We start from the raw sequence: 288,358 nt of genomic DNA, 5'->3' as shown, positions 1-288,358 counted from the left end.
GTGGTTCACTCAGACTGGGATCAGGGAGAGGTACGGAGTGCAGGGCGAGTCTGTGGCAGCAGAGGCCCGTGTGACATTGTAGTAGCCTGAGGCGCGTCATGCTGCGTTCTCCCGGGGAAGTTGTCCCTGGATCCCGGGACCCTGGCAGTTGCGGGCTTCACAGGCTCCCTGGAAGGGGGGTGTGGATAGTGACCTGTGCTCACACACAGGCTTCTTGGTGGCAGCAGCAGCAGCCTTAGCGTCTTTTGCCTGTCTCTGGGGCCCGCGCTTTCAGCCGCGGCTCACGCCCGTCTCTGGAGCTCCTATAAGCAGTGCTCTTAATCCCCTCTCCTCGCGCACCAGGAAACAAAGAGGGAAGAAAAAGTCTCTTGCCTCTTCGGCAGGTCCAGACTTTTCCCCGGACTCCTCCCGGGTAGCCGTGGTGCACTAACCCCCTGCAGGCTGTGTTCACGCCGCCAACCCCAGTCCTCTCCCTGCACTCAGACCGAAGCCGGAGCCTCAGCTCCCAGCCCCGCCCACCCCGGCGGGTGAGCAGACAAGCCTCTTGGGCTGGTGAGTGCCAGTCAGCACCAATCCTCTGTGCGGGAATGTCTCCACTTTGCCCTCTGCACCCTTGTTGCTGTGCTCTGCTCTTCTCCACGGCTCCGAAGATTCCCCCTCCGTCACCCGCTGTCTCCACCTGCGAAGGGGCTTCCTAGTGTGTGGAAACCATTCCTCCTTCACAGCTCCCTCCCACTGGTGCAGGTCCCATCCCTATCCTTTTGTTTCTGTTTATTCTTTTCTCTTTTGCCCTACCCAGGTACGTGGGGACTTTCTTGCCTTTTGGGAGGTCTGAGGTCTTCTGCCAGCATTCAGTAGGTGTTCTGTAGGAATTGTTCCACGTATAGATGTATTTCTGGTGTATCTTTGGGGAGGAAGTTGATCTCCGTGTCTTACTCTTCCGCCATCTTCCCCTCGTCCCCAGCTTTCTTTTGATTTCCATTTTCATGGTATATCTTTTTCCATCCCCTCACTTTCAGTGTGTATGTGTCCCTAGGTCTGAAGTGGGTCTCTTCTATACAGCATATATACGGTCTTGTTGTTGTTGTTGTTGTTTTTTGCAATACGCGGGCCTGTCACTGTTGTGGCCTCTCCCTTTGCGGAACACAGGCGCCAGACGCACAGGCCCAGTGGCCATGGCTCACGGGCCCAGCCGCTCCACGACATGTGGGATCTTCCCAGACCGGGGCACCAACCCATGTCCCCTGCATCGGCAGGCAGACTCTCAACCACTGCGCCACCAGGGAAGCCCCGGTCTCATTTCTTTATCCATTTACCCAGTCTATGTCTTTTGGTTGTATCATTTAATCCATTTACTTTTAAGTTAATTATTGATATGTTGTTCCTATTACCATTTCTTAATTGTTTGGTGTTTGTTATTGCAGGTCTTTTCCTTCTCTTGTGTTTTCTGCCTAGAGATGTTCCTTTAGTATTTGTTGTAAAGCTGCTTTGGTCGTGCTGAATTCTCTTAGCTTTTGATTGTCTGTAACGGTTTTAATTTCTCCATCGAATCTGAATGAGATCCTTGCTGGATAGAGTAATCTTGGTTGTAGGTTTTTCCCTTTCATCACTTTCATCACTTTTTTCATCACTTCTGCAAGCCAGAAGCCCTGCCACTCCCTTCTGGCTTGTAGAGTTTCTGCTGAAAGGTCAGCTGTTAACATTATGGGGATTCCCTTGTATGTTATTGTTGCTTTTCCCTTGCTTCTTTTAATATTTTTTCTTTGTATTTAATTTTTGATATTTTGATTAATATGTATCTTGCTGTGTTTGTCCTTGGATTTATCCTGTATGGGACTCTCTGTACTTCCTGGACTTGATTGACTATTTCCTTTCCCATATTAGGGAAGTTTTCATCTATAATCTCTTCAAATATTTTCTCAGTCCCTTTCTTTCACTCTTCTTCTGGGACCCCTATAATTCGTATGTTGGTGCATTTATTGTTGTCCCAGAGGTCTGTAAGGATGTCCTCAATTCTTTTCACTCTTTTTTCTTTATTCTGCTCTGCAGCAGTTATTTCCACTATTTTATCTTCCAGGTCACTTATCCATTCTTCTGCCTTAGTTATTATGCTATTGATTCCTTTTAGAGAATTTTTAATTTCATTTATTGTATTGTTCATCATTGTTTGTTTGCTCTTTAGTTGGTCTAGGTCCTTGTTAAACATTTCTTGTATTTTCTCCATTCTATTTCCAAGATTTTGGATCCTATCATTACTCTGAATTTTTTTTCACGTAGACTGCCTATTTCCTCTTCATTTGTTTGGTCTGGTGTGTTTGTACATTGCTCCTTCATCTGCTGTGTGTTTCTCTGTCTTTTCATTTTGCTTAACTTACTTTGTTTGTGATCTCCTTTTTGCAGGCTGCAAGTTTGTGTTTCCCGTTTTTTTGGTGTCTGTCCCCAGTGGCTAAGATTATTTCAGTGGGTTGTGTAGTCTTCCTGGTGGAGGGGACTGGTGCCTGTGTTCTGGTGGATGAGGCTGGATGTTGTCTTTCTGGTGTGTAGGACCACGTCCGGTGGTATATTTTGGGGAGTCTCTGACCTTATTATGATTTTAGGCAGCTCTCTGCTAATGGTTGGGGTGTGTTCCTGTCTTGCTAGTTGTTTGGCGTGGGATGTCCAGCACTGTAGCTTGCTGCTCATTGCATGGAGCTGGGTCTTAGTGTTGAAATGGAGATCTCTGGGAGATATTTCACCATTTGACATTATGTGGAGCCAGTAGGTCTCTGGTGGCCCAATGTTCTGAACTTGGCTCTCTCACCTCAGAGGCACAGACCTGACACCCGGCTAGAGCACCAAGACCTTGTCAGCCACATGGCTCAGAAGAAAAGAGAGAAAAAAAGAAATAAAGAAAATAAATAAATAAAATGAAGTTATTAAAAAATAAAAAATAATTATTAAAAATTTAAAAAGTAATAAAAAAGGAGGAAAGAAAGAAGAGAGCAACCAAACCAAGAAACAAATCCACCAATTATAACAAGTGCTAAAAACTATACTGAAAAGAAAAAAAAAAGACAGAACCCAGGATAAATGGTAAAAGCAAAGCTTTACAGACAAAATCACAGAAAGAAGCATACACAAACACACGCACAAAAAGAGAAAAAGAAAAAAATATATATATCTATATATTAAAAAAATATAAAGGAAGGGAGCAACCAAATCAATAGACAAATCAACTCTAAATACTAAACTAAGATAAACATAAAACCAGAAACAATTTAGATGCAGAAAGCAAACCCCAAGTCTACAGTTGCTCCCCAAGTCCACTGCCTCAATTTTGGGGAGGTTCGTTGCCCATTCAGGTATTTCACAGATGCAGGGTACATCACATTGATTTTGGAGATATAATCTGCTGCTCCTGAGGCTGCTGAGAGAGACTTCCCTTTCTCTTTGTTCACACAGCTCCTGGGGTTCAGCTTTGGATTTGGCCCCGCCTTTGCGTGTAGGTTGCCTGAGGGCATATGTTCTTCACTCAGACAGGACAGGGTTAAAGTAGCAGCTGATTAGGGGGCTCTGGCTCACTCAGGCCAGGGGTAGGGTGGGGTACAGAATGTGGGGTGAGCCTGCGGCAGCAGGGGCTGGCGTGACGTTGCAATAGCCTGAGGAACGCTGTGTGTTCTCCCGGGGAAGTTGTCCCTGGATCACGGGACCCTGGCAGTGGTGGGCTGCACAGGCTCCTGGGAGGAGAGGTGTGGATAGTCACCTGTGCTTGTGCACAGGATTCTTGGTGGCTGTAGCAGCAGCCTTAGCATCTCATGCCCGTCTCATGTCCACACTGATAGCTTCGGCTTGTGCCCATCTCTGGAGCTCATTTAGGTGGTGCTCTAAATCCCCTCACCTCACACACCCTGAAACAATGGTCTCTTGCCTCTTTGGCAGGCCCAGACGTTTTCCCAGACTCCCTCCTGGCTAGCTGTGGTGCACTAGCCCCCTTCAGGCTGTGTTCACACAGCCAGCCCCAGTCCTCTCCCTGGGATCTGACCTCCAAAGCCGGAGCCTCATCTCCCAGCCCCCACCCATCCCAGCGGGTGAGCAGACAAGCCTCTCAGGCTGGTTGGCACTGATCCTCTGTGCGGGAATCTCTGCTTTGCCCTCTGCACCCCTGTTGCTGTGCTCTCCTCCATGGCTTCCCAAAGCTTCCCCCCCACCACCCCCATCTCTGCCTGTGAAGGGGTTTCCTAGTGTGTGGAATCTTTTCCTCTTCATAGCTCCCTCCCAGAGGTGCAGGTCCTGTCCCTATTCTTTTGTCTCTGTTTTTTCTTTTGCCCTACGCAGGTACGTGGGGAGTTTCTTGCCTTTTGAGAAGTCTGAGGTCTTCTACCAGCGTTCAGTCAGTGTTCTGTAGGATTTGTTCCACATGTAGTTGTATTTCTGATCTATTTTTGAAGAGGGAGGTGATCTCCATGTGTTACTCCTCTGTCATCTTGAAGATGTCTCCAGATGTACCTTTTTCATTATCCTTTGAATTCTTATATCTCAGGAACTAACAAATGTTTTCAAATTGAAAACCTTCTAATTTAATTCTCTCAATTTTTCACTGCGAGTGGTCCCTAGTTTATTTTTCATCATTTCTTTCTCTGCAGCAACCTTCAATGTTTTCCTCTACTTACCCATCTTCCATACACACTGAGGTGATAATTTGATAAAATTGATAATTTGATAAAATTGATAATTTTAAAAAAACAAAACCTGTCAATGACACTTTCTTTCATAAAATCCTTTCATGATTCCTCATTGCCTAAAAGACAAGGTTCAAACTTCGTCATATGCTTCAAAATTTCCTCCATGATTTGATGCCATTCTACCTTTCTTCTCCCATTTTCCCCATTGCAGCCTACATTCCAGTACAGTGAACCAGATAGCTTCCTGAAGAAGCCCTTTGTGCTTTCTTGCATTTGGGTTTTTCTGGAATCATCCTATTCCCCTCGTCTTTTTGGAAAGCTCCTATCCATGTTTCCAGGCCTCTCCTATGAAGACATTCATGATGGCCCCAAGCTGAGTTGTCACAATGGTAACAAATACATATTCCCTGACTTCTGTGTTAGAGTTACCTATGTTCTCAGTGTCCTTAGCACCTTCTGTATATCTTGATCACAACATTTAACATGTTATACTCTAATCATTGATTTATCATTTTTTTCCCAAAAGTGGATAGTGAGCTTCTTGTATACAAGGATCCTATCTTATACGCTCGTTTCCATTGGCTAACATAGTTTCTGGAACTAAGGAGATCCTCAAAAATATTTGTCAGAATGAACAAATCAATGAATTGCAAATCCATCTAGATCTAGGAAGAATGGATTTCATTAAAAAGTTATGTATTCTGTAGAAAACAAACTTATGGTCACCAAAGGGGAAAAGTGGGGGAATAAATTAGGAGCATGGGATTAACAGATGCACATTCTTATATGTAAAACAAGGATGTACTGTGTAGCACAGGGAATAATACTCAATATCTTATAATAACCTACAATGAAAAGAATCTGATAAGCAAATATATATAACTGAACCACTTTGCTGTACATCTGAAACTAACATAATATTGTAAATTAACTATACTTCAAAAATAAAAGTTATGTTTCCTGAAAAACTAAACTCTTGCCTCCTTTATCCCTAACATTTGTTCCTCCTCTGGTCTTCCTCCATTACAGAAAATGACAACTCAGAAGCTGCTTAGGCCAGAAACAGGATTCATCTTTTATTTCTCATTTACTCTTTGCCAATTCATTATCAAACCCCATACAAATTACATTGCAAATAGCCCTTTAATTCATCAGCTTTTCTGTGTCTCCACTGTCACTGTAATTACATCTGCCATTATCTCTTTACTGAATTGCTGCACTTGTCTCATAAGTTTTCTCCTTCCACTCACCGCTTACACCCTGCCCTAATCCACTGTCCACAGTGTAGCAAGATGGAACTTTTCAAAATATAAATCAGATCTTGTCGCCCCCCTGCATAAAATTCTGCTTCCATTGGTCTTAAAATAAGCATCGACTTTTCAATATCCAGTGACACCCTACATGCCTATTTCTCTAACCTCTTCTTGTCCAACTCTCCCATTTGATCACTGGCCTCCATCACTTTGGCCTTCCTGAAGTTCCTTCACCATGTCAAACTCTTTAACACCTTAGATCTTCCTACTTGCTGGCCTAACTCTCTAGGTCAGTCTTTGACTAATTCTTCCTGTGTCTTCCATGTTGTATTTAAATGTAATTTCAGAAAGGCCTTTCCCTGAACACTCAGTTTTCAACCATTGCTCCCAAACCCTGGAAGTTCTCTTAGGGCACTTTGCTCTTTTTTCTTTTTCTTTTTTTTTTTGCCTAGCACTTGTCTGTGTATGTAGACATATTTCTTTTGAGTTTTGACTAGATTGCAGTCTTCACACAGATAAGAGACCATGTTTGTTCCATACAACATTCTACACCCTCTTATCACCATGCCTTCACATTAAACACATGTTAATAGGATAACTATATCTCAATTTGTTTGCTCACCTGTAAAATGGAAACAGTCATATTTACCTTACAAGCCTTTGAGAATTAGATGAGTTAATATATACTATGACTCTATATAAGTATAAGGTACTCTAATGAGATAAATAAAATCAGTATCTCACACCTTTGAGAAAAACTACTATGGTTTGATTAAGTAGATTTCTTTGATGTTGCCTCAAGGTCAGAAATAGGATCCAGGAATGGAAGTTCTACAAAAGCAGTCTTCTTATCACTATATACTAAGAACTATTAAAATGTTAAGTACCATCCAACAATAGAATATATTGACACCAAAGTATTGATAGTAAGTTCTCCAGTACTAGAGGATATTGCTAATGTATAAAGACTAGACTAGACAATGCATATGCCATTTGTAAACTCAGGGATTCTCTAATTATATAGAGCAATAACAAGGAAAAACAAGCAAAAAACCCCACAAGTTTGCTCATGAAACCCAGAAGGGAGGTTTGCTCCCTGAGTGTTGTTCCATAGGACGGCAGTGATGGAAATATTCTGCTTTAACATTTTCCAAGGCAAATCTGAGTGAGACATTGTTTTCAGTTAGCAGGTCTTCAAAGTATAGCTCTAAGGAAACAGCATGAAGATGATTATCTTTCTTCCTTAGAGTCACAAAGATAAATAAAAGAATGAAAGGTCTCTAAGTCTTAGACTAGAAGCCTATGATGAAGGAAACTTGTTCAGGTAACTTTCCATACAGCCCTTAAAATTATTCCCATGGAGACTATGTGAAAATACCAAGAAAAAGCGCCAATTTTTCCAAAGTGATCTAGAATAAAACGTAAATAAAACTATGAGGAAAAAAACATTTCATCCTTCCAGAAAGACACTCAAACATAGATAACAAGAGCTGGAGAAGAAAGCAGTCCCTGAATCCCTAGCTTGTGTCTGAGAAATCAGATCTCAGCCACCATGTTGCAACGCCCCGGTGTAATTCAGTCAATTCAGAGGCGTACCACAAGAGGTTGGCTACTGATACCTAAGTACAAAAGAGTGTGAGTAATTTATTTTTAAGTGATGCTACTGGAAGAACAACCTCTAATCTTCTACCCCGGGGTGTTAGTTCAGCCTGAGGATTTTAGATGCTCATCATACCTTCCTTCCAGTCCTGTCTGAGACTTAGAATTAGACCTAAGAGTAAAGAAGTTTCTGCCAGTAAGCAGGACTCACTAAAGGAGAGATGGACTGTAGAAATGTCTCATTTGTTAGAGATCTATCAGGCATATTCTGATAGTCGTGTTGGGACATGGTGGTGTTTGTTATTGTTGTCCTTTGCCCATCCTCCCTGCTTCATGCTGCCATATTCTGATTTGCATTCAGAGAACTGCTCAACCTTTAGTGAGGGCTTTAAGGTGGTGTAATGGAGAACAGAGGTAAGGGGCTGCACTGGGGAGCCTACCTGCATCCACTGCTGCTAACGTAGTGGGGACAGCACTGTCTCAATGGGGAGTGTGGTCCAGGAGTTTCAGGTGGAGACAACTTCAAAACAAGCAGGGACTTCCAGTGGTGGGAGACCACCCTGAGTGGTAAACTAAGTGGTACTCTGAAGAAGGTGACCCTTGAAGTGGGAAAAGTCTGGGAGGCCATCACATACATAACAATGGTGGAGTCAGGTTAACCCTGTAAAAATACCACTCTACTTACCTTAACAAAATGCTTTTTTGAGTGGGAGGAAAAGGGATGGCATTACAGCTATGGTGTGTGAAGGGGAGGGAGGGAGAGAGGGATGTTGAATTGGTCATAACCCACAGACAACATTCTTTCTGTGGCTGCTCAGCACAAGGGAGAATGCCAGGCTGTGACCTTCATCTTCTATGCATGTCTCAGCAGAAAATAATCATAATAATTGAAAGCAATTAGATGAGAAATAGTCATGGTATTGTAGATATGATAGAAACAATATGAGTTTGGACTCAGATTGATCTAGGTCTTAGTCTTGGCTTCAAAAACATACTATTTATTTTATTTTTTGAGGTATAGTTAATTTATTACAATGTTGTATCAGTTTCAAGTATACAGCAAAGTGATTTAGTTACATATATATATATATATATATATATATACACACACACACATATATAGAGAGAGATATATTCTTTTTCAGATTCTTTTCCATTGTAGGTTATATGTTATAGCTCCCTGTACTATACAGTAGGTCCTTGTTGTCTACCTATTTTATATACAGTAGTGTGTATATGTTAATCCCAAACTCCTAATTTATCTCTCCCCACCCCACTATCCCCTTTGGTAACCATAAGTTTGTTTTCTATGTCCGCGAGTCTATTTCAAAAACATATTATTAATTCTCATATTTGAACAAGGTACTGAAATACTCTCAGCCCCAGTTTTATCATCTGTAAAATGAGACACATTGCTGTTAAGAATTGGGAATCATCATACAAAGAATGAAAGCATCTAGCAAGTACTCAATAATTAGTATCTATTATGATTTTTATTATAACTATTATCTAGTGCTTCTAGCATAATTCTTGGAATGGAATAAATTCTTAATAAAAAGTAATAGTAAATACCTCAATAACACTTAACTATGTTCTGGACACTATTTTAAGCACTTTACTTGTATTAACTAACTTAATCTTCATAATAACCTATTAAGTAGAACTGAGACCAGAGAGATTAAGTAACTTGCCCAAGGTCACATGGCCAGTAAATGGCAAAGTTAGGATTTAAATTGAACCTAAGCTGACAGGCTGCAGAGTTAATTCTCTTAACTGTGATGCTGTAAATCTTACTTCCCATTTGTCTTCCCCTACCTCTATGATAGATGCTGTGAGTAGATATAGAAAAAGTATAAGGCATATCACTAACCTTGAAGGACATAGGGACACACAACTCAGCTACATGAGGTCACTGGAACAAATATAAAACCATATGGACCCCAATGGTGTATCACACTTTTCAATCCAATGCAGTCAGAGCCTGAGACTTCAGAGAGAATGGTGAACATCTGAGAAAGTTTGGAAAAGAAGGTGTGCCAGGAGCCGGCTAAGTAGTGAACAGGGGAAACATCTGACTCACTGTTCCCCTCTCTCATTTCAGGAGCACACAGAGCCCTATAAGGTAGAGAAGGAGAAAACCTTTTCAGCAATTTTAACTCACAGGGCTTAATAAACATTAGATATTATAGAATCTCTTCATTACACAATTGAGGAAACAGAGTCCTGAGTTGTAACAGTGATTTGCGGCAGATCACGAGGTAGACTATTTAAGGTACCCCAAGGAACTGAAGGCAGTTCATGGTAGCTATGGTGATGGGCACACTGCAGAAGTGGGGAAAAAGAGGAGAGAAGAAACCATGTGTGTAAAATGTTCACATGAATCACATTGACGGCAGCCCCTCAAGCAATGGGAGCCATGATCTTCATGATGGTGACCTTTTTGATAAACATTATTAGAATGAAGAGAATTGTCTTTGAGGGGGAGAAATAGGGGATTATTTCATAATCTAGGGCAGTAATAGAGGAAGATGGGATGAGGTCAGGGGCCATGGTGGTATAGAGATAGGAGCATATTAAACAAACACCTCAGAGATAAAATAGATGGGTCTTGTGGGCCACTAAGACCTGGGGATTTGAGAAAACATGGTCCTCTTTTTAGGTGGAAGGCTGAAAAGCCAATTTGGGAATAGGAAGGAGGCAGAGGTCAGGGAGCGGGCAGAAAAGACAAACCCTGGCCTACTTGTCAATTCGGCCCTCTTCACTATGAAGAGTTTGAATTCTTTTGCGCTCTTTCCTCTCTCCAGCTGAGCACATCTGGTTTTCAGGATGAAAGGATCTGAGGTGTCAAGTTTAAATGTCTTAAATGACCAGCTAAAGAGCGGAAAGGATAGGAAACATGTCAGGTCAACACTGTGACCTCCCTGGGGCTGAAAGTGATCTTCCCAATAATACACACAGAGCCTTGGCCAACAGAGGCCCGTGAGGGTTGTTTCCATGAGCAGAATCTTATAGGCACACAGGCTAGAAAGCTTGGTCAGAAATTTTAGCCATGTGTTTTGTAAGGTCCTAAAAGTCTTCAGATTCTTTTTTGATATTATGCCAGTAAGAAATATATTAGAAAATTTATAAGAGCCAGACACTGTCCTGATATTTTGTAGAGAATACCACTGATATTTGGGCAACTGTGGTAAAAAACCCTTTACACAGCCAAGCAGGTATTGACTTGGCAATTATCAAAATGGGCACAAACTTGAGACTCAGCTTCACTGCTTTCACACTGCCTGTTTGGTAGTGTTTGTGTTTTGATGACCTCTTGGATCTTGGAATGCTTTCCATTTCCAACTTGCTGTCATCAAAGTACTAAAAATTAATTCACAGTAAGGTGTGAAGTGTTGATAGAAACTTAGAATGTTGACCCTCCCTGGGCATTTGCAGAGATAAAGCAGAAGGGCTGTAAGATGCTGTGTTTCAGAAGCTGGCCTTAGTGGTATGGAAGTCACCTCAATCGTTTCATGGGAAGTGCACTTGAATCTCCTTCCAGGGTCTAACCTGTTCTTCAGAGAAGCCTAAATCAGCCACATCCACTTTGCAAAGCCGTTATTGTCAACACTGGCCCACAGTAGTCTTCCTAACATTGAACTTCTCTTGGATTTACTACATGTTCATGACTTTGCACTTGAATAGAATTACAAAAAGCAACAAATTAGCTATCCCTCTTTGAATAGCATGGTCTAAAACTGAGTCCTTGGAAACCTGGGACTTTAAGTTCAAATCTCAAGTTCACCATTTATTAGCTGGATGCCCTTAGGTTGCATATCCATGCAGGACCTCCATTTCCAAATTTGCAAACTGGGTGTATTAATACCAATCTCACAGAACAACTGTGAGAATTAAGTGGGATCACACAGAGAAACTACCGAGACACAATAAGAGTTTAATAAAAGTTAACTGTGTCCTATTTCAAATTCCTAATATGGTGAGAAGAGGCAGCACGTAATAGTTCAGATATTTTCCAAGCTCCAACCACTTGCATTTAACCTTTGAAATTTTTAAAATAGGTGGGGGGCTTCCCTGGTGGGCCAGTGGATGAGAGTCCACCTTCCAATGCAGAGGAAATGGGTTCGATCTCTGGTCGAACTAAGATCCCACATGCTGCAGGGCAACTAAGCCTGCATGCCACAACTACTGAGTTCATGCACTGCAACTAGAGAGCCCGCGCACCACAACGATAGATCCCGCGTGCTGCAACTAAGACCCAACACACCCAAAAATAAATAAATAAATAAATAAATAAATAAGTAAATTTTAAAAATAAAATAAAATAGTTGGTGTGCTTACTTGTACTCTTAATGCTAGAATATTTTCTTTAAATCTGTTTATGAAAAATTTAAATTTATTTAAAGACAAAATTTGTATTACAACTATACACGGAAAAAAAGTATCTCTTGCTCTAAATAGAAGATAAAACTGAATACAGTGAGACCAAGCAACATTATTAAATTCTAAATAGGCTCTGAACATTAGATCTGCTCATTTATTATTAAAAAAGGAGAATTAGCAAATATTGAAAAGGTTTTATAGATAGACTCTTACAAAACTGAGACATTTCCCTCCATGTAGTCAGGTTTGAAATATAATTGAAAAGGGACAAACTGTTTCACACTAAGATTTATTGCCATTTAATTGATGTCCCTCTATCATTTAAATCATATTTTCCCACTCTTTAGGGAAAAACTGTAGAAGAAAAAGCAAAGTTTTGGAGATAGAAAGACAAGCTTTTGAAATTTAGCTCTACTTCTTACTTGTCAATTACACTGAGTAAGTTACTCAGTGTCTTTGTGCCTCAGTTTCCTCATTGGTCAAACAAAATATTAACACTCAAGGATATTTGCATGGATGCCATAAAGTATGCTAAGTACATAATAAAGTGATTTGAATTCTTAACAGAAAAGCAAAATGATGGTGGCAGGGAAAATAACATTGTCAGAGTGCAGATAAATAAAATAAAGGGTGGGTTGTTTGTGTGCCCAGCCATCCAATTCACTGGGACAAAGATGTTCTGTAACTCTCATCCCAGACATTGCACAAGCTGTCAGCACACAGCTGAGTGGTTTTGAAGCACTCCAGGATTATATAATACTGGATGGCAACCAGGACTGTTGGATCTTCTTTTGCTCCTTGTTATTTTGATTTCTTCTTTCAACCACACAAAATTAGAAAAATGCTCTTTTTTTGTAAAAGACTGAGAAAATATAATTAAGCAGAAAAGGAAAAATAAAATCACTTGTGATTCCACTACCCAGACAAAACCAAGTTTGATATTTGTTCTTTCAGATTTTTCTATGCAGATTATAGGGTTATAATTATTTTAAGATGGAAAGCTATGCTACCCTTTGTTTTGTTATCAATTTTGTTTATTTTACAAGTAAAACATGCACCCACAAATATTTTTATAATTATCACTCTACAATATGATTTTCATACTTACATTGGCATACCACATGGATGTAGCAAAATTCATTTAGTCAGTTCTGTAATATTAGTTATTTAAGCTTCTCTCCCTTGAGTTAATGTCTCCTATTCTACTATTTTAAAATATTGTAATTCTCTTCCTTTTGAATGAATCATAAACCATAAACAAAAGCATTTCTTTCAGATAAATTATAAGAGGTGGTCTTTCTAGTCAAAGAATATGGGCCATGTAAGGCTCTGTTAGACTTTGCCACTCAGGAACTTTAATATAATCTCATGAAAGTATAATTTCTTAGCACTCCTGACCAAACTAGGTGGTATCACATAAAGATAGATTTTTTCAACTTAGGCGAAAATGTTATTATTTTAGTTTGTATATTTCCTGTATACTTAATGATAGTTTCTATTTTTTCTTTTATAAATTTTGGGTTCAGATCTTTACTTACTTTTTTTCTGAAATATTACTGATTTGCAAAAAATGTTTGCATATTAAGGTTAGTCATTTTTATATCATACACATTGGCATTAATTTTGCATAATTTACTGGTTGATTTTTATATATGCCATATGTGATTCACAGGACATAAAACATTATTATGTAATCATGTCTGTTAGTGACTTCTTTTATAATTCTATCTTTGGTATCAAGCCTAGACTGTTTTACTCTATAGATGATTATATAAATTTTTCATATATTTTCTTCTAGTTCTTTACTAGTCTTTAAAATTGTACAAATAGTACATAAATATAATTTTATTTTAAAAATTTTAATATTTATGACAAGAATCACTGAAATGTTCCCTCATTCCCTTGGTTATCTCATTCATTCTCATGGCTTTAAATGTGATCAGATGACTCTCAAATGTACATGTCCATTCCTGGCGTGTCACCTGAATTCCGGTAATATATCTACCTGGCTATTTGATATCTCCACCTGGACATTTAATAAACATCTCAAATTTAATAGACCCAAAACTAAGCCCTGATATCTCCTTCACAACTTACCCTTGCCATCATCTTTCCCATCTCAGCTAACAGAAAATCCACCTTCCTGATTGCTCATAATAAAGTCTTGCTGACTCTTTCTTTTACAGCCTTCATCCAGCTAGTCAACAAATCCTGCCAGCTCTACATTCAGAATATATCCCAACTACCATACCGCACCTGCCCTGCCACTACCCTGATCCCAACCACTGTCATCTCTATCCTCTAGGTTTGCAGTGGCATCTTATCTGGTTTCCCTCCACCCTCTTCTCCCCACAGCACCCACATAGTAATCCTGTTAAGGAAAACTAAGTTAGATCATACCGGTCCTTGACTTAAAACCTTCCAACTTTCTCTCTCATTCAGAGGAAACACCAAGTCCTCAAATACCTCTAAGACCCTGCAAGCTATGCCTTATCTTCCTGATCTCATTTCTTACTAGTCTCTCTCCAGACAATGTCAAGGAGCAGCGCCCCTGCCAGGGTAATGAACGTGCCAGGCTCACTCCCTCCTCAGGCCTTTGTGCTCACTTTTCCCTCTGCCTGGGCATATAGCCCCTATCCACCTGGCTCTCTCCCTCACCTCTCTCATGTCTTTACTCACATGTCTCTTTCTCAGTGAAGCCTGGCCTTCTTATCCTTTTTTCTGCTTTATTTTTCTCTGCAGCATTTTTCACCACTTAGCACATGGTATATTTTACTTGTTTATTTTGTTAATGGTCTCTCTCCTCCCCACCAGAATGCAAGCATCATGAGGGCAGAGTTACTGTTGTTTTTCACAGCTGTATCCCCAGCACTGAGAATAGTATCCAGCACGTATCAGGCACTCAGTAATTGCTTGTTGAATGAACTGATTCATTTATGATAAACTCCCTTTTATTATCACTCTCAAACTCAGTTCCGTTCTACTCCCCAGAGGTAACTATCAATAAATGAAGAAAGCAAGTTAGAGAACATTATATCCAAGCAATCCTTAATGTTAAAAAAAAAAAAAGCAAATGCCAAAATAAAGTTATGGAAGAACACACAACAAACTAAGATGCTGTTACTACATCTGGAACTTATTTCTCTGTGAAGGGTGATAGGAAATGCATTTTTTCCCAAGTGACTAGCCAATTGTGCTATTATTATTAAAAACTATCCACTAGTTCCCCTCTGATATGGTATGCCACTTTTAACATATATTACATCTGTCTCTACTTGGTCTGGGTTCCTGGACTGTCTATAGCTGTAATGTACAATTTTTAAACTATAGCTTTATATCAAACTTGCCTATCTGTTAGGGTTAATCATCTCTTATTACTCTTTCTAAAAATATCCCTGGCTATTTTCATGAGTTTATTCTCTCAAATATATTTTAGAATTAAGTCGTTAGGCTAAAGAATTAGAATTTTAATTAGGATTTTATTAAATTTATAGATTAATTTGTGGAGAGCTTGCATATTTATAACATTAAGCTTTCCATATTGGAAAATGGTATGTCTTCCCAATAATTCATGTCTTTTATGGCCCAGAATATAGTCATTTCGTCTTCCTTAGGTTGAGTACCTTTTCTATTAACTCAATTTTTATTAAGTTATTACTGGCATATAGAACACCTATTAATTTTTGTATATTTTTATCATGAGTCAATGTACTGAGTCCTAGTCCTAAAGCTTCATTGTTGCTGTTGCTTTGTCTCTTTGGCTTTCTGGACAGACAATCATCATCTTGAAATAATGATAATTTTGTCACCCTCCTTGCTTAATCTGAATTCCCCAGAATTCAGAGCTTGAGATTTGGTTTATATATGAGCGACTTGGTAGGAAATGCAAGCAATAGAATCCTTCTATGGGATTGTATTCTATCCCATACAATAGCATGTAACAGCTCTTTCACACTGGGAAGCAAAGCAGAGAAAGATAACAAAAGGATGTGTTATCGAGTGGGTTAGAGCTAGAGGTTACTAGCTGTCTGATCCTGCAGGACTGATTGAGTATCGTATGTGATACGTTTCCAGATTATCCATGATCAGGGAGACAAGAAGAAGAAATTATCCATTTTCTCTATCCATCATTTGTTAAAGTTTCACCTCCAAGGGGCGTTAACTTTGTCTCACTTCTGGACTTTGCTTGTGTGGGCACTGAGTGTGGTGCCAGCACATCCCATGCCTCAGATCAGAGGGAAGCTTCAGGAGAGGACAGGCACATGGTGCAGAGCTGAGGTGAGACTCTGCCAGATTACACTGGCATTAAGTCAGAGACCACACAGAACAGTGCTTGCTGGAATAAGAGGTAGATGACTCCAAGGGGATCTAAAGTATTGTATAAGAGGGAGTTAATACAGTCCATCCCTTGTACCTGAGATCCTCTAGTGTCTTCTATCATATCTGGTTCCCATACTGCAATATGGAGCCAAATGTTGCCCTCATCTCATCCCTGAGAGAGGGGAAATGCGAGTCCAACTTTTCACAGAGTCTCCTTCAAAGAGGTCGCCAGCCATAATCTATGCAAGACTTCGTAAGAGGGTTAAGAAACAAGCTCTGTCCCTGTTGCTACAGCGGCACTGAGTGTCTCATTTTCTGCCTCTGGGATTCTCTGACCTGCCTTTTGGGATACTTGCAGAAACACTGTCATGTCATTCTGATGCAAAGAACAAAAAAGGATATGTGAAGAGACTAACATCATTTAGGTAACCCTTGGCAAATGGGGGAGGAGAACTGGTAGGCAAATATTCCTATCTTTTATTCCTTGGTAGACAATTTGGAGATGCATTCTAAATTATTCTTCAGAGGGTCCCTAACGGGATCAAGCCACAGTTGCCCACACTCAGGACCAGCTTGATAATACAACTTTACATTGGTTTTCCCTCCTTCTTTGCTTCACCATTCCCATTGCCCCCACTCTGATGCTTTGACATTTTTTCCTCTAAATAAACTACCTACAAGAAATCTCTTGTCTCAGGCTCTGCTTTGGGGGAAAAACCTAAGCTGCCTTGTATCTGTGTGTCAGCTTTGACCTATTATTCAATATGCCTTGGAAATTCTAGGTATTCTCTTTTTCCCAATACCCCATTGCCAGGCAAATGGCACATGTTTATGGACAAATAAGCAGAGTATTTGCCATATACTCTTGCTGTGATATGGTTAAAGACCTTTATCAAGGGGACCCGGCGTCTTCTGTCAATGGAGCCTAGTTCTGTGAACAGCCTTAGGTCTGAAAACTAGGTGAAGGACCATAGTTTTACATGGCAGAAGATGAAATCAGATTTTTGCTTTCAAATGTTTTTTATCTTGTACAAGTTGAACATCATCCTAGTATGTTGTCCACCTATTTCACCCCTAGGAATTCCATGATGTATTAGCTATTGCCACAGATCCCTGCAAGCCAAAGCCTCCTTAATGCCACTCCAATATTGCTGCCCATTTTGATAATTATGTCCACCTTATCTGCGATGTTTGGATATTGTTTTCTGGCCTCTGCAATTCCAGCAGCATCTCCCCTGTGTACCCTGGCCTATAAAAGATAGACACCACTAAATTTCTCAAAGATGCCAATAGCATTTTTGCTAGTGTATGTTGCCTTAATAAAATAAATATCCTCTCGACCTTCCTTGGGAACATAGATGGTAGAAATTCTGTTCTCACCTAATAAATCCATTTTAATATTCTCACTTTCCTTGCTTTCTTATCATTTTCTTGCATCTCCATCTCACTATTGTCCTTTGCAGACCCAAGATTTTGAATTAGAACTAGCTACAGATATACTTGCAAGAATGTTGAATCTTGAGTCAATAAATGCTCACCTATGCAGTCTTGTATTCTACCTCCTTAGATCCCACACTTCAAGACCCAGTCTTACATATGCCCCCATGATTCTGTGAATGTTAGGAACAAGAAGCTATTTCCTCTTGGAGCAGGAATGAAGTAATCTATAATGACTAAGAACAGATCAGTTGTCACCCTCAGCTTGTATTAGTGACAGTGGTGGTAGTGATAGTCTGGCTTCAAAGGATGCTTTTGGGGGTGATTATGGTGATATATACATAGATTGTGTACATTTATCATAACTTACTAAGCTGTGCATTTAAAATGAATGTACTTAATTGTATGTAAATTTGTTTTTCCCCTAGTTTCTTAAATAGAATCTTAGATCATTTCAAGAGCCTTATAATGTGAGCATTTAGTGCTATAAATTTCCCACTAAGAACTGCTTTATCCATATTCCATAAGTGTTGATGTGTTGTGTTTTCATTTTCATTCAGTTGAAAATAGTTTCTAATTTCTCTTCTTACTTCTACTTTCAGTCATGGGTTATTTAGAAGTGTGTTATTTAATTTCTAAAGATTTGAAGATTTTTCAGATATCTTCTTGACATCCATTTCCAGTTTAAATTCCTTGTGGTTAGATAAATTCTGTATGATTAAATTTATTGAGACTTGATATGTAGCCCAGACTATGATCTATCTCACTGCAAAATTTGTGTTCTGCTGTTGGAGTGGAGTGTCCAATAAATTTCATTTAGGTCAAGTGGGTTGAGAGTATCGTTAAAGATTTGTAGATCCTGGTGAATTTCTTCTATCGGTTGCTGAGAACAAAGTTTTGAAACTCCCAACTGCAATTGTGGATGTTTATGTTTCTACCTTCAATTCTGTTTGGTTTTGCTTCATATTTTCTTGAAACTCTGTTCTTACCTGCATACATTTTTTTTTAAGATTGATATACCTTCTTGATGAAGTAATCTTTTTTATCACTTGATAAAATACTCCTCTCTAACTCTAGTAATATTCCTTCTTCTGATATCTATTTGGCCTGATATTAATGTAATCATTTCGGTATTCCTTTGTTTGGTGTAAACATGGCATGTCTTTTACATCCTTCTACTTTTAGAGTATCTATGTAGTTATATTAAAAGTGGATTTCTTGCATTCAGTCTGAAAATCACCCTCTTTTAGTTGGAGCATTTTGACCATCTAAATTTAATGTAACTATCAACTTGGTGAGCTTAAATGGCCATCTTGCAATTTGTTTTCTATTCTTCCTTTCTATCCTCTTTTCTGCCTTCTTTTTTTTTTTTTTTTGTGGTGCACGGGCCTCCCACTGCCGTGGCCTCTCCCGTTGTGGAGCACAGCCTCCGGACGTGCAGGCTCAGTGGCCATGGCTCACGGGCCCAGCTGCTCCACGGCATGTGGGATCTTCTCAGACTGGGGCACGAACCCGTGTCCCCTGCATCGGCAGGCGGACTCTCAACCACTGCCCCACCAGGGAAGCCCTTCTGCCTTCTTTGGGAATGAAGTTTTTAGTATTTTATTCTTCTCCACTATTGGCTTAATCTCTTTGCTTCACATTTTTTAGTGGTTGTTTTAGGGTTTACAATATACTTCTCTAACTTATTACAGTCCACCTTCAAATTATATTATGCCACTTTATGTATTGTTTAAGAACTGTACAACAGCGTACTTCAATTTCCCTCTCTTATACTTTGTTCTAGTATTGTCATTAATTTTACCTCTATCTATGCTTTAAACTCTGCAATTTAATGTTATTATTATTGTTTTTTAAGTTAATTGTTTTAAAGATATTAACAATGAGAAAACATATATTGACCATTCTGGGGGCTAAATCCCTTGTTTCGATCTGAATCTCCAATTGGTAACATTTTCTTCTGCTTAATTTCCTTTTACAAATCTTACAGTGCAGGTCTGCTGGATGTGAATTTCATACTGCTTTGCTGGTCTGAATTTTTTTAGACAATGTCTTTCATTTTGAAGAATGTTTTGTTTTTTCTGTCCTGATGCTCTGTTTCTTTTTCTCTATGCGCTTCAGTTTGGGCAGTTTCAACTGTTAGATCTTCAAGTTAATTTTTCTTCTTCAGGATATGATCCATATATTTTTTATTTCAGATATTGCTTTTCTTATTTCTATACGTTTCATTTGAGTCTTATTTTTATCTCTTGCATTTTCCTTCTTATCATCTTTATGTTTTCTGCCATCTTCTTGAATATATAGAACATGTGTTTTAACAGACTTGTCTGCTAGTTTCATCATGTCTGTCTTTTAAGTGTCTGTTTCTATTGATTAATTTCCCCCCTGATTATTTTCTATATTATTCTGCTCCTCTGAATATCTGTTAATTTTATATTAGATGCCAGACGTTGTCATTTTACATTGTTCAGTGCTGAGTTTTGTTATATTCCTTTATGTAATGTAGGATTTTGTTCTGGCATGCAGTTGAGTTATTTGGAATCAATTGTTTGCTTTTAAGCTTTCCTAAGGCATGTCCAGAGTACCTTTATGTCTAGAGCTAGCTTAGCCCCACCATTATGATGATACTCTTCTGAGAACTTGACCTGATGCCCTAACTATTACAATGTATTTCTATTCTGCTTGGTTGGCACACACACTCTTTCAGTCCTCTGTATGGCTCTTTCCTGGCTTTGAGTAATTTCCTTTCATGCAAGCATAGAATGGTATTCAGCCAAGAATTTGAAGGACCCCTCTGCAGATCTCTGGAGTTCCCCACACTCTGGTACTGTGTCTCTCAAATTTGAACCACCTTTGCCTGCCAAGCTCTGACCTATCTAAGTGTTCCCTACCTGTTCTGCCACTCTAGGCTGGACAATCATAAAACTCACCTTGTTTGTTTCCCTTATCTCAGTCTTGTGCTACCTATTGTCCAATGTCTGAAAAGGTTTTTCATATTTATTTTTTCATGGATTTCAAGTTGTTTAAGGGAGTAACGCAAATATGTCCCTTGTTATTCCACTATGTTCTGGAAAAGGAGGCCACTTGAACATCAGTTATACTTCAAAAAGTTTATTAAAAAGAAGAAAAACATGTTGCTGTAAATTAATCAGATTCTGGGTGTTTGCTAGTTGCAGTTACTTTTGGGGAATTCTTACTCCCTTTAATTATGGTTTAGATTTCTGCTTTGACTCCAGAACTTAGGTATGTTAAAAAAAAAAAAAAACTAAGTAAAAACATTAGAGGTTTATTATTATTATTATTTTTTGTGGTACACGGGCCTCTCACTGTTGTGGCCTCTCCCGTTGTGGAGCACAGGCTCTGGATGTGCAGGGTCAGCGGCCGTGGCTCACGGGCCCAGCCGCTCTGCGGCATGTGGGATCCTCCCAGACCGGGGCACGAACCCGTGTCCCCTGCATCAGCAGGTGGACTCCCAACCACTGTGCCACCAGGGAAGCCCATGAGGTTTATTATACTTTTATTTGACTAATATTCAAGAGGAGAAAGAGGTTTAGAGGTAAATCTGATGAGTTCAATTTGGACTGATTATTGAAGTTTTCTGTTTAATGACAGGTGAAGATATTCAGAAATCAATAGAATCTATGACTTCTGATGCTTGAGAGAGTTCTGAACTGCAGACAGAGATTTAAGAATTACCAGTGAAAAGTTAAAGGCTAAATTAATAAATACGAATACGTTGTAAAGAAGCATCAGAGAAGAAGAGGGTGTAGGGTGGCAACCTATTCAAGGACACTGACTAGCAGAGAGGCAGAGGAAAAATAACTTACGAAGGAGTGTAGCCTGGCAAAGTATTATTAGAACTAAATTCAATGCCAGTTTTCTCAAAGAAACTAATATTTAGATGAATAAAGAGTGCTGTAAACTCATATAATATTACTAATACCCTGTGAGGTACACTGTTTCATAACCATCTATTGCCATTCTTGTCTTTCTTCCCACTATTTCTCTTCCCTCATGCAGAGGGCAAATATTCAGCCCTTGGAGACTGAGGATGAGAGGCCTGCCCTGAGTGGGATATTGCTTGAGATCATGTGTCAGAGACCTTCTGAATCTAATTGACTTTGAGAAATTTATACAACACAGATTGTATAATAAAATAGCAGTAAAAACGAATCAGAAAACTTTGTGAGGTGCTCTGCCACACACACTGTTGGGCCCAAAATAACTGTTCAGTGTTTTTTCCATGGCTTATATAAAGAAATTCTTGGAAAATATTGCAAACTGGCTCTGGGCTCCTCACTTATATAACTCGTATTTCTATTTCATTTCTCTCCATCTGAGGTTGGATAACTCTGAGGTTGGAATTGTATTGCTCCTTATGTGGGAAGACGGTTTAGCTTTTGAAATGTTGCTTTACTCATGGCTTTGGCAGCTAGTGGGTTCTAGCCTTCCTTGAATAACAAATCCACAAAAAGGAATCAAGGTCTCTGATTTGACCACGGTTCTTCTCAATAAATGCCATTTTATATGAAGGTGTTAACCCTCAAAACAAAGCTGAATTCAGTCTTCTTTGGAAGACTATAATGGAAAGATTTAGAATTTTATGGGAAGAATAAGTTCTTTCTTTAAAAATATTCTTTATTGGGCTTCCCTGGTGGCGCAGTGGTTGAGAGTCCGCCTGCCGATGCAGAGGACACGGGTTCATGCCCCGGTGTGGGAGGATCCCACATGCCGCGGAGCGGCTGGGCCCGTGAGCCATGGCCGCTGAACCTGCGCGTCCAGAGTCTGTGCTCCGCAATGGGAGAGGCCACGGCAGTGGGAGGCCCGCGTACCACAAAAAAAAAAAAAAAAAAAAAAAAATTCTTTATTGGCAGCAGTAGGAGATAGTCATTTAGAAGACATGGTGAGTTAACATTTGATGATTTTTCTAGGTCTTTAAAAATATAGTTTTCACTCCCTACCACCCAGTGAAGTAAGAAATATTATTCTCACTTTCTACATAAGAAAATGCCTCCGGGGAGTTAATAACCTGCTCAGGGTCATCAAGCTAGTACACTGTGATTTGTCTGGTCTGGTTCTTAAGCCTTTTCTCTTTCTATATGTCACGCTGCCTCTATAGTGTAAGGCGATGATTTCTGCTCTTTTCTTCTGAGAAGTCAGAGTTCACTTTATTCTGGAGAGAGTAGGAATGGGGAGAGAAGTACAGAAAAGAATTTTCACCACCACACCTATTATGATATATTGTGTTTACTACTGAAGTATGTAAGTATGTAGAACAAAGTGACCTAGTTCACTAACTGAGCAAGAAGCACGTACTTGGAAAATAGCATAGGATTTCACCTCAAACCACTTGGACTCCAATTCTGGATGTGCTACTTACTAGCTGTGTGTCTTCGAACAAGGTCCTTTACTGTCCCAAGCCCGAGTTTCCATTAAGAACAGGGTGATGACACCCACCTTTCAGTGCTTCTGTAGAAATCTCAACATGCATCTAGCTCTAGTGATGTCCCAGAAGTTCGAAGAGGCACATTTTGCCAATAATTTCTATGTTGAGAGTCCATAAGCAGTTCATGAGTGGTACCTTAAAGGAAAGTTAGATCATGACCCATCTGAGTAGTCTGAAATTCCGTCACTGATCCAGTGAGTCATGGCAAGGAAACGGAGGCAGACCGTGAAGGCAGATATGACAGATAAAAATGACAGCCAGTGAAAGAGGAGATCTACAAAGGGCAGTGGGGATTAAGTCTGGCATCACGTCCGTTCTGAAAGGAGAAGTGACCTGCTGCAGTTCTTACGTCTGTTGGAAGAGACATGCTGGTGAATACATGGGAATCAAAATGGGGCAGAAAGGATTAGCATCATCCTAGCTTTGATAGACTCTAAAATAAATATTAGTATTTTCCCCTCACATCTTTTATTGGAAGTTAAAACCTAGAAAGACAAAGGGGTCCAGGTTAAGGGGACTATGGATGTTAACCTGAAGAGTTTCACCTTTACATGGCCAGCAATCTGGAGCCTTACTGAATGGTGTTGAGGAGGGGTTCATGATATTTAAGGAGTACTTTGGAAAGATTGGTCTGGCTGTGGAATAGAGGATGAAATTGGGGGGCAACAAGCTGAAGGATCAGTTAGGAAGCTGATGCAATTGCCCAGGTGAAAGTTGATGTGATCTAAACTAGGCTTCCAGTAGTGGGACAAAGTAAGGATGGATTTGGGAGACACTGTGGAGAAAGGCTAAGAAGCTGAGATAAACATTTGTTAGGGAGAGGAAAGAGGTGAAGACAATTTTGAAATATTTAATCAGAGTGACTGGAAAGATAGAGGAGAAATTAATTGAGATGGGTCTCACTGTAGAGAGGTTAGATTTCAGGGCTAATATTGGACCTAAGTGATCTTGCAAAGTGGTCTAGTACTAGAGGAGTTGGAAATTTAGCTGTGGAGCTCATCAAATTAATAAAAAGATAATATGAGCCAATATCACTTTATCAAGAAAATGTCATTAGAATAGAAGAGGAAGGTGATGATTTCCGGTTTGAGCAGCTAGATGTTGGGTTAAATGATATATAAAAATTTTCAGGTTCTATTTAAAGGAAGGGAGAGATGTAGAAATAACAATAATAGTAATATTAATAGCTAAATTTTCTGTATACATGCACCAGATACCATTCTACATGCTCTACATGTGACAATCTGTGAATTAGGTACTATTAATATCCCTATTTTATAGAAGAAGAACTTGAGGCACGGAAATAGGAGTAAGTTTCCCAATATCTCATGAATCAAATCTAATGAATCAAATATCTAATGAATCAAATCTGTGTTTCAAACCACAAAACCCAACTCTAAAGTCTTTACTCTTACTTGTCACGTGACTGTCTTCCCTAGAGTACCTACGCTGTAACTGGGAAGATGAAAACTGAATGGAATGAATATATGTATGAAAGTGCTGTGTAAATTATAGGCATCATATATTTAAATTACTATTCTTCCATTTTACGAATGAGGATGTTGAAATCATGAGGGATAAATATATTTCCATAGGTTATATGGTTAGTAAATGGTTGATTGAGGACTCCAGCCACTCTGAAAGCCATTGTTCTTTATGACCCAGGCTTCCGTAAAGCCTATTTGAGTGTTGTGAGTGTGATCTCACTGCAGAAAGCATTCCTTCAACAAACATTAAATGAGTGCCCGCCAGGCACTGCATTAGACGCTGGAATCAGTGACATACGGTGTCGTCCTTTGCGCTGTCAAGGAGCTTACAGGCTAGTGTGGGAGACACACATATAAGAAAGAAGGGAAAAACAAAACAAACGAGATAATTGCACGTGTGGAACACTCTGAGGAGGACAGGGAAGGGAGAACTTGGTAGTTTGTGTTTTATTCAAGTCGCTACATGACTATTGATTCCCGCTGTGTTCCAAGCATTGCGCTGAGAGTTAAGGAAACAGAAATAAGACAGAATGGATGTATCTCCCTCCCACCCTCCGGAGATATAGGGATATATGTTTATGTATAGCTGATTCATTTTGTTATACAGCAGAAACTAACACACCATTGTAAAGGAATTATACTCCAATAAAGATGTTAGAAAAAAAAAAAGACAGAATGGATGTCCTCAAGGTTGTCCGCAAATGAGTCAGCATTGTAGAAATTTGTTTGCTCGCATTTAGAGAGATACCCAGGCATTACAGATGGAGATATCTAAATCCTCTTTTCCTGCTTGGTCATTTTATACAGAAATTGGGAACTAGAATCTTTGTTCTTCATGTGTATGTTATACTATGTCCCCTTTTGTCCCTACATGCACCTAGAGACTCAAGTATCAGGTGAAGTTTTTAATTTAAATAAGTAGTGATGGATAAAGTGATATATTGAAGAAATGGCTAAACTGAATAGGGAGAAGAAAATGATACTTCAAAGTGGTTTCATCTAATATGAGAACTGACCTTGGGCCAGTTTTCACACCTCAGCCCCTTGACAGTATTACATTTCTAGAAGTTAGAGAATATTAAACACTGTTAATGATTGATTTCATCTCAACTTTCAAGTGTTATATCAGACAGACCTTTAAAGGGGGGAATTTGATTCTTAGCACATCAACAGGTCTTTTAGATTAGTAAAAACTAATGCCCTGGGGGCTTCCCTGGTGGTGCAGTGGTTGAGAATCTGCCTGCTAATGCAGGGGACACGGGTTCGAGCCCTGGTCTGGGAGGATCCCACATGCTGCAGAGCAACTAGGCCCGTGAGCCACAACTACTGAGCCTGCGTGTCTGGAGCCTGTGCTCCACAACAAGAGAGGCTGCCATAGTGAGAGGCCCGCGCACCACGATGAAGAGTGGCCCCCACTTGCTACAACTAGAGAAAGCCCTCGCACAGAAACGAAGACGCAACACAGCAAAAATAAATAAATTAATTAATAAACTCCTACCCCCAACATCTTTAAAAAAAAAAAACCCAAAAAACCAACTAATGCCCTGGATTTACTACGTTTAATCCAAATTTGATCTGAGAGTGAAATTCCTTTTTGGCAGCATCATTGATAATTTACTGCATTGTGGGTTTTCCTTTCTGGGGCACAAAATATTGGCTACAGGCATTCTGGCTGACACATTATAAAATAAAGCTGGCAAATGGATTGAATGGGACTTTGCCAATTCTATACCCATCTGAAGATCTCCAAGTGAACCGGTATGGCTTTCCTTTACAGCTGCTCTCTGAGAACTGGTGTGCACCACTGAACATCTAGAATGACCTAGAACTGTGAACATTTACAGCTGGAATGGATGTTACTAGTCATCTAGCTTCCCCACTCTCCTGAATCAAGAATTATTTTATTTCAAAACACCCCTGGTAGATGTTCAGCCAGGCTCAACTGAACTTAGTATTTTTAAAAGTTACACCATGATGGTTAGCTCTGGATGCCAAAGAGCTGATAGATGGCACTCAGACAGTTCTGCCTATGGCTTTAGTTCTTTTCTCTGGGGTCACAATGAATCTGGCTGTCCCCTCTTTAGCACACAGCCTTGCAGTTACTTGAAGAGTTTACGCTTATCCTTCCTAAGGCTTCCATTTTCAGGAAAACCTTCAACTAAATCGATTGCTCTTTTCTGGACTTTCTCTAATTTATTGGAATCCTTTATCAACTATGAAGCTCAAACCAATACCCTAGGGTTCAGTCAGTTTCAACACACTGCCTATCAGTTGAATGTCCAGTGATAGTGGGTATGATTCATCTCATGTGCTACCTCCAATCAATAACTCACTAATGGCTTCCTGGAATGCTGTATTAAGGAAGATCCTAATGTTATCTCTAGCTCTAATGTTATCTGGGTTCTAATGTTGTCTCTGGGCTCTGCAATGTCTACCATGGGTGCATGAGGTGGGAGTGGCAATGGTTGTGCCATATTTGTTACCTTAGATTTAGGGACCCACTGAATGAACATCTCTCCAAGTTTTCACATAGACAAAGATTTAAGGGACTTTTCACTTGTGTTTCTGGAACTTCTTTTAAGACTAGAGTATTCTATTAATCTCTGAAAACTTTACTGTACTTAGTTCATGGATCCCTGATATCTAAATATTGGTAGCCAGCAGGGACTAAGCTATGAAATATTCTGGCATGTAAAAAAAATATCATATTTGGTCATAAGATGCCTTATTCAAGTATTCTTTTGAAGTTAATGAGTGTCTCTGAAGATAATAATAACAATGATGATAATGAAGATAACACAATAGAAATAATGATTAAAATAAATGACATTCTCTTGAGTTTCATAGTTTTCAGATCACTCTTAGATATAGTTTTCCCGTTGATCCCTCTGACATCCTTGGCACTATTATTCCTATTTTAAAGTCGAGAGGACAATTTCAGAACACATAAGTAACAAGCCCAGGAAAATTTGATCAGTATGTCGTATTGAATTAAGTTTTGTTTGTTTGTTTTACTGCAAAATCTGGAACTTTCCCCATGTAAAATGGGCTTTGGGACTTTTATTTTTGTATATCTTTGCCAGCTCCACTGCTCTGCTGGATTATCAGTAGCTGCCTTTCTCCACCTATGGCTACAGCTCCTGCCAGGCTTACTCTCTCCCATGGCTAAAGATCTCACCATGTTCCAGTAACGTCACTCTTGTCTGCCCATTAAGAACTTATAGGCAGCAATGGCCTCTAGTTCTGAATAGACAGGGAAAAGAGGGTATGCCTGGCAGAAGCTGCAGCAAATCACTATTGCTAGTCCCTGAGTCTTTCACCACCACATGTTGGTTCCCTTATCCCTGACCTTAAGTGTAAATAGACATTTCATTAAACCCTCTTCAATTATCTTTTTGAGTGTGCCTTTCATTTTCTTGCCAGAGCTCTAACTAATACTGCTGACCTCAGGACAGAAACATCTCTGCTGCCTTTTCTGATTTATAAGGCAAACTTGTGTCTGAATGACATTAAGACTGGATATTAAACAGAGTCTTCCCCATTCCTTGATGGAAGCAGTTACGAAGGCACGACCCAGTTATTTTTGTTGGGATTAGTCCTTTGGGAAAGATAATTTCCCAAATTCAGGACACTATACAAGCTTCGGGAGTTCTTTAAATTTAGGTTTATCAGGAGGAATTTGCTCTTTTGATACTCAGCCAAGTTTGATTTATTAATCTATTTTGTGTTAAAATAGACTCTCTTTCCTTCCTCATGTTTTTAGTAAAATAAGGTAATTATTTTAATTATAATAATAATTATTATTTTCAATTAAAAAGTTCACCATCTAGGTGTATATATGTATATGTGTGTGTGTGTGTGTGTGTGTGTGTTTACCAACAAATAAAGCTAGTGATGTAAACATGGAAAAGTTTTTATTTTTTTGAAATCATCCATCTAAACTGTTCAATGAATCCTAAAATCATAAACAGGAAGTAGCCCAATACTTTCCTAGCAATGTCCTTTTTTTTTTTTTAACATCTTTATTGGAGTATAATTGCTTTACAATGGTGTGTTAGTTTCTGCTGTATAACAAAGTGAATCAGCTATATGTATACATATATCCCCATATCTCCTCCCTTTTGCTTCTCCCTCCCACACTCCCTATCCCACCCCTGTAAGTGGTCACAAAGCACTGAGGTGATCTCAGTGCTATGCGGCTGCTTCCCACTAGCTATCTATTTTACATTTAGTAGTGTATATATGTCAATGCCGCTCTCTCACTTCATCCCAGCTTACCCTTCCCCCTCCCTGTGTCCTCAAGTCCATTCTCTACGTCTGCATCTTTATTCCTGCCCTGGCCCTAGGTTCAACAGAACCATTTATTTTTTTTAGATTCCATATAGCACACGGTATTTGTTTTTCTCTTTCTGACTTACTTCACTCTGTATGACAGGTTCTAAGTCCATCCATCTCACTACAAATAACTCAATTTTGTCTATTTTTTAATATATTAGAAAATAGTTTATATAATATTTATGAAAAGAAAACTTATATTTTAACATAGAAAAACGAAGAGCAGAAAGTTTGGAACAAAAAGTAAGGTCAGGGCTTCTCTGGTGGCGCAGTGGTTGAGAGTCCGCCTGCCGATGCAGGGGATACTGGTTTGTGCCCCGGTCCGGGAAGATCCCACATGCCTTGAAGCGGCTAGGCCCGTGAGCCATGGCTACTGAGCCTGCGTGTCCGGAGCCTGTGCTCTGCAACGGGAGAGGCCACAACAGTGAAAGGCCCACATACCGCAAAGAAAAAAATAAATAAATAAAAATAAAAATAAAAAAAAGTAAGGTCAATAGCATATGCACACTCTCCCTAAGAATGTAGGTAAACGTGGAATTATCTATGAATTGGTATATAGAACTGAATATATGAGTATAATAATTGTGAATGTTCTCAGGAAAGGTTAAATGAAATGAGGGCAATGAGCTCAAAAATGCCACTAAGCTATGACCAATGACTTTGAACAAATGCAGGAATCCATATTAAAAATTGGGCCACCTTGAGCAACAGATGTCCCTTCAATCAGGTCTTATTTATATACTGTGCCCTAATTAGGTTCCTTTGATCAATATATAGGATATAGATTCTGAGGTCACTGGCTCATTCTTTTTTTTCACCAAATTATATGAGCTTGCATTTATTCAAGACCCTTAACTATGGCTTTCACACAGCAAGTTTTTTATTCTAAGTGATTTTTCCAGCTTCTCATGTACATGTTGCAGAATTCCTGTATTTTAACCTTTGTAATTGCTATCTATCCCATGATTGCAGTACCTGTTCTATTTTATTTTATTTGGTTTTTTTTACATTTATTTTTAACATCTTTATTGGAGTATACTTGCTTTACATTGTTGTGTTAGTTTCTACTGTATAACAAAGTGAATCAGCTATACATATACGTATATCCTGTATCCCCTCCGTCTTGTGTCTCCTTCCCACCCTCCTTATCCCACTCCTCTAGGTGTTCAAAAAGCACCGAGCTAATCTCCATGTGCTATGTGGCTGCTTCCCACTAGCTATTTTACATTTGGTAGTGTATATATGTCAATACCACTCTCTCACTTCACCCCAGCAAAACCTTCCCCCTTCCCATGTCCTCAAGTCCATTCTCTACAGCTGCATCTTTATTCCTGTCATGCCCCTAGGTTCATCAGAACCATTTTTTTTTTTTTAGATTCCATATATATGTGTTAGCATACGGTATTTGTTTTTCTCTTTCTGACTTACCTCACTCTGTATGACAGATTCTATGTCCATCCACCTCACTACAAACAACTCAATTTCATTTCTTTTTATGGCTGAATAATATTCCTTTGCATATATATATGCCACATCTTCTTTATCCATTCATCTGTCAATGGACACTTAGGTTGCTTCCACGTCCTGGCTATTGTAAATAGAGCTGCAATGAACATTGTGGTACATGACACTTTTTGAATTATGGTTTTCTCAGGGTATATGCCCAGCAGTGGGATGGCTGGGTCATACGGTAGTTCTAATTCTAGGTTTTTAAGGAACCTTGATACTGTTCTTCATAGTGGCTGTATCAATTTACATTTCCACCAACAGTGCAAGAGGGTTCTCTTTTCTCCACGCCCTCTCCAGCATTTATGGCTTAAAGGTTTTTTGATGATGGCCATTCTGACCAGTGTGAAATAATACCTCACTGTAGTTTTGATTTACATTTCTCTAATGATTAGTGATGTTGAGCATCCTTTCATGTGTTTGTTGGCAATCTGTATATCTCCTTTGGGGAAATGTCTATTTAGGTCTTCTGCCCATTTTTGGATTGGGTTGTTACTTTGATATTGAGCTGTATGAGCTGCTTGTAAATTTTGGAGATTAATCCTTTGTCAGTTGCTTCATTTGCAAATATTTTCTCCCATTCTGAGGGTTATCTTTTCATCTTGTTTATGGTTTCCTTTGCTGTGCAAAAGCTTTGAAGTTTCATTAGTTCCCATTTGTTTATTTTTATTGTTATTTCCATTTCTCTAGGAGGTGGGTCAAAAATAATCTTGCTGTGATTTATGTCATAGAGTCTTCTGCCTATGTTTTCCTCTAAGAGTTTTATAGTGTCTGGCCTTATATTTAGGTCTTTGATCCATTTTGAGTTTATTTTTGTGTATGGTGTTAGGGAGTGTTCTAATTTCATTCTTTTACATGTAACTGTCCAGTTTTCCCAGCACCACTTATTGAAGAGGCTGTCTTTTCTCCATTGTATACACTTCCCTCCTTTACCAAAGATAAGGTGACCTTATATTCATGGGTTTATCTCTGGACTTTCTATCCTGTCCCACTGGTCTATATTTCTGTTTTTGTGCCAGGACCATACTGTCTTCATTATTGTAGCTTTGTGGTATAATTTGAAGTCAGGGAGCCAGATTCTTCCAGCTCCGTTTTTCTTTCTCAAGATTGCTTTGGCTATTCAGGGTCTTGTGTTTCTATAAAAATTGTGAAAATTTTTTGTTCTAGTTTTGTGAAAAGTGCCATTTGTAAGTTGATAGGGATTGCATTGACTCTGTAGATTGCTTTGGGTAGTATAGTCATTTTCACAATGTTGTTTCTTCTAATCCAAGAACATGGTATATCTCTTCATCTGTTTGTATCATCTTTAATTTCTTTCATCAGTGTATTATAGTTTTCTGCATACAGGTCTTTTGTCTCCTTAGGTAGGTTTATTCTTTTTGTTGTTGTGGTAAATGGGAGTGTTTCCTTAATTCTCTTTCAGATTTAATATCATTAGTGTATGGGAATGCAAGAGATTTCTGCACATTAATTTTTTATCCTGCTACTTTACAAAATTCATTGATCAGCTCTAGGAGTTTTCTGGTAGCATCTTTAGGATTCTCTATGTATAGTATCATGTCATCTGCAAACAGTGACAGTTTTACTTCTTCTTTTCCAGTTTGGATTCCTTTTATTTCTTTTTGTCTCTGATTGTTGTGGGTAAAACTTCCAAAACTCTGTTAAATAATAGTGGTGAGAGTGGGCACCCTTGTCTTGTTCCTGATCTTAATGGAAATGGTTTCACTTTTTCACGATTGAGAACAATGTTGGCTGTGGGTTTGTCATATTTTTATCATTATTTTTTTAAATAAAAAATAAAGATTTTATTAGGCTTGGGGGTTGGTGTTGTCATCTTCCCTTATGCCCACATCTCACTTTCTCTCCTAACTTTAAGCTGCTCCCTGGATCATGCGTCACAGTGCAGGGCCTCCACAGACACAGGGAAAAAAATGGGGCAGAGACAGGCTAAGGCCAATGCAAACAATGGAAGGATGTTTATGGGTCCATGGTTTCCCTCTTCTGCCAATTACAGTCTAGTCAAATCTCCTGGCCAGTTAAACCTCTAGGTCATCATCTGGGTCTTCTTGGTCCAGGCCATCATAAGCATCTGGCTCATAGAAAATGTGGCTGGTAGCCTGGCGCAGCCCAGGACGCAGTAGAGTCTGCTGTTTTTCCAAGCTGAGCTGGAAGGGCAGGGTCAGGCTATCTTTGGCTTTCTCTCTCTTTCTTGGACAGGAGAAGGTTAAAACTCAAATGAGGCGTGGGGTCCACTAAGGGGGAATGAGGATCTGTGTAAGGCTGGGACTCTAGGTGCAGCCCCCCTTGGAGCTCCAGGCTGAAGTCAGGAATGATGGAGAACCACTGAGCCTTTATTATGTTGAGGCAAATTCCCTTTATGCCTACTTTCTGGAGAGTTTTCATCATAAATGGGTGTTGAATTTTTTCAAAAGTTTTTCCTGCATCTATCGAGATTATCATCTGGTTTATATCCTTCAATTTGTTAATATGGTGTATCACATTCATTGATTTGCATATATTGAAGAATCCTTGCATTCCTGGGATAAACTCCACTTGACCATGGTGTATGATCTGTTTAATGTGCTGTTCGATTCTGTTTGCTAGTATTTTGTTGAGGATTTTTGCATCTATGTTCATCAGTGATATCGGCCAGTAGTTTTCTTTCTTTGTGTCATCTTTGTCTGGTTTTTGTATCAGGGTGATGGTGGCCTCATAGAATGAGTTTGGGAGTGTTCCTCCCTCTGCTATATTTGGAAGAGTTTGAGAAGGATAGGTATTAGCTCTTCTCTAAATGTTTGATACAATTTGCCTGTGAAGCCATCTGATCCTGGGCTTTTGTTTGTTGGAAGATTTTTAATCACAGTTTCAATTTCAGTGCTTGTGATTGGCCTGTTTATATTTTCTATTTCTTCCGGGTTCAGTCTCGGAAGGTTGTGCTTTTCTACAAATGTGTCCATTTCTTCCAGGTTGTCCATTTTATTGGCACAGAGTTGCTTGTAGTAATCTCTCATGATCCTTTGTATTTCTGCAGGGTCAGATATTCTCCGTTTTCATTTCTAATTCTGTTGATTTGAGTCTTTTCCCTTTTTTGCTTGATGAGTCTGGCTAATGTTTTATCAATTTTGTTTATCTTTTCAAAGAACCAGCTTTTAGTTTTATTGATCTTTGTTATCATTTCTGTTTCATTTATTTCTGATCTGATTTTTATGATTTCTTTCCTTCTGCTAACTTTGTGGGTTTTTTGTTCTTTTTTCTCTAATTGCTTTAGGTGTAAGGTTAGGTTGTTTATTTGAGATATTGCTTGTTTCTTGAGGTAGGATTGTATTGCTATAAACTTCCCTTTCAGAACTGCTTTTGCTGCATCCCATAGGTTTTGGGTCATCGTGATTTCTTTGTCATTTGTTTCTAGGTATTTTTTATTTCTTCTTTGATTTCTTCAGTGATCTCTTGGTTATTTAGTAGCGTATTGCTTAGCCTCCATGTGTTTGTATTTTTTACAGATCTTTTCCTGTAATTGACATCTAGTCTCATAGTGTTGTGGCTGGAAAAGATACTTGATATGATTTCAATTTTCTTAAATTTACCAAGGCTTGATTTGTGACCCAAGATATGATCTGTCCTGGAGAATGCTCCATGAGGACTTGAGCAGAAAGTGTATTCTGTTGTTTTTCGATGGAATGTCCTATAAATATCAATTAAGTCCATCTTGTTTAATGTGTCATTTAAAGCTTGTGTTTCCTTATTTATTTTCATTTTGGGTGATCTGTCCATTGGTGAAAGTGAGGTGTTAAAGTCCCCTACTAAGATTGTGTTACTGTCAATTTGCCCTTTTATGGCTGTTACCATTTGCCTTAAGTATTGAGGTGCTTCTATGTCAGGTGCATAAATATTTACAATTGTTATATCTTCTTCTTGGATTGATCCCTTGATCATTATGTAGTGTCCTTTGTCTCTTGTAACAGTCTTTATTTTAAACTCTATTTTGTCTGATATGAGAATTGCTACTCCAGCTTTCTTTTGTTTTCCATTTGCATGGAGTATCTTTTTTCCATCCCCTCACTTTCAGGGTGTATGTGTCCCTAGGTCTGTAGTGTGTCTCTTGTAACAGCAAATATGTGGGTCTTGTTTTTGTATCCATTCAGCAAGTCTATGTCTTTTGGTTGGAGCATTTAATCCATTTCCATTTAAATTATTGATGTATATGTTCCTATTACCATTTTCCTAATTGTTTTGGGTTTGTTATTGTAGGTCTTTTCCTTCTTTTGTGTTTCCTGCCTAGAGAAGTTCCCTCAACATTTTTTGTAAAGCTGGATTGGTGGTGCTGAATCCTCTTAGCTTTTGCTTGTCTGTAAAGTTTTTAATTTCTCCATCGAACCAGAATGAGATCCTTGCTGGGTAGAGTAATCTTGGCTGTAGGATTTTCCCTTTCATCACTTTCAATATGTCCTGCACTCGCTTCTGGCTTGCAGAGTTTCGGCTGAAAAATCAGCTGTTAACCTTATGGGGATTCCCTTGTATGTTATTGTTGCTTTTCCTTTGCTGCTTTTAGTATATTTTCTTTGTATTTAATTTTTGATAGTTTGATTAATATGTGTCTTGGTGAGTGTTTCCTTGGATTTATCCTGTATGGGACTCTCTGCATTTCCTGGACTTGGTTGAAGTTTTCATTTCCCATATTAAGGAAGTTTTCAATTATAATCTCTTCAAATATTTTCTCAGTCCCTTTCTTTTTCTATTCTTCTTCTGGGACCCCTATAATTCGAATGTTGGTGTGTTTAATGTTGTCCTAGAGGTCTCTGACTGTGTCCTCAATTCTTTTCATTCTTTTTTCTTTATTCTGCTCTGCAGCAGTTATTTCCACTATTTTATCTTCTAGGTCACTTATCCGTTCTTCTGCCTCAGTTAATCTGCTATTGATTTCTTCTAGAGAATTTTTAATTTCATTTATTGTGTTGTTCATTATTGTTTGTTTGCTCTTTTGTTCTTCCAGGTCCTTGTTAGACGTTTCTTATATTTCCTCCAATCTATTTCCAAGATTTTGGATCATCTTTACTCTCGTTACTCTGAATTCTTTTTCAGGTAGACTGCATATTTCCTCTTCATTTGTTTGGTCTGGTGGGTTTTTACCTTGCTCCTTCATCTGCTGTGTATTTCTGTGTCTTCTCATTTTTCTTAACTTCCTGTGTTTGGGATCTCCTTTTCCCAGGCTGCAGGTTTGTAGTTCCCATTGGTTTTGGTGTTTACCCCCAGTGGATAAAGTTGGTTCAGTGGGTTGTGTAAGCTTTCTGATAGAGGGGTCTGGTGTCTGTGTTCTGGTGGATGAGGCTGGATCTTTTCTTTCTATTGGGCAGGACCATGTCCAGTGGTGTTTTTTTGGGTGTCTGTGAACTTATTATAATTTTAGGCAGCCTCTCTGCTAATAGGTGAGGTTGTGTTCCCATCTTGCTAGCTATTTGGCATAAGGTGTCCAGCACTGGAGCTTGCTGGTCATTGAGTGGAGATGGGTCTTTGCGTTGAGATGGGATCTCTAGTAGATCTCTCAGTGATTGATATTACACGGGACTGGGAAGTTTCTGGTTGTCCAATTTCCTGAACTCAGCTTTCCAACCTCAGAGACTCAGGCCTGACATGCGGCTGGAGCACCAAGACCCTGTCAGACACATGGCTAGGAAGAAAAAGGAGAAAAAAAAGAAAGAACAATAAATAAATAAAATAAAGTTACTAAAATAAAATATATATTATTAAAATTAAAAATAGTAATTAAAAAAAAGAAGAGAGCAACCAAACCAGTAAACAAATCCACCAATTATAACAAGTGCTAAAAACTATACTAAAATAAAGATAAAAATCAGAATCTAGTCAGTCACATGCAACAAACCCCAAGTCTACAGTTGCTCCCAAATTCACCGCCTCAATTTTGTTATGTTTCTTTGTCTGTTCTGGTTTCCACTGATGCAGGGTACATCAAATTGATTGTGGGGATTTAATCTGCTGCTCCTAAGGCTGCAGGGAAAAATTTCCCTTTCTCTTCTTTGTTCGAACAGCTCCTTGCTTTCAGCTTTGGATTTGGCCCTGCCTCTGCATGTAGGTTGCCCTCTGGCATCTGTTCCCACCCAGACAGGAGGGAGTTAAAGGAGAGGCTGATTAGGGGGCTCTGGCTTACTCAGGCTGGGGGGAGGGATGGGTACGGAATGCTGGACGAGCCTGTGGAGGCAGAGGCTGGCGTGACTTTACAACAGCCTGAGGCATGCCGTGTGTTCTCCTGGGGAAGTTGTCCCTGGATCACGGGACCCTGGCAGTGGCAGGCTGCACAGTCTCCCAGGAAAGGAGGTGTGGATAGTGACCTGTGCTTGCACACAGGATTCTTGGTGACTGCAGCAACAGCCTTAGCATTTCATGCCCGTTTCTGGTGTCTGTGCTGATAGCCATGGCTCACTCCTGTCTCTGAAGCTTGTTTAGGCAGTTCTCTGAATCTCCTCATTCATCCTGAAACAGTGGTTTCTTGCCTCTTAGGAAGGTCCAGACTTTTTCCTGGACTCCCTCCCGGCTAGCTGTGTCACACTAGCCCCCTTCAGGCTGTGTTCATGCAACAAACCCCAGTCCTCTCCCTGGGGTCTGACCTCTGAAGACCAAGCCTCAGATCCCAGCCCCTACCCGTCCTGGCCAGTGGGTGAGTGGACAAGCCTCTCGGGCTGGTGAGTGCCGGTTTGCCCTAATCCTCTGTGCGGGAATCTCTTCACTTTGCCCTCTGCACCCCTGTTGCTGCGCTCTCCTCCATGGCTCCAAAGCTTCCCCCACACCCACACCCCGTCTCCGCCAGTGAAGGAGCTTCCTAGTGTGTGGAAACTTTTCCTCCTTCACAGCTCCCTCCCAGAGGTGCAGGTCCTGTCCCTATTCTCTTGTTTCTGTTTTTTGTTTTTTCTTTTGCCTTACCCAAGTATGTGGATATTTTCTTGCCTTTTTGGAAGTCTGAGGCCATCTGCCAGTGTTCAGTAGGAATTGTCCCACATGTAGATGTATTTTTGTTGTATTTGTGGGGAGGAAGGTGACCTCCACGTCTTACTCCTCTGTCATCTTGAAGGTCCCCACAATTTGCTTTTATAGCCATTGGACTTTACATAGAAGTTAATTATGTCTTTTTGAGTTGGTCATGAATTTCATCCTGTCTGAGCCTTCTAAACACACAGGCCATGATGGCTGGAATGCTCTTTTATGCTTTTTATTTCTTTAAAACAAATATTGCAGCTATTTTCTCATAAGTCATATTATATTATGTGCGATATAATGATATCACTCAGACTTAGGTGTTGGAAACGTATATTAAGGATTTTTAAAGATATCTTCACAGGGAATTTAGGGCTTTCTAAAATGTTAAAAAGGCTGGAAGTGTGGACAGTAGCTGTATATCCAGGAATGTTCAAACACCTCACAAGAATGACCCTCCCCCACCACACCCCAGAGCTGTTCGTTTTGTTGCAGTCAAAAAGTGAGGAATTTGGGGGTAGCTACTGAAACTATTGAGTTCCAGAACTTACCTCAATGACTGCAATGCAAGAGTCAGTAAGCCAGATCAGGAAGCTCCCATTACTGTCATCACAGCTGCTCTTGACCTCCATAAATTTGGCGACTAGGCAATGGAGCACTGAATCTGCTCAGTGCTGTAACTATCTTGACACTCAAGCCTGGAGACAAGTTGTAGGAATGGCGTTGCCCAAGAGTCAAGCATGACGATGACCTCTATTCTAATCCTATCTTAAAATCTCATGTGAGCACATTTAATTTGCATCCTGAACCCTAGCTGCAAAGGAGTATGAAAAAATGGTTTGTAACTTAGCTTCTAGCAGTATAGGAAGGTACTTTGAAAGGAGGTGGGACTGGATGCAGAATATTAATCAACTCTATCTGTCCCAGCTGTAGTGTGAGACAACTCAGCATTGGAGGCAAATAGACCTAATTTCACTATTTATTAACTGTATTACCTTAGTGAACTGACATATCTAGTTTTAGCCTCAGTTTCCTCCTCTCATAAATAGTACAATGGACTATACTTAACTCTGAATTATTGGTAAGATCAAATGTGATAGATATGTAAGTCACTTATTACAAGGGTTCTCAAACTGTGTGCTAAGTTACCCTGGGACACCACAGCAGTCAGAGGAGCAACTCAGGATATCTTAAGTTTTCAGAGAAACACAGTGATGCTTGACATGTCTTGCAGTCCATGCAAAGTACTACTTTGAGGTAATTCTCAGTCTCAACATTAGATTGTGCTACATTCCTTTTGAAGATGTCAGATCTTTTTGAAAACATGCTTTTATCAGTTATTTTGGAGTCAAGCTTGTTATGCACAAATTCTGATGTGAAAGGTGGCAATGTCCAATATGATCCAAGGTCTGAGAAACGGTACAATATCCAACAGGTACACAAACCCCATTAGTAAGTATTATGGACTGAATTGTGCCCCTCACCCACCCCCATATTTGGAAATATGGTCTTTAAAGAGGCAGTAGGGTGAATCCCAACCCAATCTGATTGGTGTCCTTATATCTAACTGGTCTCTTTATAAAAAGAGAAAATCTGGACGCACAAAGAGAAACTAGGGATGCATGTGCATGGAGGAAAGGCCATGTGAGGACACAGCAAGAAGGCAGCCATCTGCAAGCCAAGGACAGGAGGCCTCAGAAGAAACCAAACCTGCTGATATTTTGATCTCAGCCCGAAAAATTTCATCCTGCCTTTATCACACCCTAGAAGAAAAAGGATCAACTGCTCAGTGAGAGATGAAATGAAGGAGCCAAAAGTGAAGTTAGCAGAAGTGAGAAGAGGAATAAGACAAACTGAAGAAATCAAAGCTCAAGCAGGCATCAGAATTGCCTACTCGATATTGCTGCTTTGCCTCAGATGCAGAAAACTACTGTTCTAGTGCTAGCCATGTCACTCATCAGCTATGTCCCAAAGCAAGTCATTGCTTTTTAAAAAAAAAAACAAAAAACTTCTATATCCTTATCTCTACATGAAATAGAACCAATAGGATATTATATTATAGTTGGAATATTAGAGGGGTGTGTGTGTGTGTTGGGAGAGGGGTGGAGAAGGTAAGAGAAGTAAGCTATGTTAAGGAATTTGTGTTTTATCCTGAGAGCAATGGGTAGCATTGGAGATTTTAAAGAGGTGGTTACATTTGTGCTTTTGGAAGATCACCTTAGTTATTGTGGAGAGAGTCACCCTGGGGAGCTATATCAAAGGTGGAGAGACCAATAAGGAGGCTGTTGCAACAATCCAGGCAAGAGACAAATTTAGGGACTGGCAGAAGGAATGTGCCTGGTTTTCTCCAGATGATTTAAAGCCTCAGAGATGATGAAGCGTCATTCTTCCTGGAATCTTCCTCTCTGTCTTAATATTTCTGTGGGTGCCACTCATTCCAGGCTGTGATTCCATGGACTTTCTGGAAACAGCTGGGAATATTCCCTTAGGGCCCTTCTTAGCTACTTAGCCTTCCACAGTAACTCCCCATTTTTCAATAGATTTTCATTTTCCTCTTTTGCAGTTCCTATCACTTCACCAGTTATTACTTGACCTTTCATCTTCTGAGCCTGACTAGCATGCAGACAGCTTCCTTGGAATTTTTAGCTGACAGATATGATCTAAAGTTCCCTGCTGTTGCCTTAAAATAAAGGAATGAGAACACAAAATATTCCCTGCTCTTTAAGGGAAGGATGATAAAATAAGTGTTGGGGGAGGTGGTAATGGGAAGACCATATCCACTCCTGGTTTCCATCTGTACACACTCAAAGTGCCTTGATGAGAAATCCTAGAGGCTGTGGAATTTTGTATCTAAGTATATTTTTTTAATTTGCAATTCAATGTGGACCAAGTTTCACGTGGCCAGAAGTTGTGCAAGAAAGGATTGGAAACTTTTATTTTTCAATGTCATTGCTTGTGAAGGAAGGACAGTGATTATTTTAAGAATTTTTAAGATAGTAGAAAGAAAACTGGATTTATCAGAAACCTGGGTTGGAAATTTTATTCCACCACTCTGTAGATATGATCCACATATCACAGTGTTTTTCATAAAATAAATCAGAAAACATGAAGCCATTTTGGCTTCCATGCATAGCACTTGGTTGAAATGGCCTTTGTCAAAGTTACCAATGACATCCATGATGTGAAATCCAATGGCACCTTTATGTTTTTGTCTTATTCAACCTTTCAGCAGGATTTAACACAGCTGATCATCCACCATTTCTAGCTTCCACAGTTGTCTGCTTTTCCTTTCTGACTTCTCAATCTCCTTTGCCATTTTCTCCTCCTTAATCTGATGAAAACGTTGGTGATCTTAGTTCTTAGTCTTGATTGACCAACTCTTCTTTCTCTACACTGCCTTAAAAGTGATCTCACTCAACATTTCCATTAGCATGTTTCACAGACATCTCAAACTTAACATGCATGTGCCAGATATTTATTGGTTGATTATTAACCCCTGCTAGGACTGGAACCCTGCAAATGACAACTCTCACACTCCCAAACCTGCAGACTTCATGTCAGGTTCTGCCAATTAAAAGTATTACATGGAGATGAGAAAGGGGAAGAAACGAAAAGCTACTGAGCTCCTGGCAGTATCTCTGGCAATGGCAACCCTGGTGTTTTCTGCTCAGTGACAGCTGCCATGATTTCAGCAGTTTCTGTGACGGTAATATCAGCAGTACAGGTGACCACAGCGCTAGAGGGAGCAATGAAGGCTCCTACTTAGCAGCAGGAGTTGGCGTTTCCAGCACCAAGTGGTTAAGTGTGGCTCCTGAGCCCTAGCTCACTGGTGGCAGCAGCTTCCTGACCTCCGTGTAATGTCCCATCCCCCTTTGCTTACAAATCCTTTCAACACCTTTGTCAGAGCTGACTTACCCATTAGTCACAGCAGGCACAGTGCCTCAGGCCCATAACAGTTTAGGGCCTTAGAAATGTTTTATTTTTATTTTTTTTAATTGGAAGGAAAAAAATGTATGGAGGAAGGGGCCCATGAAAGCAACAGTGCCTAGGGCCATGAAAGTTACAATGCAAACCAGACCTCTGTGACCATTTCCCAGCAACAAATTCCTCTTTGGGTCAAATATCTAGTAGTTTCTGCTTTTCTTATCAGGACACTGGCTAAGTCAGTGCCCTAAACAGAACTCTAGATTCCTACCCTGAAATTCCCTGTCTTTCCCTGTTCTTCTATAGCTCAGGCAAGAGGCCATTATCGAACATTTACTCAAGTAAGAGACGCAACTATCATCCTTGAGTTCTTCAGCCCCCAAAACTAAAATGTCACCAATTCCATCCATTCAATGGACACAATATATCTCAACTCTGCCCACTGGTCTGTGCTTTTGTTGGTATCAGCTAGTCCTAGCCACCACCAGGATTTCCTTCTCAGCCTTAAAAAAACCAGACCCCCTGAGCACACTCCACAAGGCCCTGTGTTGTCCGGACACTGCCTACACCCCCAGTCTCTTTTTGTGCCACTTCACCCCTTGCCAACTAGCTTGGTGTGTTAGATGGATTGCATTAAGGGTCCCACGATTTTGTGCCCAGTGTTCCCATGTCCTTTGGTAATGGCTTTGCACACAGACTCTGAGCTGATGCCCTTAAGGTCTTTATGCAGATGTTACCTCACTAGGTAACTTGACCTAAAGCTGCCCCACCCACCAACACCTCCTGTTGCATCCTTGGAGATCTTTCAGACCTGTTTTCAAAGGTTGGCTCCACTATTTTGTAGCTCTGTGACCTCTTAACTCCAAGATGTATTTTCCTCATTTGTAAAATGAGGATAGCAATTATCCTTATAGGGATGATGTGAGAATTTAATGGAGTAAAATACAGAATGCTGATTCATGATAGATACTGAATAATGCTACTATTCCCTTATCAAAATATTACCAGCATTATTTTTAAATTGACTTTTGTTTTTGATTTAGAAGTCTGCCTCCTTACCATGCACAGTTACTGCCTCCTTACCATGAACAGTTAATAAAACAAAAACAACAACTTTGAGGATAAAAACATCTTTGTAACTCTGTTTCCGTAAGTGTTTTATAATTACATTCAGCACTGAAAATCTTAGGGTGCACTACTTCCAAGTGTCTTGGTATTAAATGTAGGCCTGTGCCTGTGTACATAGTGTACCAGGGACCCATGAGAAAAATAACATTGAATTCCTCACATGAATGTGTTTTACGATTATTTTCCTGAGGGTCATAGTAGAGGCATTTATGGCTGCAGAAAAGGGGACTTTTCAAGAGTCATTTCATGGGGCAAGAGACACCAAAATGGTTATAAAAAGAAAAGCACCTCTGCATAGTAAGTCTTCCGGAAAACAGTGCTGCTAGGAACTTGGCATCACTACCCCTCTTCTTCCCCAGGTCATCTTCATTTTCTTTTTTCCCTGAGGAGCTGTGAGATATAAAAAACAGGTGGGGTTTGGTTGCAACTGTTTCTGCTACTGAAAGATTCCACTCTTTAAAACCAAAAAATTTAAAAGGGGATAAAAACTGCCTACAGAGGATTTTTTCCTCTGGACAGTCCTATCATTTACAACACACAGGGCTCAGCCCTTTGCTGCCATTAGCACTGAGAAAACTATTGAACTCCTTCCCCTGTATTTTGTATTTCTAAATACTACAGCTGCCATAAACTTGGATTTATGTGCTTCAACAGAAAGAGTGGACAAAGAAGCCCATGCTTTTGAAGGAACAGAGTCACATTCTAAAGGAGAAATAAAAGCAAAGAGCAAATTTGGGTTTAGGGATTCTGCCCTCCCAAATCCCTAGAACAGGTGTGGTTACCTCAAAAACAGAAATAACAAGTACGTTCTCTTGCCAAGACAGCAGTTTTCTTTAATAACTTTGAGTTTACCTCTTGTTACACAGCATGATTTCTTTTAGCAATTGGTATGAGGACAATCCCTTTTATATTACAAAATTAGAGAGTTCCATTATTCACCTATCACTGTCACTATGTACCTGTCACCCCAAAAATGAGGAGAAAGGGAACATTCAAGAAAGTCATGTAAGAACACTATTTCCTAAGTTTTATTTTCTGGAACATCCAATCCACAAAATATGCTAATAAGTGTTCTGAGAAAAAAGATTCTGTGGTCAAGTAAGATTGGGAAATGTTACTTTAGTTAAGGCCAAACAAATATCTTTTCTGAATAACTTCTTAGAACGTTTAGTTACTAATTTGCATTGTGAATCATCAAAACGAGCATATTATATGTAAACATTTTGATAAGAAGACTTTTCCTTATCATGGGAATAAAATGATAAAACAGAGTAAAAAAATAAAGTTCCTGTTTACAAGTCAGTCAGTGCCTAGTGTAAAGACAATCCCATAAACAGACTTTTAAAATCAAGTGATAAAAGTGCAACAATTAAGGTAAATACAGAGAGGACTGGAAATCCAATAGGAGGAAACTAACCAGGGAGGTGGAGTCAGTCCTTTCTGGAGGGGGTGACGGTGGAGCTGAGCCTTCACGAGTGGCATCATTCCAGCTCCTTCTACTTTGGTCCACCATTTCCGATCATCCACATGGAGCAAACAACTTTATCTTCAATAAAGCATATAGATTTTCTATTTTGGTTTTTATGTACATTTACTTTTTGTTGTCTTTGGAAGCCAGATAGATCTAGATCCAAGTCTCAGCTCTGCCTCTTCCTACCTCTCTGATCTTGACCAACTACCTTAACCTCTTCTGTTTTTCAGAATTGTCATGAGAATTAGAGATGATATAAGTAAAGCACTAGCAGAGTGCCCGAAAAACAATAGGTTTAACCATTTAGACAATTATTATTTTTATTAGGTTTTAAGATTGGAATACATTTAAGATATCTAATCTAAGTATTCGCTAGATATATACTAATCCCATTCTATAATGCATTCATAATACAGCTTCTATTTGAAACTCTGCTTCAATTCAATTTTGTTTAATAAGCTCTCAGACTCTAAAAGGCATAGTGCTACATATGGGATATATACAAAATGAATTGACCACAGACTTTGTCCTGGATCAAAAGTTTCCAGTTTAATGTAGGAGTGGGGTGGAGTTAGAGAAAGTAAGAGCATAACTATGGGCACAATAGATGTGGAAGCCAATACATAAGAAGTAAAGATAAGACACTATAGGAGAGAATATCACTTCTCTTTGCTGGATGAGGAAAGACTTCCTGAAAGAAGTGACATTTAGCAGGGCCATAATATATGAGGAATATATGGACATAGGAGATTAGCAAGGGAAGAAATCCAGGAGAAGACAACAGAAGGAGCAAGGTTATAATTGATCAATTTGGCCAACTTATGAAGCTACTGTGGGTGACAAATGGAAGATGAAACCAGAAAGATAAGTTAGTAACAGATTATGAAAGGCAAGACAGTTCACTGTCCATTTTTATCAATATGTTACATTAGACATCTCCATAAAACACAACAAACATCCTTTAAATGCATAGCTGAATCGACTAGAAATGAAAATCCACAGGAACCAAAAAACAAAAATTCTGCAAACTTCACTAGTAAGCTCATGAGCTGACCCTGGGACTAACAAAGATCTTGACTTTTATGTACCTAAGGGGACAATGAATGAGACATTAGGTGTGGAGTGTTGGAGATAGATGGTTGATATCTATCCCCCAAAGTAAGAGCCATCCAAAGGCTATGAAAAGAAAGTATAGGGCTTAAAAATATTCATCTGCTCTTATAGACATTCACAAATAAAATCTGTTTGTCAGCCTGGAGATAAAAACAAAATTGTCTTCTCTGATTATTTGTTACCAAAGTCCTGGTTGCACTTGAATTTGGAATTTGAATAAATGCTACATGAGTGACTTGGAAAGCTGCAAGCTGAGAAATTAAAAGAAAAGGGATTCCAGACGTGTTATTTTGGTAGCTCCAGGAAGAAGTGAGTGCAAAATTATTCTGGCCAGACACACCATCAAAAATAGTTATAAAATGTTTTTCAAGCTAATGCCCCACTGAAGAATAGGTCACAAAGAAAAATCACATAATTATGAGGGAACAATCATTAGAGAGAGGTAGATGATCAGTAAAAAAGAGGTAGACCTCCTGAAACCTCAGATAATAGAAACTATGAAATAAGTACTTTAAAAATGATTAAAGACATTAAAAAAAGAGAAATCACATATATGAGATAGGAGTAACAAACCATTAAAAATATGTATCTGAGAAAGAATATATAAATGAAATATATGGTCATTGATATTAAAAGCAATGCATAATATAAATAGTAGCCTGAAATAAGCTGAAGAAAAATTAGTGAACTGGAAAATAGACCTGAAGAAATTGCCAAGAATATACTACAGAGAGATAAACATTAAAAAATTTAGGAGACATGGAAGATGGGATTCAAAATGATAAATAAAAATGGCAGGGGAATTAATATTTGAAAGATGATAGCTAAAATTGTCCCATTTTTCTCACTAACGTCACTCACCACTGTGACTATAATCCAACCCACCATTTTCTTTCACCAGGATTATTTCAGTAGCCTCCTACCAGACCTTCCTGCTTCTGCCCTTGGCTCTACAGTTTGCTCTCAACATCTGAACCTTAAAAGGTGCAAGTCAGTTTATGTCATGTCAACCCTCTGCTTAGCCAACCAATGGCTTCCCATTAATGATGAAAGTACTTACAATGACTGATACAGCCCTATGTGATTTGCACCTGTTAACTCTCTGAATACATCCCCTTCAACTCTCTACCTTGTCACTCTGCTCCAGCCATGCCTCCGTCTTGACTGTTCCTCAAGCACTAACCATGTTTCCACCTCAGAACTTTTGATCTTGCAGTTTCCTCTGGTTGTATAATTTTTCCTCAGATATTGTTTTTCAGGTCTTTGCACAAATATCACCTTATGTGTGAAGCCTTGCTTAATAATTCAAAAACTTAGCAAAAATGGACCATATCCTAGAAAAATATAGCTATCACAAATGACCCAAGAAGAAAATGTAAAATCAGATGATCACCTTGATAGATGAAGACAAAACTTCTGATAAAATTCAACAACTTGAACAAATTGATAAAAGAGAGAGAATGCATTATAGCCTACATATGGAGAAAGGATGTAAAAATTACTTATTAGGAAAGAAAAATAAAAATATATCTCTCACATCACAAGCAAACATAAATTTTAGTTGAATACATAGCATATAATATTTATGTACCTTTTAAAACCTGGAAAATACCATGAATTGTTTTGGGATATATTTTATACATAGCAGAAATATAAACACATGTGCAGGAATGATGCACATCAAAATCAGGACAAGAGTTGAAATATTGACTCTGAATGATAGAAATTTTAGGAATACCTTTGTCAGTACATTTTGCTTATACTTTCCATCTTTTGTGATCATAAGAGTGATTGAACATAAATATCCACATTTGTATAAGTTTAGAAGAGTGTTTTCACATGAAGCTAATATACTGTTATAAATCAATGATACTTCAATAAAAAATAAAATAAAAGATGGTAGTTTGATGGCTTAAACAAAATTCTTATAATAAAAAAAAGTGTTTTTAAAAATTATAAGATAGACAAGCCTCTTAGATAGCCTCATCCACCAGAGGGCAGACAGCAGAAGCAAGAACTACAGTCCTGCAGCCTGTGGAACAAAAACCACATTCACAGAAAGATAGACAAGATGAAGAGGCAGACAGCTATGTACCAGATGAAGGAACAAGATAAAACCCCAGAAAAACAACTAAATGAAGTGGAGATAGGCAACCTTCCAGAAAAATAATTCAAAATAATGATAGTGAAGATGATCCAGGACCTCAGAAAAAGAATGGAGGCAAAGATCGAGAAGATGCAAGAAATGTTTAACAAACCTAGAAGAGTTAAAGAACAAACAAAGAGATGAGCAATACAATAACTGAAATGAAAACTACACTAGAAGGAATCAATAGCAGAATAACTGAGGCAGAAGAACGGATAAGTGACCTGGAAGACAGAATGGTGGAATTCACTGCTGCTGAACAGAATAAAGAAAAAAGAATGAAAAGAAATGAAGACAGCCTAAGAGACCTCTGGGACAACATTAAACGCAACAACATTTGCATAATAGGTGTCCCAGAAGGAGAAGAGAGAGAGAAAGGACCCGAGAAAATATTTGGAGAGATTATAGTCAGAAACTTCCCTCACATGGGAAAGAAAATAGCCACCCAAGTCCAGGAAGTGTGGAGAGTACCATACAGGAAAAACCCAAGGAGAAACATGCCGAGACACACAGTAATCAAATTGGCAAAAAATAAAACAAAGAAAAATTATTGAAAACAGCAAGGGAAAAATGACAAATAACATACAAGGAAACTCGCATAAGGTTAACAGCGGATTTCTCAGCAGAAACTCTACAAGTCAGAAGGGAGTGGCATGATATACTTAAAGTGATGAAAAGGAAGAACCTACAACCAAAATTACTCTATCTGGCAAGGATCTCATTCATATTCAATGGAGAAATCAAAAGCTTTACAGACAAGCAAAAGCTAAAAGAATTCAGCACCACCAAACCAGCTCTACAACAAATTCTAAAGGAACTTCTCTAAGTAGAAAACACAAGAGTAGAAAAGGACATAAGAAACATACCCAAAACAGTTAAGAAAATGGTCATAGGAATATACATATTGATAATTATCTTAAATGTGAATAGATTAAATGCTCCAACCAAAAGACACAGGCTTGCTGAATGGATACAAAAACAAGACCCATATATATGCTGTCTACATGAGACCCACTTCAGACTTAGGGACACATACAGACTGAAAGTGAGGGGATGGAAAAAGATATTCCATGCAAATGCAAATCAAAAGAAAGCTGGAGTAACAATATTCATATCAGATAAAATAGACTTTAAAGAATGTTACAAGAGACAAGGAAGGACACTACATAATGATCAAGGGATCAATCCAAGAGGAAGAGATAACAATTATAACTATATATGCACCCAACATAGGAGCACCTCAATACATAAGGCAACTGCTAACAGCTATAAAAGAGGAAATCAACAGTAACACAAAAATAGTGGGGGATTTTAACACCTCACTTACACCAATGGACAGATCATCAAAAATGAAAATAAATAAGGAAACACAAGCTTTAAATGACACAACAGACCAGATAGATTTAATTGATATTTATAGGACATTCCATCCAAAAACAGCAGATTTCACTTTCTTCTCAAGAGTGCACAGAACATTCTCCAGGATAAGTCACATGTTGGGTCACAAATCAAGCCTCAGTAAATTTAAGAAAATTGAAATCATATCAAGCATCTTTTCTGACCACAACGCTATGAGATTAGAAATGAATTACAGGGAAAAAAACATGAAAAACTCAAACACATGGTGGCTAAACAATACATTACTAAATAACCAAGAGATCACTGAAGAAATCAAAGAGGAAATTAAAAAATACCTAGAGACAAATGACAATGAAAACACAACAATCCTAAACCTATGGGATGCAGCAAAAGCAGTTCTAAGAGGGAAGTTTATAGCTATAAAAGCCTACCTCAAGAAACAAGAAAAATCTCAAATAAACAATCTAACCTTACACCTAAAGGAACTAGAGAAAGGAGAACAAACAAAACCCAAATTTAGCAGACGGAAAGAAATCATAAAGATCAGAGCAGAAATAAATGAAATAGAAACAAAGAAAACAATAGAAAAAAATCAATAAAACTAAAAGCTGGTTCTTTGAGAAGATAAACAAAATTGATAAACCATTAGCAAGACTCATCTCAATAAAATTAAAAAGGAGAAGTTACAACAGACACTGCAGAAATACAAAGCATCCTAAGAGACTACTACAAGCAACTCTATGCCAATGAAATGGACAACCTGGAAGAAATGGACAAATTCTTAGAAATGTATAACCTTCCAAGACTGAACCAGGAAGAAATAGAAAATATGAACAGACCAATCACAAGTCATGAAATTGAAACTGTGATTAAAAATCTTCCAACAAACAGAAGTCCAGGAAGAGATGGCTTCACAGGTGAATTCTATCAAACATTTAGAGAAGAGCTAATACCCATCCTTCTCAAACTCTTCCAAAAAATTGAGGAGGAAGGAATACTCCAAAACTCATTCTATGAAGCCACCATCACCCATACCAAAACCAGACAAAGATACTACAAAAAAAGAAAATTACAGACCAATATCACTGATGAATATAGATGAAAAAATCGTCAACAAAATACTAGCAAACAGAATCCAACAATGCATTAAAAGGATCATACACCTTGATCAAGTGGGATTTATCCCAGGGCTGCAAGAATTCTTCAATATAAATCAATCAATCAGTGTGATACACCATATTAATAAATTGAAAAATAAAAATCATATGATCATCTCAGATGCAGAAAAAGCTTTTGACAAAACTCAACACCCATTTATGATAAAAACTCTCCAGAATGTGGACATAGGGGGAACCTACCTCAACATCATAAAGCCCATATATGACAAACCTACAGCAAACCTAATTCTCAATGGTGAAAAACTGAAAGCATTTCCTCTAAGATCAGGAATAAGACAAGGATGTCCACTTTCACCACTATTATTCAACAAAGTTTTGGAAGTCCTAGCCACCGCAATCAGAAAAGAAAAAGAAATAGAAGGAATACAAATTGGAAAAGAAGAAGAGAAACTGTCACTGTTTGCAGATGACATGATACTCTGTATAGAGAATCCTAAAGATGCCACCAGAAAACTACTAGAGTTAATCAATGAATTTGGTAAAGTTGCAGGATACAAAGTTAATGCACAGAAATCTCTTGCATTCCTATATACTAATGATGAAACTTCTGAAAGAGGAATTAAGGAAACACTTCCATTTATCTTTGCAACAAAAAATATAAAATACCTAGGAATAAACCTGCCTAGGGAGACAAAAGACTTGTATGCAGAAAACTATAAGACACTGATGAAAGAAATTAAAAATGATACCAACAGATGGAGAGATATACCATGTTCTTGGTTTCTTGGAAGAATCAATATTGTGAAAATGACTCTACTACCCAAAGCAATCTACAGATTCAGTGCAATCCCTATCTAATTACCAATGGCATTTTTTACAGAACTAGAACAAAGTGTCTTAAAATTTGTATGGAGACACAAAAGACCCCGAATAGCCAAAGCAGTCTTGGGGGAAGAAAGCGGAGCTGGAGGAATCAGACTCCCTGACTTCAGACTACACAACAAAGCTACAGTAATCAAGGCAATATGGTACTGGCACCAAAATAGAAATATAGATCAATGGAACAAGACAGAAAGCCCGGAGATAAACCCATGCACTTGTGGTCAGCTAATCTATGACAAAGGAGGCAAGAATATACAATGGAGAAAAGACAGTCTCTTCAATAAGTGTTGCTGGGAAAACTGGACAGCTACATGTAAAAGTATGAAATTAGAACATTCCCTAACACCATACACAAAAATAAACTCAAAATGGATTTGAGATCTAAATGTAAGACTGGACACTATAAAACTCTTAGAGGAAAACATAGGAAGAGCACTCTTTGACATTAATCACAGCAAGATCTTTTTTGATCCACCTCCTAGAGTAATGGAAATAAAAACAAAAATAAACAAATGGGACCTAATGACACTTCAAAGCTTTTGCGCAGCAAAGGGAACCATAAACAAGATGAAAAGAGAACCCTCAGAATGGGAGAAAATATTTGCAAACAAATCAATGGACAAAAGATTAATCTCCAAAATATATAAACAGCTCATGAAGCTCAATATTAATAAAACAAACAACCCAATCCAAAAATGGGCAGAAGACCTTAATAGACATTTCTCCAAAGAAGACATACAGATGGCCAAGAAGCACATGAAAAGCTACTCAACATCACTAATTATTAGAGAAATGAAAATGAAAATTACAATGAGGTATCACCTCACACCTGTTAGAATGGGCATCATCAGAAAATGTACAAACAACAAATGCTGGAGAGGGTGTGGAGAAAAGGGAACCCTCTTGCACTGTTGGTGGGAATGTATATTTATGCAACCAGTATGAAGAACAATATGGAGGTTCCTTAAAAAACTAAAAATAGAATTGCCATATCATCCAGCAACCCCACTACTGGGCATATACCCAGAGAAAACCATAATTCAAAAAGACACATGCACCCCAATGTTCATTGCAGCACTATTTACAATAGTCAGATCATGGAAGCAACTTAAATGCCCATCGACAGACGAATGAATAAAGAGGATGTGGTACATATATACAATGGAATATTACTCAGCCATAAAAGGGAATGAAATTGGGTCATTTGTAGAGACGTGGATGGATCTAGAGACTGTCATACAGAGTGAAGTAAGTCAGAAAGAGAAAAACAAATATCATATATTAGTGCATATATGTGGAACCTAGAAAAATGGTACAGATGAGCCAGTCTGCAGGGCAGAATTAGAGACACAGATGTAGAGAACAAACGTATGGACACCAAGGGGGGAAAGCAGTGGGGGGTGGGGGTGTGGTGGGATGAATTGGGAGATTGGGATTGACATGTATACACTGATGTGTATAAAATTGATGACCAATAAGAACCTGCTGTATAAAAAAATAAATAAAATTAAATTCAAAAAATAATTATAAGATATAAATTTTCAGTGACAAGGGAAAAAAAAATCAGGACATGGTTTACTTCTGGGAAGGGCAGAAAGGGAGTGGGATGAAGGAGGGTATCACAGAAGCCTACGACTCTAGCTCTAATTATTAGTGTCATTTTTGAAAAGACTTGATGCAGTCACAGCTAAATGTTAAGATTTGGCAAAGCTGGGTTTTGGATACATGTGTGCTTATTATGTTGTTCATTGTATTTTTCAATATGTTTACTAAGTAGTGACATTAAAAAAAAGGTTATTTTCTAAATAGAAGAGAAGCTTAGGCCAAATAATCTGTCTTTTTTCTGTAAGTGGTAAGGAAATTTAGAATATCTTTAGCAGGAAGTCTGACCACTTAGAGCATCAACAGGCCATCAGAGGAACCTGAGTGCTGTATCTTCCATGTCATAGAATGGAGCTCAACAACGCTCAATTCAAATAAATATCCAGAATGAATTGGTACAGTCAGGATTGGCCTTGCTAAGTCAGCCATGGAACAAAGATCCTTTATTGAGAAACTTTCTCGAGAGAATAATATTAAACTATTTCTTCTGTTTATTTGTCAAGGCACCCAAAGACAACCACACAACATTGTGAAACTTTTGGAACGTAACCAATTTAAACTGGTGGTGTTTGGAGCTGGGAGAGGGAAAGCTTCTCCATGAAAAGCTTTTGAGGCTACACAACACCTTTGTTATCACAAGGTTATAAATCAAGCAGAAGCAAAAGCCAAATGTGTTTCTCTGAAGAGCAATGTTTATAAGATTGTGTATAGGAAGAATCATTTAAAAACTGCCTTTGCTTGCCATAGCTTGTAAAAAATTCTCCTGTAGAATTGTAATCCCATTATTGATGTTTTCTTTTTCAATTTCTCTGTGTAATATGTAATTATTTCAACCTCTGCCCCTTTGTGTGGTCTATTGGTGGGCTAGAATTCAGAAGAGTTTTTTTCTAAGAACTCCAATAGACTCAAGATAGTGATCTTTCCCCTCAACTCATATTCTCTGACCTAAATAGTTTTATTTCTTGAGTGTGCCCCAATGATTTGAATAGGACAAAACATTCAAAACATAGCATTCTCATAAAGTATTTAATCTCGAAGAGACGAAAGCTTTATTCACTCAAGTAAAGAGAGACGTAATGCCACAATATGAATTGCTCTTCATTTCTCTGTTTTTTATTGTTTTTTTTTTTTTTTTTTTTTTTTTTTGGTGAGACTGTTTCTGTCTAGATAAAGGAAAAAGATGGCCAGAGCCATTATATGAATAATTTGATTCTAGTATGTTTGGCCGAAAGATTGGATGACCAAAGCAAAAGTGAAGATTTTAAGATATTTATCTATTAGGTGGAAACTTCACACTGGAGGTATTCAGGAAAGATTGGGAATCTATCTTTAAGGGATGAGAAGTTAAAGACAGCAGATGCAACTGGGGGAAAGGAAAGGAATGGACATTTTCTGTGCACTTGACTGTGTTCCAGATACTCCACGTAGATCATCTAAGTGAAATATTGCACTGTCTCCATGGAATACTTATTGTGTTCCTCATGTCACAGATGACAACGTAAGGTTCTAACAGACAGAATAATGAGTCTAAGACCAAGTGGTTGGCATGGAGGTACATTGTTCAGATCTCCTTTTAAGAGAGATCTGCTGCACATAGTGTAGATGATGTTGTTGCTGCATCTTCAGAGCTACACTGACATTCATGCCAAGGCCACACTTCACTCAGGCTGCTCCCAGGCCATGACTGAGCACAGCAGTGGCACTAAAGCCAGTCCACTCCTGCCCCACGTGGAATTCCTCCAACTTTTGCTCTGAGGCTCGGCATTGGCCTGGCCATACTCAGAACTGCAGTCAGAGATTCTATCTGATGCTCCTTCATTTCTACTCTCCTTTTAAAGCTGGAAGACCTACATCACCTACCCTCTCCTATTCCCCCCATCTTTATCCTTCATAATCATTCCCACAATAAGTCTCTTGTATATCCCGTCTTGTCATCTGCATCTCAAAGGACCTTACCTGACAAAGGTCACATAAATAATAACTGTCAGAATAAGAGGCAAATGCAAAGGCATCACTCTTTCAATATTGACATTAATACTAATAGTACTAATATTGATACTACTAATAAGTAACATTAAGACATATATCATTTGTTAAGTGTTTACTAAGAACTAGATATTACGCTCAGACTTTCATGCGTTATCTCACTCAGTTTTCATAACAACTCCATATGACAGATGTTATTATCTGCATTTTACAGATGAGAAGACAAAGGCTTAGAGATGTCAATTAATTTACACAGGTCACATAATTTTTTTTTTTTTTCTGCATTGGGTCTTCATTGCTGTGTGCGGGCTTTCTCTAATTGCCTCGAGCAGGGGCTACTCTTCGTTGCGGTGCGTGGGTTCATTGCAGTGGCTTCTCTTGTTGCGGGGCACAGGCCCCAGAATGCACGGGCTTCAGTAGTTGTAACACTTGTGCTCAGTAGTTGTGGCACACGGGCTTAGTTGCTCCATAGCATGTGGGATCCTCCCAGACCAGGGATCAAACCCGTGTCCCCTGAATTGGCAGGCAGATTCTCAACCACTGTGCCACCAGGGAAGTCCCTACCCAGGTCACATAATTATCCAGTGGCATAGCCAGGATTTGCACTGGGGTCTGTATGGCTCTAAAATCCATGTTCTTAACGCCTCTGTACATTTTATATACTATATTGCTTATCACAAACCACTCTACCTTCTTCCAGCTTTCATCACCTTGCGTGCTTTAGGACTATGACTTGATGGGTATTTTTTCACTTGAAGTTACAATAAGCAACAACTATTTATAAAATGCCAAATCTGTGCCCAGGTTTTTGGCTATATCTTGAGGATCCAATAGAAGAAAATTCAATATGTCACCTCCCTTCTTAAAAACCTTTGCATGTCCTCCCACTGTGAGAAGAAACTAGCTTCTGCCCTCAGGCAAAATCATTATTATCTGGCAGGTTATTAACAATTTAAATAAAAAGAAAGAACATCCAAGAAACTAGATAATTATAGGGTTGTTGTCAAGTGACACTAACTACTCTCCTGAACAAAATAAATTAAAAATAAACAAACTCCAAAGTCGATGAAATTTCAAAACAGCAAGGAGTGCATATTAGCTGGAAAAAAGAAATTAGATCTTGAAAATTCTGTAAGATTTGGAAAGGCAGAAAATGTGGTATACCAAACCGGAGGTGAATAACAATTAGCTAACTGGTGGGAAAGAAATTAATCCTTAAAATAATGGCAGATTCAGGTAGAAATGTAACTAGTAATCTCTCACTTGGCATCACTTAAAACTTTTCCTCCTAGAGAATATAATGGAATGTACCTTGACTGAAATAATGTGCACTTGGCAGTCAGACAGACCTGCAACCCACAAGTCTGTCAACACGTACTGGTTAAACAATAAAAAAAATCGTGAACTAGGGCAACAAAGAGGATGTTTAATGATGCTGTATGGGAAATATAATGTTGTCCAGGTATCTCCCCAATGAAGGACTCTGTTTTAATCTTGGACTTCAGTCAAGAACTTACCTTCCTAACTCAAGGAGTCTTACAGTACTTTTCCATGCCATACCAAAAGAAATGTTTTTAAGACAGGGAGACAGACAACCACATACTAAATCCTAAGAGAAAAATAATGAGGCAGCTGGGCTGAGTACCCAGACTACAAAAAAATCTGTTGGATCCTATATTCAGAATCAAGATGTGCTAATTAGTAACTTTCTACCTATCACCTGTTAGTGTCTTGGAAGCAAAGCCTCCTTATCAATTCTTTAAAGAAACTTCAATGTTTGAAGTAAACACTAAAGAACAGCATGAGCAAAGGTTAAGAATCTTCTGTAAAATAGTGTGAAGAGCTCTGCTGCAAATCATCAGTACCTCAGAATGAGGTTGTTTTAGGTACAATGGGGGAAAGACCCAGAAGGAGATCAGAAGAACTTGAGTGATGTAGTGATGACTTAAGACCAAAACAAAACAGAAATTTTTCCATTAGTCTTACCTAGTTAAGGCCTTCCTCCGTAGTGAGAAGGAAATGAATGTTATTTTCACAAACCTGCTGCATAACATTTGTTCCTCTATTATATTATGCTTTAGACAATTATAGCATGAGGTGCACATTCCATAAAGTTTTCCAGATTGGGCCATCCCCAAGTGCCCACGCTGATGAATTGAACGACTGGAATGGAATGAACTCCTAAGGAGACCAAGTGGGAATCCCTGGATGAGAGGAGAGACAGAAAATCTCGCTTATCAGTCTTCACTGAAACGTGTTACAAAGACTAATAATCTGGTACATAATTTTAATAAGAAGCAGCAAATTGAAAGAGGAACAGAGTAACTAAAATGAGAAGACTGAAACAGTGAGTGTTGGGAAGATGTGGTTAGGAGGTTTAGAAGGGGTCAGGTCACAGGGTCTCCTAGGCTGTGCTACAAACAATGGGAGGACATGCAAAGGTTTTTAAGAAGGGAGGTGACATATTGAATTTGTATTTCCAGAAGATCTTTCAGACTGTAGTGCGTATAATGAATCAGGGTAAGATATTGGATATCAGTGTATGAGTAACAAAGTTATAACAATAATTCAGATAAGAAATAATGGTAGCTGGATTGTTGTTGGTGGTGTAAGTAGAAAGGGAGATAAGTTGAGGGGAAAGGGAAGAGGTAAAACTGACAGAACTTGGAGGATGGGAAGGATGTCAGGGTGAGGAAGAAGAAGGTGTCTGAGATGGCTCCTAGGTTTCTGACTTGTTTAATTGGGTAGATGGTAGTGAATTCACTGAGCTAGGGAACACTGGAAGAGGATAAAATCTTGCAGGGAAAGATCATGGATTTGTTTTGGGATGTAAGTTTTAAGTGCTTTGAGACAGGAGAAATGTGGAAGGTGGATAGGTGTGTCTGGAGTCAGGAGAGTGGTCTTAATGGGGATATAATAAGTAACTTGTAAATGACATGAAATTGAGGATATTTCAAAGGTTAATTGCTACTGAAACTTAACACTGTACAGGGGAGAAAGAGAAATAAGAAATAGTTAATAGTGATTACCTCTGGGGAGGAGCTTAGAAAAGTAGAGGATGAGAGAGATGTACACTTGTTTATTTTGCATGAATTTATTTCTTACAGTGTGCATTTTCAGTAGTTTAAAAAATAAAAAATAGAGTTACCATATGATCCTGCAATCCCACTCCTGAACATATATTTGAAGAAAACTCTAATTTGAAAAGATACATGCACCACAATTTTCATAGCAGCACTATTTACAATAGCCAGGACATGGAAGCAACCTAAATGACCATCAACAAATGAATTGATAAAGAATATGTGGTATATATACACAGTATATCTCTATGGATGTACCTAGAGATTGTCATATTAAGTGAAGTAAGTCTGGCAGAGAAAGACAAATATCTTATGATATAATTTATATGTGGAACCTAAAAAAGTGATACAAATGAACTTATTTACAAAACAGAATAGACTCACAGACATAGAAAACAAACTTATGGCTGCCAAAGGGGATAGCAGGGGGTGGGAATGATGAATTAGGAGTTTGGAATTAACATATACACACTACTATATATGAAATAGGTAACCTACAGGGACCTACTGTGTAGCACAGGGAACTATACTCAATATCTTGTAATAACCTATAAAGGAAAAGAATCTTAAAAAGAATATATATGTCTATGTGACTGAATCACTTCACTGTACACTTGAAACTAACACATTGTAAATTAACTGTACTTCAATTTTCAAAAATCTCAATAATTACTTTTTTAAAAGAGTTTGATAAAATTAGAGAGGCCCTTGAGAGAAGAGGAAATTTCTCTGCTTGATTTAATTTAGGGACGCCTGGTATAGCTGTGTAGGTTGTATGCTTCACAATAGCCAGGGGTGCCATTCACATAGATTACAATGTGTAGTATGAAGTCTAAACAACTGTACATGGTAGACCTGATTACAATTATTTCAGATGCAAAACATCTTTGAAGATAGCCAAATAGATAATTAAAGTCCCACAAGAGCTAGAAGAGGTTACACCTAAATTTAGCCATCAAGAGTAAGCGGGCAGAGGTCAGCTGAAGGGACGGTGGAATTGGGGAAGGTAGAAGGGAGACAACAGTTAAAGTAGCGACAGAGTGTCTACAGATTTGGCATGACAATATCTTTTTCTTATCAAAGATTCCAGTTAATGGGAAATATCAAATTTTTAATGTTCCATTCATTCTAATTTTGTCTTAAACTTACTGCTATAGATTTAACATACAAAATACTCTTTCAGACAATTGTCAGTTTAACCTTTTTGAAAGATGTGTCATTTATTAACAGCCAGATCCCAACAGAACTAGAGGTTTATAAGAAGTTCTCAGAAAGAGAACCATGGACACAGGTATTTTCTCAAAATCACTTTAGCTCTTTTCTCCTTGATCTCTTACCAAATCCTTTGTTATAAGCTTTATTACAGGGTAATATAATTGTTCTTCTCTTTTTGTAGCCTTATAGACTGTAAGCTAGTTGAGGGTAAGTCTCTTTTACTTATTTAAATGTACAGTGTCTAGCAGAGTATTTAGTACAGAGTGGGTGCAAATGTACAATGGATGAGTGAATGAATGAATGGAAAGTATAACAATGGAATAACAAAGGTTTGAGAACCAGTAACTAGGAAATGTAGTTTCTAGTCTTGAGTCTCCTCTGTGTGACTACTGAAAATGTACTTGATTATTTCATAGCTCAGTTTTCTTATTTTCTTGGTTTAAGTTAATCTGTTAACTTAATCTGTTAATCTGTCATGTGTTTAGTGAATGAATAAGGCATAATCCTTCTGACTTCATATGGGAAAGGTGTCAAACATTTCCTAAATACCCAATACGTGCTACAACTTTCATCCCGGCAGACACACACACACACACACACACACACACACACACACACACACAAACGGTCTCAATGTTAATCCTCATAACCATGCTTTGAGGTAGATATTATTGTTGTCACTTTTACAAATGAAGGAATTAAGATTCAAATATATTAACTGATGTTTCCGTTTCACAAAGAGTAAGTAACTGCAATAAAATCAGAGGCTGTCATAGACTAAAACCTTTCAACCTCACCGTGTTGCCACTTGTTTGAGAAAGTTTAAAACAGTATATACACACACACAGGGCATCACCAGATATCAGCTCAAAGGCATATATTTGTTTGTTTCTGTATAAGATAGCAAAACAGGTTTTCATACCAACCCACACAGGATGTGAAGCAATATATTGACTCAAATATTTATTAAGTGGGGGCTAAAAGGTCCAGATTTTGCTGAAGATTGTTTTGTTTTGCTTTTTCCTTGCGACCAGGCAACAAACAACAAGTGAAGAAAGTGAAATGTTGGCAGACAACTTGGCTAAAGTAACAGACTTCTTTGTCATCCAGTCAGACACTGGAGATGGAAAACAATCTGCCTGTTATCTTTGTCTGCTCTCTCCTGGCTGAAAAATAGGGGATTCTTTAGAGGTAAAAGGGATAGTCTGTTCCTTACAGTTAAAACGGACCCTATACACAAAGGTTATGCCGTATTTGCAAGAGTTGGGGGGAAGAAGAGAGAGAGAGAGAGAGAGAGAGATAAAGAATGAATGATGGACTCATACAAGATTGTTTAGATTAAGAATGTATCTTGTTATACATAATAGCCCATTTTCTAACCACACAATGTTTGGGAATGCATGTATATATAGTAAATGTGCTGGTGAGTTCAATATATGTGTACGTGCTTAGTTTCTATCACAAATTAATGTTCTTCCTTCTCAGACATATTTTTCCTTTTGCCCTTTTGCAAAGAAAATTTTCTTTTCCCTCTTTCTTTTTCCTTTTGACTGTCAGGAATCTCAGAACTCATGCCCATACCTGATTATAAGTTTCCCTTGGCCTGGGGTTTCTATTGTAACGCGTCTATTTAGACAGGTCTTTTAGTAGCAGACCTCCTTCTATGCCTTTTGTTGTAGGCTGCAGCAAATCCTTGCTGGAGGTCTAAAGTAGACTCTATTAATAGCCTTGATTCTTCACCCATCCCAGCATGTACACCCTTGCCATTGCTTCATCATGGGTGGAGTGTACTTCCCTGACACTTGACTTGAGATTTGGCCCTGTAACTTGCTTGGGACAGTAACAGAAGGTGGAAGTAGTACTGTGCTTAGGTTTTAAGAAACTTCAGTGTTTCCTTTTGCCCTCTTACATGTCTGCCATCGCCATGAGGTCATGCTCAGGCAGCACACTGGTCACAGGCGGCGGTTGAGAAGCACATAGAGCAGAATTGCCCTACCTGAGCCCAGCCCAGATCGGTTGTCAGGGGACCTCCGGTGGACTTGCAGACACATGAACAATAACAAATTACTGTTGTTTTAAGCCACTGAGTTTTGAGGTAATTTTTTTATGCAGCAAGTTAACCAGCATAAAATATTTATATTTTAAATGTACACATTTGTGTTTATAGTCAGTAATAAAGTTTTAGTGAATATGTGTACAGTCTTTTAATTTTGAGAGACAGTATATTATTTCTTAATTCAATAGTTTTGAACATGTTGTCTTTTTTGACTCAGTCTGGTTAAGGAATTTGTAGTCATCCTTTAAAACCCTATTATCAGCTGAGAATTCTCTGTGAAGCCTTGCCCGATGTCCCTTGAAAAGTAACTCACTTTCTTCCCTGTACTGAATGTATACCTTGAACAAATTTCTATTTTTTTCTAGCTCTCTCTAGATTTCTGTGACACCCAAGGTCAGAGACTATGTTTTATGTATCTTTTTAACCTATTTAATAGACATATCAGACATTAAAAAATATATGTAATTGGATATACTCTGTGATCAATTTCCAATCAGTTCAATTGTTAAGAATGTACTATCCAAGAAGATGGTCCTCCTAAGAATACTGAATGTGTTGCTTTTGAAAACAGAAAGCATTGATGTTGCTAAGGAAGCAAAGCACAGTATAGTACTCAAAGTATAGTGCAGTGAAATACAAGCCAACACAAATAATGCTCTCAAGCCCACACTTGCTCCCAGGCATGAAGATGATAGCTAATAGATACATCACAACAATCCCGACCTTCAGTGAGAAAGGAAGTGTCAAATTAATTTATTTCCATTGATTCTCAGAGGGCCCCAGTTACTTCATTATTCCTAATGATGTAGAATGGAATAATGTGATAAATGGAATAATGCAAATTATTTCCAAAAGCATAAAATAAGCTAGGGGAAAAATATATGCAGTTCGATAAAATGACAAATGTGGGAAGGACATTTTATGTTTTGGTCTAAATACCATGTATGGATGGAAAATAATTATGTATAGCTTAATGTGGATATGTGACTTGGAGCACAGAACCAGGAAAGAAATTTGTTGACCATAATGGGCACAGTGGCCCCATCATGAAATTTGTTACATTGTCTAGATAGATTAGGGTTAAAGTGGTCCCAGCTTCCTGTCTTGAAATACATAAAGCTGGTGATAGGTAAGGATATGGGTTACAATGATATCTACTTCTTATTCTAAATCATTTGTAAGTGATAAAATGACTGGGGTCCATAAAATCTGACCAGGATTTTTTGCACCACCAACAAAATAGTCTGACAAGCAAGGGAGTGTGGTGTGATAATTATAATAGTGAACATTTATTGAACTAGGATTGCTCTCAGCATTTAACATGCATTAACTCATTTAAATCTCACAGCATTTGTTGAAGTAGTAATACTATTAACCTCATTTTACAGATAAGATTTTAAGATTAAGTTAATACTTAATCACAGTTAATTCCTTTCTCCCTGATTTCTGAGTTTCCAATCAAGTGAGAGATAAAACAAGGAATGAGAGAAACAGTTATTGATATGTCATATTATTATTAAATATTGATAAGGAATGATAGCTTGATCTATGACAAGATTAAGACTTCCGATTTTGTCCCTCCAAGTTCAAATGTATATGCAAAGAAAAACACAACAAATATATTCATTCTTCCTCCACTGACATGAGACAGCATCTATGTTACATATGTAGTTCCCATCAATTATTGGATCTGCTTCTGAGCTTTGTAATTTGTTCCATGGCTATACTTGTCTATTTCTGGGCATATTCCACAGTTTTAATGTCTATGCCTTTAAAATATGTCTTTTTAAAATTAAAATATAGTTTATTTACAATATTGTATTAGTTTCATGTCAACAGAAAAGTGATTCGTATATATATATATAATATGTACATTCACATTATTTTTCATTATAGGTTATTACAAGTTATTGAATATAATTCCCTGTGCTATATAGTAAATCCTTTTTGCTTATCTATTTTATGTGTAGTAGTTTGCATCTCTTAATCCCATACTCCTAATTTATTCCTCCCCCCACTTTCCTCTTTGGTAACCATAAATTTGTTTTCTATGTTTGTGAGTCTGTTTCTGTTTTACATCTAGATTCACTTGTATTACTTTTTAGATTCTACATATATGTGATATCACATAATATTTGTCTTTGTCTGTCTGACTTAATTTACTTAGTATGATAATCCCTAGGTCCATCCATATTGCTAAAAATGGCAGAATTTCGTTCTTTTTTATGGCTAATATGCCCTGTGTATGTGTATGTGTGTGTGTGTGTGTGTGTGTATGTGTGTGTGTGTGTGTGTGTATATATATATATATATATATATATATATATATATATATATATATATATATATATATAAATCTTAAACCAATCATTTGTTGATGGGCACTTGGATTGCTTCCATGCCTTGGCTATTGTAAATAGTGCTGCCATGAACATTGGGGTGCATGTATCTTGTTGAATTAGAGTTTTCATCTTTTGGGGATATATGCCCAGGAGTGGGAGTGCTGGATCATATGGTAGCTCTATTTTTCGTTTTTTGAGGAACCTCCATGCTGTTTTCCATAGTGGCTGCACCAATTTACATTCTCAACAAGAGTGTCAGAGGGTTCCCTTTTCGCCACACCCTCTCCAGGATTTATAATTTGTAGACTTTTTAATGATAGCCATTCTGACTGGTATAAAGTGATACCTCATTGTGGTTTTGATTTGAATTTATCTAATAATTAGCAATGTTGAGCATCTTATCATGTGCCTATTGTCCATCTGTATGTCTTCTTTGAAAAAATATCTATTTAGGTGTTCTACCCATTTTTGATTGGGTTGTTTGTTTTTTCGATATTGAGTTGTATGAGCTGTTTGTATAGTTTGGAGGTAATCCATTGTTGGTTGTATCATTTGCAAATATCTTCTTCTATTCCATAGGTTGTCTTTTCATTTTGTTGATTGTTTCCCTTACTGTGTAAAAGCTTTGAAGTTTGATTAGGTCCCATTTGGTTTTCCTTTTATTTCTTTTCCTTTGCAAGACTGACCTTAGAAAATATTGTACAATTTATGTCAGAGAATGTTTTTCCTAAGTTCTCTTCTAAGAGTTTTATGGTGTCATGTACTACATTTAGATCTTTATATCATTTTGAGCTTATTTTTTTATATGGTGTGAGGGAATGTTCTAATTTCATTGATTTAGATGTAGCTGTCCAGCTTTCCCAATACCACTTGTTGAAGAGACTGTCTTTTTTCCATTGTATATTCTTGCCTTCTTTGTCATAGTTTAATTGACCATAGATGTGTGGGTTTATTTCTGGGCTCTCTATTCTGTTCCATTGATGTATATGTCTGTTTTTGTGCCAAAACCAAGCTACTTTGATTACTGTAGCTTTGTAATATTGTCTGAAATATGGAAGGGTTAAGCCTCCAGCTTTGTTTTTTTTCCTCAGGATTGTTTTGGCAATTCTGGGTCTTTTGTGGTTCCAAATAAATTTTAGGATTATTTGTTCTACTTCTGGGAAGAATGTCATTGGTATTTTGATAGGGATCTCATTAAGTCTGTAGATTGCTTTGGGTACTATAGCCATTCTAACAATATTAATTCTGCCAATCCAAGATCATGGGATATCTTTCCATTTGTTTGAATCATTTTCAATTTCCTTTATCAATGTTTTATAGTTTTCAATGTTTTATAGTTTTCAGCATATAGGTCTTTAACCTCCTTGGTTAAATTTATTCCTAGGTATTCTATTTTTTGATACAATTTTAAATGAGATTGTTTTGTTACTTTCTGTTTCAGATACTTCATTGTTTCTTTAAAGAAATGCAACAGATTTCTGTATATTAATCTTGTATCCTGCAACCTTGCTGAACTCATTTATTAGTTCTAATAGTTTTTCTGTGGAATCTTTTGGGTTCTCTATATAGAGTATCATATCATCACAAATAATGACAATCTTACCTCTTCCCTTCAAAACTCAATAGAAAAGATCAATAAAACCAAGAATTAGTTTTTGAAAAGATAAACAAAATTGACAAAACTTTACTCAGTGTCACCAAGAAGAAAAGAGAGAGAGGACCCAGATAAACAAAGTAAGAAATGAAAGAGGAGAAATAACAACTGATACTGAAGAAATACCAAAAAATCATAAGATAATACTATGAACAGTTATATGCCAATGAATTAGACAAGCTAGAAGAAATGGACAAGTTTCTTGGAACATGCTGCCTGCCAAAATTGAGTCAAAAAGAAACAGGCAATTTGAATTGACCAATCACTAGAAAGGAAATAGGATCTGTAATAAAACAAAAACTAAAACAAAAACAAAACTCCCTGCAAACAAAAGTCTAGGACCAGATGGTTTCACTGAGAAATTCTACCAAACATACAGAGAAGAACTTATACCTATCCTTCTCAAACTATTCTGAAAGATTAAAGAGGAGGGAATACTCTCAAATTTATTCTATGAAACCACTATTACCCTGATACCAAAACCAGAAAAAGACACTACAAAAAAGAAAATTACAGGCCAGTATTTTTATTTTTATTTATTTATTTTTTTGGTGGTACACGGGTCTCTCACTGTTGTGGCATCTCCCATTGTGGAGCACAGGCTCCAGATGCACAGGATCAGCGGCCATGGCTCACAGGCCCAGCCACTCCGTGGCATGTGGGATCTTCCCAGACCGGGGCATGAACCCGTGTCCCCTACATCGGCAGGCGGACTCTCAACCACTGCGCCACCAGGGAAGTTGCAGGCCAGTATTTTTGATGAATATAAATGCAAAAATCCTCAACAAAATATTAGCAAACTGAATCTAACAATACGTAAAAATTATCATACACCATGATCAAGTTGGATTCATTCCAGTGTGGCAAAGATGGTTCAACATACACAAATCAATTAATATGATATACCACATTACCAAAATGAAAGACAAAAACCACATGTTCATCTCAATAGATGCAGAAAAACATTTGATAAAATTTAACATAAATTCATGATAAAAACTCTCAACAAAGTGGATTAGAGGGAACATATCTCAACATAATAAAAGCTATTTACAACAAACCCACAGCCAACATAATACTCAATAGTGAAAAGCTGAAACCCTTTCTGATAAATTCAGGAACAGACAAGGATTCCTACTCTCAGCACTTCTATTCAACATAGTATTGGAAGTCCTAGCCACAGCGATCAGACAAAAAAAAACAAAAAACATGATATTCAAATTGGAAGGAGAGAAGTAAAATATTTCTTAATAGCTGGTAGGACAAGTGCAATCACATTCTTCTTCATCTTCTTCAAATTATCTTGGCTATCCTCTGTTCTTATTCTCCCACTTGGATTTTATTGTCATCTTGCCAAATTTCATTTTTTAAAAAAGCTATGAAATTTTTAATCAGTATCATGATATATTTACAAATTAATATTGAGACAACTGCTAACTTTATGGTATTTATTCAATAATTCAGGACTTACTTTGTCTATGTGTTTTTCCCAAAAAAAGTCTCATCAATATTTTGTTATACTATTTTCATGTTCCTAGTATAAATCCTTTCCTCTTGCTGAACTATAGTTTTTACCACTTCTTTTAGTAAAGATCTTAACCTTTGTATGTCTGGAATTATTTTTTTCCTCATTACTTTTGAATAATGATTTTGTATCTTATGTGTATCTTATTTTAAGACTGTTCTCCTTCAGCATGCTGAAGATATTACTCCATTGTCTTTGTTCTTTGCTGTTGTTGATGAGAAGTCTGCTATCAGAATGATTGCCATTTTTGTAGGTAATCTTTCTATTTGTTTACTCTGTTGGCTTTAAAGATTTTTTTTTATCTTTGACATATCTGGACATGGACGTATTTGTATTTATATTCTTAATATTTGTGCTCACTTTTTAAAAAAGATTCACCTTGCTGGACATTTCTTATCCAATATATCTTAAATAATTCTTCTGTAGAATTTGTTTTAGTTTTGTCTTTTGGGACTTTTACAGGATATATAATCCTACAGGACATATATATGATATGTTGAAGACTTTCAAATATTCTTAGTTAAATCATCATTTCTGTATTCAATGTTGTCTAAAGAAGATTTTCACCCTTGTAAAGAGGATTTAAAACTAAATTTTAAGAGATATTATTTAGATACAACATCAAAGGCAAGATTCAGGAAAGAATTGTTAAAAATAAATCACCATGTCCAAAAATGAGTAGCTTATGTGAAGCTGCAGGCCACCAAACCAAGACTTAATTACAGTTTTGACTCTCCCAGAAATGGAATCTTAAACCAGTCAATCAGGATTCACCTGATCAGCACTATTTAGGTAATCTACCTGATAGACCTCTGCTATCCCCTAAAGAAAACTAATCTAGCAATAAATAACCTGTTTTTGGCCTAGTATGACTTCCTTATTTCTACTCCTTCTGATTATGAAAGTCTTTTATTTTGTTCAATTCCTTGGAGCTCCTTTCTATCTGCTAGGTTAGATGTAGCCTGATTCATGAATGCTTAAATACAGCCAATAAGATCTTTACTCAGTTGAATTTTTTTAACATCTTTATTGGACTATAATTGCTTTAAATTGTGTTAGTTTCTGCTGTATAACAAAATGAATCAGCTATATGTATACATATATCCCTATATCCCCTCCCCCTTCAACCTCCCTCCCTATCCCACCCCTCTAGGTGGTCACAAAGCACCAAGCTGATCTCCCTGTGCTATGCAGCTGCTTCCCACTAGCTATCTATTATACATTTGGTAGTGTATATATGTCCGTGCCACTCTCTCACTTCATCCCAGCTTAATCTTCCCCCTCCCCATGTCCTCGAGTCCATTCTCTATGTCTGAGTCTTTATTCCTCTCTTGTCCCTAGGCTCTTCAGATCCATTTTTTTTTTAAGATTCCATATGTACGTGTTAGCATATGGTATTGTTTTTCTCTTTCTGACTTACTTCACTCTGTATGACAAAATGTAGATCCATCTACCTCACTACAAATAACTCAATTTCATTTCTTTTTATAGCTGAGTAATATTCCATTGTATATATGTGCCACATCTTCTTTATCCATTCATCTATCGATGGACACTTAGGTTGCTCCCATGTCCTGGCTATTGTAAATAGAGCTGCAATGAACATTTTGGTACATGACTCTTTTTGAATTATGGTTTTCTCAGGGTATATGCCCAGTAGTGGGATGGCTGGTTCATATGGTGATTCTATTTTTACGTTTTTAAGGAGGCTCGATACTGTTCTCCATAGTGGTTGTATCCATTTACATTCCCACCTACAGTGCAAGAGGGTTCCCTTTACTCCACACCCTCTCCAGCATTTATTGTTTGAAGATTTTTTTGATGATGACCATTCTGACTGGTGTGAGGTGATACCTCACTGTAGTTTTGATTTGCATTTCTCTAATCTTTGTGATGTTGAGCATCCTTTCATGTGTTTGTTGGCAATCTGTATACCTTTTTTGAGGAAATGTCTATTTAGGTCTTCTGCCCATTTTTGGATTGGGTTGTTTGTTTTTTTGACGTTGAGCTGCATGAGCTGCTTTTATATTTTGTAGATTAATCCTTTGTCAGTTTCTTTGTTTACAAATGTTTTCTCCCATTCTGAGGGTTGCCTTTTCATCTTGTTTATGGTTTCCTTTGCTGTGCAAAAGCTTTGAAGTTTCATTAGGTCCCATTTGTTTATTTTTCTCTAGGAGGTGGGTCAAAAAGGATCTTGCTATGATTTATGACATAGAGTGTACTGCCTATGTTATGCTCTAAGAGTTTTGTAGTGTCTAGCCTTACATTTAGGTCTTTGATCCATTTTGAGTTTATTTTTGTGTATGGTGTTAGGGAGTGTTCTAATTTCATTTTTTTACATGTAGCTGTCCAGTTTCCCAGCACCACCTATTGAAGAGGCTGTCTTTTCTCCATTGTATACTTTCCCTCCTTTATAAAAGATAAGATGACCATATGTGCATGGGTTTATCTCTGGACTTTCTATCCTGTTCCACTGATCTATATTTCTGTTTTTGTGCCAGTATCATACTGTATTGATTACTCTAGCTTTGTGGTATAGCTTGAAGTCAGGGACCCTGATTCCTCCAACTCTGCTTTTCTTTCTGAAGATTGCTTTAGCTCTTCGGGGTCCTTTGTATTTCCATACAAATTGTGAAATTTTTTGTTCTACTTCTGTGAAAAATGCCATTGGTAGTTTGAAAGACATTGCATTGAATCTGTAGATTGTTTTGGGTAGTATAGTCTTTTCACAATGTTGATTCTTCCAATCCAAGAACATGGTATATCTCTCCATCTATTTGTGTCATCTTTAATTTCTTTCATCACTGTCATAGTTTTCTACATACAGGTCTTTTGTCTCCTTAGTTTGGTTTATTCCTAGGTATTTTATTCTTTATTTTGCAATGGTAAATTGAAGTGTATTCTTAATTTCCCTTTCAGATTTTTCATCGTTAGTGTATAGGAATGCAAGAGATTTCTGTGCATTAATTTTGTTTCCTGCTACTTTACCAAATTCATTAATTAGCTCTAGAAGTTTTCTGGTAGCATCTTTAGGATTCTCTATGTATCATTTCATGTCATTTGAAAACAGTGACAGTTTTAATTCTTTTCCGATTTGGATTCCTTTTATTTCTTTTTCTTCTCTGATTGCTGTGGCTAAAACTTTCAAGACTATGTTGAATAACAGTGGTGAGAAAGGGCAGCCTTGTCTTGTTCCTGATGTTAGTGGAAATGGTTTCAGTTTTTCACCATTGACAATGTTGTTGGCTGTGGGTTTGTCATATATGACCTATATTATGTTGAGGTAAGTTCCCTCTGTGCCTACACTCTGGAGAGTTTTTACCATAAATGTGTGTTGAACTTTGTCAAAAGATTTTTCTGCATCTATTGAGATTATCATATGGTTTTTATCCTTCAGTTTGTTGATATGGTGTATCATATTGATTGATTTGTGTATATTGAATAATTCTTGCATTCCTGGGATAAACCCCACTTGATCATGGTGTATGATCTGTTTAATGTGCTGTTTGATTCTGTTTGCTAGTATTTTGTTGAGGATTTCTGCATCTATGTTCATCAGTGATATTGGCCCATAATTTTCTTTTTTTTTGTGATATCTTTGTCTGGTTTTAGTATCAGGGTGATGGTGGTCTCACAGAATGAGTTTGGGAGTGTTCCTCCCTCTGCTCTATTTTGGAAGAATTTGAGAAGGATAGGTGTTAGCTCTTTTTTTGATAGAATTTGCCTGTGAAGCCATCTTGTCCTGGGCCTTTGTTTGTTGGAAGATTTTTAATCATAGTTTCATTTTCAATGCTTGTGATTGGTCTGTTTATATTTCCTATTTCTTCCTGGTTCAGGCTCAGAAGGTTGTGTTTTTCTAAGAATTTCTCTGTTTCTTCCAGGTTGTCCATTTTATTGGCATAAGTTTCTTGTAGTAATCTCTCACAATCCTTTGCATTTCTGTACTGTCAGTTATTACTTCTCCTTTCTCATTTCTAATTCTGTTGATTTGTGTTTTCTCCCTTTTTTTCTTGATCAGTCTGGCTAATGGTTTATCAGTTTTGTTTATCAAAGAACCAGCGTTTAGTTTTATTGATCTTTGCTATCATTCCTTCATTTCTTTTTCATTTATTTCTGATGTGATTTTTATGATTTCATTCCTTCTGCTAACTTTGGGTTTTTTTTTTGTTCTTTCTCTAATTGCTTTAGGTTTAATGTTAGGTTGTTTATTTGAGATGTTTCTTATTTCTTGAGGTAGGATTGTATTGCTCTAAACTTCCCTCTTATAACTGCTTTTGCTGCATCCCATAGGTTTTGAGTCATCATATTTTCATTGTCATTTGTTTCTAGGTATTTTTTTATATCCTCTTTGATTTCTTCTGTAATCTCTTGGTTATTTAGTATTTAGCATATTGTTTAGCCTCCATTTGTTTGTAGTTTTTACATTTTGTTCCTGTAATTGATATCTATTCTCATAGCCTTGTGGTTGGAAAAGATACTTGATATGATTTTAATTTTCTTATATTTACCAAAGCTTGATTTGTGAGCCAAGAAATGATCTATCCTGGAGAATGTCCCTGAGGACTTGGAAAGAAAGTGTATTCTGTTGTTTCTGTATGGAATGTCTTGTAAATATCAATTAAGTCCACCTTGTTTAATGTGTCTTTTAAAGCTTTTGTTTCCTTATTTATTTTCATTTTGGATGATATGTCCACTGTTGGATGTGAGGTGTTAAAGTCCCCTACTATTGGGCTTCCCTGGTGGTGCAGTGGTTAAGAGTTCACCTGCCAGTGCAGAGGACATGGGTTTGAGCCCTGGTTCAGGAAGATCCCACATGCCATGGAGCAACTAAGCCTGTGCACCACAACTCCTGAGCCTGTGCGCTCTAGACCCCGTGAGGGACAATTACTGAGCCTGTGTGACACAACTACTGAAGCCCGTGCACCTAGAGCCTGTGCTTCACAAAAAGAGAAGCCACAGCAAGGAGAACTCACTCACTGCAACGAAGTGTATCCCCAGCTCGCTGCAACTAGAGAAAACCTGTGTGCAGCAATGAAGATCCAATACAGTCAAAAATAAATAAATAACAAATAAATTTGTTACAAAAAAAGGTCCCCTACTATCACTGTGTTACTGTTGATTTCTCCTTTTATGGCTGTTAGAATTTTCCTTATGTATTTAGGTGCTCCTATGTTGGATGCATAAATATTTACAATTATTGTATCTTCTTCTTGGATTGATCCCTTGATCATTTTGTAGTGTCCGTCCTTGTCTCTTGTAACAGTCTTTATTTTAAAGTCTATATTTCTGAAATGAGAATTGCTACTCCAGCTTTCTTTTGATTTCCATTTTCATGGAAATGCTTTTTCCATCCCCTCACTTTCAGTGTGTATGTGTCCCTAGGTGTGAAATGTGTCTCTTGTAGACAGCAAATATACGGGTCTTGTTTTTTTTTTTTTTTTTGCGGTACGCGGGCCTCTCACTGTTGTGCAGCACAGGCTCCGGATGCACAGGCTCAGTGGCCATGGCTCATGGGCTCAGCCGCTCCATGGCATGTGGGATCTTCCCGGACCGGGGCACGAACCCGTGTCCCCTGCATCGGCATGCGGACTCTCAACCACTTTGCCACCAGGGAAGCCCACGGGTCTTCTTTTTATATCCATTCAGCCAGTCTATGTCTTTTGGTTGGGACATTTAATCCATTTCCATTTAAATTATTGATATGTATATTCCTATTACCATATTCTTAATTGTTTTAGGTTTGTTACTGTAGGTCTTTTCCTTCTCTTGTGTTTCCTGCCTAGAGAAGTTCCTTTAGAATTTGTTGTAAAGCTGGTTTTGTGGTGCCGAATTCTCTTAGCTTTTGCTGTTTGTAAAGTTTTTTATTTCTCCGTCAAATCTGAATGAGATCCTTGTTGGGTATAGTAATCTTGGTTGTAGGTTTTCCCCTTTCATCACTTTAAATATGTCCTGCCAATCCCTTCTGGCTTGCAGAGTTTTGGCTGAAAGATTAGCTGTTAACCTTATGAGGATTCCCTTGTATGTTATTGTTGCTTTTCTCTTGCTGCTTTTAATATTTTTTCTTTGTATTTAATTTTTGATAGTTTGATTAGTATGTGTCTTGGCGAGTTTTTCCTTGGATTTATCCTGTATGGGACTCTCTGCATTTCCTGGACTTGGTAGAATTTTTCATTTCCCATATTAGGGAAGTTTTCAACTATAATCTCTTCAAATATTTTCTCAGTCCCTTTCTTTTTCTCTTCTTCTTCTGGGACCCCTATAATTCGAATGTTGGTGTGTTTAATGTTGTCCTAGAGGTCTCTGACTGTGTCCTCAATTCTTTTCATTCTTTTTTCTTTATTCTTCTCTGCAGTAGTTATTTCCACTATTTTATCTTCCAGGTCACTTATCCATTCTTCTGCCTCCATTATTCTGCTATTGATTCCTTCTAGAGAATTTTTAATTTCATTTATTGTGTTGTTCATCATTGTTTCTTTAGTTCTTCTAGGTCCTTGTTAAATGTTTCTTGTATTTTCTCCATTCTCTTTCCAACATTTTGTATTATCTTTACTCTCATTACTCTGAATTCTTTTTCAGGTAGACTGCCTATTTCCTCTTCATTTGTTTGGTCTGATGAATTTTTACCTTGCTCCTTCATCTTCTGTTTGTTTCTCTGCTTTCTCATTTTGCTTAACTTACTGTGTTTGGGGTCTCCTTTTCACAGGCTGTAGGTTCATATTTCCTGTTGTTTTGATGTCTGCCCCCAGTGGCAAATGTTGGTTTAGTGGGATGTGTAGGCTTTCTGGTGGAGGGGACTGGTTCCTGTGTTCTGGTGGATGAGGCTGGATCTTGTCTTTCTGCTGGGCAGGACTGTGTCTGATGGTGTATTGGGGCTGTCTGTGAACTTATTATGATTTTAGGCAGCCTCTCTGCTAATGGGTCTGGTTGTGTTCCTGTCTTGCTAGATGTTTGGCATAGTGTGTTCAGCACTGTAGCTTGCTGGTTGTTGAGTGGAGCTGGGTCTTAGCGTTGAGCTGGAGATCTCTTGGAGAGCTCTCACCAATTGATAGTACATGGGGCCAGTAGGTCTCTGGTGGTCCAATGTCCTGAACTCGGCTCTCCCACCTCAGAGGCTCAGGCCTGACACATAGCTGAACCAACAAGACCCGGTCAGCCACACGGCTCAGAAGAAAATGGAGAAAAAAAAGAAAGAAAAAATAAAATAAATAATGTTATTAAAATTAAAAATTAACAAAATATTATTTAAGTAAAAAATTAATTTTAAAAAAAGAGGAGAGAGCAACCAAACCAATAAACAAATCCACCAATGATAAGAAGCACTAAAAACTAAACTAATATAAACATAAAAATCAGAAACTAGTCAGTCACATACAGCAAATGCCAACTCTATATTTGTTCCCAAAGTCCACAACCTCAATTTTGGGATGACTTGTTGTCTATTCCTGTATTCCACACATGCAAGGTACATCAAGTTGATTGTGAAGAAATAATCCACTGCTCCTGAGGCTGCATGAGGAAATTTCCCTTTCTCTTCTTTGTTCGCCAGCTCCTTGGGTTCATCTTTGGATTTGGCCCTGCCTCTGCATGCAGGTCGCCCTCTGGCACTTGTTCTTTGCCCAGATAGGAGGGGGTTAAAGGAAAGGCTGATTAAGGGGCTCTGGCTCACTCAGGACAGGGGGAAGGAGGGGTATGGAGTGCTGGGTGAACCTGCAGAGGCAGAGGCTGGTGTGATGTTGCAACAGCCTGCAGCATGTCATGTGTTGTCCCTGGGAAGTTGTCCCTGGATCATGTGACTCTGGCGGTGGTGGGCTGCACAGGTTTTTGGGAGGGGAGGTGTGGCTAATGACTTGTGCTTGCACACAGGATCTTGGTGGCTGCAGCAGCAGTATTATCATTTCATGCCTGTCTCTGGTGTCTGCGCTGATAGCCGCAGCTTGCACCCATCTCTGAAGCTCCCTTAAGCGATGCTCTGAATCTCCTTTTCTTCCGCACCCCAAAACAATGGTCTCTTGCCTCTTACGCAGGTCCAGAGTTTTTTCCAGACTCCCTTCCGGCTAGCTGTGGCACACTAGCCTCCTTCAGGCTGTGTTCACGCAGCCAACCACAGTTTGCTCCCCGGGATGTGACCTCCGAAGCCCGAGCCTCAGCTCCCAGCCCGCAGTCACCCTGGTGGGTGAGCAGACAATCCTCTCAGGCTGGTGAGTGCTGGTTGGCACTGATCCTCTGTGCGGGAATCTCTCCCCTTTGCCCTCTGCGCCCTTGCTGCTGAGCTCTCCTCTGTGCCTCCAAAGCTTCCCCCACCCCCCCACCCCCTGTCTCTGCCAGTGAAGGGGCTTCCTAGTGTGTGGAAACTTTTCCTCCTTCACAGCTCCCTCCCAGAGGTTCAGGTCCCGTCCCTATTCTTTTGTCTCTTTTTATTCTTTTTTCTTTTGCCTTACCCACGTACATAGGGAGTTTCTTGCCTTTTGGGAAGTTTAAGGTAGGTGTTCAGTAGGTGTTCTGTAGGAGTTGTTCCACATGTAGATGTATTTTTGATGTATTTGTGGGGAGGAAGGTGATCTCCACATCTTGCTCCTCTGCCATCTTGAAGGTCCTCAGAATTTGATTTTTAAAAGAAATACTTGATCAGGTAGACATCATTAAAATTTAAAACTTCTGCTCTGCAAAAGACAATGTCAAGAGAATGAGAATACAGGACACAGACTGGGAGAAAACATTTGCAAATGACACATCTGATTAAGAAACTGTTACCCCCAAAATGCAAAGAATTGTTAATACTCAATAATAAGAAAACAAAACTCAATTTAAAAATAGACCAAAAAATTGAGCAGACACCTCAACAGAGACAATATACAGATGGCAAATAAGCATATGAAAAATGCTTCACATCATATGTCATCAGAGAAATGAAAATTGAAACAAGATACAACTACACCCCTATTAAAATGGCCAAAATCAGAACAGTGACAATACCAAATGCTGATTAGATTGCGAAGCAATGGGAACTCTCATTCATTGCTGGGTAGAATGCAAAATAGTACAAACATTTTGGGAAACAGTTTGGCAATTTCTTACAAAACTAAGAAAACCTGCACACGGATATTTATTCAGCTTTTTCTTTAATGATCACACAAAAACCTGCACAGGGATGTTTATACAGCTTTATTCATAACTGCCAAAACTTGGAAACAACCAAGATGTCCTTCAGTAGATGAATGGATCAACAGCTATATATGCCATGTTGGACTTTCAGAATTAGTTATTCATTTTCACATTCCCATATCCCCATCTTATATATCTTCCTAGTTTTCTTTTAATAACATTATTTATATGGATATAATTTATTCTTTACCTCTTTGGAGATCTTATTAACCTCTTGGAGTTATATTTTTAATGTATTATTTTTACTTTATTTTATTTTATTTTTTAACATCTTTATTGGGGTATAATTGCTTTACAATGGGGTGTTAGTTTCTGCTTTATAACAAAGTGAATCAGTTATACATATACATATGTTCCCATATCTCTTCCCTCTTACATCTCCCTGCCTCCCACCCTCCCTATCCCACCCCTCCAGGCGGTCACAAAGCACCAAACTGATATCCCTGTGCTATGCGGCTGCTTCCCACTAGCTATCTACCTTACGTTTGTTAGTGTATATATGTCCATGCCTCTCTCCCGCTTTGTCACAGCTCACCCTTCCCCCTCCCCATATCCTCAAGTCTGTTCTCCAGTAGGTCTGTGTCTTTATTCCTGTCTTACCCCTAGGTTCTTCATGACATTTTTTTTTCTTAAATTCCATATATATATGTGTTAGCATACGGCATTTGTCTTTCTCTTTCTGACTTACTTCACTCTGCATGACAGAGTCCAGGTCTATCCACCTCATTACAAATAGCTCAATTTCGTTTCTTTTTATGGCTGAGTAATATTCCATTGTATATATGTGCCACATCTTCTTTATCCATTCATCTGATGATGGGCACTTAGGTTGTTTCCATCTCCGGGCTATTGTAAATAGAGCTGCAATGAACATTTTGGTACATGACTCTTTCTGAATTTCGGTTTTCTCAGGGTATATGCCCAGTAGTGGGATTGCTGGGACATAGGGTAGTTCTATTTGTAGTTTTTTAAGGAACCTTCATACTGTTCTCCATAGTGGCTGAACCAATTCACATTCCCACCAGCAGTGCAAAAGTGTTCCCTTTTCTCCACACCCTCTCCAGCATTTATTGTTTGTAGATTTTTTGATGATGGCCATTCTGACTGGTGTGAGATGATATCTCATTGTAGTTTTGATTTGCATTTCTCTAATGATTAATGATGTTGAGCATCCTTTCATGTGTTTGTTGGCAGTCTGTATATCTTCTTTGGAGAAATGTGTATTTAGGTCTTCTGCCCATTTTTGGATTGGGTTGTTTATTTTTTGTTATTGAGTTGCATGAGCTGCTTGTAAATTTTGGAAATTAATCCTTTGTCAGTTGCTTCATTTGCAAATATTTTCTCCACTTCTGAGGGTTGTCTTTTGGTCTTGTTTATGGTTTCCTTTGTTGTGCAAAAGCATTGAAGTTTCATTAGGTCCCATTTGTTTATTTTTGTTTTTATTTCCATTTCTCTAGGTGGTGGGTCGAAAGGATCTTGCTGTGATTTATGTCATAGAGTGTTCTGCCTATGTTTTCCTCTAAGAGTTTGATCGTTTCTGGCCTTACATTTAGGTCTTTAATCCATTTTGAGCTTATTTTTATGTATGGTGTTAGGGAGTGATGTAATCTCATACTTTGACATGTACCAGTCCAGTTTTCTCAGCACCACTTACTGAAGAGGCTGTCCTTTCTCCACTGTACATTCCTGCCTCCTTTATCAAAGATGAGGTGACCATATGTGCATGGGTTTATCTCTGGTCTTTCTATCCTGTTCCACTGATCTATCTTTCTGTTTTTGTGCCAGTCCCATACTGTCTTGATTACTGTAGCTTTGTAGTATAGTCTGAAGTCAGGGAGCCTGATTCCTCCAGCTCTGTGTTTCATTCTCAAGATTGCTTTGGCTATTCGGGGTCTTTTGTGTTTCCATACAAATTGTGAAATTTTTTTGTTCTAGTTCTGTGAAAAATGCCAGTGGTAGTTGGATAGGGATTGCATTGAATCTGTAGATTGCTTTGGGTAGTAGAGTCATTTTCACAATATTGATTCTTCCAATCCAAGAACATGGTACATCTCTCCATCTTTTTGTATCATCTTTAATTTCTTTCAACAGTGTCTTATAATTTTCTGCATACAGGTCTTTTGTCTCCTTAGGTAGGTTTATTCCTAGATATTTTATTCTTTTTGTTGCAGTGGTAAATTGGAGTATTTTCTTGATTTCACTTTCAGATTTTTCATCATGAGTGTATAGGAATTAAAGATATTTCTGTGCATTAATTTTGTATCCTGCAAATTTACCAAATTCATTGATTAGTTCTAGTAGTTTTCTGGTAGCATCTTTAGGATTCTCTATGTATAGTATCATGTCATCTGCAAACAGTGACAGCTTTACTTCTTCTTTTCCGATTTGGATTTCTTTCCTTTTCTTCTCTGATTGCTGTGGCTAAAACTTCCAAAACTATGTTGAATAAGAGTGGTGAGAGTGGGCGAACTTGTCTTGTTCCTGATCTTAGTGGAAATGCTTTCAGTTTTTCACCATTGAGGATGATGTTGGCTGTGGTTTTGTCATATATGGCCTTTATTATGTTGAGGAAATTTCCCTCTATGCCTACATTCTGCAGGGTTTTTATGATAAATGGGTGTTGAATTTTGTCAAAATCTTTCTCTGCATCTATTGAGATGATCATATGGTTTTTCTCCTTCAATTTGTTAATATGGTGTATTGGTAGATTGATATCAAATTGATAACACATTGATAGATGTGTGTGTGTATTGATAGATTGATATCACATTGATAACACATTGATAGATTTGGGTATATTGAAGAATCTTTGCATTCCTGGAATAAACCACACTTGATCATGGTGTATGATCCTTTTAATGTGCTGTTGGATTCTGTTTGCTAGTATTTTGTTGAGGATTTCTGCATCTATGTTCATCAGTGATATTGGCCTGTAATTTCTTTCTTTGTGACATCCTTGTCTGGTTTTGGTATCAAGGTGATGGTGGCCTTGTAGAATGAATTTGGGAGTGTTCCTCCCTCTGCTATATTTTGGAAGAGTTTGAGAAGAATAAGTGTTAGCTCTTCTCTAAATGTTTGATAGAATTTGCCTGTGAAGCCATCTGGTCCTGGGCTTTTATTTGTTGGAAGATTTTTAATCACAGTTTCAATTTCAGTGCTTGTGATTTATCTGTTTATATTTTCTATTTATTCCTGATTCAGTCTTGGCAGGTTGTGCACTTCTAAGAATTTGTCCATTTCTTCCAGGTTGTCCATTTTTTTGGCATAGAGTTGCTTGTAGTAATCTCTCATGATCTTTTTTATTTCTGCAGTGTCAGTTGTTACTCCTCCTTTTTCATTTCTAATTCTATTGGTTTGAGTCTTCTCCCTTTTTTTCTTGATGAGTCTGGCTAATGGTTTATCTATTTTATTGATCTTCTCGAAGAACCAGCTTTCAGGTTTATTGATCTTTGTTATTGTTTCCTTCATTTTTTTTCATTTATTTCTGATCTGATTTTTATGATTTCCTTCTGCTAACTTTGGGTTTTTTTGTTTTTCTTTCTCTAATTGCTTTAGGTGCAAGGTTAGAATGTTTATTCAAGATGTTTCCTGTTTCTTAAGGTGGGCTTCTATTGCCATAAACTTCCCTCTTAGAACTGCTTTTGCTGCATCCCATAGGTTTTGGGTTGTCGTGTCTCCATTTTCATTTGTTTCTAGGTATTTTTTTATTTCCTCTTTGATTTCTTCAGTGATCACTTCATTATTAAGTAGTGTATTGTTTAGCCTCCATGTGTTTGTATTTTTTACAGATCTTTTCCTGTAATTTATATCTAGTCTAATGGTGTTGTGGTCGGAAAAGATACTTGATACAATTTCAGTTTTCTTAAATTTACTGAGGCTTGATTTGTGACCCAAGATATGATCTATCCTGGAGAATTTTCCATGAGCACTTGAGAAAAATGTGTATTTTGTTGTTTTTGGATGGAGTGTCCTATAAATATCAATTAAGTCCATCTTGTTTAATGTATCATTTAAAGCTTGTGTTTCCTTATTTATTTTCATTTTGGATGATCTGTCCATTGTTGAAAATGGGGTGTTAAAGTCCCCTACTATGAATGTGTTACTGTCCATTTCCCCTTTTATGGCTGTTAGTATTTGCCTTATGTATTGACGTGCTCCTATGTTGGGTGTATAAATATTTACAATTGTTATATCTTCTTCTTGGATCGATCCCTTGATCATTATGTAGTGTCCTTCTTTGTCTCTTCTAATAGTCTTTATTTTAAAGTCTATTTTGTCTGATATGAGAATTGCTACTTCAGCTTTCTTTTGGTTTCCATTTGCATGGAATATCTTTTCCCATCCCCTTATTTCAGTCTGTATGTGTCTCTAGGTCTGAAGTGGGTCTCTTGTAGACAGCATATATATGGGTCTTGTTTTTTATCCATTCAGCCAATCTGTGTCTTTTGATGGGAGCATTTAGTCCATTTACATTTAAGGTAATTATAGATATGTATGTTCCTATTCCCATTTTCTAAATTGTTTTGGGTTCGTTATTATAGGTCTTTTCCTTCTCTTGTGTTTCCTGCTTAGAGAAGTTCCTTTAGCATTTGTTGTAAAGCTGGTTTGGTGGTGCTGTACTCTCTCAGCTTTTGCTTGTCTGTAAAGGTTTTAATTTCTCCATCAAATCTGAATGAGATCCTTGCTGGGTAGAGTTATCTTGGTTGCAGGTTTTTCTCCTTTATCACTTTCAGTATGTCCTGCCACTCCCTTCTGGCTTGCAGAGTTTCTCCTGAGAGATCAGCTGTTAACCTTATGGGGATTCCCTTGTGTGTTATTTTTTCCCTTGCTGCTTTTAATATGCTTTCTTTGTATTTAATTTTTGACAGTTTGATTAATATGTGTCTTGGCGTATTTCTCCTTGTATTTATCCTGTATGGGACTCTCTGTGCTTCCTGGACTTGATTAACTATTTCCTTTCCCACATTAGGGAAGTTTTCAACTGTAATCTCTTCAAATATTTTCTCAGTCCCTTTCTTTTTCTCTTCTTCTTCTGGAACCCCTATCATTTGAATGTTGGTGCATTTAATGTTGTCCCAGAGGTCTCTGAGGCTGTCCTCAGTTCTTTTCATTCTTTTTTCTTTATTCTGCTCTGCAGTAGTTATTTCCACTATTTTATCTTCCAGATCACTTATCCATTCTTCTGCTCAGTTATTCTGCTATTGATCCCATCTAGAGTATCTTTCATTTATTGTGTTGTTCATCATTGTTTGTTTCATCTTTAGTTCTTCTAGGTCCTTGTTAAATGTTTCTTGCATTTTTTCTATTCTATTTCCACGATTTTGGTTCATCTTTACTATCATTATTCTGAACTCTTTTTCAGGTAGACCGTCTATTTTCTCTTCATTTGTTAGGTCTGGTGCATTTTTATCTTGCTCCTTCATCTGCTGTGTGTTTTTCTGTCTTCTCATTTTGCTTATCTTACTGTGTTTGGCGTCTCCTTTTTGCAGGCTGCAGGTTCGTAGTTCCCGTTGTTTTTGATATCTGTCCCCAGTGGCTAAGGTTGGTTCAGTGGGTTGTGTAGGCTTCCTGGTGGAGGGGACTAGTGCCTGTGTTCTGGTGGATGAGGCTGGATCTTGTCTTTCTGGTGGGCAGGTCCACATCTGGTGGTGTGTTTTGGGGTGTCTGTGGACTTATTATGATTTTAGGCAGTCTCTCTTCTAATGGGTGGGGTTGTGTTCCTGTTTTGCTAGTTGTGTGGCATAGGTTGTCCGCACTGTAGCTTGCTGGTCATTGAGTGAAGCTGGGTGCTGATGTTGAGATGGAGTTCTCTGGGAGATTTTCACCATTTGATATTATGTGGAGCTGGGAGGTCTCTTGTTGACCAGTGTCCTGAAGTTGACTCTCCCACCTCAGAGGCACAGCCCTGACTCCTGGCTGCAGCACCAAGAGCCTTTCATCCACACAGCTCAGAATAAAAGAGAAAAAGTAGAGAGAAAGAATTAGTAGAAGTAGGAAGAAAGTAAGAAAGAAAGATAGGAAGGAAGAAAGAAAGAAAGAAGAAAAGAAGGACAGAAGGTAAGAAGGAAAGAAGGAAAGAAAGAAAGGAGGGAGGGAGGAAGGAAGGAAGGAAGAAAGAAAGAAAGAAAGAAAGAATAAAAGAAGGAAAGAAAGAAAGAAAAGAGGAAGGAGGGAGGGAGGGAGGAAGGAAGGAAGGAGGGAAGGAAGGAAAAATGAAAGAAAGAAAGAAGATACAGTAAAATAAAATAAAGTAAAATATAATAAAGTTATTAAATTAAAAAATAATTATTTAGGAAAAAAAAGAGACGGATAGAACCTTAGGACAAATGGTGGAAGCAAAGCTATACAGACAAAATCTCACACAGAAGCACACACATACACCCTCAGAAAAAGAGGAAAAGGGGAAAAAAATCATAAATCTTTCTCTCAAAGTCCACCTCCTCAATTTGGGATGACTCGTTGTCTAAAGGAGGGAAGGAAGGAAGGAAGGAAGGAAAGAAAGAAAGAAAGAAAAGTAAAATAAAGTTATTAAAATTTAAATTAATTATTAAGAAAAAAATTTTAAAAAACCGACGGATAGAATCCTAGGACAAATGGTGGAAGCAAAGCTATACAGACAAAATGTCACACAGAAGCATACACATACACACTCACAAAAAGAAGAAAAGTGGAGAAAATCATAAGTCTTACTCTCAAAGTCCACCTCCTCAATTTGGGATGATTCATTGCCTATTCATGTATTCCACAGTTGCAGGGTACATCATGTTGATTGTGGAGCTTTAATCTGCTGCTTCTGAGACTGCTGGGAGAGATTTCCCTTTCTCTTCTTTGTTCTCACAGCTCTCAGGCGCTCAGCTTTGGATTTGGCCCCGCCTCTGCGTATAGGTCGCTGGAAGGGCTCTGTTTTTTGCTCAGACAGGACGGGGTTAAAGGAGCCGCTGATTCGGGGCTCTGGCTCACTCAGGCCTGGGAGAGGGAGGGGCGCAGAGTGCGGAGAGAGCCTGTGGCGGCAGAGACCAGCATGACGTTGCACCAGCCTGAGGCCCGCCGTGCGTTCTCCCGGGGAAGTTGTCCCTGGATCCCGGGAACCTGGCAGTGGTGGGCTGCACAGGCTCCCCAAAAGAGGGGTATGGATAGTGACCTGTGCTCGCACACAGGCCCTTTGGTGGTGGCACTGGCAGCCTTAGCGTCTCCCGCCCGTCTCTGGAGTCTGTGCTTTCAGCCGCGGCTCGCGCCCAGCTCTGGGGTCCGCGCTTTTAGCCGCAGCTCGCGCCCGTCTCTGGGGTCCGCGCTTTTAGCCGTGGCTCGCGCCCGTCTCTGAAGTTCCTTTAAGCAGCGCTCCTAAACCCCTCTCCCCGCGCACCAGGAAACAAAGAGGGAAGAAAAAGTCTCTTGCCTCTTCGGCAGCTCCAGACCTTTTCCCCGGACTCCCTCCCCGCTAGCCGTGGTGCACTAACCCCCTGCAGGCTGTGTTCACGCCGCCATCCCCACTCCTCTCCCTGCGCTCCGACCAAAGCCCGAGCCTCAGCTCGCAGCCCCGCCCACCCTGGCGGGTGAGCAGACAAGCCTCTCGGGCTGGTGAGTGCCGGTTGGAACCGATCCTCTGTGCGGGAATCTCCCCACTTTGCCCTCCGCACCCCTGTTGCTGTGCTCTCCTCCGCTGCTCCGAAGCTCCCCCCTCCGCCTCCCCATGTTATTTTTATTTAAACCAAAGAAAATTAACTCCTATTTGCTAATATTTTTGGCTATAACATTTCTTCATAGATTTTTAATATGCAAATTCTTCTTGAGTAGTAGCTACAGTAGTCATTATAGGTTAACTACATAAAAGCAATGCTCAAATAATGAGAGGCTCAGCACAATAGAAGCTTAACTCTTTCTCATATAACCATTTAATACAAGAGTTTAGATGGCAGCCCTCCACAGTGATTCAGAGACCCAAGCTCCTTCCATCTATGGTTCTGCTCTCTTCCAGGTCTTACGAATTTTTCCTTATTTAACCATGTGACTCTGATCTCCATTCTCCTCAAATATAAACTGAAGATAGTAATAGTAGCTACTTCACAGTTGTGAGCATTAACTGTGTCACTGTACTCAATAAATATTTGTTGGTAATACTAATAATGATTACATGATTCTATATGTAACAGGAGTCACTGAGGTTTTAGACAGAGGAGTGACGTGGCATATTCAAATTCAACAAATATTTGAGTACCCATCTAATGCCATACATACATGCTAAGAATAGAGCAGTAAACAAAAGAGACATGATTTCTACCCTACTGGAGCTTATATTCTAGTGGGAGAGACACAATAAACAAGTAAGAAGACATGTTTTAGAAAGTCACTGTGGTGGCAATGTGGAGAACGAATTAGTGTGTCTAGTTGCTTGTGCACTAAACCAGGTAAAAGATGCAAAAGCCTGCACCAGGGGCAATGATAATAGGGATGTAGAGGAGAATATGGATTTGTGAACATTTTAAGGGTAAAATGGTAGTTCTTGGTGACATAACCAAGGGTGGAAGGGCAGGAGCATAAGAGGGAGAAAGAGTATGGAATGAAACCCAAGTTTCCAATGCTTCTAATTTGGGTGCCTAAGCAGATGGTGGCACCAGGATTGGTAATGGCGGGAGAAGAGTAAGTTTTGGGGGATAAAAGAGTTCAGTGTTCTACCTGTTGAGTTTGAGGTTCCTGTAGGATATCTAACTATATTTGTTTGGTAAGCAGTTCAATACATATTGTTTGTCACAAAGCAGGAGAGCTGGATATCCTTTGCTTGCCCCTCCATATCCACTGTCTACGAGGCTCTCTCCCTGGAAAGGCTGACCTGTATGATTAGTATTAGTAGGCTTCCCTTTGCCCTGTTTCTGCATGAATTTTGTCAAGGGTGAACATGTTAAGAAATTAGGAGGAGAGTAAGGTCAGGGTACTTATTCCCTAGGCTTCTTCCCAGCCACAATGCTGTCGGTTGGCTGCATCCCTTGGCCACAGGCCAAGGTTTCTGTCTAGTCAGTCTCTCCCTTTCCCTGTCTCTTTCAGGTTCTTTTAACTCTCCCCATTTGCCCCTTTAGGCCTAGGAGTGGTAATGAACCTTGTGGTCATTGTATCCAGGATTACACTGGTTCCTCCTGGGCTCCCTACACTCACTATGCTTTTGTACATCATCTCTATATTAAATTTTTTTTTCAAATCACCCAATTTGTATGCTCCATGTATTTTCTGCTGGAACTCTGACTGATACAAGAGGTATTTAGTAAGTAATTACTGAACAAAAAATTTACAGATGAATATATAGATGGGTGGATGAATGTGGACTTGAGGAAATCAATCCTTATTTGGCTATTTGGGCAATAATAAACGTCATGAGATTCTTGAGGAGTCAGTGCAGAGTAAGGGGAGAAGCATGCATTATCTGACTGAGGTGAGAAAGGACTTGGAGAGGCAGCACACTGGGCAGAAGGAAATTCCAAGGTGCAGTGGATAATGCTGGCAAGGTATATTATTAAGTTATTCAGGAATTTCCTCTCACCTAGTAAGAAAATACATTGATCTTTGGGGACGAGGGGTGAGGTGGGAAGAGAATCAAGGATAGAATTAAGGAAATCAAAACCAAAGCATTGATATTTCTTAATTAGCTTCAAGGGGGGTGGGATTACTGCCAAGTATAATGATGCAGAAGTTGGAATGTCTTTATTCCTCAGCAGGGGAAATAATTTCTCTTTCTACCACATCTTTTCACCATTTTAATTGACTTATATTTGTCTGTCAGAAACGTAGGCAATTCCAAACCAAATAGCCTACTTTCCCTATAACAGGACCAAAATAATTGCAAAAGACTGGATGTGCTTCCATTAAACAATCTTGGCAAGAAATATTTGCCACATAAAACATGGGTCACTCTCTCTTTCTGCTCAGAACTGTAGGCCGCACCTTTCAAAATGCAATGAAAGTTTTAGAATAGTTGAAATTGACCCTATAAATATGCTTCTAGGTATTCCTAAAGTAAGCAAAGAAGGAGGAAACCCCCCTTAACAGTTGTATAGGATGATGTCCAGATTTTTGCCAAGAATATAGAACAAATGGTCACTGCCTTTACTCTACATACCACCCACCCCACCCCACTTTTAAAGTACCAGCTGTGTCATGCAATTAGTTAAATAAAAACACCAAATGAAAAACTCTGAAGGTAATGGATATTTCACTATCTTGAATATGGTGATAGTTTCACAGGTATACGTACATGTCAAAACTTATCAATCTGTACACTTTAAATACATGCAGTTTATGAGAATTATAATTCAGTGAACTTGTTTAAAACAAAACAAAAAGAACAACCTATAAAATGGGAGGGTGGTAGAAAACTAAGGGTTGGGAAATTAGGTACAACTGCTTGGATAGACCCAGAATATATGTAGCTTCCAGCCACATTCTCCATATTACTGCCAGAGTGGTCCTTGAAAAATGTAAGTCAGACCATGTTCTTCTCCACTCAAGACCCTCCAGTGGTTCCCATTTTTCTTTGAGTCAGAGTCAAAGCCTTTATGACCCTCCAATAACCCCATAAGGCCCTACACTCTCTAGCCCCTGTGACTCCTCTGGCTTTGGCGTCTATTCCTTTCTCCTCTTCAGCAACATCTGTCTTCTTGTCATTCTTGCTCTAGCATATGGGAAGCTTGCCTCCCAGCCTTTGCACTTGCTGTTTCCTCTGCCTGAAATGTTTCTTCTGTTCCCCAATGTGTACATGGCTTACTCTGGCTCCTATTCTTCTAGGTTTTTATTCAAATTTTACCTCCTACTGAGGCCCTCTTGACCTCCCTGTTGACAATGGCACTCTCCTGCTCCCTCCTGGGGCCCAGTGCTTCCTATTTTCTTCCCTAGTTTATTTTTCTCCATAGTACTTTGTCATCATCTGAAATTCTCTGTAGTTTACTTAGTTTTTATCGTTTTTCTTCTCATCCTCCTACTACAATATAAACTCTCCAAAGGTAGGGATTGTTGTTTGTTTTGTTTACAATAGCACCTGTATATAGGTAGGCACTCCATAAAAAGTTGCTTAGAGAATAATTCATCCAAAGAAAAAAATCCAGATTATTATGGATTTTATGTATAACAATAAATACATTGTATAAAAGTTAGAGGAATAGAGGCTTCCCTGGTGGTGCAGCAGTTAAGAATCCGCCTGCCAATGCAGGGGGCATGGGTTCGAGCCCTGGTCTGGGAAGATCCCACATGCCACAGAGCAGCTAAGCCCATGCACCACAACTACTGAGCCTGCACTCTAGAGCCCATGAGCCACAACTGCTGAAGCCTGCATGCCTAGAGTCCATGCTCTGCAACAACAGAAGCCACCACAGTGAGAAGCTCGTGCACAGCAACCAAGAGTATCCCCCGCTCACTGCAACTAGTGAAAGATAAATAAACAAATAAATAAATTCTAAAAAAAAAAAGAGGAATAGCTTGGCATCCATTGGAATCATGCTAAAATTATTTTATCCCCTTCTAAAAATTCTCTAGTGAGATATGTCATTCCTAAACTCATGAAATAAAGAAAATAGAGAAATCTTAAAATTAATCTAATTTGGTCATATATTTAAATGGCCTTTACAATATCTCAGCCCATCTTAACTTGAACATCTCCTGTATTGGGTAACTTACTCTTCATTTATTTAAAAAGTAGTTATAGTTACTATGAGGGTTAATTTTTGTGTTAAATTGGCTAGACTAGTGTACTAGCCTAGTACCCTAGGTGTTTGGTAAAACATCAGTCTAGATGTTGCTGTGAAGGTATTTTTTTTTTTTTTTTTTTGCGGTACGCGGGCCTCTCACCGCCGTGGCCTCTCCCGTCGCGGAGCACAGGCTCCGGACGCGCAGGCTCAGCGGCCATGGCTCACAGGCGCAGCCGCTCTGCGGCATGCGGGATCCTCCCGGACCGGGGCACGAACCCGCGTCCCCTGCATCGGCAGGCGGACTCTCAACCACTGCGCCACCAGGGAAGCCCAGTGTGAAGGTATTTTTAAGATGTGATTAACATATGAATCAATAGACTTTGGGTAAAGCTGATTACCCTCCATAATATGGGTAGGCCTCATCCAATCTGTTGAAGGAGGTCCCCTAAGGAAGAAGGGGTTCTGCCTCCAGACTGCCTTCTGAATCTAGACTACAAGATCACCTCTTCACTGGATTTCTAACCTGCCAACCTGCCCTGCAAATTTTAGACTAGCCAGCCCCTACAATTGTGAGAGCCAGTTCCTTAAATATTCTCTCTCTCTCTCTCTTCCCCTCTTGAAGCTACTTAAGAAATGTGGGTGTGTTGTGTTGTTCTTAACTCTAAGAGAGAGAGAGAGAAATATAAAGATAAAGATAGATGGATAGCCAGACACACCCTCTATTGGTTCTGTTTCTGTGTAGAACTCTGACTAGCACAGTTACTGAGCCTGTGCTCTGAGCTAGACACTAGTCTAGGCACTAAGACATGATGGTGAGCAAGATGGCTTAAGAGTCCAGTAAAAAGTAGAAAACTAACAAGTAATACAAAGTTTGATCAATGTTATAAAGTGAAATGAACACTGTACCACAGGAAACTCTAATAGGGTCAACTAACCTAGACAAGGAAGGCCTCACTTTAGAAATTATGTATGAAATGGCCTACAACAGAACTCATTGATGGCAGGAGAGAAGGGAGAAGGAAGTGTGGGATCTGCTGAGTCATCTCACTCCACTTTGTATGGCTTGTGCAGAGGCAGTGTTGCATGTTTCCTAAAAGTGAATTTCCAATCTCTGCTCTGCCATTTATTTCCCATGTGACTTTGAGTAAATTACCTAATAATTCTACTTCCTTATCTGTAAAATGTAGATAATAACAGTACATAACCCATGGGGTTTTATGATATTAACTGAGATAATTTAGGTAAAGTATTTAGGTCAGTTTTTGAGATATTGAATGTGATCAATAAAAGCTGACCAAATTGTTACCTTTTAAAAGCTGGGTAGAAATCCATATCTCTGTAATTTTCATCTCTTGGTTTATTTTCCATCCCTTGGAGCCAAACAAAACTAGCCTATGCCTCTTTCACATGACAACCCTTCCTATATTAAGGGCGACCATCATATCCTGGCACCAGGCTTGCCTCCCAATCTACCTTCTCAGTTAAACATCCCTGTTCCCTCACTGCGCCTGTCGTGAAATGGCTTCTAACCTCCTCACTGTCTGGGCTGCTCTCCTCTGAGCACAGCTGGAGAGCCTCTGCCTTTTCTGCATGCTTCCCAGAACTGCCCCTCATACTAAGTGTGCTGGAACCAGCGGAGAGGAATGTGGGACTGTCACCTTCCTTGTTCTGGGTCCGACAGCACAGTTTGTGCAGTCTTGATGGACTGCACTGTAGACCCCAAATCCTAGGCTGGGTAAACCCAGAGTCGATGAGTGCACATTCTGTCTTGGCCTCTAGGAGGATCCAATCTTTAAAGATTTTTTTTTCTCTCCCACTTTAGGAAAATAACTATTTTATTTTTTTATTTATTATGTTTATTTGCTTATTTATTATGGTTCCATTAATTTTGGGACATGAAAATTCTGATCATATTATCCCCTATTTGAACATTGCTGTAGATTTTTTGTGTGTGTGCCTATGTTATAAGGGGCAAACTCTTAATAATTACGACTAATGTATAAATCCAGGCTACAATATATGAGGCAGAGAGTTCTTAGCACTTTGCACATATTAATACACTTGCTCCTCACCAGCTGATGTGGGAGATGCTCTAAGAGTATCTGCACTTTACAGATGAGGGAAGTGAGGCTCAGAGAGTAACCGGCTGAGCCCACTTGTCTAGTGAGTGGGAGAATTGGGATTCATACCAGGTCATCTGGTTCCAGACTCTAGGCTGTGGGCCCACTGTGAGATATTACCTCTCCAGATGTCACTCATGGCCCTTCCTCATCAGGTCTTAACCAAGCTACCCAACATTATGGTCCACTGGTACATCCTTCCCCCTACAACCAGACCACACTCTAAACTCACATGCACGCAACCACGTGCACACAACACTCATGTGCACACAATGCAGACTTGAACTTTACACACAGAACATCTTGTCACTGCTTGGATATCACAGTCCTTCACATGTCTCTGGGCTATTGTTCACATGATTCTTTGGGTAAGGAATATAACAGGTGTTTCTTGAACACTTTTATAATAATACAACAGTAACAACTAACATCTATATATAACTATATACCTAGAACTATTTATTCTAAGCACTTTACATACATCAGCTCATTTAATCTCATGACAAACAACCCTATGAGGTCAACACTACTATTGTTTCCATTTTACAGATGAAGTAATTGAGGAACAAATAGATTAAGGGCACACAGGTAGTAAGTGGTAGAGACAAAATTGTTACCCAGGCAGTCTAGTACTCCAAATCATTCACCTTTATTCATCTCTCCAGTCCTTTTAAACATGTCAATTCTCTCAGGCAGAGAAACACTTTTTTATTTAGCATTTTTAACTTTTGATTGTAATTATTTATGATTTTCCCCCAGTAGATTATGGCATCTCCAAGGGCAGGGGCTGCAGCATCCAGCATATTGTCCAATGCTCAAAATCAATTGCTGAATGAAAGTATGAATAAGATGTTGAATCAGTACTAAATGAAGGAGCACAGAGGGTGGCAATTGTCAGTAAAGGTAAAGAATGAAGAAGAGATTGTTTTTCTTTAATCCTTTTCTAGAAAATCAATATACAGGAACTTCCAAGAATCCAGGGCAAAAAGAAATGCAAAAGATAGACCTAAACCAAACCACAGATAAAAAAGAAAAATCTCTTAGCTGATAATTCACTTAGAAAGACTTTTACAGACTTCTTCACCGGAAACTTGGTATAATATTTCTTATTGTAATATAGAGCTCTGCAACAGTCTCAATCTTACAACCGTTTTCTTACTTCATTTCCTTTGCTAATCTTTCCATGACCCCAAGTTTGTGCAACTCCTTTCCTGGTGCCATGTGTGCATTTGGGGCTCTTAGCCAGTTGCTAAAATGTCCTGTTTTGAATATTTACAATGAAGACAGCACTACATTTTTCTTTTTAATGGAGTAAGTGCATTATAACTTTGGTTATAATTTCCTGAACCAGGAAAGCCAGCCACCAGTGATGGCAATTCAGTAGGAAATGACTTGTTAAGTATTCTACTTTGTTGAGTGGCTTAGTAAGAAAGCCACTATTGGTACAGAGGTCCTCAAAATTTAGTGGGTAAAAATCATCTATGAAATTTGTTTACAGTGCAGATTCTCAGGCCTTAACCCCCCAGAGACTCTGATTCTCTATATCTGGGGTGGGGCTCAGGAATGAGAATTTTTAATCAAATGCCATAGGTGATTCTGCTGGAGGTGGCTGTCAGACTACACACTGATAAAGTCCACTGTGATGGAAAGGGCTTGAGCTGTGTATTTTAAAAAGACCTAACTCCACACTAAGTCGGTTTTAAACTTGGTCAGCTTTCTTAAACTCCTTGAGCCTCAAATTCTTTATCTGTTAAAAGGAGACAATAGTGCATACCTCTACACTACTAGATCATCAGGCCATGTTTCCACAGGATAGAAGTTTCAGCCATAGTCTATGTGAAGATGTCACAGGGTTTGGCTGTGTTGTGAAGGAAGGGTGGTAGAGCTTTCACTCTTATACCACTTTCATGAAAAAAATTTATAGAGCCCCAAACCACTGTAAAAAAAAATCCCAAATATCTCTGAAAGACTTAATTACCATAAAGAAATACTACACAGAATTAGTTTAATGTGACTTTATTTGCAAATTTAGTTGAAATGGTTACATTTCAGGAAGAAAATAACTTACCAAAGTGGACTCAAGGAACAGTAGAAATCTAAAATAAACCAGTGGGCATTAAAGAAAGTTGGAGTACAATTTAATGATCCCTATATAAAGTAAAAACAGGTCCAGACCCAAAAATACTAAATAAAATATGGACATGTAGATTTGAGGGGTTTTATTTTTCTTTTTACAAAGACATCGTGAGCAAGTAATATTTACTCAGGAAGAAGGAACAGTTCACCATCAGTAAATCTATTATACAAGGACTTCCCTGGTGATGTAGTGGTTAAGAATCCGCCTGCCAATGCAGGGGACAAAGGTTTGATCCCTGGTCCAGGAAGATCCCACATTCCGTGGATCAACTAAGCCCTTGCACCACAACTACTGAGCCTGCGCTCTAGAACCCACAAGCCACAACTACTGAAGCCCACATGCCTAGACCCTGTGCTCCACAACAAGAGAAACCACCACAATGAGAAGCCCACACACCACAATGAAGAGTAGCCCTCCCTCGCCACAACTAGAGAAAGCCCACGCACAGCAACAAAGACCCAATGCAGCCAAAAATAAATAAATTAATTAATTAAAAAAAGAAAATCTATTATACAGTATACTACGTTGATATATTATAAGAGAAAAATAATAAACAATCATCTCAATAGATGTAGAATAAATGTTTAATGTTCACTCAAAATGAAAAAACTCCTAATCATCTCTGATTAGAAAGTAACTTCCTTAATCTGATGAAAGTATCTATCAGAACTTACCTAACATCATGCTTGATGGTGAAACAATAGAACTATTTCTGTTTCTAATCCATGTTGTAGTAAAGAGTCCTCCACAATATGATTAAAAGAGAAAATGAAAAAAAATAGGAATACAAATTAGAAAGGAAGAGAGACAACTGTCCTTATTTGTAGACAATATAATCGTCTTGCAAAAACTCTCAAGAGATCCATAGACACTACATTAGATAACTAAATAATTTAGCAAAGATAGTAAATGTAAGATAAATAACAAAAATCACTTCTGTACAAGTGCAACAATCAGAAAAATGTAATAGAAAAATATAAATCCCATTCAAATAGTGATTAAAATCTTTAACTCATATAAGAATAAGTTTAGGGCTTCCCTGGTGGCACAGTGGTTGAGAGTCCGCCTGCCAATGCAGGGGACACGGGTTCATGCCCCGGTCCGGGAAGATCCCACGTGCCGTGGAGCGACTGGGTCCGTGAGCCATGGCCGATGAGCCTGCGCGTCCGGAGCCTGTGCTCTGCAACGGGAGAAGCCACAGCAGTGAGAGGCCCATGTACCAAATTAAAAAAAAAAAAAAAAAAAAGAATGAGTTTAATGAAAAGGTATTCATGCCCATTATTAGGAAATTTATAAAGAATTATTGAAGGATATAAAGAAAACCTGAGTAAATGGAGATATATATTATGTTCATGATTGTATAGACTCAATAGAGTAAAGATGTCAATTCTCTATAATTAATTTATAAATTCAAAACCAAAGCTTAACAATATTTTTCACTGCATGCAAATGGCTAAGAAACTTTTAAAGAACAAATAAGAAGAACAAAGTTCATGGTCTTATTCTTCCATATATGAAGCTTAATCATAAAGCTCTAGTAATTAAAACCATGTGGAATTAGCACAAATCCACATGAACAATAAGACCAATGAAAATAATAAAGAACTCAGAACTATTTACACATGGAAACTTGATATATGACAAGTGTAGTATTGTAGACCAATAGAGTAAAAAGGATTATTCCAATAAATGGAATGGATGCTATTGTATATACTTGAAGGAAAAAATTAAATTAGTTTTCTACTTCATACCATACACAAAATCAGTTATTATAAGTGGATTTAAGTTATAAATATGAAGAGTGAATTTCTAAAACTTTTTGAAGAAATCAAAGAAGTATTAAATAAAAATAAATAGATAATTAATATAGCTATCCACATTTAAAACAAAATAAAATTTCTATTAAACAAAATACATTGTAAAGTGAGAAAACTAACAACATGTTTGGAGCCAATATATGCAATAATATAACTTGCAAAGAATTAGCACCAGAATATTCAAAGTATTCATATAAATCAACAAGAAAAAGACACCCTAATTTTAAAAATAGCCCAAGATATGAATAGAAGAAGCACAAATGACCAATAAATTTAGAAAAAGTTGTTTACTTATATTAATAATCAGAGAAATGCAAAATAAAATCACACAGATATTATTTTAACTCAAATTGCTTAACATTCAAAAGCTTGTGATTTCTGAATATCTGCTACTGGCTATGATGGAGTAACTAAGAGCAGATTTACTTTTTCACTGTAAACAACTATAAAAGTGAACAAAATTAATTTAAAAAAATGTTTCATATTTAGGAACTGTAAAACAACTCTTCCAATAAAGAAGACTGAAATTTGCAAAGAAGAGTCCTGGAGAGTAGAGAGCTATGCAGAGGAAAATGTTACCTTTTATTATATTCTCAATACAAAACCACTGATGTGTAGAATACAATTCTATGAGTAAGGACAAAGAACAACTGGGAGTGTATAAGCTGCAAAATTCTCAGAGCTCACATGAGCTCTCTTCAAGTACCAAACAGCCAGAATGGAGAGACATAATGGAACAGCTGTGCCATTTGCTCAGACCAGGAAGAGGCATGGTCCAGTTGAGAAAAAATACCTTAGATCCATTCTAACAAAGTTAAAAAATAAAGCCTCAAAAACTAAAGCTGCTTGCTGTTTTTCTTACATCTTTATTGGACTATAATTGCTTTACAGTGTTGTGTTAGTTTCTGCTGTACAAAAAAGTGAATCAGCTATATGTATACCTATATCCCCTCCCTCTTGAGCCTCCCTCCCACACACCCCATCCCACCCCTCTAGGTCATCACAAAGCACCGAGGTGATCTCCTTGTGCTATACAGCGGCTTCCCACTAGCTATCTATTTTACATGTAGTAGTATATACACGTCAATGCTACTCTCTCAATTTGTCCCAGCCTCCCCTTTCCCCCCGTGTCCTCAAGTCCGTTCTCTTTGAAAGTAATATTAGCCACTTGCAGAATAAATCCCAACATTCTTTAAAGGAAGGCAACAAATCCAGACACTCAACAATGTGACACTCCCAGTATACATCAGCCAATCAAAGTACACAGACTTCTAGTTGGCAGTTCCATAAGGAAGGAGATTGGAAGTCTCCACTCCTTTCCCAACAATAAGTAAAAAGCTGAACAGACTGAATAATCAACTCTTCTTGGATCAATAAGATGAGAGGACATAGGACAAACCACTTCTCCCAAGATTGGAGAAGTGATTACAGGGAGTCACAGCTTACTGGAGCAGACTCACAAGTGGATACTGCCTAGGAACTAGTGTCGGGTAGGAAAAGCTGAACAATAATTGATGAATTGCTGGAGGCTCATGCCTAATCAAAGGACTACAGAATGCCTCCCCTCTCCCCAGACCTCACTGCTACATTACTAAAGGCCTATTTATAGCAGCTCCTCTTACATAGTATGTCATGTCTAGCTATCAAGAAAAAACTACAAGGCATACTAAAAGACAAAAAACACAATTTAGAAAGAGAGAACAAACATCAGAACTAGACATGTCAGAGACGCTGGAATGATCAGACCAAGAATTTAAAACAACTATGATTAATATGCTAAGGGGTCTAATGGATAAAGTAGTCAGCATTCAAGAAGAGGGCAATATAAGCAGAGAGATGGAAATCCTAAGAAAGAACCAAAAAGAAATGATAGAGATTTAAAAAAAAGCTATCAAAAATGAAGAATGCTTTTGATAGACTTATTAGTAGATTGGACATGGATTAGAAAAGAATCTCTGATCTAGAGCACATATCAATAGAATCCTTGAAAACCAAGAAGCAAAAAGAACAAAGACTGGAAAAAAATATCCAAGAACTGTGGGACATCTATAAAATGTGTAACATATGCATAATGAGAATACCAGAATGAGAAGAAAGAGAGAAAAGAAGAAAGAAATATTTGAAACAATAATGGCTGGGATTTTCCCCAAATTAATGTCAGATACCAAACCACAGGTCCAGGAAGCTCAGAGAACACCAAGCAGGATAAATGTAAAAAACAAAAACAAACAAAAAAGGGCTTACACCTAGATATAGCATTTCACACTATAGAAAATCAAAGATAAAGAAGTATCCTGAAAGGAGCCAGAGGAAAAACGTACCTACCTAAAGATGAGAATTACATCTGACTTCTCACAAACCATGCAAACAATGAGAGTGGAGTAAAATATTTAAAGTGTTGAAAGAATAAAACCCCACTAACCTAGAATTTTGTATCCAGTGAAATTATTTTTCAAAAGTATAGGAGAAATAGGGACTTTCTCAGACAAACAAAATTGAGATTTTGTTGCCAGTAGACCTGCCTTTCAAGAAATTATAAAAGAAATTCTTCAGAAAGAAGAAAAACGATATAGGGCAGAAACTCAGATATACATAAGGAAAGAAAAGAGTGTTGGAGAAGGAATCTTAAGTGCATATTACTAAGTGAAAGAAGCCAATCTGAAAAGGCTACATACTGCATGATTTCAACTATATGACATTTTGGAAAAGACAAAACTATGGAGACAGCTGAAAGGTCAGTAGTTGCTAGGGGTGTATGTGAAGGGGAGAGATGAATATAGAGCATATAGATTTTCAAGGCAATTAAAATACTCTTTAAAATATTATAATGATCAATATATGTCATAATAGATTTACCCAAACCCATAGATCCATAACAACAAAAGTGAACTGTAATATAAACTATGGCCATTGAGTGATTATATTGCATCAATGCAAGTTTATCAGTTGTAACAATTGTAGCATTCTGGTGGGGAAGGCTGATAATGAAGGAAGCTATGTATGTATGAGAACAAGAGGTTCGTTGGAAATCTCTGTATCTTCTGCTCAATTTTCCTTTGAACATAAAACTGCTCTAAAAATATAAAGTCTTAATAAAAAAATTAGTACAGAAGGCCTGATGCAGAAAAATATAACCTATATTGAATAGGAACAAAACCCTAATACAAACATACTCAGAAATCACAGCTATGACAGCATTAGCTGACAAGGACCTTAAATAAATTCTTATAGATTTATATACTTATAAAATAACTTATTTAAACATATATATATATATATATATATGTTTTCTTTGTTAAACAGATATATAACTTGTTTAAATATATATATATTTATGTCAGAGGATGTAAAGGAAAGTATGAAAATATGAACACAATAAAGAGGGAAATTGGAGATACAAAAAAAATCCAAGTGGAACTTCTGGAAACAAAAACTTAATATCTAAAATGAAAAAGTCATTGGTTGGACTTAATAGCAGACTCAACACAATAGACAAAAAGGTCAATGATTGAAAACATACTAATAGGAACTATGAAAGCTGAAACACAGAGAGAAATACAGAAAATAAACACAGCTAGAAAAATATCAAGTGACCCAACAAGCATGTAATTGGGGATCCAAAATAAGAGACTGCAAGAAGAAAAAATACTTGGAGAAATTATTCCCCAAATTTTTCCAAATTACATGAAAACTAGAACCCTAGAAACCATAGAAAGTCAAAGAACCAAAGAAGACAAAACCAGAGAGAGAGAGAGAGAGAGAGAGAGAGAGGGAGACGGAAAGGGAGAGGGAGAGAGAGAGAATGTAAGCTATTATAAGGAAGAGGTTCATACAATTATAGAGGCTGGCAAGCCTAAAATCTGTAGAGTGTTCTAGCAGGCTAGAGACTTAGGTCAGCTAATGTTTCAGACTAAGTCCAAAGGCCAGCAAGCTTCTGTAAAAAGAGGAAGAGCCAATGTTGTAGATGAAGTCCAAACGCAGTCTGCTTCACTTCTGCTTGAGGGAGGCCAGTCCTTTTGTTCTATTTAGGTCTTCATCTAATTTGATGAGGTTCTCTCACATTATAAAGGGCAATCTGCTTTACTCCAAGTCCACTGATTTAAAGGTTAACATCATCCAAAAGAACTTACATAGATAAACCCAGAATAATGTTTGACTGAATATCTGAACACCACAGCCCATGGCCCAACTTGACACATAAAATTAAATCATCACAACATAGAATACTAAAATTAATTCAATCCAAAGGATTTCAGGAAAAGGGAAAGTAGAAAAAAATTAAGAAACAGGACCAATATAAACAAACAGCTTATCGTAAATTTAAACCTATATTTGCCAATAACTAGATTATATGTGAATGGCCAACAAAGTCCAACTAAGATGTGGAAGATATCAGATTGGATAATATAGACCCAATTGCATGTCTAACAAGAATCCTACTTTAAATATAAATGTAGAGGTAGATTGAAAGTAAAATGATAGAAAAGGATATACCATGCAAACACTAAGCCTATGAAAACTGGAGTGACTATGTTAATAACAAAGACTTCAGAACGAGAAATATAATCAAGGATAAAAAGGGACATTTTATAATAATAAAAGGGTTAATTTGTTAAGAAAACATAACTACTAAATGTGTATGTACCTTATAAGAAAAATTCAAAATATATAGGCAAAACTGATAAAACTTCAAAACTTCTCTCCCAGTAATTGATAAAACAGTAGAAAGAAAATTAGTAAGGATGTAAAAGATTTGAAAAACATTTTCAAGAAATTTGACCCAATTTACATTTATAAAACACTCCACCCAACAACATAAAATACATTCTTTTCAAGTGTACATATTAATTCACCAAAAATAGAACATATGCCATACTACTGCAGTATTCTTTAAAAAAGTTTTAAAGGATTAAAATCATACAGAGCATTTTATCTGGTTTTGAGGCATTGAATTAGACATCAATAACATAAGATAGCTTTACAAATTCCCAAATATTTGTAAATTAAAGAATGCACTTCTAAAATTACCCATGAATCAAAAACTAAATCAGAAGTAAAGGATGAGTATTGGACATACCAAAAAATGTGTTTTCTGCCCTTTGGGTTCTCATAATCTAACAGGTCAAATAAATGAACCCATTGAAACAGAAATGGAAACTACCATAATAGAGCAAAAGTGTTATGCTGGCATAGATAAGGGAGTGATGCACTTTACACACTAAATATCATCTGAGAGAGTAATTAATAGGTGATTAAAATTTACTAACAAAGGAGAACAGTATGTTTAAAGAAGTGGAGGCATAAAATGACATGGCATTTTATTTATTGAGGCTAAAAAGAGAATGTGAGGAAAAGTGGTGGTAAGAGACAAGGTTGAAAATCTTGGGAATAGATTGAATAATGAATTGGAGGGCTTGGACTTTACCTTTAGGCTGTTGGCAGCAACAGAAAGTGTTTAAAGCAAAAAAAAAGCGGCGGGGGGCAAGATTAGACTTGTGTATTATAACCGTAACTCTGGCCATCTTCAATACATAAGATGAGTAGGATTGGGCTGGGAAGGGGCAAGGAGGTGGATATGGATGCTGAGGGACCAATTAGAAATCAACTGAAACAACCCAGGGGCAGAGTCCTGAGGGTCTAAACTAAGGTATCTATGAATTTAAGCAGTGAAAATTATTCTCTTTAGTCTGAAGTTATGGATCTGAATCTCTTACAAGAAACCTTTTATAAGATCTCAGCCTCTACTTCTGAGCAAGCTACTTTACTGCTCTAGGCCTTAGATGTATCTTCTGTAAATTGAGAGTCACTGAAGGTAAGAATTATCAGACACAACTCAGCTTGTACCATCTCAGAACTTTTGTAATCACCTCTAAATATCTGTTCCTTCTGCCTGGAAAACACTTTACCTGAATCTTCATATGTCTGACTCTGTTTTTGTTCTTCAAATATGGAAAATTTCACCACTTCAAGGGATGGGAGTTTTCTGACCTCCCAGTTCAAATAACTTCTACTCGTCACAGTTAAATTCATCACTAATTAAAAATTTTTTCTTGATGACACATATTAATATTCAAAATTTTCTTATCTATTTGTCACCTTTCTGTTTGTCTGTACCACTCTAGAATGAAAGCTGTGAGAAAAGAGACCTTACCTGTCTTATGTTCCACTGTGTCTCCAGTATCTAGAACCATGCACATAAATGACACTCATTAAGTATTCATTGGGTTTTGAGTCTAATAAAATGCATTGCTTTTTATTAGTGTCATGAGGGTTGCCTAAGATCACACAGCTGATAAATAGTAGAGAGAAATGCACATCCTTATCTTCTGACTTATCTCTGGTTCACTGGTCTTTCCATGCATGACATCTGGTCTCTTACCTCATAGGACCATTGGAGTATCAAATGAGATGATAAGATGAAGAGCTGTAAGTTTTCTAAGACAAGGCTCATGACTTAGAAGTTGCCCAAAAAGGAAACAAGGACTCAGTGCCTCTAAAGGCTAAGACCAATTCACAAAAGACACTATGTATATGGGCAGTGTCGAAACTAAGAAACTTGGAAAAGGTCACTCTTTATTTCTGCTCATATGTTAAGGCTAGCATTACATGTTGCTGAGAATGAGATTCCACAGAGATACATGCTATAAGAGGGAAGTGGATGGAGCAAAGGAAGTAGATATGGGTCTGTCTCATTAAAACACTACCAATGTCCTGAGGTGGGCAGGATTCCCAATGGCTCACATTTAATGTATTCCTTCCTGTTTTGGCTCCCTGAGTAAAAATTACATCCTCTGGGATTTCTTCCACTTAAAGGGCTGAAGAGATAATATCTATTTGTGACCAAGATGGAGAAAAGACACCCATTAGGCAATGGATGACTAAGAATCTAAATTTGATTTGATGGAATATGTTAATCTATGCATCTATTGTTTGCTCATCCAGTGTTTATTAATAATAAATGAATTAATGAATGAATAAATAAATATTGCTAGGCATTATGCTAGACCAGGTACCAGGCATTATACTAGACATGGTGAAATAGAGGTGAACAGGATAGACGTGGGCTTTATCTTAGGGAGCTTGAAGATAAGTGGAGAACACAGATTAAACAATGCAAGTGTTATGAGTTCCCACCTTGTTAAGGTAACTCGGGAAACGCCCCTCCTTAGTGAGACTCAGGGCTATCCAATAAAAGATAACTATGAAAGAAGGGTTTTTTGGGTCATCTTTCTAGTAAATTATAAATATAGTTATAAAGCAATTTGATTTTAATACAAAAGTTTGAATTTTGGAACCAATCTTAAGTTTGAAATATAGTTAGTTTTTACATATATTTTTTAAAAGATTTGTACATTTTTTCACAAACATTTATTTAAAATGTTAGAGACTATTTTTTAGCTTTATTGAGGTATAATTGACAAGTTGTAAGATATTTAAAGTGTACATCATAATGATTTGATATACGTATACATGGTGAAGCATTCCTCCCTCCCATCTACTTAATTAATGCATTTATCACCTCACATATTTCTATATATATGTAATTTTTTAGTAAGAACATTTAAGTTCTCTTTTAGCAAATTTCAACTATACAATACAGAGTTGTCAGCTATAGTCACCATGTTATACATTAGACCCTCAGAATTTATTCATCTTAGAGCTGAGTTTGTAGTCTTCTACCAGCCTTTCCCTATTTCTCCCATGCCCCAGAATCTAGCAGATACTTTTCTAGTCTCTGTTTCTGACTTTGACTTTTTTTTTTTTCAGATACCTCATATAAGTGTTAGCATGCAGTATTTGTCTTTCTCTGGCTTATTTCACTTAGCATAATGCCCTTAGGGGTCAACGTGTCACAAACAGCAGGATTTCCTTCTTCCTCATGGCTGAATAATATTACATTGGTGTGTATGGTATAGATATAGGTAATAGATATAGATATAGATACAGATACAGATATATGCAACATCTTCTTTATCCACTCATCTATTGATGGGCACTTAGGTTGTTTCTATATCTTTGCTATTGTAAATAATGCTGCACTGAACATGGGAGTGCAGATATCTTTTCAAGATCCTGTTTTTATTTCCTTTGGTTATATACTCAGAAATGGAATTGCTAGGTCATATGGTAGTTCTATTTTTAATTTTTTGAGGAAGCTTGATATTGTTTTCCATAGTGGTTGCACCAATTTACATTCCCACCAACAGTGCACAAGCGTTCCCTCTTTTCTACATCCTCACCAACACTTATCTCATCTTCTTGATGATAGCCATTCTAACAAGTGCGACATAACATCTCATTATTTTTTTATTTGCATTTTCCTGTTGATTAGTGCTGTTGAGCACCTTTGCATGCACCTGTAGCCATTTGTTTGTCTTCTTTGGAAACATCAGTTTCTCTGCCTAATTTTTTTTAACATCTTTATTGGAGTATAATTGCTTTGCAATGGTGTGTTAGTTTCTGCTGTATAACAAAGTGAATCAGCTATATGTATACATATATCCCCATATCTCCTCCCTCTTGTGTCTCTGTCCCACCCTTCAAGGTGGACACAAAGCACCGAGCTGATCTCCCTGTGCTATGCAGCTGCTTTCCACTAGCTATCTATTTTACACTCTCTGCCAATTTTTAAATCAGATTTTTGTTTTTGTTGTTGTGTTTGTGTGTTTTTTATATAGTTTGGATATTAACCCCTTATCAGATATATGATTTGCAATTACTTTCTCCCATTCTGTAAGTTGCCTTTTTATTTTGTTGATGTCTTCCTTTGCTGTGGAGGAACTGTTTACTTTGATGTAGTCCCTCTTTTTAAATTTTTTCTTTCTTGCCTTTGCTCTTAGTGTCAGATCAAGAAATCAGTGCCTAGACTTTTTTCAAGGAGATTATTCCCTATGTTTGTTTTCTTCTAGGATTTTTACAGTTGCAGGTCTTAAATTTAAAACTTTAATCCATTTTGAATTGATTTTTGTGTGTGGTGTAAAATAGGGGTACAGTTTCATTCTTTTGCAAGTGGCTATCCAATTTTCCTAAAACCATTTATTGAAGAGACTATCCTGTCCCCATTATATATTCTTGGCTCCTTTGTCATACATTAATTGACCATATATACATGGGTTTATTTCTAGGCTCTCTATTCTGTTCCATTGATCTATGTGTCTGATTTTATGTCAATACCATACTGTTTTGATCACTACAACTTTGTCATACAGATTGAAATCAGAAAGTGTGATACCTCCAGGTTTATTCTTCTTTATCCTCAAGATTATTTTGGCTATTTAGGGTCTTTTGAGGTTCAAACAAATATTAGCATTATTTGTTCTATTTTTGTGAAAAAGTGTCATTGTAATTGTCATAGGGATTGCACTGAATGTGTAGATTGTTTTGGTAGTATGGACATTTTAACAACATTAATTCTTCCAATCCATAAGCATAGAGTATTTTTCCATTTACTTGTTCCTTCTCCAATTTCTTTCATCAATATCTTATTGTTTTGAGTATACAGATCTTCCACTTCCTTAGTTAAATTTATTCCAAAGTATTTTATTCTTTTTGATGCAATTGTAAATGGGATCACTTTCTTAATTCCTGATAGTTTGTTGTTAATGTACAGATACACCACTGATTATTGTATATTGTTCTATTTTTATCCTTCAACTTTACTGAATTTGTTTATAAGTAGTAAGCGGGCTTCCCTGGTGGCGCAGTGGTTGAGAGTCTGCCTGCCGAAGCAGGGGACATGGGTTCGTACCCCAGTCTGGGAAGATCCCACATGCCGCAGAGTGGCTGGGCCCGTGAGCCATGGCCGCTGAGCCTGTGCATCTGGAGCCTGTGCTCCACAACGGGAGAGGCCATGACAGTGAGAAGCCCACGTACCGCGAAAAAAAAAAAAAAAGTAGTAAGTGTTTTTTGGTTGTCTTTATTTATTATTTATAATATTATGTCATATTTTGTCTCCATCTGCAAATGGAGACAATTTTACTTCTTCCTTTCTGATTTGGATGCCTTTTATTTCTTTTTCTTACCTAATTGCTCTGCTTAGGACTTCTAGTACTATGTTGAATAAAGGTGGTAAGAGTGAGCATACTTTTCTTGTTACTGATCTTAGAGAAAAAGCTTTCAGCCTTTTATTATTATGTTGTTGGCTGTGGGCTTGTTATAAATGGACTTCGTTTTGTTGTAGTATGTTCCCTTTATACCTAGCTTGCTGAGAGTTTTTGTCATGAATGGTTGTTGACTTTTGTCACATGCTTTTTCCTGCATCTATTGAGATGATCATATAATTTTCATCCTTCATTTTCTTATGTGCTGTATCACATTGATTGATACGCAGATGTTGAACCATTCTTACATCCACTTGATTATGGTGTAGGATCCTTTTAATGTATTGTTGAATTCAGTTTGCTAATATTTTGCTGATGATTTTTGCACCTATGTTCATCAGGGATATTGGCCTGTAATTTTCTTTTCTGTATATTGTTTTGTTGTTGTTGTTGGAAAGATTCAAATCTTTCCCTGAATACCAGCCATCTCTAATTTGATGCAGTATTCTACTTGGCTCTTATTTTTTAACTAATTACACAAAAGTGAAAACCATTTCCAACTGACTCCATAAAAGGACAGACCTGATGCCTATCTCTTTGGGACAGTTGGAAACAAAAGGAAACATATCCAGTCTATGATGCTGCTTTTCTACTCTGAGACCCACAGAACAAAGGCTCTCTCTTCTCTGATGAGGTAAGAAAGCCTCTTTGTTGTTGAATATCTATAGACTTGTCACAGAGGTAGGAGAGTTGTCATAGAGGTTGGTTTGTTGATAGTAATGTGTATGATGCTACCCTCCATCCCCAAATGGAGCAATAGAGCTCAGGTGATGGTGGTTAGCTACCTGAAGCCACAAGTTTGCAGTTATCATATTACTTGTAAAGTTGAAATGGCAACCAGCAGTGGAGATTGTTAATATAACACCACATCCTAATGGGCAAAATAGATGGGCAGTCAATAAGGATACCACTTAATCTTAATATATATGATGCAAAGAAAGCAAGAATAGAGGAGCAAGAGACTGAAGAAGATTGTCCTAATAAAATGTTCAAATCCTTTGCCTATTTCCCATACCTGAGACAGTTTTTAGGCTGAGAACTTGTTGACTTGAAGATGTGGCTCAGTCACCGTGAAGAAAGACCTGCAAGTGTATACTGTGTTAATTCCCACGGGCTTTCCCCAAAGGGGACTTCAGCCATTTACTTGATTAGGGAAAGGGGAACTCCAAAAGACATAGAGAATTATCACAGATCCTGTATTACAGTGGGGAAATATAAAAGCCCTGCAAATGGAATCCTGGCCAAAGGTTGGCTAACAATCAGTCCACTGGTCCACAGGCTTACCTGGTTGTCATTTCCCCAGCCTCTGAATGTATAAATAGATTGACATACCTGGCAGTTACAGTAACATGCCTTCATCACCCTAAGATAGCAAATCAAAAACTGTATCAGTTTCCTATGGGATGGAGGAGATGAATGTCACCTTAAGGATCTCAGGGATGTAGGAGTAGAGGACACTATCATATTGAATTCACTAATACTGTCCCTGATGAAAGCAAATAGATTCTGGAAAGTGACTGTAGACTACTGCAAGCTCAATCAAAGAGTGGTCCCAGTGCTGCTGCTGTGTTAAAGGTGGTATCTTTGATGGAGAAGATTAATAGAGCCTCAGGAGGCTTGAATTGGTGAATGTGTTCCTTCCTATTCCAATCAGAAAAGAAGATTTTTAAAAGTCAGCATCACATGGAAGAGACAAAATATTCATGTACAATTTTGCCACGTCCATGTTAATTTGTCCATTGTCAATTATAATATAGTCTAAAGAGATTTGAACCTCAAGGACATGACATGGAACATCATATTGATGACAGCATGTGGATCGAGTGGAATGAGCAACGAGTATCTAGTACACTGGAGGCCTTGGGAAGACAAAAGTGCTCCAGAAGATGTGAAATAAAACCTACAAAGATTCAGAGATCTGCCACTTCAGTAAAGTACTTAGGGATCCAGTGGTCAAGGGCATGTTTGGGCATGCACTCCAATTAAAAGACAGACTCCTGGGTCTTGTACCTGCTACCGTAAAGAAGGAAGCAGAAACACTTGGCAGGATTCTTTAGGTTCTAAAGGCATCACTCTCCACACCTCAGAGTAATTCTCTGGCCATATACCAGGTGACAGGAAAGGCTCCAGCTTGACCATGGAATACGATGTATGCACGTGTCTAGGACTGCCATTAGTCATTGGATGCGAGCAGCCCTGGGAAAGGTTTGACCTTGAGTGAGGCAACACTCTGCAGCTGAGTTGACCCCGAAGGAGCTGACAGCTGAATTCTGTCTGCTGACAGCAGCCCCAGCAGCTGGGGCAACAAATCCTTTCTTGAAGGGGAATCTGGGCAGCACATCTCCATGTCCATCACATAGGGTTAAGAGCTGGGCAAGACAGATAAACTTAATGTCGAAATCTGGCTCCTTTACTTTCTAAATGTGTTAGCTCGGGAAATTTACTTATACTCTCTAAGGCTCAGTTTTATCATCTATGAGGTAAGGATAATAATAGTATTTTGATTCTGAGACTATTGTCACATACAAATGAGGCAGTACATGCTAAGGACTTAGCAGAGTGCTCAAAAGTGCACTTATCATTGTTATCATTAATTATTTGTAAACTGAGATTAAACAATTAAAATCATGCATGTGTCAGGTAAAATCATGATTAATTATGCCTCGATTATTTATCCTTTCTTTTTCTTTTTATTTTTTTTCTGAATAATGTTTCAAAGTCTCCATATGGTTTTCTTTTGATGAATGTTTGGCAATGAGGAGAAAGGTAATATCTGCAGAGGATTAAGAAGGGAAAATTCTTTGTTGTGTTTGCTTACTGCATCAGTAGCCCTAGCAACTCAGCTACAGATTGGCTCTGTAGACACGGCCATTCAAGTTAGATTTATGCTGCACAGGTTGCGGACATGCATTAGAATGAATTCCCCAGGTTTCTTGCTATACTAACACTCTTCAGAGACACCTAAATATTCTGATCAAAGGTTTCCACTTGCTGGAGAAGTGGAGCATGGTTTGACCAAATCTAATTTTTGTGTGGATATGGGTGTGTTTTCATTTCCCCTTCCATAAAGAAAAAAAGGAAAGAAAGAGAAAGGGGGAAAAGCAGCATATGTTATTTCTTTGCTGCCATTTGAAACAGCCAAGTTGAGAGCCAATTTATTCAGCTTAATTCATTCCAGATTTCTCAAGGAATAAACAGTGTTCTTGAGAATTCTCAGATGTATGGCCAATAGAAATCCAGTTGCCCAGGAGAGCTAATGTCTACATGCAGGTACCTCTCAGGGTGCAAGGCACTGGGGATGGGAAGTGAATCCAGGACACTCTCTGGGATGCCCCCAAGGCCCCAGAGCTGTATGATGTGACAACTGCTTTGCATACCTAAGCATAAACTTAGGAGGGCTCATTAGGGTTCCTGGAAGCAATATTAGGTTTCATTGTTCAAAACGCAAATGAAATCTGCAGAGAGAGAAGAGATTTCTCAGAGAGGGAAAACAAAAGGAACTTTACTTATACCTTTTCACTATGAGTCCTACATATCCTTCAAGACCCCCAAAGATCTCACCTTTTCTATAAAGTCTTCCTAGATGATTCTAAGCTGTAATGATAAAGAATTAATATTGGAGCTGTTTCAAATCCCATTTCTCAGATGAGGAAATAGAGACTTTGCTGTTCTGTGAACACTCCTCTTATTGAGAACATCTAATTCGTACAGAAGAAAATTACATCCTTTGGAGGCAGGTGTTGTAGGTTCCAATTCAGTTTCATTTTTACTTGCTCTATAAATTTATGCACGTTAGCTCTCTAGTCTGTTTCCTCATCTGAAAAATGAAGACAAAAATTTCAACGTTTCAGATAACATATATGCATGAAACATTACAACTATTATTATTGTAATTTTTGTTGCTTCATCATTATGCGTTTGGTTTCCTCCAGTACATCATAAGCTCTTTGGAGTACCAAGCACCATAGTGAGAGGGCCAGTCTGTGTGCTGTTTGTGCTCAGATCCATTCCTTACCCTTTGCTTTGTATCACTGGTTATGACTCCTGAATTTCCCAGGCTACTGGTTGGAAAGTTCTCACCAGGTTGGGCCCCAGAAGGTGCAAGTCAGAGATAAGAGGCAGAGGAAAAAGAAAAATCCAGGTTATCCTCCCTCCCCTCTCTGACTTACACAGTGTCTCTGGCCCTGGTTGTGTCTCTTCTCTGGCCACTAGTCTGTCTGGGTCCATCTCTGCCCGGTGTTTGGCTTCTTAGCCCTTTCACCCATGTAACTGGTTTCCTCTGAGCTCAATATGGAGTGCTTCCCGGTTGAACCCTAACTCATATATTGAGTACGGAGAAGGTACTCAATAAATAATTGCTGCAGATTTTTAAAAAGACATTAAAAAGAGTCCTGGTAAATATAGGATATTGGAACTCAATATATTATAATTATGTGCAAAGTCCCAACATCCCCATTGTATAGATAAAGAAACTGGAGCCCAGAAAAGGGAAATGACTTCACCAAGGAAACACAACTAAGAAAATATGCAGCATGTATGCTCACATGAAAGGCATTTCTACTAAATCTATAATGCACATTTCTTCCTAGCACATAGCCTGATGTAGAGAGGATGCTATAAATGTTTATCAAATAGAACTCACTCGTTGGTCAAATGTAAACTCCTTGGAGTAGGAGATAGAGACTATAAAGATGCTAATACATATCATAGTAACCAACTTATATTTAAAATATTGGCATTAAAATTTGACTGCCAATACTCTGGAAGACACATGTTACATGGTTTACAAAATAATTTCTCACATAAGCCACAGAACAACTTTGTGGGGTAGTAGAAAAAATCAGTACTTATTAGGATTGTTCTATAGTTGAGGAGGTTAAAGTCATGGGATTTAAAGTGACTTGCCCAAAGTAAGGTCCCAGTCTGAACTCAAATAGATCTTCTGATTGCAAGATGAACATTGTTTCAATTACGCTCCCCCATGCTCCCTATCTAACATCTGAAGTAGATACAACATCTGGAAGCTATAATATATTTAGCCATTATGGCAGCATTAACAAGTTAGAAATATCCTTCTCAAACTGGGTTACTTACAGCTCCAGGGGGCTCTCAGGGGTGTCCTGGGGCTACTTGAAGCCAAAGAGTAAACCTGCTGTACCTTCCTGAGCATGAAATTTACTTGATGGCTTGAGTGAATATGTAAGTACTTTAAATAAAAGGCTTGTTTCAGTTAAACTAACATGATTATGAGGAAGAATACAAAATTCTTGTGATTTTACTATAAAATACAATCTTTGAAAGCATTTTTAAGTTTATCATTGCAGTTTTAGGACACGCCTACATTTCTGGGGAGGTGTCTTCATTCTCTAATCCAGAAGTACTTCAGTTAGGGTTTAAGAAATACTATACTTTTAAAAGTATCTTTTTAAAAAATCAAAGTAATATATGCACATAATTAACAAATCAAATTATATAGAGAGATTACAATGAAAACCAAGAGTTCTTCTCTTTCCCACCAATTCTCATGTCCAGTCCTATTCCCAGAAACAGCTATTCCCAGAAATCTATTATGTGCTTCTGTGTTTTTCAATCTTTAACCAATGTTTGTTTTACTATTTCTTAATGAATCAACTTTAAATATTATCCATTATCTTCTGCCTATGAAAATGAGGATTTACTTCCCTTAAATATCTCCAAAAATATCCCCTCCTTTCTGTGCGCTTGCCTTTTCATCCTCTTAATGGTGGTTTGGGGTGAACAATATCATAATATTGTTATGATCAAATTTATCAGCCTAGTTTTTGTGCCCTACTTTCCCTAAATCAGTCATGAAGATACTCTTCCATATTATCATTTGAGAGTTGTATTGTTTTGTTTTGTTTTGCTTTTTACTTAGGCCCACAATCTATCTGGAATTGATTTTTTACCATGGTGTAAGATAGGGGACAAGTTTACATTTTCTGAATGAAAGAATATATTTATATCATAGTAAACAACAAAGGGCTCACTTCCACAATATAGAAAGAACACAAATCAGTAAGAAAGATACCAACAATCCAATAGAAACATGAACAAAGACTTTGCAGATGAGGATATTCTAATGACCAAACAATATATGAAAAGGTACTTAACTTCCCTTTTAATCACAAAATACAAATTAAAACCATAATGAGAAAGCATTTTAAATTCTTGAATTAAAAAACCTCAAGAAGTCTTATAATTATAAATGTTGGCAAGGATGTAGAAATTCAGAGACTCTCCTGAACTTATGGTGGGGATATAAATTATTAAAACCATTTTGAAAACTATTTGACATTGTCTACCAAAATTGAATGTATACATACCCTATAACCCAGCAATTCTACTCTTTGATACATACCCGATAGAAACATATGTACATAAACGCCAAGAGATGTGTTCAAGAATTTTGTAGTAGTATTATTCATAACAAGTTCAGATTGGAAACAACCCAAAAGTTCACAAACAGTAGAATGGGTTAATACTCGGTGGAATACAGTTTAACCTTAACAACATGGGGATTAGGGATGCTGAACTTCTGCACAGTCAAAAATGTGCGTATAACTTTATAGTCAGCCCTTGGTATCCGCAGTTCAGCATCCATGGATTCAACCAACCCTGGATCATGTAGTACTGTAAAATGTATTTGTTGAAAACAATCTACATATAAGTGGACTCATGCAGTTCAAACCTGTGTTGTTCAAGGATCAACTGTATTTTTATAGCAAAGAAAGTGATGAATCTCACAAACATAATCATGAGCACAAGACACACACACACACACACACACGAAGTGTATGATCATATTTCTATGAAGATTAAAAAAACCAAGCAACAAACTATAGTGATGGAAGTAAGTATAGAGATTATTGATAATGGGTAGCGAGGAACCCAATATAATGGGTGTGTTAGTTTCTTAGGACTGCCATAAGAAAACACCACAAAATGGGTGGTTTAAACAACAGAAATTTATTTTGTCACAATTCTGAAGCCTAGAAGTTTGAGATCAAGATGTCAACAGAGTTAGTTTCTTCTGAGCTCTTTCTTCTTTTTTTTTTTTTTTTCTGCGGTACGCGGGCCTCCCACTGCTGTGGCCTCTCCCGCTGTGGAGCACAGGACCTGGACACGCAGGCTCAGTGGCCATGGCTCACGGGCCCAGCCGCTCCATGGCATGTGAGATCCTCCCGGACCGGGGCACGAACCCGTGTCCCCTGCATCGGCAGGAGGACTCTCAACGACTGTGTCCCCAGGGAAGCCCAAGCCCTTTCTTCTTGACTTGTAGATGGCTGTTTTCTCCAATGTCTCCACCTGGTCTTTCTGCTGTGAATATTTTTGTCCTAATTTCCTTTTTTTTTAAATTTTTTTTTAATTTCCTCTTTTTATAAGGACATCAGTCATATGAATTAGGGCCCATTAATGACTTCATTTTAACTTTATTACCTCTTTAAAGGCCATATGTCCAAATACAGTCACATTTTGAAGTACTGGGGGTTAGGAGTTCAACATTTCAATTTGGGCCTGGGAGGGGTGGTGGTGCTGGTATACAATTCAGCTCATAACAATAAGGAAAGGGTATAGTCTTATTTTTGAGGGCTGGCAATATTTTACTTCTTGACCTGGGTGGTGTTGGTAACATCGGGTTTAACATAATGGTGATTTATGGCAGGGAATATTTGTTTTGTTTCCTTTTTTGGATGTATGTTATACTTCATGATACAAAGATTAAACATAGACACAATTAAAATGTGAACTAGCTTTGCTGAGGTAACAAACAACCCTAAAATCTCAGTTGTTTATAGCAGTAGACATTTATTTCTCACTCACATTACTTCTTGGTGGCTGTGTATCAGTTTTAACCTTGGTCCAGCCTTTTTTTGGGACAAGCCATTCTTGTGGCAAAGAGAAAAGAGCAAGAGAGAAAATAATGATGTCCTTTCAAGCAAAAACCAAATGTGTAACATGATCTTATTTTGTAAAAACATTGGTGATCATTTGCCAAGTACACCTCAGTGGCATGAGATATGGACTCCTTCCCTGGGTAGGACGCACTGCAGGTCAACAAGAAAAGATTAAACTTCTCTTATGAAGAGGTAGGAGGCAAATAACCTGGAACAACCATATAATCTATTATAAAAAGGCAATAGAAAATTATAACCTGGAAGAAAATATTTGAGGTGCAGATGACAAAAATTTATGACTAGTCAAAATATTTAAATACTGTTAAAAATGGAAGTGTAAGCCAAAAAAAATGGAGATTTTGTTTTATAACCTTGAAATAGAGAAAGTCTAAGTTTGATATAAAATTCTGAAGTCATAACTCTAAAAATTAAAAACCCTGAATTAGAAAAATTACAAGGCACAAAGTTAAAAGACAACCTACAAATATTTAAAACTCGAATCACAGGCAAAGGGGTATTTTTTGAGACTATGAAGTGCTTCTGCAAATTAATAAGGAAAGGTCTAACAACTTGACATTTTACCAACCGTAAAATATTTATTTTATTCGATATTTATTCATGTGACATCTTCATTCCTGGGGTCCCAGACAACCCAGATGGATAATTCCAAAAAGAGAAATGAAAAATGAAATGAAAATGAAGTGAAAGGCTCAGCCATAGGAAAAGATCCTCAGTCATATTTATAATAAGGTAAATGCAAATTAAAACCATAATGAGACACTATTTTTACTCACCTATCAGACTGGCAGAGATTCAAGTGATTCCATTCCTAAGTATGCATCCCATGGATAGCACACGTACAAATATAAGGTTATAAAAAGATATTTATTAAAGCATTGTCTGTAAAAAAGGCAACAGATGGGAAAGAAGCCTATTTTACTTCTATAAAGTACTGGGTAAAATAAATTATGGTACATCTATACAATGGAATTATATGCAGCCATTAAAATAGACACTTTGATGTTAACTGAAATGCAAAGATCTTCAATAGAAAAAAAGAGAAATGCAGAAAAATTTGTATAAAAGTACACTTTGTGTGGAAGAGAAAAAAGACTGAAAACTATTAACTGGCTGATTGTCTCTGGGAGAACTGAGTGGATAGAAGACAACCAGGGAGGGAGTCTTATTTGTCACCCTTTTAAACCTTTTAATTTTTGTATCACACGTATTACCTAATTGCAAACAAACAAAAAACAAGCAAGCAACCTAACAAACATGTATGAACAACCCAGAAAAACTTAGAGAAGTGGTTATAAAGAACTGAAAAGATCCCAAGATTTATAATCAAGTGGGTCTGGGTTTAAATCCTAGCTCTTATTCATGGCTCTTTGTTTCTCTGAGTTCTGTAAAATGTAAACCTGTAAAATAAAGATCATAATGCCTAACTAGCAGCATTGTCGAGAGAATTAGAAATAACGAGCATGAAGGGTCTGGCTCTGTGAATAGTAGCCATCATTACTGAGTTTGGGTTATTTCACAGCTGGGGAAATTAATAACCATGGAGAAGGCTAAATCTATTCCACATCATACAGGATGTTTAACACCGAGTCTTCCTCAAGGGACAGCTTCAGGTTTTGGACTACTCTCTCAAGCCAGCCGGAGGTGAGGGCAACTCTCTTCAGGGCAGAATGGAACTGGATCTGCTTGGTGGTTCAAACTTTCAGATGCAATAGAGCAGCAGCAATAGGTCTTCTTGGCTGGTTTCCCTCATTACCATCGCAAAGAACTCAACCAGCATTTGGCTGAGAGCGGGAGTATTCTGGGTGGCCTGGGGCCCCACGAGTAGGGTTGCTAGATTAAAATATAGGATGCTCAGTTACATTTGAATTTCAGATAAACAATAAGTAATTTCACACTACAGATACATCCCAAATAGGACGGCAGAGCGTGTATGCAGCATACTCATACTACAAGACTATTTGTGGACTGTCTGAAATTCAAAAGTAACTAGGCATCTTGTTCTTTTCTTTGTTAAATCTGGCAATTCTATCTACAAGTGGAGATACCCATAGGAGAAATCTTGCATTCATTTGGTAAAATAACACTAAGGTCCTCAGAGCTACTTTTTGAGAACTACCCCTCCCTAGACATTTTGCAGCATAAATATTAAGGCAGGGCTTGAGGTAAAGGTGAAAAAAAAGGAGGAGGAGGCAGCACGGCTGTGAACAGCTATGCCACCTCCTAAAGCTGCTGCCTCAGTTACTCTCAGCTTCCTCTCTTCTTCCTTGATGACGTGCGGGGTGGGGGGGTCTTTGAGGTGGAGAGCAAGAAGAGAGATGGGAGGACAGGTGTTTTTCCTCTTCCTGACGATGTTTCATTCTTTAGCAAGCACGCGCCAAGGATGCTGGCCTTTAAAAGCAGAGGCTGGGCACCAGCTGTGCTGTGAGGGGCGAGGGGGCGAGGGGGTGAGGGGTGCTGCTGTACTCTACTCTGGAGGGTGGGCATCTTGCTGATTTTTGTAAGTTAGCAGTTTTGTAATCAGATGGCGGTTGGGTGAGGGGGGAACTGGATGGAGGGTGGTGAAGAAATGGCATCTGCTTTCTTTCTGTAAGAGCTTTCTCAGTCCTATCTCCAGGACCTAGAAGACTGTTCTACTAAAAAGACTCTTCTCTTTTCACTTTGGCTTTCCTTACAAAGCGTTTTCGCCTCTTCAGGAGAGTTAGCTCTTCACCTCATCCCTCTACCTCGGTTCTGAAGAAGGTAGTTCTCTAAACATGTGAAGGCTGCACAACTCTGAAATGACTCCTCTCTCCTCTCCATTCAGACTTTGTCTAATCCGCTTTGACCAAGGTGGAAGCTTGCCTGCAGGACCTCTTTTCTAATCCCCTGAAGAGGGGCCCCTCTCTCAGTGCTCACCATGTCTTTTCGCAGGAGAAATATGCTTCTGGGGAGATGCTCTCTGGATGAAACACAATGATAGGAAAGGTCAGGCTTTATCTCTTCTAAAAATTGAACTTGCAAACTGATCGTCTGTGCCTGCCCCCCAGCTTAGAAAAATCTTTTGTGGTTAGTCCAGGCTGTTCCTCTTACAGGAAGGTTGTTTCTAACTACATACATGTTCATGGAGCTCTGTTCTCCTGTACTGGGGTTTCTCAAAGACTCAAGGCCCCAGCGTGCATTGGGAGCCAAGCACATCATTTGGGGGCATCCTATTCACTAGGACTAGCACTTCCCAAGTAGGGAAGAAACAAGAGCTCAAGTTGGATTGTGACTAACCGTACTGCTTTTGGGGCTCAACTTTTCTGCTGAAGTCCTGACCAGATAAAATGATGGGGCTAATGCCGACAAGCTACTAGAACCCACTTGTATTCAACAGTAGTTAATGGCCAAGTACCAACTGAGTAGAGAGAAGCAGGATAAGCTACACTTGACAACTCTTCTAGGGAGAGAGAAAAAGGGTTGAGCATCTCTGGAGGAGCAGCCTACTTAATTTCACTAGACTTTACCAATGAAGATATGGAGAGTTGGATGTGAAATAACATCCAGATACCATGTAGAGGAGTAAAGTGTCTGAATGTGGGTTTATTTGGAGTATTCTAAGTTCAGGGCTAGCCTTAATGCTTAAGTGGAGACTACTGAATGGCAAGTCAATAAACATGGAAACAAGCATTTGGGACTGGGCATGTTAACCGGCTAGGTGCATGTATAGGCTGCTTCCGTCAACTACTTAGATTTATTTTGAGAGTAAACTTTTTAACTTGCATATCATTAGGTCACTCCTTTACCCTATGTCTTGAATCCTAAAAGCTCTGGCATTTCATTCTGTTGAATCAAGTACTCTGAAATTGTGCCTCTTTCGATCAGCCAGTAGCTCAGCTGAAGTCACTAAAGAGGCCTTGTTTTGCAACATGTAGGGGCCTGCTGCTTGCTAGGCCCTCCTTCAGTGGGAGGGCTGTTAAGTGAATCACCTTTAGCTGTGACTCCGGGTACTTGCACAAGCCTAATTAAAACAATTTGAGTCGAGCAGTCCTGTCTATAATCTTGGGAATGTTTCTCTAATCTGTTTGAGAAATGGTAGTTTAGAAATCCAGAATCTCAAGACAAATGAGCATAATTTAAGGGGATAAAGCCTTCCAATAGTTTTGATGTCTAGTGTGAAAGCTCTTAGGAAGAAGTTGACTTTGCCTCTGACTCTGCCTCCCCACTTTGCACAGACTCAAGTTTCCATAGCCCATGGCCAAGAGCTCTTCCAACCCAGTGATTTATTTCAGCCAAGTAGAATTGGGGTGACCAGCTGGTAAAACTATTTGAGGACTGAATTGATTCTCATGACATGAGGTGTTGTAAGACTTATAACAAGTTTATAGACCTCCATGGAAATCGGAGTCATTTTTCTTATCACCTATATGAAGGTTTTAAAGTGAACAGATTGTATGGAGGTGGTTATTTGCCAAATAAGGGACATCTGGGCTATAGTCAAGCAAGTAAACTTCAGCTGCTGGAGGGGGAGGGGAAACTTAAAAGGATTTCAGAAACTGGGCAAATTTCTTACAATAGTCACAACAGCTAAACATTCAAAGCACTCAAATATTGCTGCTTGAGTAGACTCTAGAAAGCTGCCTGGAAACATTTATAGTCATCTAGAATAGCTACATATTTCAAATACCAAGTGCCTAGTACAGTACTTCCCATGAGCATGTGAAGGAGAAATGGTTGTATGACTGAACTTGATGTAAACACATTAACTGTTGATTGTATGAAAGGATTTGAGAAGAAAAGCTCAGGTTAAAGCAAGTTAGGGAAGCAGTGAGCTGTTAGTTGGGTTTTAGGAGCTGGGTAGAACTTAACCGAGCACATACCAAGTGTGAAGAAAGGCTAAATATGGCTGATAAGAATGAGGCTGGAGGAGGAATTGGGGGGCAATCTGAAATTCACTTTAATGGCAAGAGACAAAATCTGAAGCCAGAGTATTGGAAACAGTTTTAAATGCTCAGTGCTAAAAGCTGTCTTTACCTTCTGGTAGTAAAATGCTTTCATCTCTGTTCTTAAAACCTTGGGTCCACTTTACTTTCATTGTACTGTAGTTGGCTCCAGGCTAGAAGCTAGCCACGTTGACCTGAGTATGCCATAAACTCAATCCTGTGCCTCAGGTCAAGCTGTTGCCTTTGCTTATAAAGCTTTCTACCTCCTCTCCCTGGCATCCTCACACTTTGGCATCCAGTTCCAAGGTGACTACCTCCTCAGCCTTTCTGTGGTCATTGAAGGCTAGGGGTATGATAAGTATGGGCTTTGAAACTGGATCTCAATGCAACTCAAAGTACTGTGTGACTGGATTAATCTCAAACTCTACTGTTACATCTGGCAATATCTGTTAAACAAGTTGAATTCTGTGATGGCAAGGAACTCCTTGCCTGGTTGCTACTCTGAATAAGTAGATGCTCAAAATTGGTGTTTCTGTTCAGTTTAGTTACTTTAAACTTCTAACATTAATTGAGTGTAGCAGAGAAAGGTACGAATACCTAAGTGTAGCCACCAGAGCTTGTGTCATAATGCCAGTGCCTGAAGAAGACATATACAGAACAAACACAGAACAGGTCTATGACAGTGTGATAACTACTTGTGTCGCCTCACTGAAGATAAGGAACCTAGCAACTGCCTCAAAATAGGCAAGCTGTCTCCATATTCCAGAACCCATAAGCAGTTAGCTGGCTACCTTTGCTCCTGCATACCTGTCTAAGCTTCCCTACTGAGCTGAATTTGGGAAAACTCAAGCCCACCCTTTACTGTTCTGCTAATATGTGAGTGACAGGCCCATTGAAGTTTGAGGACAAGATCAATCCTAGCTTTAGCTGTTTCCCCAGATGTAGCAATGAAAGATTGTAACACAAGACATACCCAACATTCCTGCATGGTTTGGGGTCTCTTTGAAATGGAAATATCCTAAGGAAAAGAACAGCTGACACCAAGTACAGTAAGACCATTCAAATGTCTAAACTTGAGGTCCAAGCCAAATAAGCACCTGCTTTCTCCTCTTCTTCCTCCCATTGGACCAGAAGCTGTCTGATCATGCTGCTGTGCTTAAAAGAATCTCAGGAGAACCAATTCTCTACAGATAATTAAACACAACTTACCCATGCTAAATCAAGATACTTGGCAACTTGCTGTCAAATGCCACGTAATGTCTTGTTCCCTTTGAAGCTACAACTATGGCCAGTGCTACTGGACTGATTTTTCTCACTGTTAGAATTTAGTCTCTTGAGATATGGAGGAAAATATTGTCTAACCAAGAGTGGTATCCTATCCTAATTAGGAAGGTGGCTCCCCGAAAGCAGATGCCAGTGTTCAAAGTGGGTGTAAGTTCACTGTCAAACTCATAGTCCACCTGGTTCCAAGCACAAAACAGGCTATTCTTGTAATGGGAGCTTTGTAACATAACCCATCTTGGTGAAAAGAGTTTTTTAAACCTTTCTGTTACAAATCGTGACTCTTGTGGATGAGTTGCACTTTCTCCTGGATGGGGATGTCTTCAAAGGTTTAGGTAGTAGTGCCAAGCTAGAAGTCCCCCATCATGTAAGGAGCTTGGAAGTGGTCAATCCATGCACGCAACTAGTAAAACTGAACAAACTGAAAATTGGTAACTATTCATAAGTCCATCAAGCTAAAGTCATAGACAGGCTGGGACCTGGGACCCTTTGCCGCAGTGCTTGCACCAGGGCACACCTCTACTCGAGCAACAAAATACAAAGAAACTATATGGAACTAAAAATAACTGCATGCATACACAGTTAGGGCAAATTCTAGACAAAAGATACAAAAAGACCAGAAAACTTAACTGTCACTTTTGAAGGGTCTGGAGCAAAAGCAGGGGGTTGGGAGCAAAAACAGCGTATTGTGCATGCCCCCTGCACACACCACCTATGGGGTGGGCAAACCACCTAAGCCACCCCTCCAGCCCAACCCCTGGACACACCCATACCCTCACCCCATATAAGGAACAAGCTCATCCCTCCATCAGGGAGTGAGCAAGCAAGGGAACCTGTTTGCTCTCGCTCCCCCATGCTGCAGCAGGGGCCCCAAAGCCTTGCCCGAATTTCTTGTCTGACCTCTGATCAATTTCTATTGATTAAGGAGACCAAGAACCCTGATTGGAAACAATAGAAGAAACTGTTGCTCACAAAATGGAGAGACAGGCACACACAAAACTACTGCTTACCCAAGCAGAGACTCTATAGCAGAAACCTTCACAGGACCCAGTACTGGAGTAGGAAACCTAAACTAACTGGTGACTGCTGGTATGAATAAGTTTAAGAGTCTAAAGGGGGCCCAGTTTTGGAGGACCCATGCTTCAGTGAGTTTTACCTCCAGAGACCTACCAGGTTCTCCCAGTGAAGATAGAAAAGTTCCATATTCTTTCAGCAGAGGAAGTGCAGGGGTGGACAGTAACTACCTTGAAATATGTCAGTGTGTTGTGTTAACAAGGCCTGCCTTCAAGAGAAACTCTTACCAAAGCCTAACTGTCTAAGGGGAAAGGAAATACCCAACTCTAGACCCCTCTAGCCTTTCTGCTTCACATAAGGGGGGAGGGGGATACTTGTGAGGAGGACAGAAGGTTACGGGCTCCCTAAAATGCTGAGACCTAATCAGAGGACCACAGAACTCTAGAATGCTTCCCTGTCCCTCACAACATAGCCCTACATTATTAGGTTTCCAATGTAAGAGCCAGGGAACACAGCTGAAAACTACACATCTAGGACCTTATTTAATGAGTCTCTGGGAATCCCAGAGACAACAGGAGACAAAAAGACATCAGAGGAAAGTTTAGTCTGACACAAAATTACAGTAAACAGTGTAACCCCTAGCTAGATACACAACCTCACACTGAAGGCCTATTTGCCTCAGTTTTATTTTGTACAGTTCATAATGTTCAGCTTTCAACAAAAAGTTACAAGCAAAGGAAGCTAAAACAGTCTGAAGAGAGCAAATATCAGAACTAGACTCAGATAATGATAAGGATGTTGGAATTAACAGACTGGGGATTTAAAACTGATATGCTAAAGGCTCTGAGTGGTCAGCATGCAAAAAAGGCAAGTAATGTGAGCAGAAACGGAAACTAAGAATCAAAAGGAAAGGCTAGAAATAAAATAGACTAACAGAAATAATGCTTTTGGGCTCATCAATAGAGTAGATGTGAATGAAGAATCAGTGAGCTTGAAATGTCAAAAGAGACTTCCAAAACTGAAATATAAAGAAAAAAATGAAAAGGACAGAACAGAATATCACAACGTCAGGACAATTACAGATAGTGTAACATGCACATGATATGAATATGAAGAAGGAAACAGAAGATATTTGAAGGAACAATGAGAATTTCCCAAAATTAAGGCTAGACACCAAATCACAGATGCAGGAAACTCAGAACATCGAGCAGGATAAATACCAAAATATCAACAACTAGGCATATAATCAAACTGTAGACAATCTTGAAATGAGGAGGAAAAAACATACTTTGTCTACGAGGAGCAAGGATGAGAATTACTCTGGACTCTTCAGAAACCATGCAGACAAGAATGGAGTGAAACACTTAAGGTACTGAAAGGAAAAACAACCTAGAATTCTGTATCCGGTGAAACTATTCTTCAAAAGTGAAGAAGAAGACAAACTGAATCTATTGCCAGTAGACTGGCCTTGAAAGAAATGTTCATAGAATTCTTCAGAAAGGAGTAAAAATGAGTCATTCAGATATATAAGAAAACAGCATTAGAGAGTATAAGGTAAAATGTTAATCTAACAGAACAGATTGTTCAAAATAACAATGTATTTGGCAGCTATAACTTATGGATAAGTGACATGAATGACAAATACAAGACAGGAGGGAAGAATTAGAAATACACTGCTGTAAGATAATTGCACTACCCATGAAGTGGTATGGTGTTCTTTCAAAGAGTGGGATCTGTTGTAAATGTATACTGTGATCTCAAGAGCTATCACTGAAATCAGAATTATAATGCACTAAGAAAAAGCAATCACACAGAATGCTCAACTAAAACTAGAGAAGGCAGAGTGGATTATAAAAATGAAAAACAGAATAAAGGCAACTAATACAAACCAGCAACAAGTATTAATCCAGCTTAAAAACCAAATGCCAATTGTCCAAATATACCCATTAAAAGACTGTCAAAGTGGACCTAAAGACAACCATGTCTCGTCTATAAGAAACTCAATTTGAATACATATTTCAATTTGAATACATAATTCAAAAATAAAGGGGTCGATAATATCCATGTTAACGCTAATCAAAAGAAAATTAAAGTAGCTATTTTCACTTCACAAAGCTGACGATAGAGCAAGAAAAAACTCAGAGGAGGCATTATATAACAAAGGAGTCAATTTTCCCAAAAGACAGAACAGTCCTTAATGTGCATATGCCTAACAGGGCATCAAAATACAAGAAGCAAAATCCAATAGAACTGCAAGGAGAAATGGATTTCTCTATTTGGAGACTTCAGCATCCTTCTATAGGTAATTAGCAGATCAGCAGGCAGAAAATCAGGAAGGACATAGTTGAACTGAACAGCAATATCAGTCAACTGAATCCAATTGACTTTTATAAAAGACTTAATCCAGCAACAGCAGAATATACATTCTTAAAGGTCATGCACAACATTCATTAAGACTACATTTGGAGTTGTTAAAACAACATTAATAAATTGAAAAGAAACTATAAAGTGTGTTCTCAGAGCATAATGGAGTTAAAGAAATCAACAGAAATCTGGAAGACATCAATACTTGGAGATTAAACGCTTCTAAACATGGACTTCAAAGAATTCTCGAATTTTTAAAAAAATTTGAACTAAATGAAAATAACTCAAGTAAAATTTGTGGGATACAGCAAAAGGAGTGTTTAGAAGGAAAAACAATATTGTGGGTATATCATAAAAGGTCTAAAATCTCCCATTAAGTTTATTGAAGTATAGCTGATTTACAATGTTAATTTCTGCTATACAGCAAAGTGGTTGTTATATAAATTATTTTTCATTCTTTTCCATTATCGTTTATCACAAAATATTGAATATAGTTCCCTGTGCTATATAGTGGGAACTTGTTGATTATCCCTTTTATATAATTGTTTTCATCTGCTAATCCCAAACTTCCAATCCATCCCTTCCCCAAACCCTCTCCCCCTTGGCAACCACAAGTCTGTTTTGAGTCTCCTTCATAGATAAGTTCATTTGTGTCCTATTTTAAATTCCACATATAAGTAATATCATATGGTATTTGTCTTTCTGACTTATTTCACTTAGTGTGATAATCTCTAGTTCCAGGTTGCTGCATTGTTTCATTTTTATGGCTGAGTAGTATTCCATTGTGTATACATACCACATCTTTATCCATTCATCTGTTGATGGTCATTAAGGTTGTTTCCATGTCTTCACTATTGTGAATAGTGCTGCTATGAACACTGGGGTGCATATATCTTTTTGAATTATAGTTTTGTCTGGATATATGTCCAGGAGTGGGATTGCTGGATCATATGGCAACTCTATTTTGAGTTTTTTGCAAACTCTCCATACTGTTTTCCATAGTAGCTGCACCAACTTACATTCCCACCAACAGTGTAGGTGGGTTCTCTTTTCTCCACGCCCTATCCAGCATTTTTTTTTTTTTTTTTTTTTTTTTTTTTTTTTTTGCTGTACGCGGGCCTCTCACTGCTGTGGCCTCTCCCATCACGGAGCACAGGCTCCAGACGCGCAGGCTCAGCAGCCGTTCCTCATGGGCCCAGCCACTCCGCGGCATGTGGGATCCTCCCAGACTGGGGCACGAACCCACATCCCCTGCATCGGCAGGCAGACCCCCAACCACTGCGCCACCAGGGAAGCCCCAGCATTTTTTATTTGTAGACTTTTTCACGATGGCCATTCTGACTGGTGTGAGGAGGTACCTCCTGGTAGTTTTGATCTGCATTTCTCTAATAATTAGTGATGTTGAAGCATCTTTTCCTGTGCCTGTTGGCCATCTCTACTGTTAAGAGGCAGCAGTAACTAAATGGAATCAACAAAGCTCCCATTTTACCTTTACAGATCTTTTTGCTAAGCAGTGCTTAAGAACACCTATTTCTATGGCAATCGTTTGCCAATAGTATCTTAAATCAGAGTTTGAGAACATTAAGTCTAATATCGGTTTGGATCTTCTGGGAAGCAGAGACCAACATGGATTGACTCACTGGGGAAACATTTTGTGAAAGAAGGGGAGTGAGCAAGGGTAGAAGAGGAAAACCTGTGCAAAGCTGTGCTGGACTGATGCATGCAGAAGAAGGGGAAGGAAGATCAGGAAGAGTCCCAGGTCTCAGTGAAGTTCTGGGAGTCTCTGCAGGCCAAAAACATATACCCCATTTTGTTCAGTTATCTATAAATGAAGACTTGGGTTTCTACCTTTTTGACTATTGTGAGCAATGCCGCAGTGAACACTGGCTCAGAAGTATCTGTTCAAATCCCTGTTTTCAATTCCTTTGGCTATATTTGAGTAGAATTGCTGGTCACACAGTAATTCTGCTTACTCTTCCATAGTCACTGCTCCATTATATTCCTACCAGCAACACACTGCATTCCAATTTTTCTACATACTTGCCAAAACTTAGTTTCCTTTTTTCTTTTTTTTTTAAAGCCATTCTCATGGGTGTAAAGTAGTATTTGATTGGGCTTTGGATTTGCATTTCCCTGATGACTAGTGATTTTGAACATCTTCATGTGCCTATTAGCCATCCATATATATTCTTTGGAGAAACATCTATTCAAGTCCTTTGCCTGTCTTTTAATATAATTTTTGTTGCAGTTCTTTATGTATTCTGAATATTAATGCCTTACTTATGACTTCAAATGTTTCCTCCCATTGTGTGGGTTGTCTCCCAATATTTAAGTACCTGAAACATGTCACTGGCTAGGGACTTTCCTTTCATGGAGTATCTTCCCAGGCCACAACTGGCTAGCTATTCAACTGTGCCACCACCTTGTGACATGGATTATCTTTGTCTTACACTTAACCCTGGGTGGAGTTGTCCTTTCTGGCCAAGCAGCAAGTCCCCAAACTATTCTACTGCATGTCTTCTCATACCATTCCCATACCTCCCTTATTAGTTCAGATCTTCAGAAGCCAAGATAGCATTGGAGGCTAATTAAGGGAAATGGCTATAAAACAGAAGAAACAGGAATAAGCAAAGAAAGCCTTCACACTCTGTACTTCTGACTCATGTGATTGAAGTGCAGGATTAGGTAGGAAGAATCTGACCATAGCTCAGTTGTGAGAAAGGCTTGGCTAGGCAATGGAGCTCCAGAGCGAAGCTTGCCCGTTTGAGGAGCTGTGTCACACAGCAGTTGGCTGGCTCTGAGCCCACACTGCTCTGCCTCTGGCTAAGGGCAGCAGGTGATGCCATGGTGGATGGTTGAAGATGCAACAAGCTGCATGCCCTTCTGTAGGTTCTCTTAAAGGAAACATTTTGGCACGCCTCCAGGGTCACAAGAATTGATTTGGGAGTGTTAGATTATTGAGTATAGAAATGTTGATTCCTGCTGCTTGTCTCCACTGTGGTGGAATTCCCCAGAACACTTTAGATCACTGAAAGCTCTTCCAGATGAAAGTCAAATTTTTCTGACTTGTTATATTCATAAGGTTGTATCCAGCTAATCATGTTGGCTACTACTTGTTCTGTTCTTACATGGAAATATAGGCTGCAGTGTCTCAGGAATCTGTATTTACTCTGAAGCACAAGGCTCCATGAAAGAGGTAATTTAAAGTGGTTAGTCAGGAAAAAGCGAAGCCTACTGCCTGTATTCATACAGGGTAGAACAACATAAGGTTAACCAAAGAGGTAACACTGCACAGCAGTGAAGGTTAGTTTTAACTAAAGAGCTTTGGTTTTTTGTTTGGTGAGAAGGCCCCTTAGAGGCTGCCAGTGAATTAGTTTTGGATAAATACTAGTCAAAACTAGGAAGAGGTAATTTATAAAGATGCATGATAAATCATGCTGGGAACAATCAATAGTCCATTGAAGGTTGAAAAGCTAGATACACTTGAATGCCAAGAGCCTTGTGTGACTTTTGTCATGGTTCAGATTCTTCTTTCTGGGGGCCAGAAGAAAGTAATAGTTACATGAAATGCAACAAGAGGAACCTTAAAGGTCTTATCCCATTTGCACCTTGAGTTTTTGGCCATCGATGAAAAGGATGGAAAATATTACCTGTTCTTTTCCTGCTCAGAAGGCAGATTATTCCAGGATATTGAATTTTTGAAACTCTCCAAATGGAAATGGGAGGCCCCTAATAAGATATGAGGCATTATCTGACATGCAGTTCACGTAAAACTGAACAGAGCAGCTGTCTAATCAATTGTTCACAGGCAAACTGTCCCCCCAGGACTGACAGCGATCCCAGTTGGTGTTCTTATAGTTCTGGGAAGCAGAAGACCATGGACGTTTCTCCTCAAATATTTATACCGCAATAGAAATACCAGTCAAATATTGCAAGTCATAAAGATAACGTAAAACAGATGCCTTTCACCTTTTTGAAAGTTTAACTTGGTTTTGATCAATGATGAGCTTATCCTAAACTTAGTAAAAAAAAAAAAAAAAAAGAAAAGACAGGCAAATGTTCAGGTTTCCTCGTGGTTACCAAAAGTTTTGAAAAAATATTGTCCAGCCATAACAAAGGGAATACTTTTTTGGAAATACGAAACCTTAGGGATACAAAGCAAGGAAACAAAGTAGAAAATATGCTTAGAGAGAGATTTGAGAAGATCGCAGAAGAGTAAGACACGGAGATCACCTTCCTCCCCACAAATACATCAGAAATACATCTACACGTGGAAGAACTCCTACAGAACACCCACTGAACGCTGGCAGAAGACCTCAGACCTCCCAAAAGGCAAGAAACTCCCCATGTACTTGGGTGGGGCAAAAGAAAAAACAGAGACAAAAGAATAGGGACGGGACCTGCACCAGTGGGAGGGATCTGTGAAGGAGGAAAGGTTTCCACACACTAGGAAGGCCCTTCGCGGGCAGAGACTGCGGGTGGCAGAGGGGGGAAGCTTCGGAGCCATGGAAGGGAGCACAGTAACAGGGGTGCAGAGGGCAAAGCGGAGAGATTCCAGCACAGAAGATCAGTGCCGATGGGCACTCACCAGCCGGAGAGGCTTGTCTGTTCACCTGCCGGGGCAGGCGGGGGCTGGGAGCTGAGGCTCGGGCTTCGGAGCTTAGATCGCAGGGAGAGGACTGGGGTTGGCGGCGTGAACATAGCCTGAAGGGGCTAGTGCACCACAGCTAGCCAGGAGGGAGTCCGGGAAAAAGTCTGGAGCTGCCGAAGAGGCAAGAGACTTTTTCTTCCCTCTTTGTTTCCTGGTGTGCGAGGAGAGGAGTTAAGAGCGCTGCTTAAAGGAGCTCCAGAGACGGGTGCGAGCCATGGCTATCAGCGCAGACCCCAGAGACGGGCATGAGATGCTAAGGCTGCTGCCGCCACCAAGAAGCCTGTGTGCGAGCACAGGTCACTGTCCACACCCCTCTTCCGGGGAGCCTGTGCAGCCTGCCACTGCCAGGGTCCTGTGATCCAGGGACAACATCCCCGGGAGAACGCACGGTGCGCCTCAGGCTGGTGCAACGTCACGCTGGCCTCTGCCGCCGCAGGCCCGCCCCGCACTCCGTGTCCCTCCCTCCCCCAGGCCTGAGCGAGCCAGAGCCCCCGAATCAGCGGCTCCTTTAATCCCGTCCTGTCTGAGCGAAAAACAGATGCCCTCCGGCGACCTACACGCAGAGGTGGGGCCAAATCTAAAGCTGAGCCCCGGGAGCTGTGTGAACAAAGAAGAGAAAGGGAAACTTCTCCCAGTAGCCACAGAAGCAGCGGATTAAAGCTCCGGATTAATAGCTTTGCTTTCACCATTTGTCCCAGGGTTCTGTCCGTCAGTTTTTTTTTTTTACTTTTTACATTTTTTTTCTTAATAATGATTTTTTATTTTAATATCTTTATTTTATTTTATCTTACTTTATTTTATTTTATCCTCTTTCTATTTTTGTTTCCCTTTTATTCTGAGCCGTGTGGAGGACAGGCTCTTGGTGCTCCAGCCAGGCATCAGGGCTGTGCCTCTGAGGTGGCAGAGCCAACTTCAGGACACTGGTCCACAAGAGACCTCCCAGCTCCATGTAATATCAAACGGCAAAAATCTCCCAGAGATCTCCATCTCAACACGAAGACCCAGCTTCACTCAACGACCAGCAAGTTACAGTGCTTGCCACCCTATGCCAAACAACTAGCAAGACAAGAACACAACCCCATCCACTAGCAGAAAGGCTGCCTAAAATCGTAATAAGGACACAAACACCCCAAAACACACCACCAGAAATGGACCTGCCCACCACAGAGACAAGATGCAGCCTCATCCACCAGAACACAGGCACTAGTCCCCTGCACCAGGAAACCTACACAACCCACTGAACCAACCTTAGCCACTGGAGACAGATACCAAACACAACGGGAACTACGAACCTGCAGCCTGCGAAAAGGAGACCCCAAACACAGTAAGATAAGCAAAATGAAAAGAGAGAAAAACACACATTAGATGAAGGAGCAAGGTAAAAACCCATGAGACCTAACAAATGAAGAGGAAATAGGCAGTCTATGTGAAAAAGAATTCAGAATAATGATAGTAAAGATGATCCAAAATTTTGGAAATAGAATAGAGAAAATGCAAGAAACATTTAACAATGACCTAGAAGAACGAAAGATGAAACAAGCAATGATGGACAGCACGATAAATGAAATTAAAAATACTCTAGAAGGGATCAATAGCAGAATAACTGAGACAGAAGAATGGATAAGTGGCCTGGAAGATAAAATAGTGGAAATAACTACCACAGAGCAGAATAAAGAAAAAAGAATGAAGAGAACTGAGGACAGTCTCAGAGACCACTGGGACAACATTAAATGTACAAACATTCAAATTATAGGGGTCCCAGAAGAAGAGGAGAAAAAGAAAGGGACTGAGAAAATATTTGAAGAGATTATAGTTGAAAACTTCCCTAATGTGGGAAAGGAAATAGTTAATCAAGTCCAGGAAGCACAGAGAGTCCCATACAGGATAAATCCAAGGAGAAACATGCCAAGACACATATTAATCAAACTATCAAAAATTAAACACAAAGAAAACATATTAAAAGCAGTAAGGGAAAAACAACACACAAGGGAATCCCCATAATGGTAACCGCTGATCTTTCAGCAGAAACTCTGCAAGCCAGCAGGGAGTGGCAGGACATATTTAAAGTGATGAAGGAGAAAAACCTACAACGAAGATTACTCTACCCAGCAAGGATCTCATTCAGATTTGATGGAGAGATTAAATCCTTTACAGACAAGCAAAAGCTAAGAGAGTTCAGCACCACCAAACCAGCTTTACAACAAATACTGAAGAAACTTCTCTAGACAGGAAACACAAGAGAAGGAAAAGACCTACAATAACAAACCCAAAACAATTAAGAAAATGGGAATAGGAACATACATATCGATAATTACCTGAAATGTAAATGGACTAAATGCTCCCACCAAAAGACACAGATTGGCTGAATGGATACAAAAACAAGACCCATATATATGCTGTCTACAAGAGACCCACTTCAGACCTAGAGACACATACAGACTGAAAGTAAAGGGATGGAAAAAAGATATTCCATGAAAATGGAAACCAAAAGAAAGCTGGAGTAGCAATTCTCATATCAGACAAAATAGACTTTAAAATAAAGACTATTAGAAGAGACAAAGACGGACACTACATAATGATCAAGGGATCGATCCAAGAAGAAGATATAACAATTGTAAATATTTATGCACCCAACATAGGAGCACCTCAATACATAAGGCAAATACTAACGGCCATAAAAGGGGAAATGGACAGTAACACATTCATAGTAGGGGACTTTAACACCCCACTTTCAACAATGGACGGATCATCCAAAATGAAAATAAATAAGGAAACACAAGCTTTAAATGACACATTAAACAAGATGGATTTAATTGATATCTATAGGACACTCCATCCAAAAACAAGAGAATACACATTTTTCTCAAGTGCTCATGGAACATTCTCCAGGATAGGTCATATATTGGGTCAAAAATCAAGACTTGGTAAATTTAAGAAAATTGAAATTGTATCAAGTATCTTTTCCGACCACAATGCTATGAGACTAGATTTCAATTACAGAAAAAGATCTGTAAAAATTACAAACACATGGAAGCTATACAATACACTAGTTAATAACGAAGTGATCACTGAAGAAATCAAAGAGGAAATAAAAAAATACCTAGAAACAAATGACAATGGAGACATGACGACCCAAAACCTATAGGTTGCAGCAAAAGCAGTTCTAAGAGGGAATTTTATAGCAATACAATCCTACCTTAAGAAACATGAAACATGTCAAATAAACAACCTACTCTTGCACCTAAAGCAACTAGAGAAAGAAGAACAAAAAAACCCCAAAGTTAGCAGAAGAAAAGAAATCATAAAAGTCAGATCAGAAATAAATGAAAAAGAAATGAAGGAAACAATAGCAAAGATCAATAAAACTAAAAGCTTGTTGTTTGAGAAGATAAACAAAATTGATAAACCATTAGTCAGACTAATCAAGAAAAAAAGGGAGAGGACTCAAATCAATAGAATTAGAAATGAAAAAGGAGAAGGAACAACTGACACTGCAGAAATACAAAGGATCATGAGAGATTACTACAAGCAACTCTATACGAAAAAAATGGACAACCTGGAAGAAATGGAAAAATTCATAGAAGTGCACAACCTGCCAAGACTGAACCAGGGAGAAATAGAAAATATGAACAGACTTATCACAAGCACTGAAGTTGAAACTATGATTAAAAATCTTCCAACAAACAAAAGCCCAGGATCAGAAGGCTTCACAGGCGAATTCTATCAAAAATTTAATGAAGAGCTAACACCTATCTTTCTCAGACTCTTCCAACATAGAGCAGAGGGAGGAACACTCCCAAACTCATTCTACGAGGCCACCATCACCCTGATACCAAAACCAGACAAAGATGTCACAAAGAAAGAAAACTACAGGCCAGTATCACTGATGAATATAGATGCAAAAATCCTCAACAAAATACTGGCAAACGGAATCCAAGAGCACATTAAAAGGATCATACACCATGATCAAGTGGGGTTTATTCCAAGAATGCAAGGATTCTTCAATATATGCAAATCAGTCAACATGATACACCATATTAACAAATTGAAGGAGAAAACCCATATGATCATCTCAATAGATTCAGAGAAAGCTTTTGACAAAATTCAACACCCATTTATGATAAAAACCCTGCAGAAAGTAGGCATAGAGAGAACTTTCCTCAACATAATAAAGGCCATATATGACAAACCCACAGACAACATCATCCTCAATGGTGAAAACATTTCCACTTAGATGAGGAACAAGACATGGTTGCCCACTCTCACACTATTATTCAACATAGTCTTGGAAGTTTTAGCCACAGCAATTAGAGAAGAAAAAGGAATAAAAGAAATCCAAATCAGAAAAGAAAAAGTAAAGCTGTCACTCTTTGCAGATGACATGATACTATACATAGAGAATCCTAAAGATGCTACCAGAAAACTACTAGAGTTAATCCATGAATTTGGTAAAATAGCAGGATACAAAATTAATGCACAGAATTCTCTGGCATTCTTAAACACTAATGATGAAAAATCTGAAAGTGAAATTGAGGAGACAGTCCCATTTACCACTGCAACAAAAAGAATTATATATTTAGGAATAAACCTACCTAAGAAGACAAAAGACCTGTATGCAGAAAATTATAAGACACTGATGAAAGAAATTAAAGATGATACAAATAGATGGAGAGATATACCATGTTCTTGGATTGGAAGAATCAACATTGTGAAAAATGACTCTACTACCCAAAGCAATCTACGGATTCAATGCAGTCCCTATCAAACTACCAATGGCATTTTTCACAGAACTGGAACAAAAAAATTCACAATTTGTATGGAAACACAAAAGACCCCGAATAGCAAAAGCAATCTTGAGAATGAAACACGGAGCTGGAGGAATCAGGCTCCCTGACTTCAGACTGTACTACAAAGCTACAGTAATAAAGACAGTATGGTACTGGCACAAAAATAGAAAGATAGATCAATGGAGTAGGATAGAAAGCCCAGACATAAACCCACACACCTATGGTCACCTCATCTTTGATAAAGGAGGCAAGACTATGCAGTGGAGAAAAGACAGCCTCTTCAATAAGTGGTGCTGGGAAAACTGGACAGGTACATGTAAAGGTATGAAATTAGAACACTCCCTAACACCATACAAAAAATAAACTCAAAATGGATTAAAGACCTAAATGTAAGGCCAGACACTATCAAACTCTTAGAGGAAAACATAGGCAGAACACTCTATGACATAAATCACAGCAAGATCCTTTTAGACCCAGCTCCTAGTGAAATGGAAATAAAAACTAAAATAAACATATGTGACCTAGTGAAACTTCAAAGCTTTTGCACAGCAAAGGAAACCATAAACAAGACCAAAAGACAACCCTCAGAATGGAAGAAAATATTTGCAAGTGAAGCGACTGACAAAGGATTAATCTCCAAAATTTACCAGCAGCTCATGCAACTCAATAACAAAAAAACAAACAACCCAATCCAAAAATGGGCAGAAGACCTAAATAGACATTTCTCCAAAGTAGATATACAGATTGCCAAGAAACACATGAAAGAATGCTCAACATCATTAATCATTAAAGAAATGCAAATCAAAACTACAATGAGATATCATCTCACACTGGTCAGAATGGCCATCATCAGAAAATCTAGAAAACATAAATGCTGGAGAGGGTGTGGAGAAAAGGGAACACTCTTGCACTGTTGGTGGGAATGTAAATTGATACAGCCACTATGGAGAGCAGCATGAATGTTCCTTAAAAAACTACAAATAGAACTACCATACGACCCAGCAATCCCACTACTTGGCATATACCTTGTGAAAACCATAATTCAAAAAGAGTCATGTACCAAAATGTTCATTGTAGCTCTATTTACAATATCCAGGACATGGAAGCAACCTAAGTGTCCATCAACAGATGAATGGATAAAGAAGATGTGGTACATATATATAATGGAATATTACTCAGCCATAAAAAGAAATGAAATTGAGTTATTTGTAGTGAGGTGGATGGACCTAGAGTCTGTCATACAGAGTGAAGTAAGTCAGAAAGAGAAAAACAAATACCACATGCTAACACATATATATGGAATCTAAGAAAGAAAGAAAAAAAAAAGTCATGAAAACCTAGGGGTAAGACGGGAATAAAGACACAGACCTACTAGAGAATGGACTTGAGGATATGGGGAGGGGGAAGGGTAAGCTGTGACATAGTGAGAGAGTGGCATGGACATATATATACTACCAAACGTAAAATAGGTAGCTAGTGGGAAGCAGCCACAAAGCACAGGGAGATCAGCTAGGTGGTTTGTAACCACCTAGAGGGGTGGTATAGTGAGGGTGGGAGGGAGGGAGATGCAAGAGGGAAGAGATATGGGAACATATGTATATGTATAACTGATTCACTTTGTTATAAAGCAGAAACTAACACACCATTGTAAAGTAATTATACTCCAATAAAGATGTAAAAAAAAAAAAAAAGAAATGAATCACTTTCTTAGGGGAACTTGAGTTTGTTGTATGAGTTACTGGATAATACGTATTGTATTAATGTTACCTAACATGGTTGCACTAGCCTAGAAAGGAGCAAATAACTTAACATTCCTGTTCTCTATGCCAGGCATTGTAGGGTATCGTCACAAATCCTTGTAGTTGATGATATTAACATGATCACTTGACAGATGAGTAGGTTGAACACAGTAAGGAAATGCCCTCTCTTCATACTGCTTGGATTCAAACATATTATGTAACTCCAAAGCTATTTCTCTTTACTACTCTGTACTCACGTCAAAGGCATACTGGCTCTGGAAGGTCATGAATTATGTAATAAATCATTAATTATATAGTTATTACCTATATATTTTGATCCCAGGATGACAGTGAGGAGCCTCATAGTGCTGTGTCAACTGCAACTCTGGCATTTTGGTCCTATCTCAAATCATGGACTGTGGAATTAAGATCTCAATGATGATGGATGCGTAATGCAGAGACTTCCAAGAAGGACAGTGTCATACTCTATTCAGGACATTTTGAAAACTTATGGGGGACATTTTAGTTGTCAATCATTGTACCAATACTGGCAATTAGTAGACTGGGCTCCAGAAACTGCAGAGTGCTAGATCTCAGGATCTCAGTAATTAACAGCCCAACTCAGTGCATAACTTACATACAGGTGAAAAACTGTTTAAAATCTGAGCTTGGAACTTTATCATACTGGTTACGTTCTCCAAGAATGCAACAATTTAGACAAGTCTGGCTTTTGGTAGTTTTGAAAAGTATACTTCAAAGCCATCTTAATGATAACGAGTGCCACTAGGGTTATTTGTGGCCACTTCAGTGCATTTGTATTGGTCTGCATTTGTAGTGTCACCTCCTGGAGTTCCAACATACGGGTGCAAGCATATGACTGCATCATTATGTGTTCTAGTATTGTCCCTGAGAAACAATGCGTGTCTTCATCTTTTATCAAATAATAATCCTCTCTCTAGAAAACACAATGGATAAAAATACTTGGATGACAGGAATCAGAATATTTTAAATGGAAAACTAAAGCATTCCCAGCCTGTCCAAAACCCTAACCAGTTTCTTCAAACATGACTAAAACACCCATAAACATAACAATCCAGCAATTATTTTTATGACAATGCTGTTAAAACAACTATAAATCCAGGACTTCCCTGGTGGCACAGTGGTTAAGAAGCCACCTGCCAATGCAGGGGACATGGCTTTGATCCCTGGTCTGGGAAGATCCCACATGCTGCGGAGCAACTAAGCCCGTGTGCTACAACTACTGAGCCTGTGCTTTAGTGCCTGCGAGCCACAACTACTGAAGCCCTCATGCCTAGAGCCCGTGCTCTGCAACAAAAGAAGCCACCTCAATGAGAAGCCTGCGCACCGCAACAAAGAGTAGCCCCAGCTCGCTGCAGCTAGAGAAAGCCCACACGCAGCAATGAAGACCCAACACAGCCAAAAATAAATAAATATATTTTTAAAAATCCTATAAAACCAAGTTATCCAGTAATGATCTCAGTATATATTTGTATAATATCAGCAATACAGTACAGTACTAGATACAGAATTAAAATCTTTGAACATTGCCAGGAGAGAACCTAGACCTACGAAGAGCTAATGCTCAGGAAAAGTGGGGAAGACAGTCATAGAGCACAACCCATTTAAATGTGAGCACAAGGCATGACTCTAAAAGGAGATAACTAAGATGACTTGTGGACAAGTCATGTTTCCTTGAATAAAAATAGCAGGTCAACAAAGAGAACTAGAGTAGTGGGTCTCGGTGAGGAATGTCTTAGGATGACAGTAAAAGCATTGCTTTTCTTTTAAAGGTGTATTAAAATCTGTTCCATTTCAAAATAAAAGGAACATACAAACTTTGTTTTAAAAAAAAAAAAGAAAACTTTCCTCCCACTAGAAAAATGATTTTCATGACTTTCAACTCAAAAGACTTGAAACTTGACTCTGACAATTAACAGTCATGTGGCTTTGGCAAAGTCATGTTAACTCTTCAGTTCTCCCATCAATAGGAGGGAATGCTACCTTCTAAGAATGTCTGAACTGAGTACAGTGTTAGAATACATACTATCACCCATTCACTAAAAGCCCAGTCTCCCCACACATTAAGCAGATCTGTTTATATTCTAAGCACTGTTTTCCTAGATCTTTGCTTTGATCCTTGTCAGTGTATACTAATCTCTCAGGTCCATCCAGACTTGCTTGGGTAGTAGATTGCAACTGAGATTGTCAGGAGGCAGGTGGAAACTAGGACAAGCTGATGCTATGCCTTTGGAAGAAATGTTCCTGCTTCATGAAGTGTCCTAGACCATCTCACATGGAAAGAGAAGCCAGCTCTTCTATAAAGTAGTGTAACATTGGTCCCATTGGGTCCATGAACTCCTAACTTTTGGCTGTGTTGAACTTATTCTGGTGTTGGTGTTTATGCTTAGCTTAAATAGAGCTCACCTTTTGGATACTATCTCTACAGTGAATTCCTTTTTCTGTGTAGAGTAACTGAGTCTCTGAATTAACAAGAATCTCTAAAGCAAACTGAGATGGAAAGCCCTGCTTCTGGTTTTTGTTTTTTTTAAAAAAAGAAGCTTTGGCAAAAACTGTCAATCAGTGGTCACCAAAGGTGGGAAAACTTGAAACTTTGTCTCCACTAACTTGTCATAGACTGAAAAAAAAATCTTCACAGCTTAATTTTGAGTCTTATTAAGGCATTCAGGTCTGAGCATATTCTGCAATGCACAACTTGGGCCCTCAGGTTGGGGGTGAAGTGAGAATGGCTTATCTCAAAGAACCCTCCATAGATTAAAAAAGCATTAAAGCCTTAAAGGAACCCTCAAAGTTACCAATACCCTCCCGGGTCCATTTGCACCCATCACAGACTATTTGTGGTTTCATATCCCTTGTCTCTGGCAGAAAATATTTGATTACTCTTAGCTCTCATGACAATACATTTATACTCCCACAAACAGTGTGGGAGGTGTTATAAAAAAAAAAAGGACTCCCCATATCTCACATCCTCACCACCACTTGGTTCTCTTTGACTTTTTGCCAATCTTGTGGGTGTGAAATGGTATCACTTGTAAATGCCTCGAAGTTCACTTCCTAAAAATATGACAGGTGAAGTCACAGTGTGTTGGCTATAAATGGTGTGACTTTCAGAAACATTAACTTAATTCTGAGCAAAATTTTCCATATAACAATATGCAACCTTCAATTTACATAGTAGTTGTGTTCCTGGAAAATTCTACGTGTATTAAAACCATCCCATCTCCATTATGTGAGATGGAGTTAGATTTTAGACTTGGATAATTGGTTTTCTCCCTTACTTCAAGGCCTGAGACAACTTAGTCATGTGGAATGTGGACAAAAATTCTTTTTTCTGTAGGACTTCTGTCATGTGCCCTGCAAGACATCTAACATGGCTGTCTCCAGACTATGTCTATAGCATCCTCCAGTTACTTTGACAACACATCCCTCCATGTATTTCCAAGACTTAGTGGCTATACCTACTCCACTGAGAATCAATCCTTTAAGGCATTGTATACCAGTATAACTGTAAATTGACATCTTAGTACAACTTTAGGAAGTTACTTGGTTCTTCTCAAATATGCCTGATTCTTGATTGTATTTTTGCTTTTTAGTATTCGAAGTTTATTCTATCTTATTTCAGTAGATTTTCTATGCCTGATTCTGTCTTGTTTGCTTTTTTGTTTTTCCTGCTGCCTGTTAGCTACAGTGTCTTTTTCTTGGCATTTTTAAAGCTTTATCTGTGGAAATATTTTGCGGTCTGTTTAAGGTATGCTCCAGACCACATCTGCATTTGCTTCTATTGGGAACATAGAGGACAAGAATAAAGGCAAACCACTTTCTTTTTATTTGGAAAAGAAAACAAATTTTATTGTAGCTTATTAAAAGACTGCAGATATAGCATGATAAGTCACGAAGAATAAGATCACTCCAACCCAAGAAGATTAAATAAAAAACATAATTTGGAAGAAAAAGCAAACTGTAAAACTTCTACAATATACCATTTACACTGAAAAGTAATACTATACAATTGTCAATATATACAAACATGTAGAAAAAATCAGCACATAGATGGGAAGGACTAACCTCAGGATAGTGTCTTCTCTGGGGAAGGGAGTAAACGGAATGAGATGGTGCACTTGTGTAAAATATTCATTTTTTAAAAAGCTAAAAGGCAATATCAACATGTTTCAAATGTAGGTTTTTGTTTGTAAACATAACTAAATTCTGTAGGTGTCTGAGGATCATCTGGGTCAAAGTTCATAATGATTCACACTTTCAAAATGTGTGCCAACTGCATCCAACAGAATTGTGGTTACTGAAGATCATACAGACATAGTAATGGCCTTTGGACTTTGAATTGCAAAGTTGACTTGCCTGATCTGAACAGAAAGCCAGCCTGGACTGGGGCATATAGCTTGAAGTCTCACCTGTTAATGAGGTTCAGAAAGGCAGGAAAAGATCAGTATGGAGGTAGACCATCTGTCATAAACCATAACAGGTGGGTGTTTAGTCCTGTGTTGAGACTGCTTACTGTCTGGGATGGAGTTGGCCTCTGGAGCAACAAAAGAGTGCACTAGAATCTGGGAGCCACTAGGGAGGGGGTTTGGGCCAGAATCCCAGAAGACCCAGTGTACCTGTATGTACACAAGAAGCTATGGAGGTCCCCACAGTGACCACTCTACCCCACCTTGGGTGGCGGTGTGGGGGAATAGCTCTCGGTGGTACACAACCTCTCTTTCTCTCTCTCTTTCTCTCTCTTTCTCTCTCTCTTTCTCGTTGTCTCTTTCTAAGTTGGAGAAGAGGCATGAGAGCTGGGAGGATAGTGGGAATCACTTAGAAGTCAGGCTGGCATCTGTGAGCCTGACAGAGAGTTAGAGAACTGTCACTTCACACCAGTTACACAGCTCTCCATCTGGGTACTTTCCAGTGGTTCTCACCACACTGCCTTCCCCAAATGCCTCCAACATAGCTCTCCAGGAGTCAGCCCCTTACCATGAAGCTCCTGCTGCCTTGGAGGCCATGGCTTCCATCACGGGCTGGCACCTACCTGACCATGGGCCATAGGTCATCATATTTCCTGCATCTTCTCATGCAGTGAAGGAGCAATGGCTGGCCAGCCTCTGAAGGCACATAGTTACTACTGGTGGAGAGCTCTCTGTTCCACGAAGTGGTAGCTGGCTTAGAGGTGGTAGCAATGGCATACCAATGACATACCACATCACCTGTGTCATCTTTCCCTGACTCCACCCCAGAACAACTCAATTTTCTATTTGTGGCTGCTTTTGACAGTTAATTTTAGCTGTTCATGAGTTTTTCTCACTCCCACCTAGTGCTAAGAGGCAGGTTCCCCTTTCTACCTAATGAAAGCTGGCTTCCTTCTCTCTAAAGATATGTTTTGTCATGACTTCAGGTTTGAGCTGGTTCTTCTAGTTCAACTTCTGAACTTTGTGTGGACCCTAACTGTCTTGGGTTTTTGCCCAGTGCTGTGTGTATGAACCAAAACTCTAGTCAGCTGCAGCTCAAACTCCCAGAGCAGATCCTTGCTTTAGCATTTGCTTCTTTGAACCTAGTTGTCCTTGAATGCTAAGTACAATGCTTACTTGCCAGTTTAGCTGAGCACTAAATAAAAATGCCCAACCTTTTAGGTGTTTGTAGTTTTTCTAGAATATCTAGTCTTCTGTAATACCAGAAGTGGAAGTTGTAAAGTCTTTCATTTTCTTCTAATGGGCTTTTTGACCTATGAGACATCTGTCACTTCTAAGTTGCTTTGATGCTTTTGTGAGCTCCTCCATAATTCTCAACACTAACTGGATACCATTTCCCTTCAATTCTACTGAAATTTTAAGGTCCAATCACATTGGAGGATAAAACTCTTAATGTGGATTTTATTAATACACAATCATTTAACACTTTACCATCTTATTCTTTCCATTAAACAGAAGAGTGTCCTTTCTACTTGTTCTTGTCTCCCTTAGTTTCCCTCCTAGGGAACTGAACACTAAATGAATTCTACTTATGTCTGTCGTTAGAAGTCCTGTTTAGTACCCATTAGGACAGGCATTGGTGGTATATCAGGCAATAATGGACTGGCAAATATTGACAGAGTTTTCATGAGTGCATGGAAGAAAACTCGATTGGCAAACTAGGACTGCTTTGAAGGTTGGAAAGAAGTCTTTGTTCTCACATTTTTCTGAAGTGAGAGAAGGTTTGCCCTATTTCCATCATACAGGAGAAGCCATATGATGCTTATTCTGTAAGTGGACCCTGAAGATGTGAATTTGATTGCAAGTAGTTTATTTGGGAGATGTGGGAAAGCTGGTAGAATAGGGAAGTGAAAGGTGGAGAGGAAGACATCTAGTATTGGTGTATTATTATGCCAGCCGCCACTGGAAACTAACCTAAGAAAACTCCGGGAAATGGTATAGAATACACCTAGGAATTGCACCTGAGGTGCAAAAGGAGCTGGAGTATCTATTGCTGAGAGGGGCTCAAGTGGGAGGCTTCTAAGAGATGAGTGAGCAAAGTAGTGATAGCCAGGGATATGTTCCCCTCAGGACAAACCCCAGACAATGACCCAATATGGTGATGGTGTACAATGGTACCATTGTAACCCTAGGCAAGACTCAGCTAACCAGCTGTGAAGCTTTGTGAGGGGCTGACAGAGACTGTTAGGTTAGCATGATGGTCTGATAGCACTCTATACCCAATCCAGCTTCCTCTACTTTTACACCACAGGTGTTGATTCCCCAATAAACCTTATGCAATCATAACTGTCAATATCTGTTGCCAGAAGAGTACAGTTTGTAACAACTTGCTTACCTGTGCAGGGCTGATTAGACTTTTCTATTGTTACCTAAGGTATTTCTGTTACACATGTTCAAACTTTGTCACCACTGGGATCATCAGGCACCCAGTTCTTGACGGGCCACACATGTTGCATAGTTAGTTGGTGTATCAGAGTCTGCAGGGGCCCAGCAACAATCCTGAAGTGGCTTTTCAAATGGAGCACACTGGTATACACGATTAGGACATGCATCTTGGGGCTTGCTGGAGGCTCCATTAGCATCCTCTTTCCAACAGAAACCTCAAACCCCAGTGGATCTGCAGAGCATTAGGAGCAGGGAGGGTATCCCACAACCTGGATGAGCTGCAGAGCTTCTCTTGTTCTGAGCCCGGCCCCTAGCAAATCAGATAACTCATAGCTACCAGTTTAACTACTTGGAATTGATTCTGTTGTCTTCCAGCTGCTATTTTTGGATATCAGATGCTGAAAAGTCAATACTTCATTGTAAAGATCCTTTTATTCCAGAAGTGTTTTATCAATCCTTCCTGGATTGATACTAATTTTCTTGTAACTCTCCTCAAGCCTCTTCATCTTTCAGTTTACTCTTTCCCTGTTTCAAACAAAAGCTTCTAGCATCTGTCTTCCTACAGTGGCTCCAGTCAAAATCCCTAGGGTCTGCATTTGAATAGGTCAAAATCATTTATCCCCAGATGTTCTTGTACCAGAAATTGCATCCCTTCTTTATCTTCCTGCTCTTGGGGTCACTAGTATAGAGTGAGCTGTTTGGATCATGTGTGGTCTTTGAACTTCACTTCTGTTCCCCAGTCCTTGTTCTTGTCCTTTGATCCCAGGGAGCCACTGAATCACCCTGTGTAGAACTGTTCTTCTCCCTCATCCCATTTTCCTAGAGTGTTTTTGTGAACACTTGTTCCCCAGTTATTACTAGAAAATGTCTTGCCAATAGTCCTGACCTTATTCATAGTTAATCTCAAACTAGACTGAAGTAGCTGAAGTGTCTGGATACAGGTTTCCAACTCTCACACTGCCAGAACCATTGAGGCCTTATCACCTACGTGATCCTTTCTAACAAATTCCATTCCCCATCCTCATAAACCTTAGTAACCTGGGGCAGATGGAAATGTGAAAAGAATATTTAAGAGTCCCAACTTGGATTTGGGAATTATAATTTATGTGAGAAATTGTATGATTCTAATTGGAGTCAACAGGATCCCAGGAATTTGCGGAGGAGGTAATTGGTAGATCTCACAGCACAGGGATGCCCAGGTCCACTCTGACTAGGTTGCAGGCCCACGTTTAGGAAGACACGGCTGTCTCCTGGGGGTGCTCTGTCTCCTAGGCATCCAGGCAGCTTTGGGCAGTAGTCTGTGGTATGTGGGTAGCTTCTAGCAAGAGGAGGCCCTTGATGTGGGAAATACTCTACATGATTGATTTCAAAAGTTTACCTTCGACCAGATACCAATATAGGTGCATGTGACTTAGCAACTTCTGCTGCCAGTGGTGTTTCAGTTTGAAGAATCAAAGATGGATCCTAATTGCTGATTCTGAATCACAGAAAATCAGGTAAAACAAGGAGTGAGACAGACACCAGTTAGTTGCTGAGTTCCCTGTTGCTGAGAGGCAGGAGTATGTGGAGTTCAGGCAGTGTCAGTAAGTGAAACCAAAGTCCCTATCCAGGAAAGCTATGTCTTAGTGGACCTTGTGAAGGTCTTAAGGGCAGATAACTTCACTGCCTGAAAACCCTGAGTTCTGGCATTTGTGTTCCTTCACTCTAGGTCAGTCTGAGCTCAGGTAATGAGAAAGCGGCAGGTATACCTGCAAACCACATACACTGGCTTTGGGCACCTCTCAGTACGTTTGGAGGTTGAGGGTGGCAACATTTTATCTAATCACTGCATGTGACTATAGAAAGACTTAGCATATTGGCCTAGAGACTGTAGTCCAAACACTGTTCCCTGTGGGCTTGGTTTGAAACTAAGACTTTGGCTAAAGACATGTGGGCCCATAGTCCATCCTGCTTCCTGTTCCTGCTTATACCTATATCTTTGATGGGATTAAAGATTTCCTTTTTATAAGCTTTTTTATTCCTGCCATCACTTTTTCTCTTTTACTCTGCACTTCAGCTTACATCGTTGTATAGATGCCATTGATCCTGTTCCCTTTTTCTATTCAAAGCTCTTATAAGAAAATGTTAACGATGCAGCTATAACTAAAACCTTTTACTTTATCCTAAAGCTTAGAGTTTATTCCTCAAAATAGATCACCTCCCAGAAAGACAACTTTTCTCAGGAGGAGTATTACTACTTAAATTTCTTGAATTTTCATGTAAATTGCCCTGTCACTTAGTTTTTTGTCTTGTGAATTTTGAACAGAAGGAGCCAATTCTTGGGCATGAAAATGAGGGAGGGACCATGACAACCAATAGACTTTGCCTGAGGGCTAGGAATTCATTCCTTAGGTGAAACCAGGAACAAGTTTTCCAGATAGCTGCTGATACATAAACGACTAGGAATTCTAGGCCTTCTGTTTTTGACCTCTTGTGGGTATAACTCCACACCATCCATGTTGGAGAAAAGTTTGTATTTCAGTACAGATCTGATCTCTATCTATAGTGACAATTTAATGTTTGGTATACAGTCTTGATAAGAATTGTTCATTTCTTTCTCTTACAAAGGTTCAGGCTGTTGAGCACATGTAGGTGCTTCTATTTTGTCCTTTTGTGTGTTCATAAAATCGCTTCTCTTCCTAGTGCCTTCTTTCTACTTCCATCACTTCAAAAACAAGAGTTTAAGAGCCTTTATTTCTAACTGTGGCTCTAAAGCTGCCTAACATTTGTCTGTGCTCTGGAAGTCGATGAGGATCTCCACTTAGCTGTCCCTAAAGCCAGCTCAGCTGTCTCAGAGCCTAGAGGAGCCCTTCAAAGCTTGCCTTCTCCAACTAGGGATCCATGTAGCCCTTTCCTTGAGCACTTGATCCTCCAGGATCCTGCCCTTTCTTGGGAAAAGTGCCATCTAAACACTGAGGTAGGTTTTTGTTTTTTGTTTTTTGTTTTTAATTACAGGCCTTAATAACACATTCTGGAATGATAGAGTGTGCAACAAGTTAATGTCACTGCAACACTCAGTATTCCCTTTTCTTAAAGACACCTTCATCCATCTTCAGTATTAGAGCCCTTTAAACCTTTTTCCTTTATTGATGGGTGTATGTACATCATCATGTTTGTTTAGGGTTTTCTCTGCATTTTACGGTTAAAATGCAATGTATAAATTCTGTTTAACAGCCAGCATTAGGTTTTGAGTAGAAGGAAAACATACCTGGCTTTAGTAAGAGAAACATACAAAAATGTTTGGCTTTATCTAATGGTATATGGTATTTAAATGAAAGAAACCACTTAGACTATGCATGGTCAAATATTTTTATGTCTCTGTACCCAGTTCCTGGCACAAATCTAAAACTCTTGGAATCTCCTGAGCGATAGGAGTGTCTTCGGTTATTCCTACCAACCCTTCTTGATCACAGCTGAGTTCATGCTAATGAGGTGACTTAGAATAGTCCCCCTAAACAACCTTAGGAGGGGACTGGTCACCAGAAAGAAGTAATTAAAGGGTTGGATCTTTCATCTCTACCTAGTGACTTTCAGAAAAGGGAAGTGGGGGCTGGAGATTAAGTTCTATAACTCTTGAATAATGAGATTTGATGAACTTCTGCATTGGTGAACACGTGGAAATGCTTGGAGGTTTGCATGCCCAGACAGGGCATGGGAACTCTGTGCCACTCCCTCTGCCCTAAACCTTACCTGGTGCATCTCTCAGTTTAACCATTCCTGACTTATATCCTTTATAATAAACTGGGAAGCATTAAGTATTGAGTTCCATGAACTAATCTAGCAAATTATTGAACCTGAAGGAGGGGAGAATAGGAAAACAATTTATAGCCAAGTTGGACAGAAGTATGGGTTGCACCTCAACCTGTGACTGGTGCCTGAAATGGGGGCAGTCTTCTGGGACAGGGTCCTTTAACTTTTATCTGACAATAACTCCAAGTAAAAGGTGTCAATTGAGTTGTTGGACACCCAGTTGGTGTTGGAATATCAGAGATATTTTATATCTCTGATATTTAATATCAGAGAACAGCCCAGACAATATATGAAAAAAGATGGTCATGTTAATCCTATACTGAAAGCTAGGTTTGGACAGAGTTAGAAATGCAAGAATGTCTAAGCAAGACTTTTGGCAGACCCTTTCAGAACATGGCTTTACACTGAGCTTGTAAATGCCGTACATAGTTATATTTCTTGAAAAATGGAAGTGACCATTGTTCTCATGGAATAAAATTCTAGTTTTTTAGTCTGAGAATTTCATTTGGGGGCAGAAGTGCTCAGCAGCATATGATTCATCCCTATGGAATAAGAAGGTCATTAATGGTTCAGTCTGAGGAATATTGGTAGCCTTATCAAACTAACCAATTATACACATCATGCTAGACTGAACAGCATCCCTTAAAGAGCTACAAACAGTAGTTACTATGATGTGTGTGAAATCATTTCCTTCATTGGTTCCTGACGATAGTTTGCAAGTTGGCTTTTGCAGGCTTTTGATGGTATGTAACCTGCTGCCTTGCAAGACAGATCAGCATTTTTAATCTTTGATCAAGGCATCTAAGGTTGGGCCATAAGATATAACACTTCAGTTCTTCCTACCAAAATTTTAGTGTCATTTATGTCCATGGTGTGAGACTAATGTACTGAGTTAATGGATCCTAAACTTGAGCAGGTGGATATACATAAATGTTTCCATCCCACTGGAAACTCCATGATTGTCTTGCATATCGCTCTAAATGCTGTAGTTGCATTTATTTTGTACCTTCATAGGATTAGGATTCAGTCTTAAAGATTGTCTCATGCATGTGCTAAATGAGATTCGTGAGTGTCCTTTGAGCCTTGAGTACATCTTATCTTGCCAACATACCTTATTGACTGTGCCAACTGGATACACAGACTTCTGTGCTGGGCACCCTGAGACAGTTCATTCCTATCCAATTAGTTCAACCAGCTTTAAGATTCCATGTCTCTTCACTATAAGGCCTAATTCTGGACTTTTTCTTAAGAAAACCAGGAGAAAGTAAATGGAGAAAAGGCATTTGTAACCCTCTGTCAAAGCTCATCTGAGGTGGATACTGGTAGAAGCCCTAATTATGATTGAAACCAGCAGCACAGACAAAGCCTGCATCTATGACAGGAGATACCTTGTGGGGCTCATACCTTCATCTTGCTGGGATATCTGCATCCTTTGGGTAACCACCTCCTCTCCTGTTGTAAGTTTTCAGAGTCCTACCCAGCAATAATTATTTCTCCTTCTCAACCCCTTTCAGAAGGAAGAGTGTAGCTTCAGCCTGAAAAACATAGGTCTAGCAGTCAATCATTTTGACCGTAAAATTAGTGATTGACAAAGTCTCCTAATCCAAACTTTCCTAAGTAGAAAATTGAGACATTCTCATATTTTGAGAATTTCAGTCGAAAAGACTAGTGCTTCCTGTTTATGCACTCAAAAAATTTACTGGGCACAGATATAAATCAGTTACATGATCAGTGGCTACCTAAAAGAAGGTAGATCAGTGGTAAAAAGACACCAACAACTACCACTACCTCAGAGGATAGAACAATCCTAAATGTCTTGCTAGCAGGGAGAAGAAAATTTCCGGGATGTTACATGCTAAGAGTAAATGTCACAGAGGGCTGTTTCCTGTAGGTAAAGACATGGACACCTGGAGTTTGGACCTATAACAAGCTTTCCTGGTTGGTGTTAGGATGACAGGTTTGGGAACTCTTTCTGTGGCAGGTAGCTGAAAGCCTGGCATGGGGTGGCCATGTCTTGGGAGATAGAAGATACTTTATAAGTGCCTGAACAGACTCATGTGCAAGTACAAAATCCTGACACTGGAATAAAACCATGTGCTATCCTGGAATCTGAGTGGTGGTGATGTGATTAAAACTGAGGGCAATCTATAAGGGTTGTGCAGAGTCTTAAGAGGGTGAACTTAGTAGCTGTCCCATAGGTGAGTGGTCTAACACTGGCTGTAAAGTGGCAATTTATCAGGCTCAGCTAACAAGCAGGAGATAGAGCCCTGTGGGCCATGAGTAGAAGAGTTGCTCAGGGCTAGATGTTAGGCTTCTGCATTTCCTCTTGGGCTCACTTGATGCACTGTGAGTGGTCTAAGATAGGTTATTAGGAAACCATTTTGGGGACATCCTAATTCTAGTCCAAAACTCTGGAGAGATTCCCAAACATTCTATTTTTTCCTTGGAGCTCAAGGACAATGTGGCAAAGCTACATCCAGAAGGCCCTAATCATTGGGTCTTATATAGATATTAAGTGGAGTTGTACTAGAATGTTCACCCTGGGAGTTCTTGGAGGGAGTAACATGCCCAAGCTTCAGCTATTCTCATGAAATGCTTCCTCTTTACTATTTTTGGAGTTCTCTTAATAGCTATGAACATCATCGTGTAACTCCCTGTACCAACTGCTCTTCCAGAAGAGCCTTGGGCAGTCCTATAGTCTTCAATCCCAGAAGGCTTCCACTATCTAGGCTCTCCATTTCCCAGTCTCAAATCTTTCCCTTGTTGGTGCTCACTAATGTGGAAGTTGTACATATGTCCTTGTTGGTTGTTCCTAAAATCATTGCTTCCTAGCTTCTACCCCCTCCAGGCCTAGAACCCTAGTGTTCTCCCAACCTGTGGTGGTGGCTACCAGGAGTACCTGGCTTTCTCTTCTCCAAAATATTAAACACTATTTTATCTTCTCTGTAGTTCTAAGCAGGGTTTATGCCTCAAACTAGACTTAATATTTCTGAGGCCTTTTATTGACTCATTTTAGATATTTCCAACTTCTGATGTCTGGGTTAGGATAACAGCAGCCCATGTTCACAATACCAGTTTGAATCTAAATCCAATACAGTCCAGCTACTCTAACATGTGAATGTAGAATAAGCCTCTTTCTGACTCCAAGTCCTCTACTCATTTGCTTTACTAGTCAAAACCAAATGTGTGGCTGACACCCTCCATTCAAGAAACCCAGCTACCTTGAGGTTGGTGCCTGGAGGAAAATGCTATTAGAAGTTTCCATGGGTAATTGACACTTCTATTGGCTAGGTGAGTTTAGACAAACCTGTACACAAACTTCCCAAGCCACACTATCAACAACACTACTTCTCTTGTTTGTTAAAATATAAAACAGAAAAAGCATACAAATAACATGTAGACCTCAATAGTGCTGTGGAGGGTCTTTGAAGCTTCTGGTCTGAGGTGAACTGGCCTCTCCTTCACTTTTGAAAGCTCATGTACCCTCCACCCAACTCATCTAGTCTCTGAAGACTTTGGCTGTTGAATGAAAATGTATGGATAAATTGGGATTTTGAAGAAATAAGTGTAGGGAAATTGCTACTTAAGTGACGAGAAAACAAAGTATAAATGAATCCCTCCCATAGTAGATGGAATATCTCCTACCATGGCTTCCTGTAGCTCTTGGAAGCCTAATAGTTTTGCCATATGATTCTTTTATCTTTGACTGGAAAACTTCCCAGATTAAAATTTAATCATTACAGAATAGCTTTCATTCCGGTGAATGTCAGAAGTGACATTCTCTAATATTTTTTTGCAACAACTGGAGTCTCAGCTATGTGGCCAGCATGACCAGACTAAGCTTTATATCTCTGAAAAAGGAGTTCCTATGAGTACAATTATATCTTCATGTTCTGAAGGCATCCTTGGCAAGAGGCTTGCATTCCAGGGTCCTTGGCTCATAGGGAATTGGCGAGTAGACCAGCTCATTCTGGCAATTATCTCTTGGTCTCCACCACCACTACCACCCCCACTTAGATGGTGTGATGGCAGCCATGCTGAGCCCTGGCCCTTATACCTGGGAAGTCCCTTACCTTCTGCTCTTGAGGATTTCCATCTTGCTTGTTTTGGGCCTTTCCTAGGTGAGTCACTTTTACCAGGGTCCTGAACTGGTAAGTGGTAAGTTGTCTCCTGTTTCTCTTTTAACTCTTTAAACTGCTTCTGCTTTATCACCATGGAAACTATTCTACTATGAAGATGCATGATGCTGCAGAAAGAATTAGAAGCAGTAAGTCACTCACAGTAAAACCACATTTTGGCTAAACTTCACACCAGGGTAACTCACCCTGCCCCTCTGATCATTTTCCTTTCTCACCCTCCCAAGTAGGACAGGTTGTCAGAACTTAGTCGGCCTCTGGCATTTTTCAAAAATCCTGCCAGTTTTAAGATGAAACATATTCTGTCCCAGGACTAGGGTCTTCCTACCCACTATCTTCAGAGAGCCATCTTGCTGGTGGTGCCGCCTCTCTGCATGACTCCCCTCCCACTGTATACATAAGCCAGTAGTAAACCCTTGAATTATTTGATGACTGGCTCTAGTGTTGTATCCTCTGTAAAGAGAAAGCATCAGACCTGTTGGAGGACCAAGCTGAACCATAATGAGGCCCTCTGTACCTCAGGAAGAACTGCTATTGTGATCACTTTGAAGACATTCTTCAACTCTCCTCTTTGGGGGCTCTGGGATTGGCTTCTGAGTTGCTTTTCTCTGATCTTTAGCTTGGACAGTAAGGATGATGGTTCTTGGGATTTCAAACTTTGCAAATCTGCCCTTTCTTGTTACTCCAAGTCTTCATGACTGTTTTCCAATGATAGAGATTTGGAGGTGTTGTCTTTACAACTGCCAGACCTTGTGTATACTCTGGATCCTTCTCCTGTGTGGATCTGAGTTGAATTCCTTGTTCTTAAATTGTATAGTGTTCTTGATACACAGGTCTAGTGAAATAACCTAGCCAAGGGTTCAGGCAACTGTGATAAATCAGATTTGAGAACTCAATTCTATGCTTCAGTCTTTTCCATACTCAAGAACTACACCTTAAAAAAAAACAAAAAAAAACCCCAAAAAACTACACATTTAACATTTTCATGGGTAGGAAAATAGAGACACCAGCCTGTAAGGAAGATCTACATGGGAAGGATCTTTGAGCAAGCTGAAACAGGCTGAACATCACTTGGACTGTTCTGTTTTGCATAATATTAAATGATGGTTCTAAACATATACATAGGCTTTTCACCTGAAAAGGAATATATTAGAAGCTGATACTATTTATCTTAATGGTATTGATTATGCAAATAAAACAACATTAAATGTTTACTAGTGACTTTCAAAACAAGTGATAATTTATGAAAGTTTAAATATTCCTTCTCTATACAGAATCCAAATTGTCTGATTCTTATCCACTCAATTCTCAACTTTTGAAAATCTCTCTTTTACCCAGTAAATAGTCCTACCCTGTTCCCCAATGATACTGCTCTGTAATCACTGCTGATAATTCCATTAACACAGAATGAATGAACCAAGAGAACCATGGGAAAAACTATGGAGATTTGAACAATGCTTCAATGACTGTTACCACAATTGTATAGAAAAGAAACTAAAGGCTTAGAGGTTGTTACTTGACCTTGAATAAGCAGTAACCACACCACATGAGAGCTGAGAACATTATCTCAGCCTGGCACTGTATTAGTCAGGGACTACAAGAAAAAGCAAATAGCGTAGTCAAATTGGGACAATTCAGTGAAGCTCTTATTGACAAAGGAATGAGCTTGCAGAGGAGAATGCAATAAACCAGAGCTAGTAGTAATCAAAGACTTAACAACCAAAGATGTACCACCACAGGCTTACAGGAAAAAGGAGGTGTGTATACTAGATTCTAGAGGGAGGAGTTGGCTACCTTGTGAGAAATAGGAACCTTTTGTTGATGGATGAAACTTCTGTTCACCAGGGGGTGCCAAAGGAATAATTGCCCTGATATTCCCCTTTTCCCTGTTGACATCTTGCTAAGACTCCCCCCTGACCCAAATCAGATAACTGAGCAGTCCTGTAGGAAAAATGTTAGAGGTTAGCCTCCTAACAGGGAACAGAAAGCAGGTTACAGAGTGGCAAGAAGAATATATCCAGCATAGGCACATAATAGCTTTCTGATACAGTCTTAGCAACTCAAGTGCAATTTTCAAGCATAAGTTTAGACCCTCCTAAAGGTAGCCATATCAATAGGTTGCAAATAACTCTGAAAAGCTTATTCATTCTTGCAACCTGTCTTTCCAGCTTCAGCTGCCATATACTGTATCTTCAGTTTGTCATATCCTACTGGGACTAGTTTGAAAGAATCTCTTAAACCACTTGCTTGAACATTTTTGATGTGCTCCTCTAATCTTTATTTTTTATCCCAAAGTTTCATATCCAGCAAAAGGGAAGACTTGGCTTCCTTTCTTTGATACTGTGAGGGTCTTTCAGCTTATTTATGTTCACTATTCTCTTCAGGTACAAATAAGTCAATCTTGGCATCATCTCTCATTTATGGCTCTACTTTCCATGATGTCCTTACATGTTTAATAAAGCCTACACTTAACAGTGTTCCCACTATAAAAATAAACATATCATCGCCCTGCATTTCATGGTATGTGTTGGCATCTGGTGGGCTATGGATTGCATCAGTGCTGCAACATCAGCCTGAGTTGGTATATACTCCTTCATATAGGTTATATTAGCCATAAAGTTGAGCCATATGTACTAATGGGGTTGGAGTGGGAATCTTGACTCTCTGAAATCCAAGTTGGTGGCTGTCTTTGGGTGGAGGGCAGCAGTAGAGGAATAAAAATCCATTTATTCTTAGAGATCTCTGGCACCTGTTCCTTTAATAAATAAAAATTTGGTATCAGTTATAGATAAACCACATCTTGAATTCTGAGGTAACTGTTAAAACTAAAAATGTTGGTGTTTCAAGTTATATTAGGAAATAATCCTTAGTTTTTAACAATTGTGTGAACACTTAGGTCTCTTGTCCCCCTTATCCCTCAGCACAGGGCATCAGTAGCTACTAGTGACCCAGGCCCTCTCTCTTCGGAGTAGAGGTGGTTGTGTCTTATTTTAGGACTATACAGACCATTGGATGGAAGAATTGAGCTTGCTAGACTTAAATATTGCCAAGGAGCAAATAAGAGCTCACACTGATCCTGTAGTTCCATGAGATCTTGACCTGTTAAGGGATAACTGAAGTATCCCTAATAGTCTTGAATACATAAGATACTTTCAACTTGTATATAACTGAAATAAGTCCTGTCAGACAGCGATGAGTTCTGCACAGATTTGGAAAAGAGCACTCTTCTGTAAGAGGGAATTCTCTTGACTTTGGTAGTTCTCAGAGAGGCTACTTTATCCTGTCTCCTATTAAAGATTCCTTGGGACCCACCTCGAACTGCCTGTTCCTAACATCGGCTAACATCTGGCATTGCCACATGAGTCATTGGGTTTTATTTTCTCTCATAACCAAGAAGACACGGGTTGGGTTAAAATCTTCCAGGTCCTTACGAGGATCCAGTAGTTCAGTGGGAGTATCCTCACTCCAGGGCCTTCATGGGAGCACTGGAAACAATCTGAAATTTCTTTCACCAGATCAGAATAAATTATGAAGCTGTTTCAGACCCAAGAAGGAATTTAGAAGTTCAAAGGTTTTATTGAGGTTAACAACTAAAAGACAGAGGGAGGGACAGGATCAGGTAGAGAGAACATTTACACAGTTTACACCTTTACACTGTTTGATAGGTCTAACACTTGTGAAAAGAAGTGGGGAGGAGGACTCAAATAGGGAGGACTTCAGAACTGCAGTCCAACTTAGAAAGCTTCAGGCAGCCCAACAGGGAGCTCCAGCTTAAGGACTGCCTCTAGAAGAATCTTCTCTGAATGGAAATGACCAGGCCCTACTTCTCCCACAGTGCCCAATTACTGGGTAGGAGCTTTTGGGAAGAACATGGCCTCATCCTGAACACTATTGGATCCTGGAGGAGCTGCACCTGGAAGTCAGTTTTTCTGGAGGGGAGATCTGAGGAGGGTACCTCTATGGCTGCCACATAAGCTAGAGTGGGAGACACTACATGACAGTGTTACTGACTTGCCAAGAACTACTGCATATGGTAAATTGAGCAAAGTGGCCAGACAGGATTTCTTTGCACAGGTCTAGACTAGAACATGGGGCTGTCAAAACTGAACGTAGAGTTTAGCTCCAAATTCCCAGTTGGCAGGGAGAGGGATCTCTGAATTGAGAATTACCTCCGGAATTGACCCTTTCAGCCCATTGAGGGAAAAACTTTTATATAAATTCTTCTGCTTGGTCACTGGACATGGGCTGCTCACCTAAAGGGTTTAACATTAGGTGGCATAGCTCCCTGCTGCAGCGTTTCACCCTGGAGGAGTTGATGGCTGAAGGCTGTCTACTGAGTACCTTCTCTGCAGCTGGGCAGTAAGCCCTCCAAGGGAGGGGATCTAGGTGGTGCGTCTTGGTGTCTATCACAGCCAGTGTCTCATCCATAGAGAAGATTGACCAAGTTAATCCATGTTCCTTGAGCTGCTTAGGGAAAGATTACCCTTGATACCAGCCAATGGCACAGTTGGAAAATACCTACATCCATTCCCAGTGTGATAGTATCTAGGGAAAATCAGTGTTAAGGCATTACAGTAGTTAGACTTCAGTTATACCACAAGGCTGCTACTCATTTGTAAAAAATGAGCCCTGTAGTATTGTGAATAGCTAGCACAAGTGATCTAGTGTGTGCAGTGATAAAAGGAGGATGGTCACCAAAACACATACCATGAGATAAGTGTTGCTATGTGGGCTTGTTAGAGCTTCTCTGGGAACAGTTTGCTATGTGAACCCAAGTAACTACAGCCACAAGAGGCAAGAAATTTATTCCAGTCCAAAGCATAGATACTAGGGATGGTTGAAAAAGACATGGTATCAGCCCCTTGATTTTGGTATAAGGGGTCAGGGATACTTAATATACATATAAATTCACATTTAAAAAGTAATATATGGATAACAGAATATGAGGATATGTTTAGCTACAAATAATGAAGTGACTCTAATGTATAGCTAGTTGAAGGATAGATTGAGATTTCAGACTCCTTGAGACCATACAGTGGTGATCTCTTACACTGAAATGGTATTATCAGCCAATCTATTCATAAGCTGTAAGCAACAAGAGTTGAATGGACAGATTCTGAGCATGCCATAGACGTAGCCCAATTGCCATCTTCTAAGTTCTCAATTCTATATTTGACCTAACTTTTCTTTCTTACCTGAACATCACTTAATTCATTAACTACTGACTCTTGGGTATAGGCTCTTTACCAGTCATGGCCAGAGAGAAGATGTGCTTTGCAATCAATAGTTGTGAAGTTTTGTAAAAAAAATTTGAGATAGGGGTTGAACCATGATTCTGATTTTTGAAGGATATACATACTTACTAGTTTAGAATCACAAGTGGTGACAACAGACCACAGATTGGTCACTAATTCCTTTGAACAATTTTCATAATTTGAAGGGGATATATCCTTTAAGTATTTTCAGCCCACTGTGGGCCTTTATTCTTTAAATGCAGTATTTTTCCTAATTGCCAGATCCTGATGCACAAGATGAGGATTCAATCAGTGGGTACGTACCGTGTATCAGCAAACCACCGTAGATCCTGGTGATATGCTGACGTGAGAAATATCCCTGAATGGATTTCTCCATCCCTAGTTCCATCCCAAGGTCATTTTAGCCTTGGCCAATTTGGAATATTTCATTGGAAACTAGAATTGTTAGTACTTCTAAACAATAACTTTAAAAGCTGTGTAATACAATGCACTTGAAGCTTTAAAAAGTTGACCACATTCTACTCTATTAAAAGAAGGGACAAACAGATCATCCTATTTGGTGACCTAACCCCCTTTCTTTGAAGACTGAGGCTTCAACTCTCTGAGAAATAGAAGTATCAAAGGTGGCCTTAAGGAAAGGAAGGTCTGGACTAAGGCTAGGTTGGTCTGAGCTCAAGTTCCATCACCCATTGTTCTCAATATTATTGGAAAAGTTGTAATCTGAATGAAGGAACATGTACTAGCCCCATTCAAAACCAGGCTGTTGGAGGGCTGAGGTTATGGCAGGCTTCAGTACATCCTAGATGGACTGGAAGTGCAGGATCCCAGGGGAGACCATTGAACCTTAATGGGACCAGAGTAGTGGTATGCTACAGATATAGAAACCTTAAGGGAGCTGTCAGAAATTTGGGTAGTGACTGAGAGATCTAGTTAGGATTCCATGCAAGATTGCTTGGCTCATGTGTAGTACCAGTTAATGTACTCTCTTCTCCTGACATACTTTCACTGGCAAATTGGTAGAGTGAACAACTAGACCACCATCCTGTGCAAGGGACCTTGTTTTCTACCTACCATCAGTGGTGTGATTCTCATTGTAAGCCAGTTGGCAAGTGACGTAATACCAAAATCCCATCTAATTACTGCTCTCTTGTTCACTCTTCCTAGTACTGTTGCAACTTGGGTTCCCCCTAGGTTGCAGATCAGAGATGAATACTGATATGCAAGATGTCTTTTGGGTAACATTGTACCACAAGTTCTCCCTCTGCCCTTTCCTGCTTCCTTCTACACCATTCTAGAGGCATAGATCCCAAAACAGCCTCAGCCATTCACAAGGGAAGCTTTAGAGCTAGAATGACTTTTTGATTTGTTCTGAATGAATTTACATGGCCATACCTTTATCTTGCCAGGTAGGTTGGTCACTGGATGCAGGTCAATCTGGGAAGATACATGACCTTAGGCATGAGGTGGCCCTCTGCAGCTGAGACAATCCATAAAGGGGTTTATAAGAGCTGCCTGTACCACACCCAGAAGCAGCAAGCCCTTTGTGGAAGGATCCTGCACTGGATCAGTGTCCACTATACAGTGGATGCAGTTTCTTCCACTGAAGCCCTCATGGCATCACTGCTAGGGCATGGTAAATATTCTGTCTGGAGGTGAAGTCTGAAAATAAAGTAAGCAAAAGTGGTAACATCACACTTCTGGTGACCTTTATAAACTAGTTGACAATTTAGAAAAACTGGAAGGTTAATCCAAACTGGATTAACACAGTATATACATATACAATATATAGAAAGACTCTTGGCTTTGCATCATTTCTGGTGGGTCGTGTATACCAACTGATCTCTAGTCTATAGTGTCCTATCCCATGGCTCATCCAGGATGGGTCCAACGCCTGAGAGCTGATTTTTAAAGCTTGACCTGGGTTACTGATGGCAATGGATGGAATGTTTCAGGAATCAACCTGGCTGACTTTTGCCCCTATGGCCAGAAAATTCACATGGAAGAATGTAACTTCTTCCTATTGTTACTAGACAGAATAGAATACTACTGGCCTGTCTATAATCCCATTCCTCAAAGACAAATGGTCATACTTAGTATTCCAAACTGTGGTTACCTTAGTATGAGTTCTTCCACAGGAGCAGAGCCTGAAACAAGGATACGGGGGCAGGTGGTTTAAAGCAGCTAAAGTAGGTAGTGTGAAGGGATGAACCTCAATATAAAGGTACATGGTGAGGTCCTGACACAGTGCACCTTTACCTTTGCTCTCCCCTTCTCTGAGCTTCAGAGTCCATACCCTGAGGTTGCCTGGAGCCTCAGCTGAGGTGCTTTAGACTCTGAAAACTATAAAACTATGCTAAGAAATGTTCCCTAGAAGACCAGATCACAAACAGCATCTTCTTGTTTCACATGTCACATCTCTCCTCAATCATTTATTAGTGAGTATCTCTAACACAAGACTTTATATTTTCAGAGTTTTCTAAAGGTGCTCACCAGTCCTAGAATGAATTCAAATCACTGGGCCCCTATCAGTTGCTTTTGGCTATTTGAAACTAACAGAATCAACCAAACTTAAAACCACAGGTATTACTGAGGATTTAGAAGGTGGGAAATACTGTGTTACATTCCAAGGGATAAGATTGATAATTGTGCCCTTGCCTTGAATTCACCTTGCAGTCCTCTTTAAAATAAGAAGAACTGGCAATCTTGAAGATTCTGTGTATGAAATATAAAATGTCTGGAAGATTCTGTATCCATCACTGATCTTGGATTAACAGCAAGTAAACCTGATTCAGAACAGGGTATTGTGACAGGGACATCATTTGCTTCAAGTCCCTTTGCAAATAGATCACAGGTTGAGTTTAGGGATTCACAATGATCCCAAGTGTCCCATTGTATTCTCAGTTGTTGGATAGAAGTCACTTCTGTACTCAGAGTAGGAATTGTGTATCTGGACAATTAAAACCATTAATGATTTCCATTGTAGGTTGTGCTGGTCACTATGACTGTGGGCATGCAGTTCAGAGTTCGATCTCATATTGTAAAATATCCTAATTTTTACATGTTTATCTGTACTTTTTTACCCTTTGAAAGGACCAACTTGGCTTGAAACAATGATAGGAAGGTATACAAAACTGTAATTTAGGACAGAAATCTGGTATTGGTTTTAAACCATGTAAGAACTAGGCATGGTAAAACATGTTTCCACAACAAACTGAAAATACTGCAAGAAATGGTAGTATTTTTCTCAACCTTAGTATTTACATCAGTTTGTATAACACCAGGTCCTGTAAGTAACAGATGCCAAATGGGATTAAAGGTGCAAAGATCTGGAGGGAACTGCTTGCCTGAAAGGAGATATGATAGAAGACTGGGAAGGCAGGGAGAGCCAAAAGTCTGTTGTAGGTGAGACCCCAGTGAAGAAAGAAAAGATTGCATAGAGGTATCCAAGACAGCTACACAGTTTAAGGAAGGTTTGAAAATGCTGTTTGGGAGCACTTGATTTGTCAAAAGTTACCCTGTTAACCAAGAAATGGTCTACCTTAGTATTCCAGCCATGTTGTCCTTAGGTGCAGCCCTTGGGAGATGTGGCCATGGTATAAATGTAGATAGTATTTCAAAGAGCAGGAAAGCCCCAGATGTAGTAACTAGTCATGCTTAATCATTGGCTGTGAGTAGCCTGGGGAGAGAGTGGCCTTGGTATGAATGCTTCAAGGAACCTAGAGGTGTGGGAACTGGAGGTTATAATTACCCTCCTTACAGGACCTTCTCTTGCTGAGTTTACCAGTACAGTCAAGTGTTCCTATGTCTTCAGCTATGGAAAACCATAACATAGGGAAGCCTGGTGAGGTTATTCTTAACCAGTGGCTGGATAAATCAAGAACATTTATTGAGAGCTTAATATAATAATACAGGGAAAGTCTCTTCAGAAATCCAAATTTTTACTCCAAAGGAATGAAACCATGTGCTTACCAAGTAGTTTACATGAAAGAGACTAGAAGAATCCTTATTCTAGAATCATAACATGCCATAATTTTATTTAACCACTGCTGTTCATCCTCCAAAACTGGCCATGGTTATCTGACTTCTTACTCTAGGAACTTATGATCCCTATTCAAAGAGAATAGGGTTAACATTGCATCCTTGCCTCTCTGGAACATTCCTGGAGAGGTAAAACTTTCCAGTATATAATTCAGTTGATTGATCATTGTGATTATCTGGACATGGTGACCGAAAGAGTTCCCGAGAGAAATTCATATGACATCAACCCAGACCACCTCTTGATCTGGTATCATGATAATCCCAGGGTAAGGAAATTTACAGATCTTGAGATATTCCTGATTAAAGTTATTAATAGTTTCTTCAAGCATAATTTAAGGTTCTAGTCAATGAGGTGAATGAAAGAGATCAAAAAAAAAAAAAAGGTGAAGAAGCTAAAATGTAGGCGTGGTACCAGAATGTGTAACTGAAACAAAAATGCTCAGTCATTGGTAGAACCTTAATACTATTTCCTCAGCCTGTGGGAAAGAACTATCATCATGGAAATGACCAAATGAAAGATTCTCAAACTTACCCTTGAATGGCAAAGATAGAAAAACAAATGTTGCATCCTGGAAGGAATAAGTTAGATCTAATTTTCAGGTCCTGTTGTATCAGATAAGGTTTCAACCAATGGATGCCCACTATGTTTCACTCATCACTGTAAGTCCTATGAATTTTTGTGAGATACTCAGTGAATGCGAGAGAAATACCTCTGCCATCAAGCATGATGTAATATAGACTGAACATAGGTAAATTCTCTCATCAGTTAGAGTGTTCACACTATAAATGGAGTAAGATAAAGAGAGTCAGGCATGCCAGTGTGTAATAATAAAAGTTTTAAAACAGGCATTGAGGGTTGAATTCAATGAAGGGACTCTGACCCAAAAGTAAGAGGGATCAGTAAGCAGGTAGTTATTAGGAAGAGGCAGACAAGAGCCAGGTCTTCTGGCATCTTCATGATCAGGAAGCAGAACAACTCCCAGACATTCCCAGAAGATGAGAGGTTGGAGTTGTTATCCATCTGTTTTTGTTCATTATTGAGAATTGTCACCATGGTTGTTCAACTTTCTATGCAAAATATAAACAGCTGATACCTGAAGAATTTGAAATTCATCACTTTCTGACCTAAGTTTTCTAGTCATCTGCTATACTAGGCAAAATGAATGTGTGTGTTATCCATCCATTTGAAAAAATCCAACTACCTTGAGGCTGGTGCCCAGAGGGAATTAGCTACTAAATTGATCCACTGCCAGTTTATTCCTTGACTGGATAATCATTCAGATTCTGACTTGTTAGACTGCTTAGCAAATGCTTTTCTACTTCAACTTTTTATTAAGCGTGCAGGAAAACATGAAATCCATTTTTGAATTAAGTGCTTTTGCTCTTCTCCGTGGTGATACATTGGAGCATTCTGATCTATTGAGAGGGAACCTGGACTCTTTCTCCTTCACTTTACCTGTTTTGTTTTGTTTTTTTTTTCTTCTATCCAACATTTGAGAGAACATGCTTCTATAGTCATGGTAGGGATTGTAAAAACCAGATAATTAAGTCTATTCTTGATTTCCATAATAGAATATGTCTGAAAGCCACAGTTCAGTTTCATCTCATGAAATACCTTGATTTTTAGATGATTATCTGCACTTCAGTCTATCCAGTTAAAGAACCGGACTGGCTTGAAAGGCCCTGATCCCTACATTAGATTGTACATCATAAATTCAGACCCCCTCTTGGACTTGCTATCATTACAATCATAGGAGGAGGGAGTTTACAGATCTTGAAGTAAATGTCTGATTTCAGGGATCAACAGAGAAGCCTCCCAGCATCAGTTAAGCCTCCCAGCTCCCAGTTAAGGTTCTAGACTTTGAAGTGAAAAAATGCATCAGAAAACAGAAGTGGGGATGTTGGAATGTAGGGATATAAAACCTACCAGATTGGGACTTCCCTGGTGGTGCAGTGGTTAAGAATCTGCCTGCCAATGCAAGGGACACGGGTTCAAGCCCTGGTCTGGGAAGATCCCACATGCTGCGGAGCAACTAAGCCTGTGAGTCACAACTACTGAAGCCCGCACATCTAGAGGCCATGCTCTGCAACAAGAGAAGCCACCGCAGTAAGAGCCTGTGTACAGCAGCGAAGAGTAGCCACTGCTCGCCGCAACTAGAGAAAGCCCATGTGCAGCAACATAGACCCAACACAGCCAAAAATAAATAAATAAATTAGTAAAAAAAAAAAAAAAAAGAAAAGAAAACAAAAGTAAAACCCACCAGATGACTGTCCCAAGATAGGTCCAGTGGACACGCATTACTGAAGCAATACAAAATATATTGTTGGGAAGGAACTAGAGTTATTGAGAAACACAGTGGTAGCTGTTCTCTGTAGGTTTAGGTTGATAGTAAGAAATTACATTACAAATCTAGACTCTTCAAAGTCAGTGAGGATGATACTATCAAGAATAATAGAAAATAGGTGGCAGTGCTTAACCATCACAAGGAAGGATGGACAACTATTATGAGAGGCAAGATCAACAGGGCTGACATAAGAGTTTAGAAAATGGCAAATAGAACAAGACATCCCTAAGGGCAAGACAGAATGATGTACAGACTACCAAAGATATTGCTCAGCATATATAACCAGAAGAAATCAAATATGGAAGAGGCTCAGGGCAGTCATAATGGGCATGACCTCTTGCCAAGTTTCCAGATGTGAGCCCCTTTTCAGACCTAGAAATCAGGACTAAGGAGAGCATGATCATCCTCTGGATGAAAGACCCTCTAACACTATGGCAAGTGTACCTGGTTATGATTTCCCACTTCTTCCCCAAAGGGCCTAATCCTGCATAGCTGGGACATCAATACTGATATTTTTTTTCCAAAACATTTTATGGTTAAGCGCAGGTCCCAATACAACATTTATATCTGGAGATCCACAGCATAATAATGGCACTCCCGTTTAAATAAGGTGGAAATTGGAAGATGTTGGACCACATCATTAATGAAAGAAGATGTTGAGACCATGTAATCAGTGGAGTCCTGGCCAAGCCTCACTGTCCGCAGACTGCTCCAGTGGTAATTTCCCTGGTACCTGACTGCATAATCAGTATGAAAATGGTTGGTCTCCGGCACACTTCAAATTACGTTTTTTTTAGCTTGTGGGATACGAACTGTCCTAATGGAGAAGAGCAAAATGGAAGACTCTAATCCTTGACTTTGGTCAAGATAGAAGATCAAATACTGCATCCTGAAAGGAACTGGCAAAGACTAGTTAGACCTAATTTTTAAGTCTTGTTGTATATGATGAAGATTCAGTCAATCACTGGGTGCCTATGTGTCAAATACCACTGAGTCCTGGTGACACTCAGTGGACTCAAAAGAAATCCCTGCCATCAGGAAGTTCAATATATACTGAACATAAATGCTCTAGTCCATCAGAGACTATAAATGGAACAGGATAAAGAGGGAGTCAGGCATGCCAGGTTGGTCAGGGTTGAACTCACTGAAAGGAAGGGGAGCAAACAAACACATAGCTTTGTAGAGGAGGCAGACATGAGCCAGATCTGCTGACATCTTCCTGAGAGAGAAGCAGAACTGCTCCCAGACATTCCCAGAAGATGGGAAGCAGAGGCAGTCATCCATCAGACCCGTTCCCTGTAATTGATACTTGTCACCATGGGTGGTAAATTTTCAATACTGCATAAAGCTGAATTTTCAGGAGTTTGGAATTGGTCACTTTCTGACCACAGCTTTGTAATATTCATTTTTTCTAGTAAACCAAATAACATTTCTGTCATCTTTCCATTTGAGAAATCTAGCTACCCCTGAGTCTGGTGCCAGGAGGGAACAAACTACTTGTAAGTTCCATCAGCCATCACTCCTCAGCTAGGCAGTCTTTCAAATTCAGACTTCTGATGTTAGCAAACACTCTTCTACTCTTCAATAAATATAAGAACATAGAAAATTATGCAAAAATACAATTCCTTGAACTAAGTGCTTCTTTGTGGTGATCCGCTGGAGGGCTTCTGATCTGTTGAGTGAGATCCTGGTCTCCTCCTCCTTTATTCATGTACCTGCCCCCTCAGCTAATCCAGGCCCCAAGTGTTGCTGTAACTGTCCTGAGCACCTTGCTATGGTAGCCAAATACTTAGAACCCAAATTATGGTTTTCTTTTATATCTGTGTTAGATTTCCCCACTCTGGACAGAAGAAAGTACTGGATCAGCTTCCTTGTTCTCCCTTGGTGGGATTAGCCTTCTTGTTTCTTTTTGGTGAGATCTGTGCCTCTATCAAGGATTAATGGTTTGTTGGTACTTCTAAATACAAAGCCCATCAGCTCATCCTGGGGATTAACACATGGCGAAAGTGATTTCTCCCCAAGCCTTGTAAAGTAAGGTATTCCTTTAGGGATGAATATGTTCTTAAATTTCTGTTTCTATCACTACTAATCCTTAAATTCTTGAATTTATGGCTGTGTGATAGAAGACTGGGTTCCGTTTTCTCTACATGATCTGCAGTTATGCTAAACCCATTTTGAAATATTTTTCTAACTGAAACAGAACAGTGGGAAACTAGACTTCACACCTCCCATCACCAAGCTTCTTTTGAATCTGAATTTGGTGAGAAGTGCCACATTTTCTCTGGGCCTGCAAGGATCAGGACTGAGTCTGGAGCTGCCTCATCTCCTGCCTGGAATAGTGTGATACAGAACATGCCAAAGCTTGACCTCATCTTGAACGAGCCATGACCAAGGATGTTGGAGATGATGAGCAGCATCTGGGCTCTCCTTTTGAGTGTGAGGCTGCATGTCACAGGTGACAGAGATGGAAGAATCTGAGGAGGTTTTCAGATTAATTCCCATACAACACCAAAGAGTTTCTCAGCCAGGTTCCAATAATTGTATCTTCATGTATCCTTGAAGTCCTACAGAAATCCATCTGATGTACTCCGTTTCCTTTTGGTCATAAAATTTAGAATTAGTACACTGCCCCTGAATTTTCTTTAGAGGTGGCAATTTTCTTAATGTAGCAATTCCAGGTTTTTCATGTAAACTCTGAGCTTTGTATATAGTTTTCAGTATCCAGATGTGTGGAGCAACTGCTAAACAAACTGATGTTAACTGCATCAGAGGTGATTATTGAGACAAGACTGTTGGGTAAATTGATCATGTGTTCAGTCATATTCAGGTAGGGCAAGAGATCCATTATGTGATCTCAAAGTCATTCTTTGCAGGCTCTAGTGAAGAGAAATATGGACCCCTAAAATGTGTTTTGGGATTCTATACGAGTACCTGAAAGGAACCTGGAAGAGGACTCTGCCCCTTGCAGGTTATTTTTCTTATCTTGATCACTACTGCCAGCCTAAAAAATCCTGTGCTGGAATTATCAACATTGGCACCAAAAGGATAAACTCCTGCCTATTTAACCCTACCACCTTTCGTGTACCAATGCTTCAGTCAGGGTCTTCTGAGAAGACCTTCTCTGAGGGTGGGAGAGCCTTCAGAAGGGGATGCAGAGCTGAACTTTTGAAGGGTCAAAGAAGGAAGGACAGTAAGAAGAGCCTCTGACTGTGTGCCATTTTTAAGAAAGTTTTCACCAGGCCAACAGGAGGCGTTAGAGTTAGATTGTACAGAGTTCTGTGCTGGGCATTAGACTGGGAACAACCTAGGAAGGACATGGCCTTGACATGAATGTTGCAGTAGATCCTGGAGGTGTGGCTGCTGGAGGCTGTCATCCACCTACACAAGTCCAAGGATGCCACAACTTGCAATAAAGGTATAATCATTTATTTGGCTTTTAAGGCAAGAGAAGGGTAAGCATGCTTCATCTCATGGGCCAGTGGTAGATAACACTCTATGTGGGGAGAGTCCAATATTTTTCTAACCATTGGAGAAGAATGCTGGGTTGAATTATCAATGCCTGTTTCAGGGATGGATGTGGCATCAGTGCTTCACAAAACAGTTCCTTGCTTTGCCGATTCTGAAGATGTCCATCTTAAAACTTATATCCCTCAAATTGATGAAAAGAATTACTCTTTTTTTTATAGAAAGTATAAAGAAAGTTAAGAGCAACTTTATTTCCATTTTTTAACATGCTATAAAGTCTTCTTGACATCCTTTAGACACATATATTTCTTCTAATTTCTTTTTTTAGACAACATCTAAATCATACCATATACAGTTTTATGGCTTCAATGAACACTGAACATTGTGAAAATCTCCTCTTTCCCACAAGTGGTCTTTGAGAATGCTATGGGCTGAATTCTATCCCCCTAACATTCGTATGTTGATGCCCTAACCCCCAATGTGACTGGATTTGGAGTAAAGAAGTAATTAAGATCAAATGAGGTTGTAAAGTGGGGCCCGAATCCACTGAGATTTGTGCATTTATAAGAAGAGACACAAGAGAGCTGGCTCCCTCTCTCTGCCTTGTGAGGACACAGCAAGAAGGCAGCCATCTGCAAACCAAGGAGAGAGCTCTCGCCAGAAATCCACCTGGTTACATCTTCCTTTTTTTTTTTTTTTTTTTTGCAGCTTTATTGGAGTATAATTGCTTTACAATGGTGTGTTAGTTTCTGCTTTATAACAAAGTGAATCAGTTATACATATACATATGTTCCCATATCTCTTCCCTCTTGCATCTCCCTCCCTCCCACCCTGCCTATGCCACCCCTCCAGGCGGTCACAAAGCACCAAGCGGATCTCCCTGTTCTATGTGGCTGCTTCCCACTAGCTATCTACCTTACGTTCGGAAGTGTATATATGTCCATGCCTCTCTCTCGCTTTGTCACAGCTTACCCTTCCTGCTCCCCATATCCTCAAGTCCATTCTCTAGTAGGTCTGTGTCTTTATTCCTGTCTTACCCCTAGGTTCTTCATGACATTTTTTTTCTTAAATTCCATATATATGTGTTAGCATACGGTATTTGTCTTTCTCTTTCTGACTTACTTCACTTTGTATGACAGACTCTAGGTCTATCCATCTCATTACAAATAGCTCATTTCGTTTCTTTTTATGGCTGAGGAATATTCCATTCTATATATGTGCCACATCTTCTTTATCATTTCATCCAATGATGGACACTTCGGTTGTTTCCATCTCCAGGCTACTGTAAATAGAGCTGCAATGAATATTTTGGTACATGACTCTTTTTGAATTATGGTTTTCTCAGGGTATATGCCCAGTAGTGGGTGTGCTGGGTCACAGGGTACTTCTATTTGTAGTTTTTTAAGGAACCTCCATACTGTTCTCCATAGTGGCTGTACCAATTCACATTCCCACCAGCAGTGCAAGAGTGTTCCCTTTTCTCCATACCCTCTCCAGCATTTATTGTTTGTAGATTTTTTGATGATGGCCATTCTGAACCGTGTGAGATGCTATCTCACTGTAGTTTTGATTTGCATTTCTCTAATGATTAATGATGTTGAGCATTCTTTCATGTGTTTGTTGGAGTCTGTATATCTTCTTTGGAGAAATGTGTATTTAGGTCTTCTGCCCATTTTTGGATTGGGTTGTTTGTTTTTTTGTTATTGAGCTGCATGAGCTGCTTGTAAATTTTGGAGACTTTGTCAGTTGCTTCATTTGCAAATATTTTCTCCCATTCTGAGGTTTGTCTTTTGGTCTTGTTTATGGTTTCCTTTGCTGTGCAAAAGCTTTGAAGTTTCATTAGGTCCCATTTGTTTATTTTTGTTTTTATTTCCATTTCTCTAGGAGGTCAGTCAAAAAGGATCTTGCTGTGATTTATGTCATAGAGTGTTCTGCCTATGTTTTACTCTAAGAGTTTGATAGTTTCTGGCCTTACATTTAGTTCTTTAATCCATTTTGAGCTTATTTTTGTGTATGGTGTTAGGGAGTGATTTAATTCATACTTTTACATGTACCTGTCCAGTTTTCCCAGCACCATTTATTGAAGAGGCTGTCTTTTCTCTACTGTATATTACTGCCTCCTTTATCAAAGATAAGGTGACCATATGTGTGTGGGTTTATCTCTGGGCTTTCTATCCTGTTCCATTGATCTATCTTTCTGTTTTTGTGTCAGTCCCATACTGTCTTTATTACTGTAGCTTTGTAGTATAGTCTGAAGTCAGGGAGCCTGATTCCTCCAGCTCCGTTTTTCATTCTCAAGATTGCTTTGGCTATTCAGGGTCTTTTGTGTTTCCATACAAATTGTGAAATTTTTTGTTCTAGTTCTGTGAAAAATGCCAGTGGTAGTTTGATAGGGATTGCATTGAATCTGTAGTTTGCTTTGGGTAGTAGAGTCATTTTCACAATGTTGATTCTTCCAATCCAAGAACATGGTATATCTCTCCATCTATTTGTATCATCTTTAATTTCTTTCATCAGCATCTTATAATTTTCTGCATACAGGTCTTTTTTCTCCTTAGGTAGGTTTATTCCTAGGTATTTTATTCTTTTTGTTGCAATGGTAAATGGGAGTGTTTCCTTAATTTCTCTTTCAGATTTTTCATCATTAATGTATAGGAATGTCAGAGATTTCTGTGCATTAATTTTGTATCCTGCTACTTTACCAAATTCATTGATTAGCTCTAGTAGATTTCTGGTTGCATCTTTAGGATTCTCTATGTATAGTATCATGTCATCTGCAAACAGTGATAGTTTTACTTCTTCTTTTCTGATTTGGATTCCTTTTCTTTCCTTTTCTTCTCTGATTGCTGTGGCTAAAACTTCCAAAACTATGTTGAATAAGAGTGGTGAGAGTGGGCAACCTTGTCTTGTTCCTGATCTTAGTGGAAATGGTTTCAGTTTTTCACCATTGGGGATGATGTTGGCTGTGGGTTTGTCATATATGGCCTTTACTATGTTGAGGAAATTTCCCTCTATGCCTACTTTCTGAAGGGTTTTTATCATAAATGGGTGTTGAATTATGTCAAAAGCTTTCTCTGCATCTATTGGGACGATCATATGGTTTTTCTCCTTCAATTTGTTAATATGGTGTATCACGTTGATTGATTTGGGTATATTGAAGAATTCTTGCATTCCTGGAATAAACCCCACTTGATCATGGTGTATGATCCTTTTAATGTGCTGTTGGATTTTATTTGCTAGTATTTTGTTGAGGATTTTTGCATTTATGTTCATCAGTGATATTGGCCTGTAGTTTTCTTTCTTTGTGACATCCTTGTCTGGTTTTGGTATCAAGGTGATGGTGGCCTCATAGAATAAGTTTGGGAGTGTTCCTCCCTCTGCTATATTTTGGAAGAGTTTGAGAGGGATAGGTGATAGCTCTTCTCTAAATGTTTGATAGAATTCGCCTGTGAAGCCATCTGGTCCTGGGCTTTTGTTTGTTGGAAGAAATTTAATCACAGTTTCAATTTCAGTGCTTGTGATTGGTCTGTTCATATTTTCTATTTCTTCCTGATTCAGTCTTGGCCGGTTTTGCATTTCTAAGAATTTGTCCATTTCTTCCAAATTGTCCATTTTATTGGCATAGAGTTGCTTGTAGTAATCTCTCATGATCTTTTGTATTTCTGCAGTGTCAGTTGTTCCTTCTACCTTTTCATTTATAATTCTATTGATTTGAGTCTTCTCCCTTTTTTTCTTGATGAGTCTGGCTAATTCTCTATCAATTTTGTTTATCTTCTCAAAAACCAGCTTTTAGTTTTATTGATCTTTGCTATCGTTTCCTTCATTTCTTTTTCATTTATCTCTGATCTGATTTTTATGATTTCTTTCCTTCTGCTAACTTTGGGGTTTTTTTTGTTCTTCTTTCTCCATTTGTTTTAGGTGCAAGACTAGGTTGCTTATTCGAGATGTTTCCTGTTTCTTAACGTAGGATTGTATTGCTATAAACTTCCTTCTTAGAACAGCTTTTGCTGCATCCCATAGGTTTTGGGTCATCATGTCTCCATTGTCATTTGTTTCTAGGTATTTTTTGATTTCCTCTTTGATTTCTTCAGTGATCACTTCGTTATTAAGTAGTGTATTGTTTAGCCTCCATGTGTATCTATTTTTTACAGATTTTCTCCAGTAATTGATATCTAGTCTCATAGCATTGTGGTTAGAAAAGATACTTGATACAATTTCAATTTTCTTAAATTTACCAAGGCTTGATTTGTGACCCAAGATATGATCTATCCTAGAGAATGTTCCATGAGCACTTGAGAAAAAAGTGTATTTTGTTGTTTTTGGATGGAATGTCCTATAAATATCAATTAAGTCCATCTTGTTTAATGTATCATTTAAAGCTTGTGTTTCCTTATTTATTTTCATTTTGGATGATCTGTCCATTGGTGAAAGTGGTGTTAAAGTCCCCTACTATGAATGTGTTACTGTCGATTTCCCCTTTTATGGCCGTTAGTATTTGCCTTATGTATTGAGGTGCTCCTATGTTGGGCGCATAAATATTTACAATTGTTTTATCTTCTTCTGGAATCCATCCTGTGATCATTATGTAGTGTCCTTCTTTGTCTCTTCTAATAGTCTTTATTTTAAAGTCTATTTTGTCTGATATGAGAATTGCTACTCCAGCTTTCTTTTGGTTTCCCTTTGCATGCAATATCTATTTCCATCCCCTTACTCTCAGTCTGTATGTGTCTCTAGGTCTGAAGTGGGTCTCTTGTAGACAGCATATATATGGGTCTTGTGAAGACTAATTCAGCCAATCTGTGTCTTTTGGTGGGAGCATTTAGTCCATTTACATTTAAGGTAATTATCAATATGTATGTTCCTATTCCCATTTTCTAAATTGTTTTGTGTTTGTTACTGTAGGTCTTTTCATTATCTTGTGTTTCCTGCCTAGAGAAGTTCCTTTAGCATTTGTTGTAAAGCTGGTTTGGTGGTGCTGAACTCTCTCAGCTTTTGCTTGTCTGTAAAGGTTTTAATTTCTCCATCAAATCTGAATGAGATCCTTGCTGGGTAGAGTAATCTTGGTTGCAGGTTTTTCTCCTTCATCACTTTAAGTATGTCCTGCCAGTCCCTTCTGGTTTGCAGAGTTTCTTCTGAAAGATCAGCTTTTAACCTTATGGGGATTCCCTTGTGTGTTATTTGTTGTTTTTCCCTTGCTGTTTCTAATATGTTTTCTTTGTGTTTAATTTTTGATAGTTTGATTAATATGTGTCTTGGCATGTTTCTCCTTGGATTAATCCTGTATGGGACTCTCTGTGCTTCCTGGAGTTGACTAACAATTTCCTTTCCCATATTAGGGAAGTTTTCAACTATAATCTCTTCAAATATTTTCTCAGTTCCTTTCTTTTTCTCTTTTTCTTCTGGAACCCCTATAATTCGAATGTTGGTGCATTTAATGTTGTCCCAGTGGTCTCTCAGACTGTCCTCAGTTCTTTTCATTCTTTTCTCTTTATTCTGCTCTGAAGTAGTTATTTCCACTATTTTATCTTCCAGGTCACTTATCCGTTCGTCTGCCTCAGTTATTCTGCTATTGATCCCATCTAGAGTATTTTTAATTTCATTTATTGTGTTGTTCATCATTGCTTGTTTCATCTTTCGTTCTTCTAGGTCCTTGTTAAATGTTTCTTGCATTTTGTCTATTCTATTTCCAAGATTTTGGATCATCTTTACTATAATTTTTCTGAATTTTTTTTCAGGTAGACTGTCTATTTCCTCTTCATTTGTTAGGTCTGGTGGGTTTTTACCTTGCTCCTTCATGTAATGTGTGTTTTTCTGTCTTCTCATTTTGCTTATCTTACTGTGTTTGGGATCTCCTTTTTACAGGCTGCAGGTTCGTAGTTCCCGTTGTTTTTGGTGTCTGTCCCCACTGGCTAAGGTTGGTTCAGTGGGTTGTGTAGGCTTCCTGGTGGAGGGGACTAATGCCTGTTTTCTGGTGGATGTGGCTGGATCTTGTCTTTCTGGTGGGCAAGTCCACGTGTGTTGGTGTTTTGGGGTGTCTGTGGACTTATGATTTTAGACAGCCTCTCTGCTAATGGGTGGGGTGGTGTCCCTGTCTTGCTAGTTGTTTGGCATAGGGTTTCCAGCACTGTAGCTTGCTGGTCGTTGAGTGAAGCTGGCTGCTGGTTTTAAGATGGAGATCTCTGGGAGATTTCGCCATTTGTTATTATGTGGAGCTGGGAGGTCTGTTGTGGACCAGTGTCTTGAAGTTGGCTCTCCCACCTCAGAGGCACAGCACTGACTACTGGCTCTAACACGAAGAGCCTTTCATCCACACGGCTCAGAATAAAAGGGAGAAAAAGTAGGAAGAAAGAATTAGTAGAAGTAGAAAGAATAAAGAAAGAAAGGAGGTAGGGAGGGAGAGAGGGAGGGAGGAAGGAAGGAAGTAGGGAAGGAAGGAAAGAAAGAATGAAAGAAAGAAGATAAAGTAAAATAAAGTTATTAAAATAAAAAATAATTATTAAGAAAAAAAATTAAAGAAAAACAAAAATGGACGGATAGAACCCTAGGACAAATGGTGGAAGCAAAGCTATACAGACAAAATCTCACACAGAAGCATACAAATACACACTCACAAAAAGAGGAAAAGGCGAAAAAATCATAAATCTTGCTCTCAAAAAAATCATAAATCTTGCCCTCCTCAATTTGGGATGATTTTTTGTCTATTCATGTATTGCACAGATGCTGGGTACATTAAGTTGATTGTGGAGCTTTAATTCGCTGCTTCTGAGGCTGCTGGGAGAGATATCCCTTTCTCTTCTTTGTTCTCACAGCTCCCGGGGCTCAGCTTTGGATTTGGCCCGGCCTCTGCATGTAGGTCGCCAGAGGGCGTCTGTTCTTCGCTCAGACAGGACGGGGTTAAAGGAGCAGCTGCTTCAGGGACTCTGGCTCACTCAGGCTGCAGGGAGCGAGGAGTATGGAGTGCGGGTCGAGCCTGCGGCAACAGAGGCCAGCATGACGTTGCACCAGCCTGAGGTGCGCCGTGCGTTCTCCCGGGGAAGTTGTCCCTGAATCCCGGGACCCTGGCAGTGGTGGGCTGCACAGGCTCCCCGAAACGGAGGTGAGGATAGTGACCCGTGCTCGCACACAGGCTTCTTGGTGGGGCATCAACAGCCTTAGCGTCTTATGCCCGTCTCTGTGGTCCGCGCTGTTAGCCGCAGCTCGCGCCCGTCTCTGGAGCTGCTTTAAGCAGCGCTCTTAATCCCTTCTCCTCGCGCACCAGGAAACAAAGAGGGAAGAAAAAGTCTCTTGCCTCTTTGGCAGGTCCAGACTTTTCCCCGGACTCCCTCCCGGCTAGCCGTGGTGCACTAGCCCCCTGCAGGCTGTGTTCACGCCACCAACCCCAGTCCTCTCCCAGCACCCCGACCAAAGCCCGAGCCTCAGCTCCCAGCCCCGCCTGCCCCAGCGGGTGAGCAGACAAGCCTCTCGGGCTGGTGAGTGCAGGTCGGCACCGATCCTCTGTGCGGGAATTTCTCCACTTTGCCCTCCGCACCCCTGTTGCTGTGCTCTCCTCCATGGCTCCGAAGCTTCCCCCCTCCGCCACCCACAGTCTCCGCCCACGAAGGGGCTTCCTAGTGTGTGGAAACCTTTCCTCCTTCACTGCTCCCTCCCACTGGTGCAGGTCCTGTCCCTATCCTTTTGTCTCTGTTCTTTTTTCTTTTGCCCTACCCAGGTACGTGGGGAGTTTCTTGCCTTTTGGGAGGTCTGAGGTCTCCTGCCAGCGTTCAGTAGGTGTTCTGTAGGAGTTGTTCCACGTGTAGATGCATTTGTATCTGGGGAGGAAGGTGATCTCCGCGTCTTACTCTTCCACCATCTTCCCAGAAGCCCCGGCTAGATCTTGATCTGGGGCCTCATATCAGAGCCCCTGTGGATAGGTGTGTGGCGCTTTGTAACTTGATCCTGCTTAAAAACTCAACCACAGACCCCCAACAGCTGGGCCCTCAAGAAACTTGGTGGCAGGCATCAGGAAAACTGTAGCTCTCTTTTTAGTATCCTCCTCGGGTTTCTCATGAGCAATGTCTAGCATCTCATTCAAGATCCGCCCTCTAGTTCCCCAGCTCCAGGGCTCCGCAACTACTCAGTCTGGTCTCCAAGTAGTGCTTCAAGAATTAGACTCTTAAAGCATTTCGACTCTTATCCAAACAGTGCTATTAGATGTTTTCCTAGATTTATGTTGACTTTTTCTTGCTGTATCTCAGAACTACCTATACAGATCCCGTGTTGTAGAGATGCTAAAGATGTAACTAACATAGCACAGTGGTAGCATAAGCAGAAAATGTTCATATCCTTCTTCACTGAGAGGTCACTGACAACCAAATGTGATTCTTAATATACATTGGTATATGCACATATATTATGGTGATATTCAAAAAATCAAAGTTCAGTTTACATTATATATGTATCTTTTATTTTTTACAAGGTTAAGTGATTTGGTCTACCCAATATGTTGCCTTCCCTTAACAAATCTAATCATACGTGTGACTGAATACATATGAGATCATGTTCTTCACCATTATGAAGGTTGGGAAATCATAGTATTTTCCAAGATAATATTAATTTTCCACATTAATAAGGTTGCTTATGAACAATAAGTCCAAGTTGGTGCCAATTTTTGAAGTGCTTAGCAATGACAACTTTTCTATCTTTCAGATTCAGAAAGAATACTTAGATTGGGCAGAATAGTAGGATTTCAGATGCCACATGATATTGGAAGGCCTGAACTTTCTCTAAAATTAAGATGTATTTGTATTATGAACTCCAGATTATAAACCTTTATGGTAAATATATATTACATTGTTTTGACTGACTTCTGAGAATTCCAAAAGGCCAGAGACCACAGGAGTGGATAGGCCAGAACCTTGTTCACAAAGTCATGTATAATTCCACACTTATCAACATTTTCTCCATGCTCATCACTATCCGGTGCATAAGAAAATACAGCGTAGGGCTTCCCTGGTGGCACAGTGGTTAAGAATCCACCTGCCAATGCAGAGGACACGGGTTCAAGCCCTGGTCTGGGAAGATCCCACATGCCACGGAACAACTAAGCCCATGCGCCACAACTACTGAGCCTGCACTCTAGAGCCTGCGAGCCACAACTACTGAGCCCATGTGCCACAACTACTGAAGCCCACGCACCTAGAGCCCGTGCTCCACAACAAGAGAAGCTACTGCAATGAGAAGCTTGTGCACTGCAACAAAGAGTAGCCCTGCTCGCCACAGCTAGAGAAAGCCCATGTGCAGCAATGAAGACCCAATGCAGCCAAAAATAAATAAAATTTAAAATAATACAGCGAATAACATCATTCCTGCTTTAGAACTTAAAACTTTTTATAAGGAATATATAGATGGTCAGGTGCAAGTAAAAGAATGGAAGAATGTGTTAGGCATCTGCAGAAGAATTTTCACGAATGGAACCTCAAGGGGAAATAAGTTTGTTCCATTTTGGAATATTTCATAGGAACTAGAATTAGTAGTACTTCTAAAAATGAATTAATAGCTGTCTGCAAAGTCATGTACTTTGTGCTTTAAAAAGGTTAGCTTGAGGTATGGTTATCAAAAACTTAAATTCTATATAATAGAGATTATATGTAATCATCATGCTGTATTTTAATCCTAGAAACTAAGAAAATACCATTTAAAGGCTTGTCTAAAAAAGGGACACCAAGGTCATCCTACTTGATGGTGACCTAACCCCATGACATGACACCTGATGATGCTCTCTGAGGTTCTGAGACACAGAAGGATCAAGGGTGGCCTGAAGAAAAAGAATGACCAAGACTGAGACTGGGGTTGGGCCTGGACTCAAGTTCAATAGTTCCCTGTTCTGTCCTGTTAGTAGCAAAGTTGTGATTTACATTACAGGAGACACATTAGCTCCATTCAAATCCAGGCTTTCAGAGGCTGAAGCTTTGGCATCATGTGCACCAATTGGTAAGCCTTTAAAGGGTATTGCTCTTCAGTCCCTGGCTTATTTAGGATGTGTCCATACCTGAGAACTTATTTTCAAGGCTAGGTCTGGGCCATTGTTGGCAGTGCTTTTCATGTTTTTGGAACAGAGCTGGCTGATTTTGTTCTTGTAGCCAGAAAATCCATGTGGAAGACTATAAATCTATTTTACTAAACAGAATAGACTATTAGCATGTTTGCAACTCCCATCCTACAAGAAAAATGATCATATTTAGTACTCTAATTTTAAATGCCTTGATTTGGGCTCTTCCAGGAGCAGAGCCTGAGATGAGAATTTAGATGCTGATAGTGTAAAGTAAGGAAAGAGTGGCTAGTGTAGAGGGAAGGAACTCAAACTTAGACACATTGAACTCCTGACACAATGCAACTTTACCTTTTCTCTACCGATGCCTGAGTTTCCATCTATTTTCAGAGATTTCCTTGAGTCTCGATGGAGCCTTTTCTGAGGAACTTCAGATACTTACAACTATAAAAAGCAATCTGGATTATACTGTCAAGAAGATAAGTTCACCCTTGAATAGGTAAACCTATGGCAGTGTATCAGCCATATCTGTTATGGATGAAGTAGAGAAGGGAAAAGAGTGGGTGGGGAGAAACTCTGGAATATGTTGCAACCTGTTTCAGGTTGTCTGTTACCTGAAACAGGAAAGAAGAAGAATTGCACAGGAGACTTTGACTGAGATTCCCCATTGGCTGAACAAAAACTTTTTCAGATGTATACTACAGTCTATGATTGCCCCAAATCAAGTCCTGAATCACAGGAGTGGCCAGGCTGCAGTTACCCTGCTGTACTCTTTCATTGGCTAGGAGAATGTGAGAGAAATACTGAGTAGAAGGAGTCTCAGTTCAGGACAGCTTTGAGAAATTCTCACCCAGGCCATTGTTGATTAGCAGGGCAAAAATTACCCATAGACAATTCTCTCATTGAGTTTGAAAAGGCATCTGCAGAAAGATTATTGAGAATGAAACGGTTTTAGCCTTCAGTTTCCACTTGGGAATATGTCATTGGAACCGTAATTACTAGTATTTCTCCGGAATGTTTTCTAGAGCACTCTGCAATACCTTGCACTTTAAGCTAAATGTTGACCATACTCTAAGCTATCAAAAACTAACATTGTATATTGTAGATATTATATATCCTATATATTTGAATCCTAGATATTAAGAAAGCATTAAATACCAATAAATACTTGTCTTAAAGAAGCAACAAAAATCATCCTATAGTGTGGTGGCCAAGTCCATTCACTTTGAAGCCTGAAGCTCTCCAAGAATCTGAGAAATAGAAGTATCAAGGGTGGCCTTAAGGCAAAAGACCTAGGTTGAAGCTGGGGTTGGTCCTGGACTCACGTTCAATTGTCCCTTTTCTTGTCTTATTAGTGGCAAAGTTGTAATCAGGGGTTGAAGAGAGAGATACTAGCTCAGTTCAAATTTAGGCTGTGAGTGGGCTGAGGTTTTGGCAGTCTGCAGTACATCCTAGATGGGTTAGAAGCATTGGTCCCAGGTTTACTCACTAAACCTTAAAGGGACCAGAATAGTATCACGTTAGGGAGACAAGACCATCAGGACTTTGGTAAATGATTGGTAGGTCTAGATAAGATTCCATGCAAGATTTCTGGTACATAAGACCATTTAATGTACTCTCTTCTCACACATTCTCCCAATTTGCCACGGTGAGAGTTAGCCACTGGCAGGAGATGTTTCTATTATCTTTTGTCCACCTAAGGAAAGAGATTAGGACATTATTACCAGCAAGTTGGTAAGTGATCCAATTCTAAAATCTAGTCTTGGAGACTGCTTCTTGTCCCACTCCTCCTAGTAGGGTCCCCTGAATCCCCCAAAATGGGTGGGCCTTAGTGGCCCAGCCCTGTTGTCACTGGAAAGCAGCCCTTGGCAGGCATCACCTCAACACTAGTGTAGAGATGGATCTCAGCAGCAGCTGGACCCTCATCAATGCCCTCTCTGAAGTAGGACTGTGGGATTCAAGAGAATTATGGACAAAAAGATAATGGTTCCCACACTTGTATTAAAGTGTCCACTTATTCTTCCAAAGTCCTGATCATCAAAGCCTTGGACCTGAGGAAAGGAGTTGGTTCATGCCCATCAATCCTACATGCAAGTTACCAACCTTTCACCCTGGAACAGCTTAATCTACGGCTGTACATAAGCTGCTTTTAAGTATGACACTGTGATCACTTGAATTTGTCTGTCCTGTTTCTTGTACTGTTCTGACTCCAATCACTGAGTGAAAGCCTTTGTAGAAAATATTCAGAGACTCTTAGTATATCTCTGGGGCTGTTAGAGAGTAATAGGATCTTGGGGCATGCTGACATGGTCTTTAATCATCTTTTACCTCCCATGTCTGTGAGGCTTAGATGGGTTGCCACAGAGGAATTGAGTGTGGTTAATGTGAGAATTGACAAGGGTTCCCAGGTCAGCCAGCCTGGGCATTACCTATAAGCCAGGTAACAAGATATGTCACCTAGAAAGTTCAAATCATCTGAGAAGATATGTCAAAGTCAGCATCCATAAGATTAGAGGAAGCGTGTTCGTTTGGCTCCTCCAAGAAGCAGGCATCGAATGGAAATACTTTGGGAAAAACTGTAAGGATAACAGGGATATGGGAGCAGGAGTTGGGGGGAAGAGACTTTGAAATGCAGTGCAGGTCTGACATCTGAAGCAGGAGAAAAAGAAAGGAGGATTGGATAAGAGGAGACAGATTACAGTGCAGTTCTGACTGGGGCTCCCCACTGGCCAAAATTTTCTCCAATTTACCTGTAAGAGTCCTGCACCAGAGGGGAATGGCAATGTTCCTATAACCATGCCATGCTCAGTCCTTAGTTGGGAGCATCCCAAAAAGATTGTTCCTTGTATGGATCCTGCAGTTGGGAGAGACAGCAGCTGGAGGATGTCCACACCATCTAATCTCCTCGTATATCATTCTCTTGAAAGGAAATATAAGCAGCACATCTACAGGGACTATTTCTTTCATGGAGAAGTAAATTTGTGAGGTGCATGTTTGAGAGGCAATTCCTCCTTGGTTCTCAAGGCTCAGGGGAGTTTGAAGAGCTAAAATCATTAAGGACCCACACAGATGTCCCCATCTGATGTTTCAGGGCCCCATGTTTTTCCAAACAGAGCCCTCACCTTAGCATAGAGACCTGCTATAGTTGAGCATGCAATGTGTTTTGAGCTTTGTCTCTAAGCTAGCTTCTGGGCCTCTGCTCTTTTTCTGTAGGAGATAAGAGCCTCTTGTAAATTACTAGAAATGCATTCTGGCCCTCACAATGTTGATATTTGGAGATACAAAGCATAATCATTGTCATGTTAGGTTACATGTTGGGTCAGATAATTGAGTCCTGACAGACTCAGTATCCATGGACCTACCCAATCAATGATCAATTCCCTGGACCTGACTGTGTAAATGCAATGAATATATTTGGTCATTGGCAGAACCCTAATACCATTTTCTTAACTTGGGTAAGAACTTACATCATGCAAGTGACAAAAGGGAAATTTCTAAAGCTCATCTCTAATGGCCAAATATTACATCCTTGAAAGAAAGTGTACCACCGCTAAAAAAAAAAAAAAAAAAAAAACAGAAAAAATGCATCTTTCCAACATATTTCCCTTAAACTGTCAGTCTGGTCTCTAGAAATCCAGGTTTCTGAAGAAAGTTCCTGGATAAAGTGGGTTACTTAAATACAATTCAGTATTAGATGAGGTATTTTGCTATAGCTGGTTATTACCACCCCAGGTACAAAGGCCTGCAACAAGGCTATCCGTGTATATAATTGTCTTCCTAAGGCTATGTCTATTCTACCTTCTGTCAAAATAGTCTGAAAAGACTGATACATCTGGAAATTTTGCAGAACATTTCAGTACTTTTCTATACTATATTGATGACATCACAATTGGCCCAGATAAACTAGAAGTGGAAAATATATTGGAGGCACACCAGAGGGTAAGAGTTTAAAACACAGGAAGATTCAAGAGATTATCATTTCAGGGAGGTTTTTAGGAGTCCAGTGGCTTGCAGGGTATAGCCTCAAAGTAAAGGACCATCTTCACCATGAAGAAAGAAATACAATCAATGGCTGATATACCTCTTCATGTTCCAGAGGCAGTACATGCTCCTTTGGTAATAACATTCTGGTCCATATATCAGATGACAGAAAAGGCTGCCAGCTTTGAATGGTGCCTGGAGTAGGAAAGGGCCCTGCTGCTCAGGCCATACAATCTGGCATGTCCTATGGTATTAGTGGTATCTATGATGAAGGAAAAATATGTAGAATTAATGGCATGGTCTAGTAAAATCACAACATAGAACAAGGCCAGGCCTCCTGTATCAGAGAACTATGTACCATTGAAACATACCTTTTAGTATTCAACTGAACTTAGTAGAAATCAAACATCTTATCCCAGGACGCCAAGGGAGTCTGTGGCCAGAACTGCCCATCCTGATGGGGTCTGTCAGATTCAGCAAGTCACAAATTCAGGTAGGTTAGCAGTAATCTATCATGAAATGGAACTTGTACATCCAGGACCAAACATAAGTAAGCTATACAATTATGTGGCCCAGACTGTCATGTCATCCACAGACGTTTCACTATACCTCTCCTTCAAGTCACATCTATAGACATGTAGGGGATTTATTCACCAGATGACAAAAGTAAAATGATGGAAGATTGCACACAAATATGTCATCTCATATGCAGCTAAAACAAAGGACTGCTACTATATCCAGCTAAACTCAGAAACTAGAGATAAAAAACCTCCAAGTAGGCAGAGCTTTGAGTGGTGTACCTAGATTAATGCTTTGGAAAAATAAGGAACTCAGAATATACATGACATCATGAATCGTGAAAAACGACCTGGGTAGCTCATGTAGGGCCTGGAAACAAAGTTTAGAAGACAAGGGGGCAGAGAGTTCTGGGGAAGAGACATGTGGACATATATATGGGAGTGGGCATAATGATGAGGACCTTTGTATTAACACCCACGAGAAAGGCATCTACCACAGAACACTACACAATAAGGTAGACAGAATGGTTCTGCCAGTTGACAAGATCCATTCACATCATTGACCTCAATGCTTTACCAGTATGCACATGAGTGGATTATTTATGATGACAGGGATGGAAGCTGTGCATGAATCCAAAATTACTGACTCCCATTCACCAGTGCTGGTCTAGCTACTGCTTCTGCCTAACATACAAAATACCAGCCACAGAATATGGCAACATCTCTGGAGACCAACTGGTCATTTGGCAGTTCATTTTGACAGGAATGGACACATATTCCAGGCATAGGTTTGCCTATCCTGCCAGCAGGGCCTTGACCAATATTCCTATCCTAAGGCCTACAGGGTGTTTGATCCAGTGGCAGAGAATCTTGAATATTACATGGAGTAAGAGAGCCACTTTATAGCAAAGTAGGATAGTAGTGAGCATATGACCATGGGATTTCTTGGTCTTATACCATACTGTACCACCCAGAGCTCCAGGCTTGATGAAGTGATGGAACGGCCTGGGTAAAGTACATCTGAGAGCCCAGCTTAAAAAACAATCATGCTGGAGGTTGGTACCCCATCACCAGAGTGCACATGCAAACTAAATCAACAACCATGGTATGGTGCTATATCACCAATAGGTAAAGTCCTTGGGTCCAGGAGCCAAGGGGTAAAAGTAAAGGTGACCCCATTTCTATCTCTCCTAATTACTAAATTTGGTAACTTGTATTTCTAGTCTTTGCAGCTTTGAGTTCTGTAGAAGGGAACATGGTTGCCTGAATGGTAGTGCTTCCATTAGTGAACATAGCAAGAATCCCATTATATCTCAAGCTACGGCTGGCACAAAGCAACTTCCATGCCCTGGTGCTAAGAGGTCAGCAGGCAAGAAGAGTTAACATCCTGGACCTGATTGTCAGGAGAAGGTAGGGCTGCTGGTACAAAATGGATACAATAAGTATGGAGCCTAGTTGACAACTTTGGCACTTCTTGGTATTTCTTTGATAAATTGTGATGGTGAAAAGGCAGGCATAACAACCCCAGCCTGAGAAGGGCATGGTAACCTGACACAGAGGACCCTCAGTCTTTCCTGCCAGCAGGGCTTTGGCCACCACTACTACCCTATTGTAGCTTAAATAAAAAGGTCAACAGAGGAGCTAGTCAAGGGTGAGGGAAATCTAGAAGGGGGTGGGAGGAATTGTATAATAAATATCATTGATGTCGTTGAGACATCAGATGCAGGGACTGTAGGTTCTACTAACGCTTCTGTTCCCTAAGGGAAAGAAGGCCAACAGAATCTTCTTCCAGACCTTATGAGGCAATTTCATCCAAGTAGCATATGGATTGAACTATAGTGGATGTTGTCCCATCTGGATGCCCCATTCTTGCACCCACCCCAAATTCAGGATTAGGCATAATTCCCTCAGCTTCTGGAAATGTTGCCAGCTAAATATGTCCAGCTGAATCTTCACCTTGCCCTTGGCTGAAAAGAGCTACCAGCCCAGGATCATACTTACTTCCTGAGCCAGCCTGCATTCAGTGACTGTTAAGAATAGATACAAAAGTACCAGGACTCTTGCTCCACTTTAGGTTGACTCTGAAAGGTCATTCCAGATCCAGAATTCTCTGTAGGATTGGCTAAAGCCTTTGATGTACTATAGCATAGATCCACTTCTCCCTCTGCACCACTCTGCTTCCTCTCCTCCCCCAGTGGGCATTGGTCCTGAGAGCACGTCCCAGGAAACGTTCTGCAAACAAATCTCCACCTCAGCCTGCTTTCTTAAGAAACTGATTTGCAACAACCATACACATGTTCTATGTGTACCTATCATGTTCTATAATGAAAATATTATAGAAGGAAACTTTAAACTCAAAACAGTGTCTGAATAAATATCTACATTTAAAATTTTATGACTGAAAAGCAATGATTCTTGCTAAGCTACACGTTAAGGAAAATCACTTGAAATAGCCATTTACAATAAAAGTTAAAGGAAATTATGTAATCAGTTCACAACTGTTTTAGAAATGAGATTAGCATGAAATTGTTACCAAACCAGTTTTGTTTGCCAAATGCACAGCAAGCCAAACGCTTCGACACTGAGGTTTGCAGCTGAGAAGTTTCACGCAGGAGGCAGCCAAGGGAGAAGACACAAAAACAAATCTCAAATGGACCTTCTCGAAAATCAGGTTTAGGCTATGTATGAGATAAGAGGTAAGGTGGTCTGAGGTGTGGGGAAAGGTGATTGGAGGTAAGAAAGGTGAGGTGACTGATGGTCTGTGCAAGCACAGTCGAGCTCCATGGCTCTTCATGGGACACAAGATCAGAGAAAGTTGTGTTCTGAGAGTGGAGCCTTTGGCCCTCTGAGGTCAAAAGGTCATCCATCAGACATTCACACAGGCCACTTAAATGATCCAAGTCTCAACTGGTTTGAACTGCACAAGAACAAGCTCCAAGTTCCTGAAAAACAACTTAAGCAATCCTTACTATAGTGACCCATATATCCAATATATTTTACAATAAGGATGCTAATGGGAGTTCAGTTTAAAATCCACTAAGAGGAAGAGAGGTAGGTTAGGTTTGGCAGGCCTAAGCAGGTTACCCCTGGGTTTTAATGCCCCCTTGTCTTTGTTCATTTGTCTTGAGGAATTCAGGGAAAAGCCCCCTCTGACTACTTCCTGATGGCAAAGGGCATAGGCCTAACAAGAGTCTGAGGAACAAAACTGTTTAGCGTTCATTTGGAAATAGTCTCTATTTCCCAGCTAACATTTTATATTATTAGAATTGTCATGTCTCATTCCTCATTCAACAGTTTTAGCACAACAGTTAAAAGCATGTTTTATAAGCAAATACCAGGTCAAAATATAGATAAGATGAGAAGTATAGATATCCAAGCATTAACAGTCCCTGAAGAATAGATTTTCTTCCCTTGTGGAATCCAGGACTTTCACCCTGAAAACAAATCCGGACCTGGTACTTCTGGGGATACCTGTTGTATCCAAGTAGCTTGTTGCCTCATTTTGCCTATATGGATTTCTACATCAGTAGAGGCATTAATGTATGCACAGCAGGTGGTGTTAGCAACAGCACAAACTCCACCTTGTTCAGCCAGGATGTCATCCAGAGCTCTGTGGTTATCTAGGACTACCTTGTCTAATGAGACAATTTCCTTCTGATGGGCATAGTAGCTAAGGCATCTTCATGTGCTATTATGCCTAAGGTAATGGAAAGTTTCCTAATCATGTGCTCATATGATCTGACTCTGCACTATGGTAAGAGTATTCTACAGAACATGTACCAAAAGCCATCCCCTTGATATCCAGGTAGGTAGGAGCCCATTTTAAATTGGAGGACAATATGAAAGAACTAGTCCAATGTTGAGTCTCATTGGAGTCACGGACAGAAAAGGAACAACTAAGTACCCTAGTAGGGAGGTACCACCAATTATCCAATTGTCTCAACGTGTATAGGCCCAAAGTTGATCACTGGAGCTGAAAAGATGTATCCTGAGAGAGCACAGAAAATGACAAGACATATTTTGCAAATTGGATGTCTCATTCTTGAGGAGAGAGTCTAGAACTTATTCAAGTTAGGGTTCACTACGAGTTAGTACCCATGAAGAGTACTATACTTTACAGCTTGAGAGAGGAGTAGGTTGACCCACTCCTTGAAAATATACCAAGTCTTGCTTTTGGAAACCTCACATAATTGAGAGAACCCGTAATCTGATGTTGGGGTGTACCTCTCCAGGACTAGAAAATAAGCCAGGGATAAGAACTGAGTAGGCTCACTTTTTACTAGATGCCATTAGTTTCCGCAATAGAAAAGATATGGTTCTGATGGCAGTTTAAACATTTTGTTTCTACATTTTCTCCAGAGACCATTATCCTTGTCTGGGTAGGGAGGGTTAGGAAGAAACAAGAAACAGAAGATGAAGGGCCTTGAGTAACCATTCTAGTTTTATAGGTTACACTTGTAGGCTTTTGAGTATATGTCACAGTAAAGTGAGGGACAGCTGAAAAATAATGGCACAACCAAGGGTGATCAGTATGATCATGTGCAGAAGAAGGGCTTGGATGACATTATCCAACAACTTGAGAAAGTAACTGCCTTTGCCAACACTTGGGAAATTCTAATCATTGAATTGTCCTTCTAAGCCTGGGGGAGGGGGCGTAGGGTCAAGGACAACAAGGAAGCATGACAAAAAGGAGACGGGCAATCATATTTCTAGTTTAACGTGTGGATTTAGAAGAATCAAGCATGTAATCAAACAAGGGAGTTACTCCTTGTTTTAGAAGACTGCCTTCTGAATACCAATTTGAGACCTATCAGAGGTTCACCATTCAGGGAGGTCAGTGTCTGGGGTGTGGAGCCAGCCAAGGTTGGGGTGATGACGGTCGTGATGTTCTCCTACAGGGTGGTTGCCATTCCCTGTGAGTGTTCCGTAAATAGGACCTAGTAACCCTGAGGATCGTTGTGGAGCCACTTAATTCAATGTGATGAATCCATGGCTTGACTCATTTTTAATATCACTGAGGAATGGGTCACTAGTAACACTTCAAACTGTGGTCCAGTGAGGATGGAGCTGCTTTTCTGGATGCTTATTTTTCCATGATTTCAGTAGAACCCAGTCTCCAGGACAGAAGTGGTACAGAGGAGCATCTTTGGGAAATATCAACCCGTTAGAAGCAAACTTAGGTAGAGCCGTTACAGTAGCTCACAATGATGGTACATACCTGACAGTGTCTGGTTCCTTGATTCCAGTACCCTCTGGTCTCCTAAATCAACCCTAGAACATAGAAAGGGGCTCCCATATAACATTTCACTGGGGCTCAATAGAGATTGCTTTTAGGAGCCACCATCACCCGAAGCAGGGTCCCTGGTAAGGCCTTAATCCCAGGCAAATTTGGCTCTTGACAAATCCTAACTAAAGTCTTTAAGAGTGTGATTCATCTTCTCCATTTTGCCAGTAGATTGCAATTGCCACGAAGCGCATAATTTCCAACCAATATCTAAGCCACCAGATGCTTGAGTTATATTTGCCACAAAGGCTCAGCCATTGTCACTTTGAATAGACACAGGTACCTTTATGGCATTCCCCAGTCCAGAGTTTCATAGTCCCCTCCTTTAAGAGCTTTATAAAAGGCTTTTGCTATGAGTCCAAATTTAGAGATTGGAATGCAGCAGAACCTGGTCATTACCAGAATCCCTGCAGTTCCCACCACCGGGAGATAATTGCAATGCTCGTTAAAGCTTCCCTTGTGTCAGGGGCCACTTTCTCTGTCCTTGTGAGAGTTCAAAGCCCAAGTATTAAACAGAGGGCTGGAGATTTTTCTTGGGCACCTTACACCTTGCTTAGCCAAAAAGTTCAAATTCAAAATCATATTCTGGTCAGAGGTGTCCTTTGTTTTACTGGCAATCAGAATATCATCTACATATTGGAGCAGGGCTCCCTCATTTAGTTAAATGTCTCTCAAGTTCCTTGTCAAGACTTTGCCAAATATAGTAAGTGCACTTTCAAATATCTGAGGAAGTAGTTTCAGCAGTACTGTGGTTTAACTCTTATATCTAGATCTTCCCAATCAAAAGCAAAAATCTCTTGGAATTAAAGCTCAGGGATATGCAGGAAAAGGCATCTTTGGGGACTTCTGTTTGCTCACTACTTTGAAGTCCATGGTGAACAGAGTGTATGGGTTAGGTACCACTGGCTGAATATCTTCCACAATTTGATTCATTGCCCTTAAATCCTGTACAAACCTGTATTTATCTGTGCCTGGCTGCTGGAAAATTAAAATTGGACTATTATAAGGAGACCGTCAGGGACACACTAAGTCATAATCAAGGAAGGCTGTTAGCGGGGGCTGAATTCCTTGCTCTGCCCCCTTCCTTCAACTGAGTCTGACCTGTAGAGGTACAGCTGTTTTCATTCCTCCCCGCCTCCCTTCCGTCCATACTTCTGAACTCACGTGCTGCAGTATCTTTTCCATGAGTGTTGTAGGCTATTCCTTTTGGAGTTGTAGCAACCGAGCTTACAATGTGCAAGCCTGCCCCGGTGATACTTGGTGTCCATTTGTCCAGGTGCATAGGTAACACTTGCATTTAATTTGGTTAGTAAATCTCTTCCTAGACGAGGAATGGGACATGCAGGCATGTACAGAAAATTATGCTTCAGATGAGTCTTCCTCATCTGACAATCTAAGGGCTGCAGAAACAGCTTTGTCAGGATTTCTCCAAACACTTCAGTTATTAATATAGTCTAAGAAGAAAGTTTAGAAAATGTATATAGAGGTATATAGAGCGGAGTGGGTGGCCCCCACATTGATCAGAAAGTCAAAAGTTGATTTCTCATATTTGTAGTCAGCTGGAGCTCCATAAGGGAAATATTAAGGGACTCAGTGGGATTTAAAAGAACCCCTGGGCCCCATTATTCTTGGTCACCGTCTTTCTCAGTCAGCTCAGGCATGTGGTGTTTCCCCCATAGTTCACCACCTTCAGGAGCTTCACTCAAAATATGACACTCTATTCCAGCGTGAATGTTGTTTGCAATCTGCACATTGGTGGGGTCCCACATGAGGACCCGGGAAATTCTTCCTGCTGCTGGGTCCCTTGTGGGGGACCTCAGTTTGGCCCAACATTGCCCTGGGTCAAGGCAGCCACCAGCAGAGCAACCTGTTTCATCTTTTGTGGCTCCCTATTCTCCTGAACCTGGTCTCTGTTATTAAAATCTTGAAAGGCAAATTCACCCAGTTGAGACGTAGGCTTCCCCAAGGCTCCTTCTACTTTTTGTAACTTCCTCTATATGTTAGGGGCACTTAGACAATTGAATGTCATATTGGAGTTCTCTGGTGTCACAGGAGATATATATATATATATATATATATATATATATATAGTTGGTATGTATATATATATATATATATATATATATATAAAATTGGTGTGTTGACTATAGGCTTCAAAGAATCTTTTGAGAAACTCTAAACACTCCTTTGGCTTTTGTTTTCCTCCTGTACTTTATAGGACTTCTCTATTTGGGACACCCCTTTTTATAGCCCTGCAAGAATACAATCTTGTAATGTTCAATTTGGTCTACGTCCTGCATTCACATCCCAATTACGATCCACTGCTGGTATAGCTGTGCCTGCTGCAGCACACACCAGGTTGCCAGGGGGTAGCTGCATGAAGCCAATCTGCCTCTTCCCTAGCTTTTTCTAGCACCATTCTACATTCTTCTGAAATAGGGGAATTTAATAAATTTCTAATATCTTCCCAGGTTGGGTTGTGGGTTGAAAAGGTTTTTTGGTCCTCTTTGGGTTATGTGGATAAATTGGCATATTCCAATCCAATAAATCCACAGTTGAAAAGGAGGAATGGACCCAAATCAACCCCAACATCTGCCCAGTCTCAGAGTTCATACCTCCACTGGGACTTGTCTTAATGGATAATGCCCTGCCTGGTTTTGGGTAGCTCCTCGGCCAAACTGAGTACCCTTATGGGGGTAAGAGGGGGAGACCATTCCTATTTCTGGACCCTTAGGGATTGGGGAAGGGGGCCCAAGTCTGAGGTCATGATGGGGAGTCAACAGGGCCACTATATGGGGGTAGAGGAGGAGCAATCCGAGGGTTTAACTGAGTTGACAGTAAGTCCTCCCCCTTTTCATTAGAATCGGGCAAAACAGGTCTCTCTCTTTCCTTCTTGTTGGACCATAATCTTTTCTTTGCTCTCATCTATTCTGGTACAAGAACATAAAGGATTTGTCTGTAAAAGATTTTTCGCCCCATTTTTCTTTTTATTTGCTATTTAAATCTAATTGTAAATTGTATTTCAAAGCCATTTTTCTCTGGAGTCTAAGGAATATTGTGACCAAGTGATATTACAAAAAATACCATCTTTATTTTCACAGGTTGATAAATAAACATTGCCCAGTTTTGGATAATGCAACCTAGAGGGCTGCAAAGGGGAATGGAATTAACGTTTCCCATTTTGGAGAGCTTTTTCCATGCAGTTGCAGCAAACACAACCTTTGTAAGTGGCTGACTGGGTAATATTTGCAGAAATTTTCCAGCACCAGCAAAGTTCAGGTGAGTAAGCCCCAGATGAGTTGCCTATGCTGACTGCTTTGCCGGGAATGATGAAGGCCCGGAAGAATTGTTCTCTTAAAAGAGAGTCCCGGGCTTCCCTGGTGGCACAGTGGTTGAGAGTCCCCCTGACGATTCAGGGGACACGGGTTCGTGCCCCGGTCCGGGAAGATCCCACATGCTGCGGAGTGGCTGGGCCTGTGAGCCATGGCTGCTGAGCCTGCGATTCCAGAGCCTGTGCTCTGTAATGGGAGAGGCCGCAACAGTGAGAGGCCCGCGTACCGCAAAAAAAAAATAAAAAAAAAAAGAGTCCCTAGGAGGTTGTTACACGTCACAGGCAGATGCCCCAACACTTCTATAAATTCCTTGGTCACCTGGAACTTCCCAAGATACTGGAGGGAACAATCCTCTTTTCTTTGGAGTCAAAGAACCCTCCTAAAGTTATTTCCTCAGGTACTTTTATTACAGTCACCAAGAAATTCGACCCCTAAATAGCCAATTTTGAACAAATAAGACAATCAGAAACAGACATAGATAAACAAGGCCAAAACTCTGGGACTCTAACCCAGGTTTGAGAAGCTCAGAAGCTCCCATCTTCCATGATTTCTCTCATAGGGTGGGCCTCTAACCCTCCACCCTAGCCTTGGGGCTCCAACTCAAGGGTCCAGACTCTAGCCAGACTAAAGTCTGCCCAAGGTGGGACTCTAACCCATAATCCTGACAAGATTATTAGACAATTTAGTAACTGGTGCATTTTAACAAGGTTACTCACCCAAAGGGCATCTTCCAAACACAGAAACTGTTTCTCAGCTACAAAGGGAAACTGGGTACCAAAGGTGGGCAGCTCTGTACTAGGGAAATCCTGGGGATGGTTCTGGGGACCAGGGGTTCCTCCCTGACCTTTGCAGCTGCTGTGACTCATCCACAGCAGCTCAGTATGAACAAGGGGTGACAAACCATGGCAAAGATCTATCTTGACTTTTTCTGCTGCCTGGTTTGTGTGTTACTGTACCAGGTTCATTTACCAGAGGAGCAGCAAGTTAAATGCTGACAAGTAGAGTTTGGTTGCTGAGAAGAGTTTCATTCATGAGGCAGCCAAGGGAGAAGACATGAAAACAAATCTCAACTCCAGCCATGGCCCTGAAGACAGGGTTTAAAGAACTTTACAGGGTAAAGGGGCAGGATGGTCTGAGACATGGGAAAAGGTGATTGAAGGTAAGAAAAATGTGTCTTTTCATAAGACTCAAGTTCAGAAAAAGGTGTGGTGGTAGCACACCTGAGCTTTTGGCCCCCAGTGGTCAAAAGGTCATCCATCAGATACTCAGGCCCAGTTGAATGACAAGTGGTCTCAACCTGTCTGCTCTGGGCAAGATCTAGCTCCAAGTTCCTGAAAAACAACTTGAGCAAGGCTTACTATAGGGACCCAAATATCAGAGGTGTTACTATAAGGAAGCTAGTGGGAGTTTAGCTTAAAATCATCTAAAAGCAAGAGAGGCAGTTTAGTTTTGGTGGGCCTAATCAGGTTAGCTCTGGGTTTCGGTGTGCCCTTGTCTTTCCCTGAATCTCTCAAGAATGAGGAATGCACAAACGACCCCTCTGGCTACATCCTGGTGGCAAAGGGCTTAGGCCTAACAAGGGCTTGAGGAATGAAACTCTTTAGCGTTCACTTGGAAATAGTCTCTGGTTCCAGGTTTCAGATTGACATTTTACATTATTAGAATTGTCCTGCCTTGTTCAGTACAACATCTAAGAGCTCATTTTATAAGCAAATACTGGACTAAAAGGATGAGAAGTATCAATAACCCAAGCTTTAATAGTCGCTGGAGATTAGATCTTCCCTTGTGGAATCCAGGAGCTTTACCCTGAAAACCGGTCTGGACCCGGCACTTCTGGTGATACCTGTTGTAGCCAAGTAGCTTGTTGCCTTATTTTGCCTATATGGGTTTCTATTTCAGTCGAAGCATTAAAGCATGTACAGCAGGAGGTAATAGCAACAGCACAAACTCCACCTTGTTCAGCCAGGATGTCATCTAGAGCTCTGTGGTTATCTAGGACTACCTTGTCTAGAAAGACAATTTCCTTCTGATGGGCATAGTAGCTAAGGCATCTTCATGTGCTGTTATGCGTAAGGTAATGGAAAAGGTCCCAATCAGTTGCTCATGTGATCTGACTCCCCACCGTGGTAAAAGTACTCTACAAAACATGTACGGAAAACCATCCTCTTGATATCCAGGTAAGTAAGCAGCCTTTCTTATTCTTGAGAACAATTCAAAAGAACTAGTCGAATGCTAAGTCTCATTGGAGTCATGGACAGAAAGGGGAGTGATTAAGTACACTAGTAGGGAGGTGCCTCCAATTCTCCAATTGTCTCAATATGTATAGATCCTAAGGTGATCACTGGAACTGCAAAGATGTGTCCTAAGGAGGCACAGAAAATGTCAGACATATTTTGGAATTGAGTCTCTCATTCTTATGGAGACGGTCTAGAACTTGCTCAAGTTAGTGGTCACTGAGTTACACATGAAGAGTAGTGTAGTTTACAGCTTGATAGGGGAGTAGGTTGGCCTACTCCTTGAAAATATAACATCTCCATTTTGAAACCTTGACATAATTGAGAGAACCTGTAACCTGATGTTGGAGTATACCATTCCTGGACTATAAGAAAATAAGAACAGGGGACAATGGGGAGAGAAGTGAATAATGCCATTTAGTAAACAGAAAAGCCTAGTTTTCCGCATCAGAAAAGGTCTGGTTTTGGTGGGAGTAAGTTTTTGGTTTACATTTTTTTCTCCAGAGATCATTATCCTAGTCTGGGTTGGGGGCAAGAGGGAGTTAGGAATAAACAACGAACAGAAGATAAAGGGCCTTGAATAACCATTCTAACTTTATTGGTTACACTTGTAGGCTTTTGCTTTTATGTCAAAGTAAATTTAGGGATGCTGAAAAAAATTGTTACAGGCACAAAAAAGGGAATAATATGATCACATGAGGAAGGTGGTTTTGGATGACATATCCAGAACTGAGAAAGATTACCTGCCTTTGCCAATGCTTGGGAAATCCTAGTCATTGAATTGTCCTTCCAAGCTGGGGGGGAGGGGGGGAGGAAGGGAGGGGTCAAAGCCAACAAGGAAGCATGACAAAAAAGAGAAGGGCAATCATTTTTCTACTTCAACATGTGGATTTAGAAGAGTCAAGCAAATAATCTAACAAGTGAGTTACTCGTTGCTTTAGGAAACTGCCTTCTGAATAGCAACTTGAGACCTTTCAGGGGTTCACTTGTCCATTCAGGGAGGTGTGGAGCCAGCTAATGTTGGGATGACTATGGTCGTGCTGTTCTCCTACAGCATGGGTCCTGTTCTCTGCGACGTTTCTGTAGATAAGAGGTGTCACTGATGATCCTTGTGGAGCCAACTTAACTCAAGTGTGATGAATCCATGGCTTGACTCATTTTTAATATCACCAAGGAATGGGTCACGAGTAGGACCTCAAATTCTGGCCCAGCAAGGATAGAGCTGGTTTTCTAGATGTTTATTTTCCCACGATTTCAGTAGAACCCAGTCTCCAGGACAGAAATTGGACAGAAGAGCATCTGTGAGAAACATCATCCTGCTGGAAGCAAACTGATATAAAGCAGTTACGGTAGCTCCCAATAATGGTACATACCAGACAGCATCTAGTTCCTTAAGATATCAGTTCTCTCTGGGTCTCCTAAATCAATTCTAGAACATAGAAAAGGGCTCCCATGTAACATTTCCTATGGGCTAAATTAGAGATTACTTTTAGGGGCCACCTCACCCGAAGCAGGTAACCTAGGAATTATTTCTTTTAGTAAGGATTTTGCAACCTGGAAAGCCTTTTTGGACCAGAAGGAAAAGTTTCTACCCAACCAGTGAAACTGTCCACAAATACTAGTATGTGTCTAAAATTTCCAGAGGTTCTTGGCATCACAGTAAGTCAATCAGCCAGTTTTCTCCAGGTCCAGTGCCTCGGGCCTGAACTCCTCTGATTACTTGAAGTGGCCCAGTTTCTAGATTGTTTATAGCACATACCATTCATTTCTGTATTACTTTTGAATAGTCCTTTGCATGTTTGGTCCTATCATGAACTTCTGAATCCAGTGGAGGGTGGCATCCCTCCCATAGTGGGTGCTCTGGTGTATAAGATTTATGACATCCTCCAGAAGATGTTCAGATACAGGGTCTTGTCCATTATAAATCCATTCTTCCTTGCTGTACCTATAGTAGGGGTCCTGAGGATGGTCAGAACTCTAATCAAATCCCCATTCATTGGCCCTTCCTAAGTCCTCAGGAGAATACTTTGGATAATGCATTGTCAAATCCACATCAGGAGTCAGGGCCAACATGGGGATCTATGTATTTTGGTCCTGGCCACCAGCTTCCTGGCCTGTTCTGCTTGATTTTTCCCTTAAGCGATCAGTCTGATCTTGAATGCCCTGGGCAATGTACAATGGCCAGTTCTTTTCTTCCATGACAGCTTCTAATAAGTTTAAAATGTCTTTCACATGTTTAAGGTCCTTCTTCCCTGCAGTTAACGGTCCTGTCTCATTTCAAATCCCCCATGGGCATGGACCACTGAAAAAGCATATTTAGAATCAGTGAAAAATACTCTCTTATCCTTACCTGGATGGAGAGCTCTGGTCAGTGCTATAATTCGGGCCTTTTGTGCAGACGTACCTTGTGGGGGGCTTCTGCTTCCAGTGTCTATTGATGGGTCACCATCACATACCTAACTTTGTGTTGTCCTTGGTCCATAAAGATACTCTCAACTGTGAACAGCTCAAGGTCTGGATTCTCCAAAGGCAAGTCTCTCAGGGAGGGGCAGCTGGGATAGACTTGTTCAATTATGTGACTATAATCAGGTACATGTTCCTCACTACTAGTGGGAAGCAGCATGGCTGGGTTTAAGGTTGAGGCTGCCTTCAAACTGACGTAAGTGTTATCCAATAATATATATATAGCCTGATATTCTTCTAACCTCCTGAGGTTGATGAATAGCCTCCCTTCTGTTCTAAGAGGGGAAGTACAGTAAGGGGTATACACAGTGGTATGTTGTCCCAGTATAAATTGGTTTTGCTTCTCATAAGAGGTCACAAGTAGCCACTATGGCTTGAAGGCAAACTGGCCGTCCCTTAGTGATTCTGTCTCACTGTTTTGGGAAATAGGCAACAGGTCTCCTTATGTTGCTCAAGTATTGAGTCAATACTCCAAGACTGATTCCCTGTCCCTCATGAGCAAACAGGTCAAAGGCTTCCTGATATCTGGAAGGCCTAAAGCCGGGGCAGTTAATAACTTTTCTTTGATAACTGGGAGTGCCTTATGGTTTTCCCAGTCCAGTCTACAGGTTCATTAACTCCTCCTTTAAGAGCTGCATAAAGGGCTTTCTGTGAGTTCAAAGTTGGAGATTGGAATGTGGCAGAACCTGGCTGTTCCCAGAATCCCTGCAATTGTCTCCTGGTAGTGGGAACTGTAGCCCTGGTTAGAGCTTCCCTTCTGTTAGGGAACCACTTTCTCTGTCCTTTGGAGAATTCAAAGCCCAAGTGTTTAACAGAGAACTGGGAGATCTGTCCCTTTTTCTTGGGCACCCTACACCTTGTTCAGCTAAAAAGTTCAAAGTCAAAACTGTATTCTGGTCAAATGTGTCCTTTGTTTTACTGGCAATCAGAATATCATCTACATATTGGAGCAGAGCTCCCTCATTTTGTTAAAGGTGCCTCAAATCCTTTGCCAAGACTATCCCAAATACATGGGAGGGGGGTACTTTCAAATCCCTGAGCAAGTACTTGCCAGCAGTATTGATGTTTAACTCTTGTATATAGATCTTCCCATTCAAAAGCAAGCAACTCTTGGGATTCAGAGTTTCAGAGTGGTCCTGGGTTAGGGACCACTGGATGAATATCTTCCACAGTTAAATAAATTGCTCTCAACTCCTATACCAACCAGTATGCATCTATGCCTGATTTCTGGGCCAGAAAAATTAGAGTATTATCAGGAGAGACAGGTAGGGGTGCACTAATATACTGAAGAAAGACTCTTAGCAGAGGCTGAATTCCATGCTCTGTCCCTTCCTTTAATGGGTACTGCATTTCAGTTTGGAATTTTGGCCCAAGGACTGAGTCTGACCCATATAAGTGTAGCTGATTTTGCTCTCCCCAGCCTCCCGTCAGTCCATAGTTCCCACCTCATGCCCTGCGGTATCTCTTCCAGAAGTGATGAGGGTATTCCTTTTGAGATTGGAACAACAGAGCCTGCAATGCGCAAGGTTGCTCTCATGGTTTTTCAGGGTTTCTTCAGGCACTTCAGTTACTAACATAATCTCAGAAGAAAGTTCAGAAAACCAGGGTATTTAGAACCAAGTAGGTGGCCCTCATATTTATCAGAAAGTCAAAAAGTTGACTTCTGACATTCATAGTCAACCAGGGCTCCATAAGGGAAATAATAAGGGACTCAGCAGGATTTAAAATAACCCCTGGGCCCCGTTATTCCTTGTCACTGTCATTCTCAGTCAGCTCAGACACGTGACATTTCCCCCATAGTTCTCCTTATTCAGGAGCTTCACTCAAGATATGACACTCTTTCTTCCAGCATGACTGCTGTTTGCAATCTGCACATTGGTGGGGCCCCATTTGGGGCCCTGGGGAATTCTTCCTGCTGCTGGGTCCCTTGTGGGGGACCTCAGTTTGGTCCAACATTGCCCTGTGTCAAGGAAGCCACCAGCCGAGCAGGCTGTTTCATCTTTTGTGGCTCCCTTTTCTCCTGAACCTAGTCTGTCATTAAAAACTTGAAAGGCAGTTTCAACCAGTTGAGACATAGGGTTCCCCAAGGCCGCTTGCTCCCCTTTGTAACTTCCTCTGTATGTCAGAGGCACTTAGACCATGGAATGTCATATCAAAGTTTTCTGGTGTCTCAGGATAGCCTCATTCTACATTCTTCTGAAATAAGGAGGGAATTTAAGTTTCTAACATCTGCCCAGGTTGAGTTGTGGGTAGAAAAGATATTTGTTCTTTTTGGATCATCTAAATAAGTTTGCATATTCTTTCCATTCAATAAATCCAAATTTGAAAAGGAGGAATGGAGACAAATCAATCCCACCAGCTGCCCAGTCTCAGAGTTCCTCCTTCCACTTGGACTTGCCTTAATGAATAATGCCTTGCCTGGTTTTGGGTAGCTCCCTGGCCAAATTGAGTACCTTGATGGGTGTGAGAGGGGGAGACCATTCTTATTTTTCAACCCTCCAAGGACTGGGGGGGCCCAAGCCTGGGGTTGTGGCTCACTTGCTGGTGACAGAATCAGTAAGGCCACCATACGCGGGTGGAGGAAGAGCAGTCAAAATGTTCAACAACTGACAGCAAGTTATCCTCCTTTTCATTAGAATCAGGCAAAACAGGTTTCTTTGCCTTTCCTTCTTGTTGAACAATAACCTTACGTTTTCTTTGGTCTTTTCTAGTACAAGAACAATAAAGTTGAATGTAAGATGTTTCATCCCATTTTTTTCCCATTAACAAAATCTAATTGTAAAATTGTAATTTAAGGATCCATTTTGAGGCCATGTTTTCTCCCGAGTTTAAAAAATATTCCGGCCATGGGGTGTTACCAAAACATCTTTTTTTCTTTTTATGGGTTCATAGCTAAACATTGTCCAGGTTTGCAGAATGCAACCTAGAGAGCTCCAAGGGGGAATGAATTAACATTTCCCATTTTGCAGGGTTTTTTTTCCACATGCCCTCAGCAAACAAAGCCTTTATAAGTGTCTGTCTTGGTAATATTTGCAGAAATTTTCCAGTGCCAACAGAACTCAGGAGAGTAAGCCCCAGAGGAGCTGCTGATGTCGACTGCTTCGCTGTGAATGATGAAGGCCCAGAAGGATTGTTCTCTTAAAAGTGAGTCCCTCTGAGGTCGTTTCACATCATGGGCAGGAACCCCAACACCTCCATAAATTCCCCAGTCACTTGGGAATGTTCCAAAAGATCGGAGGGAATACTTCCTCTTTTCTTTGGAGTCAAAAGACATTCATAAGTTTAATTCCTAAGGGAGTTTTTCTATAGTCACCAAGAAAGTGAGCCCCCAAAGAGTCTTATTTGTTAAGAATTGGCTATCAGACATAGAAAAACATAGGTAAATGAGTCTAAAACTCCATGACTCTAACCCAGGTTTGAGAACCTCAGCAGCTCCCAGCTTTCATATTGTCTCTGGTAGGGTGGGCCTCTACCCATCATCCTAGCTTTGGGACTCCAACACAAGGGTCTGGACTCTAGCCTGACTAAAGTCTCACCAAGGAGGGACTCCAACGTACAATCTTATCAGGCTTATTAGACAGTTTTGGCACGGGCACATTTTAATGAGGTTATTCACTCACAAGAAGTCTTCCAAACACAGAAACCATTTCTCAGCTGGAGAGCAAAACTATACACCAAAGGTCAGTGGCTCTGCATTGGGGAAATCTCAGGGATGGTCCCTGGGACACGTGATCACCATCTGTAGCTGCTGGGACTTGTCGCCAGGCTCTCAGCATCAGCAAGGGACTGAGGAACCAAGGACAAAAGTCCCGTCTAGACATTTCTGTTGGCCGGCACACCAAACGTGTTACTGAAAGAGGTTCAGTTGCAGGCCACATGACAAGCCAAACCCGGAGACAAAGAGGTTGGCAGCCGAGAAAAGTTTTATTCGTATTACAGCCAAGCGAGGAGACACAAACACAAATCTCAAATCCACCTTCCCGAAGATAGGGTTTAGGAAAATTTATGGGATGAAGAAGCAGGGTTGTCTGAGGCATGGGAAAGGTGATTGGAGGTAGGAAAAGTCAATTAATCGGTGGGCTGCGGAAGCATAGTAGAGCTTCGTGGCTCTTCATAGAATGTGCTAAGGCCACCACTTTCTGAACTTGAGTTATGAAGGTAGAGTTTTTAGCCTCTAATGTCGAAAGGTCATCCATCAGACACACAGGTCCAGCTGAATGGTCGGTGTTCTCAACAGGTCTGAACTGAGCAAGGTCCAGCTCCACGTTCCGAAAAAAACAACTTTAAGTCACTATAGTAACAGTTGCTTATCTATAAGACAGCTAGTGGGAGTGTAAAACCAACTGAAAACAAGTGACTAGGCCTGCCAAACTTAACCTGCCTCCCTTGTTTTAATCAGGTTAGTCCTCGGTTTCAAATGACTATCTTTAATGACAAGTCAGCAATGGAACAGGCAGGTGATCCTGATATTGAGGACCAAGGCCTTCAAAAGCACATCATTTTCACTAAGTACTGTCTTGGGGGAGTGTTTAATTGCCTTTTACAGAGCAAAAAGTTAATGTGGGCCAGCCAGGAACCTATTCATTCCCCTTTGGTAATTTTTACCATAATTTCAAACACTGCTCCCTACCTGATTGCTTGTGAGTCTGGGGTTTGACATAGCTTTATCCTCTACCTATTTGCCACCAATCTCTTCACAAAACCTGTAAGTGCCTCAATATATCCAGAGCGGAAATCATCTGAGTCTTCCTCATCATTCTCATTAGCTCCCTCCTTATTATAACAAAACTCTTTTGCCCTTACTTCATAGACTAAGAAATCATAATGGAGACTTATGGTTCCATTTAGAAAAATACTTTCCATGAGCCATCTGTATCACTGATGTGCTATATTTGTCCTGTTGAAGAGGTAGTCAAACTTCTGAGCAGTCAAGATGACACAGATCCCTGGACTCTATCCCAGATGTGCTGACTGAGAATCTCTGAGGACTGAGTCCGGGATTCTGCAGTTTAAATTCCTCTGGGTTTTACTATGCATGATAAATGGAAGAACCATCACTTTAAATGTTTGGCCGTTGAACTCTCTGCTTGGTTAGTTTAGTGGTCAGCTAATGACTGAACAGATCTTAATGCTTTGAACCAATAAGTCCCCCAACCTCTGCAGAGAGGCTTGGTGTATGCTTAGAAGCAAGTCATCAATGCTCTGGCAGGTACTTTACGACTCTACCTTAGCTTTCACTCCTGCTTATACAGGAAATTAAGTTATAGTATTCTATAACTTACAGAATATATATTCTCTATATATTCTCCTTATCAGCCGGAAGTAAGGGATTCTCAGGTCTTTTAGCATGCACACAACGCTGGAGCATGCACAGCTCTACACGTCTGTATGGCCTAGATTCCCAGGACTACGTAGTTTTTCCAAACTCCCTGTAGACATGTTACTCCCAGCTTTTCCTTAATGTTGATCAGCTTATTTATACCCACTGTTTTCACCACCTCAGGCCATGTGATGCTAAATGATTGCTGCCAATTGTTCTTTAAAAATGCTCTAGGGAAAAGGCAGTTGGACTGCACCAGGAGCTTATTCTTTGCAAAGTCAAAGTCTTGCCAAATAAAGACTATTCTCTAGAAATTGAGCTTTTCAGGGAGTATCAATCCCCTTTTGCCCTACCAATCCTAGCCTATTTTTCATGGCTACCATGATTGTGAAGCTGAGGACTCAAACACTGGCATAATGATCAACAAATATAGGTGAATGAAAATAGAGGTCCCAGAAATAGGCCCATACTTAATTGCAATTAGAGTTTTGACAAAAGAACCACAGTGAAATGAATAGTCTTTTCAATAAATGGTGCTGGGCCCACTAGAAATTCATTTAGAAAAAGATGAACCTCAATTCCTGTCTCACACTATTACAGAAAACTTAATTTCAGATGGATTATACAACTAAACTTATCCTAAATTTTCTTCTAGAAGGTTTAGTTGACTATATTTTCCCTTAGACTTTTTGGAGATAGGCACTTAGAGAGAGAAAGCTTTTTAGACAGAATCACAGGATGCAATAACATGAAAAATGAATAGGCTAAACCACATCAAAATTTAAAACATTCTCATCAAAAGATACCATGAAGAAAATGAGTAAATATGGCACAAACTAGGAGAAAATTACTTGGAAAATATACACCTGACAAAGGACTAATGTTCAGAATATATAAAGAATTTTCAAATTCAACAATAAAAGACAACAAAAACTCAGTACAACATTCTAATAGAAACTTCACAAGATAGCTCTAGGAATAGCCAATGAGCACATGAAAAAACAATGTCCCAAAGCATTAGTCGTGAGGGAAATACACATGATTAAAGTCTACATTACACAGGACTTCAAATTTTATGTATTTCACTGAATGTAAATTTTAACGAAAACGAAACAAATATTGAACTCCTTTTGGTAATTACATGGTGAAGTATTTGGAGGTAAAATATCTGATCCTGAAAGTTAACTTGAGTGCGTTAAATATGTTGAATTAATGGTAAATAAGTAATAAAGGAAATATTAATTGTAGAATTTAGGTTGTGAACATGAGCGTTTTATGTATCATTCTTTAGCCTTTTCTATGCTTATCAATCTCAAAATAAAGTGTTGGGGAAAATTATATTAAAGCAAAGAAATACAAATAGAGGGTAGGTTTCTTATTTGTGTGACTATTCATATGGCCACAGCCGGTTTTTGGTTTCCTATGTTATTGTGTGTTCCCCTTAAATCAGCATGTGCTCCCCAGCTAACACTTCCTTCTTGGATTTGGTCTGATGTAGGTGCCAAACCAGATTGGCTCAGTCACCACTAGCCCTCTGAACCCTGGAAGCTTGGTTGGTCTCCCAGCTGGGACAGCCAGAGTGATGACTTCGCCCATCTATGACTGCAAAGCCCAGGTCAGCACAGCCATTGTCTCACCCTCTATCATTAATTGATTGTTCCCTTCTCTCCTCAGGCAAGGAATGGCTGCCTGCAAATCCTTCCTCACCCTCCTGTGTGGGTCACAGGCAGCTCCACTGCCCAGGTCGGACTAGATTGTGATCACAGAGATTCTGACTTCCTCAATGTCCTAACAGCAAGGTGGATTATTCCAACCAGGAAGTGTGAGAGCATTACCACCCAGATGCCTCTCCAGGGACCTCTCCTGTGATTAAACAACCGCTGTAAAGTTTCCTCGAAGCCATGGCCAGCTCGGTAATGCCCCACTTTGAATTGCTTTCCTTCCTCTCTTCCCCGCTTCTTTCTCTCCATTCCTACTTCCTTGGGAATATACCTCCAATGATGTTTATGTTCTTTAGAAAAGAGCCAAAGCAAATCTCAAGTTGATTCTATTTTGCTTGTTCTGCAACTACCTCTTCATTTTCCTTTACTTCTCTAGTGTTCTTTAAACTCCACAGAGTATTTTTCTAGAACTGGGCTTGAGTATCTAAATAACCAACCAAGTGGACCATAATTTTACTAGAACTTAATTTCCAGTGGCCTGAAAGAATACTACCCACCCAATAAAAATATTTAACATTCGGAGTATGAAAAACTTTGATACTATAATTTGATCACATTTTTATTAAAAGCATATACTCATGTATTGAAGAAGAAAGAACTTGTTTTAAAATTTTAACAATTAAAATACATGTATAGGAATGCTCTTAGCAACATATATACAGTAGCCAAAAGCTAAAACACTCCAAAAGTAGAGTATTAGATAAATTTGTAAGTCATAAAATTAGGATTGCCAGATAAAATAAGGATATTATTTACATTGTTAAATGACTTACCTGAAATTTAAACATATCACAAATAGTGCATGGGACATACTAAAACATTTGGGTTTTTTTCTGAAATTCAAATTTAACTGGGTATATTGAATTTTTATTTGCTAAATCTGTTAATATTATACAATAATGAAAATGCATGAACTATAGTTAAATGCAACACGAATCAATCAAGAAATGTTGAGTAAAAAATGTCTTGGGCTTCCCTGGTGGCGCAGTGGTTGAGAGTCCGCCTGCCGATGCAGGGGACACGTGTTCGTGCCCTGGTCTGGGAGGATCCCACATGCCACGGAGCGGCTGTGCCCGTGAGCCATGGCCGCTGAGCCTGCGCGTCCAGAGCCTGTGCTCTGCAACGGGAGAGGCCACAGCAGTGAGAGGCCCGCGTACCACAAAAAAAAAAAAAAAAAAGTGTTGTCTTTACACAAAACTCAAAATCAGGCAGAACTCAATAGTTTAGAAATCAGCATAGTAGTTACAAGGTCAGGAACAAGTGGGTAGTGATCCACAGTAGTCAGGAAGGGATCTCCTGGCCTGCTAATGCCTTGAACTCTGTGAGGGGTATAGTAACACAAAGATTTTTATGTTGCTTTGATTCACTGAACTGTGACTTACAATTTTTGTACATGTTATAAAATGTTGCAGAATGTTTTTTATTCATCCAGAGAAAGTTGCAATCACTGCACACACTATTACTTCAGTGTTATCTGATTACAAAAGTATCCAATTCTAAGGTTCAAAGTCAAAAAATAAACTAAGATAGAAAAGCATAAAGAAAAAAAAATTCAATCCGAAGTAATCACTATTAAGACAAATTTTGGCTGTGTACTCTTTCAGAATTGGAGAGAAGAAAACTTTAAGAAAATATTTCAAGATGGCTTTATTTTTAACCAACATCTTTTGTTTCTCTCCCAAACCCACTAAGATTTTGCTTCTTCTCCATTCCTCAGTTCTGAGTATTCAGGGAAAAGAAAACAATTTCGTCCTAGCGGACTACATACATTTTAGAAACATCAGGTTTCTCTTTGGAGATTTGTCAAAAATAGGTTTAGAAATGTGAGCAACCTGTCTCAGCACAGGTTCAGTGGCTCAAATTTTGTCAGAACTAAGTTCGAATCCAGGTGTGACTGGGCAAGTTATCAAAGCCCCTCATCTTTAACGTCCTCATTTAAAATCATTTAAGCCTCAACCTAAGGAATGACAAGTTTAGCCCAGTGCCTGGCAGAGAGGAAGCATTCATTTATCAACATGATAAACCCACAATTGTTCTGATGAAGTCTCAACTGGAGGGCTCTTCCTTTAGCCCCGAACTTTCCACAAGTCTGGGTTTGCCTGTCTTCCTCCTACTGGCAGCGTGCCTGAGATTGATTTCCTTGCAATTTCTTCCCTCCTTGATTTTAGCAATAAAATACTCTAAAAATGGGAGGCTAATGAAGTTATGTAAGTTAAGATGATTCTTTTCCCAAGCCCTCTGATTCGTTCCTAGAACAATCATCTGAGAAGAGTTCCTTGTAAGCTAGACCAGCGTCTTTGTAAATTTCCTTGGGCAATGACTGTGAAACTGCCCAAACTACAGGATGCTTATCTTTTAGTAAAGTAAAATATCTGTTTTGCCCACACCTAATTAAAAGGGCTGATTTCATTATACCACTGTGTCACTTGGCTGTCTTCCAGGATCTCTTTGTGAATATGTGGGGAAGAAAGGGACAGCGAATGTGCTTTATTTCATTACTTAAGCTCCCATGAAACAGCAAAATGGCAGAAACAGCAGTCTGAGACGATGGAGATAATTGCTGTTTAATTCTGGATTTGATGAGCTAATGAGCACTGTGCAGAAGGCATATGATGGGGCCTCATTTACAGCATACACTATGTTGCTGTGTGCATTGGGGAAAAATATGTCATCTGTGTGTATCGTTGCAAATTACATTTTTCAGCATAAGCAGTAATCCTGCCAAACAATTACAATGTTTACAGAATCTGATGTAATCCATCTGTTGAAAAGACTTTTCTGTGTTTAGGCTGATAAAATACAAAACAGTTGGTGAAGACTTAACAAAATCCATGGATTTTGATTTTTGGGAGAGTGTCATTTTCTTTCTAGTCTGTGCAATGGTGATTAATGGTGAAAAGATTCCAGAGCCTTGGACGCCAACAAATTCTGTGAGATGGAGAGACAGCAACACAGTGGAGGTTCAACTGCCTTCCCAAATGTATTACCTTCTTGCTAAGCACTGACACCAAGGCATGGTCAAGTGCACTTGAAAAGCAAAGTGTTCAAAGTACATATTCTCTCCCCTCTACTGCCATTCTTACCTTACAGCTAAATTTGGTAGTGTTTATACAGAGTGACTCAAAGCATCTTAGTTGAATAGCCCTTCCTTCATGAGAGGTTGACTTTACTACTAGGGTGAGCTGAAAGACAGTGAACTAGATGCTTTACAAATGTTAGCTTTTTTGAGACTTGGTGTCATAGTTTGGGCTATGGACATTGGGCTCCTTAAATAACACTACTAAGTAGTAGGGCCAAGACCCATGCCCTTAACCTTTAAGGGAGGCTTTCTTGACCTCATACCATTGACACTTTACACCAGGTAATTCTTTGGTGAGTAGAGGTAAACATCCTATAATGCACAGGAGAGCCCCAGCAGATGCCAGCAACATCCCTCCAAGTTGTGATAACCAAAGATATCTCCAGCCATCGCCAAATGTCCCCTGGGGAGCACTGTTACCACCCCTACCATGGTTAAGAACCACTGCTCTAGGGTATACTTCATAAACGATAATTGTGCCATGGGTTTTCATATCAGATGGATTTGTGTTTGCATCCTGGCTTTACCACGTACAAGTTGTATGATCTTAAGTAAGGAACTTAAAGAATCCTGACTATAGATAGCAGGATCACAAAGTCATAGCTTCAAGGGGATGGGTTTTACTGCCTACCATATTCTCAGATTCCTCCTGCCCTCAGGCCTTACTGAAGAAACATACCAAGACAAGACAGGTTGCTTACCGTGCCAAGACTGCTTCAAGACAAGTCCTCTTGATCTCCTCCCCCTTTAAACTAGATTTTACTGCCCATATGACCCTCATAAGTATAAATATTGAGTCAGTACAAGAAGTATTAATACTTTCTCTAGAATACAATGGGTAGAGAATGAGGCAGACATTCAGTACCCCCTTTATCCATCAGAATTTACTGTATTATTATGCTCCCATCAGCTTCCATCTTCTAGTATCTACATCTCAACTATTTCCAGACAGTTGCTCTGCAGGCACATGCATGGCAGGCTGGGCATGATGGAGACTGATCACCAACCCAGATGCAATCCTTACCCCAGCTGAGAGGCAAGAGAGCTGAGGTATTTATCCCCACTCTCTGCTATCCTTGGTTAATCTTGAGAGATGTATGCTACCATTTCTGAGATTAAGCTCCAGCCACCTACAGTGGTAGCTGGCTTAATACATCCATTATTGACTGTATCCCCTGTGTCACTTCTTCATCCACCTGCCAGTGTTCCCTACACCTCCCAAATAAACCACTTGCATCTAATCTTTGTCATCTGTCACTAAATGGAGAGTATAAATTATTTTCTAGTGAGTTATTCTTTAGTGTACATAATTTCAGGGAGTGCTTAAAAATGCAGATTTCTCAACCCTATAGATTCTGACTAATTCTGCAGCAAGGCCCCCAAAACCCTGTGTTATAAAAAGTACCCTCAGGTATTTGAAGTGGACCATTCTTTGAGAAGTTTTATTATATGGTAGTTTCTAGAGTTGATGAAAACTGTTTACCATTTTAAATACTTAGCATGCTTAAAGTGCCCCCAAATGTAAGCTGCTATCATGCCTACTTATGCTGACTTCATCAGCAGAGTCAGCCTCAGCAGAGCAGTCAGATCATCCAGAATGATCAGAACAGAAAGCTGATAGAGACAGACATCACAGGCAGGGATATGGAAACATCTGGTGGCTATAAGATTTAATGCCCTAGTCCAATGGTTTTGTGACTACAGTAGACTATGAGACTTGAGTTGCTATATAAAATCTTAGCTAATGCTGTCTATAAAATGCCGGGAATAGAGTGCTTATAAGAGCAAGATTGACGTATTTTCATATCCCCAAAGCATAGCATGATGTCTGCTATAGTCAAGGTTCAACAAATACATTGACTAGGTGGACAGAAGTTGCAGTGAAAGAGTAGAGATACTCAAATCAGACAGCTGGCTAGATTTCCCAGATTTGGAAGTTTGGATGGGGTAATGTCAAGCTTAGTGACTGTGACAATCTTCAAGTTAATCCAGACCTTTCACGGAGGATTACAAGATATGGTAGAGTCAATTGTTGGGGCCCCACCCAGCTTATGTGAGTGTGAGATACTAATAGCTCATAGATGTACATTTCTCCAGGAAATTGCCCTCAGCTGATGGGAGCACCTCCCCTGGAAATGCCATCCGCAAGCGTGGCCCAAGACCAATGACAGATTCAAAAGCACCAATCCCTTGCCTCAGAGTAGGACAATTTTATGGCGCCATTCAGTTCCAGAGCTCCCTTAGAGATCATGCTGAAATGGCCTTCAGCTGAAGCCACATCTCTGCTTACCTCCTTCCCCTGTCCTAACCTGCTCCCTCACCTACTTACAAATTTGTCCTGAAAGTCCTCCCTCCACAACCACCTGCCCAAGAATCCCTGTGCTTAAGGAACATGACCTAAGGCACTTGGCACCATGAGTGAAGCTCAAATCTACATGTGTGCATGTCTATTGGACTCAAATGACTCAATGACCACACCATATAACATACCACTCAGAAGTTGCTGGCCTGGTAGAGTAGTGAAACAACCACTTAAAAGATGCAGCTGAAGTGCCAGCTTGAGATACCATCAAGCAGGGGGCACTATCCTTCTGGACACACTTGAACCAATATCCTTTATATGCTTCTGGGTTCCCACTAGTAAAATGCATGGGTCTGGGCACCAAGAGGTGGAAGTAGGATCACCCCTCAATGTGGGACAACTCTGTGATACCACTCGTCCTCCAGTGCTCTTCAGAGAACAAAGGCTGAGATGTGACTTCAGTTGAAATAACATCTGTGAACTTCTCCTGCTCTATCCTGCTTCCGTCACTTCCCATACAGGTTCCTCCTCTGGACATTCAATCACTAAGTCACTTTCACAAGAATCCTCTCTGGCTCTGCTTTTAGGGAACCCAGGCTAGGATTAAGACAAGGCACCCCAGTTCAAACAATACAGAAATCATCTCATCCTCTTCTCTCCCTTTAACAGATGTTGGAGAAGAATCTGATGCTTTGTTTGCTGGGTAATGAAACAGATCCTGAGAGGATAAATTACCTAAGGTCACTTAGTAAGAAGAAAAGCCAATATTGAACCTGGATCAGACTGTAGAGGCCTCTTGCCACTGCAGCGTTCCTGCTGGTTACTCAGGCTAGCTAATGCCCAGGAATCACAGTACTTTTATGCAGGATCTCACCACCGTCTTGTCTTCCACCTCCTAAACTGGCTGGTCTGGGAGGATAACAAAAGACAATCATGAGTGGTGTCTTGGATGGGTCACAGTAAGCTAGAAACACCACTCTGGAAGTCTCCTTTCAACCCCAGGCTATCATTAGTTATTACCTAGCTTTTCCTCCTAGAGCTAGGCCTGTCAGGCTGTGGTACTCAGATATTTCTATTTGTCTCTCAGTTCCAAAGATGTTATGCAGCATGTTTCATTGTGTATATTGGCCATTCCCCCAGGAAGTTGATTTGAGTCTGTTTCACCAAAGTCATAGTCCCCTTTCTAGCCATGACTCTGAAGCTAGTCAAAGTGAGCGATTTGCATCTCTTGAAGTAACACATTTATGTGAATTTACTCTGTTCCAGGTTTCTGAAATGGACTTTGAGGGAAGAGAAGTGTTGAGTGTGTGGAGAATATGGGGTTGGAGTGAGCACTGATGGGAAAGGTCAGGACCTATTTGAGGGAAATGAGCCATCATTCAATAAGCATGTGTGCTGATGCCCACTTCATTCCACCACAAATTCAATTGCCAGATGAGCTCTCAGTCCATACATGGTAGGTCTCAAAGCCAAAGGGACTAGGCTTCATATTCATTAGTTACTCTAGGCCTGGGAGACTTATTTAAAGTGTAGCAATATTTTTTTGGGGTGTGGGCAGGGATCTGTCTCCTAAAGCAAAGGATATAAAAGCAAAAATAAACAAATGGGACCTAATTAAACTTAAAAGCTTTTCCACAGCAAAGGAAAACCATCAGCACAATGAAAAGACAACCTACTGAATCGAAGAAAATATTTGCATATGTTATGACCAGTAAGGGGTTAATATCAACATATATAAACAGCTCATACAGCTCAACATCAAAAAAACAAACAACCTGATTAAAAAATGGGCAGAAGAAATGAGCATTTTTCCAAAGAGGAAATGCAGATGACCAAGAGGCACATGAAAAGATGCTAATCATAAGGGAAATGCAAATCAAAACCACAGTGAGATATCACCTCACACCTGTCAGAATGGCTATTATCAAAAAACGTCTACAAATAACAATTGTTGGCAAGGATGTGGAGAAAAGCGAACACTCCTACACTGCTGGTGGGTATGTAAATTGGTGAAGCCACTATGGAAAACAGTATGGAGGTTTCTCAAAAAAAAACTAAAAATAGAATTATCATATGACCCAGCAATTCCACTCCTGGGTATATATCTGAAAAAAACAAAAACATTAATTCAAAAAGATACATGCACCCAAATGTTCAAGCAGCATTATTTACAATTGCCAAGATATGAAAGCTACCTAAGTGTCCATCAATAGATGACTAGATAAAGAAGACATATATGTGAGGAATACTACTTAGTCATAAAAAAGAAGGAAATTTTGCCATTTGCAGCAACATGGATGGACATGGAGGGCACTATGGTAAGTTAAATAAGTGAGACAGAGAAAGACAAATACCCTGATCCCTTATATGTGGAATCTAAAAAATACAACAAACTAGTGAATATAACAAAAAAGAAGACTCACAGATACAGAGAACAAACTAGTGGTTAGCTGTGGGGAGAGGTAATTAGAGAGGGGCAAGATAGGGCTAGAGGTCTAAGAGTTACAAACTGCTTTGTATAAAATAAATAAGCTATAAGGATATACTGTACAGCACAGGGAATATAGCCAATATTTTATAAAAACTATAAATGGAATATAGTCTTTAAAAATTGTGAATCACTAGTACACCTATAACTTATACAATATTGTACATCAACTATTCTTCAATAAAAAAAGTTTGAGTCAGGAGAAGTTATTTAAAAGATCAGTTTGGCAACAAATGTGAAGGAATAATTGGAAGGAGTTAGGAATATTCTCTGCATCCAGTTATGGCAGACTTATTGTATCAGAAATTGCATGATCCTTCTGAGTCCGTTGACGTTACCTACTTCCTGGACTCATTGCAGCTGGTTCTCCTAGGATTGATCAACCACCCCAGCACCCACCTGAGGCTCACCAGTCACTTGCCTTAGGAGTGACAGGGCTGCCACCCCACAACAAGGCTGATTAGCTTCATGCCTGGAGTTTGGGGCTCTTCCTGCTACTTATAATCTAGGATGAAACATTATGCCTCATGGCATGGGATCTGGCAGCCTAAGTAGCTGAAAAAGAAACAAAGTGATAAAATTCCTGTTAGGAAACCATGTGGGAGGTAGCTGGGGAAATAAAAATCTTCTCTACCATGAACTATTTATTCTCAGGTGAAAGTTTTCCTTGAGCCAATGAAGTCTAGGTTTAGAGAGAATCTGACAGTCTCCTTTCCCTTTCCAAACCTTCCAAACAACTGTTTTGCATGTGAGAAAGATGGGGAAAGAAAAGCTTAGGAAATGTGATGATATGCCATATAAGGGACCTCTCCCTTTTGCATTTTTGAAAGACTTCTTAAAATAAGGTGAAATTATTCACTCATTTATTTTTTAATGCGACATCTTTCTAAGTCTGGACTACTAGGCATCTCAATTTTATTTGGGTTATACTACATTCACTTTAATCCTATCCAGAGAATTTGGAACAATGACCAGACCACAGTTTTCTTGAGGTGACTTTGATTTTAACTAGTATGTACTATCTCAGGAAAAGTAATCTATTACCAGATATTACTATGTACATGTCTATCTATATACTTTATATCAATTTCTTCTAAAATAAGAGCAAAGACCATTTTCAGCATTACATTTTAGGTGACAAAACAACATATGGGTCTGATTCTCTTTGTGGACCTAATTCTTTAAACAAGGTTAGTATGACTTTTTGAATGTGACTGTTTCAATACAATTATTAAAATACATTATAACTACCCTTTGCTCTATGTGTTTTGTGATGTCTTTAGCCAAAAGCAATATAGTTTTGACTGGAGCTCATTCAGCAGAAACATTTGCTTAATCTTGTTAACGTCCTCACTAATGAACCATCCAATGATCATTACAACAAAAATGCAGCCAAGATGTCCAGGTGCCTCTCATCACAGTTCTGGTTGTTGCTATTTTCCAGTTACTCTAATCCCATATAGCAACATGAGCAGGATGCGCTTGAATGTGGGAGCAATCTGCACATCATTTCATTGGTCACGGACTTCCTCTGACAACCAACTTAGAGGGAAAAAATTTTGAATTAAAGTCCAGTCAGGGAGTTCCTCTTTTTTCTTCTTTGCAGGTTTAGAAGATTTGGAAAATCTTTGGAAAGATTTTCTGTCCATTAGCACTTCCACCCAAAAGTAAGCAAATAAGGGAGAAAAGGCAGAATTCTCAGCAATCATAGATTCTGTAACAGACCCTGGACTTTGGACTAAAAGTAATCAAGTATTTGCAATGACTAGGATAGCACACTGCACAGAAATGTCTAAAGATAATTAGAAGCAGGAGTACAACATTATTAAACTTGTTTGGAGGGATATGTTGGGGGGATGGTGGGTAATGAACACTGTACAGAGCATTCCTTCTGCCACTGCCCATGATCTGAATCTAACTCTTGTGCTCTTGGAAGGATATTTCCCGCCCCATGACTTGACTTGATCTGCCTAGTGAATACCTATTCATTCTTAAGATCTCCAGTCATCACTTCCTCAAAGGCCTTCTACCAGCCCAGATTAAACATTCCTATGGATACACTCCTCTGTAGTACTCATTCCAGTCATAGTTTTACATTTACTTATTTATCTGTCTCATCCCCCCATCTTTAAGCTCCATGAGGACAAAGGTTCTCTTCCCACTATATCACAGTGCCCCAAGTAAGGATTTGGTGTCTTGCTGAATGAATTCCTTCTTTGGGCCTACATTTCCCTACCCTTTAAAAGGAGGAAGTTGGAGATTTTTAAGAAACTACTAAACACTAATGTGACAGCTCTTCAGCTTATAGAAAAGACATTCATCTGCCCTAGGACATACCAACTTCCCCCCTAAAAGAGATTTTGGGTAATCTGGAGATTACACAGCAAGACTAATACAGACCCAAAGATTTGATTTCTCATGAGAGGGCTTCTGAAACCCATCCTTGGGCTCTTTTGGAAATGTGGTCTTACACAAACCACATCAGCTTTAAAATATCTGTACAGGATATTGTGTGGACGTTGATGGAAATGGATCTACTATTTTATTTTTTAAACCTCAAACAGGCTCAAGCAAACCTCAGATTAAAATCTCAAATGGCTGTTTTCTTAGTTTCTTTAAACCTTTTTTTTTTTTTCCTTTTGGTGTGTCAGTGACTAATAAATTACAGTAAAGCTTGAGTTTATACTAGCTCATAGGTGATTACACTGGACAAGTAGTTTTCCCAAACCCTAGGGCCCCTTGGAAAATTAAATAACCCACATATGAAAGAAATAAGCAGACAGAGGGGTCCCTACCTACCTGCATTCTCTAGCTGCCGAAATTGTGTTTTGATAAGAGGAAACAGGGCAAGAAGGAAATGATAGGCTCCTAGACCCTGAAAACTAAAATTGTTGTTACTGTAAAAACTGCCCTGAATAGGTCAGCCAAGCCTGTCTGTTGTAGGATTGCTGAGCTTGGCCCTCATCTAAATTTTTAATCTCCATTCCATCCCTACATCTGACTATCCTTTATCCCCCATCATTATATCATTCTAGAAACCATGTATTTCAGACATTCCAGGAGAATCCCAGTTTCAGTTGTTTTGTCCTGATATCTTCATGACTGCCCACATTCTCATCACACCAGGTGTTCTATTTTTGCCTTCAGCAGCATGGCCCCTGGAATGGCACCTCAAATGGGAGTTGCAGACACAAAAATTGATGGAGGCCAGCAGCTAGAAAACTGATTAAAGCCAACCCACTATACTGGGGCAGTTGTTACTAAAGCCCCAGCTAACAGTTACCAGAAGAAGGCAAGTCTGATTTTTTAAAAGCTTTTCTGACTTTTAAAAATTCTGAACACCAGATTTTCATGTGAAATATCCTATTAAAAAAAATGTTTGCAACTAACTTGACTTGAAAGAGTGAGAGTATGCCAAGAAACAAAAACAAAAACAAAAATATACAAAAGTCCATTTGTCTATAGGCTCATCAGGCCACACTTGTCAGATTACTTCAGTCTTTCTCTAAACTCTCCATGTTTTATCCCTGTCTGTCCCTGAATGCCTGCACAAACCATTTCATTAACTCATCCAACAACCTTATGAGATAGCTGGTAGTGTCCCCATTTTTAATTTGAGGGCATAGAGGCTCTGATATTGCTAACTGGTCCATGGTTACACAACTCAGAAAAGATTTAGTGTTTGGGATCACAAAGAACTCTTATCAATGTTCCTGTTCTTTTCCATATTATACCATTATCCCCTGAAATACCTAATAATGCACCCATTTAAAAAAAAATAAACTACCATGATAGACCCCCAAAAGATATCTATAAAAATAAAAGTGAAATAGCTGGAGGTCCACCCCCAAATGCCAACACAGCTTGATGACTCTGTCACCCCAAGATTGCTCAAAGCCAAACAAGCACAAATGCATCCTACATTTGATAGACAGTGAGTTGGAATCAGCCAAGACAGTGGAGTAGAAAGACTCTGAGCTCACCTCCTCTCACAGGCACACCAATATTACAATTACTTACAGAATAACCATTGATAAAGACTGGAACCAGAGAAAGATCTACAACAAAAGATATAAAGAAGGAACCACAGCAAGACGGGTAGGAGGGGCAGAGTTACAGTATAGTCAAATCCCATGCACACAGATAGGCAACCCACAAATTGGAGAACAATTACATTGTAGAGGTTATCTACAAGGAGTGAAGGGTCTGAGCCCCACTTCAGGCTCCTCAGCCTGGGGATCCTGCACTGAGAAGATGACTCCCCAGAATGCTTGGCTTTGAAGATCAGTGGGGCTTACTTTAGGGAGTCCCAGAGGGCTGGGGGAAATAGAGACTCCACTCCAAAAAGGCACACACAATATATCACATGTTCTGGGACCCAGAGCAGAAACAGTCATTTGAAAGGAACCTGGGTTAGACCTACTTTCATATCTTGGAATATCTCCCAGAGAGGCAAGAGGCAACTGAAGCTCACCCTGGGGACACAGACACTGGCAGAAGCCATTTTGGGGAGCTCATTGTACCACATGAATACTGGTGCAAGAATCTTTTTGGAATCCTCCCTCTAGCTTATTAACTTCAGGACCGAACCCTGCCCCTACCCAACAGTTTGTAGGCATCAGTTCTGGGACTAACTGGATGTGGACACAGCCCCACTCACCAGCAGAAAGGTTGCCTTAAGACCTCACAGACACCCCTGGACATAGCTCTGTCCACCAGGTGGTCCAGGACCCAGCCCCTCACACCAGCGCACAGGCACTAGAACAAGGACTTCCAGGATCCTGCAGCCAGGAACCTGGATCCACCCATTAATACGCAGGCACCAGCCCCAGAATCTCAAGCACCACCCAAAAGTCACCCTGCTTTAATATTAGGACCAACCTCACCCATCAGTGGGTGGACACCAGTCTCAGGCAAACCACAGACCCAGAGCCTGTGGACCCAGCCCATCTACCAGCAGGTCAGCACCAGCCCTGGGACAGGCTGGGCCCTGGCCCCACCCAACAGCAGGCTAACACAAGCTTTGGACACCCCAGATGCCACAGCCAGCTGTGTAAAGAATTGGTCCCATCCACTAGTGGTCTGACACCAGCTCTGGGACCCCTGGCCCCTGCAGCCAGACCTCAGGACTTGGCTCTGCCTGCCAGTGGGCCAGCACTAGTCTCAGGGCCCCCCAGGCTTCCACAGCCAGCCACTTCATGACCCAGCCTCACCAGCTAGCAGCTTCTGCAGAAGGCAGAGCCTGGTAACCAGTGGACTAGGAGCTAAACAAGCCACCAGACCACCTACAGTAGTCAGCCCTCTAAAACATAAGGAGTAATATAGGGGACATATTACAAAACATAGTGGACAACCCTAGTGCATATAGCTCTCGTGACAAGAGGGGAGTATAATGCTGGGACATATAGAATGTCTCCTACAAAAGGACACTTCTTCAAAGTTGGGAAATATAACCAAATTACCAGATGCATAGGAATAAAAACTAGTTAGGCAAAATGTGGTGACAGAGGAATATGTTCCAAATGAAGGAACAAGATAAAACCCCAGAAAAACGAAGCGAAGTGTAGATAGGCAATCTACCTGAGAAATAGTTCAGGGTAATGATAATAAGATGATCAAAGAACTTGGAGAAGAATGGGTGCACAGAGTGAGAAGTTAGAAGCTTTTTATAAAGAGTTAGAAAATACAAAGAACAATTAAATAGAGATGAAGAATACAATAACTGAAATGAAAACTATGCTAAAAGGAATCAGCAGTGGACTAAATGATACAGAGGAATAAATCAGCAAGATGGAAAACAGAATAGTAGATATTCACTGATGGTGAAGAGAAAAAAGAAAGAATGAAAGAAATGAGGACAGTTTAAGAGACCTCTGGGACAACATCAAGTGTACTAATGCTCACATTATAGGAGTCTCAGAAGGAGAAGAGAGAGAGAAAGAGGCAGAGAACATATTTGAAGACAAAATAGCTAAAACCTTCCCTAACCTGGGAAAATAAACTGTGCTCCCTGGACTTGGATGTCTGAGAGTTCCAAACAGGGTCAACCCAAAGAGGAACACACCAAAACACATCGTAATTAGAATGGCAAAAATTAAAGATAAAGGGGGAATATTAAAAAGCAGCCAGGGAAAAGTAACAAGTTACATAAAAGGGAACTCCCATTAGGCTATCAGCCAACTTTTCAGCAGAAACTCTGCAGGGCAGGAGTGTTATGACATATTTAAAATGGTGACAAGGAAAAACCTACAACCAAGAATATTCTACCCAGCAAGGCTCTTATTCAGATTTGACAGAGACATCAAAAGTTTTACAGAAAGGAAAAGCTAAAAGAGTTCAGCACCACAAAATCAGCTTTACAAGAAAAATTTAAAGGGACTTCTTTAAACAAAAAAGAACAGGCCACAACTAGAAATGTGAAAATCACTAGAAGAAAAACTCATCAGTAAAGGCAAATATACAGGAAAGGTAGAAAATTAACCACATACAAAGTTAGTAAGAAGGTTAAAAGAAAAATAGTAAAATCATCTATATATAATAAGCAGTTAAGGGAAACACAAAACAATTATGTAAAATATGTCAAAAAACTGTAATCATGGGAGGAGGAGAGTACTAATGTATGGTTGTTACAATGCACTTGAAATTAAGAGATCAGCAACTTTAAACTATCACATGTATGTATATAGACTGCTATGTAAAAGCCTCATGGTAAGCACAAACCAAAAATCTATGATACACACAAAAAAAGAAAAAGAAATCCAAATATAACACTAAGAGAGTGATCAAGATGGCAGAGGAGTAAGACGTGGAGCTTACCTCCCCCCACAAATACATGAAAAATACATCTACATGTGAAATGATTCATACGGAACATCTACAGAACGCTGGCAAAAGACCTCAGACTCCTGAAAGGGCAAGAAAATTTTCATGTAACTGGGTAGGACAAAAGAAAAAGGAAAAAAAATAAAGAGAGAGAGAGAGAAAGGAATCTGGATGGAAACAGCACCCCAGGGAAGGAGCTGTGAAAGAGGAAAGATTCTTGCACCCCAGGAAGTCCCCTCACTGGAAGGGAGATCAGCTTGGATGGAGGGGGATCTTCAGAGCCTCGGAGGAAAACACAGCAACCAGTCTTCAGAAGGCAAAACAGAGAATGACCTTCACAGATGGTCAGTACTACCACCCACGCTTCCGAGCCTGAGATGCTCTTCTGCCAGTGAGGGCAGGAGCTGAGTGCTGAAACTTGGGCTTCAGAGGTCAGACCCAGGGAGAGGACTGAGGTTGGCTGCTCAGGGAGAGCCTGAAGGGGCTGGAGTGTGGCAAATGAGACTGTAAGCAGAAGAAGCCTGGGACTGCCAGGGAGGCAAGGTACCATTGTTGGGGGTATGTAAGGAGAGGGACAGGATTGCCATAGGAGCTTCTTTCCATGCACCAATCTCAGGCAACAAGACAGCACCTACATGAGCTCCGGGGTTGGGCACAAGCTGCCACTGCCATTGCAGGCTCCAGAGTCAGGTATGGGCTGCCACCACCACTTAGAAAACCACAAGTAGGAGCCAATTGCTGTCCCCCACCATACTAAGAGTGTATGTGGGCTGCCACTGCTGTTAAGATGATTACATGGAGACTAACAACATGATACTAAAAATTAATGGGTCAATGAGGAAATCAAAAAGGAAATTTAAAAATACCTTGAGACAAAGGACAATGAAAACACAACCATACAAAATCTATGGGATGCAGCAAAAGTAGTTCTTAGAGGGCAGTTCATAGTGATACAGGCCTTCCTCAAAAAAATAAGAAAAATCTAAAATAAAAAGCCTAACCTACCACCTAAAAGAATTAGAAAAAGAGGAACAAACAAAACTTAAAATCAGCAGAAGGAAGGAAAAAATAAAGATCAGAGAGGAAATAAATAAAATAGAGATAAAAAACAATAGGAAAAATAAATAAAACAAAGAGTTGGTTCTTTGAATGGGTAAACAAAGTTGACAAACCAGGCTCACCAAGAAAAAAAGAGAGAAAACCCAAATAAACAAGATAAGAAATGGAGAAATATCAACCAATACCATAGAAATACAAAAAATGATAAGAGAATACTATGTAAAAGTATATGCCAACAAATTCGATTACCTAGAAGAAATAGACAACTTTCTAGAAACATACACCCCACCAAAAGTGAATCAAGAAGAAATAGATAATTTGAACAGACCAATAAGTAGAAGTGAAATAGAATCTGTAAAAATAAATAAATAAATAAATAACTCCCTCCCTACAAACAAAAGTCTGGGACCAGATGGCTTCATAGGCAAGTTCTACCAAACATATATAGAAGAACTTATACCTATCCTTCTCAAACTCTTTCAAAAGACTGAAGAGGATGGAACACTCCCAACTACACACTATGAACCCAACATCACCTTGATACCAAAACCAGACAAAGATATCACCAAAGAAGAAAATTACAGGCCAATATCTTTGAAGATAGATGCAAAAATTCTCAATAAAATACTAGCAAACCACATCCAACAACACATAAAAATGATCATACACCATGACCAAGTGGGGTTCATCCCAAGTTCAAAAGGATGGTTCAACATACACAAATCAATGTGAAATATCACATCAACAAAAGAAAAGACAAAAACCACATGATCATCTCGATAGATGCAGAAAAAGCATTTGTCAAAATTCAATATCCATTCATGATAAAAGAGTTACCAATGTGGGAATAGACAGAACGTATCTCAATATAATAAGCTGTTTATGGCAAACCTACAGCCAATATAATACTCAGCCATGAAAAGCTGAAAGCCTTCTCACTAAAATCTGGAACAAGACAAGGATGCCCACTCTTACCAGTTCTATTCAACATAGTATTGGAAATCCTAGCCACAACAATTAGACAATAAAAAGAAATAAAAAGTATCCAAATTGGAAGGGAAAAGGTAAAATTGTCACTATATGCAGATGACATGATACTATATGTAGAAAACCCTAAAGATGTCACACAAAAACTACTAGAACTGATAAATGAATTCAGCAATGTAGTAGGATACAAGATTAACATACAGAAATTGGTTGCATTTCTTTACACTAACAATGAAATAGCAGACAGGGAATGTAAAAAAAATATATATCTTTTAAAATTACACCAGAAAAAAAAAAAAAAAAAAAAACCTTAGGAATAGACCTGACCAAGGAGGTGAAAGACTTATATGCTGAAAACTATTAAACATTAATAAAGGAAACTAAAGATGGTTCAAAGAAATGGAAAGATATCCCATGCTTTTGGATTGGAAGAATTAATATTGTTAAAATGGCCATATTATCCAAAGCAATCTACAGACTTGATGTGATCCTTATAAAATTACCCATGACATTTTTCACAGAACTAAAACAAATAATTCTTAAATTTATATGGAACCATAAAAGACCCTGAATTGCCAAAGCAATCCTGAGGAAAAAGAACAAAGCAGGAGGCATAACGCTTCCAGACTTCAAACAATACTACAGAAGTAGAGTAATCAAAGCAGTGTGGTATTGGCACAAAGACAGACATACAGATCAATAGAACAGAATAGAGAGCCCAGAAATAAACCCACACACCTATAGTCAATTAATCTTTCACAAAGGAGGCAAGAATATAAAATGGGAAAAAGACAGTCTCTTCAGCAAGTGGTGCAGGGAAAGTTGAACAGCTGCATGTAAATCAATGAAGTTAGAAAACACCTTCACACCATGCACAAAACTAAACTCAAAATGCCTTAAAAACTTAAATATAAGACATTACAAACTCCTAGAAGAAATCATAGGCAAAACTTTCTCTGACATAAATCATACCAATGGTCAGTCTCCCAAGACAATAGAAATAAAAATAAACAAATGGGACATAATCAAACTTACACGTTTTGCACAACAAAGGAAACCATAAAGAAAACAAAAAGACAATGTATGGAATGTGAGAAGATATCTGCAAATGATGTGACCTACAAGGGCTTAATTTCCAAAACATACATAGAGCTTACACAACTCAACAACAAAAACAGCCCAGTCGGGGCAGAAGGTCTACATAGACATTTCTCCAAAGAAGACATACACATGGCCAATAGGCACATGAAAAGATGCTCAATGTCGCTAAGTATTAGAGAAATGCAAATTAAAACTACAATGAGCTACCAACTCACACTGGTCAGAATGACCACCATTTAAAAATCTACAAATAACAAATGCTGGAGAAGGTGTGTAGAAAACGGTACCCTCCTACACTGTTGGTGGGAATGTAAGTTGGGGCAGCCACTATGAAAAACAGTGTGGAGGTTCCTTAGAAAACTATAAAGAGAATTACCATATGATCCAACAATCCCACTCTTAGGCATATATCCAGACAAAACTATAAATCAAAAAGATACATTTACCCCTATGTTCACAGCAGCACTATTCACAATAGCCAAGATATGCAAGCAACCTAAATGTCCATCAACAGATGAATGGATAAAGACGTTGGATACAGGGAGGAGCTTCAAGATGGCAGAAGAGTAAGACACGGAGATCACATTTCTCCCCACAGATACATCAGAAATACATCTACATGTGGAACAGCTCCTATAGAACACCTACTGAACGCTGGCAGAAGACCTCAGACCTCCCAAAAGGCAAGAAACTCCCCACTTACCTGGGTAGGGCAAAAAAAAAAAAGAAAAAACAGAGACAAAAGAATAGGGACAGGACCTGCACCTCTGGGAGTGAGCTGTGAAGGAGGAAAGGTTTCCACACACTAGAAAGCCTCTTCGCAGGCAGAGACTGTGGGTGGTGGAGGGGGGGAGCTTCGGAGCCATGGAGGACAGTGCAGAAACAGGGGTGTGGAGGGCAAAGCTGAGTGATTCCCACACAGAGGAATGGTGCCAACCAGCACTCACCAGCCCGAGAGGCCTGTCTGCTCACCAGTCGGGGCAGGCGGGGGATGGAAGCTGAGGCTCCGGCTTCGGAGGTCAGGTCCCAGGGAGAGGACTGGGGTTGGCTGCGTAAACACAGACTAAAGGGGGCTAGTGCACCACGGCTAGCTGGGAAGGAGTCTGGGGAAAAGTCTGGACCTGCCAAAGAGGCAAGAGACTTTTTCTTTCCTCTTTGTTTCCTGGTGCATGAGGAGAGGGGATTAAGAGTGCTGCTTAAAGGAGCTCCAGAGATGGGTGCGAGCCACGGCTATTAGCGCGGACCCCAGAGATGGACATGAGACGCTAAGGCTGCTGCTGCTGCCACCAAGAAGCCTGTGTGCGAGCACAGGTCACTATCCACACCGCCCCTCCCAGGAGCCTGTGCAGCCCGCCACTGCCAGGGTCCCGTGATCCAGGGACAATTTCCCCGGGAGAACACACGGTGCACCTCAGGCTGGTGCAACATCATGCTGGCCTCTGCTGCCGCAGGCTTGCCCTGCATCTGTACCCCTCCCTACCCACCGACCTGAGTGAGCCAGAGCCCCCAAATCAGCTGCTCCTTGAACCCTGTCCTGTCTGAGCAAAGAACAGATGCCTTCAGGCGACCTACACGCAGAGTCAGGTCCAAATCCAAAGCGGAAGCCCGGGAGATGTGCGAACAAAGAAGAGAAAGGGAAATTATCCCCAGCAGCGGCAGGAGCAGCGGATTAAATCTCCACAATCAACTTGATGTCCACTGCATCTGTGGAATACCTGAATAGACAATGACTCATCCCAAATTGAGGACTTGGACTTTGGGAGCAAAGATATATATTTTTTTTCCCTTTTTCTCTTTTTGTGAGTGTGTATGTGTATGCTTCTGTGTGTGATTTTGTCTGTATAGATTTGTTTTTACCATTTGTCCTAGGGCTTTGTCTGTTTGTTATTTTTGTTTTTAAATTTTTAATTTTTTTTCTTAATAATTATTTTTTATTTTAATAACTTTATTTTATTTTACTTTATTTTCTTTTATTTTATCTTCTTTCTTTATTTCTTTCGATTTTTTCTCCCTTATATTGTGAGCCATGTGGAAGAAAGGCTATTGGTGCTCCAGCGAGGAGTCAGTGCTGTGACTCTGAGGTGGGAGAGCCAACTTCAGGACACTGGTCCACAAGAGACCTCCCAGTTCCATATAATATCAAACGGCGAAATTCTCCCAGAAATCTCCATCTTGACGCCAAGAACCAGCTTCACTCAACGACCAGCAAGTTACAGTGCTGGCCACCCTATGCCAAACAACTAGCAAGACAAGAACACAAACCCATCCATTAGCAGAGAGGCTGCCTAAAATCATAATAAGGCCACAGACACCCCAAAACACACCACCAGATGTGGACCTGCCTACCAGAGAGACAAGATCTAGCCTCATCCACCAGAACACAGGCACTAGTTCCTGCACCAGGAAGCCTACACAACCCACTGAACCAACCTTAGCCACTGGGGATAGACAGCAAAAACAACGAGAACTACGAACCGGCAGCCTGTGAAAAGGAGACCCCAAACATAGTAAGTTAAGTAAAACGAGAAGACAGAAAAACACACAGCAGATGAAGGAGCAAGGTAAAAGCCCACCAGACCTAAAAAATGAAGAGGAAATAGGCAGTCTAACTGAAAAAAAAATTAAGAATAATGCTAGTAAAGATGATCCAAAATTTTGGAAATAGAATAGAGAAAATACAAGAAACGTTTAACAAGGACATAGAAGAACTAAAGAGCAAGCAAACAATGAGGAACAACACTATAAATGAAATTTAAAATTCTCTAGAAGGGATCAATAGCATAATAACTGAGGCAGAAATGGATAAGTGACCTGGAAGATAAAATAGTGGAAATAACTACTGAAGAGCAGAATAAAGAAAAAAGAATGAAAAGAACTGAGGACTGTCTCAGAGACCTCTGGGACAACATTAAACACACCAACATTCAAATGATAGGGGTCCAAGAAGAAAAAGAAAAAGAAAGGGACTGAGAAAATATTTGAAGAGATTATAGTTGAAAACTTCCCTAATATGGGAAAAGAAATAGTTAATCAAGTCCAGGAAACACAGAGAGTCCCATTCAGTACAAATCCAAGGAGAAATATGCCAAGACACATATTAATCAAACCATCAAAAATTAAATACAAAGAAAACATACTAAAAGCAGCAAGGGAAAAACAACAAATAACACACAAGGGAATCCCCATAAGGCTAAAAGCTGATCTTTCAGCAGAAACTCTGCAAGACAAAGGGAGTGGCAGGACATATTTAAAGTGATGAAGGAGAAAAACCTACATCCAAGATTACTCTACCCAGCAAGGATCTCATTCAGTTTTGATGGAGAAATTAAAACCTTTACAGACAAGCAAAAGGTAAGAGAATTCAACACCACAAAACCAGCTTTACAACAAATACTAAAGAAACTTCTCTAGACAGGAAACACAAGAGAAGGAAAAGACCTACAGTAACGAACCGAAAACAATTAAGAAAATGGGAATAGGAACATACATATCTATAATTACCTGAAATGTAAATGGCTTAAATGTTCCAACCAAAAGACATAGACTTGCTGAATAGATACAAAAACAAGACCTGTATATATGCGGTCTACAAGAGACCAACTTCAGACCTAGGGACACATACAGACTGCAAGTCAGGGGATGGAAAAGGATATTCTATGCAAATGGAAATCAAAAGAAAGCTGGAGTAGCAATTCTCATATCAGACAAAATAGACTTTAAGATAAAGACTATTAGAAGAGACAAAGAAGGACACTACATAATGATCAAGGGATCGATCCAAGAAGAAGATATAACAATTGTAAAGATTTATGCATCCAACATAGGAGCACGTCAATACATAAGGCAAATACTAACAGCCAAAAAATGGGAAATCAACAGTAACACATTCATAGTAGGGGACTTTAACACCCCATTTTCAACAATGGACAGATCATCCAAAATGAAAACAAATAAGGAAATACAAGCTTTAAATGATACATTAAACAAGATGGACTTAATTGATATTTATAGGACATTCCATCCAAAAACAACAGAATACAAATTCTTCTCAAGTGCTCATGTAACATTCTCCAGGATAGATCATACCTTAGGTCACAAATCAAGCCTTTGTAAATATAAGAAACTTGAAATCGTATCAGGTATCTTTTCTGACCACAATGCTATGAGACTAGATATCAATTACAGGAAAAAATCTGTAAAAAATACAAACACATGGAGGCTAAACAATACATTACTTAATAATGAAGTGCTCCTGGAAGAAATCAAAGAGGAAATCAAAAAATACCTAGAAACAAATGACAATGGAGACATGACAACGCAAAACATATGGGATGCAGCAAAAGCCATTCTAAGAATGAAGTTTATAGCAATACAATCCTACCTCAAGAAACAAGAAATATCTCAAAGAAACAACCTAAGCTTACACCTAAAGCAATTAGAGAATGAAGAACAAAAAACCCCAAAGTTAGCCAAAGGAGAGAAATCGTAAAGATCAGATCAGAAATAAATGAAAAAGAAATGAGAGAAACAATAGCAAAGATCAAAAAAACTAAAAGCTTGTTCTTTGAGAAGATAAACAAAATTGATAAACCATTAGCCAAACTAATCAAGATAAAAAGGGAGAAGATCCACATCAATAGAATTAGAAATGAAAAAGGAGAAGTAACAACTGACACTGCAGAAATACAAAGGATCATGAGATATTACTACAAGTAACTCTATGCCAATAAAATGGACAACCTGGAAGAAATGGACAAATTCTTAGAAGTGCACAACTTTTTGAGACTGAACCAGGAAGAAATGGAGAATATGAACAGACCAACCACCAGCACTGAAATTGAAACGGTGATTAAAAGGCTTCAAACAAACAAAAGTCCAGGACCAGATGGCTTCACAGGTGAATTATGTCAAATATTTAGAGAAGAGCTAACACCTATCCTTCTCAAACTCTTCCAAAATATAGCAGAGGGGGGAAGACTCCCAAACTCATTCTGTGAGGCCACCATCACCCTGATACCAAAACCAGACAAAGATGTCACAAAGAAAGAAACTACAGGCCAATATCACTGATGAACATAGATGCAAAAATCCTCAACAAAATATTAGCAAACAGAATCCAACAGCACATTAAAAGGATCATACGCCATGATCAAGTAGGATTTATTCCAGGAATGCAAGGATTCTTCAATATACGCAAATCAATCAATGTTATACACCATATTAACAAATTGAAGGAGAAAAACCATATGATCATCTCAATCGATGCAGAGAAAGCTTTCAACAAAATTCAATACCCATTTATGATAAAAACCCTGTAGAAAGTAGGCATACAGGGAACTTTCCTCAACATAATAAAGGCCATATGTGACAAACCCACAGCAAACATTGTCCTCAATGGTGAAAAACTGAAAGCATTTCCACTAAGATCAGGGACAAGACAAGGCTACCCACTCTCACCATTATTATTCAACATAGTTTTGGAAGTTTTAGCCACAGCAATCAGAGAAGAAAATGAAATAAAAGGAATCCAAATTGGAAAACAAGAAGTAAAGATGTCACTGTTTGCAGATGACATGATACTATACATAGAGAATCCTAAAGATGCTACCAGAAATCTACTAGAGCTAATCAATGAATTTAGTAAAGTAGCAGGATACAAAATTAATACACAGAAATCTCTAGCATTCCTATACACTAATGATGAAAAATCTGAAAGTGAAATCAAGAAAACATTCCCATTTACCATTGCAACAAAAAGAATAAAATATCTAGGAATAAACCTACCTAAGGAGAAAAAAGACCTGTATGCAGAAAATTATAAGACACTGATGAAAGAAATTAAAGATGATACAAAGAGATGGAGAGATATACCATGTTCTTGGATTGGAAGAATCCATATTGTGAAAATGACTCTACTACCCAAAGCAATCTACAGATTCAATGCAATCCCTATCAAACTGCCACTGGCATTTTTCACAGAACTAGAACAAAATATTTCACAATTTGCATGGAAACACAAAAGATCCTGAATAACAAAAGCAATCTTGAGAATGAAACACGGAGCTGGAGGAATCAGGCTCCCTGACTTCAGACTATACTACAAAGCTACAGTAATCAAGACAGTATGGTTCTGGCACAAAACCAGAAATATAGATCAATGGAACAGGATAGAAAGCCCAGAGATAAACCCATGCACATATGGTCACCTTATCTTTGATAAAGCCGGCAAGAATATATAGTGGAGAAAAGACAGCCTCTTCAATAAGTGGTGATGGGAAAACTGGACAGGTACATGTAAAAGTATGAAATTAGAACACCATACACAAAAATAAATTGAAAATGGATTAAAGACCTAAATGTAAGGCCAGACACTATCAAATTCTTAGAGTAAAACATAGGCAGAACACTCTATGACATAAATCACAGCAAGATCCTTTTTGACCCACCTCCTAGAGAAATGGAAATAAAAACAAAAATAAACAAATGGGACCTAATGAAACTTGAACCCTTTTGCACAGCCAAGGAAACCATAAACAAGACCAATAGGCAACCCTCAGAATGGGAGAAAATATTTGCAAATGAAGCAACTGACAAAGGATCAATCTCCAAAATTTACAAGCAGCTCATGCAGCTCAACATCAAGAAAACAAACAACCCAATCCAAAAATGGGCAGAAGACCTAAATAGACATTTCTCCAAAGTAGATATACAGATTGCCATCAAACACATGAAAGAATGGTCAACGTCATTAATCATTTGAGAAATGCAAATCTAAACTCCACTGAGATATCATCTCACACTGGTCAGAATGGCCATCATCAAAAAATCTAGAAACAATAAATGCTGGAGAGGGTGTGGAGAAAAGGGAAACCTCTTGCACTGTTGGTGAGAATGTAAATAGATACAGCCACTATGGAGAACAGTATGGAGGTTCCTTAAAAAACTAAAAATAGAACTACCATACGACCCAGCAATCCCACTAGTGGGCATATACCCTGAGATAACCATAATTCAGGAGAGTCATGTACCATAATTTTCATTTCAGCTCTATTTACAATAGCCAGGACAGGGAAGCAACCTAAGTGTCCATCAACAGATGAATGGATAAAGAAGATGTGGCACATATACACAATGGAATATTACTCAGCCATAAAAAGAAACAAAATTGATTTATTTGTAGTGAGGTGGATGGACCTAGATTCTGTCGTACAGAGTGAAGTAAGTCAGAAAGAGAAAAACAAATACCATATAGTAACACATACATATGGAATCTAAGGAAAAAAAATAAGTTCATGAGGATCCTAGGGGCAAGATGGGAATAAAAACACAGACCTACTAGAGAATGGACTTGAGGATATGGGGAAGGGGAAGGGTAAGCTGTGACAAAGTGAGAGAGTGACATGGACATATATACACTACCAAATGTAAAATAGATACCTAGTGTGAAGCAGCTGCATAGCACAGGGAGATCAGCTCAGGGCTTTGTGACCACTTAGAGGGGTGGGATATGGAGGGTGGGAGTGAGGGAGACTTAAGCAGGAAGAGATATGGGAACATATGTATATGTATAACTGATTCACTTTGTTATAAAGCAGAAACTAACACACCATTGTTAAGCAATTATACTCCAATAAAGATGTTTAAAAAAAAAAGATGTTGGATACGTACAATGGAATACTACTCAGCCATAAAAAAGAATGAAATAATGTCATTTGAAGCAACATGGATGGACCTAGAGATTGTCATACCAAGTGAAGTAGGTCAGAAAGAGAAAAACAAATGCCATATGATCTCACTTATATGTGGAATCTAATATATACACAAATGAACCTATCTATGAAACAGAAACAGACTCAGAGACCTAGAGAACAGACTTTTGGTTGCCAGGCAGGAGGGGGTTGGGGGAGGGATGACTGGGAGTTTGGGGTTAGTAGATGCAAACTATTACACATAGAATGGATAAACAATAAGTTCCTACTGTATATCACAGGGAACTATGTTCAATATCCCGTGAGAACCCAAAATCGAAATGAATATAAAAAAGAATTTATATATGTGTATAATTGAGTCACTAGCCAGTACAGCAGTAATTATCACAACAGTGTAAACCAAATATACTTCAATAAAAATAAATTTAAAAAACATAACATTAAAGACATTCATCAAATCTTAAGAACACAAAAGAAGAGAGGAACTACAAAAATAACCCCAAAACAGTTAACAAAGTGCAATATGAACATATATATCAATAATTACTTTAAATGTAAATTGACTAAATGTTCCAATCAAAAGAGTGGCTGAATGGATACTAAAACAAGAGCAGTGTATATGCTGCTTACAAGACACTCATTTCAGATCTGAAGAGACACAGAGTGCAAGTGAGGGGACGGAAAAATATGTTCTGTGCAAGTGGAAATCAAAAGAAAGCTGGGGTAGCAATACTTATATCAGACAGATGTTAAGACAAAGACTGTTAAAAGAGACAAGGACATTATGTAATAATCAAGGGATCAATCCAACAAAAAGTTATAACAATTGTAAATATCTATGCACCCAACATAGGCACACCTAAATACATAAAGCAAATATTAACAGACATAAAGAGAGAAATTTACAATAACAAAATAATAATAGGGAACTTTAACATATCACTTACATCAATGTATGGATCATCCATACAGAAAATCAGTAAGGAGACACTGGCCTTAAATGACACATTAGGTCAGATGGCCTTAATAGATACATAGAGAACATTCCATCGAAAAGCAACAGAATACACATTCTTTTCAAGAGCACATGGAACATTCTCCAGGATAGATCACATGCTGGGCCACAATATAAGCCTCAGTAAATCTAAGAAAATTGTAATTATATCAGGCATCTTTCCATCTTTCCTGACCACAGTGCTATGAGACTACAAATCAACTACAAGCAAAAACCATAAAAACCACAAACATGTGAATGCAAAACAATATAAGAAATACCCAATGGTTCACTGAAGAAACCAAAGAGGAAATCAATAAACTACCTGGAGACAAAAGAAAATTAAAACAACAATCCAAAAATCTATGGTACGTGGCAAAAGCAGTTCTAAGAGGGAAGTTTATAGTGATACAGGCTTGCCTCAAGAAACAAGAAAAATCTCAAACAACATAAACTTACACCTAAAGGAACTAGAAGAAGAACTAACAAAACTCAAACTTAGTGGAAGAAATAATAAATACGAGAGGAGAAATAAAGGCTAAAAAAAAGCAATAGAAAAGATCAATGAAACTAAGAGCTGGTTCTTTGAAAAGATAAACAAAATTGATAAACCTTTAGCCAGACTCAAGAAAGAAGAGCAAAATTAATAAAATAAGAAATATAAAAGAAGTTATAATCGTTTGAATTTCTGTGGTATAAGTTATAAGAAAAACCATATGCCAATAAAATTGACAACTTAGAAGAAATTGACAAATTTCTAGAAATGTACAATCTCCCAAGATTGAACCAGGAAGAAATAGAAAATACAAACAGAACAATTACCAGCAATGAAATTGAATCAGTAATCATCATCATCATCTCCCAACAAACAAAACTTCAAGACAAGATGACATCACAGGTGAATTCTACCAAATATTTAGAGAAGAACCAACACCTGTCATCAAAATATTCCAAAAAAATTGCAGATGAAGGGATTCTTCTGAACTCATTCTAAGAAGCCAGCAACTCCCTGATACCAAAACCAAAGATAGAAAACAAACTATGCACCAAAATCACTAAACATAGATGCAAAAGTCCTCAGAATATTAGCAAACCAAATCCAAAAATATAGCAAAAATATCATACACCATGATCAAGTGAGATTTATCTCAGGAATATAAGAATGGTTCCGTATCCAGAAACCAATCAATATGATACATCACATTAACAGATTAAGGGAAAAAATCATATGATTATCTCAATAGATGTAGAGAAAGCTCTCAACAAAATTCAACATCAACATCAACTCTCCAGAGAGTGGGTATAGAGGGAACATACCTCAACATAATAAAGGCCATATATGATAAACCCACAGCTAACATTATACTTAATGGTGAGAAGCTGAAAGCATTTTCTCTAGGTTCAGAAACAAGACAAGTATTTCTACTCTTGCCACTTTTATTAAACATAGTTTTGGAAGTCCTAGCCACAGCAATTAGACAAGAAAAAGAAATAAAAGGAATCCAAGTTGGAAAGGAAGAAGTAAAACTGTCACTGCAGGTGACATGACACTGTACATATAAAGTCCTAAAAATACCACCAGAAAACTCCTAGAGCTCATCAATGAATTTGGTGAAGTTGCAGGATGTAAAATTAATGACCATAAATCTGCTGTGTTTCTATACATTTAACAATGAACTATCAGAAAGGAATTAAGGAAACAATCCCATTTATCATTGCATCAAAAAGAATAAAATACCAAGGAATAAACCTACCTAAGGATATAAAAGTCTGTACTCAGAAAACTGTAAGACACTGACTGATGAACAAAATTGAAGACAACACAAACAGAAGGAAGGATAGATTGTGTTTAAGGATTAGAAGAATTAATATTTTTAAAATGACCATACTACCCAAGGCATTCTAAAGATTCAATGTAATCCCTACAAAATATCAATGGCATTTTTCATAGAACTAGAACAAATAATTTTAAAATTTAGAAACATGAAATACCTTGAATAGCCAAAACAGTCTTGAAAAAAAGAACAGAGTTGGAGGTATTACATTTCTTGACTTCAGACTATACTACAAATCTACAGTATTCAAAACAGTATGGTATTGGCACAAAAACAGATGCATAGTCTAATGGAACATAATAGAGAGCCCAGAAATAAACCCACACACTTATGCTCAATTAATCTACAACAAAGGAGGCAAAAATAAACAATGGGGCTTCCCTGGTGGCGCAGTGGTTGAGAGTTCACCTGCCAATGGAGGGGACACAGGTTCGTGCCCCAGTCTGGGAAGATCTCACATGCCGCAGAGCAGCTGGGTCTGTGAGCCATGGCCACTGAGCCTGCGTGTCTGGAGCCTGTGCTCCGCAACGGGAGAGGCCACAACAGTGAGAGGCCCGTGTACCGCAAAAAAAAAAAAAAAAAAAAAATGGAGAGAAGACAGTCCCTTCACTAAGTCTCTTCCCTATATACAATAAAAGAAAACTGGACAGCTACATGTAAAAGAATGAAATTAGAACATTCTCTAACACCATATACAAAAATAACTCAAAATGGATTAAAGAACTAAATGTAAGACTGGAAACCATAAAACTCCTAGAAGAAAACATAGGCAGAACACTCTGACATAAATCATAGCAATATTTTTTTTAGACCTGTTCCTAAGGCAAAGGAAACAAAAACAACAATAAACAAATGAGACCTAATTAAACTTAAAAGCTTTTTTGCACCACAAAGGAAACCACTGACAAAATGAAGAAACAACCTACTGAATGGGAGAAAATATTTTCAAATGATATGACCAATAAGGGGTTAATATCCAAAGTATATAAACAGCATATACAATTCAATATCAAATAGTACAAATCAACCCAATTAAAAAATGGGCAGAAGAACTAATAGACATTTTTCCAAAGAAGACATACAGGTGGCCAACAGGCATATGAAAACATGCTCAACATTACTATTCATCAGAGAAATGCAAATTAAAACTACAATGAGATATTACCTCACACTTGTCAGAATGCTATCATCAAAAAAGCTGCAAATAAAAAAACATTGGCAAGGATATGGAGAAAAATGAACCCTCCTACACTGTTGGTGGGAACGTAAATTGGTGCACCCATTATGGAAAAGAGTATGGAGGTTCCTCAAAATACTAAAAGTAGAACCACCATATGGTCCAGCAATAGTTGAAAAGTTACATGCACCCCAATGTTCATAGCAGCATTATTTACTATAGTCAAGATATGGAAGCAACCTAAACGTCCATCAACATATGAATAAATAAAGAAGATGTGGTGTATATATATATATACTCAGCCATAAATAAGAAAGAAACTTTGCCATTTGCAGCAACATGGATGGACTTGGAGGGTATTATGCTTAGTGACATAAATCAGAGAAAGACAAATACTATATGTTATCACTTATATGTGCAATCTAAAAAATAAACGAGTGAATACAGCAAAACAGATTCACAGGTATATAAAACAAGCTAATGGTTAACGGTGGGGAGAGGGAAGGGGGAAATGGCAAGATAGGGGCAGGGCATTAAGAAGTATAAAGTACTATATATGGGACTTCCCTGGTGGTGCAGTGGTTAAGACTCCAAGCTCCCAAGGCAGGGGGCCCGGGTTCGATCCCTGGTCTAGATCCCACATGCGTGCCACAACTAAGTGTTCGCATGTCACAACTAAGGAGCAGGTGAGCCACAACTAAGGAGCCTGCCTGCCACAATGAAGACCCAGTGCAACCAAATAAATAAAAATAAATATTTTTTTAAATAATAAAATAAGCTATGAAGATATATTGTACAGCACAGGGAATATAGCCAATATTTTATAGTAACTGTATAATCTCTAAAAGTTGTGAATCACTATTTTGTACACCTGAAACATATAATATTGTAAATCAACTATACCTCAATTTCTGAAAAGTGAACTAAAAATTTTAACCCAGAATAATTAAGCTACAAGTATTGGGATTTGGGAGTAAACAGCATTGAGAAGCAGAGTCAAAAGGGGAGAAGGCAGTAATAAATTGACAGTCAGAAACTCCTAGTGGCCAAGTGGTTAAACAACTTAAGAATATTTAAATATTCAAGTTGAGGTTGTGTTTCATGCTATAGCATGAGATCCCCTCTACAGTCCAGACCCTCAGTAAGGGTCTGGTGCTGCACAGCTGGCATGACTGCTGTCTGTAGAAGTAAAGGATGGGGTGGTTTTCAGTATGGGATGACGTAATGTGGAAAATGGATGCATGTGTGGGTAGTCAGGTGATTGATAAAATGGTCTAATTCATTAGAATCAGGAACCCACAGCCATTATAACCAGAAGAAATATAAACTGCCCAGAAAGCTCACACCCAAGAATTTCAAGGAGATTAGAATGGCAGCAAATTTCTCATCCTGTGAGATGGGAGTTCAGCAAAATGCTTTTGTATCCCAAAGAGCAGAATGACTCATCTTGTGTCTTCATTATACCTGGAACCATATATAATTATAGTAAAATGTCTCCATAACCACCCCCTGATGACAAGCAGAACTTACTGCTCCAGCATCTGTGCTCCCATTGCATTTTGTTACAACATGCACTATATTGTGACTATAATCTGGAAGAGAGTGTGTCCTCATCCCCATGTCTCTAGTACACATATCGGGAAAACAGTCAGAAGATACACAGTAAGCTGTTTTAAAATCCCACCATCTCCAAATTTAAGCTGTTTTAAATTCCCACCATCTCCAAATTAATGGCTGTGTATGCTGTCTGTTTCCATCAATTCTGTTTGCACTTAGTATCCTTTTGTAACTCTGAGTTTAATTTCCCAGAAGGTACTAATTTTATTGCTTCCAAAATGGCCAAGTATTTTTCTGTTTATATGGCATTTTATGTTTTAATTTTCCTTCAGACACCTGGTTGGGATACACACGTGGTCATGTAAACCCAAATTAATTTGCACAGTGTTGCTTGACTGGGGTTTGTTTCTTGAAGTCATGCTCCATGAAAAATTCTAACCAGGTGAGCCTTGGTGAAACAGCTGTTCCTCCTACCGTATGTAGGGAGGAATCATCAAGGCATGAGTTAAGAGGAGGTAAGTAATTACCTAGCCTATTTGGGGTCTTAGTCTAATATTGACTTTTAATTATGAAGGCCAAATGTTTATTTTCTTATAGGATACATTTTTGCCCCTTGGTTATGGAGACAGTTGGAATATGAAAAGTTTACTTTTTTTCCCATGGGGGTAGACAGGTAAGTTTATATTACAATAAGATATTCTGAGCCTCAGTTCGTATGATTATACGTCTGTCTTATGAGAGTTTCTAACTAGATGTCCTGCATGTGTGTCCTGATCAATTTTAGATCCTTATACTCTACAAGCTCACTAAAAGGAGCATTAAGGATGCACCACCTGTTCTGGGAAACAATTCAGAAATGTGTATCAACACCATAGTATGTGTTTATTTAACACTGGGGCTGGCATATAGGAGGGCTTGATAAGTTTGTCAAGTGCCGGAAATACAATGAGAAGCCTAGCTCCTACCCCAAGGACTTGCGTCTTGCAGTTCTCAGCAACAACAGGTTATTATAATGGAGTGTGCTAAGTGCTGCCATAGCAGTAGGCATGGGCAGTAGGCATGTTTGGACCCAGAAATACAATTTCTAGAAATCTATCCTAAGGAAATCATCTGAAATGCAGAAATGACTTACACAGAGATTGTTTGCACAGTGAACATTGCTGTCAGCAGACCCTTCTCATGCCGACATGGTTCACACAGTGCGGTATTTAACAGTGAAAAAATTGTGGAAACAGTGGGAAAATTATAATTAGCCAATTTGCTGTTATAATAAAGTAATAGCAGGAGCAATGTGTTAGCTATACTATGCCAGGAAAAGTTCAAAACACTTAATCTGAATTAACATATTAATTCTCTCAATAACCCTATGAGGATATTATTACTATTATCACCATTTTATGTATAAGAAAACTGACACCAAAAAGTTAAATAACTTGTCCAAGTTTACTGAACAGGCAGTTATTTGACAGGCAGTGTGGCTCTAGAGCCTGTCTTATGTTACAACCATTAAAAATGTTTATATATCTTATAATGATAGGGAGACAGGCTTTTGATAGTTACGTAGAGTTGGATACACACTGCTAATCTTAGCCTGGGTTCTCCTAGAAAGCACAGCCTAAGATAAGGACTTGCTAGCATGTAATTTATTTTGGAACATTGTTTCAGGAAAGAGGAGTAGGGGAATGGTAAGAGTGAGAAAGCAAAAGTGGAAAGGCCAATGCAAGGATGTGCTATTGAGCTGGTCACCTCTGAACAATGGGGGCTCAATCCCACTGGGACCCTCTGAGGGACTATGGAGAACGTGCCTCAGAAGCAGCCACTGATATGAGGGGGGAGGGGAGAGTATGTCCAACTCCATTCCCCAACAGTCAAGGCTTACCCATGGGTGTTGTCTTCTTCTATGTCCTGGGCAGGACAAGAATGAGTATTAAGTGAGTTCCCAAGGACCTCCTGCTCTGAAGTGTCAGGGAAGATCTGGGGCAGAAAGCAAGACAGAGGAGGTGTTGAAAACTTGTACCTGTGCAAAGCTGGTGCAGCAGCAATGGGTGAAGTGAAGGGAGGGCCAGAGGACAGGAGGCAGGGCATAAGAAGTGTCTCAGACAGGCCATACCCCATCACTATTTCTGTTCTATCTTGAGATGGCTTAGTGTAGTCTCCTCCCATGAGCCTTGCCCACTGCAGTCTCCTCGAGAGTTAATGCAGGTAGGTTAGTGCAACAAACTCCAGTCTCCACTATTGCAGACAGTCCCTAGGTTGTAACTGATGGTTAACATCCCCTTCCTCCATTACCCATTCTGGGTTTTTCCCAAGCTCATGTGCACTTCACCAGGCCGAGGGTGCTTGCCTAATAGAGTGATCCAGACCCTCTTCACCAAATGACCCACACCGGCTCATAAGGAAAGCAGTCTCTCTTCTGGATGCTGTGGGTTTCAGCACTGGGGCAGATGATTTTGACACAGAGGACCCACCCTTCAACGGTGGGCACAAAACTGGAGGCTTGCAGACCTCGGGGTTGTGGTTTAAGCAAGAGAGATCCTTTTCTTATTCTTTGGGGACCCCACAGAACTGCAGCAGATGCTCTCGGTGTCCCTCCCACATCCCTTGAAACTTTCACTGCACCTCAGCAGATACATCTGAGCTTTCATCATTTCACTTATCAGGCTATGATTGCTGAAGTTGACTTTCAGTTGTCACAGGCATGGGATTGCCAAGAGACATGCGCAAGTGGGTCCCACTGTGGGAGATGCAGATAATGCCCTGTCCTCTCATCTTGCTTTCTGAACAGTGCAGACCTAGAGAACACTTGCGTGGTTCCTATGACCTTGGACTTAGGTCTCTAAAGCCTCAACTGTTGCTACAAAGAGAGGGGCTTGCAAAGACCATCCGGAGCAGAGGCAATTGTGCCTAATCTCTTGGATCCTTTGAGGTCTTGCCCTGACAATGCCTTCCTGGAGCCCAGACCACTACCTCATTATTGCATTCTGTCACAGCTGAGCCACCATGGGATGAACTTCCTAATATCTTCAGTTGAACGACCTAAAAGTGCCAGAGAGTTGATGCCCCACGGGGCCATCCCTGACTGTCCAGACACAGCAGCTTCAGACAGCCTCTCCGAAGATACCGAGAAGACAGGGAGTTGGCTTGTTGCCAAGCCAGGGCAGCTCAGAATGCACAGCTACATATACTTTCCTCCTCCCCTGCCTCACTCCTCCTTTTCCTTCACTACTGCTTCCCTGAAATTTTATTCCCCAGGGAGGTGTTAGCACAAAAATTTTAACTCAGGCTTCTTTTCTGCAGGAACTGGGTCAAAACTCTAAGCAAATCATTTAAAGCTTTGAGTTACCTTTTATGTAAAATGAACTTAACAGAGCTTACAGATTGAATGAGATGGTTGTGCATAATAAGGGTTGAGTGTTTGTTTCATGTAAAAAGTGCCCAGCATATTTCCTGACATAAACAATAACCAACAACAGTCAATCTCTTACATTTTGCCCTTGGCCATCTCATAGTTTTCACTTGTTGACTCTGCTTGTGTGGCTGGTAACCTGGAGCCTAAGAGGAAATTTAGTAAGTAGAATCAAAGTGTAAGTTGTCAGCAGAGAAGAGAGTAGGACGTTGGTGATTTCATGTGGCTCAGCTTCATACAATCTAGAAAGGCAACCAAAGAACCCACTACGAACCATACTTGGCCTCATGAATCCATACCCCATAAGGCAGAAGTCAGTCTGCTGGATTTTCTGGGAGATAAGCTGGGTCAGCACTTTGCCCAGTGTTTTCCTTTATAGGACTGACACAAGAACAGGATTTCTTTTCTCGTAGTCTTTGTTTCCCATGTTCTCAACCTGGCCAATTCCAAACAAGCTCACCCAATGAGGCTCTGTGTGTTTTTAAAGGACCAGCAGCCCTACTGCTTGGGCCATATGATCTGGCAGGTCCTATGACATTGGAAGTGTCAGGACTGAAGAAAGATGCATATGGAATTTGTGCCAAGTCCCAGGGGATAATCCCAATACTGGCCTCTAGAGTTTTCTAGCAAGGAAGTCATGTCATTTTCAACGGATGATTATATACCATTTTTAAAAATTTATTTACTTTACTCAGAACTTTTATTTTAAAAGGAATTTATATAGTAAATTAAACGTAATAGTTCCTCATAGTTATTGCTTTCTTCTTTACTATTTCTCAATAACTTGTTTAGTAATCCCTTCTAGAATTTCTTGGAGGTTGACCTTGAGTTCATTGGACTGTAGTTTCTAAAACTCTAAAACTAAAACTTTCCTCTCCTTTTTTGAAAGTTGAAGCATACTTTCAACTCATGCATCCTATTATCTTCTATTTCCCTATGATTACTGAAAGTACCATATTTCTACATCAAATCCACAAGTTTTATTTTTTAATTACATTAAGATGTATTCTTCTGAGCCTGCAAAAATTAAAATAATTTAGTTTATAGTTTATAACTTTATTTTATTGTTCTTTCACCCAATTTGATGTTTACACCACCATAAATATTTTGAAAATTGTTCTCTTTTTTAAAGTAGAAGAGCAGATGTTGGTTATTTTTGCTGTTTTACTCTATCATCAGTTAAAATATTTCAAACCCCCCTCCAAAAAAAAGGTGAATATGGCATCACATTCCTTGTTCATCTTTTGCTGATCAGATTGTTTGCAATTAGTAATTTATGGAAAGTAATCCGTTCTGAAATTCTGTCTCCTTGGTGTTATTTTTAAAAACAACTCCTGTTATGCTACTGGGGCCTGATAGAGATGGAATTCTAATGCCAAGTGACCATGTGCTCAGAGCTGCCTGTCTTGAGCTGAATCCTATCAGACCCACCAGGTGTTAAGATCAAATGGCCCAGCAACACTCTATCAAAAGATGGAAATGGCACATTACAGATCAAACATGGGCAGAATTAGAAGGTCCAAGCAAGCTAATGATCATACAGCTCAGACCTACCACCTATGCAGCAGCATTCTTCCCTTAGCCCATGTCTGTGATGATGGCTTTGGCCAACTCAGGATGGAGACAACAAATGGGAAAGATTCAGTCAGTGGTTGTATGTGTGATTCTGGAGCTTGAGGGAGGAGTTTGTCAGGCACCCATGTCTTGTTGTTGACCACTATTCTGAAATGCCCCACAGTTAATATTCCTAAGTTGACTTCTGTCCCTGTTACAACTCTTAAGGTCACCAAATGTCAGCGTGGCAAATATCAATCAAGACCTCACTAACTGCCTTGAATTCCACCCTCCAACCATGACCTAATGCCTCCTGACTAGGATATGACCCGTAACCACCAACGCTTGGCAGTTGGCCTTGGGTTCACCTCCTTACTTTGCTTCCCAGATAGTATAAAGTTCATTCCCCTCTTTCCTGGCCCCGATCTCTGGCTTGTCCTCTATTCCCTGAGGTTACTGCACTGCTAAGTTTATCATGGAGTGCCTGGGTCACAGCATCTTTCAAAGATTGGAAAAAGCCAAGTATTTTATCACTTCCCACAGCTCCAATAAGTGAAGCATAGTCAAAGAGTATCTCTTGAAACTTTGTTTAAAGACTAGCTACAGATGTTTATCTTTTCCTCATTTCTGTGTACATAAAAACAAGCATAGACAGGGCTTCTTAAGTAAAGTACTGTGCTGGGAGTGGCAAAAATATATAAACATCAGATATTCCCAATATTGTAGCAAAATGTAGTAGTCAGAGCTATCTATACAGCAAAAGGCTCACTCCAGAGGCAGAGGGCCCTACCTTTGGAAGTAGTTATACAAACAAGATAGGCCATTGAGGTAAGGGTGTTTTAGAGGTGATACAAGTATTATATTTGGGCAGGAGTAAGGTGGCAGATAGAAACCAAATGAAAGTCCTTGATTCTAATACATAAAGGCCATTATTAGAAGGGACTTGACTGGCATAGTGACCATAGAGTGACTGGTCTGGCCTGGGTCCTCAAGCTGACCTATCAGCCCACCTCAGACACAGTGATCCTCTGATAAGAAGAGGTGGTAGTCTCCTTCATCTTGTTTATGGCCTCACTCCAAAACTACAACCTGTCTTGTATTCCACTTAATTGGCCTAACATATGAGTGTCTATTATGTGCTTGTCACTGATTCTAGGCACTGGAGGTCTATAAGTAGAAAAGATTAAAAATTGCTGCCCTTAAGTTTACTGGAGAAGTCACAGTAAGCAGATCTGGAAACAAAAACGTTTATGGTAAGTGCCACAAGGGAAACAAACAAGGAGCTGAGTGTGTGTGGATAATGAGATCTACCTTCGTGGGTAATTGAGAAAGCTATTCCCTGTTCCTAACCTCTTGATTCAATTCCTGTTTTTGTCCTTTAAAGCTAAAGTTTGATACAGTTCCTCTAACCAGTGCTCCTAGTTTCTCTTCCCATCTATACTCTGCAATTTACTGGTTGGCACGTGATCATAAATCATTGCCTGGGACACTGTAGGCGCTAGGATTCCCTGTAAATGGCCTGTCAGCTGTGTTCACCTCACCCATGACTCAGACCCAGATCTGATCATGTAACCCAATGCTCTGTTGACCAATAAATGAAGTGGCCTGATCCAATCTGGGATTGCATCCAGGCATTTTAAACTGGCATTAATTAAGCAATGGCTTTGACCTACCATCAGAAAGAATTGGCCTTTGAATCAGTTTTTGAATTGGTTGTGAATTTCAGCCCATTGTCTTCTGATGATGGAGACAAAATGGAATAAAGGAATAAAGGCCTATCTTACCCTTGACTTACATGTCTCACCCTTAAAATACATCTCAACTCCACTTGCCTCTGTGATACTGAGCCAGCCTGGTGGGACAATTAGCTGAAAGTGAAGGCTGAAGCCTGGTAGTGACTGGAGCCCTGCCAACCCATGGATCCTCTTTCATAGCCACATGTGTCAGCCCACTGGACTTCTCTACCTCAAATTAAACATGCTCCCAAACTAATGAGTCTTTATCCCTAGTTTTTACCATTCCTCCCTTCATTGGCTCCTTTCTTCTGTGTGCTCTTTCTCTGAGAATCACCGCTGTATTTCCTAAGCCCAAAACCTTACAGTCATGTTGGATTTTCCATCTCCCTTATTCCCAACTACATTCAAGTTTTACCAATTCCACCTGACTCCTCATTGCCCTGTCAGTAATTTCATCCTCACTGCCCTGTCAGTAGGCTCTCATAATCTCATACCTAAACTATTCAAGATGCTCCAAAATGATTTCCTGTCTATGTCACTGATCTGAGGTTTGCCCAAATAAGCAATATGGAGAATTGGAAGAATGATGGAGAACCTCCTAAGCAAAGCAGTCAAGGCCCCTGACTAACTTTCCTCCTCGTATTCTATCAGGTGGCTCTACAAACACTACTTTCTACCTACTTATTCTATACCTTTCACATATTCCTTCTGCCTAGGATGCCCTCCACTACCTCTACTGCCACTTTGTCCACCTTGGCTCTCCTTTTAAGTGTTATTTCTTTTGAGACCTTGCCTGCGTCCTTTTAATGGAACTAGGTGCTTTTTCCCCCACACCTCCCTGCTTCATTATAGCAATTATCACAGAGCACTCTAAGAACTGGTTTGCATATTTTAAAAGGTAGAGGGCCATACGTATTTATCCCTGTATCTGTAAACTTTAGTTGATGCCCAATCTGTAACCGGAGCTTAATAAAAACTGGATCAATAAATCTAACCCAAGCAGCCTTGCCCTTCTTCCCATTTGTTGGCTTGAATCCTTGAAACCATCTGCAAAAAGGTTTGTATATATTGTTGAGTACGCTAGGATTCTCCTGCCCCCATTTTCCCTGAATCATCAATATGATAGTCTCTCTCAAGCCCTTTGTAATTCCATATTCTCAGATAACAGGTACCAAAAGAGATTCTGAGACCCAGTTCCAGGACTCTAAGATCCTTGGTTAGATCAAGGGCCTAAGACAGGTTAAGGAAGCAAGGAAAAGGAAGGATCTGCAAACAGAGCTATTACCATCTGAGAGAAGCTACCTCCATCCGAGATGGGAATGGTGATGACGAGGATGCTCATTTCTTTACTTCCAGGCTAAAAGCAAGGCAGCTTCCATGGGACCGTTGAAAGAATTTGCTAAGCCTTCCCTGAGTTTGGGAGACACAAGAATGACGCAGGACTCACACCTGAGAAAGCTAAAGCTGCCTGTGGTAAAAGGATAGAGAAGCTGCACGAAGATCTGCCTGTACTTTGGACTTTGTTGGGACTAGAGGTACAGGAGTCTTTCCTGGGGCCAGAAGTGGGAGAGAAACAGCAGCCAGGAGGTGTTTTGAAACCTGCCCAAGAGAGCTTCTGCCAGAGGCCTAGAGAATTCAAGAGCAAGAATCTGAAACACAGAGCTGAGGGAGAGATTCGGGAGCAGCCAGCTGAAGAAAATGTGCCTGACCCCATCCCAGGAACTGTAGCCTCAGGTGGGACCTAGCAGGTATCTCCAAGGCCCCATAGAAGAGCCTAGGAGAAAAGGAGTTCACGCCAAATATCTGCCACAGGTGGAGAGCTGGACCAGTTCCAGTAAGAACTTCACCAGCCCCTCATTATCTTCTCCCTGGACACTTGCTCTCAGGTTAGGAACTACCACCCAAGCTGGCCCAAAACTGAGGAAGGGGAAACATTCACTCTCAAGTTTGGAGTTTGGGTTAACATCTTATTTTGGATATTCTGACTTCTGAATTAAACTTGTGTTTTGAACTAAATTGACCGTAGGAGGAATATTTCCTAAGAGTAAACAGAAAAGCCATGGATCTATTGGCATTTGCATCTAGAAGGGAAAAAACTGCCACTGGTTTTATTGTAAAGGTAGAGTGAGAGACAAAAAGTAAAGTTTCAACGAGGCTAAGGCAGGACTTACACTCATTCACTTTCTGAGGAAGAGCCTTTGTCAGATTTCCAAAGGAATCTGTGACAAGAGAAAAGGTTAAGAAACAGCCTTTTTACTTTATAGAGAGCAGGAAAATGAGCTGAAACAGGCTTATGTAGTGAGGACCTGAATAAATGTCTCCTGCTCCCTGCCAAGGGCACTGAGACCAAAACCTTAGGCTTTTAAACATCAAGTGTAAACACACAATTCTGTATCTGAAAAGATCAGATTTTATGTACTTTTGCATTTCTCTCCTAATGAGCAATCCCAAGGCTGCAGGCCGATTTGAAGCATAGAAGAGAAAAAAAACGTCTTTCTCCTAAGCAACACACGCAAGGATCATGTGTCTCCATAATGAGACTCCAGTAGTTTCTAAGCTGTGGCCCCACACAGTGCCAACCACATCTGTCTGCACCTTTGATGGACTGCAGACTTCATTTGTCCTGGCATCCCTGATTACCCTTGACAGGCTAGAAACACCAAGGCCCTCAGGCTCAGGGAGGCACGGTGTCCTGAGGGCTTGGCCATCCCTAGGGGACCTATGTCCGGTGCTTTAATGGCCTTGCTCATGCTGGGGGGCAGAAGCAGTTTGTGGATGAATTTCTCTTCATAAGCAGACAGAAGTTTGAGGTCTCTGGTAACCATCTTATTCTTCATGGCCTAAGGAGGGTGGAAAGGATAAAGCTGAGGTAGAAACCTGGCTCCAGAGATGGCTCTTGCACTTGTTAATTGGAAAAGGAGAAAGAATGTGAGGCAGAAATTATGACCTTTTTTTAATAGATGAGAACTTACAGTGGTTGATCTCATCTTCTCCACTTACTCTTTGAGGAAGGCCATCATGGTGCCTAGCTTGTGGTCAGTGCCCAGGAAATACATGTTGAATGTCTGTTTTCTTTCCTGTGGATAAGTGAACACTATAGAAAAGGCACTGAGCTACAGACACACACAGAAATACCAACTTTAACTTTTAGAAACTCTAGCCTGTGGGGAGGATAGACAAGTCAATTGATGGGTATGATGGGTACAAAATATGACACGAGTGTATGGTGTTGAGGAAGCATGGGCACAGTGCACCCAGCCAGAAGAAAGTGTCTTCTCGGGAAAAAGAAGAACATGAGCTGGGCTGCATCTCAGCAAAGAGCCAGGTGTTCAGTGAGACTAGGGCATAGAGAGTCAGGTAGGTGAGGCTGAAGAGTCCGCTGAGGCCCAAACATCAGGAAGGGATATTCTGGACGATGTGGGGCTTTGCTTTCTGTTTTACCATTCTCTTCTAGCTGCTGCTTTGCCTTCTCCTTTGTCATTGGGACTGGAAGCCTGGGAACCACATTTCCCCAACTCCCTTTCCTCCAGAATTGTGCATCAATAAGATGCATTCGTGTGAGATTTGGAACGCAGAAAGGAGGCAAAAGTCATATTCTCCAGCAGTGATAGTGGATATAGGGTTTCAGCAGATGTGGATTTTTTTGTAGCAGACATTGGCTTCCCATGCCAGGAGGTCACAATTCTTCTGGAAGCTGTGGAGGAATCGTGAAGCCAGCTAAGCTGTGCTAGAGGCAATAAGACAGGATGAGGAGAGAACTACTATAGGCAAATTGAGGGAGAGGAGGCCCTGAATTAGTACGATAGTTACTGGGATGGAGCAGAGAGGGCAGATACAAAGTTCAAATGAGATATGGTGCATGGGAATGTGAGAAACACTATTCACAAAATAATAAAATTAGTATTGCATTAGTAAGAGCAGCATTTAATAAGATAAGGGCTAGCTTTGAATTATTTCTCTTGCGTCTAAGTCAAGAAGAGATTCTGGAGAAGTCTTTTGGAGGAAGTGAAATAATTCCTTTGATTCTTAAAGGATGACTATGCTTTAGATAACTTCCTTCATTCTTTCTTTCCACCCGTAGCATCTACTGTGTACCTGCTGTGTACTAGGCAATCTGCTATGTTCTTCCACATGTATTGTAAAAGTTCCACCATAACCTACAAAGTAGACATTGTCAGCCACTTTACTAGAGAATACAATACCTTGCCCCAGATTACCTGGTTAGAAGATGACAAATCAAACCAAGTTCTCCTGACTCCAAAGACAAATAAGTCTTTGTCTTACAGTCATCCCTCAGTATCTACAGGGAAGTGGTTCCAGGACCCTCCCATCCCCCATGTGGATATCAAAATCCACAGATGCTCAAGTCCAGTATATAAAATGGCCTAGTACAGTTGGCCCTCCATCCATGGGTTCCACATCCATGGGTTCAGGCAACTGCAGATCGATTTTTGATCTGGCATTGGTTGAATCCACAGATGCAGAACTGAATATATAGATTGTATTCTTTCCATGTTCCCTCTGAGTATGAAGTGTCACAGGAATGTGTACAAGTAATATCTGTGCAGGTTGTACCAAGTAGATTAGCCTGGATGGACTGGAAGGTGCAGAGTGTAGAGAGGCTCACTGAGGGGGTCCCAGTGTGCTGTAGAGCAATTGCACTGATCTTGTAGGAAAACGATCTACAGGTATCCCCCAATTTTTGCTTTACGCCACTTCACTTTTACAAAAGACCTACATTTGTATCTGTTTTTGCTAACCAAAAGAAATCCAAAGAGGATTTTTGCTTTTACAAAAAAAAAAAAAAAAGGAAAAAAGACTAAAAACAAAAATAGTGTCAGCATTTGTTTTGCTATCAGCTGCTGTAGAGGCAGAGCACAACCCAAGTAGCCAGAGTGGCACCACCAAGCCCCTTCCCGGGAACTACACTTGGCATCTCAGCATCAAGCCACCATAGTTTTGAACTGTGTCTGTGAGTATCTGTGCTTTATCTTGATTTATTTTGTGCATCTGTTAGCAAGATGTGTCCTAAAGTAATTGATTCTTCACTTTACACCATTTCAGCTTATGAAAAGCTTCATAGGAATGCTCTATTTTTGAATTGTGGGAAAACCTTTACTCCTCTCCCAATTTGGTCTGTCATATCTGAAGTTCTGTACTTAGAAATTTATTTCCTTGGGCTATTTATTTTATAAAGAACTTTTTACAAATTAATATGACAAAGGCCAATGATGTAATAGAAGATGTGCAAAGATCATGAACAGATATTTCTGATTGGCCAAGCCCAACCAGAGCCAGAGGACAAAGATCATGGATGTGGTCCATTCTGGTCTACATCCTAGGACACAGAACAAAGAGGAGCTGAGCGGAAAGTGGATTTGGAAGAGTAAGTTGGTAATATCCAGCAGTTCCATTAATCATGTAGATTCTTCTGAAAAGAGTCTCTTCATTAGACTCTCCTGTATTAGCACTTAATGCATACTGGGATGTGGCAAACGCACACACACACACACACACACACACACATATAAAGTTTGTTTTTTTTAATAAAATGAGAATGTCCTGAACATAATTTCATGTAATATTTTTAAATGCTCAGGGCTTCCCTGGTGGTGCAGTGGTTAAGAATCTGCCTGCCAATGTAGGGGACACGGGCTCAAGCCCTGGTCCGGGAAGATCCCACATGCCACGGAGCAGCTAAGCCTGTGCCCCACAACTACTGAGCCTGCACTCTAGAGCCCATGAGCCACAACTACTGAAGCCCATGAGCCTAGAGGCCGTGCTCTGCAACAAGAGAAACCACCACAATGAGAAGCCTGCGCACCGTAACGAAGAGTAGTCCACGCTCGCAGCAACTAGAGAAAGCCTGCATGCAGCAATGAAGACCCAATGCAGCCAAAAATAAAATAAATTAATTTAAAAAAATAAAAATGTTTAATTGTGATCTAATACATGTTACATAAAGTTTACCACCTTAACCACTTTTAAGTATACAATTCTTCGGCATTAAGTACACTCACATTGTTGTACTAACACCACCATCCACCAACATATTTATTTTCATCTTGTAAAATTGGAACACTGTACCTACTAAATAATTCTCCATTCCTCCCTCCCTCCAGCTCCTGGCATTCCACTATTCTGTCCCTGAATTTGACTACTCTAAGCACCTCAAAAGTAGAATCATAGAGTTTTGTCCTTCTGTGACTGGCTTATTTCACTTAGTGTCCTTAAGGTTCATCAATGTGTAATGTGTCAAAATTTCCTTCCTTTTGAAGGCTGATATTCCATTGTATGTATTTACTACATTTTCTTTATCCATTTATCTGTCTATGGACACTTGGATTGTTTCTACCTTTTGGCTATTTGGAATAATGCTGCTATGAACACGGATGTACAAATATCTCCTCAAGACACTAATTTCAATTCTTTTGGGTATATATGCAGAAGTGGAATTGCTGGATCATATGGTAATTCTATTTTTAATTTTTGAGGAATGGCCATACTGTTTTCCATAATGGCCATAATATTTACATTCCCCAAAAACTGCACAAGTGTTCCAATTTTTTCATATTCTCTCCAACACCTGTTGCTTTCTTCCTTTCTTTCTCTCTTTACTAGCCATCCAAATGGGTGTGAGATGGTATCTCACTGTGGTTTTTACATTTCTCTAATGATTAATAAAGTTGAGTATATTTTCATGTGTTTATTGGCCATTTGTGTAGTTTCTTTGGGAAAGTGTTTATTCAAGTCCTTCGTCCATTTTTTAACTGGGTTTTTGTTCCTGATGTTGTTAAGCTGTAGAAGTTCTTTATATATTCTGCATATTAGCTCCTTATCAGATTTATGATTTGCAAATATGTTCTCCCATTCTGTGTGTTGTCTTTTCACTCTGTTTGCGTCCTTTGCACAGAACTTTTAAATTTTAATATAGTCCAGTTTACCTATTTTCTTTTGTTGTCTGTGCTTTTGGTGTCATATCCTAAAAATCATTGCCTAATCCAATGTCATGAAGCTTTTCTCTGTTTCCTTATAACGTTCTATAGGTTTAGCTCTTATGTTTAGGCCTTTGGTCCATTTTTAGTTAATTTTTGTTTATGATGTAAGTTAAGGGTCCAGAACCGTTCTTTTGCATGTAGATATCCAGTTTTTCCAACACCACTTGTTGAAATGACTGTCCTTTCCCCATTGAATTGCCTTGGCACCCTTGTCAAAAATCATTTGACCCAATATGTGCAGATTTATTTCTGGGTGCTCTCTTCTATTCCATTAGTCTTTATCCCAGTACCACACTATTTTGATTACTGTAGCTTTGTAATAAATTTTGAAATCAAAATATGACTTCCAATTTTGTTCTATTTTAAGATGGTTTTAGCTATTCAGAGTCTCTTGATATTCCGTGTGAATTTTAGGATGAATTTTTCTATTTCTAAAAACTAGTCTTTGGGATTTTAATAGAGATTGCATTGAATCTGCAGATTTCTTTGGGTAGTATTGACATCTTAACAATATTAAGTCTTCCAATCCATGGCCACAGGATGTCTTTCCATTTATCAGTGTCTTCTTTAATTTCTTTCAACAATGTTTTGTAGTTTTCAGTTTACAAGTCTTTCACTTCCTTGGTTAAGTTTATTCCTAAGTATTTTATTCTTTTTGATGCTTTTGTAAATGATACTGTTTTCTTAGTTTCCTTATTTGAGTGTTCATTGTTAGTGTATATGTATAAAATTGATTTTTATGTATTGATTTTGAATCCCACAACTTTGCTAAATGTACTTATTAGCTCTGACAGATTCTTCATGGAATATTTAGGGCTTGCTACATATAAGATCATGTCACTTGAGAATCAATATACTTTTACTACTCTGTTTCCAATTTGGATGTCTTTTCTTTTTCTTGGCTAATTTCTTTGGCTAGGATTTCCAGTATTATGTTAAATACAGGTGGCAAAATTGGGCACCCTTGTCTTACTTCTGTTCTTAAAGGAAAAGCTTTCAGTCTTTCACCATTATGATGTTAGCAATGGCATTTTCATATATGGCCTTTATTACATTAAAGTAATTGTCTTCTGTTCTTAGTTTGACTGTTTTTTTATCATGAAAGGGTGTTGAATGTTATCAAATGCATTTTCTGTACCACTTGAGATGGTCATGTAGTGGTTTTCTTCCCTTCTATTAGTGTGTGTATTTTATTGATTTTCATGTGTTGAACTATTTTTGCAATACAGGAATAAATCCCCCTTTATCATGGTTTGTAATCCTTTTAATGTGCTGTTCAATTCTGTTTGCTAGTCTTTGCTGAAGAGTTTTGCACCAGTATTCATAAGGAATATTGGTCTGTAGTCCTACTTCTTGTTTTGTCTTTTTCTGGCTTCAGCATCCAGCTAATGCTGACTTCAGAATGAGTTTGCAGATGATCCCTCCTCTTTAATTTCTTAGAGTTTGAGGAGGATTGGCTTTAATTCTTCTTCAAATGTTTGGTAAAATTCACCAGTAGAGCCATCTGGTCTTATGTTTTACTTTGATAAGTTTTTGATTATTGATTCAATCTTCTCATTACTTATAGGTCTGTTCATACTTTCTATTTCTTCATGATTCAATCTTGGTGGGTGGTATGTTTCTAGGAAACTGTTCATTTGTAGAGGTTTTCCAATTAGTTGGTGTGCAATTGTTCATAGTACTCTTATAATCCTTTTTATTTCTGTAATCAGTATTAATATCTCCTCTTTAGTTTCTGAAATTAGTTATTTTTTCTTTGTCAATCTAGCCAAAGCGCTGTCAATTTTTTCAAAGAAACAACTTTTGATTTCATTGATTTTTATTTACTGTTTTTCCTATTCTCTATTTTGTTTACCTCTACTGAAACCTTTATTATTTCCTCCCTTCTCTTAGCTCTGTGTTTGGCTTTTCCTTCTTTTTCTAGTTCCCTAAGATACAAATTTAGGTTGTTGATTTGAGATCTATGTTTTCCTTTAATATAACCTACTACAACTATAAATTTCCCTCTGCCCAGGTTTTGCTGTAGCCCATATATTTTGATATCTTGTGTTTTCATTTTCATTTGTCTCAAGCTATTTTCTAATTTCCCTTGTGATTTATTCTATGGTTTATTGGCAGGGTAAGAATGTGTTTAATTTCTACATATTTGTGGGTTTTAAATATTTCTTCTATTCATTTCTAGTTTTATTTCATTGTGATCAGAAATGATTTCAATCTTTTAAATTTATTGAAAACTTGTTTTGTGGCCTAACATATGGTCCATCCTGGAGAATGTTCTACATGCACTTAGGAAAAATATGTATTTTGCAGTTCCTGTGTGGAATGTTCTGTATATGTTAGTTAGGTCCACTTAGTCAGTAGTATCATTCAAGTCCTCTATTTCCTTATTGATCTTCTATACAATTGTTCTAACCATTATTGAAAGCAGGGTATGGAAGTTTCCTATTATTGTAGAGCTGTCTATCTCTTCAATCCTGTCACTTTTTGATTCATATATTTGGGAGTTGTAACGTTAGTGCCTATATGCAAATAATTGTTTTATCTCCTTGGTGACTTTACCCTTTTATCATTATATATATCCTTTTTAGTCTCTTTTATAACAGTTTTTGACTTAAAGTCTATTTTGTTTGTTAGTAGTATAGCCAACCTTGCTTTCTTTGGGTTACTATTTGCACAGAATATCTTTTTTCATCTTTTCACTTTCAAGCTATATGTGTCCTAAAGTGAGTTTCTGGTAGACAGCATATACTCAGATATTGTCTTTAATCTATTCTGCCAACCTATGTCTTTTGAAGAGTTTCATGCATTTGCATTTTAGGTAATTACTGATAGAGAAAGCCTTGCTGTTTTGTTATCTGTTTTCTATATGGCTTATAGCTTTCTTGTTCCTCATTTCTTCCCTTACTGACTTCCTTTGTTGTGTTCAGTTGATTTTTGTAGTGAGGTGTTTTGATTCTCTTTGTATTTCCTTTTGTGTCTATTCTATAAATATTTTCATAGTGGTTACCATGGGGATTACATATAATATCCTAAAGTTATAGAAATATTTAAAACTCAAACCAACTTCAATCATTTACAAAAATTCTACTCCTTTACCATTCCATCCACCCTTCCATTATTGATGTCACACATTATATTATTATATATTGTGTACCCATTAACATATGATTAATAATTATTTTATACTTTTGTCTTTTAAATTTTATAAGAGAATTTTAAATGAAATTATGAACCAAAATTGCAATAATACAGACTTTTGTATCTGTTCATGTATTTGCCTTTATTGAAGAACTTTATATTTTCAAATTTCTTTGAGATATTGTCTAGTTTGTTTTCATTCCAATTTGAAGGGTTTTTAGCAGTCCTTTTTGACCATGTCTAGTGACAACAAACTCTCTCAGCTTTGTCTTAATCTAGAATGACTTAATTCTCCCTCATTTTTGAATGACAGTATTGCCAGATAAATACCCCTCAGTTAACACTTTTTTCCCCAACACTTTAAATATATCATCCCACTTCCTTCAGCCTACAGCGTTTCTGCTGAAATATCATCTGATGATCTTATTGAAGATACTTTGTACATGACAAAACATTCTTCTTTTGCTGCTTTCATGAATCACTCTTTGTCTTTTTACAGTTTGATTATAATGTTCCATGTGGGTTTGAGTCTCTGGATTTATCATACATTTTATTCCTTAAGTTTCTTGTATTTATATATCCATGTCATTCCTCAAATTAGGAAAGTTTTGGCCATTATTTCTTCAAGTACACTCTCTGCTGCTTTCTCTCTCTCCTTCTTCTTCTGGGACTCCCATTATGCATATTTTGGCCTACTTGATGGTTTCCCATAAGTCCCTTAGGCTCTGTTCACTTTTCTCAATTTACTATTCTTTTTGCTCATGAGACTTGATAATCTCAAATGACCAGTCTTCAAGTTTGCTGACTCTTCTGCCTGTTTGATTCTGCTGTCAAACTCCTCTAGTGAGTTTTTCAATTCAGTTACTGTGTTTTTCCACACCAGATTTTTAAAAATTTCTATCTCTATGTTGATATTCTCATTTTGTTCATACACTGTTTTCCTCATTTCTTTTAGTTATCTGTCCATGTTTTGCTTTGGCTTTTTGGGCACATTCAAGACAGTCATTTTAAAGTCTTTGTCAAGATATTCCACAGTCTCTATTTCTTTAACATTGCTTTCTGGAGATTTATTATGTTCATTTGAGTTGTCCATGTTTCTTATTTCTTTGTATGCCTTGTGATCTTTTGTTGAAAATTGGGCATTTGAAGGGGAGGAATCAAGATGGTGACATAGGAGGTTTCTGAACTTCCTTCTTCCTACAGATGCACCAAATTTTATGGCTATACATGGAGCAAGTCTCTCAGAGAAATCCAAAAACTAGCTGAGTGACTCCTACACATCAGGCAACTGAGACAATACCCACATTGAAACAGGTAGGAAAGGCTGAAACACAGTCTCACAATAAACCCTTGGCACAGTTCAATACAATCGGGGGACCTCCAAGTTCCAGATTCTCCCTGAGGATCAAAGAGTTCATATATTTATATACTTTGTACAAAGCTGAGATAATCTGTGATCCCCTCCATTATAGCATCATTATCAGAAGAAATCAGATTAACATCCAAAAATAATTTAAAAAGTAATTTAAATCTTCACTGAAGTCTCCTGATCAATGCCAAGTAAGAATCCCATTCACAGCACACAAAAAATCATCATAAATAAAATTTGTTCTCCAGTTGGCTCATCTACACAATTTTCCACAACCCAATACACACACACACACAATCACACACAAAGACACAATCAGCAGCTGTGCCCCAATCTTCCATCATTATCTCAAACTTTTCCAAAATCATCTTCTAAAACCCTAGCTGTGACATCTTTCCTCTGTTGTCCCCTGCCCCCACTCCTGCCTTCTCACCTACATCTGAATCACCTTCCAGAACTTTTACTTCTCTCTGGGCCCAGGTCCATCAATCTGTAATATGAAACTAAGCCATGGTCTTCCTATTTCTCACAGCATTTCAAGATGAAACAAGAGACCATGTGGAAAGGTCTTATAAATTGGAAAATACTACAAAAGGAACTTAGTATATATTAAATTTCATAGTTTTATAATGTATAAAGTTATCCATTCCAAGATTTAAAAAAAAATCATACAAGAAAGCACAATAATATCCAAAACTTGAAAGAAATGTTTTAGGAAAATATTGTCTATAAACATGTGAAGAACCCTCTGATACTGCCAGGCTCCTGACCAAGGGCCATGTGTTGATTTCTTCAAGTCTGGGAGATCTACCCTAGTACCTCTGGGTAGTGTAATTTAGGGAAGAAGTGTATATTTCCAAAACCCCTCAGGCATTTTAATCTGAGTTTTGGCTCACAGACGGAGGGAAATGTTGTCTTTTCTCTGGTCTCATTGAGTGACTGAAACACTGAAATTAAGCAAATCTGCCTCAAAGGGAACCTAGTGTTCCCTTACAGTAGAAATGGCATCTATATTTTTCTAAACATATCCTAACTCATCTACACCTTGTAGAGCTCGGAGGTAATTGTAATGATCCCGATTTTACTCAAGAAGAACCCAAGGCTCCAAGAGTTGAAATAATTTTCTCAAGGACTGGTAAATCATAGAATAGGAATTTGAACTCATCTACCTGGTTCTAAAGAACATGGTCGTAACTTCTATCTCCTACCTAGGAGGAAGGATGATTGGTCCCCCTTTCACTGTTGCCCTTTGTCCCTCTAACCTAGGAAGTCTCATTATTCTGAGGAAGGCATTGTAGCACAGTGGAAAGAGCCCTGGGTCTGAGCTTTGTAAATGACTACAGGTATCTCTAAGATTATAGGCCATCATGTAGACTCTTGGATCCTCAGTTTCCTCACCTATAAAATGGATATAGGTTGGATGTATTAAACCATATACCACATATGGTAGGCCTATGGGTATAACATAAGTTTGTGGTATTAAATTATTGAACAGGTTTAGATTAAATTTTTTTTGTGTGTTTTGGGGTTTTTTTTGCGGTACGCAGGCCTCTCACTGTTGTGGCCTCTCCCATTGCGGAGCACATGCTCCGGACGCACAGGCTCAGCAGCCATGGCTCACGGGCCTAGCCGCTCCGCGGCATGTGGGATCTTCCCGGACCGGGGCACGAACCCGTGTCCCCTGCATCGGCAGGCAGACTCTCAACCACTGCGCCACCAGGGAAGCCCTAGATAAAATGTTTTTAACATCTGAAAATAATTACACTACTTTACTTAGAAATGAAAATAACCTCATTTTTTGCTTGTTAGGTAAATAATAAAAGCTTACATCTTCAAAATGCATGGGATATTTACCTGTTTAGGAAAATACATAGATATCATGGACTTTCTTGTCCTGAATCCCAGAGTTTGGGCCCAGTTCCAACACTCATCAGTTGTTGATTCTGGCAAGTTACATAACTGCTAAACAATCTGAAAGATGGGGCGCTCAATGAGATCTAATGCATCAAATCTCCCAGTCCAAACTATGTACATGGCACAATAGTAGGTGCTTACTACAAGTGAACTGAATTGGGTGGCTTATTCCAACACCTGACTCTAAGAATACAAAAGGATGGCTATGTATTGTTAGGTATTAATTACATGTCCAACTATTACATCACATCTGTTTACTTTTCTTCATTACTTCTGACAGTGCTGTAGTCCAAACCACTAAGAGTCCATTTTAAGAGTCTCCTACCAGCCTCTTTGTTCCACTTTTTCCCTCTTCCAAACAAGATATGGCAAGCAGTCTCCAGAATGACCCCTAATGACCCTTGTGCCCTGATACTGATGCTCTTGTATAATCTCTATCCACATTAAATCAGGGCTGGTTTTTGTCACCAATATCCTATGATGGAAGGGACAATGTTTGACTTCCACCCTAGGTGATAAGGGCATTGCAGCATATACCTTGGTGTCTTGAATCTCTTACACTCTGGCACAAAGCATTTGCCGTGCTGTAAGGTTACCCAAGCAGAATGATGCACACACTTGTAAAGGAACCAAGGCCTCCCACTGACAGCTAGCACTAATTTGCCAGCCATGAGTTGAGTGAGTTGGGTAACCAGTCATCCCAGTTGCCTGATACTCTCCTGGATTTAGCACAAGAAGTTCTACATCCTTGGAAACCCCTCCATCTCATGCAAAGCTGAATGGTTGCCCACTCTCTGAGTGAGCCACCTTGGAAGTGGATCCTGCAGCCTCTGCTGACATCTGGTTAAACTTCCTGACCCAGAACTGCGTAGCCAATCCACTTTGAAACTTCTGACTCTCAAAACTGTGAGAGATGGTAGTTACTCTGGTTTTATACCACTAAGTATTGGGGTAATTTGTTATGCAGAAATAGGAAACTAATAAGTCTCATTTCTGAAACAAATTGAATAATATCACTTAATTCCATCACCTATCATTGTACATTGCACAAAGGCCAATGGGATACTGGGATTAAGCTCCATCCTATGCTCTGTGGGTGGGGTTTCTTCTGCCCAGAGAAGGAACCTTTTCTAATTTGCACAGAGGCTATGTAGACTAGCTACAGCCCTAATGCGAGGGCACTACCCTTTAAGCCTACCTCTCTCCACCTCCTTTCTTCCTTTCACACAAGTCTCCTAGCACATCTTTGCAAAGGAGAAAAAAAAAGTACCTTATTTCAGTTCCCTAAATGAGCTAAATAACCTTAAGTTCTTTCTGCCTCAAAACCTCAACACATAGTATTTCTTCTGTATAGAACATTTTAATTTTCTCCCCACCTTCCAAACTTCCATCAAATTTTTCAGATTTCTATTTATATAGTTTTCACTAATTCCTTGATTTACGTTAAGTTTCCTGCCATGCTCTTCTGTGGTCACTGCTCCTCTCCTTCAAGCAGTGTCACAATCAGTGATACACATTTGTGTTTGGTCAGTGCCGGCTCCCCCACCAAAGTAGCAAGTGCACAAGGACAAGCAGGCCTGGCTCTGGCTCCACTTCACCTCTGGGTGCAGCATAGGCCTGGGCCCTGAAAGGTCTATAGTAAATATTCAAAGAAATGAATTCACCAAGTCCTGTGTGGAGATTCATAAGATATTAGAGCTTATAATACTGTTTTTAGGAAATCCCTAACACCATGCTATTTTTATATAAATAAATATTGATTTGTATATATGTGATATCATTATTGTAGAGTTTTTTATAAACTCTAGAATCTCAATCATTTATATCTTGCATATAACCACAGGGTTATGTACATCTAAATTTCAAATCAAACAAAATTATGCCCATTTAGGACATGAACTCTGGTTCCTTAATCTGCAAATGACTGTGAGGAAGAAGAAAATGACAATTAGTAAGAGAATGCTTCTAGTGTAGGTGTGATTCTTACTTTAGGTGAAAGATTTCCAAAAATGTGGAATACAAAGGTAATAGTAGTGAAACTGAAAAATTAAGAACTTAGTTGAATGATTTTTTTTCGAGCATTGAAACTTATTTTTCAAAGGAAGCATTTTTGGTTCTTCATAGTTATAAGCTTGCTCCATCACCTTCAAGTCATCCAGCCCTTCGCTTTGATATAGTTTTCTCTGCATCAGAATCTACAAGAGTAGACAAAACTGAAGACAACCAGTTCCTCATTAAACACTGCTTTTCCAACTAATGTAAAATTGATGCTGTTTTTAAGATTGTACTTTTTATAATCCAGATTTCATTTTCAAATTTGTATGAATACATTTTCTTGTGAACAATGTTTGTTGCTCTTGCTCAATTTATTAGAATGGTATATGTTTAACATTCATATTTCTATCATTTAACTTGACTTTTTACTATACTTATAAATATATGTGCTAGGTGTTAAATAGTCCATTTCATTTGTTTTAAAATTTTATAATGTGAACATTCTTCCCAAATACTGCTAATACCAGCATTTCATTACATTAAAATAAAATCCTTAAATATACATGATTTGGGGGGGGGTTGGAATTGCAATTACTAAAACATGTAATCCCTTCTATCCAAGAAAGCATGATTTAGCAAAGATAGAAGATCTTTACAAGAGATCCTGTAACCTTAAGCAAGTCTTGGAAGGTGTAGGAGTTAAAAATAGATGACATGCCTGGAGGAGGGGACAGCAAGAGTAAAAGCAGAAGGCGAAAAACAGAAATATGAGTGCTCACGTGAGACTAGGAGGCAGGCAATGGCAGGATCTACGGATGTGGACGCGCACAGAGTGTGGCCAGGCAGCTGACAAATGACTCATTTTCACAACACTGACCACCGACTTATCTTGCTAGTTGCTTTTCCTTTAGCTGCTATTGGGAACAATTTTATATTGTGTATGCACATGTATGTATGGGAACCGTACACATATGTGGCTTGTTTGAGTCTCGCTTGAATAGCTGACCCTCAGGCCTCTATTTGCTAATCATTTGTACATTGTACAGCAGGCCAGACATCCGAAAGGTATGCTATAGAAACTGCAAAGACAAATATGGAAAAAAGATATGCTTGGCTCATGAGCCAAACTGGATTTCTTTTTTTTATTTTTGCGGTACGCGGGCCTCTCACTGTTGTGGCCTCTCGCGTTGCGGAGCACAGGCTCCAGACGCACAGGCTCAGCGGCCATGGCTCATGGGCCCAGCTGCTCCGCGGCATGTGGGATCTTCCCGGACCGGGGCACAAACCCATGTCCCCTGCATCGGCAGGCGGACTCTCAACCACTGAGTCACCAGGGAAGCCCGAAACTGCATTTCTTAATGGGTATTGAAACCAGGTCCCAATCAAGGGGTCCAGTCTCCAGGCCAGGTGATGAGATGCTGTAACGTGCTCTGTTGCAGTCCAAATAAACACAAGACGCTGCACTACATATTCTTGATACCTGTACAGTATTCTCTAAACAACCACTCTCCCTCACCCATGCCTGTGTGAGTACGTACTGCACACACATTCTAAAACGAACTCAAATGGATTGCCAACAAGTTTGTTTTGATCTTGCTGGAGTCCAGTGTACCACAGTAAAGAGGAGAGAGGGGAAAAGGAAACTTGTAATGGATTCAACACCAACAATATTCTATGGATAATGCTGGGTGCTTTCAATATATTGTCTCAAGTCCTACTATTCTAACTCTTGCAAGTGTCAATTTGTAGTGCAATGAACTGAAGTTTGAATCTTAGTCCTGTTACTAATGAACTGTGTGGCCCTAGGGAGTGAGTGGTGGAAACAGAAAGCAGCTCACTTGGAGGTGAAAATTTAATACATGTAAAGGGTTGATACACTCATGCACTCTTATTGCAGCCCCAGGCTCACAATAGAATCACATTATATTTATTTAGGTCTATGTCCAATGCTATATAGTTATAACACTTTAACTCCCCTGCTGCACAAATCCCCCCAAACCTGTTTCTCAACCTATGTTAAACTTTCAACTCAAAAACAAAATAACCATTTCATTGCCAACCATCTCCCTCAGCCAAAAGAACAAATGCATCTCCCTGCATTTGTCTTTGCATTGAAAGGCAAATGCAGTCTTTCAGCTAGACAAAGTCAGTGTTTTGCTCATATGGCAAAAGGGAAAATGGACTGGGATAAGCAACTAGCAGTTTCCACTACAGTGGCTGATGAGAACTTCAACCTCACCAATCAAATGCTTATGATTTTGTTATAATTGTTTCAGGAATAAAGCATGGAGCATTAAAAATTATTTCCTGGTAGTGAGTATGTGAATGGTATCAAAGTAAAAATAATTATATATATTGAGAACTTTAGGAATTTGTCTTTGGAATGAATGCATGCATTCCTATAGGTTTCAGATGTCTTCTAGAATGACCACAGCCTAAACTTCCTCCTGCATGGCTCTTTCCTTCCAGCACCTCCTCAGAACCCAGGTTGACTGTCCTCTCTTTAGAGGGAGTTAGTGAACCAGTCAAGCAGATTCTGCTCTGCCCAATCACATTCCATGTACAAGAACATACAGTTGCAGCAGTAGTCATGCTATAAGGAACTTGGTTTAATATGTACTAAGCCCTAACCCCCTTAAGGACAGACGTTGTGTGGACACCACACTCTGCCCATCGTCTTGCACAGCAACTGGCACTTAATGAGCGCTCCACAAATATTGGTTGAGTTAAAACATCAGTTTCTAAACAAGGTTTCTTGTATCATTTAGCATGTGTGTGGCACACAGCAGGCACTCAGAATAAATAATGAATGCATGAATGAATGAGGGTGAAAAAATATATATGAACAAGGAAGTAAACAAACACCCTTTTACGCGGGGATTATCCCAATTTCACAGATAATAGTAGCTGCCAGAAAAGTGAAAGATTTCTCCAACAAATTCTCCAAGCTAGTAAGTGGTGAGGTTGAGATTTAAGTCCAAGAATGACTGGCTTTAAATGCCATGCTCTTGACTCAAGATTTTTTTGACTTAGCTCTTAAGAACCCCAAACATGGGTAATTCCAAATGTGCTTTCCTTTTTTTCTTTTTTTTTCTTTTTTTTTTTTTTTGCGAAAACATATATATTTAAAAGCTTCTTGAACAGCCTGATATTTGCTCAACTTCTAGTATCTGCCATGGGAAGTTTCCAGCTAGAAAGGGAGCTGAAATTCTTTTGTAGAATGAGGCTATTCAATAACATAAAGGTGCAATTAGCAGAATGTTACACCCTTCCTTAAGTGATCTGGCTGTTACAGGGTTAAAAACTATGAGGTTCACCCTGTGCCCCTAAACAATTGCCCCAGCATGTCATTTCCCCCCACCCCCAGGAATAACTGGTACAAGAATTACCAGGGTTCAAGGATATACCCTTACTCTCTCTAGAGCCCAGAGGCAATGGAGCTATTTTCTGTAAGAACACAGATGATTCCTTTATGCTTGTTCTGTGACCCAAGCAGACAGACTGTTCACAATGTCAAATCCATGGGCCCCTCACAGTGACCTCTGAGCACCAAGGTCAGCATATGCTTGCTCCCTGTGAAAGCATATATTACGGTGGGTGCTCCCCTCTACAAGGCCTCTCAAGGGTCCTTATTTCAGAGCATATCTCTGCCATCCTCAGGACTCATGGTCCTTCAGCATCATTAATGATCCCAGGATCACCAAAATATAATAGGCTGCTGGGAAGCTTAGACTGTGAGGCCATCTGGAATGAGTTTGGAGCCAGGACCCACCTGTGATGCATTAGGCCCCAACCCCAGAACTGGCTCGGTGGAGAGGAGCTGCTGGGGCTGCTAACTGAGGAACCTGGGGGAGTGTAATAGGATAAGGGTGATTTTGGAGCACAGTGCTTGCCAGGATCTTTGTGTCTCCTGAGAGTGTGCAGGCAGGCTGTCGGCCGAAAGGGTTTAAATTTTCCACATTGTGAAAGGAGAAAATGACTGTACATAAAGATGGTTCATCTTTTCTCAGACAACCCAGTGATAGAGCAGAATTGCCTTTCAGATTACACCACTGGGGACCAGAGGTTTGGAGGTCAAGCAGCCTAAGTTCTCATCTTAGCTCTGACTCTATTTGCTGGGTGATCTCTTTCTCTTAGTTTAATCATCTGGTTTATAATAGCCACCATCTTAGTCTGCTTGGGCTGCTATAACAAATACCATAGAAGAGGGGCTTTTATTTCTCACTATTCTTGAGGCTGAAAAGTCTAAGAGCAAGGTGCTGGCAGATTTGGTTCCTGGTGAGAAACAGCTTCCCGGCTTGACTTACAGACAGCTGTCTTATCATTGTGTCCTCACATGATGGAGGGAAGAGGAGGAGAGGAGGAGAGGGGAAGGGAGAAAGAGGAAGAGGGAGGGAGAGAGACACCTCTTGTCTCTTCTTTTTCTTATGAGGACGCTAATCCCATCATGTCCTCATCTAATCATAATTATCTCCAGAAGGCCTCACCTCCGAATACCATCACTACATTAGGTGTTAGGGCTTCAATATATGAATTTGGGAGCAAAGAATACAAATATTCAGTCAGTAAGAGCCTCCTTGGGAAGAGAATCTACTATATTCCAGAAATTTTATTTACACTGGTTTTAATTTTCTGGACACCTATAAGGGAGATACTAACTTTGTTATTTTACAATAAAGAAAAAAACCGAACTGAAGCCCAGAGTGGAAGAGTAACTTGTATGAAGTCACAAGAATTTGAAGTCAGGTCTGGCTCCAACGCTCCTATTTTCTTCCACTATGATATGCTAACTTGGTTAAAAAGAATAGGTTAAATTACATAACCACAGATTCTCTTCCTCTGAATATTTTGTGAAAAAAATGTTTCACCATATTAGAATGGGTTGATTTGTGTTAGCCCCTTAAGAAAAACAAAAACAGATTACCTAAAAGGAAACTCATATTAAAACTCTAGATGATAATAATTAGAAGGGCCTATGCTCATCTGGTGCCCTTCTGATGAGTGAGGAATTGGAGATGCAGAGAATAGAAGGGACCTGCATAACTTCTGACTACATGGTACAGCAGATTCAGAATTAAAACCCAGAATTTCTGGACCCATTCCTAGCTCTCTTTTCCCCAGTACTATGCCTGCTTAGTTAAAATGACCTGTCTATCAGCTAAAAATCAGTCCTTAGACTCTGAATTTATGTTCCCAAGAGGGGTAATTATTTTTATTATTGTTTAAATGCAGATATGATCTCTCCAACAGGTCAGAACACATCAAGCTATTTTGTTTTCCAGCTTTAGGATTTTCACTTAGTAATTTCAAGTTGGGATTTTCCCTTACAAGTCCGAGAACATTAGCCTAGATTCAGTTTCCCACTTTAGATGTCCCAACTCGGACAATAGTCCAAAAGATAAAAAAATAAAAAATAAAAGGATGAGCGCCATGGTCAAATCATATGCATAAGTACCTGCTGAGTAATTTGGTTTGGAAAAAGTGTCAGAGTACAAATCAGGTCTATCTCTGATCTGTTCATCACTAGCCTGTGACCTCCTTGAAATCCAAAGCAATTACTGCTGCTAACTTACTAGCTGCACCAAAACACACAAATCATTTCACTTTGTTGAACATCAGTTGTCTTACCTATTATGTGGGAATAATGATATTTACTATGCAAATTTCACAGAAGCTTATGAAGTTCACAGAAAATTATGAATATACATGTGCTTTGAAAATTATAAGGAACTGAGCAATTATTTGATTTTTAAGGCTTTAGAATGGAGTCTAAGCATCCACATCTTAACCCTCACTTCTCCCTCTGGCATTTCCTAGTAAAGTCCTAGTATAGTCCATACACATAAGAGTCAATAGCCAAGTTTGAAGTGAAGTATCACATGCCTCACAAGTACAAAATTTTCTGGCAATATGGGATTGGATTTTCTACACAAAAAAAATCCCATCAACAGAAAATAGACCGTTTTCTTTTCCTTTGTTAATGTTTATTATTTTATTTCTTTTTCTTGCCTTATCTCAATGGCTATGACCTCCAGTATAACACTGAATAGAACTGGTGAGAATGGCATCCTTTCTTGGTACTGATCTTATGGCGAAAGCATTTAGTATTTCATCATTAAGTATGATATTAGCTCTAGGATTTTTATAGATGCTTTTCATCAGATTGAGGAGTTTTCCTTTTACTATTAGTTTGCTGAAACTGATTTTTTTTTTAGGATTTGATTTCCACTGAGAATAAAAGGAAAGGGAAAATGCAAACTAGGATTTACATGATTGATATTTGGGAAATGATCAGTAGAATTTTAATAAAGCAAATATTCTCTGTAAAACAACTCCATTATTTCATGATAAGGCATCTAAGCCTTTAGATTTCTATAAAAAGCATGACCATATATCATACTTTGCCTGAGAAAGTTCCAGTATATTCCTACCATCTCAGCAGCCCATTGAGTTCAGGATTTGTTCTGGATTTTTCATTTTTTAAAAGATGTTATTATTAATAGTTACATAACAATGCCCTGGGATGGATCTGGTAGAAAATCACTTTGTCCTTCAAGTTTCTACCACGGTCTTGTCAAGTATGTGTGAGATAAGTTCTCACTTTAACACATGATGAAATATGAAAGATAATCACAATTACCCATATGATATGATAAATTATTTTTCTCCTTGACACTTTTCAGTTGCAAGGTTAATAAAAAGTTCTCTCTGGTACTCACTGAATAAACAGTATACTCAGATATGATTGGGTAGGGACATCTAACTCCTTTTGGTCTCAGGTAGGAGTAGCAGAAAGAATTCATCCTACTTAGCCTGCCAGGCACTTGTTGTACAAGTCAGTTATGCCATGGTCCTTTCCTTGTCCTTCAAGATGTATGAAGTTGCCAGGCTGCCAGTCAGTGGGTCAGCAGGAAATGTATGAAATTATAGATTAAGTGTAAGTGAAATATATGTGTGGGGAAAAAAAGGCTGACAGTTCCTGAGGTAGAGTGTATAGATAGAAGTATAAACACACTTGTTACAATGGTCATTTAATTTACTGTATTTTGCAATAAACATTTAAGCAGAAATTAAAAAGTGAAAATACATGTTTAATGGAATATGAAATATTAAATTTTTAGTTATTAAGAAAGTTGATGTTAACATGTAACTTTAACATGTAGGTTTCCATATTACCCACAGTATTAAATTCAAAACTTTACCAGGAGTAGCACTATCCAATTTATCCCCTTTAGGAGGATCACTTTAGTAGCAATATGAATAACTGATTGGGGAGAGGAGGTATTACAGTAAGTGTTTTATCTGGAAACCTATTAAAGAGCCATTGTAATGATTCAGCATAATTCATCTCTTAAGGCAGTGAAGTAACAGACTTAAAAACTATCTGGAAAGTCAAATAGAAGATAGTGACTAATTGGATATGGAATGTCATGGAAAGGATAGAGTCAAGGATGATAGATTTCTAATTGGTTGGTGTGGGTGGATAGTAGTAACAACACAACTTGATTATATAGAAGGAATAGAGATATGAGCTCTGGGAAGGGAGAGATATGGTGAATTTTGTTTGCACCAAACTGAGTTTAGATCTGGTGGACTGACCTCCAGATTGGAAATATCCAGCCGATATTTAGACAGATGGATCTAAAGCTTAAAGGAGTGATCGGGACACTTTAGCTAGAACTGTGTGAGAAGGAGAAGCACCTCCTATAATTGTTCTATCAACTGCTACAGCTTTAAAGCTTTTTGCCAAGAAATCTGGCAGGTATCCTAGAGAAAATTTGGTAGCCAAAAGGACATTTTCTTCAGATGTGCAGAAGAAAAGAAAATGTAAATATACCAATAAAAGAAGTTCCATGCTTTGTTCTTACAAAATTTTATTTCATTAGTTAGCTGTCCCTAACTTTGCAAAACCCATGTGTTAGTGCATGTCTGTTCTTCCTCTTAATAAAGGTAATTATAGTTTAATGTATTCAGTTGGAATACTACCAAGAAATTGCAGGCAATGATGTGCAACTGTAACTGAAAATACCCAGAACCCACTTGGCCAAAAACAACCCTGCCAGGGACCACTCATTCACACAAGAGAATTCTGTACCATATATGTTCTGCCCACCCATTGTCCTAGTGACCTAGGGAGAGGATGCATCAGGCCTACTGGAAACCTGGACCCTATGTAGGGTGGTAAGAAAGAAAAAAAGAATATGTCATGTGAGATTTAAAATGCAGAGATGGAATTTGGAAACTCCAAGCTCTGCTTTGTTCCTGGCCAGACTTAAAGGAGTGGCCAACTCCCTTAGCCCAGGGCCCCTTCCACATCTTCTGCCAGTGTGGGAGCAGCCCCTGGCAGGGGCTGGCCTTGGCTGAGCCCACACGTAAATAATGAATTCAAGTAATATGAGGGTAGTTTTAGGTCCTTGATGTATTAGTTAAGGTTCTTTTGGTTGCAAATCAGCTAGCACTGGCTTAGGTTTAAATGCAGCTGGGGGTTTTGTTTTTTTTTAAGAATACTGGGATATCATATGGAATCCAAGAGAAATTAATAAAGCAGCAGAATAGGGTAAGAACAACGATTTCTCTAGGGAACAGCAGGAGTTTGTAGACCTCTTCTGGATGCTTGTCAGTGGGTATGAATTGGCTCCAAATTTCTAGGCTTCAGGCCTTGGGTAAAATTCTCAAAGCAGAGGATTTGGCCCATTTTGACCAGCTATGGCCAAATGGTGATAACGAGATATAATATCAGTGTGTTTTCCATGGCCCTAGCCTGTGGATCAGGACCCTATTATGCACCAGAGAAAAGTGGCTGGACAGACATTCCAATAAATGTCTACCACACTGGGGTAGTGGCATTAGTTGGAGTGTTCATTGTCAAAGTTTATCAGTCACATTTCACTAGGTTATTCTGTGACAACAGACAACATTGCAGTGGTACAAAACTTATTTTTCACTCAGTCTGCTTGCTGGATTCAGATAAGCTGTGGCTCCATTCCAAGTTATAGGTCAGCTGCTTCTTTGCTCCATGTGTGGGATCCAGGCTGAACAAACAGGTCCTATCTGGGTCATGTTATTCTTGAAAGGTTGAGTCACAGAATGGCTCTTAAAGTTTCTGGGTATATCACTTTCTCTCCCATTTCACTGGATAAATCAAATCACATGGTCAAGCAGGATATCTGTGTTGTAGGGAATTATACTCCTCTCATAGGGAGACACTGTAAATTTAGGGCAATGTGAGAGATCTATATAATCCTTGAAGGTATAAATGTATAATCTTTTATAAGCAGGGGAGTGAATAATTGGGTACAATGATATTACCTACCATAATAGTTTGAGGGTCTTCAGTATCACGTCAGTCTAGCTGCTGACACCACTCATAGCTGATACATAAGATGTAACCTTGATCACTAAAATAAACATAAACTGCTTTTCTTGCCCTGTGCCCATATCTCAATCCTAATGTTTCCATCGCTGTGTCTGGTTGTACTCTAAGTTACTGGCAGGATAACATACCTGATTGCCTTGTTTATCTCCACCATGTGCATTTAGGCCAGACTGACCCTCTCATATGTAACACATGTGGCAGCTAATAAAAGAAAATGTCAAGTTGGTTGATTGTGGTTTTCAAATCATCTGTATTTTTACTGATTTTTCTATTTAGTTGTTATCAATTATTGAGAGAGGAGTATTGAAATCTCTGCAATGGTTACTTTTATATGTCAACTCGACTGGGCCATGGTGTGCCAAAACTTGTGGCTGAACATTATGGGTCTGCCTGTGAGAGTACTTCTGGATGAGACTAACTTTTGAATTGGTAGCTTGAGCAAAGCAGATTGCTCTCCCTAATGTGAGTGGGGCTCATCTAATCTATTGAAGATCTAAATAGAACAAAAAGGCTAAGTCAGAGAAAACTTTGTGTGCCTGGATCCTTCAACGGGGATATCAGTCCTGCCCTTGGATTGCAGTTTACACCACCAGCTCTCGTGATTCTCAGGACTCCAGACTTGGACTAGAACTATACCGCCAGCTCTCCTGGGTTTTGGAATTGCCAACTTAGATTTTGGGACTTTGCAGCCTCCATAGTCATGTGAGCAATTCCTTATAATCTGTTTATTATAAAAAATATATATATTGTATGTAATATATTATGAGAATATATATATAATTATATATGTGTGTGTATACATACACATATCCTATTCTGTTTCTCTGGAGGACCCTAACTAATATAATCTCCAACTATAATTGTTAAATTCTCTGTTTTTTCTTTCAATTCAGTCAGTTTTAAAATGTATTTGGGGCTTCTATTTTTAGGTACATATACATTTATAACTATTATATCTTCCTCACAGATTGATGCTTTTATCATTATGAAATCACCCTCCTTGTCTCTAGTAGTATTTTTTTGTCTTAAAATTTATTTTGTCTGACCTTATTAAAGTCACTCCAACTCTCTTACGATTACTGTTTGCATGGTTTGTTTTTTTCTTTTAAAATTTTTTTCAATTAATTTGTATCTTTAACTAAAAGATTTAAAGATGGATCATGATTTCTTTATTCAGTTTGACAGTATATGCCCTTTGGTTGAAATATTTAATCTATTCACGTTTAAAGCACTTATTGATATGGATAGATTTATGTCTGCCACTTTGCTATTTCTTTTACAAATGTCTTGTGACTTTTTGTTCCTTTTCCTCTCCTTTATTGACTTCTTTTGTGTTATACAAATATTTTTAGTGTACCATTTTAATTTCTCTGATAGCTTAACTATGGTTTTGAGGTATTTTTAGGGGCTGCTCTAGAGATTTCAATATTTATCTGTAACTTATCACAATGTACTTCAAGTTAATGCTGACTGTATTCCCTCAAAAGATAGCACAAAGAAGGTGAAAGGAAATAAAGCTGTATTGGTACAAAGTAGCTAATATTGTCACATATATTACAACTATATAGGCTATAAACCCAATAATACTGAATTATAGTTGTCTTATTTTAAAAAAAAAAAGTAAAAAATGAAAAAAGCAAAGCTGTGTATATTCTGATGGTTTTCATTCTTTCTTGTGGATCAAAGTTGCCACATGGTGTCATCTGCTTTCAACCTAAAGGATTTTCTTTAGTATTTCTTGTAGGGAAATTATGCTGGCAATGAATTCCCTAAGTTTTTGTTTATTTGGGAAATGTATTTATTTCACTCTCATCTTTGAAAAATAAGGAGGTATAGAATTCTTGATTGACTTTTTTTACTTTCAGCACTTTGAATAGGTCACTCCACTGCCTACTGGACTCCCTTGTTGCCATGAATTGCATTGTTGTTTCCCTGTATTTGATGAGTTGTTTTTCTCTTTCTGCTTTCAAGGTTTCTCTCTTGGCTTTGGTTTTCAGCAATTTGACTATGTTGTGTCTAGGTGTGTTTATGTTTGTGTTTTTCCTATTCTGGGTTTATTGAACTTCTTGGGGATCTTTAAATTAATGGTTTTCATCAAATTTAGGAAGCTCAGACCATTATATCCCCAAATGTTTTCTTTTGTCTCTATTCCAACCCCCTCCTTAAGTCTCCATTATACACATATTGGAACACTTGACATTGTCCTATAAGTGTCTGACACTATGCTCATTTTTCGTCAATATTTTTCTTCTCTGTTATTCCATTTGAGCAATTTCTATTCACATTTAAGTTCATTGATATTAGTTTTCCCTGCACTCTCAGTGTGTTCTGTTGAACACATCTGGTGAATTTTTTCATATCAATTATTTTACTTTGCTAGTTAGAATTTCCATTTGATTATTTTTAAAATATATTTTTCTTTTCTTAGATTCCCTGTTGATTGATTAATTGTTAAGATATTTTCCTTTAATTCATTTAATATAGCTTACTTTAAATCTTTAAACATTTATAATGGCTGCTTTGGAGTTTTTATTTGGGAAGTCGAACATCTGGATTCTTTCACCCACTGTCAGTTGTTCTGTGTGGGTTGGGGGATGCATATAAAGTTTCATACAATCTTTAAGTGTACCTTGGCTTTCAATTTTGCCAAGGTTCTCTTGGGTCTCCCCTATGCATTTTAGTTTCCCAGACAGCAGGAAAGTGTGGAAAAGCTTATCTCAGGCTTTACGTTACTGTGTCCTTTCCACAATCTCTCCATAAGTTTCTGAATGGTCTGTCACTCACCCCAAATTGGAATGGCAACCTTGGTCTTGCACAGATGTGGGTTTTCCGCATCTATTTCCAATTGTCTTCCATTTTAGCTGGCAAAGCCAAAAGGTTTGCTTCCCATTCCTATTTGAATTAATTGTTTCTGGCAGTAAAGCTGCTGGTTTTGCAGTCAATCCCAGGCTGACAAAGCTACTGTTCTTTCCACCTATCTGGTAGAGGGGGGGTAAGGAGCAGACCCAGGCAAGAGGACCACAATCAGCTTTCCAAGAATAAATGCTTCTCATTTTTTGTCTGTCTTTAGTCAATTCCTTATGCCTTGAAATGGTCATTTTCAAAAATTTTGACAACTTTTATACTTGTTTGTTGTAAAAGGAATAACCAATTTCTACAGCCACTATTATTGAAAGTTCTCTCTGTTTTCGTTCTCTTTGAATGCAAGACAGTAACAACTACCTTATATTTCTTAGTATGAAATTAGATCACCTATGCCAGTGATGTAGTATTCCATGATCACTCTGACTTACTACACTGAGGATAAAGGCATAATACTCAGATTCTACAGGAAAAAATTGAATCTCTTCTTCCCAAAAAGTTAACAAATACACTCAAAGATGGTTTCTGTTATTAAAAAAAAAAAAAAAAAAAAAAAAAAAAAAAAACTTAAAGAGAAGTTTCCTATGAGGGTTTCCAATACCAAACTTTGTTGAACATTGAATATAAAAATCTAGGTTCAGTAGAACCTAGATGGATGAGTGGATTTATGGCTATGAAAAAGTTTTAAAAGTGAATATAAAGGTAATGATCTTCTGAAGTCTTAGAAAAACTTGATCATAGATAAGTTATAAGAGAATGACAACAGTGAGAATAATGAGACATAGCTACATCTATTTTTACATTCTGCAAAAATTACCTTATTAAAAATTTCAACTGGCTTACTAGCTAAACATTATAGAAATGGAACAAAACAGAAAAAATGCAATTATCAAATGAATTTCCAAATTATGATATTTTTAATGTAAATGTCCATGATGTATGGTTAGGTAAAATTTTAAAATGAAGTATTAGATTTTGAATAACTCAGTAAAATTGGTAGGTAATGAATAAAATATCTCACTGAAAAATGTAAAAGCAATGGATTTGTTTGGCATCAAAAGTTTTCTATTTTATGGCAAACTTTATTATTAACTCTAATTAAGTTATTATATACATTTTTTAAATGTAAAATGTAATTAAATAAAAATAAAAATGCCCTGTCTTTTCTAATCAGCTTGATCAGTTACAACCATAAGACCAAAGCTATCAACCTAGAGGCAGCTTCTTTGAGTTGCAGGAAGGAGTTCAAATATAGAAACACTGAACACACAGGCTGCTTCTATGAGCTTCACACCTATTTGGGGGCCTAAGACATAAGCTAGTTCTATTACTTGAGAACCTCAATCTCTCAGAGACAAAAAGTAATACAAAATGATTTGTATAAAATGAACCCAAAGGAAATATCATTAGTTGAAAAAAAATTACATTCTATGACTTAGGATCTGGCCTTCTAGCTACCTTTTTGAGAACAGTTCCTTTCTCTCTTTTGACCTGTCTCTCTATTTTTGGTATTTATTCTCTATTATAATCATTATTTTTGGTCTTTTTTTCCCCACTAGACTAGGGACAATTTAAAAGTAGAGATTGTTCTATGTATACATGGATTTCTAAAGCCTTCCACAAAACCTGATAAAGAAGAGGTGTTTGATAATTCATCCATGTCTAAATAATCAATTTGTTCCTTCTTTTAGAAGCTCTATAAGTATTCTGGCAATATTATGAACTACAATAACACCATACACATACAAACTCTCACTAAAATTCTTAGAAACTGTGGATTAAAAACAATTAATTTTATTGTTTCATAAGAAATAAAGGAAAAAATCGTATGTCAGAAATGAAGAAAAGTTATTAAAAATCAGCATTGATTATGTAGCTTATGGCATTTAACACCAGGGGCTTGGGTTTAGTTGCTAGAGAAAAAAAGGTAAAGAGTTGGAACAAAGATAGCTGCATAAAGCTGAGACTCTCAAAAAGATGTAACATCAGTGAAAGGGTGCTTTAAAAGTATGCCTACCAGAACAGGGAGGTGATAAGGAAGGTTGCTTGCCCCACTTGGACTCTGAATGGGAAAAAAGTTTCTCCCTGAAAACTCCAAACCACTAGGGCTGTCTATCTCTCATATTTGGAGTTTGAATTTTAGTCATGGGGTTTAGGAATCCTTACACCAATCAAGTAACATAAAATGATTTTTATGACAAAATTCAACATCCATTTATGATAAAAAAAAATGTGTTCTACAGAAAGTGGGCATAGAGGGACGATATCTCAACATAATAAAGGCCATATATGACAAACTCACAGCTAACATCATACTCAATGGTGAAAAGTCAAAAGCATTTCCACTAAGATCAGGAACAAGACAAGAATGTCCACTCTCACCATTTTTATTCAACATAGTTTTGGAAATCTTAGCCACAGTAATTAGAGAAGAAAAAGAAATAAAAAGAATCCAAATTGGAAAGGAAGAAGTAAAACTGTCACTCTTTGCAGATGATATGATACTCTACATAGAATATTCTAAAGATGCCACCAGAAAACTACTAGAGCTCGTCAATGAATTCAGTAAAGTTATAGGATACAAAATTACTATAGAGACACCTGTTGCATTTCTATTCACTAACAACAAACTACCAGAAAGAGAAATTAAGAAAACAACTCCATTTACCCTGTATCAAAAAGAATAAAATACCTAGGAATAAACCTACCTAAGGAGGCAAAACTATAAGACACTGATGAAAGAAACTGAAGATGACAGAAACAAATGGAAAGATATACCATGCTCTTGGATTGGAAGAATTAATATTGTTAAAATGACAATATTACTCAAGGCAGTCTACAGATTTGATGCAATCCCTATCAAAATACCAATGGCATTTTTCACAGAACTAGAACAAATAATTTTAAAACATGTATAGAAACACAAAAGATACCAAATAGCCAAAGCAATCTTGAAAAAGAAAAATGGAGCTGGAGGAATCAGGCTCCCTGACTTCAGACTATACTACAAAGCTACAGTAATCAAGGCAGTATGGTACTGGCACAAAAAGAGAAATATAGATCAATGGAATAGGATACAAAGCCCAGAAATAAACCCACACACATATGGTCACCTTATCTTTGATAAAGGAGGCAAGAATATACAATGGAGAAAAGACAGTCTCTTCAATAAGTGGTGCTGGGAAAACTGAACAGCTACATGTAAAAAAATGGAATTAGAACATTCTCTAACACTTTATACAAAAATGAACTCAAAATGGATTAAAGATCTAAATTCAAGACCACATACCATAATACTCCTAGAGGAAAACAGAACACTCTTTCACATAAATCTTAGCAATATTTTTTTGGATCTGTCTCCTAAAGCAAAGGAAATAAAAGTAAATATAAGCAAATGGGACCTAATTAAACTTCAAAGCATTTGTATAAGGAAATGATTGACAAAATGAAAAGACAACCTACTGAACGGGAGAAAATATTTGCTAATGATATGACCAATAAGGAGTTAATATCCAACATATATAGACAAGTCATACAGCTCAACCTCAAAAAAACAAACAACCCAATTAAAAAATAGGAAGAAGAACTGAATAGAGATTTTTCCAAAGAGGAAATGCAGATGGCCAACAGGCACATGAAAAGATGCTCAACATCACTAATCATCAGGGATATACAAATCAAAAGCACAATGAGATATGACCTCACACCTGTCAGAATGGCTTTCATGAAAAAGAACACAAATAACAAATTTTGGCAAGGGTGTGAAGAAGGGAATCCTCATACACTGTTCATGGGAATGTAAATTGGTGCAGCCTCTGTGGAAAACAGTATGGAGGTTTCTCAAAAAATGAAAAATAAAACTACCATGTGACCCAGCAATCCTACCACTGGGTATATATCCAAAAAGAAACCAAAAACATTAATTCAAAAATATACATGCACCCCCAATGTTCCTAGCAGCATTATTTACAATTGCCAAGATATATAAGCAACCTAAGTGTCCATCAACAAATGAATAGATAAAGAGGTTACACACACACACACACACACACACACACACACACACAATGGAACACTACTCAGCCATAAAAATGAATTTTGCTATTTGCAGCTACACGGATAGACTTGGAGGGCATTGTGCTAGGTAAAATAAGTCAGACAGAATGACAAATACTGTATGATATCACTTATATGGGGAATCTAACAAATAACCTACTGAATATAACAGAAAAGAAGCACATTCATAGATACAGAGATCAAACTAATGGTTACCAGTGGGGAGAGGGAAGGGGGAGGGGCAAGATAGGGGAAGGGGATTAAGCAGTACAAAATATTAGGTATAAAACAAGCTATAAAGATACACTGTACAACACAGGGAATATAGCCAATATTTTATAATAACTATAAATGAAATATAACCTTTAAAAATTGTGACTCACTGTATTGTACACCTGTAACATATGTAATATTGTACATCTACTATGCTTCAATAAAAAATAAAAAGAACGATTAAGGACAAACAAACAAAAAATCTTTGACTAGTAATATGCTTAGAGTATATGGTAGAAGGAAATAAACAAAAACAAAATAAATATTATGGGAATATACTCTGAAAAACAAGACTGAACAGGATTCCCTCAAGTAGGGAAAAACAGCTAAAGAACAGCTTATAATAAAAAGTTTAAAAACATGAAGAAAAAAATGATTATAAAACAAGAGTTAACCAAAAAAGAGAGCAAGATCAGAATGCTCCTGCCACCAAAAAAAAAAAAAAAAAAAATCAGAGATAATTAGGTAAACTGTTTGTAATTCAAAAGATTAAATATAATTTTAAAATATACAAAAACACACAGAACTCACAAGTGAAAGGAATAAAACACTTGATAGACTTTGGCATTATGTACCAATACCTTGTTCTCCTTCCCTTCCTAGTCCCCTGGAAAAGTATATTTCCTAGCTGCATTATAGATGGGTGGGAAAATATGACTTGTTTTGGCCAATAGTCTGTTATGAGAAGCAATGCATGTCACTCTGGGCCAAAGCACTTAAAAGCTGGTGCATGACTTTCCTTGTTGTATTAGATGCCTCAGATGGCCATAAAAAATACCATAGACTGGGTGGCATAAACAACAGAAATTTGTTTTCTCACAGTTCTGGAGGTTGAACGTCCAAGATCAAGATGACTGCGCATTCAGCTCGCTGCTGGGAGCCCACTTTCTGGCTTGAAGACAGCCATCTTCTGGCTCTGTCATGTGACAGAGAGAGAGAGAGAGCAAGCTTTCTGGTGTCTCTTCCTGTAAGGGAGCTAATGCCATCATGCAGGACCTATATGCGTGAATTCATCTAACTCTAATTACTCCCAAAGGCAACATCTCCAAATATTATCACATTGGGAGTTAGAGCTTTAACATAGGAACTTGAGGGACACATTCAGTCCATAACAAACGCTCTCCTCCCCTCCACAGTGACTGAGAGCCCTCACGCTTCAGATGATGCAGAAAAAAAAAAAATCAAGGGCTTCCCTCATGGCGCAGTGGTTAAGAATCTGCCTGCCAATGCAGGGGACACGGGTTTGAGCCCTGGTCTGGGAAGATCCCACATGCCACAGAGCAACTGGGCCCGTGAGCCACAATTACTGAGCCTGCGCATCTGGAGCCTGTGCTCCGCAACAAGAGAGGCCATGATAGTGAGAGGCCCGCGCGCCGCGATGAAGAGTGGCCTCCACTTACCACAGCTAGAGAAAGCCCTCGCACAGAAACGAAGACCCAACACAGTCATAAATAAATAAATAAATAAATGTAAAACTTCATGACATATGTCAATATTAAAAAAAAAAAATCATAACTTCAATCAGCCTGGATTTATGAGGAGCTGTGTAGAGCAAATCATCCCACTCATTTTTCAGGACATTTAACATAAACAAGAAAATTTTGTTGTTTTAAGCCATCAAGCATTTGGGATTGTTATTGAAGCATAACCTAGCATAATCTAATCTAAGACACTATGGAAGCAAAGACCAATGTGAAAGAGAATCAGGGAATCAAAGAAGAAATATGAGATTATAAACACAATGAACAGAACAGAAAAGATATAAATGAAGAATTAGTAAACTAGAAGTAAATCTCACAAGTTATTCTATATGTAGCACAGAGATTGTACTGGAGGTCCTAGCCACAGCAATAAGTCAATAAAAACAAATACAAAATATCAAGACTGGGGAAAATAATAAATAAAACTCTATAATGTACAGAGGTAAAATTATCTACTTGAAAAATTCAGAAGAAGCTACAGGGAAACTAAAAAAGTTCATAGTTTCAGGTTACTGTATCAATAAATAAAATTCAGTTGTTGCTATAAACCTGTAGGCCTATAACAATTGAAAACCATAAACAACAAAAATATAGGGCACTTAGGCATAAATAATTTAAAACATATGTGAATGTCTGTTAACATCTTTATAGAGGAAATTATAAAACTTTATTGAACATAAAAAAATATAAATGAGATATGTGGAAGATATGGAGAGGGTGTGGAGAAAAGGGAACCCCCACACACTGTTAATGGGAATGTAAATTGGTGCAGCCGCTGTGGAAAACATTATGGAGGTTTCTCAAAAAATAGAACTACCAACTGACCCAGAAATTCCACTCCTGGGTATACAGCTGAAAAAAAAAACAAAAACCACAAAAACACTAATTTGAAAAGATACATGCACCTCAATGTTCATAGCAGCATTATTTGCAATTGCCAAGATACAGAAGCAACCTAAGTATCCATCAACAGATGAACACTGTGTGTGTATATATATATATATATATATATATATATATACAATGGAATACTACTCAGCCATAAAAAAGAATGAAATATTGCCATTTGCAGTAACATGGATAGACTTGGAGGGTATTATGCAAAGGGAAATAAGTCAGACAGAGAAAGACACATACTGTATGATATCACTTACATGTGGAATCTAAAAAATAAACTAGTGAGTATAACAAAAAGGAAGCAGACTCACAGATATAGAGAACAAACTAGTGATTACCAGCGGGCAGAAGGAAGAGGGAAGGGGCGATATACGGGTAGGGGAGTAAAAGGTACAAACTACTAGGTATAAAATAAGCTATAAGGATATATTGTACAACACAGGAAATATAATCAATATTTTAAAATAATTATAAACGGAGTATAGCCTTTAAAAATTGTGAATCACTATATTGTATACCTGTAACTTCTGTAATATGGTATATCAACTATACCTCAATTTAAAAAAAGGCTAGGGACTTCCCTGGCGGCGCAGTGGATAAGACTCTGCACTCCCAATGCAGGGGGCCTGGGTTTGATCCCTGTTCAGGGAACTAGATCCCACATGCTTGCTGCAACTAAGGAGCTGGTGAGCTGCATCTACGGAGCCCGCCTGCTGTAACTAAGACCTGGCACAACCAAATAAATAGTAAAAAAAAAAAAAAAAAGGCTAAAAAATAGTCTATTTTGTCTGAAAAAAAGAATGTAAATAAATGGAGATATAAGTCATATTCATACTTGAGAAGACAATGATATTGATGACATTTTCCCTAAAGTAATATAAAAATTCATATAATTCAATTTTTAAATCTCTATAATTGATTTTTATGCAACTAAAGATGTTGATACCAAAATTTTATAAGAAAGAGTGAAGGATCAGGAATGACCAATCCAATGGAGGGGTAGAGGAAGATTTACTTTACCAAATATGATTATTTATCAAAAGATATAACTAAAATTATATGGTATTGACACAGAGACAGATGAACCCTGAAAAAAACAGTGTTTAGAAATGGATTTACAAATATGAAATATATGAGAACCATGAATATGAGGAAAGGCATTAGAAGTTGGTGGGAAAAGGAAGGACTAATCCCCAAATGATGCTGAGGTAATTGGCTACTATGTATGTGGGGGGGAGATAAAATTAAATCTTTTCTTTAAAATTCATGACAAAATACATTTTAGAAGGTTTAAAGCTATAAAGGTAAAAGCAAAACTCTGAAACTATTAGAAGGCAATAGAGAAACAGATCTCATGACTTCAGGGTAGGGGAAGACTTTCTAAATCAAAACACAAGAAGCACATGTAAAAGAAGAGATTAGTAAGACTGAACACAGTATATATTAAAGCGCACGTTCAACAAAAACCAGCATACTTGAAGTGGCAAGACAAGCAATAGATAGGGAGAAGGCATTTGTCAAGCAGATGAAGTAACAGTTTTTAAAATGTTTGGAATGATACCAACTTCAGGAGAGCTCTGGCCCCTGAGAGAGACAGGCTGGTGCAAAGAGGATTTAGGTTTAGATGTAATCGTTGAGAGAGAGATAGATACAGCAAATTTTGCAACTTGCAGACTATTAAATCTGAATGATGGATATGCCTGTGCATCTATTCTATTATTTTCTCATTTTTGTATATTTTGAATATTTAATAATAAAAGAAAAACCTCTTAGGTCTATAATAATCCCTCTGACCTCTTTACTACTCCTGCACCTGGACACACTCTCTTGTTACATTCTGCTTCTGTAGACACGGGCATGAAAAGAAACTGAAACTCAGTCCTTAAGTCCTTGTTCACAGTAATGGGCAGAGTTTCCCATACCTTTCTAGTACCTGGCATACAGCAGGTGCTCAATAAATGCTTACTGAATTGAAATAATTTCTGCAGTACACAGGATTCCCTGCCTTGTCCCTCAGATCGAGGGCTCCCAAAGCTCCCTGTACTTCCCATTCCACCCAGCACTCATCAGATTGGACTAGAAATATTCACTTAACATCTACTTAGTACTGTGAGGGCAAGAAGAGCAACCGTGGCCTATGGTATCCCCAGGAGACAGCACAGTGCCTGACACTTATTAACTAAAATAACTTAATAATCCACAGCGTAAAAGTCCCAGTATCCATTCTTCACTGGTAACTACCTAGGATTAGCCCATTCTCACCACACCAGAGGTGAAATGTGAACTGGGGTCCCTCACCACTTGCCTTCTAGAGCATTAGTCCAGGGCTGCTCCTTCCCTGCTCCCTCTCTCTGAACTCTGCCTAACTGAGGACCACCTTTGCAGACTGTACTCAGGTTACCCTCCAACTTTGGTAACCTGGCTTTGTACCTAACTCCTCAACCCTTGCTCTCAGATGCACCTGGAATCTTTTTCATCCTCCTGCCTTTGGCCACCCAGACAAGATCACTGGGCTCGAGGGTGTTTGTGCTCAGGTTTGTTTTAGTATTGGGCCACCTGGATTTGGCAACCCGCCTATAAGGAAACTATCACAGAGCCATTCGACTGAGCAGGTCTTACATGTAGGACACTGAGAAAGCATTCAGAGTCCCTCAAACCTGAAACAATCATGGCCAGTTTCTGACCCACAAGGAAACTGCCTGGTGGCCAGCAATGACTTTAGGGCTGCCTGATCTGGTCCTCAGGAGCTGGCCCTGCATTGGACAGGGACAGTCTTGTGGTAGTCACACAGTAACCACAAGTCAGGGCTTAACGGTGATTGCCTGTGCTGAACCCCCTGTGCTGGGCTCTCTCTTCAGAATCCGATTAGATTGGGTGTTGTTTCATTGTCTTTCCAGTAGCTGAGGTTCAGACACTCCCATCTCCTAGCACTTAACATTCCTACCCTGGGCAGCATCACTGCTATATATCACTTACACTCCCTGCTGACATTTTATGGGGATTTTAAAGCAGCAGGTGTGTGAGATAGAAGCCATTGTCAATCATTGCATTAAAAATGCTCCACCCTTTCAAATGCCTAGTCAGTGAGTTTGATGGGCTGCAGCTGGCTGCTAACCAGCCAGGGTTTGAAGCTTTCAGAGCAAATAGCACTGCCCCACTTTGGGAAGGGAGAGGGTGGAAGTCTTGGGAAACCAGCATCTGAGAAGCCCAGGCCAAGCCAAGGTATTACAGCCTCACAGCAAAAATGGCAGGAGTGACTATCCACCAAAAGGAAGTTGGCATAACTCATGTGCATGGTCTCACCTCCATATTGCTGCTCTTTGCATGGTATTTATCACCAGAAGGTTCTACTGATTGATTTCCTATTTAGATAACCTGAGGTCTGGTCACTTCTGAGAGGAGTATTAAATGGGAGAGGGGTAACTGACCCACTTCGTATTAGGATCAAGATAGGCTATGGGATTGCATCTTAAGTGTGCCTGTTGACTAAACTTAGTTCCTCAGCTTATCAGGCACGCCCCCTCTTTTTTTGTAAAGTTTTTGGGGATAGTCTCATAAGCAATGCCTGAGGCAGCAAGTCCTTGGCTTTTCATTAATTGCAATAGCCCACCTAACACTCTCTCTTGATTTCAATGACTAACATAGTCTTAATCTTTTATAAAATGCTCTCCAAGTGTACTTTAAGTGTCCCTTTCTGATGCAGGCTGCAGTCCCAAATACTACCTATTTCTAGATACCACCATTGTGCCGAAATCAGGGTACCATGCTTTAAGTCAAGCTAAAGAGCATTGAGATGTGTGGCTTTGGGTCTGTGTAACCGTCACAGGATGTTTGCGTGCCACTTGATGGGACTCAATGAATAAACTTGAGTCCCTGTGACCCTAGTTTTGGGTTTGCCTCTCAGACATTGGCTCTTCATTCTGTTCCCTTCTTGGACTTCCTGTCTCCTTCTGTCTACTGCTTCTGACCTCCGTTTGTCTGCTCAGCACTTTCTGTGCACGCTTGTTGATGACCTGCCTATGACCCCAGCATCTGACCTCAAGTGCGTACCCTGTCATCATCTTTGGGCAGGGCTCTGGTGGTTCAGGGGACCTTGTTTATGAATCTTTCATCCCCACTCAATTAATAGCCTCTGGGAGGCAAAGCCAGACTTCATCTGTAGTAACTCAAATACAAAGTGGGTTGTCTCATTAATCTGTGCATTATCAGTCCTCAAACATCTATTATTATAACATTTATCATGTAGGATCCAAATTCAGTGAGCTCACTGTCTGGTACGAGAGGAAGTTTACTTGTCTTTAAGAAACTGCATTAAAAATACCACAAAGGGAGTGTGTACAAAAGGCAAGAGGAAGGGACAGCCAAGACACAAAGAGCCAAAACAGTATGGAATAGGAAGAGTTTAATTCTCACACAGGGATCCAAGAGATCTTGCTTAAAACAGGTGATATTTATAAAGTACTAAGGAGACTAGTCAAGCTTCTACTAACAAAAGAAGAGCTGATGCTGAAAAGACAGGTAGAATATCGGCTCTGGAGGACTTTGTCATCGACTTTGCCAATGGCAGGATGGGGCTGAAAGAAGACAACTCCACAGGACCTTCAATCTTTTCCCCCACTCTCTATTTAAACCCCTCTTTGGCTACTTCCTCTCTGCCTATTAGGTGAAATCGAGGGCTATTCTTTTGACCCTACCTCTCACTCTTTTTCATCTCAGTAATGAAAACACCCAACCCCATGTAATGGCCCAAAATTCCAAATTTCATTGAAAGTTAAAGCATCTTTGCTTCTGCAGATTTGGGAGGTTAGCATCTTTTTTCTCTCTGGTCTCCTATTTCCCCTTTTCTTCCCAGATTGCTAACCCAGGGTGTAGGGAGGTGTGGACAGAGTCATAGGAGGGAGGAGAGAGAAGAAAAGGTCCTCCTAGATTGATACTGTTGTGATCTTCTATTGGTGCCCTCGGGATTGGTAAATGTTCAAAGCTGACTTTAATGGGCTGCTTTTGTGGACCCTTCAGTGATCACTTTTGGTGAACTTTTGACTACACCTCTCTTAAAAGGAAGTATCAGTTACCTATATATATATATATATATATATATATATATATATATAATACACTAAAACTTAGTACCTTCAAACAATAAACATTTATTGCCACACATGTTTCCTGGGCTCAGGAATCCAGGACCAGCTTAGCTGGGAGGTTTTGGCTCAGGGTGTCTCAGGTGGTCAAGCACTTGGCCAGGGAATAAATCACCTGAAGGCTTGGCTAGGACTGAAAAATGTTTCCAAAATGCCTTAATTAACATGGTTTTGGGCTTGAGGCTTTAGTTCCCAGCCATGAGATACTCCCCTTAGAATGGCTCCAGTAACCTTATAACATGATGGGGGTCTCTTACAACACCCTCATCTGCCCCAGCATGAAGTCCTCTTGGGTAAAGTCCCTTTTCAAGCAGTCCTTCATCTGGTCACATCAAAAGAGGGCTGACCAGGTTTATGACACCAGGGAAGTGCAACTTGCCCCCAAAGTGGCCACTTCTGTTTGCTCCACTGCTAGGGAAATAGCAAAACCTCTTGTCCTTAAGACTCTTCAGATGTGGGTCAGACACAAGGTCCCGGAGCGCATATATATTTCTCAGATGGACTCTGCAGCCCTCCTCATTAGTCTTGGGATGATCCACAGAGGAGGCAGAGCATGGAAAATGCCACAGCATTATAAAAACCTTCTTTTTAGCCCAATACATACATCAAGGGTATAGGAACAGTTGATGTTGAACAGATCAGTAGGCACAAAACCGCCTTATACCACCCCCTTTGAAGCCTCTGCATGAAGTTTTTGCCACCTATTTTATGCTATTGAAAGCTTCATCCCAAAATGAGAGGACCCATTCTGTTTTAACACTTTTTATACCGGGATGGGGATTTCATCAATCCAAGTGTTAACCCAGCTCTGCAATTTGAAAGTCATTTGTCTTTGGGTTTCCCAAGAAGCAGACCGTAAGACAAGGACTTGAGTGCAAGTGGTTTATTTGGAAAGCAATACCAGGAAATACCTGTAAGGAGGTGGAAAAAAGAAAGCAGCAAATAAATGCTATATTTATCAAATTAGATACTATTGGGGAACTACTAGAGCTTAATCCTCTGAGGAATTCCTAGATCAGCAGAAAGTACACCTACAGTCACCCTCTACCAAAGGACAAAAAGCCTGGGTATTTATCCACCAAAGTCCTGTCCATCATTGATTGAGGGCTGCTTGCTGGCCATTAATTAACTTTCTGAAACTTCTGGCTTGCCCTGCTTTGAGGCTGAATACCAGGCTACCCCAGGTATGGTGGGCAACCATCTCAGTGGCCAGCACTGAAATGTTTCCCAGAATGCAGAATTTTTGTTGCTAAAACTAGAACAGTCCCAGGCAAACAAGGATGGTTGGCCACCCTACATCTAGGCAGAGAATTTCAGGCATTGGTAGAGCAGCCTTATGAGACGTGAGTGCCAAGGCGATACAAGCTGGGCACGAATAGTATCTGCAACATCAAGTGACCTTGGAAATTTTGGAATAAAGTTTTGTCCTCCTAAGGTTTTTCTTCTTGAACCAACCACATCCCCTCCAAATACAAAGGCCACCTCTATAATTCCTTGCTTCCAGTATCTTGGCAGGAACTGGAAATAGAAGCAGCCAGAATCAAGGTCCCTTCCTACATTTTTAAAGGCCTAAGTCTATAGAAGAGAATACATAGTTATCTCTAGGGGAGAGGAGAGAGGGCAAGAACAAAGGAAGCAGAGATTCTGTAGACAAAGTCATCAGGTCCCTTTATTAGCAAGACTTGGTGCTGCTCAATGGCAGAGCCCATAGAGATGGATTCAACCAAAGTGGACTGTATTCCAGACACAGAACATATTGCTTCCATGGGTGAGGAGAACAGAAAACATCAAATGTTAAAATATAAGATTACTGTGTGCTATATAGAAAATAAAGCAAAATGGTGTGATAGAGGGAGAGTGATTGCTTTATATTGGGTGTCCTCAAAGCCTTCTCTGAGCACACATGTGAGCTTAGACTTTCATGGAAAAAAAAAAAAAAAAGCCAATCATGGGAAGATCTGGAGAAAAGACCAGATCTTTTCTCCAGATCTTTCTGGAGAATGGACAGAGAGGACAGACTTTAGCCTTGACTTGCATAAGACTTTGGAATCATTTCACACCCCCTGGGGGGAGGAAATTCCCAATAATAATACCAGCTCAGTTGGATAGGGACTCAAAGGGAATCAAGTTGCTCTAAGGAAAAAAAAAAGGACAATGACATATTGTTTTGCATACCTGAGTGTGTGAACTGCTTCATACTCAGTATAGAAAGCAGAAAACTACATATGAGAAATGTGAAAGCATATAGTGACAGATATATTTAAGCAGCTATGTATTAATCTCATGAAATTGAATGCAGTCTTCACTAGAACACCATAAACTTAGTGTTGGATTCTGTCCAGTTCACATGTAAGGAAAATGAGGATCAGAGTAAGAAAGGGACTTGCCCAAGTAACACAGTTATTGAGTACCCCATTTGGAGTTAAAACACAATCTTTCTACAAACTCATTTCTTCCCCATTTTTCTCCCTCTCCTCCATCACCTAATCACTGAACCTCTCTGGGTCCCAGGTTCCTTTTATCAACTGGTCTATTCATCTAACATTGAGCATCCACCATGTGCAAGGCTGTATTGAGGGCCAGTGAGTGCAGGTAATTACATGTGAATCTTGTGCAGTTCCTGCCCACAAAAGAGCTTGAAATACAGCAGGGTACATATCCCTAAATACAAATAGTGTTTTTAAAGTTACAAAGGAATGGTAGAGCTGGAGTGCAGGGAGATGGTGGGGAGGTGATATGTTCAATGTGAGCACAGACTACAATGATTTAGCTTTCCAGTTTCCAGACTGAACTTGGAGCCATTTTGAAATTTTTTCCTGGTTACAGGGTCCACAGGACGGTCATCTTGGGTGTGGGAGTCAATTCAATCTGTGCTGGAAAGCTACTTTTGAATATGTATCCTGCAGTGCAGGGAGACTTAATCCTACAGTGCCACTTCCAGTGACATGAGGATGCTCTGAGAAACTCCTTTGCCTAACTAACATTTGAAGCCCTCTTGCTCTGATTCCAGCCACCTTTTCCAGTCTTATCTTCTTCTATTCCCTTCCTTAAACCGTAACTTTCAGGCCAACCCAATTTTATGCTTCTCCATGACAGTGTCTTAAATTTATCTCTCTTCCATGCTTTCCTCTTCTGCTAAAACCAACCCATCCTTTTCCCTGGAAGAGATGGTGCAGCATACTTGCTGGGATTCCTGTATTCAGAGAAGAGAGCAAGGGTTAGGGTAGAAATGGGATGGGTGGGGTTGGGTGTGGTGCTGTAATCCTAAATTCAAAATATAGAGACCTGAATTCAATCTCCAGTAATAAGACTTACAAGCTACATGACTTTACACACTGAAAGACCTTACCTCTCTCTGGACCTCAGTTTCCTCATCTGTGAAATGTAAAGTGAAGCTTGCCTACCTGGCAGGGCAGCTACAAGACTCAAGATAATTTTTGCAAAATGCTTTGCAAATTGTGAAGCAATCCTTTATGCATGCGTTTGCTTATACAAACGTAAGGGATTGTCATTAGTATTCAGGATCTTCCTAGCTGATGTGTTTTTTTAAGAGTTTGGCTAGAATCATGATTAAGATATGTCCCAGCTGAGTAGCTTCTTCCACTGCAGCTTCATCCAATAGCCACAAAGGGGATAAAATAGGCTTTTTGTGATTGTTTTTCACATAGTTGGAAGTATTTCAAAGCAACTGATTTTTTTTTAAAGTGAGCTCTGCTTTATTTGCATTAAATCTGGGTCCTTCAGTGCCAGAGAAGTACCATAAACTTATGGTTCCAAGGTTAATAGTTTAAAATAAAAGATGTATGTCCTATAACTTTGTTTTTGAGATTCAGGATTTGCAAAGAATTCATATATCATTGACAATACTGATGAATCACATTCGAAAGGAGAATTGAGGAAGCAATTTTTGTTAAACAGGAAGTTTTTCTAGGCTGATAATGAAGTGTAAAGCCTTCTCCTTGACTGTTCGAAAAATACAACTTATATCCAGTCAACTAATCAATCAATAGATCCATGAACAAATAAACATAAACTAGAAAGAAAAAAACAAAATAACCTAGAACTTGAAGGAGAGTATTCCCACCTGAAATACACTGGAGAAGGAGCAGGTTGGGGGAAGAGTAGGATGGATTCACTTTGGAACATATTGCCTTTGAGAGTGGCCGTGGTGGATTTTGGATATGCAAAGCTAAAACTCAGAAGTGGTAAGTTGAGCTGAGACACAAATATGGCAAGTATTGGCAGATAGCTGTTGGAAGGAGAGACGATGAGTGAAGAGGGTGAGTGCAGCACTGAGGGATCAGGACAAATATGAATATCCAGCAAAGAAGGCTCAAGAGGGGCAACTGGAAAGGTGATAAGAAAATCAAGTGAATGTGGTATTACAGAGCCAGGGTAAGAGTAAAGCAAGACAGAGGGCCAGTGGTCAGCAGTGATAGAGGCTGCTGATAAGTCTAGTACAATGAAAACTATTGAAAGTGGTTCACTGGATTTAGCAACATAAAGGTAATTCAAGTAAGAGCCACTTTGGTGGAATTACAGAGCAGAACCAGATTGGAATGGGTTGAGAGAAGATGAAAAAGTAGAGACAGAGAGTAGACAGTTTTTTCAAGAAATTCTTCAATTAAGGGAAGGAGAAAAAATGTAGCAACCCCTGGAGGGGAATGTGGGTTCCTGAGAGTCTTTTGATGAAATTGGAAGAGACTGGGGCATGCTTGATTATTGATAGAAGCAGTCCAGTTGAGAGGGAGAAGTTAAAAACACAGGAGAAAGAGGCATAAGATTTCTAAGAAGACAGAAGAACATGTTTACCAAAGCACATATCAGGATCACTATTCCATCCGATGGTCAAAGGAAGCTACCTGAAGAGGATGACACCTGACCCAAACTACTTAAAGGCTGAGTGAATTTAACCAGGCAAGATAGTAGATGAAGAAAAGTAGGGCATTCCTCATCCAGTGCTCATTTCAAGTTCACCACTGGGACCTCTCAAATTTGCCTGGATTGAGTGGAAGAAAGTGCTCTTGAGTAACATTTTGTGGAGCTGTAATTTTTCTAAACTCATTTTTATAAATAAAATGTGGGTTTGCTTATACAAGGCTTATATTGTGTGTCTCCACCCAAGGTATATTTCTCATCTGGGTTATTTCCTTCAGAAAATGTGCAGCCAATGGTAGTGAGTCTTAACTCCCAAGCGTCTGCAACTATTTATATAATGCAATGGGTTGCCTGACTCCCTATCACATTTCCTCTGTATTTCATAAGTGAATAATTCCCTTATAATCACGATGCTGCCTAATTAGAACCTGTCCATCTCAGCTGAAAGGGAGAACTTGGCCTTTTAGGTAGTCAGAACTTAACTCACTTGATGAAAGACATATTTTTCAGTGGTGAGAGTTTGGGGGTTGGGTCTGGATTGGGAAGGAGGTTTAAGAGGTAGAATATTCTGTGAGAGGCACTATCCAAAAGGAAAAATAAGCTATTACAGAAAAAAATGATTTATTTTTTCAAAGCTAATTGTGTGTAATAACCAAAATATAATATACATGAGAAGAAATTCAGTTCACAAATAAGTACATGGAATGATGTTCAAACTCTATAATAATTTAAGAAATGCTCATTAAGTTGAAGTAATATTTTCACTATTCAATTAGCAATAATTTCCTTTAAAATACTAGTAACTAAAACTAGTGAATATACAGTGAAAACAGTACCTTCAATCATTCTTAGCATCAGGGTAATTTAAGGTAATTCTTTGGGAAAATGATGGAACCATAAAACAAGAGATATAAAAATGTTTATATATCTTGACCCAGAATTTTTTCCTCAGGAAGTTTATCTTAAAAAAAATAATCAAAAATGGGTAAGAATTTTATCTCACATACTCAAGGGTGAAAGCATTCTGATTTTCTATAACTCAACTCAATTTCTGACCCTGAAACCCATTTCTCTGATTGTCCTGGAAAGTTTAATTTCAGTTATTGGAGTTTCCTGAATATAGGATTGTATCAAGTTTCCAAGATCACTTATCCCAAAGCTTCTCGGGATTGGGATGAGGCTGGCCTTCAGTTGACCATCACCCCACCCTCAAGGTGCCTTGGAACTCAGCCTCTCTGTCGCTTCTGCATCACACGTACGGTAAAGGGATCACTGATAAAGCTGAGAATGCTTTTTCTTCAGTCCCATATCATGCATACCCTTCGTGGTAGGATCTTGCCACCTTCCTTTGTGGCTGAAAGAAGACCTGGATTCCTGCTTTATTGATGTTCTTGGTCACACAGTTTTCCTTTTCCCCACTTCCTCTCATCCCAGGGGGTTTGGGAGATGGTACCCTCCTCTTCCTCCCCCCCCCCACAAAAAAGAGGAGAGAAGGAATCATATTCTTACTCTATTTTCTAAGACTCTCTGCCTCTCCCCAGACCCCCTGGCTGCCCTCTCTTTTCAGCCCACCAGAACCCATACTCCCACAACAAGCTTTTGAAAACAGAAGTCAAAAAGAGAAGAATTTTGTAGAGAACTGTGCTTTTAGCCCAAACCCAAGCCCCCTCTATGCTGGAGGAAGAACAATCTATCTGTGTTTGGATGAGGGGAGGGAGGATCAAGGACACAGAAAAAAATTAATATCTCAGAATAGTACCCTGACATACACGCATGAAGATTGCCATGACAGAAAGAAATGGTGAATATATATATATATATATATATATACACACACACACACGTATATATATGTATATATATCTCCAACAATGGGACATGATCATGTAATGAGTCACCAGGGCAGACTTTAAAAAAAAAAATTACCTGAATTTAATCCTCATAATAATCTTTGATTGACTATCATGTAATCATTAGAAATAATTCAGAAGACAAACCATCAACCTGGAATAATATTTAATATTATGTCTAGTAATTTCTGATTATATGCAAACATATTTTACACTATCACAAAAACTGAAAGTCACCAGCAAAAATGAAAATATCTGATGCGTTTAGGCAATGGGATTTTGTGTGAATTACTTTTATAATAAGGATTATGTAACAACGTTAAAAAGAAATAGAAACTAGAGAGAAAATACTTCTTTCCAGATTTGGAATGAGAAATAAAAAATCCTTGTGGATTTTGCCTCAAAGGGGATTGTTGAGATCTAGTTCCTAGAATTCAAAGCTGGTCCAGCAGCTGCCATTGATAATGAGTTGAGATTACAAAGAATGTCTCTTGTTTTAACTTTCTCTAATTCACTAAGACTTATTCTCTGCCTCTCCAGACCCTGCGCATCCTTTAAATGCTACAGAAGTTCAGAAATAAGAAAGACTTAGGAAAGAAATAGTCAACGAGGCCTCTGATAAGCAGTGAGCAGTCTGGCCCATGTGATAGAGAATTTGTTTCTAAAGAAAGGGAAGTCATACTTGTTGAGTACCTTCTATATTCCAGACACAGGGGTAGAAAATTTACCATCATCACATTTAATAGACTCTATCGGTTTCATTTTACTGATGTGGAAACTGAGGTCCGGAAAGGCTAAGTGAGTTGCCAAATGCCACTTAATGACTGAGTCAGAATCCAGACTCAAGTCTGCCTGAACCCAGAGTCCCAGTTATTTTCCATGACACTATGTTGCTTCTCCTCAAAGTGGCCTCTCGTTGGCAAGCCCATTCTGTCGCCTAAGGTAATATTTTAAAGATGTAGAAAGCGTCATTATTGTCACAAACTAGTGGAAATACTAAATAATGCACAATTCTTACTGGAAAGCTGTAATACCATAGACCAGCATTTCCCAAAATCATAGTCTAAGAAATGGTCCCTGATAGAAGTATTCCAGGGCCAAATAACATGGGCAGATGCTGTATCCTATTGGTCCCTTTTGGAGATTCATAGTCCATTGAAAGGCTTTGAGCAACTAGAAAAAGACCTCCTTTTAATCTTTTTTAGTCCAGTGTTGCCCAGACTTTCTTAGTCATAGATGCTTTTTCATCCTAACACTCTTATAGCTCTTGGCCCAGTTGCACAAACCTGTCAGGTACCATGGAGGAGGTCTCCAGGCTTAAGCTAAAGGATGCTAATTTCATGGGGTAGGAGGGTATTCTGTAAGACACTGGGACAGCTGTGCTCAATGAGATGGTCACACTAGGAGAAAGGGATGTTCTTCTCAATTCTGAGCAGAATGGAAAGGCGTCAGCACAGTGAAGGCTCTAGGAAATGTGACTCCACGTTGGCACTACATAAGCCTGCAGCCATGGGAACATCAGGAGACAGGCCGCACCTTGCCATGGCATAGTGGTATCCAGCAGTGATGAGAGGCCCTCTGGTGTTTTCCAAACCACACACCTCAGTAAGGTCAGTTAGAACAAGAGAAGAAGGCTATGCCTGGCCCAAGACAGGCACATGATCAGTGCTAAATGGCACAGTGGAAAGTTAGCTTGAATTTACTTGAGATCCCCCTAGGACACAGGCAAGAGATGGCAAACTCAGTAGAGCTTAACTGAACAAGAATTTAATGAAGGGACTTTTTACAGATACAGCAGAAGTGTTAAGTGGGTCAACAAAGGATGAGGAGGCATCTAGGGGTTGGCAACTGCAGGAAGCTTTTTCCACCATTGGGTCTGAAGGGAGAAGGGGAGAAAACAGTGTCATCAAAGCTTGGTGGGAACTGGAGCCACAGAAAAGAAGCCATCTGCCAGGGGGTGCAGGGGGGACAGAAGGGCCAGCCCAGCAGTAACACATTTGGGATGGGCTAACAAGCCTGCAGAAGCAGATGGGGGAAATAGCCAGCAAAACGTGGATAATTATTATTAAGAGGCCACAATCTATATCCATAGACTGGGGAGGCCTAGAGACACAAGAATTACAGCAACAAACTCAGAATCTAAGAAACTCAGTATCTTAGAATTTTAAAATATGTAAAGTCATGGTTAACCTGGGAAAAAACGATACTGGGGTGAAAACTGAGGCTCCCCTTTCCATTTCTGTGGCCCACTGTATTTGCCTCCCACTCATTTATACAAAGCTTGCTGAGTTAGTTTATGTGTGTTGCCTTCTTTTCAGATTTCCTCAGATAGGACACTTGAAAACTGTAGTGGCAGGTTTATTTGCTTAAACATTTCCTGTGGATGAGCCTGCCTACCACATCTGGGGAAGGATTTATGCCTTAGGAAGAGTGCTTCTATCCCAGCGAAACAGAAATGGCTATCCGCTCTCCCCAACCGACTTCAAGTCATTCCAGGAACACCCAAGGAACTGTTGTTCTTGGGGCTTGGGTCCCCATGTCCTTCTCAAAAATGTGCTTGGAAACAACAGGGGTGCCTGGCTGATGGCCCAGAATGTGTGGAACGCAGGGCCCAGGATTCTGCTGACCAAAAATGGATGAATACAGTCAGACTTGTCTCTGGGCATGGGCCCTGCATAGAGAAGAGATGAAAGATTGACAGGGGAAGGTGATAGCCATGGCCAAAGCCACTACCACCTGTAAGGCTAGAGAGACAGGGAGAAGACGCTGCTTCCAGAGCTCCATGAAAGCTGGAATGCCAGTGAGCCTGCCTCGTGTGAGCTTGGACCATAAATAGAGAGGATTATCCAGTGGTAGCCAGAACGATGTAGGCAATGAAGGTCTTGCTGGGGATGCTACTCAAAGTAGAGAGAATGGGGGAGAAATATCCTGGCTTACCTTCTCCTTCTGCCCTCAAACCTCCCTCCAGGGTCTCCTGTAAACTCAAGCTGGTCTGAAGCCATTTGGCAATGGATATTAAAAACTACGTTTCCCTACAATGCAGAACAGAGTGAGAAAAAGAATGGGATGGATGTAAGATGAAACAGACATAAATTATTTCATACCATTCCGTGCAGACGTTCACCCACCACACCTCTGAACTGGTCTCATCAGTATGATCAATGACCAACCGCTGTAACTCACCTCTTAAGTAGATGAAAATTAGAGCCCAGGGGAAAGCAATTTAATGTCATCCTGTAAGTTAGGCAGACACAGAACTGGGACCAGAACACTGGTCACCAGATTGCCAGCCCAGCACTGTCTTGATGACATCATTGCGCTTCTTCATAAGGTTCATCCCCGGGCACTCAGAGAATCCCAGAATCACCATGTTTGAAGGAATCCTCCTGTTTATCAATGATTCATCTTACATTATACAACTGAATACTGAACCTATCTGTGAACCAATGAACTCCCCATCAGAACACTTTTGGGAGCAACCTTCTAGAAATCTCTATTTATATCATCCCAAATCTACTTCTTCCAACCTCAGCCTTTTGTTTTACCTTCAGAAGACATTCAGAACTTAAATCAATCAGTGTTGTTGTTTTTCTTTTCTATCACAGCTTTTGAGGTATTTGAAGAAAGATCTCATCTCACTGAGTTTTCCCTTTTCCAATGTGAATGTTTCCATCCATTCCAAGACAAAAAAAATTGGTCACCATTCTAGATTCTGGCTTCCCTTACCCCCAACACTCTATTAAATACCAATCCTTTTAGTTCTACCGCATTACGATTTCTCAAGCAATTCCCTCCACTCTATTTCTACTAAAGATTCTGGTCAACTTTCAGCTAGATTATTGCAATTATCTCACTAGCCTTGCTTCCACCCTCTACTCTTTACCATTTAATTCACCATCTATACTTGGAGCTAGGGTGATTTTTTCCAAAATGCAAATCTGATGTCATCATTTGGTTCCCTATTACTTATCAAATAAATTCTTAACTCCTTACTGTAGCATATGAAGACCTTCATGAAAGGACCTCTGGGTATGTCTCACCATTACTATCCAGTGATATTACACTTTTGAAAGCAGACTAAGAAAGGCTTTTTTTTTCCTTTTTTGCAGTATGCGAGCCTCTCACTGTTGTCGCCTCTCCCGTTGTGGAGCACAGGCTCCGGACACGCAGGCTCAGGGGCCATAGCTCACGGGCCCAGCCGCTCCGCGGCATGTGGGATCTTCCCGGACCGGGACACGAACCTGTGTCCCCTACATCGGCAGGCGGACTCCCAACCACTGCGCCACCAGGGAAGCCTGGAAAGGCTATTTTAACAGTTGAAGTGGGAAATGAGAGTGAGCAGAATGAGGATAGCAGGATTAGAGTTTTAAAACAAGGACTGGATTTGGGAGGCACCTCAAAAGAACGTGATTTTCACTTACCTCTGCCATCCACAGATAACTGACAGATTTCCATTCTGATTGACAAAAGAGGTGCTGAGATACAGAAGGAGCAGCATGGGGGAGCGTAGGGAGCACAAGATGACAAGTGCACTTTTCAATGAGATGGAAGGAACCTATAGCATATACAGATATGTGGGAGACGTGACAGTGGAAGCTGCACATTAGTAGTGCAGCCTGGTATAGAATCAGCTTTTTCGGTGGCCACGGGGCACGGCTGGTTCTTATTGAGCAACAAATGGAGTAAATTCTGGAGATGAAAGGATAATGAAGTCTCAGCCCCCGTCTGACCCTGGAGTGGGAAACCAGCTTCAAAACAGCCCTTGTATGTGACTGTAGAAGGTTGTTTTTATTGCTGTAAAGAAACAGTCTACTTTGCTCAAAAGATTTGTTTGTTTATCCTTTAATCATGAAGGATGCCTCCAGCTGTGGTAACTCTTCATAACTTATGCTTTATTTTTTCTTGCCCCTGACTAAGAGATCAACCATTAAAGTGGGGGGAGGGGTGAAGTGGGTCTCTATTTGGCATAAGAACGAAATACAGGCTAGAATGATACATCTCCAAGAGTCATATAGTAGCCTCACTGGTGACCAGGGGAGGCCAAAAAGTCAGAGTAATCCATTTTAATATTAATAACCACCATTTTATTGTAACAGGTTCTAATAGATCATCAATAATGATACAAAAATCTGTTTTTCAGATGGAGATACTGAGATCTAGACAAGTTCAATAATTTGTCTAAGGTCCTACTTCTACTAGTCAGATCTGACTCCTTGAATTTGGCCTCGTTATGCCCTTCAAAGCAACAAACAAAGCTAGGCAATTGGCTTGGCTCAGTAAGTAGCTATGTGCAAAGACATACAGTGTCAATAGTACACAATAATTTGCCATGAGACCTAGGTTTGGGTGTAGGGACTAAGACTGCCTTCTCTTCTCCTAACTGTGTGACTTGGAGTCATTTGCATCATCTATTTCTCACCTGAAACATGAGAAGAATATTCTTTGTCCTCTTTGCCTGATGATGTTGCTATGGTATTCAAGCAAGATCAATTAAATAAAAATGAGTTATAAACTTTAAAGCTTTATACACATATGCAGAGATATTAATCATGATAATAATTTGTGCTGATGATTGTGGTTATTATAATAGCAAAGTCATTTCCTTTTCCTCTAAGCCCGATTTACCACATCCATAAAATGTTTGGGTTTCACCAAATAGTTTCTAGATCCCTCAAAGCACTATTAGCAAAGAATCATGAGAATTTTAAGTACAGAAAGTAAGGGACTGGGGTGTAAGAAGCACGAGGGAGACCCCCTTTGGCTGAGATAATTGCAACGTAAATTGAAAACTGAGAAGGGGTTGTCAACTCAAAGGCTAATTGTCAACTTAAGAACATTGATTAAGACTCAAAGAATAAAACAAACAAACAAAACTTGCATTCTTGAAAATCAATTAGCAAATGCTTTGGAGCCACCTAAATACGGTCATATTTGTGCATGGTCAACAATGAGCATAAAGCTATGTTGACTTGCATGGGGTTCAAGGAGGCGGTGGGTGGAAGACTTCATTGCCTGAAGACACCTCCCTTGACCTGCATCCATGAACACTTCATATTAGGATCATTCTGGCAATGTGTGCATTTTAAAGGATTTAAAGCATTCTCCTTTCACGAAAAACCCATCTTGATATATTTATCCCTCATGTCCCTACATCCCTGGTCCTCTTTCTAAGCACTTTCACATTGATTTTCATGTTTGAACATAACAAGATCCTGTGAAGGGTCCTGGCCGGGGAGCGTGGAGGGTGTGTTGGGGCCCAGGCCCTGACATCTGCTTGCCATGTTGGACCTTGGACAAGTCTGATTTCAGCCCAGGATTCCTTTCTGTGGGACTTTTCTATGACTTTGGGGACTTTCTCAACCTTAAGAACTATCTGCTCCTTCTGGAATCTTCCCAGCCCTCAGTGAAGAGGGGATAAATCTGAAACCATTCCTTAGTCCATATGAGCTCATCAGTGCACAGAGGAATTCACAGACCATCTCTTCACAGGAATCCCCTCCATTTCCGTAAGCACCAGGCACTCTATTGGTGCTGTGAGTGCTGTAGGCTCGAAATTCATATGTTAAATCTTAAACCCAACGTGATAGTATTTGAAGGTGAGGGTCTTTAGGAGGTGCTTATGTCATAATAGTGAAGCCTTCATGAACGCAATTTTTGCAATTATAAAAGAGACCCCAGAGAGCTCCCTCACCCTTTCTGCCATGTGAGAACACAGTGAAAAGATGGCCATTTATGAGTCAGAAAGCAGGCACTCACCAAATACCAGATCTGCTGCCATCTTGAACTTGGACTTCCCAGCCTTCTGACAATGAGAAATAAATTTCTATATTTTATAAGCCACCCAGTCTATGGTATTCTGTTTTAACAGCCTGGACTAATAAAGACAACATGCTGGATTCAAATTCCTGGCATTACCACTTCCTAGGGTCATCTTGGAAGAAGTTACCTAACCAATCTGTGCTTCAGATTCCTTGTGTCTTAAAGGGACAATAATTCTATTTATCTTGTTGGACTTGAATGAGGATTAAAAGACATACTTCATTTAAGTGACTTACATTAGGGTCTCCCAACTTCCACACTATTAACATCTTGAACCAGATAACTCTTTGTTATGGGGGCTGTCCTGTGTATTGTAGGATGTTTAACAGCATCCCTGGTCTCTACCTGCTAGATGCCATAGCACCCCAAATATGTCTCCAGACATTATCAAATGTTCCCCAGGGGTCAAAATTGCTCCCTGTGAGAACCGCTGCTTTACACAATGCCTAGCAATAGCTTGATGAATGTTATAACTATTCTTATGGTATTTATTATTGTGTTTTGATTATCAGTGTCTTCCTCTGAAGATGAAGTATGGATTTATCTCTGCTCTGGTAACATAGAGGGGAAAGAACTCCGTTTTTAAAACTGAGAGAAATGAAAAAATTCTGGTATCACAGGTTTTCTGGCTCCAGTTTCCCTGTGTGTTAACTAGAACAATGTCACTGTTTCTTGGGCTGGTGAAGATTCAGTGAGCAAACATAGATCACACATTCTGGTGCTGAGTGAGGATTCTGTGACTGTCACCTGAATCACACTCTATGGAGAGGGGGTGCTCTGAGCTGAACCCCTGTGAGCATCTGGAGGAGGGGACATGGCTGGGTGGTAGGTCACATGCAGGGTTTGTCTCAGCAGAGCAGAGTCACGTTTGGTGGGCACAGCTGGGGGCAGCTCCTCCTGGGTTTTCCTAGGGGTGAAGCCCTGCTCTGTGAATGAGTCCTTTTGGCACCAGGATGAACACAGCTAAGCCCAGCTGGATGTCTGCCAGGTACAGAGCAGCCTGGGCCTTGCCCACCCAC

The 288,358-nt window shown here is 39.3% G+C and overlaps 2 long non-coding RNA genes across 2 annotated transcripts; one reads left to right on the top strand and one right to left on the bottom strand.

Moving 5' to 3' along the window:
- Nucleotides 1–168,577: 168,577 nt before the first annotated feature.
- LOC137210547 (uncharacterized) lies at nucleotides 168,578–199,211 on the top strand. The gene is made up of 4 exons (XR_010936608.1): nucleotides 168,578–168,702; nucleotides 184,518–184,695; nucleotides 196,440–196,678; nucleotides 198,928–199,211. It is a non-coding gene; the product is annotated as an uncharacterized lncRNA (long non-coding RNA).
- On the bottom strand, nucleotides 193,363–287,318 carry LOC137210549 (uncharacterized). The gene is made up of 3 exons (XR_010936609.1): nucleotides 287,277–287,318; nucleotides 267,094–267,238; nucleotides 193,363–193,704 (listed from the first exon to the last, which is right to left on the bottom strand). It is a non-coding gene; the product is annotated as an uncharacterized lncRNA (long non-coding RNA).
- Between the last annotated feature and the right edge of the window lie 1,040 nt (nucleotides 287,319–288,358).

This window comes from Pseudorca crassidens, chromosome 2 (genome assembly GCF_039906515.1).
Source record: "Pseudorca crassidens isolate mPseCra1 chromosome 2, mPseCra1.hap1, whole genome shotgun sequence".
NCBI lineage: Eukaryota > Metazoa > Chordata > Mammalia > Artiodactyla > Delphinidae > Pseudorca > Pseudorca crassidens.
This window is presented reverse-complemented; position numbering and strand designations above follow the sequence as displayed.